Below are 288,358 nucleotides of genomic sequence, written 5' to 3' on the forward strand. Positions count from 1 at the left end.
AGGGATGGCTGCAGGGGAACGTCTGAGAGTCCATGGCGGGGTGCGGGCTTCTAAGCAGTGCACAGAGTCCCTCCAGTCATGCTCAAGGCTATGCTATCAGGTAGCAACTACTGCCCCATAGTAGAGATGAGAGAACTGAGGCTTAGAAGGGCTAATTACATAGCCTTTTTGTAGCCAAATTAATTATGTAGCAGTAAATAGCAGAGCTGAATTGAAACATTGGCATCTGACCCCACGGTTGTGTTTTGTTTTGTTTTTCAATTTGGACTTCATAGAAAATTATTTTAAAAAATGGTAAAGGCTCGTTTAAAATTAAAAATAAGTTTGATGTAAGTAGAACCTAATCAACAAAACAAGCAAGCAAGCAAACTATAACCAGAGACCAAACTGAAATTGAAATAAAGAACAAACTGGCAGTAACCATAGGGGATGGGGGAGAGGGGTATCAGGGAAAAGAAGGGGAAGGGTCATCAAGAACATGCATAAAGGGCCCATGGACAAAGTCAACAGGGGGAGAGGGTGGGATTGAGGGTGGGAGGTGGGGGAGGGGGAGCATGGTGGGGGGAAATGGAGACAACCATACTTGAACAACAACAAAAAAAATAAGCTTGAGACATGATGGAATTTTGTACAAACTCTAATTATAAGCTCTACCTTTTTTGAAAAAGCTGTTTCCTAGGTATCCTTTAATCAATAGGTCAAGCCACTGAACATTAATGATGGATGGAAATACGTCATCTCATTTGTAAAGCTCTTCAGGAGGATCCAGGAAAACAATGGTAAACCTAACATGCCAATTTTTTTTTAACCTGGAAGCAAAGGACCACTTCACATTTTATATGCTTGGCAAATGATTAAAAACTGCCTGAGGAAATGGGCTATCAGCTATGGTTTTACCTATACAAATTGGAGAAGATATTATAATTTATCTTTCTAAGCAAGATTAAAGCAATGACTTTAGGAAGCCGTAAGTGGGACCGTCACAAGCCATGCCTTTTGCCAGCACAGTCCATTACATTTTGTCCATTACTGGAGTGCATTGATTACCAGGAGTAATAAATCACTCAGAAGTTCAGGAAATCTGGCCTCTGAAACAGATGCAATGGCAAGATTGAGCCCCAGCTTTGACAGAGACAATCCCCGCACAGCTAAGAAACTGTAACTCACCTTAAGCAACAGGACACTTCGATTTCCTTTCCACCCCTTTATTCCTTATAGCTCCCAGCTGTGATTGTATCACTTAAGTGTGTGCTCCACTCCTCCAGTTTACCTGCCTCCTACGAATCGTGAATCACTGGGCTAGAGCCAAGTGTGGGGTTAGAGGGACTTTCAAGGAAGGGGCACTGGCCTTGGTTCCCAGGTTAGACATTTGCTTAGACATCAGACTGGTTGACGTGCTCTGCATTTTAGACGGCCGTAAAGAGACAAGTCAGCCACGAAGCAAACAGTACTCCCAAGGTGTAATGGGACAAGGATGATGCGTGTCCCATGGGCAAAGTGGACACCTCAGATGAAAATCAGCCTGAGCAAGTGTCTCAGTCCTCCACCCAAGAGGACTGGTCGCCAGGCAGAGAGATCCAACAGAAGGAGCCCATGGGGCAGACCACCAGCCTTGGGAGCTGAATGGGCCAACCGTGCACAGCAAAGGACAAGCCACCGCCGATCTCAACAAAACCTCGCTGAAGTCTGTAAAGAACTCTCCCGTTTGCCCCAAGGGAGCCAGCATTTGGACATCTGCCACACCAAGAGTATTCAGCATGGACAGCCAACACAAGACGGCAATTCCATGCCCAGTTCGGTAATAATAGAAGAAGAAATTCTATCCCCTCCTGCCATCTCCAAACCCTGAGGAGCAAGACACAGCGGTGAGAGGAGAAAGAGTGTTTAAGAGTGAATCATGCTCTCTCCCCCCTTTTCCAGGCCTTGAAAAGTCTGGCCCACGTGAGGGAGGTGAGAGAAGACGGACAATTACAGTGTATTAAGACTGTTTTAAATTGGCCTTACACTGACGGGAGTTGTTAATCACTGCAAGTGGCCGGAAAGCTATGGGATAAACCTGAGATGTCACAGGGGAATGGAAAGGGAAAATTCCGCCGAGCATGGTTAAAGGCAATGGCTGCAGAAAAATGACACCATTTTATTCCTGTTCCCTTCCTAAAATCAGACTTTCCAATAAGCTGGCTCTTCTTATCTGGGACTCAGTTTTCTCCTCTGAAAACTGGAGCGTATCCAGTTCTCGCATTCTCTGAGAGCCAGGTTGTCTACGTGACCAGATCTTATGTGAAATTGGGATGGACATTTTAGCGCTATAGACCATGCATGAGAGAGTCGCGTTCCATCTTCCACTTCAGGTACTGTGATAGTAAACAAAGCCACCAAAATTAATATTCAAAACCCTCATAAACAAGGGACGAACAGTCGCCAATGTTTGCATCCTCATCGTCCCCACCCCCTTGGAGTACAAGGCACAAGACTCGTCTAGATATCCAAACATTGGTCCTGCTTCAGAATAAAATTAAGTTTCTGGTGTCTCTAGTTCTTCAACTCAATCTTTGTGGTCAGGCTTCTGACAGTTGTTTACCAGACATAGTGACACTTCACAAAATTCTGTTTAAGTAACTAGTAACACTTCCTGTGTCCAGTTTTTCTTGGTAGGGGGAGGTACTGTTTTTACTTTTCATGGGAGGCAATAACAGACCGTTGCCCTTACACTAATAATTAGCAAATCGCTTGATGGTTTCATTTATGAGTATCTCTGCCTTTATTAAACTGAAACAGCCGAGCCCTGGCTGGTGTAGCTCAGCGGATTGAGCACGGGCCTGAGAACCAGAGGATCACGGTTCGATTCCCAGTCAGGGCACATGCCTGGGTTGCAGGCTGATTCCCTGCAGGCCAACTCCCAGCAGGGGATGCACGAAAGGCAACCATACATTGATGTTTCTCTCCCACTCCTTCCCCTCTAAAGATAAATAAATAGAAATCTTTAAAGAAAAAAAACTGAAACAGCCGAAACTTTGTCCCAAGTCCTAGAGGGATCCTTTCACTGGTGAGAGTGCACGGCTTGTTTGTACTAATCTAGCCAACTTAACAATAAATCAAGTGCATACGTTCATGGTTGTGATTGAAATGAACCCCATGTGAAATTACGTCAAAAAGGCTGGATCTTTAGTCTATTTGCTTTCCTATAAATTCTCTTTCCCATACATTAGACTGGGAAAAATAAGAAGTTCAACGGATTTTTTTGAAAGCTCTGTTATTGTTTGCACTAAGAAACATAAGCTCCTCAACTGCAGAGAAGGTTGTTCTGGAAGCAGGGGGTTCCCCAACCCTCCCCCCACCCAGCTCCAGGGTGAACGAAACAAAGCACACTGGAAGGATGAGCCTGAGTTGTATTTGTTTGCTTCCCCAAACCTAAAGCTGAAAAGCTGACAAGAAGTTCATGGGAGATGGGAAGAGGGGCCTTTTTAAGCTGGTCAACCACTGAGCGAAATAGAATTGAAGATGGTGAGCTTAGTGGGACAGGACAGATGGGCCCACAAATCAGCCCTGCATCCAGTGTAGGTATCAGACATGGGAGGGTTGGTGGGGGTGAGGAACCCATAAAGCACAGGATAAACAGTCCATTGTTCTTATTCAGATACAGGCAGGCTATGCGTTGCGTAGGGTCAAACAGCCCAGTTTGTAGAGTGGCCTAAATGTTTCTTCTTTAAAATCACTATCCTAATTACAGTTGTTATAAAAGTGGACCTTGGTTTACTTCCTACCATTTATGCAAGTGATAATAGACTCTTAGTCCATGCGTAGTGAATAAACAGCTTACCCAGCCCTGGATGCTGAGCCCAGAAAAGTTTTGCCACAGTAACTGGGAAAGGAGGGGTCTGCTGCCCACCTCCTAGAGTCACCGAGGGCTCAGCTCCCACTTGCCTTCCCCAGCACTCTCCAGGAAGGCGCCTCTTAACCATCAAAGCTCAGTTCAGTCAAGACATTCACACGGCCCGGTGGATTCCAACATTTTCCAAACATAGAGCTATGACAAACAAGAACAAAATCAAAACGACACCAGCCTGGTACTCTGCCCGCTCCCGGAGAAGAGTTCCGGTATAGCAGGGGACTACCAAGCACTGTAGCCTATAGCCCTTGCCTTTCACTGCTATGAGCTCCAAGGATATATTTTACCAGAGAACCTCAGCTCAAGGCTGTGCTCTGAATGTCTCCTTTTGAGTTTCCCTGGGTCACACTAAAATAGACACCTGGGAAGTGTTAGCACATCATTTACACAGGGCACTACTTTCCCCTTCCCACAAGCAGATTGGAGGTAGGCGGAGAGAGAAGCAGGAAAAAAGGGTACTGGGACTGCAGAGAGAAGTAGGGGCATGTTTTCCCCTGAAAAGTAGTTAAATATTATGGCCAAAGCAGCACCAGGGGGCCTGAAAGTCAGCTTAGCTACGGGACGTCCACTGAGGAACCGCATTGCTCTTTCCAGCACTGTGCTGCCACAGGAGTCACCACTGGGGGTGCCCCTTTTGCTTCAAATCAGCAAGAGCCCCATCAAGTGGCTCTTCACGGACACTGATGGGGGTTGTGATTCTTGCCTTTCTTCTATGGTGAGGGTTGGGCCTGTCCCCTGGACAGCGGGCCAGTCGGCCTCATAGACTCTCTCACTTCCTCACCTGGAGTGCGCCCATGCCATGACCACCTATCTCTACCCAAAAATGTGTTCGACAAGTGTTATTTAAAACCAAATTTTTAAAGTTTTTCATTGATTTTTCAAAACGAAATACAAAAGATGAGCTGTAAGCCATCATTCATTGCTGGGAAAGCATATAGGGAGTGTCACATCTAATTTGGGTGAAAGCCACACTTCAGTGGTGTCTGGCTTGAATGCCCACAAAATGGAATCCAGTCTTCGCGTTGGGGGAACATCCTCCTTTTCCTGGTGGAAAATCCTCATTCCACAGGGATAAAGAGACTCAGCAATGACTGTCTTTTAGAAGTAGAACTGAGACAGGCATCTGCATGAATCGCCCCTGAATCCCTGCCACCATTCAGGTTGACTCTACCTTTTCTCAGGTTAGACCTGCTGCTTGTTAGTGGAAACCTTGGTCTGTCTTTTAAGTCACTCCACCCTGCCCTGCAGTAATCCCGGGAGCCACCTCATAGGGTCTCCCCCTGTTTCCCAAAGTCACATTTCCTCGTGATTCTAGACCAGCCACTCTATGCTGAGAGGCAAAGGGCCATCTGAGACCTCAGCCCTCACTCATCTGGCCTCACCAGATCTTTCACAACTTCGTGACTCAGTGATACCTTCACCTATCACTAGTCTTTCACAATGCCTTGTTGTGACTGTTGGAATCCATGAACATGACACTTCTCCTAATCAGGCTCTGACTCCACAGGAGGGTACATTTCTGTGGATCACCTCCAGTAACACTCCTCCCATGCTGACCCTGATTGGAGTTCATCGGCCCAATCTTCCTGGTGGTGTTTTTGTTTTGTTTTGCATTCCACCCCGCTCATCTGTATGGGGCTAATATACCCATTCCAGCCACTGAGAGTGGTGGAAGCTAATGGTTCATAGTTGCCCCCTTCTCTGGATAATTACCCTGGAGGTGAAGGGGGATGCAGAGGTGGGGGCTGTGCAAAGCCAGCAACTGACTAATTCGGTGAGCACGTAAAGCCAGCCCATGGACCTCAAGGAGGGACGACTGTGATGTGAGGTTTGATATTCTCGCCCCTCTCTCCCCACAGACATGCTGAGACTAGATGTCCCCAAGACCACACCCTCATGGGGACATTCCCCTCCCTATCCTACGTGGTTTTTCCTGAAAGGCTCACCCTCATTCCATGACTTGCCTCCAAACCCCCACCTTGGACTCTGCCTCTAGAGCGCTCATCCTAAAATCCCTGGCTTTGCAGGTCAGCTGCCGCCACAGTCCACACCTCATTAGTGAGCCTGGGAAAGGACTTAGATTCAAATCCGAATTCTGAAATTGACTAGCTACCTAAAATTGGCCACATTACATAATCTTTGTAAGTTTCAATTTCCTCATCTTTAAGAGAGGATACTTGTGTTGTTGTGAGAATTAAAAGTGATAATGCTAGTAAGTCACCACTTTCACTCAAATCATTCCAAATCCAGTGTTGAACTCATTTCCTTTAACATGCTAACGTTAGTAACCATAGTAGCTAATTATTTATTGGGCATTTACTACATTCCAAGTTCTGTGTTAAGCATGTCACCTTCATCGTTTTAGTTAATCCTGACACAGACCTTTTTACATAGGTTCTGCTATTACCCCCACTTGACAGATGAAGAGACCGAAACTCGAGCTTGCTCATGGTGTCACACTGGAAGTGACAGAGCTCAGAGTCGAACCCCAGCACTCTGACCGGGTCTCCAGTACATTGTATCCGCTGTCCTCAGCCATATCTTCCATTCTAAGCCCCTCAACCCCTGCTTCCCTTACGATGCCCCTTCATCTATAGCCCGTTGCAATTGAACACCTGCGCACTCTCGGTTCCCATCCCCCAACCGAACTTCACACTCCTGTGTCCTGTTTTGCTTTAGCTGACCCTGGTGGTCCCAGGCTCACACAGTTACCAGAGGACTGGCGACCAAGCTCATGGTGCGTTAAACTTGTCTTTGGGTGACACCAGCCCAAGACCAGCATAGCGTCATAATTTTAGACATCTTGATGGGTCGGTAGGAAAACATATTTGGGCAGGAAGTTTATTCCTAATACCTCGTAAATCTTCCAACATTGGTGACTGCCACTTTCTCTCTGTAAAACATTCAGAGCCAAACCCCTGTCTCCACGGGACTGCAGAGCTGATCAAGGGAGGATCAATTTCCCATTAGCCTGGACGATGGCGTCCATTCAATCGCTGCTGCCATCACAATATTATGTACTGTTTTCATTCTTTTTTTAAGGCAGAAAACATGGCCCTGTTTCTGCAATCCACCAGGGTCGGCTGCAGAAGGGAAAAGGGAAAATGAAGAGATGGAAAGGAAAGATTAAATAGCATCTTCTCTTCTCCAATATGTCCCATTTTAAGTTCACCTGCACAATTATCTAGGTTATGCTTCATCAAAGCGCATGCTTAAGCGAAGCTTCATTTTCCAGCTTCGCATTTTCCGCACAAAGCTTTGCATTAGGTAGAGGAAAGAAAGGTCAAGAAAAAGTTCCTCTGAACAAATGAGCCTTCACTGGGTGTCCAACCTTTTGGCATCTCTGGCCCACACTGGAAGAAGAAGAGTTGTCTTGGGCCACATGTTAAATACACAAACCCTAATGAAAACTGATGAGCAATAAAAGGTTTTAAGTAAATTGACGATTTTGTGTTGTGCCGCATTCATAGCCATCCTGGGCCACATGTGACCTGTGGGCTGGGGGCTGGACCCCCCTGAGAGATGAAGCTTTTCATTAGGCATGCAGCTCGTTGAATCTAATTGGAGAGAGTCACAGGAGAGCCACCCCTGACCGCAGCCTCCTCCACTGTGGTGGACAGTGGGCACTCAGCCTGGCCTTCAATTTCTGGATGTCAGAGCAGAAATTCAGAAGACACGCTTACATGGATTCTGCATAATAAAACGGGGCCTTTAAAGCTGTTTCTTTTATTCTTTTTTTTATCTCCACAGGGAACCCAGCGAGTCTCCTTAATAATCAGAAAATATGCTTAGCAATTCAAATAAAGCGCTATAGAATCGCATTTCAAATGTAAGAGCTAAAAACCACAGTAAATAAGCCAGAAAGCAAGAGTTGCAAAGTGAGACAAAAGAAATCGGATAATAAAAGTCAATCACCTTAGATCATTAACTTACTTAAAAAAAAAAAGCAGGCTTACAAAACAGCATATACAGTATCATCTCAGTTGGGTTAGAAACCGCATATATGTATACATCTGCATTTTTTAACAGATGTGGGGAAATATATGATAAAGTGTTGCTGGGGGTTTCCTCTAGCAGGAAGAGTGTAGTTGTTACGGGTTGAATCGCTGTGCCACCCAAAAAGATATGTCCAAATCCCAACCCCCAGTCCCTCAGAACATGACCTTATCCAGAAATAGGATTACTGCAGATGTAATTAGTCAAGAGGAAGTCAGACTGGAGTACGGTAGGCTCTTAATTCAATGTGCTGCTGCCCTTGTAAGAAGAGAGAAGCACAAAGGTGTGCTTCACTGTATTCCCACCACCTAGCATAGTACCCGCAATGAACATGTTCATGATGAACGGGCAACTTAATTAATTAATCCCAATGAAGGGGGAGGAGTGATGAAGTCAGGTTTGTCCAGATAGAGGTGCCTGTAGCATCTATTCAGTTGGGGTTACCTCACAGGCAGCTGGATCCAGGTCTGCAGAGCCGAAGGGCATGTGTGTGGGCTGCAAACAGCCAGCATCAGCTCCTTCTGCGAAGTCATGGAGTCGTCAGAAGGCCTGGGAAGAGGAATGAGCATAATAGAAGACACTGAGTGATTGGCAGCGTGTTGCCCTGACATTTAACAAAACCAATAGGAAGTCTCTTACCAATGACGATGGTTGTCAGAAGTTCTTTGCATAGATGGAGCTCCCTTGGAGCCCCTCAAACACCCTATGGGCAGCCATACACTCTGCGTATACATTAGCCTATCTCTAGTGGCTGATGCTAACTGAGGGGTTCCTCTGCAACAGGTACAATTTGAAATGCTTCATGTGTATTCTCCCACTTAGTCCTTGCAACCCTCATACCTGTGAGGCTGGTGTGGTCACCATGCCCATTTCACTGACATGGAAACTGAAGCCCAGAGATACCACCTAGTGTGTCTTCTTCTTAAGGCATAACGGGAGCTCTCCAGATGTCAGACAACCAAATTGCCTGGTTCTTAGAGCCCACTTCACAGCAGACTAGGAGATTCTCCAAGGTGATGAGACCCACAAGGCTTACGTACAAGGTCTCAGGGTTTTACCCATTAAGAGCAATACCCTATCCTCCCTTAACAGAAAGGCCTCCTCTTGACTTTGCTCGCTGGCAGTGCTTCCCTGGCACCCACCCCTGGCAGCTGATTGAACACATTAAATCAGCCCACAGGAATAAATCAAACTCTATTAGTCACTCGGTGGAAATGCTAAGTCTATTTATTTATTATGAGTTATTCATAAACATCAAGACTAGACTCTATAATTTAATACCACCTGCAATGATTCCTGAAAGTGGCAATATTTTACCACTACGATCTGATTAATTGACCTGCTCAAACAGAGCTCCAAATCAAGCATAACTTCCCTCTGACAGAAGTGCACTCATCTTCATCTCAATGCCATCCTTCTCCACTCATCACGGGAGAACAAAGAGCTCATCAAAGAGAATCGATGAAAATCATCTAAAAGAACATGTAACGTCCCCTAAAATATGCATAAGCTCCCAACATTTCCTTTTTAAAAATGTGTGTTAAAGAAGTGCACACTGTAGGATTTTAATTACAAAAAGGTTGAAAATGCACAAATATAATATGTTGTGTCAAAAGGCGGTACCATGCTGTCCCTGGCGGCCGCAGCAGGCAGACCCAGTGCATGGGATGGGGCATGAAACAGACGTCCAAGGGCGTGGACATGACCCTGGTGCAGGTTGCATGGCTGTGGTCACTTTGTGAAAGCTCATCACATGAACACTTCAGTTATATATGTTATACGTCATTTAAATGTTTGCCAAAGTTTATGGGAAAATAAGGAGTAATTCATACTTGGGCAGCAACATCAGCCAGAGGTTTAATTAAAAGTAATACATCTCCCCTGGATAGTGTGGCTCAGGTGGTTGGGTGGAGCATCATACTCTAGACCAGGGGGGTCAAACTCCTTTTCACTGGGGGCCATATCGGTCTTGAGGTTGCCTTCAAAGGGCCAAATGTAGAGTTCCTTGTCTCTAGTTAAGGGGTAGTTACATTTTTAAACAGTCCTAAAATTGCATTTGACCCTTTGAAGGCAACTGCGAGGCTGATGCGGCCGCCAGTGAAAATGAGTTTGACACCCCCGCTAGATCATGAGGTCACTGGGATCATAAGCTCCTGGTCTGGGCACATGCCTAGGTTGCGAATTTTGTCCCTGGTCAGGGCACATACAGGAGATAACCGATTGATGTTTCTCTCGCATTGATGTTTCTCTCACTGTCTCTCTTCCCCTTCCTCTCTCTCTGGATTCAATAAATAAATCCCTGGATAAGATTTTTTTTAATAACACACTCAACTCTTCCACCTCCTAGATGCATTTAGATGGGTGAGTCACATTAAGGGCCTTGATTTACTCACTTATTAAATAAGAATAATACCTATTTCATAGATGAATTAAATATGACTTTATATTTAATATATTTATATATTCATGTTCACATACATAAACAGTTCACTATTTGCAAAAAGAAATTACCACCAAATGGACATTAGACATCATATGATTTAGTCTGCAACGCACATCCATCTCGTACAACGGAGGCATCAATACTCAGAATCCAGAGTCCTCTCCATCAAAGCCGAGGAAGGTAGCCCTATCCTTAAGACTGGAAATACTCAGAGGCTAAAACTCCTTCCAGACAAACATTGCCGGTGTGTGCTGTTAAGAATCCACTTATCTTATATTTCCACAGGCACCTGGCTTCAGAGTGACTCATTCTTTTTCATGATATGTCAATATAACCAAATAGTTTACGATCAGCCATGTTCACTCCCAATTATAAATGTGTCAAATGCTGAGGGCTTTGTTGAAGAAAACCAATAAGCTCCCTGCCACCCCTGGGTTTATAGTCTAGAAGAGACGGTGGAAGGTTTTGTGGTCACGTAAGTACGGTAAATATTGCACACCGATCCCCTGAGCAGACATCCACAATATCTAGTAGGAGAAAAAGACCCATTAACTCTGTTACCATTGTGTCAGTCTCATTGGATGCTTTTACATGGCATGGTCATGACCTCTTCTGAATCCTGAGAAAGAGATAGATTTAAACTGCTCCAAAAATTGGGGACAATAAGGGAGCATTCAAGAGCAATGGTCACAAAGACTGCCATAGAGGACCTGAGATTTGCCTGGAGACCTGGATTCTTGTTTTCAGACAAGTTTGCCCTCAAGCATGAAAAATTAATTTTGGTCTTCATTGTACTGAGTTCTCTGATGGAAACAAGATGGGAACTTAGCTGGCTCCCCGAGAACATGCCTGACCCAAGTCCACCTGGACAGTGACCATGTCTACCCTCCTCTGGGACCTTCTAGAATTAAAGCAGGAACCCGGGGCAGGAGGTTTACACGGAAGGGGGGGAGATGCTTCAAACAAAGGTCACCTATTTCATTATTTCACCAAAAGCTGGCCTAGTGGCCCATGAGACAGCCACTACCACACAGGACTCCAGAAGCTAACACACCCAGAATGCAGAAAAATCATGTTCTCACCTGGAAAAACCTAGTTGATTATTTCAAATATGCTGACAAGTTTCATAAAAGAAAAGAGCTACTCATACACTGGGAAGTGGCATTTTCTTACTTAAGAGCATTTCCACAATCTCTCATTATTTTACTTCAGAATTTTTCTACGTGAAAAAGACTCTAAACACTATCTAACCCAGTGTTTATGAAACTGTTGACCGCAATCCCCGATGAGTGGAATCAATCCAGTGTGCCTCACCAGAACTCTTCTCTAAATGAAACAGAACAGAATGGACTGGATCAGAAAATACCACAGCATCAGAAACAGAGGGGTATTTACTGCCTTTACAAAATTGCTATTTTTGTTTATCTACCTATTAGTGCATGCATATATGTATGCTGGCTTATAATGTAAAATGTATTTCTTATTGTGAGTTGTCACTAGAAACATGTAAAAGCCAGTGGTGCAGCCTAATGTCCTCGTTTCACATGTGAGTAGACTGAGGCCCAGAGCAGTTGAACACCCTACCCAACGATACTCAACCAGTCAGTGGCAAAGTTGTACTTAGAATCTAGTAACTCGGACTCTCGTCCGGTGTTCCTGGCACTGCACCAACTAATTTTGTTCAAGAACAAAATTGCACCTCACTTCCACCTTTCACAATGGCAGATTGCTTTAGTTTAAAGATTTGTTTAAAGATATATTTTCAATAACGCTTCATTCATTGTCTTAAATAAAACTCCAGATGAAGTAGTAATATTGACCTTTGCTGAGATCTATGCCAGACAGACATGGAGCCTGAGGCAAAACCTGGATGTGTTTAATTTTTTTATTCTTTTGTAAGCTTCTTCAATAAATATCAGGAGGGAATATAGCCCGAAGCGCTGTAAAATCCCTATGTATCTCCTAAATAGGTCCTGCTTACAAAATAAACCATACCGTCCCATTTCCCCCTTTATGATCTAATTTTCTTGTCAGCAGAGCCTGGATATTTTTTCCTGAGAAAGATTGCTTCAGCTGCGGTAAGGACCTTACCAACCAACCAATGAGAGCTTGTTATAAATAATAACAATGTGATCCAAACAGCCTTTAAATTGCACAAAATTATCTCAAGGGATTTGAGTCATAAAAAAAAAAACCCTAAAAATGTAGCATTTTCAATTAAGCTGTGTACTGGCAAAAGTTAGTAGAAAAGAGAAGGAAAAGGAACATAGGTTTTCTTTGTTTTTATTATTATTTTTTTATTCTCACCTGAGGACATTTTTTCATTGCTTTTAGAGAGAGACGAAGGGAGAGATAAAAATACTGATGTGAGAGAGAAACATCAATTGATTGCATCCTGTGCGCACTGGGACTGGGGATCAAACCCTGCAGCCCAGCCACGTGCCCTGACCAGAAACAGAAGCCACAACCCTTCAGTTATGGGAAAACACTCTTCACAAGTTGAGCCAGACAACCCAGGGCTGTGTTGGCTATCGTTTTTCTTCTTCTTTAAATTTCTTGCAAATAATTATGCAAAAAAACCTCAAGCTACTTAAACTCTGAGCCTGTAAAAAACGTTTATGCTTATTTATGACTGAAGAGAATTCTCTAAAACAGTAACCGGTATACAGGAAAGTGCCTGCTGGCAGGTGTTTCAAAGGCAACTTTTATGTTTGTTGCCCATCCCCAGGGCGATTCTGCGGCCGTCATTTTTCTTGGAACATTTCCGTCCCCTGAGGTGTTCCATACACATATTATCACAATACAGTGTAACAGATGCAATTTCAAATGTATATAAGGGAAAATGTAGACAGAATAGATTTTATACAGTCACATGGTGCTGGCTTGAGTGATGGGAAGACTCGCCACTGAAATGCCCCAGTTCTGAGTTGATGTTGAATCCAGAGGAAGAAGAAGCATCCACTTCGGTGTCCATCCCACATCCGGTTTGTGAGGTCACACAGCTAGTATGTTAATTCATACGACAAAACGACCTTGCATACGCCATTCAATAGGCCCTGACACGGCTCCGGCAAAGGCAAGTCCTGATGTAGCAACATTCGTCTTTCACAATTTTGCTCTCAATTCAGTTTTTGGTACTTGGATCTCATCTTCCTATTACAAAAAAGTACAATGCTCATAATAATTACTATTAAAGTTAATATTTATTAAATACTTTCTTTGTGTCCATCATTGTCCTAATTGCTTGGTATCTTTAAATTCATCTAATTTTCACATGTTGATAACATTAAGTTCTGAGAAGGCGAAGATTTTTCTCTGTTTTGCTCACTGCCTTATTTTCACCACTTAAAACGGTTTCTAACATATACAGTAGGTGCTCAGTAAATGTCTGCTGTTGGAAACCCTCATTATACAGTTGAGAAGGTGATGCACAGAAAGGTCTCTGGTCCAAGATTAAACAGGTAAGAAGTGGCAAAAACCAGATGTTATAGAACAAGCCCCCAATAAATGCTAATGGTTCCCAGTGTTATTTCTATGTGCTGTGTTTTTCAGAAGATCCATTTTTAATGATGTTTAGGTTTTTCCTAATTAAAAGTTACTTTTAGCCCTGGCTGGTGTAGCTCAGTGGATTGAGCACAGGCCTGTGAAGCAAAGGATCACGGTTCGATTCCCAGTCAGGGCACATGCCTGGGTTGCAGGCCAGTTCCCAGTGGGGGACACATGAGAGGCAACCACGCACTGATATTTCTCTCCCTCTCTCCTTCCCTTCCCCTCTCTCCGAAAATAAATAAAAAAATATTTAAAAAAAATTTTTTAAGTTACTTTTACAATTTTTTTAAAATTCTGAAACCCTATTATACAAAACAAAAAATTTCATCCCACTAATTGAAAGATAAGCATACCTAATATTTTGAGGTGCTTTAAAAAAATCTCTGATAAATTTCTATGAATGTAATCTTTAGATTAAAAGATATCTCAAAAATATGCATTCAAAGCTTGGAAGTCAGATGCTAGTACATTCTGCCCACCTGCGAGAGCAGGGACATACCTGCCCAGGGGTAATGGGGAAGGTGTGTCGCTGCCAGCAATTTACTAAACGTACTTAGATAAAATGTTATAACTGCTATTACAATTATATAACAATATAATGCTGCAGGTTGTTCTGTCTCACAAGCAAAGCTATCTTCCCCCTATAACCCAAACTCAGTCTCCCAACAACCATTCAGGCATAGAAGCCCTTTTTAAAGATTGTTCCTAATGGGAAAGCCTCATTAATGAACTTAAATAATGTGGAAACCCTTTCCAAACCCCTGGCTTTGACAGGCTGACAAGATCAGATGTAACAGAGAGACATCCTGTTCTACCAGCAGGCACCAGACCATACCCCGCCCCCCGACTCCAGACCCAAACTTCTTCCCAGTGTGGCGGTTTTGTTAGCATAGGATTCCTTAGTACACAGAGCTGGGCACTGAGGAAAGAGGCTCAGATACATTCTGATGAGTATCGAAGAAATCAGAAGTAAGATCCAGAGCTTTGAGGCTGCTGAGTGACCACACACACACCCAGTGAAGGCCCAGGAAGGCTAAGGCAATGAGGAGAGCAGGAAGGCCTGGGAGAATGCTCTGTCCCTGAGTGCTGATTGCCCGAAGCAGGGACCTGAAGTTGTCTGGCCAGTGAATAAGGAGCCACGGGCAACTTTCAAAGGCAGAAGCTGGCACCATTCCAAAAAGTTCAGCTGTCAATAACCTGCCTACCAAGAGCAAGTGAAATTGGACGGCCAACTAACTAGGTTCAAATTACAGGGAAATTGAGTCAATATGGAGATACGCACAGAAATAAAGAAAATGCTTCAGAGCAGATGGTCTGAGCCAAAATCAAACCAATCAGAAACCAATCAGTGACCTCCAATTTACTTCATTTTTCACCACAATCAGAAAAGCATTTTAAGCACATGCTTCTGATATGGATATTTTATTATAACATACATCCATGTATTACTGTAGTAATATATATGAACTATATGCACAAGACAGATGTTAGTGGGATGAAATTCATTTCAACATTAATGTTTATATTGTTTTCCCACACACCAGCGGAGCATTGCACATCCTGGAACACTCTCCTGGTTAGAAACCACTGATGGGTTCCCTGAAGCAGTCTGTGTTTTTGAATGTTGGGCTGCATCTTTTCCATTCAAGCCATCTTGGTCTTAGACGGTTTTGCTCATGATAGTTACCAAAGTTTAAAGAGTTTTGTCTCTTCGCAATTCTGCCTTACCTAGATTTCTTTCACATGAAAGTGAATAAAAGGGAGATAATGCCCCAAGAGCTGCACTGGGTCTCCCATCACAAGGTCCCTTCATGCCATTCCCCAATGCCCGGAAAGATTAAGAAACTTCTTTCCCAAATCAAATACATAGGTAATCAGCTGCAGGCACTAATAGGCAATTCAAACAAACAGAAACAATCAATCAAATCATAAAAAGAGTAACCGAAATAATCTTGACATAGAAAAAAGATCTGGAGCACTCGTAGTTTCCCACTTCAAAGGTACTAGAGTGCTACTGGGTGGCACTGGTGCAAAGTAGATGTACATACCAGTGGAATGATATCAAGTGTCTAGAAATAAATTGGTACATTTGTGGTCAACTGATTATCAACACAGGTGCTACGATCACCCAGTGGGGAAAGAATAGTCATTTCAACTAATAACGCTGGGACCACCAGACATTCGCACCCCTAGGAATGAAACTGGGTCCCTCCCTCACGGCACATAAGAAAGTTAACCCAAAGTAGATCAAAGACTCAAATGTAAGAGATGAAACTACAGAACCCTTAGAAGTCATAAAAAGAATTAAAATCACTAGCAGTCAAATACTAAAAATTGAACCAATTAGAAACCATTCTCCAACCGATAAAGGAAATTCTAGAAACAGAGCGGGTTAGACTTGGAGAAAAGGAATGCCGATCAATGCGCTTTCCATGGTGACACGGTTAGCACTTTCTGGCACCTCTGGAAAGCAGTTCAGTAACATAAGTCAGTGTCAGAGGGGACATACACTCTGACTCAGTATCTCCGCCCAAAGGAAATCACCCTTCCACACATTTGGTGAAGACACGAAGTTGTATGTCTGAAGACGTCCACCTAAGCATTGTAAGGAAAAATAGAAAATCAAAAGTAACATAAATGCCTATCAGAGTTTGTTTAAAAACGTGTGCATAATGGAATAATAAGCAGCCATTAAAGTTGTTGATGAATATTTTATCGATGTGGAAAGATGTCGCCAATTTTTTATTAAGGTAAAAAAAAAAAAAACAGGCATTCCCAGACCAAACAGAGAATACAGAATGGGGCAATTAACACCCAAAGGGAATACGCCAGGTGCTGAAGTTAAACTTTGCATTGGCCTTTGCTCATCCTTGGGTCAGACCTGGGTATATACTTCCTTCAATAAGCCAAAGTGTGATTTTTCTCTTATAAGTATTTTCAAGAAGTACATCATGTGCCCCAAGCAGCTTCCTGGCTGGAAACAATTTGAACACTGAAACCAACAATTACAGACTAATATAATCATTCTAGATCGGCTGGTGGGTGTTGGGGAGCCGGGATGCCTCATTAGACACATTCCTCCAATTACTCCAGCCAGAAGCAAGAGGTTCTGATCTTTGGATAACTGGGATTGATGGCCCCCAGTTGCTGAGTAATCCCAAAGATTACAAATCAATTTGTAGAAAAAGAAGTAATAACAGCCAGCATTCTCCACTAGCAGGTGGTAATACTTTATAGTAAAAAACACGGGTCTGAAGAGTCTATGCTCACTCCTCGTTAGAACCCTCTGGAGAAAGGGCCTGTTTGACCCAGAGATGTATTTATTCCTCCCACCAAGTCCCTTGGGGACAAGCATCTGTCAATACAACTAAAGCCTAACCCACCCCAAATGGAGCAAAAATCAATAGCTTTGCTTCCTATCTCCTCCAAGAGAGGACTCAGAGCATTGAAACAGCCCATAAAGGATTAGGGAACAACTGTCTCATCACTTGTCAGCTTTGTACTATATTCCATTACAATTTTGGTCACACATATGGCAGCCACATGAAAAAGAAGAGTCCCCAGGTGCACCACAGCTTGCAAAAGTCCAGAGGATCAAACAGCTTGCAAAGCCCCAGAGTGAGAAAAAGCCGGGGACCCAGTCACTTGTCTCCAAAGCTCCCCTCCCCGCTCTTCAAGGTCTTCAGCTGCTGCACACATTCTCATCACACAGCCGTGCACCACCCGAGCCAAAAAGAGACTGGCATACTGGGAAAGCATTCGAGTGTGTATTGAGCTTCACTTGTGCAGGTTTGGTTACATGGCTGAAAGTTTTTTAAATTAAAAAAAAAAAACAGACGAGTACAGTGAATGTTCCCGCAAGTTGTCCATCTCCAAGTGTCAGCTCTTCTCAAGGGAGAGGAAGAGGACTGTGTCATGCAATTCCAAGACTAATAAAGATGCCTTAGCTTTGTATTCTACCCCCATCATGGGATATCTGATGTTTCCTGACTGTGGGTTATGCCAGCTTGATTATCTTCAATGATTTTCATATCTTATCGCCTTTTATATTCTGTCCTTCTTGACACCAACTATTTTTGAAACCCTATGGCATATCGGGTATGGTATTTTAAAAGAGAATTAGCCCTTGCTGGTGTGGCTCAGTGGACCGAGCACTGGCCTGCTGACCGAAAGGTTGTGGGTTTGATTCCCAGTCAGGGCATGTGCCTGGATTGAGGGCCGGGTCCCCAGTTGGAGGTCTGCAAGAGGCAACTCTTCCATGTTTCTCTCACACATCAGTGTTTCTCTCCCTCTTTTTCTCTTTCCTTTCCCCTCTCTCTAAAAATTAATAAATACATTCTTTAAAAAATGAAAAGTCAGGAGAATCACGACTTAGCTTCCACAATTCAGAGTGGGACGTATTTAACATTACTTGACAAGCAGCCAGGTGCCCATATTTCTCCCCAACAGGGGATCCGTTTTCAGCTCTGAATCTGATCCGAAAGTCATGTTTTTGTCACCAGTGAGGAGACCCTCTTCCCCAAAGCGCTGAAGAGTAAGTCGGGAGAACACGAGGGCAGACGGTCAAAGCCTGGAGAACAACTGGAGGGAGCAGAGGGTGAGAAAACCACAGGAACAAACAGCTATTAGCCTCCCCTTGAAACAATCCAAACAGGCAACAGTTTTGCTGCAAGTAATGGGCTTCGTTAGCAATATAGTGGTAAAACGTTGGAAGTAAAATGATGTTTTGTTCTTCTTGAAACAAAAAATAAGTCTTTTCTGCCAAGTGGAGCCACAACAGAAGCAAGTGAAATCTCTGTACAAATCAACATGGAAAAAGAAGAGTATAAAAAATACACTTCAGAGGATGACCACACTTTCATGTTGAAAGCGATGCCCAGACAGGGGCAGGGCCCCTTCTCTTTATGTCCAATCATCATCTCCTTAGGGAGGAAGGATTAGAGGTTTCTATCAGACCCCACCTGTATCATCTTCGATTTGCTGTATATAGTTATTTAAAGTGTAGAGAGAGCCTGTGTCGCCTTCGTTCCGGAGCAAGGGTTCAATCAGTATAAACTAATGGAGTTTCACGAAATTCTGAATGAAAGACTTCCCCAGATAGCATGGCCGGGGGATTTCTGAACATGCTGAGCCCAAAGACCACAGCAATCAGGACTCTGTCACGTGGAGAGGAAGCCGCCCACTGCACAGAAAGCACCACTCCCCTCGTGTTTCCTCAGCAGGTATTTAATCCGCCTGGGAGTGTTCTTTGCATTTCTTTTTGTACGAAGATGACTATGATGTGATTCTGGCTCTTCTTTCTAAGCAAGGCCTTGAAAAAGTCTTATTAAAAAAAACCAAAACAGACACACACAAAACCTCACCTGCCTACACAAACAAGCAGGAGTTCCAGCAGAGATAAGTTCTGGGTACTGACCTAAGAAGCGACTCAGTTCCCAAGCAGGGTCAGCCACCGAGACAAATGGTCTGAAGTGTAAGTAACTGCACAGCGACGCTTTTCATCGGAACAGCTGTAGTGCTTCCCCTCCCCCTAATCTTCTTGTTTTTAGGGTTTCCAATGCTTCATAGATTTTAATATTCAAATTTAGCCACAACTTCTAAGTCAAATACTACCTTATTTTAAATAAACCCTGAGCCATAGAAAAAAGAGAACAGCCCTGGCTGGGTGGCTCAATTAGCTGGAACATCATCCTGTACACCAAAAGGTTCAGGGTTTGATTCCCGGTCAGAGCACGTACCTGGGTTGTGAGTTCGACCCCCAGTTGGGGCACACAGAGGCAACCAATTGATGTTTCTCTCTTCCTTCTCTCCCTAAAAGCAATTTTTAAAAACGTCCTTGGGTGAGAATTTAAAGAGAGAGAGAACAGATCAGTGTTTCACCCCCTTTTCTAGGCACTTCGCTCAGATGTCAAAGTCGTGCCCCTTCCTAAAGGGGTCACTGACAGAGCCTCAGAGTCCAAACTCTTTCATCCAACAAGCTCGTGTACAATAATATTACGTGCAAGTCACTGAGGAAATAAAAGTGAGACAAAATCAAGTTTCTGCCCTTCAGAAACTCCTAGGAGAAAGAGTGAAAAACACCAGTTCCATGACAGAGATATAAGTACCATAACAGGACACGAACAAAGGCCGAGAAAACACGGCGGAGATGCTGGTCGGGGGCTCTGCTAATGTGGTTTACCAGTAGGACGTAAAGTCTGGGGGCCTGAGAAACACTTCCGTGATGTGGCTCAGTGTTCCTCGGGGATGTATCTGCTTTCCCTTGCCCGGATTTGACTACCAAAAGGGATTTTACAGACTCTCATCAAGCAAAATATCACTATTACTAGTCATTGGGATAAAGGGTCATTTTTCTAGTATTCATCTTTAGATGTCTCCTCTGCTCATTTAATCTCTCTTACATCTTTGGCTTCATAGGAATGTGAAGCAATAGGCACAGGTGAGTTGGTAGATGAATTTTTTAAAAAAGTCATTCCAGATTGTAAAGCTAGAAAAATTAGAATGAAATGGGGAAAAAGAAATGAGGAAGGTGGTCAAGAGCTCTCTCAGAAATTTATTACTAACCTGCCCCAAACTACTGTCTGCGCAATAGTGTCTCAGTTTATATATTACATGTTATCTCAAAAACTTGGAATGTAAATCAACATTTGAGTCACATTTTATTTCAACTGTACCCCAGGGCAATTTAAAGAATTTAGTAAATTTCCTTACAAAGCTGAGATTCTTTTTTAAAATATTTTATTTATTTATCTTTAGAGGGGAAGGGAAGGAGAGAGGGAGAGAAATATCAATGTATGGTTGCTTCTCATGAGTCCCCTGCTAGGAACTGGCCTGCAGCCCAGGCATGTGCCCTGACTGGGAATCGAACCATGATCCTTTGGTTCACAGGCCTGTGCTCAATCTACCGAGCTACACCAGCCAGGGCTGAGATTCTTTTTTATAATGTGAATAAACACTTCCTTATTTTATGTCTTGTAACTCGGGGTTTGGTCAAATTGGCTGAATGCAAGGCAAACTGCACTTGTATTTTCTGTTACTGCTACATGGTTTGGCGGACACGGTGGCACGCTGGCGGGTTTACCACCATGCGCTGCATCCCAGTCACCAGGTCTGTGCCAGCAGTGGCCCCAGTTTTGGACAACTTGCACCCGCAGACCAGTATCCAAAAAAACCTAGGACATAACTTCCTGGTAAAGAGAGAGAGAGAGAGAGAGACAGAAGGAGAAGAAGAAAGAGGGGGAAGAGGAGGGGGAAGAGGAGGGGGAAGAGGAGGGGAAAGAAGAGGGAGGGAGGGAGGGAGGGAGGGAGGGAGGGAGGGAGGGGTTGGAGGGGAGGAAGGAAGATCTAAGCCAGCACTTTCCAAACTGCAATGCACACAGGAGTCCCCTGGATTTTGTGAAAATGCAGATTCTGATTCAGGAGGTCAGTGGTGCAGCCCAGAGGTCCTGTGTTTCTAACAAGTTGCTGGATGATGCCAATGGTGCCATTCCACAAACCATACCCTTAAGTAGCAGGGATCTAAGCTGAGTTTCTGAAAGAGATGATTAGAAGCCTACATTGGACTATTCAGTTTATCAGCAACTCAAACATCCAGGCAGAATGCCTTGGAGATCTCCAAGAGAAAAAAAAGGAAATCACTTCAGATGGTATTTCCTGTTCCTTGCATTTTCTTCCACAGCATACCCCACCCTCGCTGTTGGGGTGCAGGCCTGGGGTGGGGGGAGCTCTGTTTGGAGCAGGGGGCCAGCCATCACAACATTTTCAGCAAAGACTTCATATTTCATAACAACAATGAAAAGGCAGAACATGCTGGAAATGGTCAAAGATCTTCACTTTGGTCTCAGGAAATATTACTCCACTGAGCCACCCTAGGCTCAGTCTTTCAACAAAATTAACACGACACCTTTTACCCTGACTCACTCCCTCTCTTGAGATGTCTGGGGAACAACAGTGCTAAATATGGAAAGTTTCCCTTTGAACTAAGACGAAAGGAGTACATGAGTCCCGGAACACCTTTGGGCTCTAAACACTGTATCAGCTTTGAAACTAACTATGAGACTCTATTTTTAGACACATCTACTGAACAATTGTAGATATGTCATTGTAGCGATTTTTTTAAAAGCCGTGGCCCAAACGAAGGCATAGAAACAATTTTCCTTTCATTGGACCACAGGGTAATTTCTACATCTTGGTTTTCCCAACAGCTAAAGTGAATTCAGTCCACAATAAGATGCGCCCCACATTCACAGTATAGGGATTCCATGTCCACATGGTTTAGAGAACGCCCTCACACCACGGATCAGTCATACCTTCACCAGGATTTAACTTCCTGCGCAGTAGACGTAAATTGGCAAAAAAGATACTTAAAACAAAACGTGTTACCCTTTAAAAATTGCAGACAGCTCTTCTCCAAACAAACCAAAAAAATTCTTGAAGGAGAAATAAATCATCAGAATTGTTTCAAAGATATATTAGGCACATGTAGGATTTTACAGCAAAAATTCTTACAAAATATCGTTAGGTCTACATTTATTTCATTCTTAAAAATCTCCTGTGTGATGTATGTTTTATGCTTCAGAGAAAATCTGGGGTAACACAAAACTATTTCCCTTGCTAGGTATCCTTTCCATGCCCATAAAAACATTACAGGTAAATGCAGAAGTAAAACCATTTTGAGAATTGCATATTCACTGAGGTTAGAGATTAATATTAAATATACTAAGATACCCTGTAGATGACTATAAGTATTAAAGATATAGAGAAAGATGCAAGGATATAATTTTATGTTACTTTTTCGTTGAATTATCACGGCCTTCTGTATCGTAAAACTTAACCTGAATGTGTCTCAGTAGATACGACTCGTCTGCCCTCTAGTGGAAATACGAGGTTAGTATGTCAGGCCTGGCTGTTTGGCTGTTCCGTTCCTGCAACAGAAATTGCCTGCAACTAGAGAACTATCTTCCTTTTTTTTTTTTTTTTTTTTGAGAGAGATAAAAAAAGGGAGAGAGAGAGAGAGACGGAGAGCCATCCCCTCCACAGCACCTGGCATAGAATGGAGGGCTAGTAAGTTCTAAATAAACACATTTTATGGGTGAAATACTTTCTCACACATAGACAGCAAACCATTTTAAAAACTCACACTGCAATCAGGGTTCCCCTTTATTCCCCCTGCTTCCACATCTATTTTCAGAGTTAGCAGGACATCGGGAGTGAGACACATCGAATCATAAGATGCTGGAATTCTCATCCATAATTCCTGTGTCACCCAAGTTGTCTAAAACAAGCATGTGTTACTTTTAACATCAGAGGCAAAAATATCTGAAACTCCCCCAAGCTATATCGTCCCCAAACCATTTCTATTTTTTTATTCTCTACTAATTTAGGCCCAACTCCTCCTGATCACCCTGCATCAAATCTCCTGTTTTTCTAGAATCTCTCCTACTTCTCGACTCCCGTATGCAATCTCCAGATTTGGTTTGGTTTTTTCCCTTCATCGCCACGCTCAGTGAATCCTCTGCTGCAAACGAATGGGTCTGCTCTCCATCCTCTATACAACCCACGGAATGTTTCACCACGTGCTCACACTCACGCCCTTTCCCACCCTGCCGCGTTTTCTGCCCGCTCCTTGCTCCTGTATCAAGGCGCCCTTCCTCCCAGGCTCTGTGAACCCGCACCTTCACCGTGATCACTCTCATGACACCTGTAGCATTTAGAGTCCATAGGAGACATTTGACGGTCTTCACTAGCACGACCTTGCGTCCTGGTGAGCACGAGACGCTCCTGGTTTTTGCACCTGTGTTCCTACTGAAATATGTAATAGCACCCCCTTGTATGCCCTTGTCTAGGTGATACAACATGCTCACCCTACTTATCAAACCCACCTTGTAAAAACTCACCTTTGTGGCTGGAGTGTGACTAACTCCATTACGGGAACTTTATCATGCTTATCTGTACCCCGGCTCAAACAACGCTGGGAAATCAACAGATCTTATTTGACCATGGACAAGCCGCGAAGATTTACTGTGCTTAGAAAGTCTGTCCCTCCCCGCGCGCGCACTCGCGCGCACACACACACACACACAGAGTACCTGGCCAGAGTGCAATGCACGTTTCAGCTTCCAGGGACATGGTCTTCGCTGAGCTCCTCCTCTCAGCAGGGTGGGGCCCGGGGCGGAGCTCCTTTTGGCTCACAGAGCTGAGAAAGGCACTTTTAGATTTAAACATTTTTCCTAGGGGTTAGCTGGAGCAAAATTGTAACCGTTTCTCACTGATGACACCCCTTTTCTCCCTTTGCACATCCACTGTTTCCCTTCATTCTCAAAATGACCCTAAGCATCTGCTGTGTGTTACATGCTTTGCAGGGGGCTGTGGCCTCAACAATGAGCAGTCTTCTGCTGTAGGAACTGGGAATGGGACGGCGGAGAGTGACACCCCATCAGGGCTGCATGACACGTGCTACTGAAAAACAAGTCCTGTTCTCTGGGAGCACCGAGCGGATATTGTCTAATTCTGATTGGTCAGTTTGGCTGGAGCTGAGTAACCAAACAGACAATTAGGAAGAAAAGGTCCACCTGACAGATAATTGCAAGAAAAATCCCCTGGCAACATGAACTAATTAAGTACCTAACAAACACGCCAGGCACGTGGAGGGGGAAAAGGCAGTAAATAAGGCAGGAGATGTAGACTGGAGCCAGACAAAGCCTTGGATAACATGAAGGAGTTTGGGGTTTAGGGACAAAGGGAAATGAATAAACACTTATTAAGTTGGGAATGGTGTGACCAGGTATATGCTTTAGAAAGCTCGTCCTTGCAAAGAGTTCTCAAATTCCCATGAAGGGTCAAGGGCTGCTTTCCTGGGAGGAGAGGTGGCGTGGGACGTTGTGTTTGCAGAGTGCGAACATTTACACTTAGAGTGTATGTTCACGGGGGAGCATGAAGGAGCTGAAAGTCCCCCCACCGGCTAAGCGTTCCATTCCCCTCATTTGGCACCTCTGAGATATATGATTTCTCACCAGTTAGATTTGGGGAGGAAAGCAGTGCTCAGGTGGGGGGTAGACAAGGTGCGATGACTGAAATGAGGGAAGAGACACACCCAGCCTGGGCTACTGGATGGATTATGGTGCCATCAGCAAAGTTGGAGAACCTGGGACCCAGGTCAGGGAGGGTAGGATGATGGGCCTGGTTTGGGGCACGTTATATTGAAGCATCTGTCGGAGCCACAGATGGAAGAATCTAATGGGTTACACAATCGTTGGTGTTAGCTTGGAGGGGGAAGGTTCGTTCTGCAGATGGAGATTGGGGTGTTTTCCACATCCATGTGCTAATTAGAACTGTGGGTACAGGTGACACTGTCCAAGGAAGGACAGATGTCAAGTGGGATCGGGTTTGTAGAAGAGACAGGATTCAGGCAGGATGGAAAGGAGGCTTTGACCAATGGGCAAGGTCTCCTCGGAGCCCCCAGGGAAAATGCCAGGGGGCTCCGTGATGGATTCACCAGGTTGTTGGGGGCGTGGAGCTGGATGTGTTGGTGCCACCGCAGAGTCACAACACTGCAACCGCGTGGCAGGAAGCACTTCAGAAACCAACATTCAGCCAGGGAGGGTGCCTCGGGGAAATCTGGAGGGCTACCAGCCAAGCAGAGGATGCTGGCATGTGGACATCTGTGATTTAACCGAGCTCTGCTCAGTGACGCAGTGGGGACAGAACCTGGGAGGACTGAGCAGTAAAGGGGAGGGGTTGAAACTACCTCAGTGAGGAGAGACTGTACCCTCAAGAAATTCCCAGAGTCCTTCACACCCGAATCCCAGGCTCTCCACCCTGACCTACCTGCCTGGCGTGTGCTGTGCTTTTTAATCATTCTCTCCCACCAACCCCCAGTCCCCCCACCTTGCCCTACACCTTAGCTCTCCTTTGGTAACACAATGAAAGAAATGAGGAATTTCCAAACTGGAAAGACAAAGGCCACAAGGACATATGTATACAAAAGGACACACACAGACTCTTTCACTTAAAAAAAAAATAGTAAAAGGGAGTTAAAATGAGGTGAAAGGGCAGCAGACCTCTGCCCACCCTGGATGAAGCTTGGAGAGTGGGAGGGGGCAAACTCCAAGTTCAAACAGAAAAGGCAAGAAGCCACAGAGTGTTTGAAAACAGCACTACCAGTCCTAAATTTCAAATTAGAGCCGCCTTTGATTGCAAATGTTTAAACTTACATTAAAGGAAAATGGCCACCAAGGGGATTGCTTCTGGAGCCTGTTTCAGCACGAAGTAATGGGATCAGATGCTCATTAGAATGAAATAAGGAGAAAGCTGTGATTGAATCCCCGCGATTCAGCTCCGAGGAGGCGCTGGCCATTTTTTACCCCGCACTGACCCCTAGAGGTTCTCCCGTTCACTCAGACCACGCTGGGCATGGGGCCCATGGGGAAAGAAACAAATGAATTGAGAAAGAGGGCTGCATTGCTTTCTTAGAGTCCAAAGGGATGTGCAGAGCAGGGAAAAGGAGCAACGCGGGAGTCTGCTGCCAAGTGCTATCAATAAAACCGCCTTAATAGAAGCAAACGCTCAGTGCATGTATCACGCCCAAGCTCCGCGGGTTACACTTGCCACAATATTAGTCAGGAAGATTGGAAACCACGGCTTGCATTTTAAGTGCGCCCCTTTGCTTGCCTGCCCCATGTGGCAGCGGCGACCCTAGGCGGGCTGCCAGCCAAACCTGTCCCTCCCAGTGCCTCGGGGATGGCGGTGGGACGTTGTGTCCCTGCTGGTGTCCCCGGGCCACCCGGATGCCACATCCCTGGAATCACACTCCTCGCCTTGCTTCGTTTCTCATCTAGGACAGAAGGTGGAGGCAAGCTCCCCTGACCACAGGGCGGGAGGAACACTGCGGCTCGCCAAGCTCTCTCCCAGAAACCTTCACGATCCACTCCCGCTAACAGAAACCTTGATCTTCAACGCACGGCCACCCAGGGGTCTGTACAGAGGCGGAAGGAGGAAAAGGAGCCCAGGAAACACTGAGGGAGCGGAGGACTCCCTGTCTGCCAGCCTGGCTCGGGAGCCCGGCTAGTCTGGCGCGCAACTCCCAGGGCGGCAATAAGGAATCGCTCCGCTAAGAACAGAGCGCAAGTGGGCCCTAAGAAGCTTGGACAGGCACTCGAAAAGTCAAATGACCCACAGTTTACGGCCAGAAAGTCCACACAATGGCACAAACAGGGATGGAAGGAAACACTGTAAGGGCCTTTGGAGCAATCACTCTGAAACAATAGCTCAATCACACTCTAAATGTCACGTAAAGACTTTTTTTGTTCCAATTTGCCATTTGTCTTTTGACTTTTCATGGTGGGTTTGGGGGTGTTTTGCCATTTAAATAGAGGGTTTAGTGCGTGTGTGTTATTTTTCATTAGCATTCAATATTATATTAGTTTCCGATGTACAACAGAGTGGCAAGACATTTTACATGACTTACAAAGTGGTCCCCTGCTAAGCCTAGCACCATCTGACACCACAGTCATTACAATGATCCTGGCTATCTGCCCTGTGCTGGACTTGACGTTCCTAAAGCAGCCCAGACCTCCCTAAAGAGGCCCCACCCTCCCCGGACATCTCTGGTTTTAAAGTGGCTTCGTTTGCACCTGACCAAACATTCGAGCTTAGGAACCGAAGGCTACTCCCCAGAGGGGATGCCAATGGCCTTGGAGAGGTCATGAGGTCCATGAGAGGAACTGCGGGGTATACAAATCATCACCCCCTGATGGTTTCTGTCTGAGCAGGCAAGAGTTGGGAGGGAGGTACTATCAGCTTTCCTCGGGACTGTAAGGGTCTCACCTACAACACAGCTGCCCTAAAGCTTCTCTCCTCGGCCGTGATAATCACGCACATCGTTAACATCCCCGTGGAGCACGAGCCTCTCCAGAACGTGCACCTGTGAAGACGCTGAAGTTACTCAAAAGTGGTGAGCCTGAGAAATATAATCGCTGTAAACCTCTTTATCCCTATGAACTGTGGAAGGATTTCTAAGCCTATATATACATAGATGAATTTTTTTCTTTTCAAAAATAAATACCATCCTGACCATTGTGGCTCACTTCATTGGAATATCCTCTGTTAACCAAAGGGTCACAGGTTTGATGACCAGTCAGGGCACATGCCTGGGTTGGGAGTTCCACCACGAGTCAGAGCATGGAAAAGAGGCAACCGATCGATGTTTCTCTCTCACATCAATGTTTTTGTTCCTTGCTCTCTCTCTCCATTCCCCCCTCTCTAAAATCAATATGTCCTCAGATGAGGATTTAAAAAAATAAAAATAAAAATGAATCCTCAGGTGGGGCAGGATTTCTAAACTAGACACTTGATTTGACACCAAACTTAAAAACAAAATGTAATTCAACAACTCATGTCTGTGACTAAGGCTGTTGCCCATTTCATGAAAATTACAGTTGTGCCCTCAAAACTTCCTGGACACTATCATTTGGCAATGCAGGCTGTCTTTACTACTGATAATTTAGTAATTGACTGAGCAGTGATCTGATTTGATGGGCGACTTAGCCAAAACAACTGGATTGACAATTTTCACAGATGAGGAGCTTAACACGCCATCTTCTGCAACATTAGCATCTTGTGCATGTCCTTCATGGATTCACACAGTGTCACAATTATTCACAAAAATTTCTAGTTCCCCACTGCAGTTGTCACTCATGAAATAGGCTGAGAAGTTGCAGCAAAAGAAATGCCTAAATACGTAAGCACGTATCCAATATCCCTACCACACTGTTGCCAACCTTCAGCCTGCAGGCCCCCCGCCCTTTCATTTACAAGCAACCCTGACGCAGTCAATCCTAAGGCATCTCTTCCCACACATATTTTCAATTACAAAAAAGTAGCAGAACAAATACCTGCTGCCAGATGTAAGGCTTCATAGTCACTTCTACAATTTCTGAAAAACTGGGAGCATATAAATCCTCCCAAACTACCAAAAAAAGAAGAAGATTTATACAGTTGACCCCCTGAATAACACAGGTTTGAACTGCACAGATCTCCTTGTACACAGATCTCTTCCAATAAATGCCATCAGCCCTTCCTATCCGGGGTTTCCAGTCTGCAGATTCAATCAGCCACGAATCAGAAACAGTATTTTCACATTCCCAACCGCAGATTCCCAAACTCGGTAAAAAATGCATCCTGTTTTCCTTCCAGGGTTAGTTGAATCTGCAGGTGCAAAGGACTGACTGTAGAGTAGAAAGTTATACACAAATTTCCGACTCTGCTGTTGTACTGATGAGAGAGAAAAAAGATGGGGGGAGGGGAGAGGAAAAGGGAAAAAGGAAGGACAACCCCATCGGGCAACAGGTTCCTTTGATGGGAACTGAGCAAGAATGACATACCAGCTCCGGGAAAGAATGAGGACAAAGCTCTGAAAGAGTGTGGTAACTAAAACTTCAGAGAGTTATTTTGGAAACCAGCACTGGCTTTTGGAGAACTGTTTCTCACAGGGCATATTTCATTTTAAGGATTCCATGGACGTTGATGAACGAGCTGGCAATGCACATCCTAAATTTTCTTGAATAAAAACAATTCAGAAACTAGCCTGCATACTTTTTCCCATTAGTTTTAGAGAGAATGTAGCATTCCAGAAATGCATTAAATTGATGACTTCTTCCCCAGAGTGCAGAAAGTTTCCATTTACCTTGCCCGGGTCATTACCTCGTTTGGTCGGCCTGAACCTGAGCTATCTCGCCAGCCAGGAAAAGTGGAGGCAATGAGGCCCTCTCCACCCAAAGACTAGGAAAAGTGAAGCATTGAAGAAATAAAGTATGCCATTTCAGCAGAGATGCACAATGCTGAAGAAGCAGTATTTTCTCAGATATCGTAATATGCTGTCTTTCAGCATGGCCCTATTTTTATAAATTTTGACACAAGCTTTTTCTTTACATTTGTCTTCATCATTCCCCGGATGTGTAAGTGTACTATGTCCAGGGTGAGGCAAGAGTAGGTGTACCATTGTGAGTATGCAAAACAGAGTTTATTCTTGCGTTATTATTTATTCACTATTGTATTATTTGCCATAGAAACAACTGTATGTGAATCCCAAGTCATGTTTTCTCACTTTTCTCATGCTTTTCTAACTCCCAGGTCTCCTACTCTCCTCAGGCCCCCCGCTTTCCGCTTGCTAGAGGTCATAGTTTCCTCTCAGTTCTGGGTTTTTACTGAGATGTTGCCAGGAAGGTTTATCCCGCGCCTCAACCCCACCCATTCCTCTCTGGATTTGGTGTGGCCGCCATGCTGCCCTTTCTGTGAATAAACTGACCTAATTTACACAGACAGGAGGGAGAGGGGGAGCAGGGATCCTGTGTGGGCTCTGGCACCGGGCCACCCACATTCAAGCCCCGGCTGGGATGTCCACCAGTTGAGTGCCCTTGGTGAAGGTCCCCGAGGACTCGGTTTCCTCATCTACGAAAGGGGGACAGCACTACCTCTCTCGTGGGGTGATTGTGAGTCTAAAATGAGATAGTGCCTATGTGTGACATTATTTATGACTCGATGAGCCATCCCTGGAAGTTCTCCACCCCACATTGCTGTGTTCCGTGGAAATGAAAAGGGACTGTCGCATAGGACAAAGTCATGTTTATCCTGGAAGTGTTTGACGGATATCCCTTTCCTCTGTGCTGGCAGGAAGACGTGCCAGGAAGGCCCGGTCATGGCAGAGGTCAATTCCCTGCTCTAAGGTGGCACCTTAATGTGGTCACAGGGTGACCCTGGGTTTACACCCACCTGCCCTCCCCCTTCCCATCTGCGTCTCTGCACAGAGATGTAAGCATGACTGCATCACTGGGTGGAACCGACAACCATTTCCCGCGGTCACTGGTCCAGCCTGCCGGTTTCTATCACCATGGAAGATGAAGACGGACGTCAGCGTTTTTTTCTTAAGGACTAACCAAAACCTGTCACCAAAACCCACAAAAGAAACTAGTCTGCCACCAAGGAAGGAAAGGCATTAAAAACTGAACTTTTACAATAAGGGAGATGTTACTGTAAGTTCCACGCTGGACTGCGACTGACCGAGATCCGTCTGTAAGCCTGCTTCTTCACAGAGCTTCGAGGGCTGCACGCCCCTGTCCTCCTGGTCAGCAGAGTGGTGGGCAGCTGCTGCAGCCAGAAAGCCCTCCTATCCGCGTTTGTTTAATACTAGGACAGGCAAAGCTATTCTGCTCACTCAGGATGAAAGTGCCCGAGAAAAGAAAAAGATCACTCGATATAGCTGAGAGGGAAATGTTAAAATCAATGTCAGGATTAAGTTATGATTTTGTCAGAATATCATTAAAATTTTTTTAGCCCCACAAAGATGGTGGTTATCAGGCAAACAGCATACCCATAGAGTGTTGGGGTAGGACAAATACGTGTCTAACTCGTGTATGGGGTTCAGAGAGTATTTTGTATTTTCATTATTGTACCCAGCACAACCTTGAGCATATATTAAGGTGAATAAATGCAACTCTCTGAAGCAAAAAACAGGATGATTAAAAATAAAGCAACTGCCTCATACGTGTGTTTGACTTACATTGACCTTAAACTTCACTGTGCAGAGAATATAAGCCTGCTCCTTTGTTTGATTCTCCCCATAATGAACAAGTCTTTTAAAACGTGTTAAGATGATCAAGTTTTGTATTAAAACAGAGTGCGATAACGCCTTCCAACAGGTAAATGAATGCAATGGATAAACATGCATAGCAATAAAAGAATGGACTTTAGATGCCTGACTTATTCTCAAATGCATTATGCTAAGTGAAAGAAGCCAGACCTTTGAGGTTACATACTGCATGATTCCATCCATATGACATTCTGGAAAGGAGAAGCATATGGGAACGGAGAACCCTGGCTGACAGGGTTTAGGGTAAGGGAGTGCTTGACTACCAAGGGACAGCGCGAGGAACTCGGGGAGGGGGGTGGTGAGAGAACTTTTCTGCCTCAATGGTGGTGGTGGACATAGGCTTCTATCATTGATCAACACGCACAGGCCTGCATATCAAAAGACTGAATTTAATATAACTTTTAAAATAAATATTTTCCTCTCTAAATAAATAAAAATCCAGGGTGGATTCTAATCCTTCAGGCATGTGGGAGCAGTTTACACTTCTCTACACACTCTCCTCCTCACTCCTATTGCCCTCTGGAGAGTGACATGTACTTGAGAGGCAAACTAAAATGCTCAGATAGCCCCACATTTTGACTAAATGTATTTTCACCTCATGTGCTGGAAGCTCAAGACAGCCCTGCCCAGATAGGATGAGTCCATTATACAAATAATATGCATCTCTGTCCCTCAGCTCACTGAGTGGGCCTGTGCCTTTTACTGGCATTGTTAGATTAGAACCAAGAAAATTCTGATGGAACATGGATAAAACAGTGGGTTAGCAAAGTCTAAAAATATTAAATTAAAGGTAGGGAAGACCCATGACTGTGTAATTGCTGTAATAATTAAGTATTATTGCCCAAGTTTAACAGGGATCATTGCTCTTTTCTTTCCAGGAGGTAAAGTGTTCACAAGATTACTCAGTCTGGGGCCTTGTTGTTTATTCTTACACCATTTATTTGCTCCAGATTAAGGGGGGAAAGAAAGCAATTATGTCTTCATTATCTTGCATAATTGCTGAAGAAAGAGCAACAGAGAGGTTCTCTTGCCTGTTTTACAGGATGACTGCAAGCAAGAGTGCAAGTGGAGAGCTGCGAAGTAAGGCTCCACCGGAATCTCACCAAATGTCCAACGCTCTTTAAGTATTGTTGTTCTAGAGTATCTGAATATTAATTTGATCATCAACAGAACTTGGCTGAAGACCCTGGTAATAACCAAGTTAGTATCTGCTACTAAAATACTTAACACGAAATAGATAGTAAAGAACTTGGCCTTGCCCAAAGAGAGAGGATGGGTTATTGCTCTTTGATTCTGGGTGGTAATCTATGTCATACTCAGGAGGAGTGTGTCTTTTGGGGCAGGGCCTGGCCATACTAAATTTTAGCGTAGGGCCTATCACACCCAACAATCTGGGGCAGACAGGCTGGTGATTCCGGAAAGACCAACCATGTGACCAACCATGTGACTTGGGGCAAGTGCTTTCGGTCAAACTGCATCAGCCACTCTGGAGACATGTCACGCACATGGGCAAGCAAACAATCAGTCCATCAATCATGCCTGCATAGTTAGGTCCCAGCAAAAATCTCTGGACGCGGAGACTTGGGTGAGATTTCCTGGTTGGCAATACCCTGTGCACATTATCACACGTTAATGCTGGGAGGGTCGCATGTCCTTACTCAACAGAGAGGGGGCAATAGAGCCTGCGCACTGGAGCCCTCCCAGACTCTGCTCTGCGTTTCTCTTCCTTTGGCCGATGTTAGCCTGTACCCTTTCCCGGCAATAAGCCCTAGTCATGAAGATGATAGCTCTTAGTGAGCTCTCTGGGTCCTTCTAGCAAATTACTGACACTGAGGGTGGTTTGGAGGACCCCTAAGTTTGCAGTCAGAAGTGGTCTCGTAGAGGACTCTGCTTTCAGACACTACAGCTAACACCAAGGGCTAAATTCATAATCTCATTCCTAAATTCACTCTTTTTAAAAGTCATTGTTCATGTCCTGGAGGAACTTACAAACTAGTTAAGATGAGAAGTATTTGAGGAAGGGACGATACGGCGTTATGTACAATGTGTCTGGTAGAGTCACCCTGCCAAGAAGGGAGTCAATGGAGGGAAGGTTGCATTGAACAGCCTTCAGACAGAAATGCAATGCTCTTAGGCTTAAAGAAAATTGAGCACTTACACTGATTGTGAGAGAAAGAAGCTAACTCTACAAAGACACCAGTAAAAATGAAGGTGCCAAGGTTTGGTAAGGGGTGGGCAGAAGTATGACCAAAAGGAATATTTAGCACCTCGAAGCAGGTATTGTTTGACTCCTGACAATTCTATCACTTCCGTATAATTAATCAGAGCCACTTGGGGTGGTCCCAAGTCCCCTTTGTCACAGTGAGTGGTTTAGAAATGTCCGTGTTACCCAAGGCTTAGGGGTTGGACCTTCTAAAATGGAAGCACAGGAAGAAGCCGTCTCTTTTCCCTCTAGCCACTGTCATGTCCCAACATGTCAGCTGAACCATCTTGAGGAGAGGACGGAGCTAGTGCTTGGAAAGAGGGGGCCAGAGCCCGAGGACCACACAGAAGCAAAGCGGGGCCCTGACACTCTGCACCGAGATCTGTCTTCCACCAGCATTGGCTTTTATAAACGTTTACTATGAACTTCCTTATTCTTTAGACTGCTTTTTTCAGACTTCCTTATTTCAGACTGCTTTTTCTGTTATCTGTAGCGAACAGTATGTGGCAAACAGAATTGCCCCTCAAAAACATCCAATTCCATAATTCCCAGGAACTATAAACATGTCAGTTTATAAACAAAACAGTCTTCCCAGATGCAGTTAAGGTTGTGAAACATAAAAATAGAAAACTTATCCTGGAAGATTTGTAGTGGACTACTTAGTCTAATCAAATGAGCTTTTAAAAATAGAAATCAGCCCTGGCTGGTGTGGCTCAGTGGATTGAGCGCCTGCCTGCAAACCAAAGGGTCGCCGGTTTGATTCCCAGTCAGGGCACACGCCTGGGTTGTGGGTCAGGTCCCCAGGAAGGGGCAAGCGAGAGGCATCCACACATTGATGTGTCTCCCCCTCTGTCTCCCTCCCTTCCCATCTATCTAAAAATAAATAAATCTTTAAAAAGAAACAAAAACAGAAATCTTTGTCTGGCTTCAGAGACATGTGGCAGAAGTATAGATCAGCAAGTTACAAATTATAGGAAGGGTCTACCCTCCTTTCGTTGGCTTTAACGATGAAGTTAAAGAGCCACGAGCCAGGGAATGTGGGGAGCCTCTAGAGGTTGAGAATGATCCCCGGCTACCAGTCCTCAAGGTCGTCTGCCACACGTTAGATGCCTAATAAGGAAATGGAAAAGATGATAAAAGGTTTCTTTTTTACTTGAGGATATGAGCTAAATTTAGTTTTGGACATTTGAATTGAGAGTAGTAAGGGGACTTGTTTGTAAGAAGATATTCCTTTAATGTCACATTTTTCCCCCAAATGATCTGAGATACCGATCTCCAAATACCCTTTAGTGTCGTGAATGATCCCCATTCTTTACCTCTCACCCATGTTTGCTCTTGCCTCTACTGGTCCTTAAAAATATGGCAATAGAGCCTAGATTTCATTTTTAAAAATCGGAAGAAGAAAGACTGTCACTATCCCCTGAATGAATTTAAAGTTCCAGGAAAGTTGAATGTTTTTGACGCCCTGAGTAATACTGCACCTGCCCCCAGTGTCGTTCTCGGTGTTAGGTGACTAACCCCCTCACAGCAGCCTCTGACAAACCCAAATCTCGTTTGCTCCAGTGAGGCACGGATAGGTTTTGAAAGTATGAGTCATAGTGTACGGTTGGGGTTTCCTCATGTATAACATACTAAATGACTCTGCACTTCACGGGGAGATGGAGGAGGGAAAGAGAAAGATTTCAAAAGAAGGCATTCATTCTTTTAAACATTCTCATCATAAATAGCACATTCTACCATGTTGCTGTTCATATTTTCTCCCCGAAGTTTCCGAATGGTTCTGTTTCACAGAACTAGTTATTGCTGGGTTGCTGGGTACAAGGCCGCTCCCCATAAATCATGCATCATCAAGGCCCCCCGACAGCTGGCCATCAGCCTCCCCAACACCAAGCAAGTCCTGCTTTGGTTCTCACTCTGTCCACCCAGGGTCTGTCCAGTCACCAGGATTCAGGAGAACTCCCCCCGAGAGCAGATTCCAATCTCGAAAGAAATCACCAGGTGTTTTTTTTTTCTTTTGAGAAGAGGGGTTGCTACCATTTACAAAATATATTACCATATACCAGGCACTGGGATGTATTTTCCCTTTGAAGAATTTTACAGAAGCCCCAGATACCACCTGAGAATAAGGCGCATGGTCACAGGACTGCCTAGGACGGCAAGTCGGCGGGCTCCTTGACTCCACGGGTCGTGAACCTCAGAAGAGGAATCCTGCCCTCGAGAAGTGGTATCAAAACTGATAAACTTTAAATAAAACGGAAGCATGTGTCCCAAATTTATGGATATTTACTCATACATGGACCACTCTACTAACCTGCTTAATAAAACACTCAAAAATTAAAATCTGAAAAGGAGATGAAAACAAATATGAAGAGGTCAGCTATGTTCCCCCATGAAGGTTTTACACGTCCTAGATGCATGCCCCCACTCTAAGCCCCAGGGTCTACAGTCCGTTTGTAGCTTGCTGCCAGACTCCTCACAACACTAAGTTCATGAATGGTTAAAGACATGGAAAACAGGAAAAGGGAAAGAAATGGAAAAGCAAAAAGTATTAGAGCACAAAGAAAAATGCTAACCCCTGAGACAAAAATAACTCTCAACATCTTGTGACTAAGAAACTGCACCTGTTCCCACCTCTTACGAAAGACAAATAATCCTAGTGAAGCTTTCCCAGCAGAAGAAGTCTCCGGAACAGCCGTTGACTAATCCAACGTGGAAGAACCAGGTTTCCTGCGAAGAGTCCCTCTGTCCGATGTAAGCCAGTCACACTGGACTTCGTAAGCCTGTTGTTCCGTCACAGAAAGGCAGCTTGAGATCTGAGTGGGGTGGGCAGTGAGCTTTGGAAGGTCTCATGGCATTCTAGAAACAGATGGCCTCTCTTCAAATTGCCTTCTCTTCAACTGAGCTTGAGAAAGGCTTTTAGCCGGCCTGGTTCTTAGATCCCTCAACTCTTCAATGGTGACAATAACCTGTGCCGGTTACATGGCTTATAAATAAATAAAAATTCAAACATGACACTGAGGGGGTGAAAGTGTTCTGTAAACTATAAAATGCTGTATAAGCCTGGCTGGCATAGCTCAGTGGATTGAGCGTGGGCTTGCGAACCAAAGGTCCGCAGTTCGATTCCCAGTCAGGGCACAGGCCTGGGTTGCAGGCCAGTTCCCAGTGGGGGACACATGAAGAGGTAACCACACATTGACATTTCTCTCCTTCTCTCCTTCCCTTCCTCTCTAAAGATAAATAAAATCTTTTTAAAAAGTAAAAAAAAAAAAGGCTGTATAAATGTGAGGAAATAGAAACTTGGTCCTCTTGCCATAGAAACAAAGCCAAAAAATTCACAAAGCAATGTACAGGCGCCCTTCTAGAGAATCCAGGGTGTTAACTCAAAAATGCGAGGCCCGCCCCAGGCCCGCCCTTGGAGAGGTCCAGACTGACAGCCCGTTGCTCCAGTTCCCAGTTCCTCTGCCAGTCCCCGCCGAACCTGCTGTTAAGTGGCCAGTGCCAGTGTCCGACCTGTGAACTTGGCAGAGGCCACTCAAGTTGTATAGGAGTCACATCTGCACCCGAGAAGTGAAGGCAGGCCAGACAGGGGAGCCGACAGCCCTGGCGCAGGCCTGGAGGCTACAGCCTCACGAGGTCTAGGGTGGCCTACACCTGATTCTGTGGAGAGTCCTTTCAGGCCTTCTGCTCACTAGAAACGCCGGCAGAGCGACTGAGCAATGGGAGCGAATCCGCAGGGTGTCACTGAGCAAGCTCTGAAAGCTCTGGGGCCCGAAACCCCAGTTGGAATCCCCTTGGGTCTGGGAAACACGGGCCAGAGACGTGCTCTCGGATTGAGTCATTGAAGATGACTTACACAAGCATGTTTAAAGCTTCAAAATTTATTGCTGTACACTTTCACATAGCATTTACTATGGAAATACTAATAGTGCAAATATTTATTTTGGACTTGGTAGCATTTGAGAGATCACAAAGGTTTCTGATCTTTTGCAATCATTTATGAAGACCTGTTATTACTCAACTTTTTAAAAATCAAATAACCTTAGACATTATATAATGCATTTTAGGTCTCCTCTCTAGAACAGAATGGTACCCTGGAAGCCACAGGGGGTAGTCCTTTCCCTGATAATACAGACTTGCAACATGTGTCCAACTGCAGGACTCTGTTCATCCACAAATCCAATCAACAAGTATTTATTGACAAACTGTCGTGTGCCAGGCACTGTGGAGGGCTCCGGGGACATTAGGAAGAAAAGATGCAATCTTGGCTTTCAAGGTGCTTACAGTCTCAAAGTAGAAACAGACATGCAAACAAAAATTTACAATAAAATACAGTAAAGTGCTTCCTTCCATGGAGGTATTTACAAAGTACAGTGGGAATTTGGAAGAGGGGAAAAGGTCACCTGCCTGGAGAAATCAGGGACAGCTTCACAGAGGAGGTAGCCACTGAGCTGAGACTTGACCAATGATCAGGGGGACTTTGCCATGTAGACGGGCAGGCAAAGGGAATGACAGGTGCACAGACACAGAGGCCCAAGGGGCACTTGGGAGGAGCAGGTTAGGCAGGAGGAGCTAGACAAGCAGGCAGGGATCAGGTCAGGAATCTCCCATTTATTCAACCAGCGTTTATTGAGTGCATACTGTGTGCCAGGCACTAGGCGAAGCGCGGGGGTTGTAACAAGAGACCAAGACAGACACACCCTTGCTCTCAAGGAGCTTACATTCTAGTGGAGAGATAGACAAAAAGTCAACAAATACATTACAGACTTAGAAAATTTCATCAAAGGAAATAAACAGAGTATTGAGGCAGAAAATAAGTATTATGGCGGGGCACTGAAATTATTTGGGGTTATCAGCAAATGCCTCTTGGAAGTGACAAAAATGACACCTGCAGGGGCAGTAATAGCGTGCTCCAACAGTGACACTCACTACACACCAGGCACTGTGCTAAACATCTTATAAACAGCATCTCATTTAGTCCTCATACTGACTCTATGAGGTAGGCATTATTATTCCTATGTCGCCGATGAGGAACAAGCTCAAGGAGATTAATGAACTCGACAAGTCACACAAACGGCAAACCAAGGTTCACACACAGGTTCACTTCATTTCAAAGTGCTCACTCTTAAAAATTACTCTAAACTATATATACAGATAAGTGAGAAATTCTGAGCAGGGAAGTGACAGTCACATTGGCTTTGAGGAGCATTCTGATGAGTCTGTGGAGGAAAAGGAGGGTTGGAGAGAGACAAGGAAAGGGAAGCACACAGGTCAATCTTTTCTGGAAGTGCAGAGGAGAGGAAGCTGCATGGTGGCCATGGCCGTGGGAATGGACACGCAGACGAGGGTGAAGTTGCTGGTGCTAACGGTATGGACAGGATGTTGGGGAGGCAAGGGAAGGGGTGGCCTCTGGGATCCCTCCTGGCCTCCTGGGCTCCTGCCTCAGGCAACTGGGTCAGATGACTTGCTTTTACATGAGTTGGGAATGCAAGATGGAGATAGGTGTGTGAAGATGAGAGGATGAACTTGCCTTTGGGCATGTCATCCTCTGGGTTATTAGGAACAACTGCACTTACGAGCTCGTCCCCAGTTGGACACCATGTAATGGCTTTCATACCTGTTCTCTACCTGAGCAAAGTATGTAAGAACAAAATCAAAGTTCTGTACGTGTGTACATTGTATTGTTGCTTTTACAAAAGATAAATCTTGGTTGGATTGCTTTGTAAAAAGAACAAACGATCACCAAGGTGAAGTTACCCCAAGCCTGATTACAAATGGAGAATCCAGACTTAGGAGAGGCTAAGAAAAGCCTTTGGACGTCATTCGAACTAGTCATACCAGTTCTCCAAAAAACTCAAAATCAACGTTCTACGGCCACCCCCGCGGACACAGTCTGTCGGGCCCAGAGCAGCCCCCTCTGCCAACAGTCTTCTTAGAATCTGCAAGTGTCCCTGCTCATCCACCAGCAGGGCTGCTCCCAGGGCCTCGGTGGCCTGAGGCCCAGAGATCAGAGCTGAATGTGAATCAGGAGTTCCGAGAAAGGCTTACTTATGTAACCTGGCATCGGGTCCACAGAGACGGCAGCCCGGACCTGGCCAGTCACACACTTCTCTGTCTTCTCTCTTTCCCTTTACTGGGGGACTGAGGGGACAGGAGGTAATGTTAGTCGGATGTACGCGAGACACTTACGTGGGACTGGCCACAGCCTCGAACACATCACTTCTGGGTCCCCTTTACAAAGTTAAGGAGTACATAAACCCATCACGTAGAAGTATATTATGTTTGCTCTAGTCTCCAAATGTGCTTAAATTTGTTTATAACCGCTGCCTCCTTTCCTTGGTATCAGAGTAACTTATGTTTTCATTTGTAGAACTCATAATACTATGCACTTTTAATAATTAGACAGCAAGGAATTTAAGTGGTAATGAAGTTACACTTACGAGTTTTAACAGCAAAAAGGGGAAAAGAGTGGATACTTTAATGCTTTGGAGGCCAGGTGAAGTATTAAAAGCTGGGCAGTCGCTGCGCCTAGAGAGGTGCTGCTCTCGGTGGCAAACAGTCGGACCCCCACCTGCTAACTCAGTGAGCTCCTGGGAGTTAGAAAATGCACAACGATCTAGAAAAAACAACAAACACAGGCTTCTGGTAACATCCAAGCGTACTTGTGTACCTCATTCCTGCCCAAGGACAAAACTTACTTATTCTTATAGAACTAATGAAAGTACTAGCCAGAGGCAAAGGGAAAAAATCACATATGATGGATGGCAACTTAAGAGTTCTGGTGAAAACAATTCTCGAGATACCTGGAGGCCTGCTGCAAATGCATAAACTACTTGCTAGCACTTCCGTTTCAAACCTAAGGCCCAGGGGTCACAGTTGAATGGAAATCAGGAATGCTGAGGACAGGCTGCTTATTGTGTGTGTTCTTTAACAGAAAGAATTCCAATCAGTCTGTGAATATAATCATTTATTTGTCTTTACACTGATGATGGAAGAATGTACAGATGTCCTCTTTCAATAAAGTATAAAAATCTGTTTATATACAGTGAAGTCACAATAATCTTTAATTGGGAAATTTATTGGGTGTCCTGATCCATTCATATTAAAACTGGGTGGCAACAAACATTTCTTATAAGTGCTACATTTCCAGTAGATTGCACCTGGCATCCAAAGCTCAGCTTCATTTTACGGGTCCTGCTTGATATTACAAAAGACTAATTTTAAGTCCTAGGACTCAAAATAAACATCATTTTTTGAATAATAGATATATACATCAAAATACATCTAAAAAGGCATTGGTTAGTGCTATTAAAAAGCTCTATGTGCTCGGGTAGATTTTTTTCTCTTACAGGCAAAACCCAGTGGAAACGTTTTGGTTCAATTCTAGGAATTTGCTCTTGGGGAACATCAGCCAAGTTACCTGGAAGGAAAAACAAACAAACTTAAGTAATTCAATGATTTCTCAGGTGAGGTCAGCAAAACTTGAAGGAGGAATTAAAAGCTAAATTTCACTGAGCACCACATTTCTAAAGCCTTGATTAGCATTTAGTTACAGCACGTTGTACATAAAAAGTGCTCAACACACCCCCTCATCCTACAGGCTTGCAGAAATGCCAGTTCCGCAGGGAGGCTGCGCTGACCCTTCACTTCAGGTCAGCTCCCCGGCCAGCAGCTCTCACAGCGCCTTTATTTTCCCTCTGACAGCACGTAACGTCTTGTAATTAGTTACGTGGTCACGTGAGCGTTTATTCAATACGACTGACTATATGGTAAGGCTTCGTGAGCACGGGAACTGGGCGACTGTGTCCATCACTGCACCCACCCCCGTACCCCCAGGCCCTAGCACTGAACACTAGGATGACTCTCGAGATGAGTCACTAACTCCCAAGACTGAAAGGGAAGGGAGGGTTCAAAACCAATGTCAGAATTTTAACTCTAACTCACTGTGCTCATTCCCTTCCTCCCCTCCCTCTTTCTTTCTTCCCCCTCCTCAGTTTTAGGTTCAAAGGACACAAACAAATAACCCACCACAAGCAGAAGAAAGTAAGAGAAGGCCCGTGGGAAGGAAGCAGAACAGAAGCTGGGGAGCAAGACGCCGCTTCAACACCTGGGAGAGCTGCGTGTGATCACTTAAAAGAGACTTACACGCAATGGAGCAGAGTCCATGAAACGCATTATGGGAGAAGAGGACGGGATCCAAATCTGTATTTTTTAAGGCTAGCTATTTATTACACTCGAAATGTCCTCATTCGCCCTGCATCAAATCTTATGCTAAAGAGCATCTAGAAAAGGGGAGAGATGTTTGCCCCCTCTGCAGCCATAATTGCAAAGGGGAGACGACACACCCCAGGAAGCTAGTGTGCTGGGGATGACAGCCCCTCACACCGTCGCCTGCTGTGGCCATTCCTCCCTCCCTGGAAGAGTCCTCCTCTCCTTCCCCCGCTTTTCTCTAAGGACACCTTAGAGGTTTTCCCGTGTCTTAATAAAGGAGGGGCGATCCCTTCCAAGTGGCCGTGGAGCTGTGAATGTTTCCGCGTACTGCGAGCAAATGGCTGCAACAACGGACCTGGTCTTTAACCGCAGAGGCGCCCAACAAGAGCCCGGGCACAACCCACGCGGAGGGGCGGCCTTCCTCCTCCCGGCTGAGGAAGGCGACGGCAGGCGAAAGCAAGAAAGGAAAAGGCCTGCAGTTCGAGCCCTCTCTCGGGAGTTAGTTCACCTGACCATATTCTTAAGCTTCATCTCCACTGTCCATTTCAATGTCCATCTCTTCTGTGTCAGCAGCTCGAGACAAGATGTCCGCCATCAGGGCTTCTTCCAATTTCTTCCGCACCTGTTGTACTCGCTCTTCCTGTTTCCTTTGTAAGGAGAATGAAAAGACTCGGGTCACTGGGCAAGTAATGAAAATAAGAAGCTGCCACTAAAGTTCATCTTCACTTCAAAATCATGAACATTCCTGAGAAAAACATACTTCCTTCTCCCTTACACTCTGCGGAAGTTGCTTCTATTCTCACAAAACCAAATCGCACACGAGATGGGCAAGCATTCCTCGCCTCACAGAGAATTCTGGCAGGAGCAGATTTACCTCAGTGCCCTTTTCTTCAACCTCAAGAATTTTAAATACATGGAGATTTGGGGTTATTCCCATAAAGGGTGACCAGGAACATCCCAGAGGCAGGGACAGGACAGGAAGTAACATGGGAAACAAAGAAGCAGAAAAGGCTTGTTCGATGCAGCGCTGAGACACGGAGGCGGAGGGCAGGGAAAGCTGGGAGCCAACACGGCCACTGTGGCCGGTACTGGAAAGCCAGGCGAGCCCTCTCCCGGGTTCCCAGACCTGCTGGCAGCCACAGGCCACTGTGAAGGAAACAGGTGACATGCTCCTCCGCACTGAGGACGGAGCAGAAAAGCTTCAGTTGAGCCTGGGATGAGCTGAGCAGGTCAAGAGCCTGGCAAAGCGTGTCTGTGTGTCGTGCCTGCAACCCTCAAAAGAGGGTTAATAACACCACATCACCAAAAAAAGGTTCTGAACTGTGGGACGGAAAACAAAGCACAGGAACAAAGGCTACTGGTATGCACTTTATCTCAAAAAAGCAGAAAAAAAATGAATTGTCTCCAGACAGGGTCGGCGAGGGACTCCTAAAAGAGTTCAAGCAAACAGAAGTGGAAAACAGGTCACATCCAGAACCACGTGGAGAGGCGGAGGTGAAGAAACACAGAAGAAAGGAGAAGACTGGTACATAAAAGTCGTAGGAAACAACCAGGGAGGGGGAGAGGGGCAGAAGCACAGGCGGGAAGGTTAGCCTCGACTAGAAGACAGACTGTCGCCAGCTCCTGAGACCAGAGGCAGGCAGGGGGACAGATGTCCAGTGGGAGGAGAAGCCCCGGGCTAGAGGTGCAGCAACAAAGACCACCTAGGGCCCCACTGCGGGGGAGAAACGTGGTTTTCCTCTATCAGCAACTAAGGAGGACGGACTGCAGCAACGCCCGCACCTGGGAAGCAGAAGGGCAGAGAGCGATGCTCCAGAAACTCCTAAGACTCCCTGAGCTGTCGGTCCTTGGGTGCTCCACCACTAGGAAAGCTACATTCATATCCTCCAGCCCACATGTCTCTTTATCTCATGAGACTACCCACAAGGTAGTGAAGTGAACATATTGTGCAGCCACAAAAACCTTCTATGCCATCTTTACTGAACCCTGAAATCAGCACAAAATGTTAAAACGTATGGACTTCCACTTTTTAAGTGAAGTTTCTAACAGAGGGTGCCTGTCAGTGAGTTGCTCAGAGCTCTAAAGCCTCTGTCATATTAAAAGAAGCTGGAGTCCCACAGATTTTCATGCAGTGAAGCAAGGTCAAGAAGAACACATTGTTTATTTCTTACATAGTTAGTCTTGCCTCTCTGGCTAAGTGACTCAAGGTTTATGACAAATGACATCTGGGTCTCATTGGCAGTCTCTGACTCCTAATAATAGAGTATGAGAATGTGCACGCTGCCCTAAAGTCATTCCATTAGCAAAACAAAGAAAATGGAGTGAAGAATGGTTTTGGTTAGAGAAGTGCATCTCAGACTCTAACATTTGCCATGATTCTCTTGTCTCAAGAATTACTTTCCACACTTATGGAAGCTGAAATTAAAGCATCTGTCCACCAGGATAGGCAGAATTCTAACAGTTCCCAAGCTGCCCTCTGTACGAGCTCCCCCCCCGCCCCCCCCCGTATATACTCCTTGTATAATTCCCTTCCCTCAAGGGTACGTGGACCTCAAGAATATGGTGGAATGAAACTCCATGATTAGGCTACTAATCAATTGGACCCTGAGTCAATCAAAAGAGATTATCATAGAGGCTCTGACCTAGTAAGAAGAACCTTTGAAAGGTGCTGGCCCTTCCTAAAAGAAGCTGCAGAGGGAGTATGGAGGGACCCATGGGACAAGGAACTGCCATCGGCTTCTAACCACCGAGAACATCCCCCCGCACCACAGCCGATGAGAGCACAGGGGCCTCTGTCCTTCAACCACACAGATTTCTGCAACAACCACTGGACTCTGAAAGGGCCTCGTGGATCCAGGAGAAAATGTGGGCCAGCAGACACTGTGGTTTCAGTCTGTAAGACCCTGGCAGAGAATCCAGCCATGCCTGCCCCAGTCTCTGGACCTGTGGAACTGAGCTGTGAATGGGCACTGTTTTAAGCTATTAAGTTTATGAGAATCTGTTACTCAGTATTACAAAACAAATATACTCATAGATGAAAATATCAACAAAAATGCTGAAAAAATATATACTTAATGTTGAGATCTTTAACTGAAGGTTTAATATAAACAGAGTATTGGAAACACAACTGGAGAAGGAGCAACAATTCCATTAAATTTCAACAATTCCAAACTAAATTGCAGTATTTTAGTTTGAACCTGTACTCATTCAATAAGAAATGTTTGTTTAATAATTTCTGTTATGACAATTAAATCAAATGGGCAATTTGTTGAACAAGTTTGCCTTAAAAAGAAACCATCAGATCTGGCTCTGAGATACTTTCCTCTACTATCAGAAGATCTGGTGTTGAAGGCATCAACATTCCCAAGCTATCACTCAGACAACCTCAGTCAACACCAGCAATGGCCTGGTAAAGTCCTGCTGATTAGTCATTCCAACATAGAAAACAACTTGTCTCCTGAGTAATTTCCTTCCTCAAGGGTGAGAATAAGCCAAACAGCAAGTTGATTCCTCTCCTTGATTTTACATTTTGTTTTTCTTAAAAAATAATGCTGATCATAAATGCTATGTAATCAAGGAGTCTGAATGAATTCAACACTGAACCACTCTCCATCTTTGTAAGCCCAAAATGGCTTAAACAAAATTAAAACCTAGCTAGACTCATGCATTTAAAAACATTCCCGTGCCAACTTATAAGGATTCAGAAAAATACAAATATAAACCGTATTTGTAAATTATACGATTCAAAAGTGCCATCTGCTGGTTTTGTCTAGGAATAATACCCAAGAAAGCTTTCTGATTTACATTCAGAGGATAGAAACAATGATGCATATACATACTGCCGTGTTTCTAAAGAAAACAGAGTGTGCTACACTCCCATTATAAAGCAATGACACTCGAGGTCACAAACCCCCCTGAGAGCGTCTCTGAGGGCTGCATATCTAACGCTGCTGCTTCTGACCAACGGTCTCGCTGCGCTTTCTGGGCATTATCAGTTTCAGTCGTACGCTTCCCTCTCACTATTAGCTGCTAATAACCTGATTGGTGGTTCAGCCTCAGAAAAAGTAAAAGACGTTAACGGATTGTGCCCGCTCCTTATACCCGGCTCTGTTTTACTGCTTTAACCTTTGCTTCATCTTTCCCATTTGCTTTAGGGGTGTGTGCGCGCATGCACAAGTGTGTCTGTTTGTCTGTTTCTCTCTCTCTCTGGAGCCACCTTAAATCTTTCCTTGAAGGTGGAGATAAATAAATCTCCAAACTGAGCTAAAGTGAAGTAAACATAATCAAGGTAAGCAAGTTAAACACTGAACACACAACTGAGCTCAAAGCATGAGTATGCTGTGCTTTAAAGAGAGACTGCTTTGCAGACACACCAATGCAGGAAGCCATACAAATAGGCCTAACTGGGTGAAAGAAGAACCCCAAACTACCAAAGACACCGCAAAAGTGACGAGTAGAGAGTACGACTGACCTGTCCTTTAGACACGATCACGCTGACGCCCTTATCCACACCACTGCTACCTTTTCCGACATGTGTCTGGTTTTAAATGTCCTACATACCACCTTCCATTGGAGTCACAAAAGCTCTGCACATACACACACATGACAGGAATCCGAGGGGTTCCTCACTGATCAGATAGGCCCCTGAACCCAACAGGCAGTATGCAATTTATCAGACGTAAAAAGCAAGTTTCTGAATTTGGTCACGCTGCCTTACCTGATGTCTTCGTCCGTGACAATGAAAGCTTTGCAGAGGGGTTGAGCTGTGTTGAGCCAAACGGCGGGGTTCTTTTCCACAGCAGGGGAGGCCTGCCCTGTGATTGGTGCAGAGCTTGTGTGCAAAGCACTGGCAACAGCAGATAAAAGGGTCTCATTGTTGCTACCTGGACCGACTCCTGCAATCAGAAACTCGTGCTTGTTAAGGGAAACTTCCAGATGTGCTAGCGAACTTTGTCACCTAGAGCAACCAATGTTTTCATATTCACTTTATATTCACATATTTAAAACAGAAATAAGCCAAAGGAGCAAAGCATTACATAATATCTCCTTAATAGTTATTATACCAAAGAATTAACATTAAAGAAATAGTAAAAATAAATAAATAAAATAGCTGCACACCTCAACAGAATTTTAACATAACTTTTAAAATACATTTTCCAATTTTTTAAAAAAACCTTTATAAAAGTTAGCTACATTTCCTCAACCAAGATTAACGTATTCCTGAATTTCTCCTGGAATAGTGTCTCCTGAACTTTTTAACATTAATTTCTAGCAACATCTCAACACTGATCTTCGTTTCAAGACCTCAGAGGAGAAGTCAATGCAGACATGCTGTACCTACAGCTTTACCGTTTTCTCACACACCTAACAAAATACCCAAGTCAACGTATTTATTTATTTAATTTTTATTGTTTTAAAGATTTTACTTATTTATTTTAGAGAGGGGAAGGGAGAGAGAAAGAGAGAGAGAAACATCAATGTGCAGTTGCATCTCGTAAGCCTCTTGTTGGGGACCTGCCCACAACCCAGACATGTGCCCTGACTGGGAATTGAACTGGAGACCCTTTGGTTCGCAGGCAGGCGCTCAGTCTACTGAGTCACACCAGCCAGGGCTAATAGATTTATTTAATAAGTGCACACCTTGCCTACTTTTAGGGGACCAGCCACTTTTAGGAGATATGGCCACATTTAAATGCACTGCTTAAAGTCATAAGCATGTTAAGCCAGTTAAAGCAATAATTGCCCCAAAACAGAAAAGGATGAGACAATACCCTAAACACGCACTGTGAGGATTTTTAAGCAACCCTCTCTACATCAAAATGTAGACACTGAAGTTCTCATACTTGAAACATAATGCTTCTCCAAAACTTGGAGTTCACATGCTAAGACAGGCCCAATGGCAACTGAGTCCTTCACCCCAGATCGGACTGGTTGCTGCTACTGCACTGAGGTGCGTCTGGCCCCGCTGCTGTTTGCAGCACAGTTTGTGGAGGGAGAGGCAGAAGCAGCTGCTAGCTGTTCTCTCAATAAGAGACAAGAAAGAGCAAGCGCTGGGGTGGGGCCAGAGGCAGCATAAGCGGGAGCTTGGGAAATTCTGCCACTCAGCTACCCTTGGTTCTGAAAGCAGCACACGGGTTAATTTACATGAGACACCTAACCTACAGCCAACATCTTTATACACAGAAAAAATCTTAGGTAACACACTGCCCTGAAGCATCCCTGCAACAGAAGCCTTTTGCGTACATTTTCCCCTGCGTTCACTGAAACACAAGAGGTCCGTTATCCAGCAAGACACACATGCTCCCAAGAAGAGGCCTTGCCTCAGTCACTTCGGACTCCACAGCATCTAACACAGAGCCTGGCATACAGTGCGTACTGCTCAGCCGAACTGAGATAATACCTTGAAGACCTTTAGGTAGTTCCATGGTTTTTATAATTTGTTCTGTTACATCTGATGCACTAAGTCCTTGTAGCCTCTTCTCCCAGAAAAGCTGTAAGGCAAAACATTACTGTTAATAGATACATTCTCGGAACAAGAAAGTAGCGCATCGATGCTGTTGAATAATGAAATGGAAATCATTTCAATAGTTTCCTAATTTCCGCTTCTTTTTCTTATTAAAAGCCAAATTACACTCCAAACAGGAATTACTTCAACACATCATGATTCTTTCAAATGATATTACTCAAAAAACTATTTTTGTTATTTTATGCAACCTATTCACTTATCACAGTACTAAAGATTGCTATATACTACATATACTTCTTTATAAGGTATCTTCCAAAGAATATAAGTTAAATTTGTAAAGCTTCACTTGGCATAAAAATGTAGGGTTGTATCTTATCCGGGGAAAGAAAAGAGATTACATTACATAAAGTCTCTTTATCCAGTATATTAGGGAAAAAGCTCTTCCACCTGCAATTTCTTCCAAGGCAATCAAGTTTAGTCCTTCAGCGTACTTTAAGGAGGAAAACAAAGGCCATTTCTTTATGGGAACTTTTCTAGAATGTTTTACACACTTCCTTGCTTTTATTAAAACAGATGCCACATTCACCAGTGACCACCTCCCTGCTGCACGGAGCCTGGGTCACCTTGGCCACTCCTTGGCCGCAGGTCATCCCTCTGGGCATCGGTGAGCGAGCTGGAGGCCCTCCATACCCTGTGCAGCTACTGAGTACTTGATTGCTTGTCCAATCTCTAAATGGGCCAAGATGGCTCTGCTGTTTGATTTTACATCCTTTCTCCACTTCACTCTCTCTCCTGGTTAACTACTACTTCTCACAACTGTCACCGATCCATTCAACATGTATTTGTAAGCTCCTACTATGTGCTGTGCTTGCCCTGTGAATGCAACAGTGGAAAACATAGTGTTTTTGTCCTCAAGCCTTCATCTTTTTCTAGTCTGTTTCGTATCTACTACAGCCCACAAAACAGATAAAGGAATTCCACTGGACTCCCTGTATGTCGTTAACCTTGGATACCTGAGGCCTGTCACACAGTGGGCACTGAAAAACTGTTCATGTGAATGATGAAATACGGGGCTAACTGGAGTCAGAATGAGGGTCTTTTTTTTAGAATGAGGATCTTGAGGGGCACACAAACCCAAGTTGAAACCCCAGCTCCAGATGTATGACCTTGGACAAGTTCCATAACTTTAGAAGCTTCGACCTCCCCCTCTGTAAACTGTGGCGGCAATGACCACCACCAGAGCCTTCAGGGATTACACAGGCAGCCCATGTAGAACACTGGTCACAGAGTAAACCTAAGGTTTAGGATGTTTACTTTCCTTAAATTTGGACCATTCTGAGGGCTTTTCAGGCTTCTAATTCTGACTTCTGGATACATAAAAGGCATCGATAATTGTGTACCCCCCCCAGACAAAAGCAAAGACACAATAAAATAATTACATTTATGGCAGAATGGTAATACGTGGATTTACAATAACCTCAACACTAGCGCCAAGAGTAATCTGCACTCAAACGTTTCCCTCTCCTCTGAAGGCCTCAGGGACATGGCCAGATCTCCTACGTCTCCCTGCGAATTATGTCAGGAGCTGAATATGTAGTCCACGTATATATGGACACAAACACATTAATCATCCTGGGTGAAAAACAGTTAAGTGAAGATTTTAACTGATGAATGTGACAAATGTCCCAAGAAACCCTGCCTGCTTTCTATTTCCTCTTTAGGGGAATAACATCATCTAAGTTTTGAATGTCATAACAATAGAAAGAGACAAGGAAAACAAAAGTTAGTTAATTTCTAATGAAAAGATGTCCAGAGGAATCAGTAAGTATGAAATTAGTAAGTACTTTTATAATAAAGTCACATGTATAAAATTTTACTTTGCAAAAAATTAATCAACACCATCAAAAACAAAAGTATGAAAATCATGTACAGATGATTAATATTTTACACCTAAAAATTCTAGTTCTAAAATGTCAAAAGTTAAATTTTTTACATTCCATAATTTTTAATTCTTAATTTTTAAATTACCATTCATTTGAAGAAACATGATGAAAAAAATCGAGGCAGGAAAATTCTGCAAAATAAACCTCGGCCTGAGAAAGGAACGCACAGCCGCAAAACACAATTCCTGGCACCACCAGTCACCAGATGATCTTCAAGGAAATCTGACGCCCGACCTGATACCCATGAATGACTCAGAATAACTGAAGTGGGAAGGGCAAAAGCAGGCTTACAGTTGTGAGTACACAAAGCAGTATTATCAACGAATTATTAATAATATTAGAATTATTGTATTAGAATTTACAATTAGAGCTATTGTATTATTTTCCATAAGAACTGCAAACCTACTTTTGCCCCACCATGTATGTTCCTAACTCACCTTTTCTATATTCATCTTTTCAGGTTCCTACCAGTTTTGTTTGTTTTGAGCAGGGCGTATTCTCTGCAATTTAAAATACCTTTAAAATTTACGCAGAGCAGGCATCCTGCCAGGTGAAAGAAGCCAGTCTTTTCTGCACTATGCACCCCAATTCACAGGCCACTCTGAAACAGAAGGAACGGCAGGATGGCGGCAGGGACTCGGGGGGGAATGAGGGTCTGACTACAGGGGGTCGGCACAGGGAATTCTTTAGGGTGCTGGGACTGCACTCTCTGTGGCTTTATCCAGATGACACAAATACCATTTTCCCTCTTTTCCCAAGCCAATCACTCAAGGAATGATCGACATGCACTATCTCCACTCCTTCAGGCCCAGGCCCTGCCCAGGGATTTTCACTAAATTTACTCTGACGGCCAGTCAGTGACTCTCACCAACTTCAATGCCCTTTTCTCATTATCTCTGGTCATTTTATAGCCCGGAATGCTTTGAAGGGGGGTAGAGAAAGAGACAGGTCTAACTCTCCCCCATTTAAAATTTCCCAATCTGTTCATTTGTGAATTCCATGTTTTTGCTAGGTGGTTAATGTGGCCTTATGGAGTCCTTCCTGTTGCATTGCTTCCACAATCACTGCAAATCTAAAGACAGAAATATTGAACAAATGGGTCCCCTCTACAACAGCCATCCAATCTCCTCCACTACGTTTTCATAGATCCCAACCTGCCCCCCAAAAAGCTGACCCCCCTATCAAATCCAATGGTGTTCTCAGCTTCACCCTGCTGCCTGGTGTGAAGCCAAATAATCAATGTGAAACTTTCAATATTTGGAGAGACTTCCAAAATGTGCTGTCACCCTCAGCTAAGGGATTAGACCCCTTCCTAAACCCACCACTAATCAGACTCTCCAGGTGCTTCTAATATTTTGTTCTCCTCGGCACCCGCCAAAATGTACGAAAAATGATAGCACCCATCTGTGTGTGACTTTGTATTGCCAGCAGTCTGGGCAGTGACCTATGTAGTCAGTTGATGGAGAAGCATAGGATGGGATTAAAAGTCATCCAAAACCACAAAAGTGCCTAAAACACCAATGACTGAGAGAGGGCAACTTGGGAGAAACCATTTACTGGAGATTGGAATCCAGCTCCAGGCCCTCGCTCCTGAGTGGGGGTAGTAAGCACCACTATGACATCAGCAGAAACAAAGCCGGACTCTGTCCCGGCGTCCCGGAGGACAAGGGTGATGGTGCGAAACGGAAGGTGCTTGCTTCAGCGACAGGAAAGACCAAACCTGTTTCCTGAAAGTAAAACCAACCCTGAATACACCTGCAGCCTTTTCTTCACTGCTGTGGATTTACCTGGAGCTTTGCGGGATTTGCTCAACGTGCCTCATAACCCAGAGGATGAGAAAGAAAGGGATCACAAACAACCCTCACCACCAGACACAAACACTTTCCCCATCCTAATGCGCTGGCAACTCAGGCTAGTCAAAGTTATTTTTAGTTCTGTCCATCACCCGAGCGTAATCATACGTACTCTGGAGGGATCTGCACTCATTTGGGGGAGGTTAGACAGGATGGTTTAATGGAAAAAAGTAATTAGAGCAGCGGTCCCCAACCTTTTTGGCACCAGGGGCCAGTTTTGCCATGGATGGGGAGGGGCGGAGATGGGAGGCAGAGCTTGGACCAGCTTCCTTGGCAGCCTGGCTTCCTAATACCAGCCAAGGTACTGGCAGTCCGGGGCTTGGGCACCCCTGAATTAAAGGATGGATCCAAGTTCAACGTATGTTCTTCCAATGCCCCTTATACACAAACATCTGATGGGTATGAAGAGAATTGGTAATCAGTGCTCTATAGTTTCCTGCTTAGTGGAAAAGTAGCAAAACTCTACAAGGAAGACTGCAGTGATGAAGACACAAAATCAGTTTCAATTAGGGAGACCCTGGGAAGTCTTTTAGGAAGAAGTAGCTCTTGAAAAGTGTGTAAGAATTCAACAGAGGAGGAAAGACTTTGCCAAGCCAGGGAAACAGCTCGAGCAAAAGCCAGGAGGTGAGGCAGAGGACAAGGCAGTGTTTCTGAGTGTTTTCATGCACAAAACCAAGCAGAGCGGCTTCTTGAAAACATGTATCCCAAGGCCTCAGCCCCAGAGATTCCATTCAGCGTCCGGGCTAGAAGGCCAGAACTGTTTCATTTGTTCCCTTTTGGTACGTCTCTCAGGAACCCCAGGGCAGGCTCAGGGATCTGTTTCAGGAAGGCAGGCTGGTTTGACCTAAGGGAACAGTAGTGCACACGCAGAGCTGGTGTATGCGGACCACCAGGATCTCTGAGTTTTATTCCTGATTATACCAGAAGATAAAAAAATATTACTTTATCGTCTCCCTACAGAGGACTAGCAGAAGATGCTTGCCTTTCTACTTTCATAGCAGGAGGACTTGGGTTAAAGTGTATTGAAGGATACACCCAATTGTCTGGGGTAAACAGAAAGCGGGCTTACCCCAAGCTCTCTCTGCTGCCCAGGCAGAGTCTCTCGGTGGAATCAGAAGAGGGAGAGGGGAACACCTACCACCCACCCATCAAGTCCTTCCTTTAGGTCCAGAATTATGCCAAGTGCTTTATGCACAGGAATGCAGTGCATCTTTCCCACAGCACTGTAACATGAACTTACCAAAGGCTGCAGAGTTAAGTCAGTGGTGCAGCTTCGATGAAAACTCAGGTCAGTGCGATTAAACGTCCCTACCTTAACAAGAAAAGCTTTGGAAGAGCATTTGCACTTTTGGCTCTGTGTCAGATGATGTATTAACAGGTTTAAGACTTTTCTATCCATAAAACGAAAGGCAGATAAAGATCAGTAAATGCTAAGGAAATTATCAGTTCCATCCAGTTACGTGCTAGGTAATGCTGTGTGAGTCACCAGTGGAAGGCAATCTGTGCTGCCTCCTCCCCACGCAGAACTGTGAGACCCAGGGTTGTCACCCACTCAGGCTAAAACTGGCAGGGTTTTAAGAAAATATCAAACCATAGCTTGGCACAGCTCACATGACTAAAACTAAAGAATTGGTGTAATATGTATTCTCTGCAAATTTGCTTTCTTAGCACGAATGGCAAATACCAACCGCAGTGAGCAGCAATTTTTTTCTTGGTGGATGAATATTAAAAATTGAGACCCCCCACTCCAAGAAAACACTTCCGAGAAGTCACACTAACAATGGAGCAACAGCAGGTATTGCATAGAACAGGAGAGAGGGAGTGATTTACTAAGCATATGTAACTGAAGGCCTTAGAAATTTTCCTATCAGAATACTGTTTTAGGTTAATTATGCTAACACCTATTTCTCATGAACACATTAAAAAGCGTCTACATCAAACATACCAGGATTATTTTCCTCCACCAATACGTTTAATTTAAACAGCACTGATGCGTCTTGTGTCGTGTTTAGAAAAGTTCCTTGATGAAATGAAGCTGACCTATGTACATATACCCACAACCTCAACTTGAGAGTCAGCACAGCAGGTAGGAAGATTTAACTTCAGAGCAGCAACGTGAACAAATGGATTAGGCTTCAGGGTCAGACAGACCTATGCTCAAATCCTTGCTTTGTCACTTACTAGCTTTATAAAGTTGGACAACCGACTTAACCTGCCTCAGTATCAGTTTCCTACCCTGTGGAATGAGACAATAAAAGCAATCTCAAAGGGTTATGGAAACTAAAAGGAGGAGGTTTTGTAAGCACTTGGACATGTCCAGTAGAGAGCAAGTACACATCACAACTCAGTTCCATCCTGGCGTCCAGCACACTGCTGATCCTGCGCTAGCAACTAGTAAGTACTGGGTCATCTTATTAAAATGACTGAATATAAACAAAGCAAAACATAATCAACTCTGAAAGATGGGTGTATTCCCACATGAAGACTGAGCATTTACATAGGAATCTGCCCCTCCCTCCAGATTTGCAGCTGGGGTTTTCTTGCTACAACAAGAATCTTAAAACATCTCCCTCTTCTCATCCAAGCCAGACTGCCTCTCACCCAGGACCAAAGGTTGGAAGAATTTCAGTGAGCAGGCCTGGCTACAGAATTTGCAGGGCCCAGTCCGAAATGAAAATGTGAGGCCCTTCGTTCAAAAAGCATCAAGAATTTCTTGACGGCGTCAGCAGAGCATTCAACCAGGCATGGGGCCCTTCTGAGCACAGGCCCTGTGCAGCCGAGCTGCTAGCCCAGGGAGCTCGTGGTGGTGGTGAGGACAGTGTGCCATGGAAAGCAGAAGACCTCCATGCTGTTGCAGTAGTACTTAGGGAAATGCTGTGACGCAACCTCATTCTGGGAATTTCTTCAAAAAAGGAAGGAAACTGGATACAGTTCTGGCTGGACCTTTGCAATACAAAGGAGCTCTCCCTTCACCCCCTGTGGAAATTACTTAAGGATTTTTCATCCCTCTCTGCATTCCTCATGTGGAGGACAGGCGAACGGAGCAGGGCCCAGGCTCTCCCCAGCTGAGCAGCGCAGGGAGGGAAGGAGGCAAGCCCAGGGGATGCAGAAACCATAATGGAGGAGAGTGCATAGAATTTTGTTCTATTTAAATCCAGGGGATAATATGGATAGCTTTTAATTAAGATTTCCTGAAACTGTAATTTGGTTATTTTTATCCCTCTTTATGTCCATGCTGTATGACAGCAAAGCCTTTAGGAAAACCTCAAAAGGGCTCTGAGTGTTTTTCAAGAAGAGAAGATAGACGAGAACCGGGGAACACAAACTACATTTCTGTTTTGCCATGAAGGAGGAAAAAAAGGCTCGTACCAGAGGGTTTCAACCTCAGTGTCACTGATGTCTGGGGCTAGACACTTCTTTGTTGTGGACGTGTGGCCGAGTCCCTGGCCTATATTCGCTAGATGCCAGTGGCACCACCCCATTTGTGACAACCAAAAATGTCTCCAGTCACGGCCAAGGCTCCCGGGTGTGTGGGGGAAAGAGGGAGAGATGGGAGCGAATCAAGCTGGTTGAGGCCCACTGGTCCAGAGGAAGAGGACAGGGGAGCAGGTTTACAATGGCAGGGGCCCACTTCTCAGGGCTGAACGGAAGGCGGCCTCCCCCACCTCAGCTCCCTCCACTCTCCACGTTCCTGAGACTCATTCCCAGGCCTCATGAGAACCACCCTAAGTGGGTTGGAGCTTCTTACTTGAGAGGTTGAAATGTAATGCCTTTCTGATAGAAACAGTAATTATTATTAAAAATTCAGAACACACTTTAGATTCAGTGGTCTTTTGGGGGCTGGTCTGGGATACTAGAGACATTCATAGTGTCAGTTGCATCGGAAGATGCACAGTTCCGCACAACTGAAAGGTGACAGTTTATCCCGCACCCCAGATGCTAGAAAGCATCTGCACGCACAGAACTTACACGGAGCTTTCTGAGAGCACAAACGCGTGCTAATCTGTGACTGACACCAAGAAAGGCACAGCTGCATTCAGAATAGCTTTAGGTGTTCGAGCACAGGTACAGCAACAAAACAGAACCAATCGTGAACGCACTGAGTTCCGTATATGCTCTTAGCATGTACCGATCAGTAGGGCCTGGCCAATTCTAAACCAAAAGCCCAGAGAAAAGGCATCTCACTAAACTGAGCCACAGAAAAACTTAAAACGTATTTTAACCCTCATTTATTGTCTTCAAATGCATCTTCCCTTGCCTTCTGAAATTATCTCTATTAGAAAAAAATGATTATAAGAAACACTGAAATTTCAATAATGAAAGTATGTAGTTTATCTGTACCTCTTCTATATCTGAACTCCTATCTCTTACTGTTTATTTTAAATACCATAAATTGGATATTAGCTCCTAAGTCCAGAACCCTGCAATAATCAACCCGACAGCGTACTATAAAAACCAGATGCTCAAGTCTAAAGTCCCGAGCCTTTTCAGGCACCCCCTTCCCTCAGGTTTCCGCTGTGCAGTTCCGTCCTCATCTCCCGGCTCCACTACACTTCTAAGACCATCTCTGCTCTCGGCTCTCGGTCACATTTCCTCCCACCTCCTCTCGGCCTTGTCTCATCAATTTGCCCAACTTTTCCTCCCCACTTCCCCTTCCTCCTCCTCTCCTGGGGCATCTCCCACGAAGTGGCAGATGAATACTCACTGATAACCTACCAACTGTGCTTATTCACGTTACTTCTCCTGCAAACCACCTCCACCTTCCTCTTTCCACTAGGAGAGAAACATCACCCATTCATCTTTTCCCTCTAACCTTGACTCTCCTCCTACTACAGTATTAACACTGACCTTCCACAGCCACAGCAACCCTCCAATCACCAAACTCAGTTTCCGATTCACGTCTGCTTTGCCCTACTTCCCTGCTGCAAGCGCAGGCTGTCAGAATACCCTGGAAAGTCTGCCTTTTATGATGGCTCTCCGTATGTTTCATATTTTTAACATTAAAAATTAAAACTCCTGACACCATCAAAGACATAAGACTTGGCATTTTTTCCTAATGACAACAAGCACTTAAACTGTCTAAGAGGCATCATAGACTGTTAACATCTCACCATTTTAAGAGTTTTAATGGGCAGAGTCTTCATCTCTGTCAACAGCACGATGCCGGACACACGGCTAGCACCATGTGCTTACACGATGAATTGTGGCCTGGCAGAGGGAACACAGGGGACCAGAGAGAACACTAGTGCGGGAGCTTTATTTGTGCTGTCTTGGGCAAGTCACTTAATCACTTTGTATTTTCACCAACAAAATAGGAACACTAGTGTCTGGCTTATCTACCTCCAAAGGTGATCAAAACAGTGACAATGACAAAATTCTTCGAAAATATTCGTTTTTTACTGAATTGCTCAGGATGCTTCCTGATGTTAGGATTTCATAAGTTCAATGAATCTTATTCACTTTTCTAAGGATTTTGCTAAGCCAAATCAAAGAACAAAGGATCTTATCATGTATTTGCAGATTAAAGCAAACCTAGAAAGTGTGTACTTCATATGCACTGACTCATGAAAAGCTAAACACACAAGACACTGGGTTAGGCTACCCAGAGGGACGGAGCTCCCTGCCCAGAAGGGTTCGCCACGCAGTCTGCACACCGCTCTTGTTCCAATCAGCCCCGGGTCACATCCGGGCTGTTCAATTTCGGTCAGCAAAACTAGCTTAGCTTAAACACCATGGCCTGCAAACATCAAACCTCAACCATGAGCTACCCCCTTATTTTGTGAGAGTGGCCCGGGAAGAAAGGGCTAGACAGTAACAAGAAAATTATTATGTAAATCAAGGAAAAACTTGATTCATGTGGCCATGCAAACTACAGTAAGACCTCTTGTTAAGGCAGAAGATAACATTCAGGGCTAAAGAGGATGGAAGTATGAAGCAAAACCCACACGAGGACTTGAAGAGGATGGGGGAGCGGTCACCACCTGCTACGGCTGCTCGTCCCAACTCTGTCGCGCTGCCTCTAACTCGCACAACGTGGGCCGGTGGTGCCGTCACACACCTCAAAAGGTACCGCTACAGGAAGACGACCACAGGATAAGAGCACTCGTTTGTGACGCCTGTACATTTCTCACGTGCTGCTCCCACGGGAAAAGCTGTAATAGTGCTTTTCTTACGAACACATAATCAGCTCATGTCCGGACAAAGGTATGCTCCTTCATTTCACATATTTGTCACAGTTCCACACACTTGGAATTATTTGTTCAGTGTTTCTTTTCCTCACTATATTGAAAGTTTTATGAGGCTATATGGTGCATGTCTGACATTGTATCTACACAGCACCTGCAATAAATGCTGCTGAATAAATAAAGGAAAGATTTCAAAACCCACTCAGTGGCACAAACTCCGATCTGCAATAAAGAGCTTTCAGTATCATTATTGTTTATCAGAAGAGAGACCCTTCAGAAAAAGCATTTTTTTATTTTCAAAATACATTTATTAAAGCTGGCGACAGTGAAACAAGAAGGGCTTAAGTAAACGAAGCAACAGGAGAGAGCCCGGGCGGGGCTGCCTTAGGGCTCTAGAAACGTCATGGGAAAGGAGGGAGCCAAGGCGGGGCCGCTGTCCACTCAATGGACAGCCAGAGAAAAGGGGCCTTGGGAGGAGGTTTAGGGGGTCAGTCCGGGACAAGCTGCCTCCGCCCACTGCTCCCCAGGGGCCCTCGGAGGTTAGGAGAGAAAGGTCCAGACACAGGCTTGAGTGGGGGACGGTTCCAGAGACAACCTGCCCAGAAAAACTTTCCTGAAACTAATTCCAATAATGTAAGTTGATTCCTCACTTTCTAATAGTGTGACAAGACACAGTAGGAACTACTTCTTTTCTAATATGGATAAATTAGGAAACAGAGGTATATATTTACTATTTAAAATACAGCAAGCAACCACAAAAATGAAAATTGGGTTACAAATCCTCAAAATCATCAGAAGTATGGATTTAAATGGAAAACTCATACCACAGAACATAAACATAAGTATTAGAAAATGACAATAAAATATTAGTAACAGTATATAAACACAATGACGGAATCAAGACCAAACATGTCTGGACTATCAGTAAGTATAATGGAAAACTCACTTATAAAATAAAAAGACTGTCAGATCAGATGGGGAAAGTAATCAACTATATGTTTTGTGAAAGAAACATTATCTAAAAATAAAGGAACTCAGAAAGCTAAAAATAAAAACGAAAGAGCAATGAAATAACGAACAAATACAGGCACTAAGAAAGGTTCCATTGCTACCATAGGATTACTTCATGACAGTAATTGTCAAATAAGATAAAGCATAGCCCATTATAATTGATGGATTTCTGTATAATAGACAGCATCTGAACAAATCTGACAATCAAACTGGAGCTTGAATTTCCCTGGGGAAAAGTGAACGCACAGACCGAGTCCAAAGCTCGTCAGGAAAGTGCTCGCTCCACAATACTCATTTCATCTTCCGTCTAGGTACCACCAGAACCAGAGAAAAGGGGCTGTCCCAACAGGCGGTTACTATAAATATTAAAAATATTATTAGAAAATATTAGGAACTTTATATTACTAAACTTAAAAATTATGAGATGCATGTTCCTAGAAAACTATGTTCTCAAAATCTGTATAAGAAACAGAAAGTACATATATTCACCCACGTACCTATTAAATTGAATCTGTAACTTTAAGCTCTCCAATTTAAAATAAAATACTTAGGCTGATGGCTTCATAATTATATTCTTTCAGTCTTAAAAAGAAAACCAATGTGACACAAACTTTTCCAGAGATTAAAAGAGGGATAACCCAGTTCATTCTACAAGGCCAGCAAAGCTTTGATACTGAACCTTGAGAAGATGATTACGAGAGGAGAAAAATACAAGTCCATCTCTCTCACAAATACAAACGCAAAAAGTCCAGAACAACCGCCAACCTTAACAGCAATAACAATGCTATACTGGGACCACACTGGGCTGAACTAGGAATGCAAAGTTTGTTTCACTTTAAAACAAACGAACTAACCAAAAAAAAACCTAAGCAGTACAATTCACCACATAAACCAATCACTGTGATGCACTACATTAATGAAATTTTTAAAAAATCCTTTTGTCATTTAACTAGGTAGGGAAAAAGAATTTGATATAATTCAATTCCCATTCATGAAAAATATCCTCATAAAAAACTAGGAATCTAAGTGAATTTCCCTAATTTGACACTAGGGATTTATTTTAAAAAACCTACAGCATCCACCAAATTTAATAAAGAAACACTAAAAATTTGCCTGGTATCACAAATGAGATAAGTACATCTGTTTTCACTTCTATTCAAGACTGTGTTCAAATTTCTAACCAGTAAAATAAGTCAAGAAAAAAAAGGTTTAAGGATCAGCGAGGAAGGAAAAAATTCATTCGCAGATGACATGTTTGTTCATGTATAAAGAAAAAAAATCAATGATTATTTAATTAGTGAATTTAGGAAGATGACTGAATATACAATATACAAAAACCAACTTATTTGTATATATTTGTAACAAACAAGTAGAAAATTTTTTAAAGTTTAATGGAATTAGAATAACATCAAAAAACACCAAATAACTAGAAATCAATTAAAGATGTTTAAGAGCTCTAGACTGAAAACTATAAACTATTAATGGAGAGATATACAAGATTCCTGAACTTTAAAACTTAAATTGTTAATTCTGTTCCAAACTGATCTATAGCTATAAATCCTAGTAGGTTTTAAAAAATCTAAAATTGACATGGAAATGCAAACAGCCAAGACTAACCACAGTGACCTTAAGAAAGAACAACAAGGCTGGAAAACTCCCACTAGCAGGTACCAAACTCTCCATGAAACGACAGTATGGCAATTAAGACACCGTGGTATGGGGAAAGCGACGGACAGACCGCTGCAACAGAACACAGTGCAGACACAGATTCGCGTGCACAAGCAGACCAAAGGATGAGAACAGAACACAGAACACAGTGCAGACACAGATTCACGTGCACAAGCAGACCAAAGGATGAGAACAAGAGTCCAAAAACCTGACTTTCACAGGTCTGTCACACTTTCTCACTTGACATTTGACATCCTTATATGACATTTCACTTATGACGGAGGTGACAATGCACAGCAATCAAAAAACAACGGCCTTTTCAGTACGTGGTGCCGGGTCAACCGGGAAAAAAACTCCACCTGATGTCATACACAAAAGCCAATTCCTGATGGGTTGTAGAGCTAAATGCATAAATAAAACAAAGCTTTTAGAAATCAGGGGAATGTATTGATAAACTTATTAGAGTAAGCAAAATATTTTTATTATGATGAACTGGAGTTTATTGGCACAAAGTTCACTCAGCAGTTCCAAACAGAAACAAAAGACACTATGATCTCATACAATAGCTATCTGCTGTTTGTACTTTATTTACAAAGCGTTTAATTTGTACAAGGCTCTGGAGCAATAAAGGGAAGTATAAAAAAATCCTTAAGGTTTTAAGATAATAGAGTAAAAGAAAGAGGGTGTTGAGTGAGTGGTCGGTCACAGATGAATCAGACATGATCTGTTCTCGAGTCAAGTAAAAGATTACAAAGTTAGTAACTAAAATAAACAAACAAACACAGCTCCTACTTTCCTATAGCTATTCAAAAATTGTGGCTGCATCTGAATGCACCTCCTTATCTGGGCGGGAAAGTGCCCAGACTTGCCATGGCTGAGGTCAAAGGGAAATGGATGCACACGGCATAGATGGACAGGAAAACTTCCTGAAACATGTCACAGAAACACAAAGCAAGAGACTGATAAATTCAAGTGCATTTCTTTACTTTTTGTAAGTTGAAGTGTTGAAGTATCACATACAAAAAGTAGATAATAACAAAAAAGCCATGCACATAGCTCACTGAAGTTCTACCAAGCAAGCAAACTCGTGCGGCAGCCACCGAGACGGAGAAAGAACATTACGAGCACTCCGGAGACACCCCACACCCTCTCAGTCTCTAACCCACCTCCCAACTCTTTAAATTATGAATTTACATTTACCAAAACATTAAAAGTGTTAAAAAGGGCAGCCACAAACTGGGAGAAGGTATTTGAGAAATATATCCTACAAAGGACTCATTCAGAATATATAAAGAACTCCCAGAAGTCAATGAAAAATAAAAAGACCACCAACTTAATAACTTCATACAACAATGCATAAAAAGACTTGAATAAGCACTAAAATACAGGATTTCTCCATAAACATACATGTACACAGTGCCCAGTTTCACTAGGTAACAAGGAAATTCAAGTTAAAACTATAACGAAATACTCCTAAACACATACCAAAATGTTTAAAATGTTAAAGACTGACAACACCAAGTGTTGCCAGGATTTGAAGGCACTGTACAAGGCTGGTAGGAGTGGAACTTTGCGTGATCACTTTGGAAAACTATTTGGTATTAGTGAATGAAGCTGGACTATGCCTACTCTATGACCCAGCAATTCTACACCTAAGTATAAACCCAAAACTAAACACGTGCACCAGAATATTAATTGAAGCAATATTCATAATAGCCAATAAGACAGAACCTAAAATAAACAACATCAAGAAAACAGTTAATTCAGGGAACAGGAAAACCAAACATCAAACAAATAAAAAATTAATTATAATTAATATATTCCAAGAAGTGAATGTAGAGGTTGTAACTGTAAAATAAAAAACAAAATTTTATAAATAAAAGCCAAGAAAGAGCTATTGAGCCAAGAAAGAGCCAAGAAAGATTAAAAATAATATGATCATTAAAATTAAAAACTCAATGAAATTCAAAAATTCAGTAATAAAAATTCAATAATGGACTAAAAGTTAAATGCCCCGGAAAGCAAAACAACAACATTCAGATGGAAAATACAAGAGTCACAGAAAAATTCTGAGATGACTAAGACCCAACTTACACAAAGAGAGAACAGAAAGTTGGGGATTTCAGAAGAAGAGGGAAAGAAATGACATAAAATGTATCATGCAAAGGACAGGAGTCACCTCTATCACCTACTGAGGGTCCGGTGAATGAAATAAGGCCTACAGGGGACATACTGATTTGTACATGACATTGGGCTTCTCCAGCAACCCCGAAGTGAGAGAACAATGAAGCAATGCCTTTGAAACCCCAGGGAAAATGATTTTCAGTCTAGGATTTCACACCCAAACAAACCTGATTGTGTCCAGGTGAAATAAAGTTATTTCTAACGTGCAGGTTCTCAAAAACTTTACCCCCCATTATATTTGATCAGAAAGCAACTGGAGGACTGATCACAAACAGAGGGTATATGCTGAGACAGAGGAAGACAGATATCCAGAAAACAAACTTCACCACAGAAACACAGCAAAGGAGATCCCCAGAGCTACAGCTGCCCAGCAGGACCAGAGGATGGATCCGGACTGAAGGAGGACAGAGATGACTCGGGGAAAACACAAGAACAAGCCCAATGGATAGCAGCATAGGAAAAATATTATTGATGGACACGTGGCAAAAACGTTAAAGCACCAGGAAACATGAAAGCCATCAAGAAGGGCTAGCACACAGTTCTCAAGATTAACAACAAAGCATCATGAAAGCAATTCTCCTGGTGATGACAGGGCATCACCTGCTCTACTCATGAACATTTTGTCATAATAATATAAACCTTGACTATTTTACCTGTTAAACTAAGATTGAGATCAATGATGTTGGAAGCATAAGAGTGAGGGAGGGAGGGAACCATTTACTCAATGACCATTGTAGGAAGTCAAGAAATAGTGTCTAAAATTAACAACTAAGGAAATAGCATAATAAGTATATTCAGAGATCTAGAGATAATTATAAAGGAAAATAACCGGAATTGAGAATAAATGCTTCTGGAAATGAGACGAGAAGACACAAAAGTAGGAAACTACTTTTGAAACATAAGTTTCTTAATCTTTTTTTCCTATTTTCCTGTCAGAGAATTTTTAAATTTCAAGAAAATGTCACAGATCTCTCCACAGGATAGTTAAAATATTTTTAAATGGATAAGAATAATACATGATGATTAGAGGTTACCATGAAGGAATAATATTTTTTAAAATTCTTATTTCATCTTTTAGATGCAACTCTCCTTGAAGACTGACAAGTCCCCAGATCGGGTTTCTGTCCAGGGCTCCAACCCATCGCCTTCTACTACCCGCTGTCCCACAGCTGTTTCAACTTCCGAATTCTCACATTTACATTTCACTATTAAAAAAATATACTGAGCTGCCCCCTAATATTTCCATATTCCTGTTAATGACGTCAGTCCCCCAGTTACCTAAACTCTACGACTCTCCTCCCAGGCACAGCTACCGGTTAATAAATTCTGTCGTTTATTTTATAACCAACATGGAAAAATCTTAGTTACACTTTAACTTCCTGTGGTGTTTCCAGTGGTCTCTCAGCCTTACATTAGTCCTCATATTACATGCAACAGCCAGATTAAAACCTGTCTAGAATTTTCTGCCCATACTTTTGTATTGATTTGCCTGTCTCTCTGCCTATCACACTAGGAGATACTGGTAAGTTCCTTGAGAACAGGGACTATATTTTGTTCACTGCAACATCCCCACTACTTAGAAAAGTGCCTAGCACAAATTGAGAGCCCAATTAATACTTTTAGAACTTAAAAATATCAATTAATTGATTGATTCAACAAATCATATTAAATACTGACATAATAGACACTGTAAATAAAGCAATGAAGAACTAATATAGTTATGACCAGAAAAGGAGAAAGGAGAAACACTAAGTCTAGACTTGACGAATCAGAGGGTTTTTGAACAGATGAAGTGGCATCTAAGCTCAGACACAAGGGAAGAGGAGAAAAGCACTAATTATAGGTGGGAAATAAAACAGCTTGAAACATGATCAGGAATTGCAAGGGCAGGGTGCAGGAAGGAGATGAATAGCATATTCAAAAATGTGCAAAAAGCGTGATCAAGTACAGAACCAGAGAAGGAAGTGAGGCTGGAGAGATGACTAGAAAGCAAATCACAGAGGACTCTATAAATAATGTTAGGTGTTTAGACTTTACAAGTCATTTTTAGGATTTTTGACTTAAAAACTAACAGGAAGCATCAAAATGTTTTCAGCAACAGCATCAGATCTTCCTATCAGATGGAGCTTCTGGGTGCAATATGAAGAATGAACTGGAGAGAGTAAAGCAAGAAGCAGAGAGATGATCTGAATTAAGTGAATACTCAGGGAAGTAGAGTCGACCAGACTTGTGGCTGGGAAGAGTCAAAAGGTTGGGAAGAGTCAAGAGTGATGCTCAAGTTTGACTTAGGCAGCAAGGTGAACAGTAGTACTTAAAGCCCCTATTGTAGAAAAAAGGGTGGTATGATGATGGAGCTCAGCAGGATAAACTAGAGGTGCTGGTGAGACTTCAGAGCGAACAATGTAGTTAGAAGATGGATTGCTAAAGGTGTAAATTTGGAAGCAATAATAAGTATATCGATAACTGAAGCCATGAGAATGAATGGAATCATTATGGGTTTACAGAGAGAAGAAAGCACAATATTCTTTGGGAACCCACACCCTTTTGAAAAATAAGACAGAGAAGGAACAATCTAAGAAAGAGACTGAGAAAAAACAAGGAAGGAGGTAAACCAATCACTGTACAATCAAGTACAGTGTCACAGAATAAGGCAAGGGTCGTCACAAGTGTCTCATGCTTAAGCAGGTCAAGTAATTTATGTACTAGAATTTATCCATCCAATTAATAAGGACCATCAGCAATCTTGATGAGAACAATTCAAGTGGCATAGTGGGGACAAAAGCTGTATTTCAGAGATATAAAAATCAAGAGGTAAAATAGATGGTAAATAAATACAACTCCTGGAAGTCTCACTGTAAAGGGAAAAGAAAGAAAATTCCTAAAGACGATAAGGAGATATACTCAAGTAAAGTTCAGAGGAGTAATAAAAAGTTATTCCCTTGTTCAAAATTCTCTAAACATTTCTGATTTACAAAATTAAGCACAAATGCTTTAGTCTGTTTAAATTCACAAATATTCAAATAAATGCAAATTTAAGATGAAGTAACATTTGTATATATTGAATTACCCAAAATAGAAAAAGTATTGATAATACTCAATGCCACAGAGGGTAAACTGAAACTGGAATGCACATGACTTTTCAAGATTTTTCATTTGGTACAACCCTTTGGAAATCAATTTTCCAGAATATTTCAAAAATCACAGATAGTCAAAGAATTATATGTCTGGGAATCTAGCCAAGGAAACATTGTGAAACATGGGAGGAAACTGTACACATAAGGATATTTACTGGAGTACCACCTACAATAGTGAAAAACTGGGAATAACCATATGGAAATGGTTAAATAAATCATGTTAGCATAATACAGAGTTGTGGGAACAAGGCATGCAAATTATATAAAACATGGACAAAATGTAAAAATAATATAAAGGTAAAAATGTTTAAGTATGCATACATAGGTATATTATGTTTTCAAAACATGCATTAAAATATAGAAAGAGTGTAAAAATGTTAAAATGCAATTGTAATCATATTATTAAAAGGGAATTATGAGCACTTTTTCTTTTGTCTATCCCACATTTTTTTCCCTAAACTGTAAAGACTCACCTTCGAGGAAACCCACGACAACATTCTCAGCTGCCATGCCTTCCCGCGAAATCCCTTCTCTCCAAACAACCTGCCCCTGTTCCCCATTCCTGCAGAACGGCTTTCCAAGCACTCCTTTCCACAGGCAGACTACCCTGTCCCTCCCACTCGCTTTCTAAGTCCCGCTCAATCTGCACAGTTCAGCGTGTTCTTGCATCTTTTCTGGCGATTTCTCCAAACTGCCCGGCCACAGTAACTTCCCCCTTCTTGAACGTCTGCTGCACTCGTCCGTACTATTTATTTGACCTTTTGTACATGGCACCTTCCCAGCGCTGCCCGGAATAATGCCTTTAAGTAGTTCAGGACAATGTGTCCCGTTTCCTCCGCACACCACATTCACCACCACGTCATTTGCAAGAGCCGAGGAATGGAAACAACCTCCACCTCCACCAAGAGATGAGTAGGTGCAGAAAATGTGAGATCACATACACACACACACACACACACTCTCTCTCTCTGAATTATTATTATTAGCTACAAAAAAAGGAAATCCTGCTATTTGGAACAAGATGGATGAACTTTGAGGATATTATGCAAGGTGAAATAAGTCAAACAGAAAAAGATAAATACTGTATGAGCTCACTTCTATGTGCAATCTAACGTATAGCAGGAAAAAGCAATGGGAGGGAAATGGGGACAACTGTAACTGAACAACACAAAAAAATAAAAAGTAAAAACTCATAGAACCAGAGAGCATATCGGTGATTGTCAGGGGCAAGGTGTGGGGGAAGTGGCGAGGAGTTGGTGAGAGGGCACCAGCTTTCAGTTATCAAATGAATCCGTTCTGGGTACATCGCGCACAGCACATTGTGGACACACGCAGTTCTCCATATACTGTACTGTACACTTGAGGGTCCCTAAGAGAGACTCTCACCACCACCACAAAAAAAAGGTAATGATGTGAGGTGATGAGTGTGTTAACTAATATTACTGTGTTAATCATTCCACCTCGTATACGTATATCAAATCATCATGACATACACCTTAAACTTACACAATGTTCTACGTCAATTATATCTCAATAAAATTGGAAAAAAGTCATTCTAAAAAAAAGGCAGACTTCTGGAAGGACATAAAGTTTCATATCTTTTGAAAGAAAAATTAGCGAACAATATAAAAGAAAAACACTAGGATCAAATGGAAGATTTAAATCCATTTCACTGACTTAAATATTTACTTTTTGGTAGAAAAAGGAATATTCTGTAAGGAATGTAATTAATATTCAAAGACTATCAAAAACACCTAAAGCCTATCAGCACACTAGAACCTACTAATTAAAAGAAAGAAGATAAAATTTCTTTGCTGTGAAGATAAAAAAAAACCATCAAGAGACCAGAAAGCAGAGAAGACGACCGCATCAAGAAATAGGAAGAAACAGGCGTGCAAGCTCTTCAGATGATGGAAGAAGGAAACTGGGAAAGACACCTTTAAAAACAAAATCCCGGTTCCACTAGAGTTAAAGGGATTTGACGTATTTCACACATCTGGCTCCTCGACCTTACAGTTTGGGATAACGGTATCATACTTGGAAAGTGTTCCCTCCACCCCACCCCAGAGTTCTCTTTAAAATCAGGAAAAGACAAGCACTCGTTAAATGTGATGACAGCAGACAGAAACATGTCTGGCTACTCACCCCACCACAACCAGGTTTTACAAATGCCATCTCTGCCTCACATTTTTAATTACAGGCAGAAACCACTGCTGAATTGTTTGGTGCACTTTTGCTGACATACCCTAACTTATACTTTCAAAGCTAAGGCATTTTCAAGGATTCGATACATTAGAAATTTGTAATTTATATATTTTATGGAATTCAAATTAAGACTGCCATGTGACCTAGGCATAAGATGCCTGGTATATAAGACAGAATTATTAATTTCTCTGATTGCTTCATATCTGATTTATGCACTTCAAATCTATTCAAGGTAGAGCCTCAATTAGGATCCAAAAATCTAATCCTAGTTCTAGGTCTGAAAATTCAACACCTGAAAAGGAATTACAATACCACTAATTTGAATATCTTATTAAGAGAATAAGATATAAAGAATAAAAATATTGATATCTATGGAAACCTCAAAATTAGAAACCTCATTGTCTAATTATTTACTCCACAATCAAAATAACTTCTCCACATAGAACATTTGGCAATTTATATTACTACAGTTCAATGGAGCTTGCAAAAGGTAGCAAAACTGTAAGAATCATTTCTCCCCATGTATTTTTTGCTATCTCCTCAACGATGGTTGACTAACAGTCATCTGTCGTATGTATGTTAAAATATAATTAAAATCCACGTAGTTCTTTTACTAAAAACCTTGAATCTGAACTGAAATAGTCAGAATGGCAGATCGTAATTTTAAAAACATTAATACAAAAGTTGTCTCGTTACTATTTTTCTGTATTTGCCCACTGCACAATACTGTATTTTGAAATCTCATTAGCAATTAGGGTTGCCCAGTCAAATATTACCTCAATTCTTACACTGAAGATAAACAAGAGGAAAGCCGACTATTGTCTTAGTACAATCAAAAACATCCAACAGAAAGTGCCAGGCAGCATGAGGATAAAGTGGAAACCAGTCCAAACTCTTGGAAAAGTAAACTCCTAAGTAAGTTTAACACTTCCTGTCTAAGTAAGCTACAAGGTAGATAAAAACCTCCAAAGATCTGGGTTAAAATGACGTGCTTTTTGGGGGGTGGGGGGTGGGAGGTGTAGGTTGGAGGTAAGATTTGGCTTTTTTTCTTTTTACATTTTTTTCATTTGAGAATAATCTCATAAACCTTAATGAAAGAAAAAAAAAACCTGAAAACATTCAACATACCAAAGAATAAGGAGCAACTAACTAATCTGGTTACTTCAACTTCAAAAATCTAGGTTACCAATAAATATCTCTACAGCCAGCTACACACTCAGGAAATATAATCACCACAGTTTTAAAAATCTGTGACTGAACTTAGGTACAGAAAACAAATTACTGTTAAAATGACTGAACTTTGCTCCTCAATTGGTTTTTACCCAAAATATTTGGTTTTACAGACTATATTGAGGAGAATGATTTGGCAAAGAAGAAAATAAAATCTAGTAAATACAACCTGTCCTCACTAAGACAATGCAGATTTCCAACATGGAATTAATGTTTTAGTTAATCCTCTTTCTTTCTTTGGGGTATTTGAAGCAAATTCTCTTAGCCAATGACATACTTTCAAATTTCTCAACAAAAATCTTTACAAGAAAATGATTTTAAAATCGCCAAAAGCCACAGGACAAGACTTCAAGACTTTAGAGAATATATAAGGAAGAATACAATCAGGAAAAGGCATCCAAGTGGGTAAAGTTCCCTCCCTGGGAATGGCAGAATCCTCTCCCTGTTATAATGAATTCACTAAACCTACTGGCACTGTCTGGTGACTACCTCTGGGCACAGCAGTAAAACAGAAGGGGAAAGCCTGGTACAAAAAGCTGACTGGCTCAAAGAAAAACCTAAGTGGTGACAAGAGCCTAAAGGCACATGCAGGTACGCATCTTTTATATTGGATGTGATACACTTACATGGCCCCTGTTGAATCTCTTGGGGACCAACAGTAAAGCAAGTTTAGAACTTCAAATCTTGAGACATCTATAGCAAGATGCTGATCCAATGTGGCTCCAAATATCTTCTGTTTTCCTGGCTCACCTGAAGAGGAAAAAACACTACAGAGGATGTGGGAACTGAATTTCTTTATGTAGTTTCTTCTAGAGCAACTGTCTGAAAGTTCTGGCCCAATCCTTTATCAAGTCTGGAGATGAGACACTTGAGGGACTAGTGGGAAACAAAATTCAAACGAAAAGGTGGAGTGAGACATCTAAAAGGGGAGTGCGAGAGCACAAGATAACCGTCGTGGGTAAATCAGCGTTTCTCACCGTGAGTGGGAGGAGGCAGAGAAAGGAGAGGAAAACAACGCACAGAAGTTTCTCCCTCCGCTCCCTCACCCCAATTTCTACTAAAAATTCACCAAGTACCTATACTTTTTGACTACAGTTAGGGAGTGAATAAGCAAGATTACTTGGAAAGCTCAAGTGTCTTGTCGAGTCTCCCTCTCCTGGCTACACGGCATTATTAAGCAGTAGGGAGGCCTTCCAGGTAACACAGTTTTCCTGAGAAAAGATTATGGTCCAATACAGCTTGAGTCAATAAAGAAAGAGAATAATATATCCAATTTATACATGTCACAGGACAATATGCCATATTTACAAAGTTCACTTAATTCTTTTCAAAAGGGGAGGGATAGCTTTCATGTAATAAGAAATCAGAACAAAAAGTAGTTTCCAAATAAGAGAACATATTTTTAAACTAAGCAACACAAACTGCATCCTTCATCCCCTTAGGAAATACTATCCCTAGAAAGATGATCTTTAAAAAACTAAGATTAGCAGAATCAAGTCTGATATACATTATCACACAAAAGCATACAAATGTAGTCTATAACATTAAATTAATTTTGATTCATTTAATTAACTTGTTTTCTTAAAATATTTTACCTAAATATTGAATTATTAGTTCTTCTCCAGCATTCACGTAATCACCTAGGACATAAAACAATTTTCTTTGCAAATATATTCCATTTTAACCAGTGTTTACTTGAACTATTATCTGGTAAAAATACCAGAATTTTCTGAAAAATAAAGACTGGAGAACCAATTAGATTCTTACCTGACGTGGCTGTTCATTCATTCGTTGTGGGTCTGACTTCACTTTATTATTAGGATGATTTGTGACTTTGGTTACCGGTTGTTTGAAAATTGATGCTGTTTGTCTAATTGGCAACGTTGTATTTAAGTCTGGTTTACCCTGTGGACGTAAGCATGTTTTCATTAACAAAGGTCATACATAAATGTAATTAGATGAATTATTTTTTGTTAATCCAATATCCCTTACTTTAAATCAAATTATTTCAAACTTCTCAGTATCAATATTTTAAATACTCTAAAGTACATTTTAAGTACTATATTATATAATATATATAGGGTGGGGCAAAGCAGGTTTACAGTTGTTAGTACAGAAAATAATAAAATTAAATGATACAAGAATAAACTCTGTCCCCCATACTTACAACCGTAAACCTACTTTCCCCCGTCCTGTACATATTTTTATTGTTTTTTATCTAGTTTTAAATGTAAGAAAATTCTCTATATAAAATTCACAATTAATTTGATTAGCAAGACACCACGGACTCACAAATGAACAAACATGTTTAATGCTGGGTTAAAAAGGAAGCATTTCAGGCCAACAACTGGGACAGCGAGCAGCTCTACACTGAGAATGGAGGGCAATACTGGCACACTTGCCATTAAATTATAGACTGCCGGTCAGCTGTCTGGAGGCCAGGCTTACATAAAGCCACATAAATCATCATTTTCCTTTTATGTAAAGATAATTAGAAATGGAAGTTCTCTTTCTAGCAGACAATTCAATCTTTAATAAGAAAATATTACTTATTTTATGATATTTAATACTTTTGAGAGACTTAAAATTAAGCTTCAGAAAGTCAAGCAACATACATATCTACTTTTAATCAACTGGTATTAGACATGTGTTCTAGTGAAGTACAGAATCACTAAGTATATTTGCAATACTTCAACAGCAAAGGGTGATAGGGTCAGGTGGCCAGGGGAGGTGAGAGAGGAAAGAACAAAATATGATTATGGCCAAAAATATAAGAGGTCACATTTATCTAAAAACAATATACATCTGCCCTGGCTGATGTGGTTCAGTGGTTGACTGCCAGCCTGCAAATCAAAGGGTCACCAAGTCGACTCCCAGTCTAGAGCACATGCTGGGTTGAGTGCCAGGTCCTTGGTAGGGGGCGCACAAGAGGCAACCACACCTGATGATTCTCTCCTCCTCTTTCTTTCTCCCTTCCCCTTGCTANGTACAGAATCACTAAGTATATTTGCAATACTTCAACAGCAAAGGGTGATAGGGTCAGGTGGCCAGGGGAGGTGAGAGAGGAAAGAACAAAATATGATTATGGCCAAAAATATAAGAGGTCACATTTATCTAAAAACAATACACATCTGCCCTGGCTGATGTGGTTCAGTGGTTGACTGCCAGCCTGCAAATCAAAGGGTCACCAAGTCGACTCCCAGTTTAGGGCACATGCTGGGTTGAGTGCCAGGTCCTCGGTAGGGGGCGCACAAGAGGCAACCACACCTGATGATTCTCTCCTCCTCTTTCTTTCTCCCTTCCCCTTGCTAAAAGATAAAATCTTTAAAAAAATAGAAAATTAAAATAATACACATCTGATATTTTGATATAGAAATGTATTTGATAAACTTACAGGACAGTCAGTGAAGTTTTACTTTTATAATTATCTCCAACAGAAATTATAATTATCAACTTGCAGACCCCAAAATAGTGGTTCTCAAACGTGAGCATTCACCCTGGGGGCTTATTAATACTCAGATCCCCGGGCCTCATCCCCAGGGGTTCTGAATCCGCACCTCTGAGGGAGGCCCAAGAACCTTTCCATTCAGGTCTCCCCTGCTGCTGCTGCTGCCGCCCCAGGGCCCACACCTGGAGAACAGGCTGGTCTACGAGACTGCAAATCAGTGGCAGGCAAGCCACGTCTAACCCATGGATGTGTCTGCTGTTTTTAGGGTCTTCAAAAAATAAAGCCAACAGTTACAAATCTGGAGACTTTGCATAAAATGCAGGATTCTAGCTTCTCTTAAAAACTGGAACTGATGTAGCCACGACAGGCCACCCTTAACTAGTGACAGGCTGCCAACTCCAGGGTCAAGGCTCCTCCTTTTGCAGAATTTCTCAACAACTCACATTTGTGTTGTCTGTCTGAGCCCTGAAGGTATTGAGTCGTGACCTCTGCTAAAGAATATCAGCCATGTCTACAAACCTAAGCAGCACAATAAGCTAATCTGACAATTGCAGTATTATTTAGTATTATTTGGACCCACTATTAAATGTGTCTCTACTCTCCTCCCTGCCCTCCACACTCCTCTTGTCTGTGTGCAACAGACAGGCTTGTCATCCCTTTATCGAACTCAATTTTCCCCCAGTGTATGTTCTTACCTTTAAGAGACAGATTCATCTTAAATAACTCTAACAATATTATTTCTCAGGTATTTAGCTTTCTTATCTTCACGGATTAAAGAAAAAACTTTGATTTAAAAGCATACAAACTTGGTCAACACGCTGCAAACCAACCACTTAGTATGTCATTTCTAAAAAGTGCAGGGCACAGAAATGTCGATGTTCAAAACCTCTGCTGGTAATTCTGTGACACCAAAGCTTTGGCCACCTCTGATTTATGACATCTAGAGCATTCTGAGGCCCTAAGCAAAGCCACCCAACCAACAAAATAGTTGATAGTCAATCCTAAAGGAACTTCACACATAAATAAATACTCAGAGAATTTTTCTGTCGCTAACTTATAATTAATTTCCTGTCACTAGTTATAATTTATATCACGAAACAGTACCTTCGGTTTTGCTTTTGTTCTTTCATAAAAACAATGCACTCTGCTGGTATTGGAACAAAGGCAGCATCAGCAGACACGAAGTGTACTGCAGTCATGCGCATGGACAAACTCGGTCCTGGCTGCAAGATCCTCGTTGTTACGAAGGGTGGCAGGAAGCAGCGGCGACTATTCTAAACTATGAATTCTAAATCCACAAGACTGGAAGGAAGCATGAAGCGTAAAAATGTTGGTACTACAATGGTAAGACTGACCTTTTTTTCCCCATTAACTTACATTCTTTAAAAATTAGGATATCTGGCTAAAAATATTCAAAATATGCAATTAATTTCCACTGTCTGACACTGAGACAGGCAATTCATCCCCAGTGGCATGAAATAAGAGATTATTCAAGAGCGTGCTATTCCTATTCTCTTGATCTTAGTTCTTATATTATTTTTCTCCTTTTAATTGGTCTTGAAAGCTCTGAAGACAAAAAGCATGTTTCACTAATTAATTGTGTATTCCAAAACAGTATCATGTCATCTGAAAAGCTGGACAAACTGGTATTCCCAGAAACTGTCTCAAAAACAGTGCATTTCATCACCGCCGCCCTGCCCGCAGGACTCCAGGGTCCCTGTTCATTCATGCCCGGCTGTGTGTCTAAATTTGGTTAACTACCAACCTGCCATAAACTTAGGAGCTATAAAACTAACACTTTTTTAGGGGGTAAGATTAAAGCTATCCATATACATAGTTGAAACCTTCCCTTTCAATAGAAGAAAATGTGAGGAAGTTCCTTATATTACAAAATTAAACTGGCAAACACACATATTTCAATATTAGAATAAGTTTCCAGCCTGTAATAAACTTTCTCAGTATACTCACTTTCTGATCAAAGTTTGATAATATATTTTATAATAATATATATATTAGGCTGAAAGTATTCAAATAACTCAAGTAATTCTGAGGGTCTATTCAAACCCCTACTTGCTGAGAATACAAAAATTTTTTTTTTACCTTTTACTTCATCTCTTTCCAATAAGTATCTGAGATGGCTCTTTTACACTTAGAAAAAAAACTGCAAAAAATAATTTTTAAAAATAGAAAATCAAGGACAAGGAGTAAGCAAATTCCTTTTGAAAAGAGTCATAATAGCAACTGACACTAGAGCTGAGCATCTAATATGAATGTGCACTTTCTAGGGTCCTGGGTGAAAAGAGATTAAAGTGTATAGATATTATGGTCAGAAAGGAGGAAGCGTACCAATTAATAAAGAAAACACAAGCTGTCCTGATATTAAATCTAAAAAAATTAAAGACACTTAACATCACAATGAGTATTAAGCAAAATTTAAGTGCTTTTTCTTTTCTCAGTCACCTCCCACAAAAACCAAGAAAATAACATTTAAAGGACAACCCAGTGAGGGTGATTCTGAAAGGAACTAAGCCAGCGTGGTCTAATTACTGCATAACCTTGCAGTGAGTGATCTAACCCGACTGAGGCGTCAGAGTGATGAAAAAGGTGGATGAAAAACATGTAACAAACCAGTGGGGGATTTTTTGCAGTCCTGAATCCCTAAAATTTCTTTTGAAAACATATATACACCACCTACATTTTAAAGTTGACATCAAGAATATCTCATGTTAATGTAAATAGTTGCAAAGGATCCACTTACCCAAGTATTTTAAATACTGACATTTTAATAAACTGTTACATCACTTTAAAATATATCTAACACGCCCTGGCTGGTGTAGCTCAGTGGATTGAGCACGAGCCTGTGGAGCAAAGGGTCGTTGGTTCGATTCCCAGTCAGGGCACATGCCTGGGTTGCAGGCCAGGTCCCAAAAAGGGGGCATGTGAGAGGCAACCACACATTCATGTTTCTCTCCCACTCTTTCTCCTTCCCTTCCTCTCTCTAAAAATAAATAAATAAAATATTAAAAAATAAAAATAAAAATAAATAAAATATATCTAACAATCTAAATACACCCACCACCAACCATTTACACAAGAACAACCTCATTATAGTTCCATTTCTCTCCTTTCTCTTTGAATAATTCCATTCCCTGAGTTATTTTCTCCTTTAAACTTGAAAACCTTTAATTGATCATTTATCTCATGAAAATATTATTTAACCTGTGACCATAGAGCTTTTAAGGATAAAAAATAACAAATCTCTCTAGTTTATTACAAGTATTAGTATATAACTGACCAAAAATGATACATTAATTTTAACAAATTATTAAACCTGAGATAAAAATTAGATAAATATATTAATAAAAAGGATTTTGTACTTAAAGATAACTTCATGGTCTCGAATCAGTACTTTTAACTGCTAGAATGGGTCAAGATTTAGTATTAATTCTCTTCATATTCATTTTTTTGGATGTGACACCAAGAAACCTCGTTCATATGTAAATAAAATGACTTGTTCTGTCATTCAGTTTTTCTGAACTTCTTCTGAGCCACAGGACAAAATACCACAGGTGCACCACCAAAAACGTTAACAACCACCATCTACACCAAGTCCTTTGTAAATGCTGTTGCAAGCAAAGAACCACACTAGCAGAAAGACCTCACTGCCACCACGTCATTCATTTTTCCACATCAACCCCACTATTTCAAATCGTCCCTTTATTGGAGATCAAACTCTTTGTTACGTGGTAACACTGCGAAACATGAGAAGTGTGACCTCCTGTAAAACTGAAGGCTGACTATGAAAGAGGAACTGGGAAAAAAGAACTTGTACCTCTCTTAGGTGTATCCTCAGATCAACTGAAATATAGAGATAAGTCAAATATATGTAAAAATAGAGAAACAATTCCTGTGAACCCTTCCAGGTGGGGGATACCCTGTAAAGCCTTCACATAAGCATAATTTGCACAGCAAGGACTTAAACTGTATATTCTAAATGCCATATTTCTCAGCCTGGTTTTGAAATAAAGCTACTGTATGCCAGTTCACAACTGTACATATCCTAGGTACATAATTTATCTTTAAAATCAATGCAAATTATGCACTTTAGTTTAAAAATTAGCCATGTTTTTAATGTAAATTTTTCAGGTAAAAATGCTGCTCTATCTAAAAATGCTAACATTCTAATACAATTGATACTTCCACTTCCCATTAGTGTCATTTTAATTCCCTGGCTTTGCACGTACCACATAACCCCAAGAGGTATGAGAAATACAAACTTTATTTTTCTAAGGTCACTTTCCTCGTCTGTGAATGAGGGTCACAGTAACTTCCTAAGAGCCGTGTAAAGCTCAAACGAGGTAACACGTGTAACGAGGTAACACGTGTAACGCTGCTGCAGCAGCTGCCGCTCTGTTCAGCCAATCAGCGAACGAGTACGGAGCCCCTTACTCGCTGCGGGCTGGGAAGACAGCCATTGGTTACCAAACCACCAAAATCCAGGCCTCAGCCCTCACATTCTCAGGGTGGGAGGAAGACAACCTAAACAAAGTAGGTTTATAATTTGTAGTCACGTTGGCACATGAATGCGGAATTAATAGCAGCCATTTCTATTCTGAGCATTAACGTGTTATTGAACTTGCTACTGAAATGTAGAAACTTAACCTACTATGCTTTCCCAGAAGGAAAACCATCCCCTGGTTCACACAGAAGGAACCTGAGTGGCACCTCTGGGTCAAAGCAGGGTTAGCCTGAAGGAGCAATTTCAGATTGGCAATAGAATGTGTACAGGAGCCAACAGCTCATGCCTTCCCACAAAATCAAAAGCCAACAAATACAGGAGCTTTTGGATCCTTTAGGTTTTTTTTCACGAAACAGAATTCACATATCATAAAATTCATCATTTAAAAGTGTACAATTAAGTGTTTTTTAGTATATTCACAAGGTTATACAACATTCATTGGTTTTTGCAAAAAATAAATACCTATGTGGAATCTATAAACTTGTATTGAAATCCACTTATGTAATATCCTAAAAATATTTTTAGGGCAATCAATGGATCTTACTTTGAACATAACAGAATGGGTGAACTACAATTTGAGCTCATTACAAAAGGACTTACACTTGTAATTAACTGAAGAGGTGGAAGAACTGAAACGCACTGAAAACAGCTTTGAAGAGTTCTACTTGAAAAATAACTTCTAGGCATGTCAGTTAGTATGAGGTCATTAGAGGCCTGATGGCAAAGGATGCTGAGTTTCCAAGAGGTACCTAGAGCAGCTAGCTGTATTCAAACTAAGGAACACACTGTCTGGAATTCATGATCTCCTTCACGTCTGGGCTGGCGCTGACTACAGATCTTTTGAATTTGCTAAACTAGTCCACAGAGTTAGACTTCAGGACCTATAAGTTAGGGAAATAAACCTTAATCATCAACAGAAACATGGGCATCCAAAATAAATCTTACCGAAGCCATGCCATGGGCAACTATCTCACCAAATCTCCCCTCATCGTTAGCATGAACGCCAAGCCCCAACCACCTCTAAAGGTCTACCATACTCGGGCACATTTGAGGCACGAACTTAGAATATGATAAACCTACTACAATACTGAAGAGAATATTCTCACCAGCGAGTCTATTTGCTCACATAGCTAGTTTCTTCTGGTACTTTTTGCTTCCTAGCAATTTTTAACCAGTCAACATTTAAATTCTTGGCTCAAATAAACCAAAAGAAGAAACGGAGCAGTGCTGTTAGTGGATAATAACTTGTTATCTTCATTAAAGATAAATATGCATTATTTAATATTTAATAAAGCTGCTTCTGCTTATGAGAAAATTAGATTTTTTTTGGACGAAACACAAATAGTTATAGCATGTCCTCTGCACATCCTATCCTTCCTTCCTCTCTTCCTTCGTCAAACGAGCACTGTTCAAGTCGCTCTCAGCCCTGCCAACTGCAGTAACAGCCTCCTAAACTGGTCCTGGCTTCCACTTCTGCACCTGCGCCGCCACCACACACTGTCCACACCGTAGCCAAGGACTCACATCGCTCCCTACACAGTCTTCAAACAGCATTTCATGCCATTCCTTAAACTGCCTTGCCAAGCCCCGGGATTAGGTTTGTCTGCTTCCTTGAACTCATCTACCTCTCCACTTGCTAAACTCCCGCCTCTGTGGCCCGCCTCCTATCTGCCCTCACATGCTAAATGCTTTAAGGGTTTTGCACTGGCTATTCCCTCTGCATGGAATGCTTTTCCCTCTGCTTTTTGTAGAGCTGACTCCCTTTCATTCAGACCATGGCCTAAAACTCAACCCCTCAAAGAAGAGGCTCCCCATCACTCAGCCTAAAATAGCCACCCTGTCAACCTCAATAATTCTTATTTAACTCACTGTGTAGCATTTAACATTTAAATTGTGTATCAGTTTGTCATCCCACTAGAATATAAATTCCACAAATACAGAAACTTGCTCTAGTATATCCACAGAATATTGAATAATGCTTAATTAAGCACATGGAATGTGCTAAGAAATTCTGTGAAATAAATGATGTCTCTTACACATTAGGTCTTGTGTTATGTAGTCCTTACCCTTTGATAGTCTCGTTTCCCGTCTTACACTTACAGGTGCCACACACACGGAAAATACTGTAATTCACGTAGTCTGCAATATCCATTTCAAAATTATTAAGCATAGAGTCATCTGTATTACCTGCCTCCAGATTATAAATGTAAGAGAAATAATCCCCAGACTTGTTCCACCTACTACTATTCAACATGAAGTCATGCTTATAGATACGTGGCCAGCATTTTCCTCTGAGTCACACAGACAGCCCGACAGAAGCATCCCATGGGAAAATAATCGTTGTCTACAGATGGTGTTTTTGACAAAGTCACTGTCAATTATAGGTTTGTAATAGCAATCCAGCAGAGGTAGACATGCCTCCTTTCTAAAAAGTCAGGACCACCCCTGGCCAGCATGGCTCAGTTGGTTGGGTGCCATCCTGAAAAGCAGAAGGTCGTGGGTTCGATTCCCAGTCAGGGCACATACTTAGGCTGTGGGTTTGGTCCCATGTTGGAGTACACAGAAAAGACAACTGATCAATGTTTCTCACATCGATGTTTCTCTCCTTCCCTTCCCCTCTCTAAAGATCAATAAGCATGTCCTTGGGTGAGGATAAAAAACTTAAAAATGTTTTAAAAGTCAGGACCATAATAATTTTTTTAAGTCAGGACCACAGTTATTTTAACTGTTTACTCTGCTCCTCTAGCACTTACCAAAATGAATCCCAGCACACCTCAAATCCATGTCTTGGTAATAACCAAGTAGCCAAGTCAGTCTGTCAGACCATACACTATCATCCACCACTCATTCCGGAGTACTCTGTCGTACACCCACCCCACAGGGGCCGTCCAACTTGTCTGACCTCAACTAAAAGTAGAGATGGTTTACATTATGACTCAGTACATACAAGTATGGAACATGAATTGCTTAAAATAATCCCCCGTACTAAATGTGATGTGCAATTTTCTAATCCTCTTGTATTCTATTTTTAAAAAACTCTAGTCATGAACAATGACATTGATTGAATGATCTGAAGTTTGAAAACCTCAGTCCCTAACATTGTACATTCTTAAAAACGACTGATCAGCAGGCTTTTCTACATCCTGTTTTCTCTGAACAATCTCCCCAGCCCCTGGACTTACGGAACTTGGCTGTCCCTTGCAGGTAGTACCCCCCGCCCCCCGCCAAACTTCTCTCCAATGAAGGGTTTTCCTTTCTCTCTCTCAGCACGACATATCTAGGGTCAGGAAGTACAATAGGATAGATTTTTTTCCTTTCTCCCTGTTTTTCCTCAAATCATTGCTCCATTTTTGTTCCTTCAAAAACTCTGGCTCCTTTGAAGCTCTTAGGAGCTGGCTATACTATGTTCTGCCCCTCCTCTCCGCTTTCTCCTTCATTCACTGAGATTTTCGTTTGTTTCTCATCTTCCTCTCCATCCTAACTCTTGTTCCCCTTCTTAGAGGCCTCAATACCCTAGTGGATAACCCGTTCAACTTTTTGAGTCCTTTGACCTATTCTTCTACCCAACCTCACCCACCTAACATTACAGTCACAGGCTTGTCAACCTAGCAACTACACCATCTCCAATTATCTCAATCAAGCCTCCAATGCTGCAATTTCTACTTCCTATCCTTGCAACTCACTTAGCACTGCCCTCTGAAATGTTTTGCCCCATCCATAGCTCCTATCCACTGACTGCCTGCTTTTTTTTTTCACTGTTCCTTAACTCCTTTCGCGTTCCTCCCTACCCAGTCGAGTTCCACGGTCCATGACCATCAGCATTACACTGCAAATACGTTCAGCTTTCTTGACCTCTGACTTTTCCACTTGTGCTAGAGACCCCACTCTTCTTAACCTTTCCAACGCCTCTAAAATGGGAGAGCAACCAAACCACCATCTCTTTCGTCTACCGTTTAGTAATTCTCCTCCCTACCCAAGAAAGTTCATTGAAAGAATTGCTCATGCTGACCCAGTTTTACCACTTGCTCACTTTTAACCCAATCCGATCTGGCATCTTTTCTCATTGAAACTACTATCATCAAGGCTATTAATTCATGTTGCCAAACTCAATGGCAGTGTCTGTGTTCCCCAGTTCAATCTTTCGGCAGCCATCAATGTACCGGATCACTTCCCTTTGAAATTCTCCTCTCCCATCTCGCCTAGCTTAGCCATTCTTTCACAATACACTTTGCTGATTCCTTCTATTCTCATCAAATTCTCGTTACTGGATTTTCTCAGTGCTTGGTTCTGGACCCTCTCCTGTATCTGTACAATCTCCTCCACTTCTTTTATTTCGAATACTACCTAGGTATCATCTGCACTTACACATAAAACAAGCACCTCACACCATGCATATCCAATGCTGAATTGATTTTATCCACCTATATAAATTTTCCTACAGGAGTCTCAGTAAAGGGCAACCCAAGCCATCTACAAACTGAGACTTTTCTCTCATCTTCCACACCCAATTCATTAGCAAATCCTGTCACTTCCAGATTCGAAACACAGCTTAGAATCTGTCCACTTCTCTCCACGTCTCTCACTGGTCTACTCTAATAGCTACTTGGCTCCTCATTTCCATTTCTGTGAAGTTCACTTCAAATTCATAGAAACCTGTACTCAACAGTGGCCCTCACTTCAAAGCCGAGAAATGAATTTCTCACCTATGGTCTCCTCATTCCCATTCTCCACCCCCATCAGCTCCAACAGAGACAGACCAGAAGACACTGCTCATGAAGGGTTTAAGGTGTGGATGAGAAGAGCACCAGCATTTCCAGAGAAGATTCTAGTTGCTGTCCTCACACACAAGGAATACGTGGGAAGAACAAAGTCTCTGTTTTCAGTTTGGATGGAGAGATTCTAGCAAAGCAGAAGACAAGGGGCAGTTCTTACCACACTATGCTCTACCAGGAGTTGGTCACTGGAGTGATTTGACCACAGGCCTCTTTAGTGATCGTGAATTGACCAGGGGGGTCCCTAGGCAACCAGTAAGTCAGCCCACTAAGGTACTCACTACTTCAGTAACTGAAAAATTCCTTACCAGTTAAAAAAAGACCAAATTTGAGCCACAGAAAGTAAGCTGGTCCCTCACACAGTTTGCCAAAGCCTTGCTTCCTCTCCTGCTTCTAAAATAGTAGTTACTAACTCTTCAGATACATTTCCTTTGAGAATCTGATGGGTACACTCTCCTGGACTCTCAGGTCGGACACCTCCCTGTCTCCATGTTTCTTCCGAAGCTGGCCTTTTTCAACCTTTAAAGGAAATAATAATGTTCCTTGATTGTGCTTTGTCTTCCAGATATTGTCCTCTCCCTTCCGCACCTCTTTCAAGCTTTGGGAGAGTATTCTAACTATTTTCATGGGAGGGAGTACAAATGCACATATGTGTACATGTTTCTAAATGCATAGAAACTTAGGAAGAACATATAAAAACTGGTTAATAACAGTTTCCTCTAGGTAAAATGACTAAGACCGAGAGACTGAAGAGGAAGATATTTTTCACCGAATACGTGTATTTTCCTTTCACCATGTATACAAACTAATGTAATAATAAATCAATTTTAAACTTAAAAAAGCAAGCTGTATTTTGCTTCTGATTTCTCAATTCCCAGAAACTTTGACTTTATAAATGACTTCTGGTCCTTCCAACGCTCAAAACTGGTATTTAAAGGCCACCAGATGCCTTCTAAGTGGGAAATCCGACAGATAACTACAAAATCCTTATCCACCCTGATATCTCCCCAGCATTTAACAAAAATCATGCTTCCTAGGCTTTTAGATCCCCACATTCTCTTGCTTCTCCTACCACCTTTCTGGAAGTTCCTTCTTACTTTCCATAAGACTGACTTATTCATTCTTTTTTTTTTTAACAGTGTGACAAGATACTTCTCTTCTGTTCTTCCCTATGTTGGGTTATCTCAATACACTATGGCAAACCACCATGACAGGAGTTTTAAAAGTGTGACCTGGGAGTCCCAGAGATACACAAGATCTTTTCAGAGGTCCAAGAAACAAAATATTTTAACTCCATCTTCCTCACACCATCCCCAAACTTGCTCATCTACCCCTACTTTCTATTCACCCTTGCCCCAAATTATTCAAGCCAGAATTGTAGCAAGCCTCAAGTCCCTCTCCAAGCTCACGGGGATACTTCTGTGCACTCATTCTCCTGAGTCTCACACCTTTCCACACCTCCTGTTATAGCACTGATTCAAGCCATCAGTACTTTTCTAGACTGCATCAGCCCAGACTACTCTGCCTCCAGTTTCCCCTTTCCCAATCCACTCCCGACCTGCACCCATTCTACACTCAATGCCCAAGCTGGTGCCCCCATCGAAGTAGCCCCTTGTTTCCCAAACCGCAGACACTGTCCCCATGACACAGTAACTCTCTGCAATCATGTATTTTCAGCATGCTGGGGAAGGTAACTGAAACGAGCACCTGCTAGATCACTTGCTTGAATACCAAGGGCACGGCCGTGCAGAATTCAAGGTGTGTGTAGAATCACAGGAATACATTACCATAAGGCAAGGTAACTCACGACAAATGAATTATGACAAACTGTGTAATTAATTCAAGAGAACACGATGCTCTTTATTTTGAAATTGTATCCAATTGATGTAAATAGAGAAACGTGGTGAAAGAATTGAGTCTTTCCAAGGTATCATTAGCACTGACAAGTCAAGCTAAAAAAATAACTAGTTCCATTATCATATTCATATTGTAAGAAATTTGTAAAATATACCATAAGTTATATTAATGTTAGGGAACTTGAATTTTATTAGTTTTGTAGCTTTAATTGATCAGTATTTTGGTGATGTAGTTAAGAGCTAGAAGCACAAGGAATTGAGTTTTATGTTTATACATCGGAAATGTTAGAATAAAAGAATTTTCTAGCCACAAAACCAAGCTTCTTAAGTTCCTTAAACATATCTTGCACTGATAATCACTATCCTCTTCTTTATCCAATCCCAGTGTTCTCCAATTAAAAAGAAACTTACATTTTAAGAAACTAACTTCCGTCTTAAAATGTTGAGAATCGTATCTCTGAAGCCTTGACACATCTTGTCTTTGAAGAACAAAAGCTTGCACAAATGCCTAAATAATGCGTAGCTTTGGAAGCAAATGTTTTGTTGTTGTACGCACATACTAAGGGACACAGCTCTAGAACTGTGCTGTCCAATATGGTAGCTGCTAGGAATATGTGGCTATTTAATCTTTGATTAATTAAATAAAACTAAAAATCCAGTAATTCGGTCACACTAGCCACATTTCAGGTATTCAATAGCCAGAGGCGGCTGGTGAGCACCACATTCCCATCAGCAAAGAAATGACTTTTGGACTCTGGAGTGATCCCTGAGAAAACCACTCAGCACTTCAACTATCAGCCTGATGTGAGGACTTCCAAGCCGTTCTCCAGTCTTTCTCCATTAACCTAATGGAGCAGCTGCAGCAGTCTACTTAACATCGCAACTGTACTTTATCAGCTGGAGAGGTGCAAGTTCTGGCTGGAATAACCACGGCAGCAGCAAGAAAATCGGTAAGGTGCAACGTCTACAAGAATGGGGCAGACTTCCAGCATCAGGTTAATACTGAGACTGAGACAAGAGACAACAGGTACTTCAATAGCCTCACTTAATATTAATCAGAAGACAATTCCCATACCACTGTACCCACTCATCCTAAAACAATTAAAAGCCACTTTGCAAATATCTTCAGAAAGTATCTTTCCAACTATATCTGAATATACTGTTCATCTAGTAGATTCACCTTTGATATGGAAGATATATTAAAATCAGTTTATAATCCATCATTATAAACTACAATTTAGCCTCTTTCAGAGTTTATTTTATTAACTACATTTCTAATTCTTTGAAGGGTGAGAGTTTAAAAAAACCCCTCAAAACACAATTAATAAAGGGCTTCAGACGAGGTTTACAACCACACAGCAAAACACTGCCTCAGATTCCTGTTATCAGTGCAAGCTACCAGCTTTCTCTATACTGCATTATTATTAAAACAATAATAATGTTACTATTAATTACTCATAAATACATTCCCTGCCTTACAGAGATATTTCATGCCGGTGTTACACTAAAAGATAATTTATTTTAAAAAATGCAAAACTCCATTTTATGACTACCTAACAAAAATAAAACCAGATGCAAAATAAGACTATGCCCCCCAAAATTCAGATAGAAAGCTTTAGAAAACAATGACAATGAGAAGCACTTCCAAAAAAACGTATGGTATATTAATTTATTCAATAAACATTTATGACCACCATAAAGTTCTGAAATGAAGTGGGTATTTAATGAAACAAACATTTATTAAGTACCTACCGTATTCTGGGCTTTGGGCAATGTACACAGAACAACAACAAAAAAGACACGGTCCCTGCCCTCACGGAGCTCACAGTCTACTGGGGCTGACGAACGGCCACAAACACAACAGCCAAGCACCAGGGAGGCATTATGAAGAAGGGACTGGATCTGCCTGGAGAATGCAGGGCAGGCTTCACAGAGACGGAGACAATGGAGCTGTGCCTTGGATGAGAAGGAGTCCCAGATGAGGGGAGGGGGAGCGCATTCCAAGCAGAGGAAACAGCACATGAGCAAGCAGAATCTTGAAAGCACATGCCATGGTGCAGGATGACGCAGTCCAGCGCAGCTAGAGCGGAAAGGTACACACAAACTAAAGAGATGAATTAGGTTTCGGTTTTCAGTGAAATCATAACCATCAGGAAGTTTATCTTCACATTACACTTAGTGTACCTTAACTGTGAGTCTGGTAATAATAAGGGAGTCTGAAAGCATTCCAATCATTTCACAAATATGTGAGTCCCTTCCATAGACACCAGCACTGTGGTTATTTTTAAAAGGCAATTTAAAAAATCTTAGTTTTCCCCTGTATATATAAGAAGCAAAATAAACCTAGAATACAGTTTTCTCAAGCTGAAATCCCTCAGCCCTGCCTACACACACTCAAGGTCCCAACTTCTGCTAGCACGAGCTCCCTGGATTCCAATCGTCTCCTACCTTTCCTAGCTTCTGTCGACCTACAGCAACGCTGCTCCGCATGACGGAGGCAACTCCAGCCTTCCCTTCCCACCCTGCCTCTCTAAACGAGGTACCTGCCAAGGTCCCATGGAAACCTATGCAAAGTAGCCAATGCGTTCTTGGAAACAGTGCATTCTAACCTCCATAACAATTTTGGGAATTAATCCATTGTAAACAAATGAGGAAGCTTAATAAAGAGAGATGTGAAGCAGAGACCCCATACCCTTGAGGAAAGGTAAAAAGATAAGGAGAACAGCCGGGGCAGAAAGCTTCCCACCCAGGCCACTAGGCAACACTGCTCACTGAGGGAGCTTCATGCCTTAGCAGGTGCAACAGGGAAAGGAAGGGAACAAACGTGAGTCAAACAGTAGACTAGACATTTTCATATAAACTCCCATTTATGCTGAGGGAAAGATTTTATGAGCTTAATGAGAACTCGGAGGGTTAAGGAGGTTGCCCATGACTGCGCGAGCTAGTAAGTGGCAGAGGCGGGGAGAGCACCACACTCTGCCTGTCAGGATCCAAAGCCCTCCCCCTCTACAGCCTCTGGGCTCTGAAGAGGAATACACACTCCCAAGTGGCAGGCAGGGTTACCGCAGTCGTGTCCCTAGAAAGAAAAGCCCTGACTCTTCCCTTCACCATTGCACAGTCAGTGTGAGACAGCTGTGCTGGCAACACACACACACACAACCAGATTTAAAGAAAAACTAAGGAAAAATGGTTGTAAGATTAGTTGCCCTCGGGCGTGAGGGTGGGGGTGGGAATGGGGGGCCAGGGAAGGGATGTTAAAGGTGCCTTGTAAAGATACCGGATACATTAATACAATTATGTTAGCATTATAATTCAAATGCTACTAATTTATATTCCTGTAACAAGCCGTCAACTAAGCAGCTCAATAAAAATAAGAGCTACTGGAAAAGTCTCCAATCCCAGTATTAGGATGAGAAGATTGTCCATGAAAGTCATTATCCTCCACATGGTCACAAGTCAAAATAAAAACTCCCCTTTCTCAAATCCCAATCCTGAAAATGGGTAGGTTACTATAAACTATGTGGGAAAAATATTTGCCACATTAAAATGTTGCCTCTTTTGGGACAAGAAGTATTTTAAAGAGAAAAAAAGGAGACGAGTAACATCAACAAAGAAATCTTTTGTGAACAGTCCCAATGGGCCAAAAGTGACATGTCTGCTGACCTAGACAGACATGAAACGATGTTTTTAATGGTACACAATTTACTTAGGCTCCCCCTCTGTACGTACTGCCAACTCCCAGAAAATTAATAAGATCTGTAAGTCAAAATGCTTAGCAGGGGAGGAACGAAAAACAAACTGGAATTCAGACAACCCAAACTCCAGTGTTGTATTTAATATATAAGGTACTTTTTGGAGAATGTTTGAAATAGCATACAGATGTTGTAAGTAAATTAACCAACCTTGTTCTGATTGAGAGGATCATTCCGCAGTCTCTGTTTGTTCTTCTGTAATTTACTAGGCATCATCTTTCCAGTTCTGAAGTCAAAACTGCTGAGGTCAACAGTATTTCCCAGGTACCTTGCCAACTGAGGTTTGCTTCTGAACTTCTTACCACTTGGACTAGAAGAAAGATAATGTAAATTGTACAAGACGGCAATATTTACCCTAGACGCTATATAAAACTTTTCTTCATGCTGTCCTTCCTGGTCCCAACTGCTATCACATCACAGTTTCACATGTTTATACTTTTGTACCAGGGTGCAGCCAAGAGGCGGGCCCCAAATAGGGATCTGTAATGCGGTCCAGAACTCAAGGTGTCCAGGAAATATTAGAAAAATATACAGGATGTCCTCACCACCCCGCAAGGCTACGCTGGGGCATGGGACACAAGGAGCAGGGCCATAGGGAGCAAGGTTGAATAGCAACAGCTTTGCAGTTAACCTCTGGTAGGGTCATTTAACGTATCTATAACCTTTACCTGCCTTCATAGATATGTTAAATAGCTGTGGCCATGCTTTGAGCCAGGGAGATGGAAGTGACTTCCACCCAAGAAATAACTGGGAGGCAGCTCCCCCTAGTTACAGAGCCTGTGTGAGACCTTAGAGATCAGCTCCACGCCATGGGGCCATACCTGCCCAGACTTACTATGGCAGCCCAGTAAAGCTGGAAGAATACAAGAATTGTAGGAGGAGTGGGAAATGGGGCTGCAGAGAAAGACTGGCCCAGGGATTTAAAATCCAGACACAGAAGCCATGGCGGGGCGGGGGAACCATGTGGCTTTGGCAGAGTGGGGACCCCGCAGCTTTGGGGTGCTCCCTTTAGCCATGTGGCTTAGGCAGCAGGAAAGACTTTGCCTAGAAGAAAAGGGGTAAAGGGACTCTTGCTGGTGGGCCACGAGAAGGTGCCACATGGCTTTGGATTAACTGGAGATCATGGCAGCGACACAGCTGATGATGCTGGGAACCTGAATCATGGACTTCTAATTCTTTTACTGAGACACAGTACCCCGGACCTGGGCAGAGGGAGAGGGAAGGACTGTGTGCATCTGTGGGTATCCTGAAGACTTTAATATTTTAATGAAGACATTAAGTCATTACTCTAAGTCTGTATAGCTTTTTAATAAATAATTCCTTTCCTTTTCACAGATCTCTGGCACTGAGAGACATCTTTCCTCTGGCGGCGGAGGAACCCCTTACCCAAAAACCTTTTGGTAATAGTGTATCGTACACCCCTCCTTGGGTCTGTTCTGTAACATTCTCAAAGAAATGTTGACGTTTTAAAGGAATGTAACTGCAGTATAAGAAGAGATAACACGTCATCTAATGCAGCCCCACTAGGCACACCACTGGAACACAAAGCCCGCATTACTACAGATTATCCCTCTGGTCACGCACTCAGCAACCACTTATGGAATCCCGACAGGAATTTACTTCCTGTACAAAACACCATCAAAGCTAGAAAATTACGAAAGTGCTAGATTTATATAGAATCTAAACATTTTACTTTTTTTTTACATTTTTACATTTTTTTTCCCGTGTGGCATTGCCCCAAAGTCTTATCTAAATTTTCGGAGCCAAATGTGTAGAATAAACTAACTTAAAATCAGGGGGATACACAACCAGGAGGGAACTGTGAGAATTCTAGAACACCTCCCAAAGAAACCAACATGTTATATTTATAACTTAACCTTGTACCAACTGACTACTATAAAAGAAAAATAATTCAACAGGAAGACAAAAGGGAAAGAGCTGCAAAACTAAGCAGTGAAACACTGCCCCGGACAGCAGAACCTCTGTCTGGGTCCAACCCAAACCCACACACCCTCTCTGCCCAACTCTGGTGTTCTGCCACCACCGGCTTCAAGACAACGGAAGATCAAATCAACAGTCTTTTTCCATAATCACATGACGTAAGTATTCCTGAAACACAATTCAAAGTATAGAATTCAGCCTAGAGATGAAGATAACCAGTAACAAGTAGACTTAACAAACCAGAACAAAAACGCAGCAGAGGAAAGGACAAAAGATTATGCAGAAGCAAACCTCAACTCCCATTCTAACCCTGATCTCAAAACAGGCTCAGTTCCATAAAATAAAACAGCCTGTAACCCTCACTACCGTCCAAACTCAAACCATCTCTGCCCACCACAAACTTCCACCCTCAAACCTGATCTCCTTGCACGGCCCTCTGCAGCGGCATCACTGCCCATCAGCACCTGATCCTCAAGCTAGAAAGCACATCTCAACGTTTCAGCACCCCATCCCTCAGCACAATCCAGGCCCAGTTCTAAATGCCCAGACTCCTCAACGCTGACAAAACAGCTTCACCTTCTTAAAAACACATCAAAACCCTTCAATCTGGTGAGATATTTTTTCTACTCTCTTTTCCCACTACCCTTGGAAAGTCAAAGTCACCAAAATACCTTTGACTTCCAGCCATGTCGTTCCAGATGGAAGGATGAGCATAAGCAATGCTACCTGTCATAAGCCCAGCTAAAATGTCATCTCCACTATGAAGTTGTCTGCGATTCTCCAATCCTAGTTAGAAACAATTCTCCTCTCCCTGCCAATTCCTATATATTTTCCTGATGAGTCAAACAACCAGAAGTCACAATGTCACTTTTGAAAACCTTCACACACGATTTGTACAGGACAGCACAAAACAAAGTAACTTTCTGAAAGCAAAAACTTGAATCAGTTGAATAGTAAAGAATATGGTTTTCATTTCCAGACACACCAAAATGGCCAATTCTATGCTTAGTTAAGAGTTACATTGCATAGAATTTAAAAAATTGAACTGGAAAACATTTCTGTGATTCTATTATATTACATGAGGAATAAAATATGACTGAGATCCAAATTAATTTTCAAAACTGGTAAATATTCCTCTACTACCATGTCACTTACATAACTACAATTAATTCTTATTTAGGCAAAATAGCTATACATGCCTTATAATTACATATTCCAGTTACTGGTTTAAAAGATTCTGGTAAAATGTTTAGTGTGCCTCAGAAGTGGGAAAGAAATCTCTCTACAAAATAAAGTAAAACCCCCCAATCAGCCAGCCCTCAGGTAAGACCTCCTAGTGCAATAAAAAGCTGAGGTCCAGAGTGGACTTTGTTTCACAGCTAACATCCCAAAAGATGAACACATCAGGAGAGCAACTCCTACCAAAAAGATAAGCACTATTACTCTTAGGCTGTAGCTTAGAGGCAACCAGAATTTCATTTCTGAATCAACTGACTTCATTTCACAAATTAACCCTGCAATAAGAAGTTCCTTCCATAACAGGTAAAATGCCAGTTAAGTACTACAAAGGAAAACATACTCAAGCCTCACTAAAACATTCTTCTACAGAACGAAGCTCATCAGAGATCTACCAATTTTAGTTACCCTTCCCCCAAATTAAGGAAATCGAAACACTTAAGAACTCAACTAAGTGTCCAGTTGCTGGGAGAAGCCAACTCACCCTCTCCGGTGGCATCTCTGCTCCACAGGAGCTGAGACCTGCCCCTCTCTGACTGGTGGCTCCTTCCAGTGTGAGGGATGCAAAAGTACCTCCTGCAAGAAAGCTGCTGCTTTTGCCGCCCCAGCAGTGCAAGAAACGCACCCAGGACTGTGCGTGCAAAGGTGGAGAGGGGCAGAGACCGAACCTCAGAAGTGCAGCTGCTGCCACTGGGAGGAGGGCCTGCCCCTCCGGGAACCGTGTTCGCGTAGTGCTGGGTGGCCCAGGGCCACCTCTCCCCGTGGGGAGGGCTTGGCTTTGTCTCCCCCACCCCTGCTGACTGCTGGCAGGGACAACAAATCCTATGAATGGCATAAAAGAAACAACTCATGAAAAGTGATGGCACAGTTTATGATCTAGTTGGCAATTTAGTATGGCTTAAACTAGTTCCTATGTTTAGTAATTTTGAAAAGCAAATAGGAAGTGGTATCACAAGGCCTGACACACCCTACTGATAAACTAAATGAACAATGAAGGAAAATGGTAGAAATCAATTTTTAACTATTAGCATATCATCAAAAGAAAGATGGGCCCTGTCCAGGTGGCTCAGTTGAGTTGGATGGAATGTCATCCCCATATGGTCCCATATACCATAAGGTTGCAGGTTCGATTCCTGGTCAGGGCACATGCCTAAGTTGCAGATTCAATCCCTGGTTGGGGCACATACAGAACTGATGTTTCTCTCTCACACTGGTGTTTCTTCTCTCTTCTCTCTTTCTTCTCTCTTCTCTCTCTCTTCTCTCCCTCTCCCCTCCCTCCCCTCGCTGTCTAAGATCAATGAACATATTCTCAGAAGAGGGTTTACAAAAATAAGTTGGAATACCAACTAGTACTCAGATGTAATTCATACCAAATCCCCACCTCCTGTCATAAAGACGAGCTTCTGTGAAGCATGCAACTCAACAGCTACAGGTACTGGTCACACACACAGCACTCCCTTCTCCGTAACGGCTACAGCTTGGGCTTGGTGCTTTAAGTCAAGTTAGCGTGGCTGCCCCAGTACATTTTCAGACCACAGACCCCCTCCGCAGAAAACGAAGGCAACTATACAGAAAAGACTAGGCCCCAAGGGAAGAGTTCGGCAGGCATTCTGCCCATCACGTAGAGAGCATCTGCACAGCGGCAAAATGACCTTGGAAGTGGCCGAGAAAGTGAATGCCAGATGACCCACAACAACAGGAGAAGTAATTTAAGCCCTGGTCTCACCCTGCGAGACAGTATTATCCCGTGTCTACATTCTAAGACGGCTGCTGTAGGTCCCAGTCTCAGACATGCCAGGACTTAATATGACTAAAAGCACATTAAGGGAATTTGCTTTATAAAATAAAAACTCTGGTAGACTAGTGAACAATATTAGTCACTTTCAGTTTTCTCTGTCCACAGTAACTGCTTCTAATCCCAGTAATAAAATACTTATATTTCACTTTCACCCACAAAAAACATTCCCTACCAACCGCCCCCTATATGTGCCAATCCTGAACCGACCTGTGATCTCACCTCTAGCTTCAACCCACTGAGTACCCTGAAGAAAAGTAATAATCAAGTGGAAATCAAAAACATGAGTTATATTTTTCCAGGGCACATAATAAGAACATTTCCTCACTTGAACTTTGTCTTTGCTTGCTTTCATTTTGATTAAACTTTTAAAAGCACTTCTTAAACCAAACTCTATCTAGGAGGTTTCTAACTATAGATAATCACGAAAAATTTTATTTAGCATATGGCTTTTAAAACAAACTAATTGAGATACCAGTGATATTTAAATTATGGTCACCTTAATTTAATGGTACTCGCATTCTGTCACTCGCTGAGCTCACCTGTAACCATAATCACCTGAACTACACAACCGTGACATGCTGTGCCACACACAAATGAACTCTAATGAAGACTGGCCGTTTGCATATGAAATTGCATCCTACAGAACAGAACTGATCTTTTCATGTTACTTTGGTATGGCAAATCGTGACACTTAGTCAAACCATCATGAGAGGATCAGAAGTCTGAGCAAACGCAAGTATAGCATTGGAAACATTTATAACAGGATGAATTTGTAGGGGGCGGCAGTAAACAGAGTGGAGCAGCATGAACTTGGCCCATGAGCGGCAAGCAGCACTATAGACAGTCAATGGTTAACCATGAGGCTACAGAGCACGGTCAGAGGATGACCCCTCTCCAACAACATCAGGGGATGTTTCGTGAGGAATAATAAAAACCTCCACACGGAAAGTGCTGTAAAGCTACAGCACTGGAAAAGTTTGAAAGGAAGAAAACATCAACTTTCTGTCTTTTCCTACCTCCTTAAATGTTAAAGTTTACCAGTTACTTACAAGAGTAAAGTACTGAAAGAAAAAGACTTCTCTAATATTAAATAACAATAGTCTCCAGGAATCAGATTTTAGCCAGGACTAAAAATCTGAAATTAAAGTTATCTTTTTGGACTTAGGCACTGTGATAATGCAATTTATAAGAAATACATTGTTGGTCATCTCAAATACATGTGGTCCCCATCCTTTCCTGGCTCACTGTTCCCAAACCCTTTGAATTTCCTAAGTGATAAAAGCAACAATGGTGTCTCTTGCTTTGTTAAGGAGGTAACTTTTGGATCTCACTCAAGGGTAGTGTCTGGTTGCCAACAATTGCCAACCACGTGGTTACAGAACGGGAACCTGCAGTTGCACCCCCTTGATTTCTGGAAGCGGGGAGAGACTCTAGGTTGAAATAACTGCCAGTGGCCAAAGACTTAGTCAAGTTACGACTGTGTAATGAGCCTTCACAAAAATCCAAAAGGACAGCTTGTCAGCCTCTTTTGGGGAGGGCAACCACAATGGGGAACCATTGCTTCCACATGCCCCAAGCTCCAGAACAGAAATGCTTTCCTTCAGGACCGAGCCCTGTGTGTCTTTCTATCTGGTTGTTGACCTGTACCCTGCAATACCCTTTGAAATACGTCAGTCATCTAGTGAATAAACAGGTCTGACTGAGTGCTGGGGACAGTGCTAAAAAATTAACAGACTCCGAGGAGGGGGTTGTGGGAACTTCTGACTTACAGATGGTCATTGATTCGGGTAACAGCCCGAGTTTAAGCCTGGCATCTGAATGGCAGCTTAAGTGGAGGGCAGTCGTGGAGGACTGAACCCTGAACTTACAGAACTCATCTCCAAGGAATAGTTTCAGAATGGAGTTGAATTCTCAGACATGCTGCTGGTGTCTGAGGTTTGTTTGTCGGTGTAGGGAAGCTGCCACATACACAGAAGAATTAGGCCTGGGAATCTTTTTAAGGTACAAAGCATATAATCAGAAAACTGGTCCTGGCTGGTGTGGCTCAGCGGGTTGAGTGCTGACCTTCGAACCAAAGGATCCCTGGTTGGATTCCCAGTCTAGGGCACATACCTGGGTTATAGGCCAAGTCCCCAGTGGGGGGCACATGAGAGGCAACCACACATTGATGTTTCTTTCCCTCTCTTTTTCCCACCCTTCCTCTCTATAAATAAATAAATCTTAAAAAAATAAAACTGCCAAACCAAGTAATTGAAAGACTACCTATATAACATTGCTTCAAAACAACATGACAGACATGCAGAGAAATCCATCTAGAAGTCAGCTCTCTGCTCCTCATTCTTTAACTCCTTTCCTGCCAATCTTTCAATGTAGACCTCTCCTAAAATGAAGCATCCTGAGCCCTTCTTTAGTTTGTTCTTGGCAATTTTATCTATTCTTCTCTTACTTATATGGTCCATCTCTGACCAGTTAACAAATCCAGTACCTTCATAACCACCTCTGAATCCATCCTTCCTTTCCTTTGCCGTTGCCTGTATCATCTATGTTTATCATGGTCTAAATCACCATGACAGGCTAACTGATTTAGTAGGTCCTAGTCTCTCTGCATTCTAAACTCTACAGACCACTCTTCCTAAAAAACCACTATGACCATTGATCGATGATTAAAGCCCAGAATGGTCTCTAACTTGTTAGCAAAGGGGAGCCAACTACCTTGCCCTGCATTTGAGACCCTTTTTAATTTAGCCTCCTCTGAACCTCTCAACCCTACTTCCCACTCCTGCCCAGCAACGTTTGCTCCAACCCTATTTACTCACCCTATTACTCAACAGGCTGAATGGTTTCTCTCTTCAGCCCTTTGCAAACCAGGTGTTTTACCTGGTCCATAATACATGACTTCACCCCTACCGTCAAGGACACCAGAAATGCCAATCTACCTTGTACCTCTTCCGTAAGCCGTAAGAAAACCATACAGCAATCACTGTTTCAGACAAATCATCACGAATTGTCGGTTGGCATCTCTATATCCTAGTCTGAAATACTGAGTTCTACATGGTTATAAAACTTCCACAAGTTTTAAATCATACCTTCACGAAGAGCATACTGAAGTCGGTATTTACACATGGACTACGATGATGTCAAATTCTCTTTAAAATAATGAAGATTGAATCAGGGGTAGAGAATTGGGGTACAGATGAAATAAGAAAGATGATTGTTGAACTGGGTACCTGGTAGCTTTGTATGTAATTCCCTCTTCTTTTGTATATATGTTTGAAATTTCCTATAATGTTTAAAATATAAACATTAAAGTATACAACCTGGATACATCCCCTAAAAATTGGAATGTTCTTTTTAAAAACATGAACAGTTCAGGCAAGTAAACATGAGGATCAAAGATTTTCTTCTGCCCTAGCTGGTGTAGCTCAGTGGATTGAGCACGGGCCTACGAACCAGAGGATCGCGGTTTGATTCCCAGTCAGGGCACATGCCTGGGTTGCAGGCCAGTTCCTGGCACGGGCGAGTTCCCAGCAGGGGATGCATGAGAAGCAACCATACATTGATGTTTCTCTTCCTCTCTCCTTCCCTTCCCCTCTAAAGATAAATAAATAAAATATTTTTGAAAAAAGATTTTCTTCAGCAGTTGGAGTGGGGCGATAAGAGGATAAAGAATTATTTTTAAGGTATTCATAGGAAGAAAATTATTTACAATTTGTCTACAAATAAAATGTAACAGCATTCCCCTTTCCCTTTAAAATAAATGTTAAAGGAATCACAACACAATTTTAAACAGTACAAAAGACCTTAATGTAACTCAAATTGTACCAATCATTTTCATTCCATTGAACAGGCCTCATGTAACAAAACTTACATGCAAAGAGCGCACTGCTGGGAGCAAGTTCTACTCTCTCTACATCACAGCTCTGGTCAACGAACAAGATCTGAAAAGTGTGACAATATTCCTAGACAAACAGTAGATCCGTGAAATTAAGAGTTGATGATTTATTTCTAATTCATTATGCAAGTCTCAGAAGATCTCAAAACGGGAATGAAAGGTCATGAATTTTTTAGTCCCATTATAAAATCTTACATATATGTGTGTGTGTGTATGTAAAATCTCCCTTCCTTTGCAAATTACCTGTTTCTGTTCCATTAATTAAAACCAAATTATGACTTTGTCTCACAAATGGAATTTTCAAAGCAATTTGAAAATATCATCTATCAATTTCTATGTAGGTTAGTTTTAGAATGTATGTGTATCAGTTTCTTTTGAGTTACGAATTTCCTCTACTGCAGGTAATTGTGAGACTGGCAGGTAAGACTTTGCATGTCAGATTCTAGAACTCAGATGTAGGACTGATGGCAATGATGAACCCTAACAAAAACCCCTCCAGCACATCACAAAAAGACGCATCCGTACTGCCAACAGAGACTTTTCAGAGCACAATTTCCACCACACCTCCATCTTTTTTTTGGATCTAGGCTTCAGTCAGGCAGTATCATGAAAAAAAAAAAGCCAAAAAGCAAGTCAAACTTTCAATTATGCAATAAATGCTTAATAAATATTGCCTTTCTTTCCTTTCTCCAACAAAAGAACTTTTTCTAAACTGGTGGGCAAGGTACATTTCAACTGTATCTCAACTGTGAAAGAAGCAAATGAGCTTTTTGCAGGAACGATATAAACCTATCTCAATAAGCTACATTTAACCTGCAAGTTACAACTGATTTCTTCTAAATTCAGTAAATGCTTTTAAAATGAAGACCTACAGCTTGCTCCTTAGGGAATGTGTTGCCTATCTAAATATCTAAGAAATAACAGGAGTCAACCTAGGTTAAACATATTTGAAAAAAGAGGTGGGAGAGAGGGAAGCAAACATTCCTAAACAAAATGTTCACTTCTATTACCCAGAATAAAACTGCTTTAATTAATGGTTATTTACAACAATTTTTTCGTTTTCTTTCCTCCAACATTAGAACTAGAAGACTATCTTTTGGCATCAAGACTATCTTTTTTATTTTAAATCCAAATAGGATTTAAAATTCGCCCTCTGTCAACTTTAAGATGCAAGCACAATAGTACATAATTACATTACTTTAGTAGCACATCAAGCTCTATGAAGTGGATAAAGCACGAGGTGCTGCAATATTTGAAAATACAAGTAGGGATCTCACTGGAGGCTGCAGAACAGGATGGTTAAGAGTTCTGGAGTCAAACCACCTGCATCAGGGTTCTCCCTCTGCACTAACAACCTCAAGCATATTACTTAACTTCCCTATCCTAACTCCCCACCGGTAAGAGGGAGACAACTGCGCCTATGCTCCATAGGGTTATAAGAATCTGACCAAAGAATGCACAAAAAACATCTAGCAAAACAGTACTAACAACTGCCAAAATTATGAGAGCTGTGACACTGAATACATGTAAAATGAAGGTACGTAAGAGCCTACACTACATCCTATATAGTCAATAAAAATTTAATGTTGATTTCTCACTGTGTCCCTGCCCTGTGAAAATCTTATTTACCTTTTTCACTGTATCTCTCTGATGAGCATCTTGTTTGCTATAGAAACTAAATATCTAATATTAAAAAAAGCTTTAACAGAGCCCTGGCTGGTGTAGCTCAGTGGATTGAGCGTGGGCCTGCGCACTAGACAATCACGGTTCGATTCCCAGTCAGGGCACATTCCTGGGTTGCAGGCCAGTTCCCGGCAGGGGCCAGCTCCCAGCAGGGGATGCACGAGAAGCAACCATACATTGATGTTTCTCTTCCTGTCTCCTCCCCTTCCCCTCTAAAAGATAAATAAATAAAATATTTAAAAAATAAATAAATAAAGCTTTAACAGTAAGAGAGAAAAAACCTTTCTCTCTTTTATAATAGCCTCAACATTAATGATAAAAATTAGGAACTTGAAAATGTTTGGACTTAGTAAAATATCTCAATCAATTCCACCCTAGCACAACTCCACAGATAACATAAAGCAATGGCTACAAAGCCATTCAAGAGACTTTTTTTTACAAAATTTTAACTGTTGTATCAGTTGGAAAACACTTATTTAGCATCTGTGTGTTCACCGCTGTACTTGGGGGAAGAAGACAGGTCTGTGAGAAAGCCTCAGATTCCATGGAAATGAACAAACCATTTCCCAGGACACCAGGTGTAACTACAAAGAGATGACCCAAAGAAAATTATTATAGGAACACAGTTTCTTGAAAGTCACAGATTTTCAGATTTTAACATTTAAGAGCTATAGCAATGGGTCTTTCCCATGGTTTATTCAGCTAGTTTTTTCCAACAAAGACTACATGAGTCTATTTTTTAAGGCAAATAAAGGGAGGGAGGGGTTTTAAATTTTGAGCTCAACAATTCAGAATCCATGCCCATACTAGTCTTCAGAAACAGATGGGATTTTTTTACAGTTTTCACTATACATTTAAAAAAATTTATTTGTGTATATTCTATCCAAAAAACTTGAGTAACGAACTGTTTTCCTTAATTGGCCTTTAAATGTATCTAAAGCTTCAAGAGCTGTATGTATTGATTTTAGTGTTCTGGAATTGACTTCTTACAACACTGCAAGAAAGATACCACTCTCACTTTACAGAGAGAAAAATTAAACTACCACACTGGGAAGTGTAAGTGACACGCTCAAGTTTGCACCACTGGTCAGAGTTAGAATACTGACCCCAGATCTCTTACCTTCTGTGCTCTACTGCCTTCTAGTGAGACTTCTACTTTTATCTGTATCTCTTGATTTTATAGACCTTAATTACATTGCATCCAAGTCCTCCTCTTTCCAGATCAAAGTGAAATCCGTTTATTCTCTCTTCATATACCTGGCTCCCTATGATTATTTTAATTGTCCTCTGGTCCCACTGTCTTTTCTTTTGAGAAAAGTGATCAGGTGCAAATGCATCATAATTTTGATAAGAGTAAAAAATGCTTCCGTATCCTACTTGATAATATATTACGGCAGCAGCTGTAACAGTTTACCATAACTCCCAGGTCTTTAATCCAGTTACTGGCAAAAGTCTAGAACTCAACACGTTTAGACTTGATAAAAAAAGGCATGAAATAACTACTAAAGGTTCCTATGTAGAAGAAAATAGTATTTCAAAAACATCAATCTGCAAGTGCAAGAAACCAAAAGCTACAAATAACAGGCATCAAGTAGACCAGTTAGAAAATGATTGTTCAAATAATGGAGTTCATACTGCGAATAATAGTAGCTGGAACTTTTTCAGAAACTATACCAGTGGATCCAACACTTCATGAAACCACACCCTTTTTACAAACAAACTTTGGATGATAATATACGAACTGCCACTATACTATCAGCAGTCCTGACAGAAGGCATAATTATACTGCTTAACTGGCAACCAGAGGCTCGCCTTCCTATTAGACTACTTGGCAGTCTCAGGAAACAACCAAAACGCCATTCTACCAAAATGTGAAGCTTTCTTGATGAGCTTAAGTCCAATTAATAAGTGTTAAGACACACCCTCCCGTGACAGACACAGATGTCTCTAAGTTTAATCTCCCCAGGGGCAGGCTAATTCAGGAGTTAGCATTATTAGAATCAGTGCGCACAACCTGGGGCAGGTGTTCATGTTACCAACAGGAGGGTTAGCTCTTAACCCGCTATTAACAGATACGGTGGGTGTTTTGAGCTATTGGTTTTAACGGATCGGGTATCTATGGGGATGCTAATATGCAAAGCGGTTACACTACAGACGGAAAAATAATGTGTTCACCTTTACTGTGAGTAGGTGACCTCCATCACTCATCACTGAAAGCAAAAGTCAGTATTACAAGTACTACATGCAACATGTGTCCTCCTGCCTCAGAATGTAACCTCTCAGAAGGAAATTAAGAGTGGGTATTACAATCCTGCACAGTAACTAACACTTTGTAAGTAGTCAGCAGACAACACTCCTTCTAGCCCTGAGCTAAGTACACGTGGTACAAATCTGTTCAATGTGTCCTTAAATTGTACATGAGCAAGTAAAAAGCATATTATGTTGCACTGTCTCATAAAAAGACTTTAATTTCAGAGTTATCACTCTGTTGGCTTATGATTCATCTTAGGTGAATGTTTGAAAAGTTTGTTTTAAATTGATTGTATTAGTTTTTCTACCACAAAATATGTACTGAGTTTGTATTTAAAAAGTGAATGTCCAAAAATTTACAACATTCAAAACAATATTAAATGACCACAAATCGGAATACAGAAATCTGCCCTTTTTCCAGCTACTACAAGGAAAACAACAACAAAAAAGCTTTGCAATAAGCAACAGTTAGTTTGAACAAATACGTCATCCCAAAACCAAACAAACCATTTCCCAGGAGAAATTTCACAGTGAGTGGAATCCAAAGTTTAAGATATTCTACTGAGAACAGATTAGTCTTCTATTCCTCAAGGAGTTCAATCCTAGATGCAGGATATTCCTGTCAAATATATTTGGCTACAAGACATGAAGACACAGTTCACAGAAAGGTTTTGTACACTCCCTGCTTAGAAAAACAGAAGGAGCTGTTAAAGAAAGGGTATGTGAAAACGAACAATTGTAAATGGCACTACCTGACACGAGTGAACTTGAGAGGAGTAACAATTTGTTCCACAATAACTTTCTTAGTATTATTCAAGTAAAATTAATATTTAATGATGGGAAATACAAAAGATAACCATCTTTGTATGCTTAAAGTACATTTTCCATTTGATCATTTAAGATTTCAAGATAAGTGGTCTCAGATAAAGTGACAAAATAGTTCTAATAAGACACCACTTTCATTGACTGAAGAGGTGAAATTAATTTACTGCAACTATTCAACCATATATTTGAGCAATTGTCAGAAATATATTCATATTTATATGTTATATCAGTAAGGATATTTTTGTGTATATCCATGTATTAAAAATACACATACACGTGTGTATTTTTTAACCCTTTAAATACACTTAAGAGTATGTGCAACTCATAAACACGTACACACAAATGTATTTTCCCAGGGGTAATGTATTAACCAAATCCAGGTCAGAAGAATGGAAATCCTTCATTATATTATTCCAATGGCCAAATGTCTGACAACAATTGGTTGCAACACCCAAATATATTCCCTGAAAATGATTCAGTCAACCCACAAACACAGCCTGCCACTGAATACAACATGCTTCTATCGCCTTCTGTAAATGGGATGCTTTATTAAAAAATGTTAGTAAACTTGTTGATAAGAAAATTCAACTGATATCAATAACCACAGGCACTTTCCTGATGTTACTGGATCATCCGAACTAATGACACAGACAGCATGACCACAGGACTGCAAGAGCATATCGTGCTGAAAACCTTGAATCATGCAGACCAAGGTTTCTCAACCTTGGCGCTGGAAACACTTTGGGTCAGATAATTCTTTGTGGTGGGAGCAGTCCTGTGTATTACAGAATATTTAGCAGCATCCCTGGCCTGTACCCACTTGATGCCAGGAGCTGCATCTTCCAAGGTGTGACAACCAAGAATGTGCCAAGACATTGCCAAATGTTCCCTGGGTCTAATTTTGGTCTAGGAGTCTAACAACTCATTACAGTGTTTAGTTTTCAAAAGAGTGTACGTCCTGCAACACCAAGAGAGTTCTAATAAACTTAAGGCATTCCANAGAATATTTAGCAGCATCCCTGGCCTGTACCCACTTGATGCCAGGAGCTGCATCTTCCAAGGTGTGACAACCAAGAATGTGCCAAGACATTGCCAAATGTTCCCTGGGTCTAATTTTGGTCTAGGAGTCTAACAACTCATTACAGTGTTTAGTTTTCAAAAGTGTACGTCCTGCAACACCAAGAGAGTTCTAATAAACTTAAGGCATTCCATATGACTATATGAAATTTTCCTGGATCCCACAAAGTGAAACCTTGCTCCCATAGGTACCTAATTCTTGTACATGTGCATGATTAAACACTCTTGTGATGATGAGTCTGGGACAGGCTGGGAAAGGAGCCAACAGTGACTGGGTTTTACAGTTTCCAGTCTCGATGAATTACACCTTTTAACCCTTCAGTGGACTAATCATCCTGCCAGAGTAACCCTTTCTTCGCAAACTATTGTTTTCAACACCTTCAACCTGAGATGCTCGGCCCTGGGCTCTCACCATTCATACTGCCTGTCACTGCACTGGGGTCAGTGGATGGGGTCTCATCCAAGGACTCAGGGACCTTTTACTACCAGGCCAGCCTGTCTTTGCCACTTAGCTCCGACACCCCACTCTCTTCTAAACTACGTCGCCCAGGTCAGCGCGTGACCCTTGACCCCGGCCTGACCCCGCCGCACCCTTTCAACACCCCCCCACCCCGGGGGCGTTACCTGAAGTAGTAGACATCGCTCTTGCCGGCACTGAGCCCAGATTTTCGGATCACTTCCTCCTTCTTCCATCCGGGGGGGAGGGCCGGGCAGTCCATCCTCTTCCCGCTCTCAGTGGCCCGGGGTCCCCTGGGCCCCGGTCCCGCGCTCCCCGACGGGAAAGGGACCGGCTCCCGCCGGGGGGCGCCGCCGCCACCGCTGCCGCCGCCGCAGCCGCCGTCGCCGCCAAGGCCGCTGCTGCCAGTCGGGGGACGGCCGCGGCCCCGTCCCCGGCCACGGCCCCGTCCCCGGCCACGGCCACGGCCCCGGCCACGGCCACAGACGCCGCCGCCCCGGCCCGCCTGCTTCCACCGCCCCCGGCCACGGCCGCCGCCCCGAGCGCCTTCCCTGCGCACGCCGCTCACCGGGGACGGGGCGAGCGCGCTGCCCTGGCCCCCCTGCTCTATGGCGGAGTCGCCGCCAGCGCCGCTGCCGCCCGCCGCGCTCTCCCCCTCCTCCTGCTCCGGGCAGCAGCGGCCTCCCCCCGGGTGCGCGCGCATCCAGCCCCCTCCCCAGCCGGCGCTGCGCTTCTTCCGTAACCGAGCCCTTGGAATCCCGGAGACCCGCCCCGCCCGCAGCGCGGCGCGCGGGGGACGCGCGCAAGCATCATAGAGCGGGCGCGCACAGAGCGGCCCTCCCTTTAGGGGCGTGGCCCCGGCCACCACCTCTTAAGTCCTCCAAGCGTTCTGAGCGGCCATTTTGTCTCCGCCTCCTCAAGACACGCCCCCGCCCCCAGCCGCTCCGCCCCAACCGCGCCCTTCCGGCCCTTGTCCCCACCCCACGCGGAGCCCGGAAGGCGGTCGATCCGGGTCACTAGGTGGGGAAGGTCAGGGTTGTTTCAAAGAGGCCTAGCCTTCCACTGTGTGATTTTTGCCCATGTTTGCTTCCCAATTAGTGAGCAACAAACAAAGTATCGTGCTTTATATTCACTGGCTGAATTATTCATTTAACGGAATAACAAGTTACCCCTTTTCTAGTCTCTATGGCAAAGCTTGCTGGGGAGCGTTGATTGAAAGAGTCAAAGTGCACCTTTTTGATTAGCCTTAGCGCCCTGAACTGATTGTCCTCCTAGACCTTTGTAAGGCTTCTAAGCAGGTAAACGGTAATTTGGAACATACACTCCAGCTCTACACGGTCTACCTGTAAATTCTTATTTAAAAGACCAGAATCCCTGAACTCATGTAGGATTTACTGAATTTCAGGATTTTTTTCTTAATTTAGACTTCCTTGACTAACGGCCTTTGGCAGGCATCAGTGGCCTTTGGCTTGGTAAACACTGCCTTGTGTTGAAAGACCAACTTAGCCCACCGTCACAAGCTTTTCGGAATGTGTGGAATCCATTCAGATCTGCCCACTCGTCATTCAGAAGTGATGTTAAAGAACAATGCCAAGTTGATTAAGGAAACTGATTTCCATTGTATAAAAGCACGTTTTCTATTTGTTCTTTCGCATTTATAGAAATGTGCTATGGAAAACCAAAGTGATGGATATGTCATGAAGTGTTTGGAAGACTGAAACTTGTAAAGTACATTTTATCAGATCGCTGATTAAGTGTCTTCAGTTTTTGTACACAAAGGACCTAAAAGTTGAGGGCCAGGATTAACATATAGAAAAGAATGATTCGTATAAAATAATGAAAAATCCAAATTTATTTGATTTGCCTTTGCAATATGTGCCAACACCAGCTCATCCACACCTACTTGTCTGTCTCTGAGCCTGACCTTCCACTCCTTTTAATGTCCTTAATTTGAAATACACTAAAGGAAATCTATCTAGAGATGTGTCCAGCAAAGAGTTGAAAAATTGTCAGGAGGAGGGTCAGTTGTGGAGACGTGCATTAGAAGTCGCTTATGAAAGTTACAATTGAAGGAGACAAGAAGAGAAAAGAAAGAGGAACCAATAACTGAATCCTGAGGAACACCTACATTGAAGGGTCAGGTGAGGGAGTAAAAACCATAGAAATAGAAGGTCGAAGTCTGGATAACAAACACTCCATAAGAAAAGGGGCTTTGATTTTTCGCACTTAATTACAGTGAAGGGTAAATGTCAGCAAATATCCCAGTAGAAATGAGGGTTGAGACAATGGATAGGAAAGTTTTACCTTTCCATGCCGTGTCTACCAAGGCCAGAGATCAAATCAAATGACACAGTGTATATAAAAAACATGTTTAAAGGAATAAATCTCTAACAATTTAAACTAACTACTACCAGGTCCCTTTTGCTAAATCCCAGTAGAGCTAGTTCAGTATTTCCTCTGTTAGGAAAAATCTAATTTAGACATTTCAGAAGATCTTTGGGTCACATTTGAATTTTTCTGCCATGATACCATAGAGCAAAGTACCAAAAGGGGGAAAACACCACTTTTGATTCTCCAACAAAAAGAAAATAACATCGAATTAGTGTAGGAGCTAGATTGAGGCCCTAAAGGTACTAAGTGAGAACAGATGCTAAATACATGAGATCGATCCTTTTATTTCCCTTAAAATAGTGGACAAATGACGAACTTCTGTAATTCTGGAGAACTGCATTTTATAGCACTCCTGGAAGAATAGCAATACTGTTGTTCTCAGGCAGTAAAGTTGTAACAAAATTTTCGTCTTATTTCTCTTACAACGGGAAAGTTCTCGCTGGCCTCACTTTATGGAAGATGTGAAAGACAGCAACAGGAGAAAATTTTGTCTGAAATCTGATCCATTACTCAAACAGTAGAGATTTAACCACCTCTGATCTGTGCCTCCCAGTTGTAAAAGCAGACAGATGCTGAAACACCAATTTGCACCCTTGAAAGACAATTGCATTTAAAAATATTTTTCTTTTTATCATTTACCAAGTAAAGTTGAGGGTAAGCCATTAAAGAAAAAGTAATTTTCAAGAAAAATAAGTGTTAGTTTAGATTTTTATTGAGAAAGTTAGAACAAGTGTGTGAACTGTTGGAAGATCATGGCTGGTTTTGAGACCCGTATATTTTATTAACAAATATATAACCCTACATTTGAGTTCTTGAGTGTGATAAGACACTAAGAGAAAGATGGATTTAAATATTGGAAAAACTTACTTTTTTCAAACCGTATGGTCAGAATTTATCAAGACATTACGTGGGAATGAGGGCAAAGCCAAAAACACGTTTCCTGCTCTAATGAGCAGGTTTTATGATTCACTGAGTTGGTCCAACTACTGTTCACCTAATTCCCAGCTGAATGAAAAGCGTGTGGCTGGGGTGGCAGGTCAGAGGCCAAATGACACTTGCAAGCACATATAGTTTAAAGATTTTTTATTTATTTATTACCTTGGCATGACTACAGAGGCTCTTACACTGCCTAGCTCTTCTCTTCTTACACCGCCAAGTAAGAAGAGACGAGTTAATTACTCGCAAGGCGAGGGAACACAAGAAGAGGTCAATTTGGAACCAAAGGAAATTATTTCAGCAGTGTGTGATATTTTTGAGAATTTTCTGCTAGTTGTTTCATTAGCCATAGGTTAGTACATAGGCTAGTACAATATTACTAAATGTTTAGGAAGGGCTGGGGAAATGCTTATTTGATTTAACTTCCTAAAATAGGAAACACAATACTAGCAGTAGAAAGAAAATGACCTTTAGGTTTCAAAGCCCTAAGTTCCACTTAACAAGCTAAACAATGGCTTTTAACTGTATTTCTGTCTCCAAAACAACAGAATTCTGGGACACATGATCTGTGGGAAATAGGGCTGACTGTGGCTGCTGTTTGCGAGCGGGGGAGGAGCAGTCACTGAGTAAATGGGAAAAGAATCCTGCCAGGACACCACGTGCTGTAAGTTTCTTCGCCAAAGCCCCGCATACAACTCAGTGTAGAGCTGGTCTGCCTAGCTGCTTTCAAACTGCCGGATTGTCTGTCTCTGTTTTCTTCACCCTTAATCTTGCTGCTTCCCACCTCCACCCCCACCCTATCACCTATCTTTAGCTAATTCCTACTTACCCCTTAGGTCTCCCTTTGATATCACTTTTCTGGAGGAGTCTTATGTGGCCTCTCCCAGCCCCTTCATCACTCCAGAACCCTCCTGGGCTGTGTGCTCTGTACCATACTATCATTAGGTATTTTCCCCATCCATTTACTGTACTTGATTGTAATTAGTTGTTAAAGTATCTTTCTTCTCCTACCGGCTTGTTACTGAATGCCAAACGTTAATCCACTACCTGGTCCAATTAGGACTAGAATAAATACAGGGTCTCTCCCTCCACCCCTGACCCCTGATGCCCCGCCCGCGGTGGGCCTGGTTTCTACTCTTGGTCTTTATAACATGGCCAAGAGTGATCAAGACGATATCAAGAATAAATAGACTAGACAGGCAGCAAAGTGCCGAAGAGGAAGAGAAGAGAGGAAGTGGCTAAAACAAACAAACACAAACCCTCCCTGTTTAAAACTAGAGTAGAAAAGACGTATTACCTTCTAACGGTGTCACATGTTGAAAATTGTTCCTTTAAATGTTATGTTTCAAAATCATGTTAACATTTTTATTTTTTTGTCTGAGAAGTTTGGGAAATATTCAAATGAGTTCATTCTAAACTTAGAATAATAACTATGCCACATGATCTGAATGGTCTAATAAGATAGACAGATAAGATACTGATATAATCTTTCTGTGAGGTGCAGCAAGTTTTGATATTTTACCAGATGAATATTGCGGGGGGGGGTGGGAGGGGGACACAAGAAAAGAAAGTCAGTAATTTGATTGGAAAGAAATGGAGTTTTATTCAGGTCTTACTTTTCCCAACCTTGGCTTATCGTGGAGCAGATGAAATAAGGGAGTAATCTCTGAACATACTCTACTTTGAATTGTGAACCTCTGGTTATTGTTCTGAGAATGTGAATTTCCTTTGCCAGAGAAATCTCATTTTATGAGTACATGCTACCTAGTCATACAAGAGTCTCGTGACTGGGGGTAGGTGTCTTCCGGGAAGGAATTTTTACGTTGTTCCTGCAGAAATAATTGTTTTGTCGGAATAGATAATATAATCATACTGTCAAATGTTAACGTCCCTCTTACTCATTGGTACTTCAGTGTTGATCTTATCTTCCTAACCAGAGGCAGACCAAGCCAGAGATCCTTTTCACCCCCACCCCTCCGCCCCCAGAAGCAGCACAGCACCCAGGGTACTGACTTCCCTTCCTTGGACTAATGTGATGATATCATCACTAGCTTCCTCAGCACAGAGCCTGTCCTAGCCTCACTTCCAGAGGTTTTCTCTCACTATCGTTTTGATCAGGCAGCCCCATTCTCAGGGTCTTATGGTACCTTCTTACTGTATCTTAACCAGACACAGCCCTGAATTGATTACATGTCAAATGCTTCATCAGGTTCCCCTTACTCTTTGGAAGTAAATTGCTAATATGATGTCCTATAATGTCCAATACTTTAATGTGTAATTGTTACAAACAAGGACGTTTTCTTCCATAACAACCACAAAGAACCATCAAAGTCAAGAAATTAACACTGATATGTGATCACAACCCTCAGATGCCCATTTGGGTTCTGCCCCTTCTCCCAACAGTGTCCTTCACCGCAAAAGGAGCCGGTCTGGGATGAGACAGTGCCTTTGGCTGGCATGTCTTTCAGTCTCCTTCAGCTGCAGAACAGCTCTTCTGTGTTGTCTTGGCTTCCATGACCTTGAAGCTTTTGGAGGTAGCAGGTCGGTTATTTTGTAGAAGGTCCTTCCATTTTGATTTGCCTGATGTTTCCTCATAATTACATTTAGGTAACGTGCACCTTTGGCAGGGACATAGTGGAAGCAATGCTGTGTTTTCTTCATTACACCCTATTCCCTGACACGGGATTTCAATTGGTCCCATGACTGGTGATGTCAACTTGGGCCACTTGATTAGGGTGGTGCCCCGCATGTGCCTCCACTGTAAAGTCGTGTTTTAGCCTTTGTAATTTTCATATATATATATATATATATATATATATATATATATATAGGCTAAATTTGTTTAATAATAACAGAACACAGCTGAATATGTTTTAAATCAACTTTTAATTCATAGGAGGCCAATTTAAGTTGGTGGCTTACCTCATATTTGCATGGAGCTTAGGGTTATTTAGTACCTTCCTCAGACTCTTACTATATAATTGTGAATGACTCTTCCTGTTTTTCCTTTAGCTGCCCTGAGTTTTACGACCTGAGATTGCTTTCAGCTGTACTTCTGGGCTTAAAGAATTTGTAAGACTGAATGATAGTCCTGAAATGTTCGCAGTACTTATTGGCCTGGGAATAAAGCATCTGCATTCATTTTCTATTGCTGAATAACAATTCCCACAAGTTAGCATCTAAAAACATCACGCATTTATTATCACAAGTTGCCATGGGACACAGCTTAGCTGGGTCCTCTGCTGTTGGCGAGTTCAAGACACTGACTGTGGCCAGGGTCTCAGTCTGAAGCTCTGGTCTTCCCCCAAGTTCACGCGGTGGTTAACAGTATTCAGTCCTCACAGCTTATTTGCTTAAGACCCACAGAAGAGTCCCTGGATTCTGCTTCTGATCTCCAGGTCTTCTTTTAAATGGCTCAGCTGGTTAAGTCAGGCCCACTGAGAATAATTTCTCTTTTGATTAACTCAAAGTTGACTAACCAGGGACATTAATTACATCTGCAAAACCCCGTCATCTTTGCCTTCTGGATTAGATATTTGAACTTCTTGTATTGCTTCTCTGCCTATTGAGTTTGTTACTTGGGTCTGACTCAGCTTTTTCTCCTTTCAGTTTTAATTTAGAGTTTCACATGTCTGAACACATAAAATGGTACAAGTGAAAACACTGTTACAACCTGTGTGCACCATTGCGAAATATCAGGAGAGACTCAGGTATGTCTGCTTTATGTGAGCTTACCATGGGGTAAAAGTTGTGCAATAACAAGTAAGTGCATGACAGACTGAGTTGTGATACGCTCACATCAAATTTTTCTAACACTTACTGAACATTTTCGGTGCTTCTTGCCTGCCTTTTTTGGTAAGGAATGAAATCAGTTTTTCAGTATTGTTAGTGATTCCTCTTAGAGGCAAACATTAACACTCTGTCAAGCTTCTTGGTCAGTTTAATGGAAGAGAATACTCAGTTTACAATGGGCACTGACAAGACACAGGCAACAGTGTGGCGATGGCCAGAGGGAATGGGGTTAGGGGTTGGGTGGAGGTGGGCACAGGAGCAGGGAGTGAAAGGGGGACATCTGTAATAGTGCCAATGACAAAAATAAAGTTAAAAATATATACACCCATTGAAGTTGCTTGTCTGTATGAGTGTGGAATTTCCGAAAACTCTGCAAACCAAACACGATACAGAAATGGACCCTGAGGTCGATGCCTCAGCAACCACCATCCACAAAACCTGCATAGCAAGTCTGTGGTTACTATTCGCTGGTTACACTGCACTTATCAGTAAGAATTAAATATATAACCTTATTCAATAAATACGTAGTACACACACATAATTGTAAATATACAATTTCCCAAACACAGTAGGTTTCGTGGTATATGCCTTCGAAGTGAGAAAGATTTCGTCTCCTGGAATGAGGCTAATTTCCTAAATCTAAATGCCCTGAAGTGTTAGGTTTCTCAAGATGTCTTTCCCCAATCTTAGTGAGGTGTCTATGAAGTGGACCAAACCACACACACCTAGGAGTATAATTGGACCCATCTAAACGCTCGCATGTACCACAGCCAAGAACACAAAATTTTCCATCAGCCTCAGAAGTTTTCTGCACCTCTTTGTAATCCCTCCCTGCTTCCAGCCCTTTTCCCAGAGAACCAGTGATCTACCTTCTGTCATTACTGATTAATGAACGTTTTTTGGAATGTTATACAAATGGTATCACCTCATAAGTGCTCTTTATTGCCTGGCTTCTTTCACTCAGCTACTCATTTTAAGATTCATCTATGTCGTGGTGAACATTAATCATCTCTTCCTTTTTATTGCTGAGTGGTATTCCATGATGTGGGTGTATCACAATTTATTTATCCAGTCTTTATTAATGGACATGGAGGTTGTTCCCAATTTTTTATTATTACCAATAAAACTGATAGGAGTTTCACATACAAGTCTTTGTGCAGTCAGAAGTTTTCATTTCTCTAGGGTAAATAGGAACGAAATGACATATGGGTGTTATGTTTAATTTTTAAAGGAACTGCCACACTGCTTCCCAAAGTCGTTGCACCGTTTTGCATTCCCATGAGCAATGTATGAGAGTTCCAGCTGCTCTGTGTCTTCATCATCTCCTGGTGTAGTCAGTTTTTAGGGGTTTAGTGTTTCTAATGGGCGCATAGAGGTTTTACGTTTCATTTCCCCGATGACTAGTGATGTTAATCATCTTTTTTGTGTGTGTGAAGTATCTGTTCAAATCTTTTGCTCGTTTATTTTCCCCTGGGTTGTTGAGTGTGTTTTTGGTGTGTCTGGGAAAGACTTGGCACTCAAATAACCCATCTCATCATGTTGAAAGTTTGGGATCAGGAAATCATGAGTCAATCACTTTGTTCCCCACCAAGTTCAAGGGGATTGCCACTTTTCTTTCTGTATGACAAGACTCTTCTGGGCTGATCTGATCACTTGGGATGTAAGATGTCCTTTAGCTCTGTATTTATATCTTTCTAGCCAGGGCATGCACTGCCATTTCAAGTGTTCAGCTACATCTGGTTCCTCTTTATTTTACATATCCAGTGGGAGATGTTATTACTGGAGGCGTGAGTACTAGAATTGATTCAGGAGCTGCTGTAAGCCCCTTGCAATTGGTGTAGAATGGAAGCAAGGTTTTTTGTTTTGTTTTATGGCTATCCTTCTAGAGAGAGCATGCCCACCTAAACAGAAACCTCTCCTCTAATTGTGTCAATAAATAATAGCGTGTTGCCAGTAGGAATGTAAGGGGAATCTTGTATTTACCCCTAGATAACTTAGCATTATCTAGCTACAACCAGAGGTTAGTTAAGAGACAGTTAAGCTCTCTTTGCTCACCACCTTCCTCAGGATAGATATTTGGACTCTAAACAAACAGCAAGTGCTATTTCTTTAAACTTGACTAGCTGTCTGTCTCCAAACTTAATTGTGGACATAATTGGACTTTGAAATAAATACTGCCTGATGAAACAAAATACATGTAAAAATATGGAGTCAGCTCTGAAACAACGGCGGTTATTTATTTTTCCAACTATTGCGGATTGGGGAGTGGTGGTGTTATGCATTTGCTCTTATATTTTAATAATGAAGAGGACTTCTGCTCTACTCTCCCAGAGGCAGTATATTTACTTTCTTTCTCTTTCTGTTTATTTCTTCATCCTCTCTTTGCTTTTTCCCCAGCGCAAGAACAGATCTTCCTTTAATTAACGACAAGGCCAGGGTGGGTTTAACGGTGCAGAGGCAGAGCCCTTACGATCCTTCCTGGACCGCCTCCCTTGAGGCCTGGTGGGCTCACCGTGCTTCCAGTCCATAAAACAGGCAGGTGTATTAGGCCTCCTGCAGGCCCCCATAGGCATCCAATCTCTCAGAACTAGCTTCCTCCCCTGCCATTGGGTGGAAAATCAGGTTGGCTGTTTAGATGGGGTTATCTTCAATTGACAGAGGTCAGAGCAAAGCAGGAAGTAAGGGAGAGGCCTCAGGATAAATATTTTCCTTCAATTATTTCTCTAAGATTTTCTATCAAAGGACAATATGATCTTCAGAGCCTATATTTTCTCTTTGATATTAAAATACTTCTCTTTATTGTCTATTAGGATGCTGGTCAGACCTTCTAAATAATTATTATATGATAATATGTAATAATCCTTAAACCTTTTTTTAGTGTGAACATACTTTTTTACTTTTTACCTTTTGGCATCTAGTAAAGTGACTAGATAAAGATAATTTTATATATTTTAGATACATTAACTTTATGTATAGATAATTATAAGATATGGAGAATAGCAACACAAACTTTTAAAATAACAAAATAGGCCTGCGAAACAGAGGATTGCGGTTCGATTCCCAGTCAGGGCACATTCCTGGGTTGTAGTCCAGTTCCCTGCAGGCCAACTCCCAGCAGGGGATGCACAAAAGGCAACCATACATTGATGTTTCTCTCCCTCTCTCCTTCCCCTCTAAAGATAAATAAATAAATAAAATCTTTAAAATAAAATAAAATAACAAAATATATAAACATTGTAAAGTGCGGACTTCAAAAGAAAAAATAATATTTTGTTATATATGTTATAAGATGTAATATATTTACATTCATGAAAATTATCCTGAATCAAAAAATCAGTGATTAAGGTAATTTCCATACAAATTAAAAACTATCTCATTTTTTGCTAAAAAAAGTTTTCCTTCAAACCTAGTTTAACCACTAGTCAAGTTGAGGATCAAACCACCTTCTATCTCCTGGGCCTATTTCTGAATTAGTAGAATCTGGAGGGAATCTGACCTAAGGGTTTTGAGATTCAAAAAAATTAAAAAGCATGACTGGTTTATAAAAATGTGTGTCTCCATTCCGCTCCCTTCCTTGTAGCACGACCCAGCTCAGAGGACTTGCACCAAATGTGGGTCACGGCCAGCTCGGTTTTTTGCCCCACCCTCTCTGTGTTTGCCTTCAAGACCAGACTCCCTCCTCTCTCCCGTCTCGTAACCATCAAGATAGCAAAAGGCTGGTTATTACACAAGCATTTGCTGAGACTTGCTAAAAAAAGAAGCAGCAGCAGCAGAAAAGAAAAGGAAAGCCAAAGTAAAAGAAACAGTCATTTCAAGACAGAAAAGGCCAATTCAAAAGCATTAACTAGTTACATTGCAATCTGATAACATGATGACTTGATCTCAGCAATTTTTCCTGAATAATGGATAAAGGAGACTCAGGGAAAGGGTGGCCCTACTGGACCAGGTATTTAATGGCAGCAAATGTGGTTTGTTTCTAGAGCGGATGCTTTCTACTTACGTGTAGGGAGTTAGAAACACAATATTTTTGTGACATAAATTTTTCTGCTCCATTGTTTATTCTTTGTGTATCGGGATTCTAGCCATAGTGGTTTTGCCAACCACAGTAACTTTTATGAATTTAAGCTCCATGATTAGTAAAGGATTGCCATATTTTTTTATGTTTGGGGGATTTTTTATTAAATTAAAGAGAGAAAAACCAATTACATGGTTGAAAATAATAGGCATTCAAATTCTATTATTTTTAAAATTTGCCTCGGATATTGATCAATAACAACCTAAAACTGACTTTATCCTTCTCATGTTCAAACTTCCATGATTAGTGAGTTAGAGGCACAAACTCAGATGAGGCTGAGAACTCAGTAATTTTCAGTTTTATTGTAAATTTATTACCTGTAAATATGTGTGTAAAACCCCAGACCTGGCCAGTCAATCCTTCACCAAGGACAGTGGAATATCTGTTGTGCGTGGTGGTTACAGAAGACCCAGCCCTGACAGAAATTTTGGTGCTCTCCTCTGCTCCAATACCCCATGATGAATGCCCTGAACTTTGTATCGCAGCCTTTTTTCTGATTGAAACCTCGTGATACTTCCTGATAATCCACTTGAATAAATAGTTTGAATTCAATAGTGAGGTTTGCACAGTGAAGACTTTTCTATCAGAACAGTTCAAAAATCTTCATAGATTTGTGAGCTTCAAGCTTTGCCATCCTCTTACCTTTCTTAAAGTCTACCAGTGAAATTCTGTTTGAATGGCCAGAGTCAATTCGGCCTAATGTCCAAAAGGATTTTCTTCCAAACCTCAATGCTACGAACAAATGTGTTGCCTATTTCACCTAAAAATTATGCTTTAATAATTTCAAGTCTAAATTCTTCGGTCAGTATTGAGGTGAGCTTCAGGCAGGCTATTCCACTACTGACCTATTTATTCTGTGTTTGTGTCTTTAGAATGAAATCAATTGAAATACAACAATTGTTAATAAGTTATATTGGCCGCTATTGACCTTGAACTAAGCAATAATTCGTTCCAACGTAACAAAGATACTAGCTGTTGATACTTTTACAAAACCTGCACCTTAGTGAGCATGATTTTCTGACAGGTATTTCACAGATGGTCAAACAAAATTCAATGTCACCTGTAGTGTTTGTATGCTTTCTTTAAGGTGTCTCACCCTTTGCAAACTTGTCTGCTTACTTAGACTCCACACAATTGGTAGTTTTTTAAAAATTTGACTCTTGGGATTGTGTTTTCACAACATCAAAGTGTGCTGTAGGGAGGGGAATGGTAGCAGCCGGAGAGGTAGATGCTGTCTAGGAAGACAGTTTGCTGAGATTTAAAAAGCGCTGGTTTAGGAACCAGAAAGCCTGGTTCCGCCGAACAGCTTAACGACTGTGAACATGCAATTTAATCTTTCTGGTTTTCAGTTTCCTCATCTGTAAGATGACCCAGCTGGATTGGAAAACTTCTACGACCCCCTCCAACTCAGAATACTTGAATATGTATGGTTTTAAAATACTCTGACATGTCTTCTAAAGCCCTTTCACATATACTTTATCAAGCTCTCCTCAAAGAATCCTTACAGTATACAGGGCAAGTCTTTACAGGACAGAGAAGTTAGGTGTGATTTAGACGTGTCTGTGGGAAGTGAGGTGACTGCCTATTGGATAAATAGCAGCGCTGGAACGTAAACGCAGGTCTTCTGACCTCAGCAAATGCCTATGTAAACCACGGAAAGACACAAGAAAAAGCAAAACTGTTCGGAATCATTGGTCACATGCACGAATTCTACTACTCCTATTTCCTTTAGTTTCTCAAACCACTCTACACTCAAACTAAAAGTAAATAACAGAAATAAAACTAACAAAATGCCCAGTGCTCTATTGTGATATGAATATAGGGGTAATTACGAGGATTGAAAGATAACAGCTGAGCCCTGGGTGGGTAAGTTTGAAGCCGGGGTGCTGAGAGAAGTTATGATTCACTTATGATCACTCGTTACCAGAAATGCAGAAATAAGGTACAGGGGGTGGTAAGGGGGAAAAGCCACGAGGAAGACCAGGGATTGGGAAACTCTTACTACTAAGCTAGGTAAATTGAGAGACTTTTGGACTAAAATATTTGAAAATCAATAGCATACAAAAAACATAAATATGTACTATGTAGGAAGGAAGACTAGGATAGAATATAAATTTGATGGTTCTATTGCAATAAAAATGATTGTCACTGCAAAATTACATGTCAAAAAGAGCGATAGGGTTTAGGAAATACACACTGAAATATTCAAGGGTAAAGGACATGGTGTGTGGGACCTACTCCCAAATAGTTCAGAAAAAAATGCGTGTGTATATACGTACATGGCAAAATGTCAACCATGGATGAATCTGGGTAAAGTATACATGAGAGTTCTTTCTACAATATATATATGAGAAAACTACTACTATTTGTACAACCTTTTTGTAGGTCTAAAACGATTTCACAATTAAACAGTAGTTAAAAGGGGGGTAATAAGAGCATAGTCACTTAGCAATTAAACAAGACAGCAGGACTCTTAACAGAGCTGAAAAAGACTTCCCATTATCTTTCATGAAGAGATCAATGGACATAAATGATTGTCTCCCTTTGTTCTCTAAGTCACTCTGACATCTTGGACTTCTCTTCGAAACACTGTGGGTTTAGACTAAATCGGTGATTTTAAACCGTCGTGTGGATTCTGGAAAGTGTTTTCGGGCCTGGAAGAGCAGAACGAGAGTTGCTCTCAGCCTGCTCTCCATCCTGTCCCCATCCAACCGGAGCAGCTGCCCGTTATTTGGAAGGATGGTGCAGCTGTTTAAAGAAAGGCTCCCACTGCTTCTGAACAATTTTCCCCCGAAGCTCCTGAACCAGATGACCTGTGAGAACAATTTCAGTTATGAAGGCATGGACTTGAGGTGTTTGGGGGAAAACTATGTTATATCAGATGTTGGCAAAGCAGGACGTATGGGCCGAAGGCAGCCTACAGACTGTCTGTGTGGCGCCCACAGGCCTAGAATGATTTTTACATGTTTAAATGATTGGTGGGGGGGAGGATATTTTTTGACCCATACAAGTTACATGAAATTTAAATTTCAGTTTCTGTGAATGAAGTTTGGTAGGAGCACAGCCACAGCCATTTGTTTCTAGATTGTCTGTGACTGCCTTCACTTGCAACAGCAAACCTAAATGGCTGTACCAGACACCAAGAGACTTCGTGTCCAAAAATTCTCCGTATTCATTATCTGACCCTTACAGAAAAAGCTGGCCAACTCCCGTGTTGTATATACAAAAGCCAGTATAAATTCTACATTTCAGAAAAGCCAGTGGCTTCTGTATAGACATTCAGCTCAAAAGGACGTGGCCTTCTAAGGAAGCTCAGCATTACTGGGGTCCACACAGGCTGGAGTCCAACTGTGAGCTGCGCTTACTCATTCTAGCATCACAGGCTTCATTTTTGAAGTTGGTGGTGATTTGATAGTTCATCTGTGCCCCTTCCCACCAGATCCTAGCCTCTCCCCGTACAATGTCCAAAGGAACTTCTAGTGCCCTCTATAATTCCCTCCCAGGGACATTTGCCCTATAGAAGGGATCTAAAAGAACCCTTTCCCAGGGGTGGGGGTCTCAGGCATTTGGGCAAGATAGTGGGCACTTGAGAGGACATGCCAACCCTGGTGTGCCCCTCAGATCCACCGTTTCCCCATAAGGTTGGCCTTGGTTCCATCTCTTCCTTGATTCACCAGGTAGTCGATTTCTTCAAACCAAAAGAGATACTTTCTACTTTCTGTTGCTATCTGACACATTTAGTCTTGACTGGGGAATAAAAACCCACTCAGTTCCATAAGGATATGGAAGATCAGCACAGATTATAGACAGAAGGTGATAGTGATGTTTCTGTCCTGATACACACCCAATCAAGACACGTCCTGATGTTTCTGTCTTGAGGGTAATACACTAAGCTCCTGTCTGGCTCAAGGTTTCTGCGAAGATCAACAGTTAATGAATGAGGAAGGTACTTTGTAATGATGAGTGAAAGTGTCCCTGAACTGGAGCAATATAACTATAATGTATACACAGTTATTATTGTTAAGCTAAAAGCAAGCCAAGGTTAAAATTAAGAAAATCATTAAATGAATAGTCTTTTTGGTTTTTTTTAGTATGTACGCACATAGGAGACAGCTTAGCTGCCCTAACCCTGACAGATACAACATCCACTTTCCTTCTCAATGACGCATGAAGTGAATGTCCTTGCTAGAACTGCCGTAGCAGTTTCACGGACTGTGTGGCTTAAACAGAAATTTATTGTGTCACAGTTTTTGAGGCTAGAAGCCCACGAACAATGTCAGCAGAGCTTAGTTCCTCCCGGGCAGGAAGGGCATGTTCCAGGCCCCTTTCCTCAACTCGTAGACAGTTGTCTTCTCCCCGTGTCTCTTCACATCATCTTCCCTCTACGAGTGCGCGTGTTCAAATCCCCTCTGATTTTAAAGACGCTAGTCACTTTGGGTTCAGACGTACCCTGGTGTTCTCTCTTTAACCTGGTTACTTCTGTAAAGACCATGTCTCCAAATAAGGTTGCATTCTGATGTCCTGGGGGTTAGAACTTCAACGTATGAATGTAGGCACCACACAACTGAACCCAAACCATGAAGGACGGTTTATAGTTCACTTTTAGGTGCAAAGCCCCTTTCTTGAGGACTGATCCTTCAATGACCCATTGATTTTGGCGAAAAAAGCTTCTTCCTCCTTTACTCTCTCAGTGTCGAGCAGGGCATGTCTCATTTCCTTTCCTGAATCTGGCTCACTGAAATGGAGAAGCAAAAGCAGCAGCGTTCCCTCTACAATATTAAAGAAAATGATCAGGTGACGAAGATACCTGCCGCGTGGAATCCCAGGCACAACCCCTCCGTGTTCTACTCTTTCCAGACGCAGATCTTGCCCCAAGAAGTTAGGAACCGCAGGTGAGAAGACACGGAACCACTTTGTCCTAAGAGCACAGAAAAGGGAAAGGTGTGTCTGGGGCTGCCGGCAGGCTGCTTGCTGGCCCAGCTCCAGAGCTCGGTGTGATCAGAAGCCTCCGCGAATGGGTGTTCACTAATCTAGAGGGAAAATCAAAAAGAATATTCGTATAAGGAACGACTCAGTGGTGGGACACGTACAAATACCAGATTTCACTTCGTTCTGCCAAGGAGCGCATGCTTTATGGAACACAGACATTGAACGAGTCTGTTTTTTCTTGTGGCTGGAATATCTCTTAAGTGTGGGAATTCAAAATAAAGTATAAGGGTAAGAAAACCTGAGAATTAGATTAAAATTACAAAGTTTACATTAGAACTTTAAATTTCTAAGAATATATTTTTAAACATTGAACTAAATTTATTTGCTGTTTTAATAAAAGCTCTCCAGCTAAAACATTATTGCAGCAGTCAGCCCGTCCCATAGTCCCCTGAGTACGTGCACCTCCAAAGCTTAAAATATAGCCTTCATTTTCATTTGTCATGTACTAACATGTACTGCACATCTCAGTGCAGGTAATTACTGAAAATGTCTTTGATGCGGTAAGACAGGTTCTTCCTAATTCTCCTGTTCTGACTCTTCAGGGTTCAGTAATAAACTCTGAAAGTGAGGACAACTCAAAAGCCTTTTATGAAGCCTTCCTCAAATTTTTGTTCAAGCAGTGACCAGTTTAGTTATTAGCTGTACGCCTCCCCTGCTACCAATAATTGCTCAGTGGTATGAAAGCTGTGTAGGAGATTATCAGTGAGGTGCATACCAGCTCACAAATAATGGTTAAAGGTTGAAAGATCTGCGTTGTCATCTCCACGCCTGTGGCGTTGAACGGAAGCAAGAGCCTGAACATGAAATCCTCAGTTACCTTTTGTAGCCTCTTGATTTTCCAGCCCATGCCATTGTCTGTTTGCGAATGCCTTTCCACTGTGCAAGGGCTGAAAGTGTACCTGGTGGTTTTAAACCAACAGAGAGAGATGGTGGTGACAGCCACTGAATCCCGGTTGGATGGACATTATTGGCATAGCGACTATAATAAAAAAGAAACAGCCTAGCAGTTTGTGGACACCTGCTCATCGACAGGTCGGCACTGTGCCAACCTTAACGTGCACACAAATCATCCGGGGCATCTTCTTTTTGGAGAGGGGACTTAATTTCCCTCCCTCCACCTTTATTGAGGGTTAATTGACATATAACGTTATATTAGTTTCAGGTGTACCATACACCAATTCCATATTCGTATCTATTGCAAAGCCACCACCACAATAAGGCTAGATGACATTCATCACCACACACAGTTATATTTCATTTGTCTTCCTCACAAGTAAGTGTATTGGGGTCCGGCAGGCCCAGGGCAGGGCCCAAGATCCTGCTTTTCTAACAACCTCTCAGTGACTGCTAAGCTACACTCAGCTCTTGCCTAAACTGAACTAGGCAAGAGCCTAGTTCTTTCATATTTAATACTTAAATTTGAGACAGAGATATTAGTATTTCCTTTAAGGCAGACATTGAAAGAGAGGTTAAAAAATTCATAAATGAGGAAGGCTAGATGAAATTTGTCACATAGCCGAGCCCCTACTCTTTCCGGTACTCAGAAATAACACCCCCGAGGAGGAATAGGTGCTTTGCTCTCTTTTTTAAAACTTGCACCTCAACTATGCCTATCGACCTATGATATTTGTCTAAAATTCAGGTCCTCAGGCTCCACCTCAATCTATTACATTAGAATCTATGGATGACATGCTTAGGAAAAGGCACTTTGGTACCTGGGTGATTCTTGCAATCAGGGAAGTTTAGGAAACGATGAGCACCTGGGTCACGCTGTGGCTTTGAAAACCCAAACAAGGAGTGGTGACACACTGCGTTTATTAGAGCTTGAGAAAGAACCCTGTCCGCTCAGGCGAAGAGGAGCCCAGAGCCCCGTTCGTGCTTTTCTGCTTCGCTGCAAAGGGCTGCTGGGGCCCACGGAATGAAACTCGTTGGTTTCATGACGTGGGGGATAGGTTTAGACCTGTATCTTATAACAGGGTGCTAAAGAGCCATATCTAATTATGTCACTTTTAATTGTACGGTGAAAGCAACAACAGCCACAGAGTTTTCTTTTTTCTCTTTATCAAGTGAATGATCTTTGTCTCCCAATCCAATTACAGAGCATTGTAAAATTAAAGCTCATCTGAATATTTTCCATACCCAAAGTCCATAATTAAATTTTTTAGTAGGACCGCTCCATGAGATCAGAATAGAGTTGATTATTTACCTCGCTTTGAGAGGGTAACTTGGTGCCAGGAAGTTTTATCTCAAATATTTCGCTACAGCTCTGACTGGTAAATAAAGGGCGGAAGTAGTAGACGTTTTAAAGTAAACACTGAGGACTCCCTCAGTTTCCTGATACTGTGTCCTGGCTTTGAAAAACCACGTTTAGGCATTTGCAGCCGTTCCACTTCCAGACCCGCCCCCGGGCCCAGTTTGGGGGCAAAGATTCGGGCCCTGCACGTCGAAGACTTGCCAGAAAAAGAAAAGCTAAAGATGGAAGCTGAGCAACTTCACAAAGTAGTGAAGTTGCAGAGACAACAGGTGTCTAAATGTTCTGAAGAAAGAAAAAGCTACATTGAAGAACATTCTGGAGAGGATCCTCTGCTGAAAGGAATTTCAGAAGGACCCCTTTAAAGAATAAGGCAGCTGCATTATTTCATAAATAATGAAATATTATTCCATAAATAATATCCTGGGGAGAAACATTATCCTCAGTGGAAGAACAGCTTGTTTTAGTTTTTTCTTTTTCTTTCTTTTTTTTTTGGATTTGCAGATTGCTTTAGCATTTAAAGAATATTTTCCTTTTTTTTTTTTTAGTTTTTTCAAAATAAAACTGACATGCTTTTTAAAGAAGGAAAAAAAACACATTTAGTATACTGCAGTACTGTACATTATTAAAAGGTACTCTAGGATCTTGATATAGTTAAGTTAAGGTACTCACAAAATATATAATTTATTAGCTAAATTTGTTCTGTTACTAACAAAACCTAATAACTTAATAACTAGAAGACCTTGGATTTTCTTATATATTTCTGTATTTTGAAGAAAATATATTTATATATGACCATTTTCCAATGAAATATCACATTTCCTTTTAAAATTAACAGGATATTTCAAACATGTCAAAGACATATACTAAAAGTGACACTTACGTATGTCACTTGCTACGGCATAATTCCCTAAGCACAGAATTTGCTGCGAGGTAGGCCAACCAATATAAACAGAAATTTGAAGACAGCCCACTCTATGTTTGAAGCCTAGTCCCAGCCAGTTACTAAACTTTTCTGAGCCTCCATTCCCTCATCTGTAAAACAGGACATTTCCTTACTGAGTTATGCATTAGACAAGAGATAGATGAATGAGCAAGCATGTGGTAGATGATTACCGAATGGTAATCATAAAACAGGGTGTAATTGCTGAACTGACGAAAGGTCCCCCCTTTAATGATTATCACTATGAGGCAATCTCAAGGAATGAATTCCCCCGTCACCCCTTCAGCGGAGTTTCTGTGTTTACTTCTTCCACCGGAGTGCAGCGAACTCACACGATAAATACATTGTACTCACTCCAATTTACCTACATACACTAAACAAGGCAGAAAAATCATGGAAAGAGGCAAAAACCTGCCCAATTTTAAATTACCCAGACACTTAGCCTGATATTCCACACAGTGAGCAAATACTCCGGCACAAATATGAGATGAGAAAAGTGAATCTTTTTCTCAGTTGGCCTTGCTTCCAACGGGCCTCTCAAAGTACGAACATTTTGCTGTACAAAGTATAATTCTAGTGCCTTAAAATATGTATTTCTCTGCAAAATATTCCTAAAGCACAAGTTAACAACTGCACTTTGTCTGCTGCTTAACCGAAAAAAACAACGCTCCGCTTCAAAGCTGGTGGGAACGCTGGCTGCATGGGAATTATTGAGAAACGTTATCTCTCTCTCTGAAGTAACAACTTCCTGAGGAATTTTCCAATGCAATTTTAAAAAATCTTTTGAAATAATTTTAGATTTGCAGAAGTTGCAAAAATAGTTCAGAAAATTGGTGTTTACCTTTTACCCAGTTTCTCTACTGTTAACTTACATGACTATAATTATCCAAAGCGAAGGATAACACTGGTACAAAATTATTAACTAAACCACAACACTTACTCGAATTTTGCCAGTTTCTCCCCAGTGTCCTGGGTCGGATCCAGGATCCTACCTTTCATTGATTTGTTATATTTTCTTAGTCTCCGCCAAGCTGTGACAGTTCCTTGTCTTTGTTTTTCATGACCTTGACTTGTGACTCCGTGAAGGGAGAGAGAAGTATAACAAGTCAGCATTTTAGAAATGACTTAAGCAGGTATTGATTTCTTAGGTAATTCTGTGTAAACCCAAAACCAGGATATTTTCTACAGTGGATTATTGATTGATCGTCATTTTGCCATTTTACACAAGTAAAGGTACCAGATGCAGTTATTTGAATGAATATAACTGCTCAAGTGACACCCAGACGAATAGGCCGTGCATGCTCTCGGACAGTTACTGCCTTACAGCAGGAACCAAGTCAGACGCCCGTGGAAGAGCCTGCTGGTAGAGCCCCCATTTCTAACTCCTCGGATGGACTAGAGATTCAGCATTCTGACTTCAGGTTTCATCACTATTGATTTCTTAGTAATTTTTATGTCTTTTATTCAAAAGAAAGTAAGCTAAATCTCATAGGCAATAAGAATCATTGCATGCAGAAATTCTTTTTTAAGGAGTGATGATTTTAAGAGCAGTAATTATCTCTTTGGTACGAGTATGTTTAAAAATATCCTTCAATTATAAACATTAAATGGGCATTAACTACAAACATAGCATCTTTTAAGGGTTTTAAAGAATGGTGGCAAAAATGGAAAATAATAGTTGAAGGTGGGCAAAGAAGGGAGGTGGTGATGGGGGACATCTGTAATAGTGTCAACAATAAAATAATAATAACAACAGTTGAGACACAAGAGGTTTAAAAATTTTGTGAATGGAATTGAAAGAGTAATATCTATCGATCTGTCTAGATTAACTAATAAAAAGGCAGAATTTTTATTGCACTTTTGAATATCAATGGCAACATTTAAGGTTTTTTCCCCAAGTTTAAATAAGATCCATATATACGCTGTCCACGAGGGACCCACTTCAGATCGAAAGGCACACAGAGACTGAAAGTAAAGAGATGGCAAAAGATATTTTATGCAAATGGAATTTTAAAAAGCTGGAGTAGCAATACTTACATCAAACAAAATAGACTTTAAAACAAAGGCTATAATAAAAGACAAAGAAGGACATTATATAATGCTAAAGGGATCAATCCAACAATAGAATATGACCCTCGTAAACATTCGTGCACCTAAATATATAAAATGAGTACTGATGGGCATAAATGGAGAGACCGAAAGTAACACAGTCATAGTAAGGGATTTTAATACCCCATTGACATCAATGGTAGATTTTCTAGCCAGAAACTCAACAAGGGAACAAGGGTCTTAAATGACACAATGACACAGCTGTCAGAGGGGAGGGCCTGGGGTGGTGCTGGGTGAAAAAAATGAAGGGATTAAGCAAAAACAATAAATAAAAAAAACAAAACAAAAAACCTCACAGACAACAATATGGTGATTACCAGAGGGAGGGGGGTGGGACCAGGTAGGAGAGGGGGAGGGGAGATTTATGGCCATGGAAGGGGACTCTGCTCAGGGCAGTGAACACGGTACAATATGCAGATGATGTTATTGTAGAATGTACCCCTGAAACGTATAGAATTTTAATACCCAGTGTCACTCCAATAAATTCAATTTTAAAAGACACACTAGACTGGATGGATTTAATTGATATTTTTGAAGCATTTCATCCCCAAGCAGAATATACACTCTTTCTAAGGGGTTATGCAACATTTCCCAGGATAGACCCCATCTCAGCCCACAAAACAAGTCTCAATAAATTTAAGGCTGAAATTATATCAAGCATCTTCTCTAACCACAATGGTATGAAATCAGAACTCAATTACAACAAAAGAACTGAAAAACACTCAAACACCCAGAGGCTAAATAACATGTTACTAAACAGTGAATAGGTTAACAATGAGGTCAAGGAAGAAATCAAAAGATATCTTGAGACAAATGAAAATGAAAACCCAACAGCCCATAACCTACGGGACAGAGAGAAAGCAGTCCTAAGAGGGAAATTCATAATGATGTATAGCATACCTCAACAAAAAATAAAAATCTCAAACAAACAATCTAAAGAAAGGTTTTTTTTCAGATTTATTGAGGTATAGTTACAAATCAAAAGTATATACATTTCGGTATACACTGTGATAATATAGATATACATTGTGAAATGATTATCATAATCAAGTTCATTAACACGTTCGTCACCTCACATAGTTACCTGTGTGTGCGGTTGAATCTAAAGGACTGTTTTCATTTTTTTTATTTGTGAAGATTAGAAAAAAACTGCTGCTTATTTAGTTTCTGGTTCCTGATTATTTTTAGATGAGATCAAGTGCATTCAGGGTGGTGTAGCTATAGACTGATTATCTTTTTTTTTTTTAAAAAATAGGCTTTTTAGCCCTGGCTGGTGTAGCTCAGTGGGTTGAGCACTGGCCTGTGAAGCAAAGGGTCGCTGGTTCGATTCCCAGTCAGGGCACATGCCTTCATTGCAGGCCAGGGCCCCAGTAGAGGACACACGAGAGACAACTACACATTGATGTTTCTCTCCCACTCTTTTTCTTACCCTCTCTCTAAAAATAAATAAATAGAATATTTAAAAAAATAAAATAGACATTTCATTTTGGAGTACACTTATGCTTACAAAAAAGTTGCAAATATAGTAAAGGGGTCTCTCATATCCTTCCCGATTTTTCCTGCTGTTGTTACTTTGGTCGAAACGAGAAATTGGCAGTGATACATCTTTATAAACTTGCAATTTTATTTGGATTACACCAGCTTTCCCATTAATATCCTTTCTGTTCTGAAAATCAATGCAGGGTGCCACATTGCATTTAGTTGTCATGTCTCCTCAGCCTTTTTTAACTGTGACAGTTCCTTTTATCTTGTCTTTCATGACCTTAACACTTTTGGTAAACACTGGCCAACTGTTTTGTTTAATTTGGTGGGTCTGTCTGAGGTTTTCTTACGATTGCATGGAGGGTACGCATTTTTGGCAAGAATTCTACAGATGTGATGCTGCACCCATCTGAATGCATCCTTTCTGGGCTGCACGATATCCACATGATAATTTGGTTGAGACAGGCAGTCAAGTTTCTCCACTGTAAACTTACTGCACCTCTCTTTTTACCCTCTATTCCTGAAAGCAAATGACTAGTCCACCTGCAAAAGTGTGGAGACTAAGTTCCACCTCCCAGAGGGGGTCTTTTCTACATACAGGGTGGGGCAAAAGTAGGTTTACAGTTGTGAGAAGGTGAGACACAGAGCTTGTTCTTGTATTAAGTAATTACAGTTTTAGTTTCCATATGGACAGCTGTAAACTGACTTTTGCACACCTACCCCCCCATATATTATTTGGAATTCTTACATAATGAGTATTTATCTATACAGGACTTTAAAAATCCCAACTTAAGTTATACAATGGATGTTGAAATACTGCTATTATTTATTGAGCATATGTTTTTGGTAGGTACCAAAAAAGTACAAGGGATACTAGGCTCCTGCCCTAACACAATTTATATTCTAGTTAGGGAGAGATATTAAAAATAACTAAAAGGCAATTATAAAATTGCATATTGAACTATGTGTTATAAATGCTATTCAGTATGTCGTGAAAGAATGTGGTGGTTCTGGTGGTGGCCATCTGAGAGACTGTGGTTTGGAAAGGTCAGTTAGAGGTGTTGACATTTGAATTGAGAACTAGAGAAAGAGAACAAGCCAGTTCTGTGAAAAACCTTTCGAGCAGCGCAGTGGTCTGAAGTCCGGAAATTGTCCTGTGGTGGTTAATTTCATGTGTCAACTTGACTGAGCCACAGGGTGTCCAGATATTTGGTTAAACATTATTCTGGGTATGTCTATGAAGACATTTCTGGATGAGATGAACATTCAAATAGACTGAGTAGGGCAGATTGTCCTCCGCAGTGTGGTTGGGCCTCATCCAACCTGTTCATGGCCTAAATAGAATCACAATGCTGAATGAGGGAGATCACTCTCTCTGCCTTAGAGCTGAGGCATCAGTCTTCCGCTTTCATACTCGAACTTGAAGTAGAATTTACATCAGCTCTCCTAGTTCTCAGGACTTAGGCTTAGACTAGAACTATATCATCAGCCCTCCTGGGTCTCCAGCTTGCTGCCTGCAGACTAAATATGTGTCATCAGCAGAACAGAAAAGGGGGCTGCTGTCTGGTGTAGCCAAATGCAAGGACAAATGATAAGCTGCTATGAGAAGTAGGAATGAAAGGTGGATCCTGCCCCAGTGAGGCCTTGGGGACCATGCTGAGAAAGGGGTTTGAATTTTACTCTAAAGGTTGTTTGTTGGAAGCCTCTGGAAGATTCTTAGCAGAAAAGTCACATTATATCATACATGATTAAAGGATTTCTCTAGGACCCACAGATGGGCTGGTTGTAGGAGGACACTGCTCTAGGCTAAGCCAGAGATGACTGGGTGTGTGGTCTGGATGAGAAATGTGTCAGCACGTATGCAGGGAAGTGGAGGGATTTGAGAGAGCGATTAGAGAAAGAACTGACAGGACTCATGTATCATCGTATGCTTTCATAGGGTTTTCATTAATTTGAAAAGATACAAATAATATTCTTATAGAATTTTAGGTTAGGCTAGTCCTAGGGAAGGGTGGGGTCAAACTCCTGAAGAAGGGTGCAGAGATATACAAAATTCACAAAGATGCTCACTGCAGCAGATCAGCAATAAGTATCTATCAGTATGGACCCGCTAAAACTGCATCCATTAAAAAGAATGCTGTTAATTTTCCTGCAGGGAAAAGAAATGATGCTCAAGATAAAGTAAATTAAACAACCTGGTGAAGCAGAGTCTTCGGGAAGAATCTGCATAGTGTGACCCTACTCGTGAATTGTAAATGACTGTCCCTACATCCACCGTGTGTTAAACATTGTCAGAGAAAACCTGATGAAGCATATTAACATACACTGTTAGCAGTGGTTATCTCAGGGTTCAGTGGGGGTCAGGATGGATTTTCACTTTATACCTGGTACTTTTTTGTCTCACCACAATGTCTTAAACAGTGGATGAAATTTTTTTGCTTGTTTTACCAGAGACACAGGAAGTACTTTTAGGGTTAGTAACTACTTTAATGGAGTCTTGAAAGCAATGTTAAGAAATAAATCCTATAAATATAAATATCATTTTTCTTTATGGGGAGTTTATATTAATCAAAACCAGGAAAATGGAGATTATTGGTTAAATTGAAATTATTAACATTTCCAAGATGATATTGAGACCATATTAATTCATTTCCTTTAAATTAACATCAAAGACAAGTATACAGTTTTGTTTATATCATTTATTCAGGCAATGTATCTCACAATGGTCTTGTGGTTTGGTTAAAAAGTACAGAAATTTATTTGTGAAATGAAACAAAAACTTTCTTTTTAAGTTGTGCTTTATGAAAAAACAAGGGATGGTTATTTCTGAGCACCAAGATTATGGATTATTATGATTATTTCCATTGCTTTTTACCTCCTTCCTCTATTTTTTTTAAAGATTTTATTTATTTATCTTTAGAGGGGAAGGGAAGGAGAGGAGGAGAGAAATATTAATGTATGGTTGCTTCTTGTGAGTCCCCTGCTGGGAACTGGCCTGCAACCTAGGCATGTGCCCTGACTGGGAATCGAACCGCGATCGTGTGGTTTGCAGGCTGCGCTCAATCCACTGAGCTACACCAGCCAGGGCTCCTTCCTCTATTTTAAAAATTCTTCACAATAATCACAAATTACTTTTACAGTCAGGAAAAGTTCTTATAATTGTTACACTCAAGTTAGGTGTTTGTCAGTTTAACACAGTATACCTGACCTATGTCAATGTGCTCACACTTTCTATATAACATCCAGTAGTTCTCTTTTCTCAATGACTGAAGTTTGCAGAGGTTATTTACAAGCCTTGAGCAAATGATTTGTATTGTAATTACATTGGTTCCCACCTCTCTTTATCCAAAATGATGAGGCAGATTTCATCGAGTACACCCTGACAAGCAACATTTTAAATGTCATTACTGAAGTGACTATGCAGGCTTTTCATCAGAACTACACAGAACCACAAAAAAAGGTCAGAGAAGCTGACTGTTAGAAAAACTCCAGCTTCTTACACCTTCTATGGCCACAATTGCATGGTATGCAGCAAATATTTTTAGGTTACACTGAGAAAGCATGAAACTGAGGCTTTGGTGTGCAAGAATGAGAGAGAGAGGAGGGGGTGGGAGAAGGGAGGAAAGAAGGTAGAGAGAGAGAGAGAGTTTCTTCATGACAATTGTAGTTTTTAATACCAAGGATTTCAGATCCTTGGATGAGTGTTACTAAATACTGCGTGGCACGCACATTGTACAACAGTGTATCCTAATTATAGTTTGCTTTCAACCGTCTGAAGCCTTTCTGTGTTTCGGAGTTTTGCATTTAAGCCTTGTAAATTATTTGTGCTCATTAGCATTTCACCCCAGGGGCAACCCATACGCTCCATAAATGTGTGCATATTTTTCTTAAATCCTTTTTTCTCACAAATGCATTCTCAGAATGTAGATTCCCACAGTGAAAAGCAATTAAATTACATTTGTCTCCCTCTCTTACATCCTCCTTTCTCTAAAAAATGTCATTTATAATTAAGAGCACATATCTGAAGATAAATTCTTTATTACAACTGGGGACCTTAAACTGAGGAGGGTGTTAGGGGTGGGCTGCAGGAAGCTACCAAGACGACCAAGCCAGAACGCGCCAGCTTTGGTCCAATGGACACATTGAACTGGATGATTCTTTACTGTGAAGGGCTGTCCTGTGCACTGGAGGATGTTCAGCAGTGTCTCTGGCCTCCACCCACTGGATGCCAGTAGTACAGAGCTCCAGTTCCCTGATGTGACCACAAAAAGTACTTTCAAGATATTGCCAAATATCTCCTAAGGGACAAAAGTGACCCTGATCGAGGACCGCTGTACTAGGCCAAAGACCTTACAAAACCAAGCTCTTAGTGCCTTTGCCAATTCACATTATTCCTTTGACCCCCATGGTCAGCCTGTACCTACCAAGCCACCCACCAACACGAAATACAGACACTCATGAACACTCTCACACTCTTCCTGTCAAACCCTTGACCGGGGTCTATAGTTCTTCCTCTGAACCACATGTGGCCAATTCAGCTAGAAGGACAGAAGCAGACACTGGTGACTCCCTCACCCTTCATGGACATGAGCGTTCATGTTTATCACGAACAAATGATCAAATTAAAAGCCGCTCTTCAATATTCCAAGTGCCAGGGAAACAAATGAAGCTAAACACTTCATTGTGCACCGTGTTCCCAAGCTGGCTCACTTTTTTCTGAAGCTGATGCGTGTAGTGAGCCTATGGCTCTTATAAAGGAATAGTTTTAATCTTCCATGGTATGTCCATAGTCTGGATCATTCTCAACATGAAGGAATTTTTTTAAAAAGCTTAGTATTCTGCAAGTACTTGGACACCCTTGAAAATAGCCAAGAAGCACTTAGTGGCCAAGGAAGCACTTAATTCAAAAGTTCTTTAGCCAGACTTACCCAACAGCATTCACAAAGAAAGCAGCACAGCTCTAAATCACTCTTAGATCCTACACTGCAGACTTTCAGGGAACTGGTCCAGTTGTCCGAGAGGACGACTTGGTCTCCAACCCACTGAGTCCTGGCTCTGCCTGTTCTTCCTTCTCCTCTGTGGATACACCAACATGTCCTTTAAAGGTGTTCTCAAGGTTCTCACATCCTCTTTGTAAGAGCAGAATACTGTGAAAACATGTATGTTGAATATATGTATATATGTACACACACAAAGAAATTTCCAAATTTCCTCTGTTGTAAAAACACACAGGCACACAATACATCTTAACAGAAGGTAGGTGTATTATATACATTGGAATATCAAAGTATATGTTAGTTTTCATTTGGTCGATCATTCTCAGGACTTTCTTTTACAGTGGAGAAACTGAGGCTCAGAGTAGTTACTGTATTTTTAGGACAAGACACACCTAGGATTTAGAGAAGGAAAATAGAAAAATTGAAGCAAAAAAATGTGGTAAAATATTTAATAACATAAATAACATAGGCCACCGCCCCTGCCAACAGAAAGCCAGGTAAGCTACATTTGGATTATGAGACGCACCCCCATGTCCACCCCAAATTTGGAGGGAGTGCATCTTATAGTCCAAAAAATACGGTACATAACCTGCCCAAAGTCATATAGCAAGTTGATGGGTCTGGAGTAGAGACTTCCTTTGACTCCAAAGACATTAAATTTCTATTCAGTCTAGATGATTAGAAATTCAGAGGTTCAATTTGGCACAGTGTCTTTGAATCAAACAACAAACAAAATGCAATACACTTTAACGCACTTGTTAATCACATTAGTTTATGCGGCCGTCTTGCTCTCACCATGATTTTTACCATTTTCCCACCTCCATCACAATAAATCGTTCAGTGCCTAACCGTTAGCAACTTTCCTTACAATTGATCGGGAGAACAGGATGGCCTCTGGGTAAAGATAAAAAGTTGTAACACCAAAGATCTCAAGAAAACAATGAACTGTTTTGGAACGCAACCCCTCACTTCCTGCCTCAATTTGGCGGGAGGAAACCTCAGCACGTGGATCCAGACGTTTTCTGGCCTGCGCTAGCACCTAGGTTACTGACCTTTCGGCCCGCACCACGCAGGCGCCAGGGCCAAAAGGGCTAGGGGAGGTGGGGCCCCGGTTTCCCTGGATACCCGGTGGCGGCAGCCGGAAGCTGCGACGTGGTTGGCTGCCACGGGTGGAGGAGCTGGGGGTGGAGCCCGAGGAGGAAGGCTGCTGCAACGAGGAAGAGGACGCGGCTCCGGAGATGGAACGTGCGCAGGCGGGGGCGTTAGCAGGCTCGCCGGGTGCGCGGGGGCCTGAGGAACCTGGCAACCTCCCCTGGTGTAAATGAGAAGGGCGGGGCGGGCGGACGCCCTGGGCGGCGGCGGCCGTTGGGGTGCGACCGTCCCCGCCCCGCTGGGTTCGTTTTATCTTCCTGGGTCTGCCTAGAGGGCTGCCCTGGGCTGCCTGGTGTTTTGCAGTCAGGACCCCGAGAGGGATGGCATCACCTAGTTAGGCAAGAGTGTACTTGTGGTAGCCCCTCAAAGAACTCCATGAAAGCCAAGCAGGCTCCTGGGCAGTTTAAAGTTGCAGAAGTGGAGAACCTTGCCGCGCAGTCCTTGGGGGTGGGGCCGGGCCTCAGTCGGGTCTGGAAGGCATGGGTGGGCTCGGAAGGAACCTGGGAAGAGGCTCGGGTGCAGGCCTCTCCCGTGACCCACTTCTAGCTTTGGCTGCATCTTGTGTCGCCCGGCCTTGGGGCCGGAGTCCAGAGTCCCGGGCTCTCCGTCCATGCCTTTTTTTTTTTTTAAGTAATTAAACTTAAATTTTGGAAGAGATTTAGAATTTCCGAAGTAGGAAGAAATTGTCCTTAATGTTTGTATTTTACATCATCATGGTACATTTGTCAAAACTAAGAAATTAACATTGTCATAATACTGTTGACTAAAATACGAACTTTATTCACATTTCACCCGTTTTTTCCTACTATAATATTTTCTGTTCCAGGATCCAAACCAGAATAGTACATTGCATTTAACCTGCTTTGTTTTTAAACTGGTAACAGCTGGAATTTCATCTTTTCCTTGTCTCGATCCCCCGGCCCCCATTCGCCGTGACATAAGCTACTTTTTTTAAAGTCCCAGAAATATGTACTCTTTTTTTTTTCAATTTAGTGAGCATTTATTGATAGTCTTATATTCCAGGCACTGTTAACCAGTACCGGGGATTCAGCACTGAACCAGATAATCCTGCTTTTGTATGGAAGCTAACTGTAGTTAGCGGGTACCCATAAGTTCTGTCTTCTGCAATTCTGTATTTCTGATTGTTTAAAATTTAAGGACATGCCACTTAGAGTAATTTTTAAGTTGGTTGAAATTTGCGTTTAAACTACCCCTCTGATTTACCATAATCTTATTTACCATAATCTTACTGTAAACTTTCAAGCGAGAGGATAGTCTCTTGTCATCCATTATTAATCAAGACTTTTCCCCCTCAAGTTTATTCTTGAGAAAAATGCAATGCAAACCGAAGTGCTAAGTGAACAGGACTGAAGACCCTATTGTAAGTGGAGTTGCTCTCGTGTCTTTGTAATTTTTAGATGCTTTAGCAGGTATACTAACTCCAGGGATAAAACTTTTAAAATCGTTTTGCGTTATTTTTTCTCAGTTACCATGTTTTAAGGAATTGCCAGTTGCCCAGAGATGATAAGCAGCCTGAGTATATTTTTATATTTCTTTGCATATCGTGCATCAGTGCATGGTCAGGTGGTGCCGGCAGGAAGTTCTTCATCCCGAGTCATTGTGCACGTGGATCTGGATTGCTTTTATGCACAAGTAGAAATGATCTCAAACCCGCAACTAAAGGGCAAACCTTTAGGTAATTACGGATGGCGATAATATTTGTCGTATAATAAGGTCAGCGCTCACTTATTGTGTCCATTGTATTCTGATTTATTAACCATTGTATTAAGATTTATTAATCTTTCTTAACCATTAAGAAAGATTTGGGGGCTCAGGATGCTCCTCCCCTCCACGTTATCTAATCTTCTCGCAGATGATTAGGAAGAATAGTTCAATAATGAGAACATTTATTGGGGGAGATACCTGATAATTACTGTGGGTGGCTACTCACAGCAGAACATGGATTTATATTCATTACACAGTTACTCAGAAGACAAATGAGTCTCCAGGAATTAATTGTACTGAATTCTTTTCCTCTGCTTTTTTTTCTGGGGTGAAATGTGGGCTGGGTTTACAGAGTTAACTCGGTACAAATGAATCAGGTTTTGTCTGAAAACATTCTAGAATGATTTTATTTGCATCTTTCTGCTGAAGGTTATATAGAATCCATTGATTGGTGATCATTTCTGGTAAATTTTACTTGAAAGAACTTGATGAATAGAGGCTCTATTTTTTAAATGAGACACAGCTTGTTATTTTTAATCAAGACAGATCGTATTAGAATTTACCATTATAATGTAGGATTAGTAAATTATATTTTAAGATATTTCTTTAAATTCTACTCAGTGTTCTCATACAATATTTATTCTTATAGGGGTTCAGCAGAAATCTTTGGTGGTGACCTGCAACTATGAAGCTAGGGAACTTGGAGTAAAGAAACTTATGAATGTTAGAGATGCGAAAGAAAAGTGTCCGCAGCTGGTGTTGGTGAATGGAGAAGACTTGACTCGATACAGAGAGGTATCATATAAGGTCACAGGTACAGATTACAGGCAGTATTTTTTTAGCCTTAATTTTTGTAGAGGATGCCTGTTCATTTCATGAAATCTTCTAATAAATGTAAAATGCCATAATCACTGTCTTTTTTGCTAATAACTTTATTTGGGGTCTTGCCCACTTTTTTATGGTGTATATGAGGATGATGGTATGTAAGTACTGTTGATGCAAAGTGTCAAGTGGGAGGAGTTGGAGCAGGTCCTGACTGGTGTCATGTGAACATGAGTCCAACAAAGTTTAGGCGGGAGAGAATGGGGAGATACACTAAAGAAAGCCACACATTTTTTTATTTTAAATTTAAATGACTTATAAAAATAAATTAATTAATTAATTAAATTTAAATGACTTATGAAGAAATATGCCATACTCTAATTCATTGATGTTAGTGGAGAGGCTTCTGTAATATTTAACATAATTAAAAACTAGCTTTATATTTATCTTCTTTGCTACTGTTGTTGTTCGTTCTCTTATTATTTGTAGCAGTTTTCAGATGAAAGGGTTAAATATGTATAATATCCAAAAGCACTAACAGAGCCACAAGGAAAAAGAACTCAAGAAAATTGGACAAAGAATATGAACAGTTGATTGACAAAAAGAGCAAACACAATGTCCTATGATTATCTGGGTAAAAGAATGCTCAAATTCATTATTGTCTAAGAAAATTTGAATCAGTAAGATATTTTATATCTACCATTATACTTGCAAAAAATAACGTGAGAAAAAGTAGAAACAAAGTATTGTAGCCTTTTTGAAAAAGCAATCTGGAAACATTTTTGAAGTTAAAGATATATGTTATAGTCTTTAACCCAGTGATACAGCCTCTGGCAATTTAAGAAATAAAATCCTAAAAAACGTATTTACAAAAATTTGTATTGTAGCATGGTTCATAATTGGTAAACATGGAATGAAAACAAATTGTTCATCAGGATAAGAATGACTAAATTAAGACTATGATGGACTGTTAAGTGACCATTAAAAAGAATGCATTGGTGCCGTATACTTGACTCATAAATATATACCTTGTTGAGTGAATGAAAGTTAAGATGCAAAAAAAGTGTATTACGTTTTTCCATATGTATGAAACAATAGCACAAACTCCTCCCCCACATATATGTATATGTGTGTATATAAACAGGAAGAGAANCGTATTTACAAAAATTTGTATTGTAGCATGGTTCATAATTGGTAAACATGGAATGAAAACAAATTGTTCATCAGGATAAGAATGACTAAATTAAGACTATGATGGACTGTTAAGTGACCATTAAAAAGAATGCATTGGTGCCGTATACTTGACTCATAAATATATACCTTGTTGAGTGAGTGAAAGTTAAGATGCAAAAAAAGTGTATTACGTTTTTCCATATGTATGAAACAATAGCACAAACTCCTCCCCCACATATATGTATATGTATGTATATAAACAGGAAGAGAAACATGAGAGGATATATACTGAGTTGTTAACATTAGTTACCTTTGTGGGGGGGGGGGAAGAGGCGGTGCTGAAATGGGAGGGGAGGGGAGAAAGGACAGCCATGCAGAAAAGACAAGACTATGCTCCCAAAATAGTACTTGTGCATTTTGCAAAATTGTGTGTGTCTGAATATTAAGAAGTTAGTTTTTAGTGTACATGGAAGAATCTTTATATGACACACAGAGTTGTGCGTCTTGCCTTTGTTCTTGGTGATCTTTCATGTCATTCACGTAGCTCCTCCTCATCCTTTTTAATGCCTGCAGTATTCCATTGCATTTTGCTCCATGCTTATGTAACCAGTCCTCTAGTGATAGGAGGACTCTGTGTCCCACTTTATGCCTAATGCCCCTGAATAAATTTACTACTCACTCCTTTTATTTAAAAAATATCTTGTTTTGAATGATAAATTTTATGGTTTCCCTGATGGTGATGGATTATTAAGCTGTTACCAACTTTTTGCTTTTACAAATATATGCTGCAGTAGACATTTTCATGGGGAAATTTGGGCATACTTTTATGAGGTTATTTATAAGTTAAGTCCCTAAAGGTTAATTGCTATAATAGATCAAAGGTAATTTGCACTTGAAATTTTGAATACTGCTATATGTTGTACTTAAGTTTGTCCCAATGTAATTGCTAGTATGTGTGGGACTGTTAGCTCTTCTCAAATTATAAAGATTTTACCCCATAGGTGAAAAAAATAGTGTTTTCTGCCATCCAGCTGATATTAAGAGGTAATTCAGAGAGAAATGAAAATTCTTCTTGGTGATTTCAAAGTTGTTATTAGTCTCAATCTTAAAAATGAAAATTGATAGTCCTTTTGAATTGATATCAAATCTTGGTTCAGTTCAGTTTAGTAAACATTTGACTGAAGGACTAGGCGTTAGGCTAGATGTTGGACACCCAAGTCCCTGTAAATCGTGGTCCATCTCTGCCTTTAAGGAATTAGCTTGGGAATGGCTAATTAAAATACTGAATTGTGGTGTATTTAAATACTGAATTGTGGTGAAAATTAAGTCAGTTTCTTTTTGGCTTAGTAATCATTAGAAATTATAAATTTTGGTTTTGCCTTTAGAAACTCTTGTGAAAAATACAGCTAGAATATATTATTACTTGTTTTACTTTTCTGAGCAGACTATAAATAATTCTTTGGTCCACTGCTTCAAGATCATAATTAACAATAAGCATTGATATTGAATGTACTGCAGACACAGAAATTATAAGTATAGGAGGTTGAGCTTAAATGTATCACTATGAGTATCTGTCCAGCAAATATCATTTTGGACTGACTTTGTTGAAAAAATTTTGCCTTTACTCAAAATGTGGTTCAGAAAAAAAATCACAGTTAAACAAGGACTTTGTTAAATATGTTGTGGAACTGTGGCTATGTGTAAAACCTTTAATGACACATTTGATGTAAGCATGAAAGTTAAATGTATTCTCATTGTAACTTCAGTTGCATCTGTGCTCCAATATTCTGTAAATGCAGACTTGTTGGAAGAATTTAGTCCCGTTGTTGAGAGGCTTGGCTTTGATGAAAATTTTGTGGACATAACAGAAATGGTGGAGAAGCGACTGCAGCAGCTTCAAAGCGATGAACTTGCAGCGCTGAGTGTGTCGGGTCATGTGTACAACGATCAGCGTGAGTGGATCGGACTTGTTCTGTCCAGTTGTTTTAAAACACACACATGTCTTAATGCTCAGTGTGTTCCCAAAACCGACTTTGGACATTTTATGGCTTTTGTTGGAGGTGCAGCCCTATGTCAGTCGTCCGTCCCGGTGACTGAATTGTGTGTTGCTCCTGTAGCTCGGTGTTCTGTACACCTCACACTTCGACACAGTCCGGACATTATCATTTTTGAGTGTCATACCTCTTTAGGTGAGCCTTACGTTACAGGAGTTGGCTCGATAATATGCTTTTTAGAATAATTTTTGATTCTCTTCAAACTGTCTTTAAGCAAAACTTTGAGGCAGGTGAAATTTGCCTTTGTTGCTGCTTGCTTTCGTTCCCCCAGAGCACCAAGACCATTTTGTTTCCCCTGACTGCCCGAGTTAGCCCTTCTGGGAGCCTGTCCCAGCCTGGCTGCCGTCCTTCGGAAGCTCCTATTCAATTTGTTCAGATCATCTTCGCCAGCTCTTAGCATGAAAGCAGAATGGTTCATCTCCTTCATATATTAAAGTATAAGAGGCTGCTGGTATTTCCAGGGGATATTTGCATTTGAAAATAAGCTCCAGTGACTGTCTCATTAGAGTTCGAGAGATCTTGTGTCTCCACTGGTGACTTGCATGTTACACCAGAGGCACACAAGCTACTGTGCTTTTGTGTACCGCTTGCCTTGACCGCCTGGCTTCTAGGTCTCTGCATGCGCTTCCTCTTATTCCCTTTTTCTGACAGCTGGTGATGAGTCCCCCTCTAGTTCTCTGCTTCCCTGATGTTAAAGAAAAGGGCGGAAGGTACAGTTCTTTCCCAGAAGAAGACACATGGAGCTGTTCTTATCCTTTGTACCTCTAGTTTCTTGTCACTCACAAAGGCTGAGAAGCAAGAATGTTCCATATATGTTTCTGTATAATTCTGAAAGCAAATTCAGACCTTATTGCTAAGAACATAGCACAGAGAGCTAGGTCTTATATCCTAAAAAGAAAATGTGTGATTTTTCATGAATTCTTCCACCGCCCCACAATTTTGTTAAAATTTTTTAAACATACAGAAAAATTGATGGAATAACACAATGAGAACACTCATTATACTCTCCTGGTTGATATAGCTGTTACCGTTTTTCCACATGTGCTTTATCTTGCTCTTTATTGATTGGCTGACTGATTGATGAGCCGTGTGAGAGTAAATTGCAGATATGACACTTGATTTGTAAATACCCCTGAGGGTAAGGATTGCCTCACATAACTGTAATGACATTTTCACACCTTATAGAAGTTGTTTCTAGATGATTTCCCTACACTTTTGATAAAAGAACTCTTAAATATGTGCATATCTAAAATTGTTTTTATACATCTAGTGCGTCAAGCTTAGATTCAGATCTTCGAAGCTATAATGTTGGGTTTCTTATTAATGCAATGCTTTATGCTTGCTTACAGGTAACATGAAGAAGAGTTTTACTAATGCCAATAGGAATTTTTTAGGAGAGATCAATTTTCGTAGTCTGTTCTTCAGTTAGCACCCCTGTGCATTCTCTATCACAGGCCCTTGGAGTTCACGCCCTGTAGTTACTCACTTTACAGAACCGCTGTGAACAACAGAACAGATTAGTTAAGTGGGTGACAGTGTGGTGGTGTGTGTCGGGGGGTGTTGAGTACAGGTTAAGTAAATCCTGTACCCTTCTAAAGTCATTTGTACAAGAGGAAATTAAAAATTTTTGTGGTGACTTTTGACAACCTTGGCTGTTTTCGTAGCTGTAAACCTGCACGACATCTCGCACAGGAGACTGCTTGTCGGGTCTCAGATGGCAGCTGAGATGAGGGAAGCCATGTGTGACCGGCTGGGTCTCACCGGCTGTGCTGGAGTGGCTTCCAATAAGTTACTGGCAAAATTAGTTTCTGGCGTCTTTAAACCAAACCAACAAACAGTCCTACTGCCTGAAAGTTCTCAAGACCTCATTCATAGTCTGAAACACATAAAAGAAATGCCTGGTAAGACAAATGTATTTGAAAAGTATGTTTTTATTATATTTCTTTAATTTAAAAATAATACATACATGCAATTAATTTTTTTCTTTTTCTTTTTTAAATTGTTCACATACAGTTGTCTCCATTCCCCACCCCCGGCCCCCCCCCACCCCAGCCATCCCCACCTCCCACCCTCGATCCTAGCCCCCTTTGGCTTTATCCACGTGTCTGTTGTACAAGTTCCTTGATGTCCCTCCCCTCTTTTTCCCCCATTATCCCCTCCCCCTGCCGCTCTGGTTACTGTCGGTTTGTACTTTATTTCAATGTCTCTGGTTATATTTGGCTTGCTTGTTTGTTTTGATTCCACTTATAGGTTCCACTTATGGGTGAGATCATATGGTATTTGTCTTTCACTGCCTGACATGTAATTAATTTTTAGAGCCTATGTACTTGGTTCTTGGAGAAAACCAAAAAATCCTGTTTTCTGGAGGGAATCTGTATGAGGAAATATATAGAGTTCTTTTCTAGTGTTACCTACTTTTGTAGAGTTTGAATGTGATCATAAAAGTTACAACCTGGGAACACACTCATATAGTCAATTATTTCCAATCCCTGGTTTATACTCTTATACTGTACATTGCATCTAAAGAGGAGCATTGTCTTTTATTAACTCTATTTTGGGATTATATATAAAATATTAGGGCTACAAGGGACCTTCCAAAGCATTTAGACAAAGCTTTTATTTTAAAGATGAAGAAACTGATTTTTTTGAAGGGTTCAGTGATCTATTCAGGTCAAGTTTGTATCATTGAAGATCAAATACTTATGCTTTTGTAGACCATGAATAATGGATATGTTAGACCATCACTAATGGATATGTTAAACTTCATTTCTATGGCATTGCTGGGGATAAAGATGTTATACAGACTTCCGCCAAGATGGAGGCATAGGTGGAAACACTGTGCCTTCTCCCACAACCAAGTTTGGATACAACAAAAGTTTTGGTGAACTACCACACACCCAGAGGCCAGAAAACCGAATTATACGGAAGTCCGACAGCTACGAACCGTTCAACCAGGACGGTAAGAGGTGGAGCCAGCAGCGGAGCTGGGTCAGCCAGGGCAGATCTAGGAGCGCAGGCAGCCCAGAACTAGTCGGGGTGCGGAACAGACTGACCAAGGTCGCACATTCGTGCACAGTGAGACGGACCACACAGGCCCCAGGGGGCAAACCCAGTGGTGGAGGGCTGACAGCGGTGGCACACCCACGTGCCGAGGAGCAGGGCGCGTGGCCCTGGTGACTGTGGTGGCTGCGGTGCTGGTGGGGGTCGCGGCGGCGGGCGCCGGAGAGAAGCCATTGTCCCTCTTTGACCCCGCCCCCACATACAAAGTCACAACCCAGCGACTGAGTTGCCCTGCTCTGGTGAAAACCTAGGGCTCCGTTCCTGCTACTTAACAGGCACAAATAGCCCAAAGGATGGCTCAAGAAGAACTCAAAGTCCCAGAGCCAATAACTCTAAGCGACCAACAGATTGCCAGGCTCTCAGAAGCCCAATTTAAAACACTATTTATCAGGATGCTCACAGAATTGGTAGAGTACAGTCACAAATTAGAGAAACATATGAAGGCTAAACTAATTGAAATGAAGGGAGATGTCCAGGAAACCAATAGTGATGGAAAGGAAACTGGGACTCAAATCAATGGAATGGACCAGAAGGAAGAACGAAACATCCGACCAGAAAGGAATGAAGAAATGAGAATTCAAAAAAATGAGGAGAGGCTTAGGAACCTCCAGGACATCTTTAAACGTTCCAACATCCGGATTATAGGGGTACCAGAAGGGGGAAGGAAACAGCCACGAGTGGAAAATGTATTTGAACAAATAATAAAAGAGAACTTCCCCAGTCTGGCAAAGGAAATAGACTTCCAGGAAATCCAGGAAGCTCAGAGAGTGCCAAAGAAGTTGGACCCAAGGAGGAACACACCAAGGCACATCATAATTACATTAGCCAAGACTAAAATGAAGGAGAGAATCCTAGAAGCAGCAAGGGATAAGGGGACAGTCACCTACAAAGGAGTACCCATCAGACTGTCAGCGGATTTCTCAAAAGAGACCTTACAGGCAAGAAGGGGCTGGAAAGAAGTATTCCAAGTCATGAAATCCAAAGACCTACAGCCAAGATTGCTTTATCCAGCAAAACTTTCATTTAGAATGGAAGGACAGATAAAGTGCTTCTCAGATAAGGTCAAGTTCAAGGAGTTCATCATCACCAAGCCCTTATTATATGAAATGCTAAAGGGACTTATCTAAGAAAAAGATGATGAAAAATATGAACAGTGAAAGGACAGCAAACACACAGTTATTAACAACCACACCTAAAACAAAAGCAAACCAAGAGGACAGCTAGATCAGGAGTGGAACCATAGAAATGAAGAATACATGGAGGGTTAGAAACAGGGGGGTGGGAGGAGGAGAAGGGGGGAGAAGGCACAGAAAATAGCATAGATGGTAGGTAGAAAATAGATAGGGGGGAGGGTGAGAATAGTGGGGGAAATATAGAACCTAAAGAACTTGAGACACGTGGTTATAAACTAAGGGGGGGAGAAGGGTGGGGGAGGGAGTGTGCGGGTGGAGGGGAATGAAGGGGGGGAATAGAACAACTGTAATGGTATAATCAATAAAATATATATATAAAAAAAGATGTCATACAGAATTCTATGGAAGTGAATTTTTAAGACTGAAACTTAATCTGCAGATATTATAACTTCACACTTTAAGACATGTTTATGTGATTCCAGAATGTGTTACTCCCTCGCCTTCCTTAAAGTAGTACAGTTGTATCTTCTTGGATGAACAGAGTGTTCTGAAGAACAATTACTATGTCAGATTGTAATACATTGAGGACTATATAATGATACATAATACTATTACTTGGCTTTACTTTTTGAATTCTTGTATTTTTTTACAGGCCTTTTCTTCCTTATTGCCAACTTGCTAGCCTTCTTTTATTTCAGCTGTGAAAATATCTGTTAATCCACTTCAATAATTTCCCCTACACACTCATTGCCGTTGACTTACTTTTAGTGTTCAAGGAAATTAGATAATTGTGGAATTAATTTTTTTAAATGAGAGGAGTAAAAGGACACTACATTGCCTGAGCTTTTTTTCTGTGATAAAATATATCTGACTTTTCCTGCAAAAAACTTTATGATAGGAGTTTTGTTAATAACAATTTTTTTGTTGGTTTGCTTTCTGGTTCTTAGTTGTATTCAGGCATTAAATATTGCCAGATACAACTTGTAGATAAATGTGTGGTGTCGTGTGTAAAAATCAGGTAGGTTAACTACTAAGTGCATCCTAATTAATTTTAATTGTTCTAGTGACAGTCTTTCTTTGGGTGTCCAACCTTTTGGCATCTCTGGGCCACACTGGAAAAAGAAGAGTTGTCTTGGTCCACATATTAAATACACAAACACTAATGAAATCTGATAAGCAAAAAGACGTTTTGAGTAAGTTTACAATTTTTTGTTGGGCTACATCCACAGCCATCCTGGGCCACATGTGGCCCATGGGTCGAGGGTTGGACACCCCATGAATAATCAGCACGATTCTTGAATACTTCCATAGTGGTATATATAACGGGTGGTAAAAATTTTATCAAGACAGAATTTATTGCTTGTCTCTATATTCATCATATTATATTAGGTATATTAGGGCTGTTGAGTTTTTAAAGTGGTTCATATAACTCACAGGGGCTGAGCAGAACAACGATGTCATTTGTAATGAAGTTTGATCTTAGCAAAATATTAATTACGGGATTTAAAGATGTGATTGATGCAGTATTTATAATATGTTCATTAGTTTTATTTTAAGGAAAAAAGCTGTTGTAACACCCTACGCATTTCTTTTTGTTTAGGTATTGGCTATAAAACCGCCAAACGCCTCGAAGCACTGGGTATCAGCAGTGTGCATGATCTCCAGACCTTTTCTTCCAAAATACTAGAAAAGGAGTTAGGAATTTCAGTTGCTCAGCGTATCCAGAAGCTCAGTGTTGGAGAGGATAATTCTCCTGTAACACCATCAGGACTACCTCAGGTGCATGATAATGATATTTTAATTGAGTGCTGGTTGTCACATTATTTCAGATGAAGATTTCTGGTTTATTGCTATGTTTTTACTATTGCAGTTTGCTTATTAGTACATGACCCCTTTCCTATGAGGAGGCTAATTCATTATAATAAATTTTTTACAGTTGATTGATTTAGAGAGGGGTAGAAGGAAAAGAGACATCAATTTGTTGTTTCACTTAAGTGTGCATTCATTGGTTCTTGTATGTGCCCTGATCAGGAATGGAACCCTCAACCTTGTCGTATCAGGACAACACTAACCAACTGAGCTACCCAGCCAGTGTATAATAGATTAATAAATATTCTTAAATTGAGTCTAAGAGTTGGTATTTAAATCTAAAGTTAGCCACTTTGATTAAATAGCCTATATTACATAGGTGACGCAAAATATTTTAATTTTTTAGTAAGTCCTGTTTTTGGAGTAGTGTAATGACTTAGGAAATGGAGAAAGGTATAATCATCCAGTTCACATTGCCCGATTCTTCTCTGTGTGGCAGGAGCTTTACTAAGTACTTTACATCATCGCATTTCATTTTCACAGGCCTTTGAGCTGGGCAGTTCTACTGTTTGTTCATACCTTTTCCCCTCTCTTCCTCTTGCTCCCATTCTTTTTTTAAGATGAGGATACCATACTTTAGAAAGGTTAAATAACTTGTCCAAGGCTAAATTTAAGTTTTAGGAGATTAAGAGCCTTGCGGTAACCATACAGTAAACTTGGAGTTGCTGCTGGACCTTTGTAATTCTCTTGGCTTCCAGTGCGCCGTCTAGTGGAGTGCAATAACTTTCACTTCCAGTGCACCGTCTAGTGCAATAACCTGCAGGTAAGGAGAGGTAATGTAGAAGTGAACTGAGTGGCACTGATAATTGGATATGCGTATTTGGGTTTACAGTTTTCCTTATTTGTGCTTCTTTGGTAGTCCTTTAGTGAAGAAGATTCGTTTAAAAAATGTTCATCGGAAGTGGAAGCTAAAAGTAAGATTGAAGAACTACTTGCTAGTCTTTTGAACAGGTGACTTTCCATTTTGCCATATTCTCTATTTTCTGTATATATATATATATGGAAGGAATACTTAATGCTCTGTCTTGGAACTTACAGATTAACCGAAGACTAAACAGTGTAAAGATAGATCGTTTATCACTGACTCTCTCTACATTATAAACTGTTGCAAAAGTAGTAGTAGACACTCTTAACTGAATTTAACCCATCTAGTTCAATTGAATTTTGGTCACATTATTTTTATGTTATGGATCTTAAGCTGCTGATAGTTACCTCGTGGGGTTTACAGACATCTCTAGAATCCCAGCACCTATAAATTTGTAATGGTTGAGGATACGTAGTTAGTTATTAAGAGCAACAGCAAGGGAGAAAGCAGATGAATGCTTGTATCTCCTGTGCCTTAGACAACGTGAAAGGAAATGGAGTCAGACAGAAGAGCAGCTCAGCGGAGCTGTGTGTGGGCAGCGAGAGTGCTTGTGGGTGCGCACAGAGTCGCTGGTCTGTGAGTACATGAGGAGTGTCACCTGGGGTCATACATGGCACACAGACAGCCTAGCGAGTGCAGAGCAAGACATGTACCTTTCTGATGCCCCTTGGCCGTCATATGTCTGTCCTCAACACTCTGTGGAAGAGTATTTACTGTCTCTTCCTCTTATGTCTTTGCTTTCTCAGAATGGGGTGTGTGGGGCCTGACAGTTTTGGGTGGTTGTGCTTCTGTAATGATGTCTGGGTGGCCAACTGATGAGAGGAAAGGGCTTTGGATGACTCTAGGTCTGAGAAAACTGATGCACTGAAGTTCCTACAGCTTGGCTGTCACGTGCCGTGTGGTTCTCACGTCTCGAGCAAAGCCACGAGCTCATTGTCTTGCCACATGCAACTGGGGCTGACCTTGACCCAGCCCCAGTGATGTGACTCAGGGTGGGCCTGGGAGGGCTTCTGAAACTGGTCATCTGCTCTGCTCCAACGAAATAGAAGACTACTATGAAAAGCCGGGCACGGGAAATAGTTCTGCACATAGAAAAAACACAAGAATTACGAATTTTATAGGTTCTCTTATTTAAGAATCAACCCAGGAATGAGAGTAGGTGCTCTAAATCTGTGAAATTCCAACTATTGGGCATTTACCCTTATCTCGGCTTGCCATTCCCTCTTCCATATCATATCCCCTATTTCAGGGATTGGAGTGTAATACTGTGTAAGTGACTGGCAAAAAAATATCGTGTGTGAATGTATTCAACTTCTAGAGTAAATGATGACTCAATAGAAATGTGACAGGTATGAAATCATTTAATTTTTAATCCAATATATGGGCCATAGTTTAAGATTGCTTAGAATATCTTTTTCTAGTATGTCTTAATTAGTTTCAGGAACTAAATCATTGTCTTTGACTTGTACAATGACTTAAAAGAACAAGCTTACCTGGGAGGTATTTAAACTAGTAACATATTCACAGCAACTATTTGAGATGTTTATTATTTTTAAAGCAGCAATTAAGAATTTTATGATAAAGCAATAAAAGAAAAAAATAAATCATTTTTAAAGATTTTATTTATTTTTAGAGAGAGGGGAAGGGAAGGAGAAAGAGAGGGAGAGAAACATCAGTGTGTGGTCGCCTCTCATGTGTCCCCTGGGGACCTGGCCTGCAACCCAGGCCTGTGCCCTGACTGGGGATTGAACTGGTGACCCTTTCACTCTCAGGCCCACGCTCCATCCACTGAGCCACAACAGCCAGGGCAGAAAAAATAATTTACTACAAAAATCTATTCCAATAGAAATCTTCTATTTCAGCATGTTTAACAATGCACAAAATTTGTATTTTGTATTTGTGATTTTAATGCATTACCATACATATAATGACATGTATTTTCTCTTATCAGATTTACACTGTTAATGTAAATTTTCTGTATCATTAAAAATTTGTTTTCAACCCCCAAACCAAGACCATTTGGATGGAATACTGTATAAGATGCATGTATATGCATGCATCTTCCTAACTCCAGTATCGAATTGACCTTTCCAGTTCTTGCTCTAGTACGCCACATAGTGGTGCTCTTACTACTGGCTCTCTTGGATGTACTTGGGGAGCGCTCTTTGACAAAAGTAATCTTATTATTTTTTTTCTTCCAGTAATGTTGTACTTAAAAAAAAACTGTGAAAAACCTATTACTTTTCATATATTTGCTTCTGTCAGCAAGTGATTCTCTCAGTTTCTTTAACTTCTTGCTGATTTTTAATATTTTGCCTTTAGTTACATTTTGGAGTTGGATTATAAAGTGGCTTGTTGTAATTATGTTTTATTTCTGTTCTTCTGATTAGCACCCAATTCTGAGTGGGGCCTGGGAGCCCTGCACTTACAATTTCAGCTCTTCAGTGTGCAGAGTTTGCAAAGTCTATCTGGGCTCTTCAGGGACCTTTATTGCTTACTGTGTAGTTATCAACTGTACTTACAGTGTTGTAGTTACTAAATCTGGCAACTTTAGACCCATTACATTTACTAGACAGTTTTTAAAAATCTTTAGGTAATATTTTTCAAATTGCCTATTTCCTTTTTCTCTTTATTTTTAGAGTATGCCAAGATGGAAGGAAGCCACATACAGTGAGATTAACAATCCGCCGGTATTCATCTGAGAAGCACTGTAGCCGCGAGAGCCGCCAGTGCCCCATTCCATCCCACATAATTCAGAAGTTAGGGGCAGGTGTGGGCTTTTCCTAATAATTTAATTGGCAGGTTGTGCCCTTATAGAAGGAAGCTTTGAATTAGAAACTGGCTCTGTGGGTGGAGGGTCTTCATAAGGAGTTAGTGAGCTATTAAATCCCTTTATTCTATCAGAAATTTTTACTAGAAAACTTGTTTTTTTAATAGATTATAAAAGTAGAGACTCAGTTAAGAAAGTTTCCCAAGGTTAGAGAAAACAAGCTATGATAATTATATGGCATGAGATAACTTTTGAATGAACTTTTAGATTGTTTCCATTTTTTGGCTATTATGAAAAATGATTCTGGCATGTCACGGAGCAGAACATGCCTTTGTGTATCCTGCGTGGGTTGTAAGAAGTGCAACTCCTGGGCTGTGTGAAGTTGAACTCTAGGACCCTGCCAAATTTTTTCCAAAGTGGGTGTAACAATTTACATTCTCGCCAACCATGTATGAGCATTCCAGTTTTTCATATCGTCACTGACATTTAGTGTTGCCAGTTTCTTTTATGATAGTCATTCTCGTGGCCGAGTAGTGGTATTTCATTGTGTTTGTGTTTTCTTTCATGGATAGTGCTTTTGGTGTTAGATTTGAAAATTCTAAGTGTTTTTATACTTTCTGTTTTATTTATTTCTGCTCTGATCTTTGTTATTTTTTCTTTCTGCTTGCTTTAGTTTTAATTTGTCATTTCCCCTTTGTTTCTCAAGATAGAAGCTTACATTATTTATTTTATACTCACCTTCTTTTCTAATAATTCAAGCTGAACATCCTACATTTCCTTTTAAGCAGTGTGTTAGCTGTATTCCAAAAATTTTGTTATGTTTCTTTTCCATTAAGGTCAAAATAGTTTCTCATATCTCTCTGATTCCTTTTATGACCCCAAAATTTATGAAGAAATTTGTTCCTTAATTTCCAAATATTTTATGATTTTCTATATTTCTTTCTGTTATATCAATTTCTACTTTAATTTCATGTTTACCAAAGAATATACTTTGAGAAATTTCAGTCCTGCAAATTTATTAAGCCAAATTTTATTGAGTGGTAATAACATTTATGACAAGGAGTCAGCTGTTAATGGTTTTATCAGTCTTCTACCACTCAGGAGAGAATACACCACACAGAAATTAGAATGGGAAAGTTTCACAGAATTGTTAAACTGAGCTAGGGGATTGACTCTAAAGGTGTCAAGAGAACTCTGAGATGATGTGTTAAGGCCTGAGGAGAAAAGTACCCGAGGAAGGACAAACCCGGAAAGGGGAGTTCTCCTACCTCTCAAAGGTGGTGTGGCTGCAGATCACTGGGTGGTGGGAAAATCCTTTCGAGTTCCCGGGGCGAGAGACGTGTAGTTACTGGGCAAAGAGCAAACCACCCACACTGATTCACAGATGAGCTGAGGCTAGTGGGTGGGCACACAGGAGGAGTCTAATGTTGGGTGTTGGCTCACTGGCAGGGCAGTGCTTGGGCTGGGGTATGCATCTGTCAACAGCCCTCCAGAATGCAGGCAAGGGGAGGCTGGTGGTGGCTGTCCTGAAGGAATCTGCTCCCATAAAGTCAAAGGGTGTGGTGCCTGCATAGGAAGAGGCGGATGAAACAACCCTTCGGAAAGTAGGCAGGTCAAGGCTGTTAAGCAGGTGTGCAGAAGGAGCTGGGACTCTGTTGACAGCACTGGCCTGGCGTGTGCAGTGTTTGAATTGGTGTTGCCATGGTAACTTGGTCACTAGGCTTGGGTTAGGGCTTGAGGTTGCTAAGGGACTGAGTGCACCACACATATGTACTGCAAACAGACAATGTACAGAAGCAAGAAAAAGTAGATAACAGCACATTGAAACCAGGAAGAGGAGCCCGTTTTCTTCTTTAATGGTCCTCCAGTGCTGTCTACTGACAAAGCTTAACATGATCAATGTAAAAAAATTTAGAGTCCAACCCATTAACACTGAGCACATACTGAAGGGTGAATTTGGAGCCAAAAGGCAGTCATGTGTTGGTAGGTATAGTTGTATTCACATTCTCCTTTAGGTGGCGAGTTAGTTGTCACTGTGTCAGCAGTTTGACTATGACATGTCTGAGTGTGGAAGCTCTTTGTGTTTATCCTACTTGGGATTTATGAGCTTTCTGATTTTGTAGAATAATATTGTGATAAAATTCGTGGAGTTTTTGACTCTTCTTTATTCCTTCTCCTGTCTGGACTCTCATTATACATATGTCAGTATACTTGAAAATGACCTACAGGTATGTGAGTTTTATTCATATTTCTTGAGACTATTTTTCTTTTTTTAGATCAGATAATTTCTGTTCAGTTGTCAAGTTCTCTGATTAATCTGTCATCTCAAAACTGCTGTTACCCATCTAGTGGTTTTGTTTATTTTGATTACGCTTTAACTCTAGAATTTCCTTTGTTTGTGTGATTTTTTAAAATTGAGATTCCCCTTTTGGTAGTTATATTTTAATTCTTTAAGATGGTTTCTTTAACTCTTTGAATATGTGTATAATAGCAACTTTGAAGTCTTCGCTAAATCTGAGTCAAAGTTAATTTCTATTGACTGCTTTTTCTCCCTGAATCAATCACGCTCTCTCTCTCTTTTTTGCATATATTGTAATGTTTTGTTAAAAACTGGGTATTTTAGGTAATATATTGCAGCAATTTTCCACATAGGCTTTAAAATTTTTTTTGTAACTTGTCTGGACTTGAGCTTCAGGATATACCCTTTCTTAGGCTGTATTGCCCTGATTTCTCTGCTCAGCTTTTTAAATTTAAATTTAAGTGTTTATTTTAGCTTCCTAGGAGGTTAGACCAGTGTGTGCCTAGTTTGGTGGTTAGCACTGCTGGCTCCAATGCTAGAGCCTAGGGGGCTTCTCTCCTCTGTCACCCGATGTGCTGGGTGGGAGAGCCCTTTAACATTTAGGCCGTTTCAGGTCTGCCCTGGCTTTTCTTTCCTGCTAGGCCCTCTTGCATTTCTGTTCTAGTCGGGGATGTATGTGGAGAGCTTGGCTCTCTCTGCCCTTCCCTGCATGGGCATGCTGCCTCCCAGTCACCTGGGGTCATGAGGACAGTTTACACAGTCTTCACATGGTTGTTTTCATTTCCGCATCGCCTGGCTAAATTTGTGGCGGGTCCGCTGATCTTTCACTCACCCTAACCACCACTGTGGCCTCAGGCTAGAGAGCTGTGTGGTTTCTCCATGTGTGTCCTACCAACCTTGTTCATTTCACTGGTCACTCAGTGGGGAGATTCAGTGGGGAGATTTTCACATGTGAAATACAGTTCTGAATGTGAATACAGTTCAGTGGGGAGATTTTCTGGCATCATCACTCTACCATAAGCAGATATCTTGTATTTCGAATCTTCTGAAAACTTGTACTCATTTGACATTTAGTATTGATGTTGAGATGTCCCAGTTGTCTGTATATTGTCAAGATGTCCCAATGATATCTACTTAGGATCTTAATTTAAGTGAGATTAAGCTCTTTATACTAATTATTATATAGTGTGTTTAGATATCAATACTGTCTTCTTAAACATTTTATTTAGGAAGTTACGATGCGATGCCCCCAATGGTGGATGTGCTCATGAAACTTTTTCGGAACATGGTGAATGTGAAGACGCCATTCCATCTGACCCTCCTAAGTGTGTGCCTCTGCAACCTTAAAGCAGTCAAAACTGCTAAGAAAGGGACTATTGATTATTACTTAACACCATCATCCTCAACAGCGTCATGCCCTGGCGAGCGCAGTTGTGTACGTACCTTGTTGTTGGATGTGGGTAGTTAAATTACAAATTTCAGTTTGTATTTAACTGATGTAATTTAGAGTTTCTTTTGGTCTGTATTTCTGGAATGACTCCCATGTATGTTATACCCATTGAACAGCAGTGCTAGCCTCGAGTATACTGTACTGTGATCAAGAGGAAAATGTAAGCGTCACTAGATAGTGAAAGAAAACTGTTATAGAGATTTTCTTTTTACACCCCCTCTGTGTTTTGTTAAAGTATTTAAATTTGCTTGGTTTTGAAATTGAGTTCCAATAGCAAAACTGATAGAAAATGACTACTCACTTTACCGTTGCCATATTTTCAGCTGACTCAAACAAAACCCTGCGTATGGCCATTTGACACACCTGTTTACTGAATGTGGGGTGCTTTAAAAAATAATCATCTTTTACTAATTTTCCATGCCTACAATGAACTCTTAAAGCATTTTAATGGTTTTCTTTATTTTTTATTGTTTAATCAGTCAGTATAATTTTAGTAATATTTTATTTACATTTAAGTTTAAAATGAAAACAGAATAGTGTTATAGAAATAATGAATTAGTGCTGTCTTTACTTTTTGTATTCTGACCAACTTTATTCCATTTATTAACTGAAATTTTAAATGGTGTTGACTTTTTACTTTTTAATTTGTAGAATGAGAAGTAAAGGCCTATAATTTACCATAGTGTGAGAGAAGTAAATATAAGTGAAAGTACCTGTGTGTGTATGATACTCAGTAAATACCTGGCCTGAATCTCTTCTCCTTTTGTGGTTTTAAAATGACTGTATTGATGTTTCCTGAGTTGCAATCTAACATGCATTTTTATGATGCTTAAAGTTAGATGGAAATTGAAGTGGAAAAGTGTACATAAAAAATTATACAAGTTAGAATGGAAGGTGTTTTTACACTTTTATTTTATTTACATATAAGAGAGGCAGTACAGGGTAAAGGGAGTCAATTATATGGTGAGGGAAGAAGGTTTGACTTTGGGTGGGGGTCACACAATAGAATCGTACACTTGAAACCTATATAATTTTATGAACCAATGTCACCCCATTAAATTTAATTTTTAAAAAGTGTTATACCTTAATAATGAATGATGTTGGATTTTTACCACAGAAATATTTTTTCTTGTTAAGTGATAATTTAGAATAGGGATTTTTAGAAAACTAGTCCTTGATCTATGCACATCTATGTGCACATCTATACACATTATTCACATCTATGCAGCAAGTAAATATATATGTACATATATGTACTTGTGTGTGTGTGTATTTAAATACTTAGATCCCCTTGAGGCCGTTCTGCTGCTCGGAGGATTAGAAGTGTGGGTACACGATTAAGATCCTTTCTGTGTCTCTAAATGCGAACCTACCTACTGGCTCAGCCCTATTTAGGAAGGAGACCTCTTCCTGGAATAGTGAGTGAGGATCCACACAACAGTGTGGCCAGTTGTGATGAGCTCACCCTCTCTAGTTGTGTGGGACAGGCAGAACAGATTGAAGTTACTGAGTAGGATAGAAGCACGTCCATCAGATAATAGGTTTAGTCATAGTTTAGCAGCGTGACTATTTACAGATATTAGAGATCTAACTTATTCTGTTATCCTGTATTCTAGAAAATGAAAGATACTCATATGGAGGATTTTTCCAAAGACAAAGAAACAAACTGGAATTTTCTACCGACTGGAAGAATTGAAAGTACAAGAACTGGAAAGTCTCCACTAGACACTATAAATTTTTCCAAAGAAGACAGCGATGAATCCCCACTCTCTTCACTTCCTGAGGGTGTTGACCCAGAAGTCTTTAAGCAGCTTCCAGTAGATATTCAAGAAGAAATCCTTTCTGGAAAATCTAGAGAAAAGGTTCAGGAGAAAGGAAGTTTGAGTTGTCCATTACGTTCCTCTAGAGGGATATTATCCTTCTTTTCTACAAAACAAATGCAAGAAAGTCCATTAAATCCAAAAGATCATTTATCTAGTAGCAAACAGACGCTCTCTGTATCTCCCTGTGAACCAGGAACCTCAGGCTTAAATAGCAGTAGTTCCTCTTACCTGTCTGGCCAAAAGGATTATTCACATTCTCTAGACAGTAGATTAAAAGTTGAAGGAATGAGGCAAGGACCTAAAGAATATCAAGGATTCCACTTTCCAAATACAAACCCCACTGTGTCTATTTTCCATTCATTTCCAAATTTACAGAGTGAGCAACTTTTCTCCAAAAAGCTCACTACAGATTGCCATAAGCCACCGACAGCAACAGCCCCTCATCACGAAGGACTTGCAGAAAGTAGAGAGCAAGGTTCTTCCACTGAGAAAGTTCCTTTTCCTTCTGATGTTGACCCTGACGTTTTCTATGAACTACCAGAAGAGGTACAGAAAGAGCTGGTGGCTGACTGGAAGAGCAGGAGGTCAGAGTTCCACAATGTACATAAATAGGCCGAGGAAAAAGGTCTAAAAAGCAAGGGAAAGACGTTACACTCATCTAAATTAAACACTAATAGATATGTAATAATGTAGCAATCCAATATAAAATGTTCCAAATAAAGCAAGAATACCTATGGGGAGTAAATTCTGGCACAAAGTATACAAATTTATAACCGAAGTAATGTGTAACATTACCTTCTTATTTTTAAAACTATTTTATATTGTTTTTCAATAAAAATACTTTGATAAGCATTAGTACAGTTCTCATAGATTGAGGGGAAAGGTATATATGCCTGTATATAAGAAACAGACTGTCCAAATCATTGCTATGCTATAGCAAAGAACTTTTTTTTCCTGTGAAAATTGAGCCCATTAAGAAATAGCCAAATAGTCCTGGCTGGTTTGGCTCATTGGATTGAGTGCCAACCCGAGAATCAAAAGGCTGCAGGCTCAATTCCCAGTCAGAGCGCATGCCTGGGTTGCAGGCCAGGACCCAGTAGGAGGCGTGTGAGAGGCAACCAGTGAATGATGAATGTTTCTCTTGCAGATCCATGTTTCTCTCCTTCTCCCTCCCCCCTCTCCAAAAATAAATAAATAGAATATATTTTTTAAAAAAGAAACAGCCAGATAAGTTCTATGGCCAACTCACTGATTAAAGGTGTAGATAGCTTTGAAGTACTGTGTACCATTAAGTTAATTTAAAAAAATACCAAAGTGATGCATATTCAATTAATGCCTCTTATTACACCTAGGACCTGTCGTCATGCCTGGCACACAGAGGGCACTCGGTAACTACTGAGTAAATGAATTGCACGGCAGGGAGCGTATTAACACGTCATGGAGGATGAGAAGGAACCTTCCCTGCAGGTAGATTCAGGAAAGGATGGACACCCAAAGTGCGAGGTGGGGATCTAGAAGAGTTCTAGAGAGGGGAAGAAGTCTGTTTCCTTCTGGCCAGTCTGTGGGGTCTAAATGCAGTGGATTACGTGTTTCTGCATCTCCCCAAATTTTGGAGGTGAGATTCAGAATGTCACACAACAAATACACGTTTACTAAATTGATGGATGTCCTTTTTCTCCCTTTGTTACTGCCTTCACCTTTTGCCTGCCCGATCAAAGATTAGATACAAGATTGTGGACATCTTATAATTTGTAAGACATAAAGAATGTTTCTAGAACACACCCAAGCATTACTTCGCACTGTTTGGAGGAGTCCTATTTAAAACATTTTCATGTATAATTTAAAGGCAAAAATAAAGTACACAAATGTGAATAAAGTATAGCCTAAAAGTATTTCTTCTAGGTAGGTAAGGAGTTTCAACTTCATTTTGGTTTTGTGAAATTTGAAAATCCCCTAACCACCAAGGATCATTCACAGGGAGTCTGAGGTCATCAGAAACAGTAACTTGCAGCAAGAACAGCAGAAGTTGCTCACCGTGCAGATACTTAGTGCCGTGGGTCAAGGACTAGAGAAGTTTCTGTATGTAGTGTTCTGATGAGGTAGTTAAACTCACAACAGAAGCTTATCACCTTTTTTAGATAATTCATTTTTAAAACATATCCAATAATCCTTATAATTATTTCAGCCAGAAATCAGCATCTGACTATTTATTGTTTATCTTATCTGCTTTTAATAAAATGATCTTTGTTTTGGCATTGTACAAATTTATAATGTTGGGAAGTGTGAATTTATTTTTTTTTATTCTTGATATATGCTGGCATCCTGTATCTTTCAATTCATGTTAATTCTATAAAAGTCTTAGCCACTAGCCCTTCAAATATAGCTTCGCTGTCTAGGACTCTGGACTGTAGAAATGATGGGCTTAGTCTATTCTTCTGTCCCTTAATCCCTGCTGCATTTCATTATCTTGTCTATCTGCTACATTTTGGCTAATTTCATCAGCTCTGTTTACTGATTTGTTTTTCATTACTATCTGACCTACTATTTAAAACATTAATGATGACTTTAATTTTAGTTAAGTGTATTTTTCATTTGATTCTTTTTCTAATATTCTTTGTAAAAATTCATATTTTATTAAAAATTCATATTTTATTCTTTGATTATTTCAATACCAACTTAACTTTCTGCAAGTCTAAATTTTCTGATATTGATGTGTATCATTTTAACTTGTTTGAATGTGTGGCTCAACTTAACTCTGGGAAGACAAAGGACCTAAGTTGTGGACGCTTCCCTCCAATATAACTTGTATTTGCTTCCAGTGAGGCGTAGGCCAGTCCACTGGCACCACGTCAGCCCCTTCTTGGTCCCGTCTTGCTGTCTGCAGTAGTGTCTGCTGTCTTCCTCTGAGCTGCCTGACCTTGCCACTGTCCTCAGGTTTTCTTTCCAGAGGTCAATTGCAGGCCATTTGCCTTCAGGGTAAACTCTACCTTCCAAGCTGTTTGCCTGATGCTTCCTGCTCTTTTCCTGCTTTTGTTTCAGCCTTTTTCCCTTCCCCATGTGAGGGTTGAGAGATGGGGCTTAGATATTTCTGACAAAGCACAACCAGCAATGAATTACAAAGTCTGTTTTGTCCTTGGGGGGACTCTTACACAGATCTGCCCCCCCACAGTGCGGGAGAACAAGTCTACTTGCATGTATTTTTTTCCACCTTATTTGCTACCTATTTTTGCCTTGTTCTATGCTATGCTTTTCTCATCCTTATCCCCTTTCTGTCTTCTTTTGGGATTGGCTGAGCCTTCTATTGACTATGTTTCCATCTACCAACTTGAAATTTAAATGTTCTAAGTATTGTACTTTTGATTCCCTTTAAAAATTTAACATCTAAAAATGGTAAATATCTCTACCCTCTTTGCAGACGCAAGGATGTTCAAATATATTCATTCTAGTCAAATTCCTCTAGTTCTTAATTTGATCTACAAATTAGATATTTTTTTACATACTCTTTAGGTTTGCCCACTTATTTTTTTGGGTCACCTTTTTTCTTGCATTTCAGACGTCCCTTCAAAGTAGAATTGTTCTTGCTTTCTGAATTAATGTCTTTAGCACTGTGTATTTAGAATTGATTTCTCCTGGGCTGTTTTAAGACACTCGCTTTTGTCTTTGGAGATATGCAGTATTGTATCTAGCTACAAGGCTTATTTTTATCATGTTTTAAACATACAGCTCACTGATGCTCTGCTCATTTTTTTTCATTCTTCTCTATTTCCCTTTAGTTTTTATTGCTTTGTCTTCAAGTTCACTAATTAGTCTTCCACAATATTTCATCTGTTATTTCTATTTAGTGTAGTTTTCCTGTCAGGCATTTTATTTCTCTGGATACCTGAATTGTGTTATTTTTGTATCTTTTGCGTCTCTACTTAATATGTTCAATTTTTCTCTATCCTCTTGCACATATGAAATATTAATCATAGTAACTGTTTTAAAGTATTTCTGTAGCTCATTTCTGCATGTATTTCTATTGGTTTGTTTTTCTCTTTATTATGGGTCCTATTTTTCTGCTCTACATGCTTGGTAATTTTTTAAATTGTATGGTGGACATTGTGAATTTTGCCTTGTTGGATAATGGTTGTTTTTGTTTTTTTAATAAATATTTATGAGTTGTTCTTGGTAGCTTTAAAAAGTTCCTTTTTGTATATGACCAACGCAGCATTTATTCTAGGAACAATATTACTTTACTACTAAGGCAAAATCCTTCCGAAGACCTCTGTGCCCTGTGACTCATGAGGTTTTTTCTCTTAACTTGTTATAAAATGAAATATTTCTGGTCCTCTGTGGGCTCAGGAGATTTTTCCCTTTGCTCCTTTCAGGTGGTTCCTCCCCACAGTCGTGTAATCTCTTATACTGACTGGTACAAACTCTCTCCTCTCCAGCACTGTGTGCTGTGAACTCCAGCCCCTATCCTGTCTCCAGACTCCTGGCTCTGCTCAATGCACAGACTGCTAGGTTCTCTCTAGCTCTCCTGTCCCAGTACTGCACCCTGGAAGCTTCAGATAAGTGAGCTGGGGCAATTTTAGGGCCTCATTCACAGATTTTTAAGCGTAATTTCTTCTCTAAATGTTCCTTTCTATAGCATCCTATTCTTGCTTATTGGATACAATATCTTCTCATCTCTCTCAAGATGTAGTGATAGAACTTCCAAAGATTTCCTTGTATTTGAATTTGCTTTTATTTGTTTGAGTGGGACTGAAAATCTGATTGTTTCTGCTGGCAACCTATTCATGCTGGCCTTTTTTCTCACGTGTCCTGATTTTGGAGTGTGGGCTCCCATTTGCTGGGCTTTGTTTGTGGGGCTCCTGTAAGGTCTGGGTACCATGTGTCCCTCCCCAGAATATTTGCACTTTGCCAGCACTTTGGGGAACCACGTCTGGGACCATTGTAATTTTTCATTTTGAAAATTAAACCCTAGATTTGGGCAGACAGTGAGCATGAAATTCCCAGAGGGTACTCCTCTCCCCTCGTCCCACCCCATTAGTTTTGTCTTTCATTTGGTAGTTGGATTATGTTGTCCATGTAGTTCCCCACTTTACTGAGAGAATAGTCCTACAAGGTTCTTGATCAGTCTCATCCCCGTTACCTTCTGTGAGCCCAAGGTGTTGCCTGCCGTCTACAGACTTAGGTTTCACTATTTTGTCTTCTTATCACATTCCTCTCTTTCATGACGATGCATACCGTCACCACTTGTAAGTAAATTATTCAGCTGTGCGGAATTCACTTTCATCCTGTTACCTCAGTGTCACTGACGCTGTTCTTCCCTTAATCTCCACATACAACCATGTCCTCCTGTGAAGCTGATTTGTGTTAATGATGACCTCTCACTTTTGTTTTGCAGAGTCCTGTTTTCGATAAACAGAGGTGAGGCTCTCATAATTTGCCAATACTTCAGGTATTTCTCCTTTCTTTCCTCAGTTGTATTTATTACATATCAGATAGATCAGAGATTATCATATCACTAATAAAGTACTTTTAAAATGTGTTAAAATCCTTTGAGAAAACTAAACTTTCAGATGCTCTTTGGCTGGGAAATGGAACTTCTATAGATATTTTAAGCGTAAAAATTTAATTTAGTGAATTAAATACTTACAAAGCCCCCATGGAGGTGAAGGTTCTGGGCTTGGCCCCCAGAAGCCGGTCTGGGAGCCAGACAGAAACAGTCCACGACAGCTGTCTCTGCTGAACCCGTCAGTGGAACTGCGAATTCAAGAAGCTGGAGTCCATATGCCATGACCATGGCCACTGCTTCTTGACATGCAGAAGCCTGGAAAATGGCTACCCACAGCTGCTGCCTGGCCATCAGGACCAGGACACAGGACGATGCTGCTTCTTTGTCTTGGATGCACCGATTTCGGACAGATCTTGGCACACAATATCTGGCATGTGGACACTGGAACACAGAAAAAAAAAAAAAACTTCACTTTTTCTTATCTTTGGTAGCCAGGAGAAAAACAACAAGAGAAATGCTCTCTGCCTTCAACTCTCACAAGACTTCAACCAACGGTGTAACCTAATTAGCAGCCAGAAGACTAGGTGTAGGCAACCCCTGGGATGTCTGTTTTTCTCAGTTTTCCACCCTCTCTAATTAGAAGCAAGGTAGAGTGGAAGTAAGCAGGCCAATACACAGAATCTGTCAACTCGGTGTGTGTATATCTGTTTGCATATGCACAGGTATATAAAATATATATTAAATTTTAAAAAATTGAGTACTACAGTATATTTGTGTCAGTGGCAATTTCTTTCTGTCCAACACTACAAACTTGTGTTGTAATAAAATTCAGCCTGTAGTTGACTTATGTAAACAAATGTGGATACAGATATACTGAGATAGAAAAATTGAAGATATTAATAGTCAAATATTCCATCTTTTAGATTTAGCCAAACTGTCATATTCTAGTTCATCGTAAACTTTTTTTAATGTAACAGCCTAACAGTAAAAAGAATTGGCATGTACATACTCCTGATATCTGAGTATTTATGGATACACCAAAGTTTAGCTTTAGCCATGGTATTCAGCCAAATTCAGTTATTTGCCCATGAAGAAACTGAATAATCAGAAGATGGAGGCATAGGGGGAAACACTGTGCCCCCTCCCACAACTAAATTTAAAGACAGCGAAGTTTTAGTAACAAAAACACAGCCAAAACAGTGAAAATTGAACTGTATGGAAGTCCGACAACAATGAACCATTCAGCCAGACCTGTAAGAGGGGCAGAGTCAGAGGCAGAGTGGTTCGGCTGGAAAGATCATTCAGTCCAACTGACCCAGGAGCGGAGGCGGAGGCAGTTGGTGGATCCCAGGTGTGGGGTGGCGACAGGCGGACCCAGTGAGGGCACACGGTGGCTGGCTGACTGCGGTCACACATTCACGCACAGGTAAACCAAGCAAAGGAGCAAACAGTGAGACAGACTGCTCAGGCTAGGGCCTCAGTGACGGGAATTAGAGCCTGAAAGCACCAACTGGAAAGACTTTCTTTGGGTCGAGGGGCTGAGAGAGGCTTCCAGGCTCACAGAGAGTTCGTTGGAGAGACCCACAGGGTCCTGGAGGGTACATGGGCCCACACCCCCAGGAACCAACACCAGAGGGGCCCAATTTGCTTGTGGGAAGCCACAGAGGGGACAGAAATCTGAGAGAGAGCGGAGCAGAGCAAAGCGCCATTTTTTTCCCTCTCTGACCCCGCCCCCATGTACAGTGTCACAACCCAGCAACTGGGTTGCCCGGCCCTGGTGAACGCCTAAGGCTCCGCCCCTCATACATAACAGGTGCAAACAGACCAAACATTATGACTCAAGAACAGCTCAAAGCCCCAGAGCCTATAATTCTAAGTGAGCAAGAAATAGCCAACCTTTCAGATGCACAGTTCAAAACACTGGTGATCAGGATGCTCACAGAATTGGTTGATTTTAGCCACAAATTAGAGGAACACGTGAAGGCTAAACTTATTGAAATGAAGGGAAATGCACAGGAAACCAATAGTGATGGAAAGGAAACTGGGCCTCAAATCAAGGGAGTGGACCAGAAGGAAGAAAGAAACAACCAAAAAGAGAAGAAGGAAGAAACAAGAATTCAAAAAATTGAGAAGCCTTAGGAACCTCCAGGACATCTTTCAATGTTCCAACATCTCAATTATAGGGGTACCAGAAGGGGAGAGGAACAGCCACAAGTGGAAAACAAATAATAAAGTAACTTCCCCAATCTGGCAAAGGAAATAGACTTCCAGGAAGTCCAGGAAGCTCAGAGAGTCCCAAAGAAGTTGGACTCAAGGAGGAACACACCAAGGCACATCATAAATACATTAACCAAGATTAAAATGAAGGAGAGAATTCTAGAAGCAGCAAGAGATAAGGGGACAGTCACCTACAAAGGAGTACCCATCAGACTGTCAGCGGATTTCTCAAAAGAGACCTTACAGGCAAGAAGGGGCTGGAAAAAAGTATTCCAAGTCATGATATCCAAAGACCTACAGCCAAGATTGCTCTATCCAGCAAAGCTTTCATTTAGAATGGAAGGGCAGATAAAGTGCTTCTCAGATAAGGTCAAGTTCAAGGAGTTCATCATCACCAAGCCCTTAGTATATGAAATGTTAAAGGGACTTATCTAAGAAAAAGAAGATAAAAATATGAACAATGAAGGGACAGCAAACTCACAGTTATTAACAACCACACCTAAAACAAAAGCAAACTAAGAGGACAGCTAGATTGGGAGCAGAACCATAGAAATGAAGAACACATGGAGGGTTAGCAACAGGGGAGTGGGAGGAGGAGAAGGGAGGAGAAGGTACAGAGAATAAGTAGCATAGAGAGTAGGTAGAAAATAGACGGGGGGAGGACAAGAATAGTAGTGGAAATATGGAATCTAAAGTACTTGTGACACATGGACATGAACAAAAGGGGGGAATGGTGGGGGAGGGGTGTGCAGGGTGGAGGGGAGTGAAGGGGGGGAATGGAACAACTGTAATAGAATAATCAATAAAATATATTTTTAAAAAACAAACTGAATAATCATCTAGTTTGGGGTCATTTGTAGCATTACTAAAATTGTGTATGAAATTATGATGTAATTATGTAGGTTACCATCATATCTAATAGTGTTAATGAATCCAGTCAAAAATAAGGCATTAATTTAGATTATTATTAGCATTTGGGTATTTACATTCGAATAGAGGTAAGCATTTCAGATTCTACCAAATAAAATATCATGAGCTTTCTCTAATAATCCCATCAAGGTATACGTTTCAATTATTGTTTCAAAGTAAAATTCATTAATCAATGATTATGAATGCTATTTTATGTAGAAACAATTATTAATTATTGAGTAGGGGAAGAAATTGACAGTGGATCTGAATATTGAGAGTAAATGTTTGATAACTTTTTGATGATCATATATTCCTTTTGAGTCCAAAACATGTGTTGTTTTGTGGCATTATTTCAATAATAGATAACTGTACAAAAGTTGGTACCTGAAAGCGGAGAACTATACAACAAAAACCTAAAATATATGGTACTAGCTTCTGAGCAGTAGGGAGTTTAGAAATTGTTAGCAGACAATGGAATCATGGCAAGGAAACTGTTTTATTAAGAAGCTGTTACGAAACATTTGATGAAACAGTTGCCAGTGTACCTTGGAAAACAGAAAATAAACCTAATGAACTTTGGTTTCGGGCAAGGATATCACCAGGTAAAATGTAGAAAGTGCCACCTGGTGGCTTTTAGCTGCATAGGCTGAAGTGCTACAAGAAAAAGTTGAGCTTTAAAGCAAAAACAAAAACAAAAAAACAAACAAAAACTCTGGTTAGGTTGCAAGCAGAAGTTAAAGGTACTCTAGAGAGCCAGAGCTGCTAACCTGGAGAATACAACTGCTGCCTTATCGCTAGTGACCCAGAGAGCCAAGTCTCAAAGTAAGACAGGAGCACACACCCAACGTCAAGCTTGTGACTTTCAGTCTGATAAAGCTTCTCAGAGAACTGAGGTGGTGCTGAGCAGATCTTTTCACGTAGTCAGAAGCCCCCAAGGGTGTGCTTCCATAGGAGCCTGATCCCAAAGTGGCCGTGAGAAAGTCTAGAAAAGTGTATGTTGATACCACTTCTTAATGGACCATAACCAGATACAGAGAGCTCAAAGTGTTAGAGAGCAAAAACACCAACTGCCAGGCTAAAGACGGAGGAAGCTATAAAAATGTCTCTCAGCCCTCGACTGTTTGGGGCAGCCTGAAGAAGTTAATCGGCTGCTGACACGGATCGTTTCACCAGAAAGAACAGAAAAAGGGGAAGGAAAGGGAGGCCATCTCAGCTAGTGTCGTGAAAAGCTGTGCAGAACAATGACTCAGGGAATGAGTCCCAGCGAGCAGGTCTAACTGGGGACCAGGATATAGTCTCACACAATTTTTCACTGGTATGAAGACCACTGCCTCAGCATGTCACGTGAATGTCCTTTTTGTTACACCTGTCTCTGTGCGGAGTTCAGACTATTTTTACGGTGCTTCAAACGCTGGATTGGGAATACCCAGTAGCAGTTTGTGCGGTCTTAAATCTCTATTTAAGTTTGCTTAGGGCTGCACACTCAAGAAAGCCTCGCCAATATTTACTGGAGAGTACTTTCACTATGGATATGTTTTGTAGGTTTACTACATGACTTGTTTACAACTTCTGGCTGTGTAAAATGTTGGGCTGCCCGTGTCTCAGCCCGCCCTCAACCATGTCCCCACGTGGAGGCCGCAGTCGCTGTCAGCCCTGTCCAGGCGGCCCTGGAGGGAGCTCAGGGTGGCGCTGTGAAATGACTGCGAAATCCTGCGGCGCTTCCCGACGTTTCATAATCGGTCCTCGGAGCTCTATGGAAGCCCTGAAGAAGGGAGGAGAGCTGTGTTTTGACAGACGCGGCAGCAGGAGCAGGGCACGTGGTGGTGTACAGGCAGCCTGTGTGGAAAGGCGTCGGGTGTTCCCCATGAAGTCGGCACAGACCGCGGGGGTCTGACTTGCGGACTGTGGTTAGGAGGACCAGGAGGGTGCAAACCAGGGCGAATGACCAGGCTGTGACCTGGCCTGCATCACGGGCACCGCTGGTGGCAGACAGGAATCGGATCCAGATGGATGAGCTTCCCGGGCGTGGGTGCTGCCTTGTTGGGTCTGTCTCATTAAACAATAAAGCAGGGGGAAGGGAGGGGACTACAGCGCAGCAGAGAGCGGAAAGGTGGCAGCGCGGCTCACCGTGGACGGTTCGCTGTGCTGAGTTCACCGTTTTGCAGGGCGGGAGCGCAGTCCTGTGATGGACAGAGAGCCTGGCCCAGTGGCTCTGAGGCCTCCCAGGACAGCCTTTTCTGTAACTTCTGGGCTACTATTAACTTCTGAATTACTATTAAGTAAAAGTATATGCCCCAAGATGGAAGAAAAAGGTAGTAAGAGAAACTTTAAAGATACTGCCTATGAAAAGAATTATTAAAAAGTTATTTTAAAGAAGGACCGGTTAAAAAGACATTTAGGTAGAATGTGGATTTCAAACATCTAACTCTTTAAGCTCATGCAATTAGCAGTCTTCAGTTGGTCCCTGACCTGGGCTTGTCCCAGCACATACATCATCACACTTCTTTACTTTTTATCAGCAACATACTTGATATTGACTGACTTAGGAAATGCACAGAGTTTGGGAACAAACCAACAGAGTGTAAACTCCTGCAGTGACTGTCTTATTCTCCATCAAATCACCCAGCACCTACTGCCACAATAGACATGTTTATTTGCACCACTCAAATGAATTTTACAGCTAGATTTCTTCACTTGCTAAGAAAAAATAGAAGACTAAGTTCAGTGGGCTAAAGAGAGTGAAAACAAGAAGGAGCCAAGAGCAAGACTACGATTGTACTACCTGGTGATGGAACATTAGATGAGCTGGAACATATTGAGGTGAATTAATCAAGGATATCTTTGCCCACAGGGTCAGCGCAAATTGAACATAAACCAATATCGAGATGGCATCATTTATTGATACATCGCTTGGATGAAACTGGATTCTTCACACCTCATATCGGGAGCCAGCTTTGCAGACAGACTCACACATGCTGTAAAGTGGGTTTTCACATTTGTCTGTATCATGTCCTACTTTCTGGGTTGCCCGACTGGGTCCCCGATGCGTGCTGGGTCACTGCCATACTTCCTGGGAATCAAGGTCCCCCAAGGAGTTTGTTAAAACCCATCCCGCGTGGGCTTCGAGTGTGAGGGGCTGGCTGGAAGCCCAGGAGAGCCGGCCGGGCTCGGGGATAAATGAATGGGGAAGGCACTGGGGAGGGGAGTTCTCGGGATCTAGCCCCGGCCGAGAGAGTATCTTACCCTGGGAACCGGTGCTCTGAAAGCGGGGAGCCGAGCTCACTTGGGGAGGTGGAGCTGACTCCGGGAGACCGAAACGTCAGGCGCAAGCGCCCAAGTGTCCTTACCGAGTCCCCTTTCTCAGCTCCGGGAGCCGGCCAAAGCAGGCTCAGCCTATCGTGAGCGCGAAGTGGCAGCGAATCCTGAAGGATCGCAGCCCAGAACTCCCGCCCCGCGGAGAAGAGGAGGGAGAAACTACAATTCCCAGCAGGCAGCGCGACCTGAGGCCCCGCGGCGTTCCCGAGCCCCCTGGCTCCCCGCGCCCCGGCCTGCGCGCGCCCCTGTCCCCCTCCGGCGCCCGATCACTACGCACGCGCACGGCGGGCCGCTGCCATGTTGGGTCAGTTTGAAAGCCTGCGCGGGCGTCGCGCTGCGCGGCGACGGCGGGGATGCTGCGAGCGGGCGGCTCTGTTCGCAAAGGGGATGCTGTGTCGCATCTGCGCTGCGGAGACAGGTCTGGGCTTTCGGCCGCGAGTTGTGGGAGTGTGCTTTTGTATTTCTTTGTGGATCTTCGTCGGCGAGCTCGATCCGAAAAGGGGGTGTGTTTTCGAGGGGCGTCCCATCCTTTGACAGCCCGAGGGAAGGGCTAAAGGGAGGTGGCGGGGAGCGAAGGGGAGGTCACTGGCGGGAAGGAGGGCGTGGAGAGTCCCTGCGGGAAGGGACCACTTTAGGGGGAGGGCCCGCGGGCGGGGCAGGGTCGAGGAACTGGGCGGAGGGGACTGGACGGGTCGACTGAAGCGCGGGTGGGCGGTGGGGGCTGGGCGCTTGGGACAGTCCCTTCGAGGAGCTCAGTCCGCACCCCGGGCGCTAACTGTCGCAAGGCCCCCACGTTTTGGGGGAGCCTGTGCCCGTGATCGCTGGGGTCCCGCAGGGAGGGCGTTTCCTAGATTCGGGGGCCGATTTGAACTCAACGCCCGAAGGGGACAGGATGCTTTGGTGTGGGGGCGCCAACAATCCTGGCTTTCTGGGTTTATTCTTTTTGCCGTAGGCTAGAAACACATGTTCGGTTTCATCACATAAATCACAGAGCTGCCATCTCTCTTTTTTCTTTATTATATGTTTTCTATTACCATTTGGTTCTCTATACCCGCCTCCCCCAAGAGCTGTTTTCAAAGATCAGTTAATTTCTTCTGATCACTGTTTTCTTTCTGATTTTCTTCCCATTGGGTATTTGACACGGGATATTATGTTTTTGAATCAAAGGTAGTTGAAATTTCTTGCCATTCGTTTCACATTTTGTTTGGAATGATGGATTTCCTTATGCAGCTGTGGACGAGTGTGTATGGAAGAAATGGTAAGATATTCGGGATTTGTTTCCAAATCCTGCGGGGAGGTGGGTGGATATTGTAGAATGTGTGGGTATGTTGGTAATTGAAGAAGGCTGGTAGCTGCATAGGGGTTTATTTTAGTTTAGTTTTGTACTTTTGGAGACTCTAATAATAAAAGTTCAATTGTGGATTTTTGGTTTTTATTTTTGTTTTGCCGCCTATGAATTAAAGTAAAGGTAATTACCCACTTACTAAGAACTATGACCCATGAACTTTGCCTTGTGGGGTTTTGTTTTGTTTTTAAGGTTTTGTAAAATTAAAACCAGTAACCTACATGTACTGTGTTGGAATAAGGGAGAAAATGTTTGGTCAAGCTTAATATCCAAGCAGTATTTGTTTCAGAAAATTTAAACATCATTTTGTTTAAAATTTAAACAAACCCTACAAGGCAAAGTTCATGGGTCATAGTTCTTAGTAAGTGGATAATTACCTTTACTTTAATTCATAGGAGGCAAAACAAAAATAAAAACCAAAAATTTAAACATCATCATTTTGTTTTAACAAAATTTAAGCATCAAAATGTAAACAACTAAGCTGACTTAGTCTAACCATTCTTTACATATCTATATCTGTAGATATAGACATAGATATAGATATAATGAATTTATTGGGGGTAACATTGGTTAATAACATGTAAGTTTCAGGTGTACAATTCCATAATTATCTACATTGCTTTCTGTGCTCCCCGTCTAAAGTCTAGTCTCCTTTTGTCCTCATGTATTTGACCCCTTTACCTTTTACTACCCCCTCACCCCTTCCCCCTGTGGAATCCACCATACAATTGTCTTTGTCTATGAGTTTGTTTTGTTTGTTGCTTTCTGTTAATACCCCACATGTGAGTGAAATCATGTAGTTCTTTTCCTTTTCTGACCTATTTCACTTAGCACGATACCCTAGAGATTCAGCCAGGTTGTCACAAATGGCAGTATTCTCTCCTTTCTTGTGGCTGAATAGTATTCCATTGCAGGTGTGTGCCGCATCTTCTTTATCCAGTCATCCACTGAAAGAGGACACTTAGGTTGCTTCCGTGTCTTGGCCACCATAAATGATAGTCTAGCCATTCTTTCTTGGTATACCAATATCACAGCACTCAGGGAAATCAAAGAAGCTAAACCTGATCTTATGTTCTGTTGCTGCTTCCGCTCACTGCTCCCTGCTCTCTTGCAAAGGCAGTTACGTATTGTTAGGCTGACGGGCAGGATGACATTTTATTGTTTTCTTTTTCTTGAAAACTTTCAGTATTGTAAAGTCAATTGTGAGAGTTAAGATTGCATTAAAAATTGTTACAACTTAAATATTCCAAAATACAGCCAAAAGTTAAACATCATAGTATGTGTTAAGTCCTAGACATTAATCGTATTTTTACTACAGAAAATCCATTGATTTAATTTTTAAAGAATGTAATATATGGAAAGAACAGAGTGGGTATTCATTCTGTTACTTTTTAGGTTTTCAAATATAGATCCTTTTATTGCTATACTAAGGTAGATAGGAATTCCCTCAGTTTTACTAATGGAAAAACAAGGTGAATACATTGTCAGTTTTCTAATTATTTAAGTCTCCTATAAAAGAGGTGGGCTGAATATATTTAAGAATAAAATATAGTGCCAAAATGAAGATCAGAAAGTTATTATTAACAATATTATTTTAGGAAAAGAGCATTTTGCATGTTCATCTTATATGATATCACTTGTAGTTTATTTCTTTATATTTTATTCTCTCAACTCTTTTTGAGGTGAGGGGGTTGGATAAAGTTACATATCGGCATTTGTAACCTTCTTCCCTGTTCCTTCTTGTTTCTAATACCTCATTTGATACCTTTAAAAATGTATTGAGCAAGCCCTGTTTGGGTAGCTGGGTTGATTGGAGAGTCATCCTGATAAGCCAGGATTGCAGGTTCTATCCCCAGTCAGGGGCACATACAACAGTCAACCAATGAATGCATAAGGAAGTAGAACAGAAAATTGATGTCTCTCTCTCTCTTTCTCTCCCTTCTTCTCTCTAAAATCAATTAAAGAAATAGAATTAAAAAAATTATTGAGCATTTACTATCTGCAGTGCATGGTGGTAGGCTTATGAATTGAAAAATCTGTATAGGGGAATGTTAGGTATTGTGATGTCATAAACTATATCAACATAAGTAAAGGGTATGTACTTCAGTAGTTTTTAGGAATTAAAATGTGAGTACTCTTTCTTTGAACCTTTCTATAAATATTCTCAGATAATTTTAGTATGTCTAGGCACATAGACATTCTAGGCACATAGTAGGTACTCAATGACTGTTTTCTAAATAAATGATGGAGTTCATAATTAAAATAATAGAGATTATAAAGGATTTATAGTTAATGGATTTTGTTCTTAAGAGAAAATTATAAAAAGTTTACATATTTAGTAATTTCTTTGCATATGGATGTTATTCCTTTTACTTTGAACCTTAATCTTTTATTTTTGTATTACAGTTGTTTCTAAGAGGAATGAACAGAAATAACCCATTTTGAGGAAGGCATGGCAAAATCCAATACGAAACACAGAGTTTGTTCTCGGGAATCTTCAGTATCTTCTTTGCTAGCAAGCTGCAGCCTGAGTGGGAGTCATTCCTCTGACTCTGGTGGCTCTTTTCAGTACAAGGACAAACTGTATAGTTCTGCATCGCAGGCTCTGCAGGCCTACATTGACGACTTCGATCTGAGCCGGGTGTGTCCTGGTGTAACCACTGGGAAGATGAACATTTACAAATGCCCTGATAATGTGCCAGAGTTCTCCAGCTATGTTTATAAACCAAACAATGGTATGTTTTTTTCTCTCTTCCTTTTCCTCCTCCTCCTCCTTTCCACTGACTTAAAGCATTTGAGAGACATGTTGTAGTCTTTGAAACCCGCACGCTGCTTTCTTTGTTCTTTTGCAGTAAAAATAACTTTTATAATGTTGAGGTCTGGATATGTTTCTTAAAAGATTCTGTAATTATCTGGTTCTTGGGGATTTTCAGCTAAGATTTCCTTGTGACCTTGGGGGGCGGGGGGAGCTGAATCATAACAGGTGGCTGACACTAATCCTTAAACCATTTTATTACTGCATAATGGAAAGAGCATTGACTCTGTGGTTCTAGCTTTCCTTTACTGTCTGATGACTTCAAATCTCAGCCTTTCTTATTATACCTGGTCAATTCCAATTGATGGCATAGTGTTATATTAGTCTCCCCAATCTGTATTCTCTGGGGCAATAATATTCGTAATACATTGAGGTTATTTTTTAAATTTTATTTATTTATTTTTAGAGAGAGTGGAAGGGTGGGAGAAAGAGAGGGAGAGAAACATCAGTGTGTGGTTGTGTCTTGTATGCCCTGCACTGGGGACCTGGCCAACAACCCAGGCATGTGCCCTGACTGGGAATTGAACTGGCGACCCTATGGTTTGCAAGCTGGCACTCAATCCACTAAGCCACACCAGCCAGGGCACGTTAGGGGTTTTTACTTTGTAAGGCTTTTATGAATACAGATTTGGAAAATGCATTTGTTGATAACCCAATTACTGAGAACTTATAGAATAGCCGTCATATGGAAAAAGTTTTCATTCAACTCTTAGAAGGATGTGGGCACTATTCCAGAAGAGGATAATTAGAACAGCTACTTTACTGTGTGTTGATACTATTGCAGAGTTAGTAGGCTAGAAAGCAAATTTTTTTCGACCTGATCACATTTTTCCCTCGTGTTGCAGCCAGTATTGAGTGACCAGGATTAATGTGAGTGCATTATTAGTGCACTGGGTATATCTAGATGAAAAAAGTTGAAGAAACAGTAAGTTAAAGAACATGGGAAAATTCGGGAGGTTGGATAGAAAAGGGTAGGAATTAGTTAAAACAGATGGAGATGTGAGGTCAAAAAAGCGCATTCTATTTTATCAACCTGTATCTTTTAGTCAAGGCTTTAATGAAATAAAGGAAAGTGGCAAAAATGGTTCTTAAATTCTTAATTCTCATTCACTTTTGAATATTTTGAAGTATTTTTATATTTGATATAAGAAAATATACAGAACTATGCTTTGTTTTTTCAGCTTTTGAAAATTTTGATCACAGAAAGAGCTCCTTATCTTCCAGAAGACAGACTACTAATGACATTGACTCCATTAGCTTAACAACTGATGATCTAGTAAAACTTCCAGCAGATGGATCATTTCCTTTTACTTGTGTTGGACCAGGTCACCGAATTAGCAAGAAAACCAAGAAAGGCGTTGGGAAACTGAGTTCATCGGACACTGAAAAGAAACAAAATTTTCAAGAACCCTCCACTGCCATGAGCAAGGATGACTTAGTAAACACACATGTAAATGGGAAGCAGTCTCGTAGGCTAAAAAACTTAAAACTTGTAAATAATACTAATAAATGTATTTCTGGACCATCTTTATCTTTTTCCAAGAAATCATCTTTCAAGGACAGTTCAGAACACAATCTTGAAAAGAATTACCCAAGATGGCTTACGGGCCAGAAATCTGACCTTAATGTTTCAGGGATAACTAGCATACCTGACTTCAAATACCCAGTCTGGCTCCACAGTCAAGACTTGCTACCTGACACAAATAGCCAGAGGATTCATAAAATATTTAAAGAAGAGCAGTGTTCCCCAAGACATAGTTATCAGGCACAAAGAACTTCTCGACTTACGAGTAAATTAGATTGCTTTGAATATTCTTTTGAACCCTCAAACATTTCAGATTTCTTGAGTGGTGATAAAGGACTAGGTAACGAATATAAATGTGATTCTGAACATAGCCAATGTCAATGTGAAAATCCACTTCTTCCAGGACAATCCAAAAAGCCATTCAGTGGTAATTGTTTTTTGTTTGTTTTTAAGAACCAAAGAAAATGCTATAATTTGACCTAATATCTAGGAACTTTTATGTTCCGTTCTTCATGTAATGATCAGGTGATAGGAGATCTCTTGAATTCCTACAGTTTTCATTTATGTAGCATTTTATAAATAGAAAATGTCTTTTCTCTCTCTTATTTGTTTGAAATGTCACATTTTGACATAATTTGCTATTATAGATGTGTATATATTCCAAGTTATCTGAATGCTTGTTGATTTTGTGAGATTTTTGCTGTGCTTTGCATTTTTAAAAAAGAATTGATGCAGTCTTTTAAACAGGTGACAAAATCGAATTGCTAATCCTGAAAGCCAAGAGAAATCTAGAGCATTGTACTGAAGAACTACCGAAGTCTGTCAAACAGGACGACAGTCCTTGTTCATTAGATAAACTTGAAGCAGAAAGATCATGGGAAAATATTCCTGTTACTTTGTAAGTATGTTATAATGAAAAAGTCATATGAGGTCATTAGTTTTCCAAATGAAAAGTGCGTGAACATCTAATTTATTTTTAAATAACTTAATGACAATTAGCAATGGTAACTCTGTAGAACATAGTATTCGGAGTTGCTTTGCTTTATATTGCAGTTTTTTATTTGTTTCTACAAGATGGTATAATGTTTCGTAACGTAGATACATTGTATGACTTTTGCCTTTGTTACGTGTTCCTTTTGCACTATAAAATATTCATATATGTTTCATATGAGGAATTGGAACCAAAAGCATCTATTTTGCAGAAGGAGGAGAGCTATGAAATTCTTACTACTTTCATTTTACTTTGACGTTTTTTTCCTCCCTTTATATTCTTCCCATGTATTAGTTACCTATTTCTTTTCATTTACATTTTACTTTCTCTTTCAGTCGTTATCTCTCTTAAATGATTGTCCATTTTATATATTGTCTATTCTGTAAATCTCTGTAGTTTCTGAGATTGTTTTCATTTGTGTGTTTAACTCTACAGCGGTTTTCAGAATAAAATGTGTTCACCTAGGTAATTGAGTATGAGGGTGAGATAAGGAATGTGAATTTAGACAGGAAAGCTTTTTCTTAGTGTCTTAGTGGTACTGTTATAGCTAGACTTACCAGGTGTGCGTTGGTAGCCCTGTATCCTGCCTCAGGTTCTGATACTTATTATATTCCGTTGTCTATACTTTTGTTTTGTCATAGATGGTGTTTGGTAATTCTTGGATACTTTTTGATTACTTTTCAGTTGAATACCTTTTTTTTTTTTAATGTGGACCCTGGTTATGGAATTGACCCTGGTTTGGAATCCCAGCTCTCTAACTTCCTCACCGAGACCTTGTACAAGTCACATCTATTCTGTACAACTCGACTTTGTACAAGGTCTTGTACAAGTTATTTTGCTTTGGTGTTTGTGTGGGGATTCAATTAGGAAATAAATAAAGGTACTTAAGTTAGGACATTATGATGATCTCGTAAATTGTAATTCTGGTGATTATTCAGAATATTTTTTTCTTAGTTTAGTTTGATTTCTAACTTGTTGGTTCAATGATTTCTTTCTAAAAATGGGTTAATGATGATCTCATTTAATTTTTATCTTTTTTATTTCTTAATTTCTTATTATCAGTTGTTTTCTGGTAATAAGAACAAATTTGACCTGGATGTACTCAAAGTAATGTGCTAAAAGATTGACTATAGCTACAGCTAGATAATTGCTTTTTTGTTTTTTATATGGGGAAATTTCAAATACAAAAGTGGAAGACTAGTATAATGAATCCTTATATACCTAGCACCCATCTTCAGTAATCAGGTAAATGCTTTTAATAATGGTGGGTGGACATACAAACTCTTGATAAAGGAGAGAAAAGACTACTTGAGAGCAATGAAAAGCTCAGTGAATTACAAATCAAGTGAATTAATACTAATGCTGCCAATGAAGAAAATTAGCATTGTGACATTTACATGTTATAAAAAGACTTAGATATCTGAGTACTTGAGTTAGAAGCACATCTCATAATGATATTTAAATAAAAGAATGAGTTTATTCTCTGATTAACAGAATTTGGTTTTTGGAAATTTCTTTTGATGGGGATGCCCTTTTTTCTCCTACCCCTTACATCAAGAAGTAAATTAATATTTATTGAGCATTTATTAAATGTAACAGGTACATAGAGTTAATGTATAGAAGACATTTGAGATAAATGGGACAAGAAATGTAGAAATCGAAATTCAGATAAATAAATTATGTAAAGTAATATAGTGAGTGGGATTGGAATTTGAACTCAGGCATTATAATTTCAAAATTGATTGTTTTCCTTCTCTAATATGTCTTCTCTGCTGGCACTAGTTCTGGAGGCGGACATCTGTCCTATTGCTTTGATGTGGCAGAGCACGTAACTGCCATCCCAGTAGAAAATCATGTATTTGTGGGAGTTCTGCGTATTATCATTGGGTAACTGATGGTGTTTAATTGGAAAATGTACTGCTTATTTCAAACAAGTGGGCTGTAAGTATAGCCTATAGTTGAAGGCTTACTTGTTTATTCGAAAACTGACATTTTCATCTTTTCTTAGAGCTTTAAAGGAGAAGGAAGGAGATAGGGAAGGTTAGATTCTGTTATCAGTTAAGGGAAAAGAAGAGAGAAATATCAAGCAAAATCAATATGAATCATACTTATAATGATTATTTCTTGGAGACCATTTACATTTAAATGATAACCGTGCAGTTAAATACTGTCTCATTTTTATAAATTGAGAACTTAATCGCTATCTTGTATCTTAAATCCCGTTTAGCAAATCTCCTGTTCCTGTTGATTCTGAGGAGAGTCCTCAGCAGGCTTCACGGGTGAAGCGCGGTAAAGGGTTCCTTGAGGACTTTTTAAATGATGATAATCAGGTGAGTGAAGATAGATCTTTTTAACTTATTAAAAGATTACTAACATGTAGATGTTAACTTCCAAGTTATTTAGACATCATGAAACAACAAATGACCCACGCTCCTTCTTCCCGAACACGCCCAGTTAAAGTTTCGACCAACCATCCATGGAAGGCGGCCAACCTTCTGGCCTCTCTGGGCCACACGGGAAAAAGAAGAGTTGTCTTAGGCCACACATTAAATATGCAAACACTAATGACAACTGATGAGCAAAAAAACAGATTTTAGGTAAATTTATGATTTTGTGTTGGGCCACATTCATAGCCATCCTGGGCCACGTGCGGCCTTTGGGCCACGGGATGGACACCACTGCGTGAAACCATCACTCCTAGAATTATTGATAATTTATTTGAGTATTCTGCAGTAAAGGGACCTGAGATTGAACTCTTATGGAGAGCCTAAGTTGTTATTACAATTGTTTTTTCTGGAAAACATGTAAAACAGACCATTGTATTTTCCCATAGGGCAGCTGATTATTGAGATTTGTGTTTCTAAAATAAAATTATAAATCTGTATAACTTTTAAAATAGGAAAACCATTACCTAATTTTACTAAATCAGTATATATTCATTGTGCAGTTAACCCCCAAATAAAATATAAATGTGTATATTTGCACATACGTAATGATGTAGTTTGATTTAGAAACACAAGACATAGTGTTAAATATTCAAATAATGTTTTTGGGTTTTTAACATTCTAGATTTGAGAGGTTGAACACTCAAAATAAAAATTAGCTAAAAAATTTAATAAAATGTCTTTTTTCCTCCAGTGAAATTTACTACAGACCTTAGCGCTCTATATAAGATAGTACAGCAAGTGCTGGGTAAGTGGAGTTTAATTATCAAATATTTGACAAATATTTGAGTACCAAGCACTTTTTTGGAAACTGTATTCCTAGTAGTGAAAAAGGAAATCCTTGCCTCTTTAGATTTTTTAATGCTAGTTGAAGAGACAAACTAAACAAAAATTTAATGTGTAATATATAAGGGAGTACTATTAGTGTGAAGAAAAATTAGCTGGGAAAGAGAAACGAGACTACAGTTTTAAATGGAGTAGTCAGGAGTGGCCTCTAAGGAATGAAAACCTAGTAGGGGTGAGTGACCCAGCTGCCCATGGGGAACGACTCTTTACATGCAGGGTCATGGTAAATGCTGAGACCCCGGGCGGAGGAGTGTTTGGGAGTGTCAGTGTAGCTCCGTCCTCAGGAATACAGGGAAGGATGCTAAGAGCAAAGATGGAGAGGTTACGAGGAGCCAGATATGTGGGGACTTTCTAGCTGCGAAATGAAGATTTTACATTTTATCTGAGTGGAAAGTCACTGGGGAGGTTTGAGTGGAGGAATGAAATCTTCAGATACACATTTAAAATATAAAATGGTAGGCGTATGAGCACAGTTTTAAGAGCATAGATTTAAGTTGGAGAAGGAGCAGAAAAGGCTGGCAGTTTTCGCACGCAGTCATTCAGGATGGGGATTGTAGAGGCCTGGGTAGGTGCGAGGAGGCTGGGGACAGTTAAACTTGGGGTGTACTTTGAAGAAAGACCTGGTGCGATGGAGATAGAGAGGATTTGAAAAACGAATCCAGGATGTTTGAGCCAAGCAACTAAAGGACTGGATGGTCCTGTTTCTTAGATAAGGAGCACTGGTGGAGGAACAGATGTGCACAAGTATTTTTAAGTTTGAGATGGATACACGTTGAATACTAAGCAACTGGTTTCTTTTCCCCTGACCACACGCATACAACCTCACTACCAGGGTGGTTTGTTTGTTTTTAATAATTTTGTATGTGCAGAAAGTTGGAAAAATAATTCGCATGGCTCTTGTCATCCTTGTCCCAGCTTCCCTACTGTTAACATCTCAACATAGCATAAGCACCACAAACAGGGAATTAACGTGGGCACGATATTGTTCTCGCAGCTGCGGACCTTCTGATTTCACCAGTTTCTCTCCCAGTGTCTTGTTTCAGGACACAACCCAGGATTCAGTGATGCATTTAGTTGCCATGTCTCCTTAATCTGCTCCATTCAGTTACAGTTCCTCAGTTTTTCCTTCTCTGTCCTGTTCTTGACACTTGAAGAGTATGGGTCAGTTGGCTGTTTTGTAGATCATTCCTCAATTTGGGGTAGTCTGAAGTTTTCTCGTGGTGAGGATGTGGCTCTGCATTTTTGGCAAGAATGCAGCAAATCATGCTGTGTGCCCTTTCTCGGCATATCTTATCAGAGGGTTTATGACGTATTGATACCGTTGGTATACAGATAATGCATCTTAGTTTGCACTGCTGAAATGGGCCATAGACCGGGTGGCTTAAGTAGCAAACAATCATTTCTGACAGTTCTGGCGGCTGGAAAGTCTAAGATCAAGGTGTCTGGTGAGGTCCTGTTTCTTAGTTTTGTAGGTGGCCATTTTCTCCACGTGTTCACATGGCAGAGAGAAGAGGGGAAGCAAGCTCTCTTGTGTCTCTTCCGAGGACACAGGTTCCATTCATGAGGGCTCCGCACCCTTCTCCGAATACTGTCACATTGGGATTAGGCTTTAACATACGAACTCCAGGGGAGCGGACATTCAGTTCATAGCAGAGTGTTAATACAATAATATGTATGTATATATAAAATTACAGAAGTGTGTTTTGAACACTTGGTGTCTACTGGCTTTCTCTTTAGTAAAATTACAATTTGCCCTTGTAATGAATAAATATATTAGAAGAGATACTTTGAGACTATGCAAATAGTCACAAACTTTGATCCACTAATTATAGTATCTGTTGGTGGTCTTGTCTTTTCTTTTACATTATTAATTGAAATTCTTATATAACGAAAAGCTTTTCCTTCTCCCCCATGTATTTGTTTCTTAAATCATACCATCAGGGACTCATAGACACTCATTTTATTCTAGTTTTACAGTACAATATTACTATCTCTTTCGTACTCAAATTGTTCTAGTTTAGGCCGTAAGGAGTCCCTTCAGGTTGGCCTCTGTGTCTTTTTGACATGTCCCCGTTCCTTTTTAGACGCTTCTCCGAGGAGCTGTGGTTCTTTTGATTGGAAAATGGTGTTTAGAAACCAAGATCTAGGCATTGGGTGGGCTTACTGCTACTGGGTTGTTACTCATTCTAGACTTTCTCAGCAGGCCTAGGAAACATGTGTTTACTAACCTACGCACACATCTCTATTTATACACATACTTATATGTGTGTGTAAAATCGTGAGTTTACACTTACACCTCTGGTTCTAGTCCAGCACCGCAGTGTTTGATGTGGTCTTTCCTGTTCCTTGTTTATAACTTCTTTCTCCACCGGTGAGAATCCCGGCTCATTTCCTATAATAACTTATCTGTTCTATCTTAGTATACAGATAGTTTCAGAATTACTAACCAATAATCCTGTAACAAACAAATTTACTAGTTAGATAACATTTGTATATAGTTTTTTGTGTCGTTAGCCTTACAATGGATGGTCAAAATATCGTTTTCCAAAGTCACTTTGGTTGTTATTTTTGTTCAACCCCTTTCAGCACAGTCATCTCGTTCATTTATAATAGCACTTGGTGGTCCATTTTTTATTCTATTTGGTTTAAATTGTTTGTTTTTGAATATGTGAACACAAAAAATTCTCAGATATATCCACTGCAGGTTTTAATGACAAGTTTAAGAAAAAATTCTCAGACATACCAACATTTATAAGTATTCTCTAATGAATGGCACAAAACAGCTTGCATGACCTTTCGGTAGCCCCTGTTTTAGGTGCTCTGACCACTGCCTTGCGTGAGTTCACAGAAGGCAGACCGAAGGTCCCAGAGCCAGGCTTTTGCAACCCTGTGGTCGCCCTCGGGTGACCAGAAGTTCTCCCAAACCAGTGGCTCAGTGCAGATGATTCAGAGGTAGTGAGTGCCTCTGGCGCTGTCTCCAAGGGGGTGGGGTAAAGCCTGCTGGATCCTTATGCCCTGATTCTTTATTCTTTATGTAATTTTGGTAAAGTCTACATAACATAAAACTTATTATTTTAACCATTTTCAAAAAAGATTTTACTTATTTATCTTTAAAGGGGAAGGGAAGGGGAGAAGGAAAGAAATATCAATGTATGGTTGCCTCTCGTGAGTCCCCTGCTGGGAACTGGCCTGCAACCCAGGCATGTGCCCTGACTGGGAATTGAACCGTGATCGTTCACGACTCACAGACTCACGTGTGGTTCGCAGACTCACACTCAATCCACTGAGCTACACCAGCCAGGGCTATTTTAACCATTTTTAAGTGTGCAATTTTGTGCAGTAAGTGCCTTCACATTATTGTGTGGCCATCACCATTGCCCGTCTCTAGAACGTGTTTATCTTGCCCAATTGAAACTCTATACCCAGTCAGCATTACTTCTCCATGCCCCTTTCCCGTCAGCTCTGGCCAGCACCATTCTACTTTCTGTCTTTGTGCACTTGGCTGTTCTGGGAACCTTGTATATGTTAGTCTGCTCAGGCTTCTGAGACAAGTACTAGAGGCTGGTGGCCCAACAGATTTTTATTCTTATAGTTTTGGCAGCTGGGGAATCTAAGATCAAGCTGCTGGCAGATTCTGTGCCTGGTGAACAAGCTTTCTTCCTGGCTTACAGATGGCTGCCTTTCACTGTGTCCTTACAGTGGCCTTTCCTTCAGCTCTCAGATGTCTGTTCTGATAATGACACTAATCCTGTGGTATCAAAGCTTCCACTCTTATGACCTCAGTCAACCTTAATTACCTCCCATAGCCCTTCTCCAAGTACAGCTGAATTCAAGGTTAGGGCTGTAGCATGAATTCTGGGACACAGTTCAATCCATAGCATCATGTTAGAGGAACCGTGTGTTTGTCCTCTGTGACTAGCTTATTTCACATGTCATATCGTGTCAAAATTCCCTTCCTTTCTTAGACTGAAGAGCATTCCGTTGTACGTACCATATGTGGTTTGTCCAGTCATCTTCTGATGAAACCATGGGCTGCTTTCAGCTTTGTGTTCTGTGAATAACGCTTCTAGGATATGAGTGCATAAGTGTGTGTTTGCATCTCTGCTTTCACTTCTTTGGGTGTGTGAAAGGAGAACCCAAAGGAGAACTGCAAATTGTGTGATAATTCTGTGCTTGTATTTGAGGAATTGCTATACCGTTTTCCACAGCAGCTGTGTCATTTTACTTTCTCACATCATGTTCCCTTTTTTCAATTACAGTGCACATTCAGGATTATTCTGTATTGTTAATAGTTTCAACTTACAGAATAGTAGTTTCCCACACTGTGTTCATAGAGCTGTGAAGTGCCTTTAAAATATTCTTCCTCTTACGCTTAACTTTGAATCTCTTCACCAGTGAGAACCCACTTCTAATGTTCTTATATCAGTCAACAATTTCCTCTGGTGTTGAAGTTTAAACTGTATATGTGATATATTGTCTATGTTGAAAAACAAATTAAATTGCAGGCATCTTAACAGGCCAGTTTGCCACTTTGTGGATAGTTTTCAGGACACAGCAACTCATGTGAATAATGTGAAAATAATAGGTTGGTAAGAATTTTAAAAAGAAGTTCAAAAATATCCCTTACAGATTCTCTTAGAAGAATCTTGACCCACTTACGTGGCTAAGTGCTGTTGCCTCCTTCAGATGCAGGTGAGATCGGTGGTAATTGAGTTACGATAATTATCTATTATTGGTGATAATTGAGTTGCGAGTGTTTTTTGTGCAGCAGGGAATATGTGGCCCACGAAGAGGTGGAACACCAGTATTCCATGTGTCAAAACATACCTGAGTGTGTGCAGAGAATACTGTATTTAAGATCCCAGTTCTTCCTCAGCTGGTACCCAGGCTCTGTTTACACACCTGGAAAGAGCAGGTTGGCTTGCCCGCTCTCTGGAGGACTTTTAGTTCTTAAAAATCTGTGATTTTAAATGAACTAAATGAATGCATTGCGAATGTAAACAAGTACTGTTCATTTTAAAGAGAAAGGAAATGCCATCCTATTCGTGATGAACTTCATCTGGGAGCTGGGTAAGGGGAGGGGATGAGATATGTACAATTTTTAAAACACTTTATTGACATGGTTTGGATTTTTGCAATAATTTTTTGTTGGGGAAGGATAATACAAAATGTAACTTTTTGCCCCTGAATTCGGATGGTTAGTCGTTCATCTGTTTTAACTCCTAGAGCTGTACCCTTTCTGGGGGGAAACACCATGGCCCTGTCGAAGCCCTGAAACAAATGTTGTTTAACCTTCAGGCTGTGCAAGAAAGTTTTAACCAGAATAAAAGCACAGAGCCAAAAGGAGAAACTGAGCAAGTAAGCACAAACTTGATCTATGAATTGAGATCTGTGAAGAGATAAGATTTATTTCTAGATCTTTTTTTAGTTTGACCTCTAGTTTTATGTTAATAAACATAGCACACGACATATGTTGTAGAGTTGTATTATTATTTTTTTTCAGAAAGTGATTAGTGAGCAAAATAGAACCAGAGGCATGGAATCATGGAATAGACTGACCCGTGTAAGAGGGGAGGAGGGAGGAGGGAGGAGGGAGGAGGGGACTAATTAAAAGAAGGCGAAGGCATTAGTCAAACAACACATGTGAAGGACCCATGGACGTGGACAGCGGTGAGGGGACTGATGATGGAAGTGGGGGGCGGGCTGGGTGGAGGGGGACAAAGGGGGGGAAAGTGGGACAACTGTAATAGCATAAACAATAAAGTATATATATATATATACACACACATATATATATAAAAGGAAGTGACATATTCAAATTGAATACTATTAAATTTCTGCAGTTGTATATTCTGGAATGGATTGTTTTATTTAGTTTATGGTAATGAATTCAGCACCTTATTTAGATATGTTGGTATTACAACTACAGTGTGAAAGGATTATAGGAGCTGTTTTTTTCATGCCCTGCAAAATGATCCTGTGTCGTTGACATGTATTTATAGATTGGGGAGATCAGGAAAACCTTTTCACCATTGGACTTCCCCACGTATCTTTGTCATCTGAAGTTTGTGCCATATTGACTTCTGAAGACAGTTCTGTAAAGTTTTATTTTTTGCCCTTACCTGAGAACATGCTTACTGATTTTAGAGAGGGGGGAAGGGAGGGAGGGAGAGAAACATTGATTGCTTGCCTCTTGTGCACATCCCAACCGGGACTGAACTTGAAACTCAGGCGTGTGCCCTGACTGGGCATCACCTGTGACTTTTTGGTTTATAGGGCGGTGCTCCAACCCAGTGAGCCACACTGGTTAGGCTAAAGTTTATTTTAAAACCATTGAATTTTTATGCGTTTGCTAGGGATTTGGAAATGTTTCTTCTTTAGGCTACTGTTCTGAAGGAGTGAGTTTTTTTCACAGTAGTATAGTATTTATAGTATTGATGAATATATCGTGATTTATAACTTGGGAGAAGGTTTATGACTGTACATTCTAGTTCTGCCACTTACCAGCAAGTGCAATATTTGTACCTCTTTAGTTTCAGTTTTCTCTTCTGTAAAATGAAGTTGTTGAGAAATTAAGACAGATTATATCAAGTACTTATTATAGTGTTTGACACCTGATTAAACACTTAATAAATACCTTGTTAATAAAATACTTACCCTAATAGTAAAAACTTAAATAATGCCCTGGCCTGTGTGGCTTGGTTGGAGTGCTGTCCCGTAACCGAATGGTTGCAGGTTCCTGGGCAGGGCATGTGCCTAGGCCGTGGGTTTGGTCCCTGGTCCGGGTACGTACAGTCCCCAGTCGGGGAGTGCACGCTCCCAGATCAGGCATGTATAAGAGGCAACTAAGGAGTGTTTCTCTCTCTTTTCTCCCCTTCCTCTCTGTAAAAGCAATAAAAAATGTCCTCCAGTGAGAATAAAAAAATCCTAAAAATAATAATAAAAAATAAAATGTTGTAAAAGCAAATAATAATACTTAAATTATTTACAGATAACAGTACCTCTAAATATTTGAGAAATGTTTTTATTGTCATTGTTTTATTACTCAATAGAGCTTTCTGAAGTTCAGTTTTTGTTAAAAATGAGTGGGTTAACTCTTGGGAACTAGCGTGGCCTGCTCCATTGGGTTTGTTTTTGACTATTTCTCTTTCCTTTCTGGTGATCACAACATTAACGTACAGCGTGTGGTCCGTCTGTGCTTTCCCTCCCCCTTTCAACATTACAGAGACAGACCCGGGTTCACAGAAGTCATCATTTCAAGCCAATGTTAGATTTTTACTGGGCATACATTTAGAAGCACACTTTAGGACAAGTGAAAGATGACTCTAAGTAGTAGTTGTATTTTTAGAAAAAAGAGAGTAAAAATAATGCTTTACTGAAAATTATTTGCTAGAATTATTTCTTTGCAAATGAAGACAGTATTTTTCCTATTCTCTTTAAATTAAATTAAATAGTATTTAAGTTGATAATTATATAATGTTTTCAGTATTTTGTTTCATTTGTTGTTTTTAATAATAGGTTTCAGAAGATGATTTCTCTAAATTACAGTTGAAGGAAAGTATGGTTCCTATTACTAGGTCACTTCAAAAGTAAGTATTCTGTAGTGATTTATGGATGTGTGTGGATGCTTTAGCCACCTCTTAGACTGAAGTCAGAGGGTTACAGGATGAAATGAAGTAGTTCTAAGGATATGATAGGTATGGTTAAGCTTCTTGGGACATATTGTTTAATACTGAACTTTTCTCTTAATACTGTGTTATTTCTTATTTAAAATGTTCTTAGAACCCTATTAGATAACCTTAGACATACAAGGAATGTGAATGGCCTAAATTTTGACATTCTTTCATTTCTGAACAATAGCAGCAATGTGAGATTAGTACTGGTGTGGATATCTTGGATGAGCAACTCGTTCGTGACATGTATTTTCATATATTTCCTCTAGAATAGCTATAGTCATAACTGTATCATTATTTGACTTATATCCATGGAAACCTACAGTAGATACAATGTCTTGGATAAATGGATGAAGAGCCCTAAGGTGTTAATCCCTCTATTGCCTTAGTTTCGTCATCTTAGATTCAAAAGTGGGGAAGAATACAAGTCTTTCTTTATTGGCAGAAGGGAAAAGTATTGTGGGTTTGGTTGTGTGAAAATAAAGTGTCCTCAGAAGATGGGGTACCGAGTTCATGAAATGCCAAGATGAAATTTTTTTACTTTGGTAACACCATTTCACTCGGCTGTACTCGGTGTTGTAGCGTAACCCTTCCATTTGTGTTTTCCCCATCCACATGTCTTTCCCCCGTTTTAGAAAAAGTCAAGAGTAATATTCTGCAACTTCTCCCCCACTTCTCCCTTCTGCCTTTGAAGGGCACTCTGGTAGCCTCTGCTGTGAGTGGCGTGTTTCACTCTCAGCAGGGCAGACGCCAGGTAAATGACAGGAACTGCCAGCGATGGTGTGTAGCCAAGCCAGGGGAACGGAAGATTTCATTTCTCCGTAGCTTTTTTATTCCTTCCCGTCACACCGCACTCTCCCCGCCACTCCCCTCTTCCTTTCTCACTGACACTGTTTTTTAAAGGCGTAAAACAAACTACGTAGAATTAGAAAGGAAACTAGTTATGTTGAATTATAGTTATAAAAATACTAAGTCTCTAGTTAGTAATATGTGATTATTAATGCATTTAAAATAAGACTACATTTAAAATATAGATAAGTTAAAATTCACTTTATAGAAACATAACTGGAAGACCTGCTGCATAGCTTGAATAAAAGCAGTAAACTGTGGTATGCTTTTACCTCCTTTTCACGTGTTGATCAGCAGATGGAGAAGGGGAATTTTGGAAAGTATTGATTTCCGATTACCAGTGAGACCTTACTATTCAGTGGGTAAACAGCGAGGCTTAAAGTTGTCTAGTAGTTGGCCAGTGAAGTCATACGTGCACTTCTGGACTGTGAACAGAAAGACCCAGATAACACATGTTCTGGCAGTGGCTTTGATACCTGCTGTAATTTTGAAACTATCGTGTAACTGTTATAATTTTGAAGTAGTGATAAAAGATTTTTAGATTCCTGCAATGACTATAATGTGATATGAAAATATCTGTTTCTGTGGCATATAAGGTCACAGATTTTGGTCTGTTACTTACATGCGTAATGGAAATATTCTAATTTACAGACAGTATTTAGTGAAAATAAAGATGAGGATTTTTTCCCAATCCAGTTTCCTAGACCCTTGAAGTCCAAGGGATGTGTGGCCATTAGGGCTGTGAACAGTAAGATAAGAGTCTCTCGTCACTTGCCGTTTTCTTTCACTTGAGTCACAGGCATTGTAATAACAAGCCTGAAAAGAAAAAGGAAGACAAGTCTCAAGAATATTTACAAGTCATCTTTTTTCTCATAACTCTGCATCTCTAGGGAGAAAAGAATTCTTTAGATAATGTAGAAATGATAGTGTCTAGTTAATTTTACATAATTGCTTATTAACTTTGGGTACGTTATTGTCATTTAATTACAACAGATAAGAATCTTGAAAATTAACTGAAGTTGCCAAAAGGGTAGCAGAATCCAGATTCTCCTCTTATTATATTTGATTAAGTGTCCAAGAAAGAGACATGGGAAAGAGGTATAATGCAGTAATTAACACTGCTCATCTCTTCCACCTCTTTATCTTGGGTAAAGTAGAAGATGTGTTTTATTTAATATACACTTATTGAACCTGTGTTAGAGCCTGTGCCTTCGGGTGTCATACTTACCACCTTAGTTCACCTCAGTACTTGACCACTAGAGATGACTGCACACATTGCTATATTATTTCTGTTTTTCTTGGTCTCTTATTTATCAGAGACCCGAAATATGGTTGATTAATGTGGCTGACATCTTCTGAGTGGCTCTAGGATCTGAAGGGTAGGGGACGAAAAACTGGAACAGTTTTTAGAGCAAGATTGGAAAGTTAAGGGCCTCTCTCTTCCTGTTTTGAGGGGTGATTGAATTTTCTCCACTGATACTATAATCTTAGCTTTATTTTTGCAAAAACAAGGTTGTTGGTATAATATTACACTATTCAACATAATTGTCATTTGTTTCTTCCATGCTCAATAAAAATGAGTTTTTCTGAGAACTGGAACTGATCCTTTATTTTTTTGAGTTTTAGCTATCTTGAGTGTACGTTAAAAATAAATGAATTGTTTCTGAAATGATATACACAGTATACCAAAATAAAATATATTATTTCACAAACCTGTTGTGAAAATTACATGAAAAAAGTTTTAAGTGTGATAACAAATGATAGCCATTATTGTTTCTTACTAAACTTACTCAGCTAACTTGCTCAAAAGAAGCCTTGAACACAAAAAATAAAAATTTTTAAAAGTAAGTGTTGTTATAAAATTTTGGATAAATAATTTTAACCTTCAATTATTTAGATATCAAAGTTTTATAAGGAAACTTCATCACAGTTTGATACTTAAGTTATTCTATAAATTCATTCCTCATACTAATTTTGATGTTAATAAACAATGTAATCACCATTTCTTGCTGTCTGTGTTCCTATTCAGTCTTTAATATTGGTTTATAATATGTTTTATACTTTTCGATGAAGGGCTTTGCACCATTTATCTCGCCTGAGAGACCTGGTTGATGATACCAGTGGGAAACAGTCACCGAAAATGTGAAGAGGAAAATGAGAGTCTAACCAATAAATAGTCACCACAAAACAAAAATGTATTTTTTTCGTATTGCTAACTGGCAGAGTTATTATGAGCCATACACTGTTCAGATTGGTTCAATTATTATATATTTAAAAAACAAACAAACTTGAAAATGTCTGTAGCTTTTGTGATCTATCCTCATTTTGTGCCGAAATACCAGAACGTGAACTGGAAGGACCCACGCGATGTCCTGTGGTCGGACTTTGGTCTCCAGGCCAGCATATGTCTGACATCCAAAGATGGAGGACTCCTGTTCTTGAGGCGCATGTGGACTTAACCCTCGTCAGCATCCTCATTAGTTTATCATCTCTCTCTGGATTATTAAGAAACTCTTTCTGGTTTCTAGTTAAAATCTCTGAAGCAGAATAGACTTTTTGACACAATTAGCATCTGTGTTTAAGAAGCTTAGAGGAATATCAAGATTGTGGTGTATCTTATCCATATGGAAGTATGTTACTTTTAAGTTTTGTAAAACAAATATTTAAGATATGTTATATTTACAAATAACTTTAATAACGGGGTGGTTCAGTGCTAAAAGGAATATTGTTATATGTTGTGAAATCCAAGAGAACTTTATTTAATTAATGCTTTGATTTTGATTCTCTGTTAGGTAATCTTGATAATACTTGAGAGTTTACAAATCATTATTGGGGGGATATTTGAAAATTTACTATTTTGCTATCAGATTATTTTTTAGATTTTAACTTTAGGGTCAAATTAGTAAAAACTATGAGATCAGTGACCAGATGCTTTATGAAAGTTTATGACTAAACTTAAAGAAGACAAGTGTGGGAAATTAGAAAGCAATACTCTATTTCAAAGTTATTTTGTAAGAACTGAACTTTCTCTAAAAGAGTCTGTAGTCTTTAAAGTTTGTCTCTACCTGGAGGTGAGCAGAGCTGTATTCTTGACCAGCAAAACTAAGATTCAGTTATAATGTGTGACGAATGAAACGTATTAAAAAGCCAGTGAAATGAAAGGACATCCATCTATGTATAAAATACTACAAAGTAACACTTGACCCAAATGACAGCATCTTCGCTAAGCAGCTTTGTTTCAAACAGGAATTCCTAAGTATATTAGGTTAGAGAATTTGCTTTTGATGTCCTCCAAATTGAACGCACTACATAAAACCTTTTTTTAGAACTTACATGTCAAAAACGTAGAGTGAACACTGCCTTTTCTTGGTCAGTGAGTCAGAGCCATCACGCCATGCTGGTCTTCTCGCCCAGTTTGAGAGTCCCTTGCCTCAGTGAGTTTGTTTTCTTTGCTCTGTGCTGTATCTGCTGGTGGCGTTCCGTTTTCTGAGTGTGGCCTTCTGTGTCGCAGCTAATAGTAGTTTGCTTCCACCAGACAGGTTGGTGATTAAAGATGCAGCTTTGGTGATTAAAGATGCGGCTCAGCTGTTGCGGACTCTGAGCAGGTGAACATGAGGTGGATGTGGGTTGAGCGTGCTCCAGGCTTCATAGAACCCACCACTAGACGGAATCTGAAGAAGACAGAGAAGATAAAGATATCATCGTAAACTTCTAATTACATATGTTGATCAGACAGAATATGTAGTATACTTAGACAGCATCTACAAAGGGGTTATGCCGGGCTAACTTTGAATTGCACTAAATTGGTTAGTGCTTCCATTTGCAAGAACAAATCTCCAATACTGAGTAAGATAAGCTTATTCTAGAATTTTATGTTATAACTAGTATTTTAAGAAACTTGATTATATTTACCAAAAGAGCATTTTCTATTTGTTAAATATGGAAGTTTAGTCTTACCTAAAAAGAAAATAAACTTACCAAAATGATTCATTCCAACCTTTAAAAAATATTACGTCAAGAAAAAATCGAAACAATAAATGTTCAAGAAAATAATTAGTTTATTCCATGTTGAATATTTCCGTATTTTTTATTTTGAGATTTCCTGGGAGAAAAGAGGAGACTACAGTATTAAGACGACTGAGTTCGGAGTTTAAAGCAGATAATGAGAATAATTAGATTTTTTAAATTACATTCCAAATGTAAAATTATATCAGTCTTTTTCTCTACTTTAGATATATTGAAAAATGTTAAGACATTAGCTTTTTAAATTCAGTATGAAAAATATCTAACCTAACTCCAAAAGTTACTTGAGATCAAGGGGAAAAAGTGTTATGCACATGTGAAGATAAAACTCAACTATTTTCTTTATTAAAAGAAGTCTACTTTTAGTTTTTTCTGTGATAATCATTTCAGCTTCATGGAGATTTCTGACCAAATTGAGCAACTCTGGTTTGTTTATGTTTTTTAATGTTGTTTCTTGTTGAAATGTATATATGTAGATATTTTTGGTATCTTATATTTGATGTTTATGATAATGTCTTGTTAAATGACAAAGAGTTATACCAAAATGTTGCCTGAAGACAAATCATGAGAAAATTCCCTTTCCCTCCCCTGCATTTTGAGTATATATACAATCATTCACAGGTTTGGGTTTTTGTTTCATTTTCCTGTCACACTTTTTATTGTGTCTCAAAACCTGTTTGGTAGCAGTGCCATCATGAAGGAGTGAATTTGCCAAAAGGCAGGTGGTCTGAAAGGAGACAAAAGTAATAGGCCAATAAAATGATCATTTCTGAACACCTGGGCTTTCTTCAAACGTGAAAGACTGTGTCTTCTATCCCGTCTATGCGCTTCACGCACGCGGAGAGGTCGGTTGGACTTGCCCTGCCTGTCCCAACGGTGGGGACAGACCGAGGCCCGACCCGAACACGTTGTACAGCAATAATTGTTAGGTGTTTTTCCCGTAATATTTGAAGTTACTCTTTTCCTGCTTCTCGGCTTCCTTTCTCTCCTGCATAGTCACCTGTGGTTAAGAGCGTTTCTTTTTGAACAAAAATCTTAGCTTTTTACCCTCCCAGCTTATTTTGCCCTGCCCTTACCCTGGACTTGTCCGTGGTGACCACGATTCCCACAGCACAACAACTGTTAGTGCCGTGTAGTGGCATCTGTCCATCCTCAAACCCACTTCCGCCGTCAGCATTCCGCCTCCCCTTTCCAGCTGTGACACGGAGGACGGACCGGCCCCTGCAGGACACTGCCCCACACCAGCACCGTACCCTCGTGGTTGGTCTCGGCAAGCTGGCTGCGATGATATGGCTTTACTTGGGTTCTCCCAGTCTCCTGTGAAATGTTAACTCACCTTTGGCACGTTATTTCCCATACTTGAAATCGGTTTTCTTTCATTTCGGTCATCTAAAGCGCACTTCGTGATTTCTTTAAAGCTCTGACCAAGTCTTGTATTTCCTGTTTCAAACATTCTAACGTTCTTCCAAACTGGGGGGTTGGCTCTCTCTTTTTCCTTCTCCCATCGCTTATTTAGCTATTATAGTTCTTGTTTTATTTTGGAAGTTATTTTTTTTATATTGCTGCTGCTGTTTATTAAGTAAGATCAACATTTGGGTAAGTATTTTGGATGACTTAGCTGTAACCTTTCTAAGCCCTTGAGCCCTCAAAACTTTAGATATTTGAATTTGCATGTGTTTTGCATTCCATCCGATAGAAACTACAGATTTAGAAGTAAGTTGAGGGAAACGTTCAGTGGGTGGTATTCGTCGTGTTGTTTCGAGCCTGGTGTGATGGGAAACTTGCTCTGGGCCGAGTCAGAAACGGAAACCACACAATAGTTTTAAGCAAGGGAAATTTAATGCTAAAAAGTTTCAAACTGTGACAAAAGAGACCTAGGAGAACTTGGTGCGGTACCGCAGAGCTGAGGGCGAGCACCTAAAGAAGGACAAACTTGGGAGAGGTCCCGTGATGTGGGTTCAAGCCTTGTTCAACTGGACCACGGAGAAGTTTACTGGTTTGCCAGACTGGAGCTGGTCTCGGTTGGCAAGCAGGAAGCCACCCTCCAGGGTTCAGAGAAGCTGTAGCTGGTGCCTGCATCCGTCGGGGTGCAGAGGGAGTGAGCGTCCCTGGTGCTGGTGGGACACCTGGCCTGTGAGGTGGTACTCTGGAAGGGCTGAAGGGGAGTGATTGCCGGCCTGGACTCGGCCTGCGTGGTCGCCAGGGGGGATCGCACATTCTGGGATTCTGACTTGATTCTGTGCTGGATGTCTTCACACCCACCTTGTTACTGGTGGTGCTGAGAGACTAGGAGTTGACAACTGGCAGAGAAACTGATCAGGTTCTAGAAAGGTTTGGTGGGAGAGAACATAAGGGAAATAAAAAATGCCTCACCTGTCTCCCTCTGTCCCTTCCCTGTTTTGCTACATATAACATAGCCCGTTCAAGAAGAGGGCATAAAGGTAAGATAGCAAAATGTCAGGTCATTTAGAAAACAGGCACAGCTGTGACTGCCATGGCTCAGTGGGTCGGCACCCTCCTTCAGATCTGAAGGTCACTGGTTCGATTCCTAGTTAGGGCACATGCCTGGGTTGCAGGCCAGATTCCTAGTTAGGGGTGTGTGAGAGGCAACCAATGGATGTTTTTTTTTTCATATGCCACATGCTTCCCTCTCATTGACTCTAAAAATAAAATCTAAATCTTAAAATCAAAAACAAGCACAGTGAGAAACTTTTGGTCAGTATTTTCACAATCTAAGGTATTTGGTAACTTAGGGAAAAATAGTTCTGAACTAGGCATCTGGGACTATTATAAGCGTTCTGGAATTACATGACTGAATGTCAGAAGTGCAGTTCAGTTGCTCCCGATACTTTTCCTCAAGGTGGCCATTTGCCTTTGTAGGAATGGTCGCTGCATTTGGAAAGCTTTGATTGTATGATTCTTACTCCCATTAGGCCAGTTTGTTTTTCTGAGTCTTTCACATAGTGCTCATGATTTTGCCTTTGAAGAGTCCAGGTAGCTCTTGGTTAGAGTGTCATGATACGCCAAGATTGTGGGCTTGAACCCCGGTCAGGGCACATACGAGAACCAACCAATGAATGCATTAAGTTAAATGGGAAAACAAATTGGTGTTTCAGTCTCCCCACCTCGTCCTCTTAATCTCTAAAGTCAATAGATTTAAAAAGACTCTCACATGCACATTTCAGTCTTCCTAATATTAAAACCAACAAAAGTCATGTGCCTTCCATCTTTCTTGCAATGCGTTTCTAGTTTCTAAGTTATTTATTTGGAAAAAGTTTTATGTTTCTTCATTGTTTCACTGTTTTGGATTCTCTTGCTTTCAGTGTTTTGTTTAAACATCTATCTTTTACAAATGATTCAGAGTCCTCCTTAACAGCACAACGAGTGTACACTTTTATGTTCTTAAAATTGAGATGTAATGGTAATGTGTCAGGTGCACAATGTAATTTGATATTTTGTATGTTGTGAAATGATTGAATAAGTCTAGTTGACATCCATTCACTTTATTTTTTATATTGCTACCGTTACCTGATCTTTTCACATTTGTTGAGGTATAATGGACAAAATTATAAGATATTGGAAGTATACATTGTGGTGATTTGATATACATGCACATCATGAAAATATCCCCCCCAATAATACATCCATCACCACATATTAATCTTTTTTTTAGTGGATTTTTTCATTTTTTACAACAATGTAGCACCAGACTGTCCAAGGTGCATAGAGTAGACTGGGTCTCTACGTTTGCTGCTTTAGTAATTTATTCCACTATTCAGCTGGCATTTGGTGGCTCCTGGTGCTGAGCTGGATGTGTGTGGAGGTGGACGGAGGAGAAGGGAGCGCAGCGGGGGAGGGGATGATGAATAGGAAGGCAGGACCACCGTGCACTCCGTGGTGGGAGTGCATAAACAGTTACACCGCCACCAGGTACGTTGTTTCAGAGAAACGAAGACGGAGCAACCGCTGAAAGGCACAGCAGATGGAGCAAAGAAGCCTGGGAAAAATCAGGAATGATTTCATCCAGCAGGAAAATCTCGAGTTGATCTAGAACACTGAAGTTTGCCATCAACGAGATTATTTATTCTGGGCAGAGGGTGCTGCCGGCGAAGACAGTGGTAAAAAGGTCTGATACAGAATTTACTGATTTGCGAGGCTGTTCTGTGTGTTGTGGAAGAAACTTGCTCTATAGTGTCTGGTGGATTTTATGATTCCACCACGTAATAGTTCTTTGTTGCGAATAGGCTGCTCGAGCTTGCCTGAGTCTTGTTTTCCTTCCCATTTGAAATCACTGCTTTGCAGTTTGGTTTTGAGGATTAAATGGTAAGCGCGGCATCTTGGGCCGCAGTAAATACTAGCTACTAATATGACAATACATCTATTGGGGGGAGGCACTCGGAATAAGAGGGCTGCTTCTACCCTTTGCCTCCCCATTCAAGTCTCCACACTAAAGCAAGAATGATCCACTAGAAACACGACTTAGGAAGTTACAACTCTTCTCAAAATCTCGAGCGGCTTCCCAGCTCAGTAAATGTGAGTTTCTTCCATAGCCTAAAAACCCCATGCGGTGTGCGGACACCTCTGTCCGACCAAACCGGGGCACCGCCTCCCAGTCCACGTGCTCTGAGGCAGCCATGTTAACCTCGCTGCTCTCCACGGCGAACATGAGTCTGCGCCCGGGCCTCTGCAGTTTTCTGCGTCCGGACGGTGTTTTCACAAGCGCCCCCGGAGTCACTCCTTGGCTTTATCAGAGAAGCCTACCCTGACCCCCACCAAGCCCCACACCGTTATTACTTGCCCCTTTACTGCAAATTTTTCTTCATTTCAAGGACCGGGTTTTCTCCCTGCAAAGCTAGAATCATGCCCAGCAGAAATGTAAAGTGCTACATAAACATTTGGTCCCCGAGTGAGGCTGAGAAAGTGTCCTGAGGGCCACTTAATATACTCAGCTAAGAATTTGGGACTTTTGTCCTGCAGGCAAAAGCAGACCAGTGCTTTTGATGCAGCATAAATGAACGCTCAACTTTTTAAGGGGAGTTAAATCCCTGTGTTGATCTGTGGTTTCAGTCCAGTTGAACATTTTACTGAATACTAAAACCAACCATTTCCCTCTTCCCGATAGTTTGTCCTTATAAACTGATAGATACCACAGCATAAGAACATTATTTAGTCGTTTCTGTGGGAAGTATAGAAAGAAGGCAGTCCTCATTTAGATTTTTGTTCAGAGGTCTAGCGCTACTTTTACTGGGGGTCTTATTATCTTTTAGTGTAAAATAGCCAGAATATAGGTTTTATTTTTCTTAATAATGTTTAGAGGGCTGTTGATTTGTCTTAGGTGGTAGTACCTACCCAGTGGTAGATACTATGATCAACTTGGTAGGGAATGATCAGCTTGGGTTTGGGGAAGAGACTGTAAGAAGACAACACAAAGGCCTGAAGACATCTCTTGGAGGAGGACTCAGAAGCCCTGGTGGCGAGTGGGTATCCTGTGTGCATCACTGGGCTCCGTGCTGCCGAAGGAACCTGCTCCCGACACAGCAGTGATGCAGCGCCTTCCCGGTCATTTAAGTCTTCAGGTTTTTTTCCCAAAGAGACCTAGTTGAAATATAAAAAACTTTATTCAGAAACAGATTCGTTTCGTTGTTGCAAGTTAAAGCAGAATCAGTCTTCTGAAAATGAGCCACGTGTAGCCAATGTTTTCCAAATTTCTGCTGCAGTTCTTTGTGTGCATGTGGTTTTGAGTCAGATTTCTTAGGAGGATTTAAAGTGTAAATGTTTGTGAACTGGGTGCCTTCGGCAGGTTGCAGCTGTGAGTAGCTCCCTCACACCGTTTTAGGTATTAGAGGAGGCCATGCCTACAAAGTGCTTGCATCCCACAGTGCCTCACACATAGTAAGTGACCAATGTTACCTATGATTGGTAAATACAAAAGTGTGGGCTTGTTTTTTGAATTTCAGCTGATTATATGTAATTGTTGCCTCTTAGCTGCCTGCGTGTGGGTGTTTTGTAGAAGTAGGTATAGATCAGCGTTCGTAAGGACTGTTCAAATTTTTCCCACTAGAGGGCACTGTCAGTTTCCGCAGTAACAAGATCTGCCTGATTGGTTTATTATCCCTTAACCTGGCTTTGAGCTCAGGCCCTGTTGTAACTGTTGACGGCTGTGCTGGAATATAAGAAATGTTCTTGATCCTGGCCGGGTTGCTCAGTTGGTTAGCGCGTTGTCCAGGTACCCAAAGATGGCAGATTTGATCCCTGGTCAGGGCACGTACAAGAATCAACCAATGAATGCAGAAACAAGTGGAACAACAAGTTGATGTTTCTCTCCCTTCCTTTTTCTGAAGTCAATTAAAACACTTTTTAAAGCAATACTCTTTTCCCCCTCCCTTCCCGCACCAAGGTAGAACTATATTTTGTTTTGAGGACGGAGAAGCATCTCTCTCCCTTCTGTAAAACAGGTTTGGACCGAGATCCTAGTCTCCTTAGCGTGCTTCAGCCCCAGGTTCAGTTGGACTGCTCCTAGACTTGCATTGTGTGGGGTCTCTCCCTTGTCCCCTCCCCATACTCACACCATAAAAGGGAGCTTTGGCCATTGTAAAGGGATGGCCCTTAAAAAGTAATAGTTAGTTCGGGGTCTTTAGCCGGACATGGGAGCTGGGAGTGGAGGTTCATGGGAAGCACCCTTGTTATTGCTCATCCTTTCAAGATGGAAAGAGGCCTCTTTCCCTTGCAGATAAAAGGCAAGTTTACAGACTGAACTAGTGGCTGTAGTCTCCCAACATCTGTAGTTTTCAGTCAGGAAGAAATGAGAAGGTGTGAAGTGGGGGAAGGAAAAAAGGCCACAAAAGGTGAAATAGAAACGGATGACATCACTATTTTGAACTAATAGATCCTGCGTAGGTTAATTTTTCCATGGATTAGTAGAAGCTTCAAATTCCTACCTAGTGACTATGCCTACAGAGTAACTTCACAGGGGATGTTGTAATATACACACCCTGGTGTGCACAGGACTTCCTGTTTCCTGCTTTTTTTCTGTCTGTTGTACACAGTGGAATGTCAATGTTAGGGGCCCACTTACTGTCAGGACTCCACTTAGCCATGGCCACAAAATGGAGTGAGCACACAGGAAAGGGTGAGTAGGACATAGAGCTAAGGAGTGAGGAGAAAGGTGGAAAATCAACCAGGATGACTGAATACTAGGGATTCTCTGACACCCAGTGGGGATAGTAAGGGTCTCCCCTTTGAGTCATCTTGGTAGAATCCTGAATGACAAAACTAGGACTTGGATCCCCAGGACCCTGGTTTTTAGTTCTAGAAATGTCTCAGTTTTCTAGCATAGATTGCTCATAGTATTCTCTATAACCCATTGTTCCAGATTCAAATCAAGTCTAAATTCATAGCATAAACTGTGTGTCAGGGGCCTTCAGTATCTTGTCACTGACCATGTGTCCTGACTTCCAATAAAAAGGTTGTAAGTGCTTTTCATGTTAGCAGAGTTGAAATAAAGTGTGAAATTAGAGATAATGAAGGGGGTTCACATTAATGAAATGTGAGCAAGCATGGGTTCTATGGGAACTTGATTATAAACAATGAAAGAAATACTCACACTTTTAGTACAGAAGTATCCACCCTACCTGTAATAGAAGGCAATAAATAGTGATTAATTGATTCTCATCGCATATTTTTTTTCCAGATGACCCTAGGTCCTGGATCTGGGAGTGGAGAGAAATGCACTCTAGACCAGGGGTGGGCAAACAATGACCCACAGGTCAAATCTAGGTTGCTGCTTGTTTTTGCACAGTCCTCAAGCAAAGAATGTTTTTTACATTTTGAAACGGTTGAATAAAATTTAAAAGATGAATAATATTCTATGACAACAAAATAAAATAAATCTACATCAACACTACTAGATTAAGCACTCCTCACAATATTATAACTCACAGCAACCTGACAGTTAAGCAGAAATTTTTTTTTAAATCATCACAGCATAATTTCTTGATGAGTAAAAAGTAAAAATAAGGAAGAGGCCACAGTGTGTTTTGAGTGGCTTGTTAGCTAAACAAGGAAAACTACTGATAGTGAGTTAATTAAATAGGGATTGATCACAGGAAGTAAAAAAATGCATCCACAGGAAATAAACTTGTTTAAGACTGTTAGCCTTTTGGGGAGAGTAATTAACCAAACACTTGCCAACATGAACAACATTAATAGTTAATTAAAAATGAGGGTGAATGATTTCAATGTTTTTTTCTTGATTTTTGAGGAATCCAAAAGATGGTCCTGATGCTGTTTTTTAAACATTTTTTTAATTGATTATGCTATTACAGTTGTTCCAGTTTTCCCTCCTTTGTCCCCCGCCACCCCTCCTCTTTCATTTCTGATTGTGTTTATTTGGGTCCTCTCTCTTTGTTTCTTGATGAGCCTACTTAAAGACTTGTCTATTTTATTTATCTTTTCAAAAAACCAGCTCCTGGATTCATTGATCCTTAGAATTGTGCTTTTAGTCTCTATGTCGTTTAATTCTGCTCTGATCTTGGTTATTTCCTTCCTTCTACTTGCTCGGGGCTGTCTTTGTTGTTGTTCCTCGAGTTCTTGCAGGCATAGGGTTAGGTTGTTTCTTTGAAATGTTTCTATCTTTTTTAGGTAAGCCTGTATTGCTATGAACTTCCCTCTCAGGACTGCTTTGGCCGTGTCCCATAAGTTTTGGGTTGTTGTGAGTTCATTGTCATTTGTTTCCAGAAACTTTTTGATTTCTTCCTTTTCATTCTTGACCCATTCATTGTTTAATAGCATGCCATTCAGGCTCCATGATTTTGAGTGTTTGGGGTTTTTTTCTTTGGGGCTGGTTTCCAGTTTCAGTCCCTTGTGGTCAGAGAAAATGCTTGGTATAATTTCAATTTTCTTGAATTTGTTGAGGCTCATTTTGTGCTCTATCATGTGGTCTATTTTTGAAAAATGTTCCATGTGCGTTTGAAAAGAATGTGTATTTAGCTTCTTTGGGATGAAGGGCCCTACATATATCAGTTAAGTCCATTTCATCTAGGGCATTGTTCAATGCCACAATATCTTTGTTGATATTTTGTTTGGAAGATCTGTCCATTTTTGACAGTGGGGTATTAAAATCCCCTAGTATAATGGTGTTGCTGTCAATATCTTTCTTGAGGTCCTCTAAGGTTTTCTTTATATACTTGGGTGCTCCTATGTTGAGTGCATATATATTTATGATGTTAATGTCTTCTTGGTGGATTCTTCCATTGAGTATTATGAAGTGACCTTCTGGGTCTCTCTTTATGGTCCTTTTTGTGAAGTCTATTTTGTCTGATATGAGTATTGCTACCCTGGCTTTTTTTCTTCTCTGTTTGCTTGGAAAATTTGTTTCCAGCCCTTCACTTTTAGTCTGTGTAGGTCTTTTGTCCTGAGGTGGGTCTCTTGTAGGCAGCATATGTGTGGGTCATGCTTTCTTATCAATTCAGCTATTCTATGTCTTTTGATTGGAGCATTTAATCCATTTACATTTAATGTTATTATTGATAGGTACTTATTCATTGCCATTTTTGTACCTGTGTTCCTCTCCGTCTCTCTCTTTTCCTTCCTTTCCTTAAAGCAGCCCTTTTAGTATTTCTTGTAGAGGTGGTTTGGTGGAGGCATCTTCTTTTAGACTTCTTTTGTCTTGGAAGTCAGTAGTGAACCTTATTGGGGCTCCCTTGTATGTTACTTCCTTTTTCTCCTTTGCTGCCTTTAAGATTCTCTCTTTATCTTAGAATTTTGCCATTTTAATGATGATGTGTCTTGAAGTGGGCCTCTTTGGGTTCCTTTTGATTGGGACTCTCTGTGATTCCTGGATTTGTGTGACTTTTTCTCTCATCAAATTAGGGAAATTTTCCCTCATTATTTTTTCAAATAGGTTTCCTATCCCTTGTTCTTCTTCTCCTTCTGGTACCCCTATTATTCAGGTATTATTACGTTTCATATTGTCTTGCATTTCTCTTAATCCCTCTTCTTTCTTTCTGAGCCTGTTTTCCTTTTCTTGTTCTTTCTGTGAGTTTTTTCCTACCTTGTCCTCCATCTCACTGATCCGATCTTCTGCCTCATCGATTCTACTTTTGATACCTTCTACTGTGTTCTTCAACTTGAAAATTGTATTCTTCATTTCCTCTTGTCCATTGCTGATAGTTTCTATTTCCTTTTTCATGTTGATATAGTTTGCGGTGAGTTCATTGTAGCTCCCCTGCAGTTTCTGGTAACTCATTGCGAGCTCTTTGAATTTCCTGATAACCAGTGCTTTGAATTCAATATTTGATAGTTGACTTGCCTCTATTTCATCTAACATTCTTTCGGAGGCTTCCTCCTTTCTTTTCATTTGGGGATTGGTTTTTTTGTTTTTGTTTTTTTGTCTTCCCATAGTTTGTGAGCCTCTTCTTGTTAGCCTCAGCTTCTTAAATTGATCTGTTCTGACTCCTTGGGTTTATAATGTGAACGTCTGTGGTGGAATGCCTGTGAAATTCTGTGGTGCAGACTCCTTCACCTACTCCTTTTGTGTGTGTGTGTGTGATCAGTTGGAGGGGGAGGCACCGTGGTTTATTCTGTGGAGGGGGAGGCAGGAGAGTATTCTGTGATATTCACAGTCACAGCCGGTAGAGAAGAGATAGAAGACCTTTGGGCTATATATAGTGTTAACCGTAATCTTCAACCCAACTAGCCACTTTTAAGAGAGGAGGGCTATAAGAAAAGTATCTTGTTGGAGAGGGAAGGCTTGTGAGTTGGATCTAGAAAGCAGTGAGGTTGCAGGCAGTCAGATTTTGAGATAAGATGAGAGTAAAGAATAGTAAATAGGTGTAGCGTGTGAGCAAGTAGAGTTAATCACTACAGTATTAGAATTCAGGAAACTGAATTCATATCCGGGAGATATGTAGTGAAATGTTTACAGTTGTATAGAACAGCTATTATTTATAATAATGCTAGATCAACAGCCATATGACAGACTCTCTGTGATCTGGATAACACGAATAGGAGATATAGAATTTTGGGTAGTGTGCTAAATGAAAACAAATGGTGTGAAGTGTAGAAAATTGGCAATACACTGTGGAAGAGAGAAAAGGAGAAACCTGTCAAATGATACAATATAACCAGCCAAGGCAAAGAAGCCTATACAGAAAGAGGAGGAGTACAGAGATACTATTAAAATATAAATGAAGTGAGAATAATGAGAAAGTTAATAATAAAACAGATACGCAGCAACTTGTGGCTTCTCTGCTAAAGCAAAGTGAAATTTGTCTCTCTGTCACTACTGTTGGGAAGCCTCTTCTTTGGGTCCAGCTCTGGTCTTTTTCAGTTCCAAGTTGTTTGTGTCGCTTGTGGGTAAAAGAAAAAAGAAAAAAGAAAAAGGCAGAAGAAGGGAGGAAAAAGCAATAAATTTGGAAAGAAAGGAAGAAGGAATAATACAGAAAAGAAGAAAAAGGAAGAAAAAAGTATTGAAAGATAAAACAATAATAAGATTAAAAAGATGAAAGATTACTTAAAAAAACATCTTGTTGATTTCAATTGGCCAAACCAGTTTTTCTGGCTGCAGCAGGCTGAGGGGCGATTAATGTGTTCTTCCTGCGAGCGCTCTCCCACAGCCAGACCAGCGGCTCCTCCCCCCAGTGCCCTATGTGGGGGATCTGTGACTTCCTCACCGTGCTCTTTTCCCAGGGGTTACCACCTTGGGCTGGGTTGCAGGTGGCGCATGCGTGCCAGCACCTGAGCGTGCCAGCCCGGCTGCCTGGTTCCCACGAGTTCGGGGCAGACTTGTCCCAGTTCTGTAGGGGGAACTCCAGGCCCTCCGCCCGACCTCGGGTTCGCTGCCAGGCTGGGTGGGGAGCAGACCAGCTGGCTGTGACTATCAGAGTCAGAGTTCCTCACTGCACCTTTCAATCCTCCCCGGCTGGCGACCACAGAGTCTACGGTTGATTTCGGCCCTTTGTCCTCAGCACCCACTCTTCAAACTCTAGCAAACTAGTTCCTCTGGTACCCAGAGGACTACCCTAGTCCCTTGCTTGGCCGGAGCGGGGGTGGGGGAGGGTGGAGCTGATACCTCAGCCTTCCGGGGGCCCAGGGCTCCCAAAAAGTGTGAGGGAGATTCCCAGGGAGCTGGTCCTGGGCGCTGGGTGCCCCCCCCACGAGGCGCGTGGGGTGCTGCATGCTGGGCACTGGGCACTGGGCCCCGGGCTGTGTGCCATCAAAGCCCCTGTTGCTCCTGTCTTTGCTCCTGTCCCTGAGACTCCACTGTACCGCTGCTGTCTCCCTACGGGTCTGGATCCTCTGTGAGTGTCACGATCTCTGGTCCCTTATCTTCATATATGCTGGGGAACTGCCGGAGGAGGAGAAGGGGGGAGAAGGACAGAGAATAAGTAGCATAGACGGTAGGTAGAAAATAGACAGGGGGGCAGGAATACTATGGGAAATACAGAATCTAAAGAACTTGTGACACATGGACATGAACGAAAGGGGGGGAATGGTGGGGGAGGGGTGTGCAGGGTGGAGGGGAGTGAAGGTGGGAATGGGACAACTGTAATGGCATATCAATAAAATATATTTTTTAAAAAGGGATTAAACTAAAGGGATAGTTCATGAAAAAAAGAAACATTTTAGACAGAAAGATAAATAGCTAAGTTAAACATCACAAAGGCCTTATAATAAATTTCCTATAACCTCTGCTCAGTCTAGCATATCATTTTGCCCCATGCCAAATTCTAAGAACTTTAATAAACAATAAGACGCCTAAACTCTGTACATACAGCTATTTCTAATTGTCTGATTAATGGCTCCCCTGGTCAAAACAACCTTTGTTTAACTGAAACTATGGAAATTCTTGTACTTTTCCTAGTTACCTCTGTATTGGTTTTTTCTGCTTAACTGATCACGCCACACACCTGTTCCTTTAATGTTATGTAACAATCTCTGTAGAAATAAAGCCTAAATCAAACTCTGAAAGTTCGGTCAAACCCACAGAGACTGGCTGTTCTCCGGCATCCAATCGGGTGTCTGACTCATCATTGTCGCCTTCGCTGTCCATCCTTTGGGGACCCTGAGACTTGCTGAGGCTGGACCCTGGCACCTGCCCCCTACCAAAGTGGCATAAAGAAAAGACTTAGGCCCTGGCTGGTGTGGCTCAGTGGGTTGAGAACCAGCCTGCAAACCAATGGGTCACCAGTTCGATTCCCCATTAGGGCACATGCCTTGGTTGCGGGCCAGGTTCCTGGTGGGAATTACAAAATGGGAATAACAGTAGTACCTGCTAGGATCACTGTAAGAGTTATGTAAAGTATGTAAAGCACTTAGCACCTAGAGAGGAGGAAGTAACTGTTAGCTCTTACTGCTATTATCTCCGATGTGTCATTGATGGACAGAATCGGTGAACATAAAAAGGGTTTTATTGGCCACTAATGGGCAATTTCTAGGGCGTTTTTTTTTAACCAAGACTATAGTTTAAGACAACTTCCTGATTGCATTTCCATAACTTTCAGCTCTATGTAAGTACTTCCTTACTTAAGAAGTATCATTTCTCTCTTTTTGGGGATCTCGGGGATCTCCCCAGTTGCCAAAGCTACATTTCTCCATTTTTCTGTTTTGGTGAATTGCTTACTCCTTTTTGCCAATGAACAACTCAGCATTTGATAATGCATGAAGAAGGAACAAAAATGTTTCATACAGGGGGAAGACGGACACCATGTCCAGAATGGTAAGTTGGGGATTTACACCTTGAAATCAGTTTCCCTGAGAAACCTTTACGCAGCACTCAGGAAAGAAGCTAGCTGATGCCCTTCACCCAGGCGGCATCTCCTGCTCTAAATATTTCCTGTCACCTCCTTGCTCATGCGCTCTTCCTTCGCACCTCCCTTAGCTCTTTCACAGCCTGACTCTCTAGGAATTGTTGTCATAGTATTATGAGTTATTTATTGTTCCATATAACCCTTACGCAGTGTTAAACAAAATACGTTGATAAATGATTGTGCTCCACAACACGTGCCATTTAAGAATGTTAACGTACTAAGAACATCCGTGTTGGAGTTATTAGTGATCAAAGCTATGCCTGCTCAGAGAGAAAGGCCAGGGACACAGAAGACAGTAGAACAGGAGACTGTGACATCAGTGCTTATGAATATCATCTTAATGATCCACAAGAGGAGGACAAATTGGCCCAAAGATTAGGGTGTTTTTGTCTTGGCAGCTTTCAGTAATATACCAGGTCACTCGTAGCAATAATACTCTTGTTTGAGAGCGTGTGTTTGGGATGTGAAACCAGGAAACAATAGCATAGAATACATGGAAATACTGTGCTCATACTTGGTAGATGAGTTAGCAGCTCATGTAGGTCATCCATGGAGGAGGAAGGGAGGGAGAGCGGGAGACTCAGACTTGTGAGCCAGTTCCCTACAGGTCTACTCCTTACTCCCATGCATGTACCTGAGCATGGAGATGTAAGGGAGCATGCTGGAGTGAAAACGTTCTCGGAAAATACTCTTTATACCCGATTTGATTTTCAGGTGATGAAACTGGTAAGCAGGGCTAGTGGCCTGAATTGGAATGCATTTTATATACAAACTTGCTGTGGACCGCTCTGCCTGGTTCTAGGAATTGTGACTCTACCTACCTCCTGTGGCTAAGGACCTCTGGAATGTGAGCCTCGAGAGACAAAGCCTGTCTCTGGTAGCAAATGCTGCTCAGTTTCCTCCCTGCCCCCAAAACATGGTCAGAAGTCCTTGATGAGTAAGACCCCTCAGAGGGGCAACCTACGCCAGACATGGCCACTTGAAGGCCATCTTGGAAGGATGGGGGGGGGCGGGGGCTGCAACAAAGAACAATGAACTCTGCCCCTGCCACCCCACCCCACCCCACCCTGGCTTTGACAAAGCCCAAGTCCCCATATACTCTGGGAGAAGCACTTCCTGGCTCTGGCTCTAATCCCCTTAAGCCTGAATACCTGATGGGGAGAGGTGCAGCTCCTTGCCTTGATAAAGCTGTCCTGGAGAAAAATCTGGCATCACAAAGACTTCCTGATAAACCTGTGAAATCTGCTCTGCTAAGAGTGCCTTCTTTCATATGTTAAGGGTTTGAGCAGGAAACCCTAAAACTCTGTTCCTGACAGACTCTGGCTCAAACTAAACCCTCAGATTTCTTTGAAGTGTTATCTACTGTTTGATCCTTGCCGCCCTTTATTCCTGTGTATTATAACCCAGTAAAAGCCCTTGGAGGAATGGGCTCAAGGTCTTTTTCTCCTGAGAAACTGACCACTGCTTAAAGCCTTTTTCCTCTGGGTAACTGGCTACCCCTTCTCCCCGAGCAGATCACATCCTGTCTCAGTCATGTTTACTCTCATCCGTGGCACATGCGGGGATTTGCGAGGAAAGTTGCCCCCACCCAAACTTAACTGGCCACTTGATTTTCTAGTAACTTATTTATGTGCCTCAGATCCTCATATATTTTTATTCTTTTTAATTTGAATGTCAGCAAGGTATATGTCTGTGTGCATTTATTTATACCCATATTTGCACATGTATTATTTTATTGAATGTATTTATCCCACAAATGCATCTTTTTAAACAAAAGGGAAAACAAACCAAGTTGAGAAAGGAGGTGGTGTTTTTAGTGCATCCAGAGTAGAGAGTAATGATTTCGTTTTCCATCATTTCTCCTTGGAAAAGCAGAGGCAGCTGTCATTGATGTGTGTTTTCCTCGTGTGTCTCCTGGCCTGCACTGTTACCATGGTGGTAGGAGTCCTGATTCTCTCCATGGTTTACATCAGCAACTCGCAGCCCCGTGCAGAACCTGGACCCCAGACGACAGTTCCCATACCACAGAGGGCTGTTGATCCCAAGTTCCAGTTTCTTAATCATTTACCTAACTCCAAGGTATGAATCACACCTAGTAAGAAATGCATCATCTACTCCAAATGGCTATTTCCAAACAAAGTCTCATTGTGCTTTTACTAAGCCATGTTCTCTCTGCATGCAAAAGAGCCAGGTGTGTGCCACCTGGACGAAGGGAGGTGAGGGATAGAGACCAAGGAAAGTTGGGTTGATGTTGGTAGCAGGCAGAAATCTGATAGTTCTCTGTCTGGCTGGAGGGGAGAATGGCAGATGGACCAATGCAAAGCCCTCTATTCTCGTGCCAAGATTCATGTTCTTTTCATGTCTAACAGGGACTAGACCGAGAGCCCAGCCTGTACCACTGTGGTCATTGATGGAGTCTTGCAGACCCGCTCTTCCTTTTCCCTTTGGGCAGTCCACTGTTCACCTCACCGCCGCTGCCCCTCTGTTCGCCTCCTTCTTCCTCTGTAGGCCCTGGTGGCCTAGTGCCTTAGGCAATGGCCTTTTTGCTGATGGTTATTTGCTTTTGCCTTTCCAGGTGTTCGAGTTCCCTGGCGGTGCAATCCAGTGGGCCCCATACAGGAACAACACCAAAGACTATCTCGGCGTGGAGGAAGAGGCCTTTGGCAGCAGCTTGAACAGTCAGAGGTTGCAGCTGACCTTGGGGACCCTGAGAATAAAAAGCAACGGCCTCCGTGCCCCTCACTGGCACGTCAATGCCAACGAGCATGGCTATCTCTCGCAGGTATGCCCAGTTGCCCCATTCTGCCCTTCAACATTCCTGCTGGTGTCCTCTGGCTCTTATTTCAGATGTGGCAAAACCACTTAAGTCACAGACGACATCCAGGCCTTGATTGTCTATGCAGTGACATTAATCAGCGGTGCCTTGAAGCATTAACGTGTTTGTTGTAATCTTTCTTGGCATCACTTTAAACTTATTTCTTCAGTATGACATCATTGTTCATGCTCTAACGTTAAAATAAGGTCACTGCTCTATCCTTTGAGCCCAAGCCAAAACTGATGGCTCTGATCTAATGAACAAAGAGAGTGCAGCTTTCCTCTTAAAAAAAAAAAAAAGGCAGTGACTGGGATAATGGATGAGTTTGCAGATGTTCAGCCTGAAGTCCCAAAGAGCAGGCCAATGGCGGTTCAGACCATTCAGAATTTTCTGGAAGTCAGGTGACATCGACAGAGCTGGAAGTGAAATGTGTGCACTTACTGTATATTTTAGACACTGGGGACACAGCGGGGACACAGAATATTCAGAATTTGGTTGTACACTGGTCATCTTGGTACTAGATCAGCTAATTTTATGTGACATATTTCTGTTTTATTTTAAATCTTTGAAAATTCCCTCAGTTTTACAATTTACAGCAAGAAGAGAGATTAGAGTCTAGCTTGTGTGAGAGCAAATTCTTTTTATTTCTCATGAAAGAATAGAGGCTGGTAACGACTGGGACTTTTGAGAAGATATACAGTAGTTGTTGGCTAGACTGGGACAAAGACCATATTTTTTGACATCTTATCCTTTCCACATGTATAAAATATGTAAAAGAGAATAGTCTTCAAAGGATTGTCTGGCTGAGTGTTGGCAGAGTGGTCGGCAGAAGGAAAGGTGGTTAAATGCGCTTTCCTAGTGGGTGGGCCCCCCCAAAACAAAGTCCAAGCCAGAGGAATTAGTCTGGAGAATGTTCCAGCAGATAACAGGCTTGGGATCCAGCTCAGCCTGGGCAGGCTGTTCTGGGGGTCCAGACAGTGTTCAAAATCTTGAGCTTCTAAATGTGGGCTGGCAGGTAGTCAAAAGGTACAGACTTCCAGTTATAAACTGAAGTACATCATGGGGACATAATGTGCAGCCTGAGACTATAGTTAATAACACTGGATTGTTTATTTGAAAGCTACTAAGAGAGTCGATTTTAAAAGTTATCATCACAGGGAAAATATCTATAACTACATGCAGTGATGGATGCTAACCAGACTTACTGTGGCGATCGCTTCACAGTAGATGCAACTCTTGAATCTTTATGTTGTACACCTGAAACTCCTATAAAGCTCTATGTCAATTCTATCTTAATTAAAATGTATAAAATAATTTGACTGTAAAAATAGCGTGGGCCAGAATGTTCTCTAGACCCCAGGAAAACCATAGGATCACTCACTCTCGCACAAGCAGGGTAAGGAATCAATTTGCAGGATGCGAAGGCCATCTCTCCGCTGTACACCCGCTCGTGGAGATCGCTTTTGTTCCTGAGCATCCTCATGAAAGCTTTGAGATGAGTGTCCCTGAGAGGAGCAGGGCATCTGGGAAGAGTATCAGCGACTCGTGGGAAGCGAGTGGCCCTGCAGTGTGTCCCACAGGCCACTCTGCTGCCTCTGCTCCGTGTCTGCAGTAGTTGAGGCCCTGATCAGAATAGATGCATGTTTCTGCTGTTCCCTGCGTGTGAGCTTGGAGAGAGCTTTTCAGAGCTTCCCCCTTCCCCTGCGTCTCTGATACCCACCTGGATCTGAGTTGCACGTGTCTTTATAGACAGAGCAAAGGCTTCCTTTTCATCCACCCTTGTGGATGCTCCACTGTGTGACCCCGAGTCTCTGGTAAAACAGAAACAACGGGACCTTCTCTACCTGCTGCACAGGCGGGTAACACCAAGGAACAGACCCGAGAATGAGAGAGAGGGTAAAGTTCCGAGTGAGCAGAATCAAAGTGTGACGCAGTATGAATTAAAAGTATAGACTTCCGCCCCACCCCCCGGCCCCATCCCTGGTAACCACCATTCTATTCTCCGTACCTAGATCATTTAATTAAACAATTGTAACTAGGCAATTTGACTAGATAAATAAGTTTTAGAGATCTGCCATACAACATTGTGTCTATCATAAACAATATTGTACTACACACTTAAACACTTGTTAAGAGGGTAGATCTCACTTTAAGTGTTCTTACCACAATTTTTTTTAAAGCGTAGACTTTGGAGCTGGACTGCGTACATGTAAATGCCAGCTTTGCCATTGGCTAGCTGAGTAAGCCTGGGGAAATTGTATATTCTCTCTGGATTTGACTCTCTCATCTGCAAAGTGGTGATGATGATAGTGTTGCTTCTGAGGGTCGATGTAAGGAATGCTTGAGACAGATCTGGTAACACGCTGAGAAGACTACCTGGACTGGGCACAGTGAAAGCACCAAGTGCTATTATTGCTAATATTATTATTATTATTATTAAAATTGTATACAGACTTCTCATCTGGAAAATGCATATGCTTCTGCATGCATATGTGAATATATGTATTACACAGACCTGCGTGTCTATGCAATCACAAATGAACACATATGTGCCTGTGGTCTTTTTAAAGTCTGAAGCATATATATTCTCAGTGAGGGTGATAATGTCCCCAAGGGGGAGGAACTGGTTCTTGGGGGCAAAAATACTGACTTTTCTTATGTATTAAAGCCTAGATAAATGTATAGAACATAAGCAAGATGTGTCTACAGTGCACAGCTTTACAATATATCTGTAGTACTGAAATTTCCTGGAGTGGCGATGAGCAGAGGAAGGTCTAAAACGGTGCCTCAGGAAGGAGGTAATGGGAACGGTGAGGAACTGCTCTACAGTGGTGCTCGATGTGTTTCTCTGTGTATCTTCTAGGGGACAGCATGGGTTGGGGTGGTCGATGACAGTCACGTGGTTGCCACGTACAGCGTTACCGCTGGCCAAGTGATCTTCTTCCCTAAAAACACGCTGCACTGGGTCAAGAATGTGGGGAACGCAGACTGCTTTTCCTTGCTCTTCTTTTCCACACACGATGAAATCCAGACCCTGGATGTCTTTTTCTCCACCCCCAAGGACATTGCTTCCAGGTCACTCAAGGTCTGTCCTGAAAACTGAACGCTGTCAGGAAGGTGTGCATTACACAGGCATGAAGAGAACATGAGTATTCAGGTTTCCAGGGCAGCAAGCACAGCAGGACAGTGGGATAACAGACCCAAAACATACCTTGTGTTCCCACTAAGGACATAAAACTTCCTGAAATTGAGTGCTCACTATTTTCCCTTGTGAAGGACTCCCATAGGACTTTATAATAAATGTGGTAGAAAGGTTATAATACAGTTAACACAAATTGCTATAATCTACAACTCTGAAATCCATAAACTAATACAGGGAAAAGTTTGCTACAGATAATGTATTGTGTTCTCTTAATCTAATGCAGAGGATCCCCCAGTTTTCCTGGAAAACAGCCGCTTTTGGTCTTTCCCGATATTTATACCATCACTGGAGGGATTGCTCCTAATGCTGGGTGCAGAGGGTCAGAGGTGGAGGCTGACATTGCAAATATGTGGTCAGAAGGATTGGTGCTGGCTCAGGACTGGCAGTTGGAAGGGGTCCCTCGGGAAGTTCAGAAGTCTATCTCCTAAGGTTTTCAGATCTATTTTGCTGCAGATCCTTGTCTGATGTTATAGGGAGAAGTAGAAATGAGTCATTAGGGAGAGTATCAGTGAACATGGAAACCAGCATATGTTTTTGTAGGAGGTTTTATTGACCATAAAATGCCAACACATTTAAAATAAAAATATATTGAAAACTTGGGGGATTTTCATAAATATCACAAGTCTTAGTTAGGCTAATTGAGGTCAGCTCTTTCAACTACGCCACTGAAAACCACACTGGGGCCAACACTACCCTATCTTCAACTACCTCCCCTTCTATTGCTGAAATTGGTAGAGCGTTTCACAGATACCTTATGTGGTTTCTTTTGTGTTTTAGCCTGAAGGTGGAATTAATTTTATTAGGACATTCCATAAGCAGAAAGGAGACCAGGCTGTCAACCTTCCTCCCAACTTGGAGGAACTGGTTATGAGTGCTAGTTATGCCCAGTCTCCAGACAGCCTTGTGTGGAGGTACATTCATGACCTTAAAGGTATCGTATGCTATTTGATGAAGCCTTTTTATTTGAATATGTATATAGGCAATGATATAGATGAAGGAGCCTGAGATGTAATGTGGGTTTTTTTTTTACGATGGGTCACAGTCAAGAAAAGTTTGAAAAAAACATCAGAACAGAATAGGAAATGTGAGAAAAGTCCTGGAGGCAAACGGAAAAGGGGCAAAAGGTTTCAAAGTCTGAGGGTGTGTGTTGGGCTGGGGGCGGGGGTTATAGGTAAAGAGGCTGAAGAGAGAGGAGGGGTCCAATTATGAAGGTTTTATGTGAACAAGTTTATACTCAACAAAAAGGGGAAGAACTAGGGTGTTTTTAAATAGAAGAGTGATTTTTATTTACTTATTTACCTGAGATATGATTGCCTCGCATTATATGAGTTGAAGGTGTACAATACGATGACTCGATATTTGTATACACTGCGAAATTATTGCAATAAGCTGGTTAATGGTGCCACCACGCACGCAGAACGTTTTTTTCTTGGGGTGAGAAGTTTTAAGATCTGTTCTCTCAGCAACTTCCAAACATGCAATACAGTATTAGTAACTACAGTTGCCATATTGTGCATTACATCCCCATAATTTGCTTATTTTGTGATTGGAAGTTTTAGATTTCCTATTTAAATGAGATTATTTGTCTTTCTCTGTCTGACTTATTTCATTTAGCACAATGCCCCCAAGGTTCACCCAATGGCAATTGCAGGATTTTATTCTTTTTTTTTAATGGATGAGTAATGATCCATCATCTGTATGTAGCACATCTTTACCCAGTAACCTGTGGACGGGCACTTAGCTTGTTTCCATGTCTTGGCTTCCGTAAACAGTGCTGCTGTGACCTGGGGGTGCAGAGATCTTCCCGAGTTACTGTCAGGTTCATATTTTGAAGTGATGACCTGCCCTGCTGAGTGGTGGAGAATGGATTGGAAGGGGCTTGGTGAGAGGCAGGGAGAGGAGTCAGGGACTCCGTAGACCCTCGCACAGGGCAGGAGGCCTGCACTGTGGCAGTCGGGAGAGGAGGAGAGTTACTACTGAGCAAAGGGAAGTTAAACAGGGAGGCTGGCAGGGCTTAGTGCACTGCCTTGGAGGGTAAGACTGGCGTTCAGGACAACTCACAAGTTTCCTAGTCGAACAGTTCATCTTCAGCGTGGGAGACAGGATAATATTTGACCACATCAGGTTATTGACATGACGTGGTCAAATCATAACTTGGGGCACACAGGATCAGTTTCCCCCACATGAGCTTTTTTTTTGTGGCTATAGAAGAACTAAGTCCTTTGTAGTACAATTTTGAGTATTTTATCTTATTTTGTTTTTCAAGCTTCAACTGGCACAATATTGGAAAAATGACAGTGGACTGAGCAGTCTGGGAGGGGCACAATGCGAACACACTGGGGATCTCCAGGAGGAAGGGTGACCAGCGTTGCCCACATTCACCCCAGGAACCCCTGCTAGAGGAACACCTGTTAACAGCTGTCTGTCCTGTGGCGTGCAGCTGGGGAGGAGCACTGGGAGGGTGAGGTAGCGCCATCTGGTCTCTAAGTAAAGGACATTAAACCAGTAAAACACAGACAATATATACCCTGGAAAAGGTTTATCAATTACAACAAATCCCAAACTGGAGAGAGGTCAGAGGAAAGAGATTCTGGATTGCTCCCGTCCTCCAGACCCCTGAGAAGGACTTTGGTACAAGAGCTGGGTTGTGCACATTCGGTTAAGGATCGAGATGTTACACAGCGGCTGGTCCACATTCAAGGACAAGAACAATGGTAACCAGGATTTGGCTTAGGTGACTCTTTGCTTCCTTCTTTCCTTCCTCCCTCCCTCCCTCCCTTCCTTCTTTCCTTCCTTCCTTCCTTCCTTCCTTCCTTCCTCTCTTTCTCTTTCTTTCTTTTTTAAATTTAATTTTCTTACTTGTATTACCTCCATATAACTTGAAAACTCCTCTCACATTTATACTGATACTTAAAAATTTTTAATCACAATCCTAAATGGTAAATGATGCAGTTACCAGATTATCACACATTATATATGTGCTTCAAATACATTTTTGAAACTACAGATTGGTTATCTATTCATAACATACGCCCACCCTGTAATTAACTGACAGAACCATTTCTTATTGTTAACCCCAGCAGTCAAATCAGACTTTCGTTCTGACAAAAAGTGGCTTTTTTTGACTGTCTGCAGTTCCATTTAAACATTGCATGCCTACGGCAGGCGCCCCACTTCCGGATGCTCACCCCACAGTGGAGGGGCAGAGCGCACACGACCTGCAGAAGGCAGTCGGGGGCTTGGAGGCTGCCTGGGCGTGTCCCTGGGATGGATAAGGGTGTACCTCGTTCAGGGTGTCCCACCCCACTGTTTTGCTTCTCCCTCAGGGGAGATGCCTTTTCAAACTGTCTGCCATCTAGTGACCCAGCGGTTTTTCCAGCCTGGGGCAATGCTCCCGAGTCAGATTGGGTGAAGTCTGGGTCTTTCCTTTGCGAGGAGGGAATGGAAGTGGCAGGTGACCCAGCCCTGCCGCAGAGGCCTGCTTAGGCCAGTCACTTTTAGGAAAAGAGTGCAAATGGAGGATCTCCATGCCCGTGTGCCCTGGAAAGCCTTGCTGTGCCCCAGAGTACGTGTGCCCAGTTGTAAGACCACTAGGGAACCAGCCAGGAAGCAGCAGGAAGCAGGCAGCCCTGACGGAAGGTCAGTCAGCACAGAGGTTGGAGGCCTCCGTTCTTCCCCGGGGAGGCACCCCTAAATCAGAGCCCAGGTGAGACGGTCTCGCAGCCTGCTTGGCGGGGCTGAACCTGCTGGGTAAGGAGCCTGGAGCTGGAGCTCATAAGTATTTTTGTCATTTTAGGCTTGGACCCGGAGAGAGGGGTCTACCATCACTACTTGAGGAAGGGAGCCATTCACAAAAGAAGGAAATCATTTTTCGTGCCTGAGTTGTGTTCTTCTGCCTCGACCTCTGTCTGTGTTATTGGTGCCCCTGCTTCCCGGGTGCCAGGTTTCAGTGTTTCAGGCCCATCTGTTTTTACTGTAACCCTCCCCTTGCTGAGCCCACAACTGGGTTTTAAGGAGAGGAATGCTGCCCCTCCCCCCAGGGCAGTAGTTGCCCCAATGGTGCCCCTACCCACACTCATTTGGTCTTCCTCTCATCTCTAGGACAATGAGCCCTTTCTCGGATATTCTTCCAGCTTACTTCCATTCCCTATTATAACACCCGTGACCTTGACTTTTTCCCCACTAAGTTGCCAAGATGTTTTATTTCCATTGCAAGAGTAGAAACTCCTTTGGAGGCAGTTTTTTCCCTCCTTATGTTTTCTCCACAGTACTAAGAATGTGGTGTCATACGTAGTAGGTGCTCAGCAATTATTGGATGAATACATGCAATTGGAGGTGACATATAACAAGTGTAAATAGATGGACTATGTAGTGCTAAGATTCAGGCCGCAAGTGTAAAAGAAAATTCATAGAAAAAAATACAAACATCAAATTTACAACTGAGGTTTTCAGCAGTTACAATGGATATTACTGGCTATGCATTAGTGATGGGAAATCCATGGAATTTGAGTGGGTGGCTCTTTATTTCAATGACGTTTTTTGGTTAGGACGTTTAGCCTGGAGCCAGAAATCTGAGACCAAAGCCACTCTGCTTCTGGACATCAGATGGCGCTCACACACCACCAGAGAAGTTCTGCAAACTGAAGTTTCCCTTCTGCAAACGGGAAAGGCGCAAGCTGCGGCTCTGTGTGAAATCTGACAACAAATTGATTTCCTGTGGCCTTCTGGGCCATAGCTCTAGTCTCTAAAGGAGGGCTTATTCAATGCACAGGCATGCAAACCTGATTGTAAAGCACCAAGGTCAACTGAGTAGAAGGCGACATCCTATTCTGTGAAAGCAGTGACACTGCCTTTTCTTGCTGGGTCTTTGGGCCTTTTAAACAGCTTCCTTCCAGAGAAAGAAAAGACCAAGGGAAAAGGCAGAGAAAGGCAGAGAGACGGGGGGAGGGTATTCTGTGGTTTCAGAGTCACTGCTGACCTACAGAGAAGCCTGGGCTGGAGATGCCTGGGGCAAATCACTTGCTGGAGCAAGCCTGGGTTTCTTCATGCATGAAATGAAGGCCCTGCCTCAATGTTTTCAGGTCTCCAGGGAGGTGGAGTTTTATAGTCTGTTCAACTTCCAACCCTTACTCTGCAAGAACTGTTATGCGTTGACCTCTCTCCTCCTGTTTTCTCTCTATTATTCCTGGGTCTCCATTGTCAGCCTGCAGGGATGAAGTGGTTAAAGAAAAGGTTCTGCCATGTACCCCCTGAGCTGATATCCTCTTTGAGCCCCAGTTTACTGATCTGCAAATGAGGTTAACAAAACATACTTGGAATAGTTGTTTTTATAAGAATTGAACAAAGTGATAAATACATGGTGAGTCACTTGCTTTCCTGTGTCTCCGACTAAACAGCAAGTGCAGATTAACACCGACCAAGAACTTGAGTCATAAGTCTCCACAGGTTCACCTTTAGTCTCATCACTTCTGAGCCATCACGTTCATTTCCCTTCCGTTGCACTGGCTCCCTGGCTCTGAATGACGTGATTGTTTTCCCACTCGTTCGTTGATGGAACAGATTTCACTGAGCACCTACTATGCTCTCGGCACTGTCCTAGGTAGTGCTGAGAATGTGATAACAAGAAGATCAAAATTGCTGACCTCGTGGAATACACATTTAGTAGCAGAAATAAGAAATAAGTAAATGAACACCTAAGGAACAACTATAAATATTTACTGTGAAGGAAACAAACAGGAGCCACGGGTTGGAAAAATAACAACAAGGGGAGGGATATCATAGTTGGGATGGTCAGAGAAGGATGGGGAGGTGACATCCAAATAGAGAGGAAATGGGGATGGAGGTGAGCACCTTCCTAGGGAGTCAGCTGGGGAACGATCACCGAACAACTGCTGAAAGATTTTTAACAAATACAGCTAAGCTTATAGTAATGTAATGATACCATCCATTCAATAACATTCTACAGTTTCTATCGCCATATTTCCTTGGGAGATTGTATCAAACATATCTTTTTACCCTAGTGTTTCATCTCATCTCAAGTAGGTGCCCAGTGAGCACCTGCTGAATAAAGAAATGGTTATGCTGATCCCCAGTGGAGGCAAGGCAGGTATTGTTGGTCCATTTGAGGGATATTAAGTGACTTGTCCCTGGCCTGATGGCTCACGAGGGAGTGGAACTAGAACTAGGATCCTGGTTTTTTTTTGACCTTTACTCCAGTATTCTTTTCAGTATTTCAATCTTCGGAATGAAATTCCCATTCTTATGTTTATGGAAGTTCTCTTCGGGGTATTAGAATGTTTAGGAGAGACAGTGGTGTCAATCCAAGGGGAATTATCCATGCTGCCTTCCCTCCACCGTAAAATTCTGGGCAGGTTCACACCTGACCGTTGCTGATTCTTGGGCATGTTTTGCAAACCAATGATCAACTCCAATGTTTCAGTGCTTGGATGGGTTGCTGTGAGAAATGACTCCAAAGCTTCAGGAAGGAGGGGGCAGCCGAAGCGTCCGTGTTGTGGAGAATCAGTATTGCGGGAGTGGGGGTGGGAGATGGGGATTTCTTCTCCTTCCCCTCTACATGCACTGCTCCGTGGTGGGAGGTGAAGGTCAGGGAGACCTCACGTGTGTCTCACGTGGTAGTGGGGGAAATAGTTAACTGAAGAGATGCTTGAATAGAATGATTCCAAGTTAGGATCTCTGGTCAAAAAACATTTCTCATGGTGATCTGGAGTGCCACCCACTGGCTCCAATTCCTCATTTTTGGTAGCATATTCACCATGAAGCTTTTCTTTAAATACAAATAATCAACCATTATGCTGGATTCTGGGAGAGAAGCAAAGAAGAATACAGTTTTCCTGCTCAAGAAATGCATTCATTCACTCATGCCTTCATTCACTCCCCAAGTACTTCCTGAGCCCATACTAAATGTCCAGCGCTGTGCTGGGCTCTGAATGAATCAGTTAATATATTTTGAATGCTCATTGTGGGCAAGCACTGACCATTGGAAGTGCTTTTTACGTGTAAACTCACAGGCTCTCAGTCCCCGGTGGTAAGTCAGAACGTGAGGTCTGGAGAGGTCAGGTGACATCCCGGAGGTCGCACTGCTAGGGAACAGGAGTGAGAGGGCTGGGGCTTGGGCGTTCTGGCTGCAGTACCTGAGCCCTGACAGAGTCCCTGCCTTCGAGGAGCTCACAGCCTAGTCGGAGGAGACAGAAATGTGAAGAGACATATGCATTCAGAACATTGATTCTGGTCAATTCCTGTGGCGTAGCAGTTCATACCCTTGAACAAAGTTAGAGCTATAATGGAGGCAGATGTCTCTTGTCTTTCCCTGAGTTTGTTCCTGGGCTAGAAGGCACCGATGTTTAAGCTCACCAAGAAGGAGGTGAGTAGCTACTCAAACTAACCCGTTGGAAGATCTCTTAATTATTTACTTTGGATGTCCCAAGTGTTACTTGCCACATAAATGTTTGAGAAATAAATGAATGAGTATTACCTGATTAGCACCCCACGAACTGTAGCACTGTGGTCATCTTTGACACAGCCTTGGAAACGGCTGGGCAGGGGCGGAGTTTGCCGATAGAACTTACCTGCTGTTGGGGAGGGAACGACTCCTGTCAAGGAAAATATTTAAAGTACATAACATTGGCTTTGTGCGTGATTGCAAATGTCAAAATTCCATTAATCTGATTTTTAAAGTTTAAGGTATTCTGCCATTTGGTTACTAGGGATATGAATAGAATGACATTTATTCGGCTTGGCTCCCTGCGAGCTACACGTGCACATTTGTTCGAAGGGTATCATTTACCCCTTTCACAAGAGTTTCAGGAGCACACCCGTTTGGGCTGGAGAGGCTGTGTGGTCTTAAGGAAAAGAACATACTCGGAAGTTTAGATGCCGATGGAGACAGACCTAATCTACATGAAATCTGAAGTCATAGTGCGAAAAACCCAGTGTGGGTGAGGGAGCGGGGGAACGACACAGACAAGGCAGTGTGACGGAGCTCAAAGGAGGGAGAGAATGGTCGGCCAAGGCCTGGGAGGGAGTTAAGATTCTGTTTCGACTTTGACGGCAGGGAGAGGAAGGAGGAGGTCCCTTAGGTGTGAGGGTGCATGGTGTCCCTAAGCAGGAGTAAATAAGGTCTGTTTTTTTGAGGGAAGGTAATGATTTTTTTTTTCCTAACTGGAGTGAGGAGGTTTTTTTTTTTAAGGTTGTTTAATGAGTACTTAACTACATGCTAGGCATTGTGCCGAACTCTAAGGAGCATTATTAACTTAATCCGTAAACTAGCCCTATGAAGCGGCTGTTACTAACTCCACCTCCGTGTGAGGAAACGCAGGCTAAGGCAGATCCAGTCACTTGCCCAAGGCCACACAGCCAGTCAGTGACAGGGCAGGCACTTGATCTCATGTTTGCCCATACAAAGTTTTTTGTGCTGACCTGTCTGTTGCCATCGCCATGTGTCCAAACCTGTGTATCACCTAAATGTTAATCTCTCTCTTCAGGACTTAATGTAGATAGAGTATATTTAGTATACTTAGTATACTTAGCATTAGTGTATTTAGGGAAAGTGGGTTTATCTCACGTTTCCCCCAAGTTAATTCCCTGTGGCACATATTGTTGTTCATTTCTCTCAGCTCGGGCCGGGAGCTCTGTTCATTTAATCATCGGTCAGTGGGTGAACACTACAGCCGTTGTCCTCGTGATACGATGCTGCCGTGGTGAGTCTGGCTTCAGCAGGAAGGGTACAGGGAGAAGGACCCAGGCTTCCACTGCTCTGTTACTTCGTTCTCTGACATGCCACTCACCTGAAACATTACCGAAGGAAGGAGCTGGAGGGTATCTTAGCTTGGATGTGGGTTTGCATGTGGAAACAGAGAGCCTGCGTTAACGATGGGTTCGCTGTGCCGGGAGCCTGGATCTCCACCACACAGAAGTCTGAGCTGTTGTGGCCGCTCTGCTTCGTGGCAGGAGCAGGGGCCAGACTCCAACCTTGTTGCTCTGCCGTTCGTGACGAAGCGGCCGCATGTAAGGGCCGGGGGCACACACCGGCACGTCGGTGTTTCGGGAGGGTCTCCCAAAGTAGAGCCTGGAAGTCCCATGCGTCACGTTCACAGCCGTCCTTCTGGTGAAAACTGAGCCACATGTTCCTTTCTAGCTGCCAGGGAGGCTGGGAATGTGCTCCATGTTCGGGGTGGCCAAGGAGCTGGCTGAACTGCCAAGGTGTGTTACTAGGAACGCATATGGAGGGATCATGAGTAACCTCTACCTTAGCGGGAGTTCTGAAAAAGGAGAGAGCTATAAAACTTAGATAATGAAGAGTTCGATACAAAAGACTAAACTATTAAAATCTCTTTGGGAGGAAGGCTGTTCCCTAACAGACCTCGTCCAGTGACCCAGTGACCTCGTCCAGTGACCCAGTCCAGTGACCAAAGGCAAGGAGGCACACCCTTGCCTTTGAATTTCGGGTGTGCCTCCTTCTACCACAGGAGACTGTGCTGCCTTCCACAGGGGTTGAGCTCACCTGGGCCCCTCCCCAGCACATCCTGAGGCACAATACCCTGCAGCTGACCTTTGCCGAGTTCTGAGCTGTTTTACCTAGGGTTTTACCCAGAAGCGACACGGGTAGAGAACCCCAGTGTCGAGTTCTGTTGAAGTTGCACCTTGGCATTCTCTAGGAGACCACAGTCAGTGACATGTGTGTGGGTGCACTCACTCACACACGGACACACACTCATATCCTGCCCACAGGCACGAAAGTCATTCTTAGGTTTGATTCAGTCTAAGTCCAAGGTCATGAAGACAAATGCTTTTTAAGGCCACATCTGCGCTGACCCCGCGGCCTGCAGTATGGAGGGAGCCTGTGCTGGAGGTGGAGCGGCGTGAGTTCCTTCTCGCTGGGACTTATCACTCCTATCAGACACCAGGGCCTGAGCACTCCTGTTTAGCTGTTTAAGGAAGCTTGGAAATTACACATTTTCCCCCCTTTGGGGTCCAGTAAAAGTTTTACCCAAGGTGTACTCCATCTCCCCAAACTAATCTAAAAGGCCATAATAAAACAATGCACATACACATTTGCCTGTTTTCAGAGTAAAGCCCAGTGCCTGGGCGGGTGTGGCCGTGAGAGCTGTATCCCCACTTCTCTCTGCTTCAGTGTTGGTTCTCTGACCGCTGGAGACCTCCCCCAGCCTCCAGCGGGTCCTTTGCCCCTCCCCTGCCTCACCGCTTCAGGCTCCAGCTCTTTTCTGACAGAGGACACACTGCACCCTCTGTTAGCTGCTAAGTAGTCACTTTTCCTCGGCATGCCTTTCCCCAGCAGCTCTGTTCCTCAGCAGTTCCCTTCTAGAATCAGAGCATAACTATCTAAGGCAGAAAAAATTCAGAAATATAAAACTTATTAAGGTGAGTAGTTTGTTTTCTTTTTTCTCTTCTCCCTTGCGCCTTCTTTCTAAGCAGATGAGACATTTAACTACTACGCTTTTTAAAGAATTTACGTATAATTTGGGTGTAAAAGATGACTTTATGTTATTATAGTGAACAGACATAATAGAAAAGTGTTACAAATGCAGTTAAAGTATTTTTTTTCCTTTGTCGCATCCTCGCTGTTTGCTTTTCAGGAGCAAAGTCGTAGAGTGAATGCCGACCCTGCCCAGACCCTGCCCAGGCTCCGAGTCTCACTCTGGAGTGCTCCTGCCTGGCTGGCCAGCAGAGTTCCTGGGTGAACATTTCAAAATGCCTGTGCCTGACTCTCACTCCCAGGGCATCTAAATTAATTGGTCTTGAACATGGCTTGAGCCTCAGGACTCAAGGTCCTGTCCTATACGATGACACCCGAAGTATAAATAGGTTAGATGTTGGTTCATCACCATCTTAGGAAATCTGCTCTCAACCTTCTCATAGAGATATTTCTAGTGGGATGCAATTCTGAGTTAGTGACTTATTTAGACATTGCTCTAAGAACACACTGAGATGGTATAGAGAGTAATTGGTGAGCAGCATTGAGGAGCAGGTAGAACTAGAAATGAACTTGAGGTCCCAACTCCTCTGGATCCAGAATGAAGCATGACACAGGTGTGCTGTTGGACAGGAGACAAGGGGACTGAAGGAGCGGGGACACAGCTCAGTGATGTAGACTCAGGAGAGAGTCATGGAGGGGTGGGCCCTGCTACTCTGGCCTCTGACCGACTATGCGCTTTGGCAAAATGCACAGGATGGAGGACCCCACTGGTCCATGAGCACCCACCGAGGGGCTGGGAGGACAAAAACTGCACCCACCATACATCTTTCCACACCCTGTCTTCTCTGAGCTTTTCCACCTGGGGACCACAGGCGGTCCCTACTCACAACAGGGGCCACTGGACAGTTTCTATCTGGATGAGGGGGATTTAGATTTGACTTGGACTTTAAAATTTTCCTAAATCACTGTTTACAGCTCTACCCTTTGGTTCAGTTCATCTTTGCTTCAATCCAGGGGTTTTAAAGGGAGCTTTTAAAAATGGGACAGACAGAGGTGGAAGAAAGAAGAAATTCAAATTGGTCACTCTGGCCTATTAGAGTTTGGGGACAGGGAGCCAGCTGGTGCTGCCTGGGTGCACAGTATTAGCGCAGCTTTGGTTGCCCCCCAAAGGTCGTGTTTCTCTTGGCAAACATTTACTTGGTGTTTTTCTGCACCTACTTGCTCTTCAATGATTGATGAGGTCTATGTATGTCCAGGTACAATAATAGGTAGAATAATATTAAATGATTTTGTTTTGGCTCATATTATATTTCTGCCATATAATCATTTGTTTTAATACATAATTCCCGCCCCCCCCCCCCCCCCCCAGCGCCATGTAACACTGAGTTTGACCTGTCTCTGGATGGTGCTCTCGGGCGCCGGAGGCAGTGCTTTGTAAGACGTACACACTCACTTTGGAGCCTTGTAGTTAAGGGCTCAGATTATCTTCTTTGAAAAATTACGTAAGGTCTCCGAGCCTCAGTTTCTCTTTTCTAAATTGGGGGTAACACGGTCTCTATTTTGTAGTGTTGTCTTTTCACTGCTGTTTTAAAAGTTATTGATGGTATTTTTTAAAACCTGTTTTACAATGTTGGAATCATTCAAGCAATGAAATAAAAGAGTACTGGACTGGAACTCAAAGTATAAATATTAATGCTGATGTAAATACATGATAAATTAATAAATAGTTGGAGGGAGACTAAGCAAATCTCCTTTGCTGAAGAACCACAAGTAATTCAAAATCCAATCTATTTCTCAATCCCAAGTCCATCCGACTGTTTAATGGTAAAGAAAAGAAACATTAATTTTAAAAAGAACCCAGGATATCCCTTAAGAAATTTTCAACACCCAATGACAACAAGTTAACATTGGAGAGGTTAGGAATGTTGGAGAAAGGCATTTTGCCTTCAGAAAGCTGTTAAGCTTTGCCCGGTGGCTCAGTGGGTTGCAGCATCATCCCATGCTCCTAAAAGGTTATAGGTTCGATCCCTGGTCAGGGCATATACCTAGGTTGCAGGTTGGGCCCCTGGTCAGCGTGCATATGGGAGGCAACCCATTGAAGTTTCTCTCTCTCTCTCCTTCCCTTCCCTCGTCCCCCTTCCTCTTTCTCTAAAACCCATATAACATGTTCTTGGGTGAGGATTTTTTTTTAAAGTGATTAAAACAATGTAGATAACTCTCTGCCTTAGGAAAGGGATGGCCTTGAAGGTTTTTCCCCTTCATTTAAAATGATTTTTAATCTTGCAATTCTATAATATGCAGTGTTTGGCAGATCCCTAATGTCCTTTTATTTTTCCCTCTCACTTAGAAAAATGAGGCTGGAGTAGCTGTGTTTAGCTTTGCCAATTTTGTTCTCCCCCCTCTCTCTTCATCCTTACCATCCTCTCTGAATATTATTTTATGGGTATGCGAAAACCATTCCTTTAGCCAAAGGACACATATTTTTAGAAAAATTGTCAATGTGTGTGATTTATTCCCCAAAGGCTGTCTGTATTTCCCTTTTGGCGAGCCTGGCAAAGACGGGTACATTTGAAGGTGTGAAAAGGACGAGGAGAGGATTTGGGAGAAAGATTCGGTGTGTCAGGGCTTTGTACTCCTGTTAAGCCAGGCCTGAGCCGTCTTTGCCTCTTCCCTACCTGCTTCCCTCCCAGAAGAGATCATGCTTATCCCGCGGCTTTGCACCCTGCCTGCTGGTGCCTGTTGGAAGGGTGTACTTGCACAGTGCTTTTTAATGCATGCTTTCCACTCTGCTCACCTTCATAGTTTCAAGGACCCAGTCTTGCTAAATCTTTCTTTCTGTGAAATAGTTCAGCATCAATGCCTTCCCAATTTCCAAGACTAGGAGCAAAAGGAGTGTGGCAGGATAGATTGTGAGCTGCTTGTTTTATCCTGTTATCTCTCCGCCTTCTCTGTTTGAAGAATACAGCCTGCTCTCGTTCTTTCTCTCTCTCAGAGATCGCTGTGGGATAGAAAGGAGAAACAGCTAACTTTTTCCTCTCTCCTTCCCTCCCTCCCTCCCTTCCCTTCTCTCCCTTCCTTTTTTCTTCCTTTCCTTCCTTGGAAAAGACTTGACGATTTAACAATTAATGGGAATGTTCTATGAGGAGAAGAGAAATAGATAAGGCCTTTGAGGACCTGGGGAAATTGAGGTGGAAGGTTCTTCCCAAACTGAGAAGAAAGAGGTGTGAGGTCTCAGGGGAGACAAAGTACATGCATGGCACTGAGGCCTTGTCCGAGGAAGGGGGGAGACCCCAGAAAAATGACACCTAGATTAAGAGAAACCTCGAGGGTGACGACCGCTAGTCCAGGAGAAGGTCTCTAACGTTCATTCACGGTGAAGGGACCAGGGCTTGGAGAATGAGGGTGTTCACCTAAGGCTCTTCCTACCTTTTCAGAACTCTAGGTGGCCCAACTGATTCCGGTGCAGCCTGGGGTACTAGTTGTGACTGGGATGAAAATGCAGTCTTGTGCCACATTAAGTGGATTAAGAAGCGATAAAACAGCAACATCTCTTAAACACCTGAGCTTGTGGACTGAGATTCATCGCTGCTGCACTAGAACTAATTCATGGCTAATTGATTTGAGGGGAGAATATTGATCATTCACACCAAAGGCAGATGTTTGAGTAAGCCCCAGCAAAAGGAGAAACTGCATGTCGTTTCCCCTCTCAAGGAGGAAGTAAAAAGTGTCAGTAAATATATAGAATTTTGTTTTTCTGTGTAACATCAGGGTTCAAAAACCCCAACTGAAGTTTCTTTTAGAGAATACATGTATCTTGAAATTCTAAGGGTTTAAAAATCATTTGGGGCCAAGTTTTGGGTACGAGTGCAGAGGGGGTCATTGACTTTCCTCCCCAGTTGTCCTTTATTTTCCGCATCCAACTAACACACTTTCTCTTTGGGGGGAAGGCCCTGGTCAGGGAATCAGGACCTGGATTCCGAACCTCAGCCTTGGATAAGCCATTTTACTCTGGAATATGCGTAAACCGAGGGGTTGGGCATACCTGAGAGTGCCCTGCCCCAAATGACAGTGCATCCTTTTATTTTTTAGATTTGAGGATGTAGAGCTAGTTGTGGGGAATGTAGTACAAAGAAGACGGAGCTTGCTCTGAGAACCAAGACTCATTTGGCCTTTTTTTTAATGTTCAACATTTTTATTTTTAGTTATCTATTTTTGTTGTTTTTCAGTTACAGTGGTGCCAGTTTTTCCCCTCTTGCTCTCTCCTGCCTCACCCAGCCCCTGCTCCCTCCTTCAATCCCCACCCTGTTGTCCATTATCATGGGTCCTTTATACATATTTCTTGACCAGACCCTCCCTGTTCTTCCCCATTATCCCTCTCCCCCCTCCCCTCTGGTCACTGTCAATCTGTTCCTTGTTTTCCTGCCTCTGGTTCTATTTTGCTCATTTGTTTGTTTTGTTCTTTAGGCTCCTCTTATAGATGAGATCATATGGTATTTGTCTTTTACCACCTGGCTCATTTCACTTAGCATAATACTCTCCAGTTCCATCCATGCTATCATGAAGAGTAGGAGTTCCTTCTTTTTTCCTGCTGCATAGTATTCCATTGTGTAAATGTACCACTTTTGTTTAATCCACTCTCTTACTGATGGGCACCTAGGTTGCCTCCAGCACTTAGCTATTGTAAATTGTGCTGCTATAAACTTCAGGGTGTATAGTTCTTTTGAATTGGTGATTCAGGGTTCTTAGGGTATAATCCCAGCAGTGGGATTGCCGGGTCAAAAGGCAGTTCCATTTTTGGTTTTCTGAGGAAATTCCATACCATTTTCCACAGTGGATGCCCCAGTCAGCATTCCCACCAACAGAGCACCAGGGCTCCCTTTTCCCCATAGCCAGCACTTGTTGTCTTAGAGGAAAACATAGGCAATGAAATGTCAGGTAACCCACGCAGCAATATTGTACCAATATAGCTCCGAGGGAAAGGGACATAAAGGAGAGAATAAACCAATGGGACTGCATCAAATTAAAGAGCTTCTGCACGGCTAAAGAAAACAGCAGCAAAATGAAAAGGGAACCCACTGTATAGGAAAATATATTTGCCAGTGATTCCTTGGACAAGAGTTTGATCTCCAAAATATATAAAGCACTCACGCAACTCCCCTCCAGGAAGACAAACAATCCAATTAAAAAATGGGTAAAGGACCTGAACAGACCCTTCTCCAAGGAGGACATACAGAGGGCCCAGAGACATACAAAAGGATGCTCACATTACTAGCCATCAGAGAGATGCAAATTCAAACCACCACCATGAGATACCACCTCACATCAGTCAGAATCACCATCATTAACAAATCATTTGGCTTTTAATATCACTGGCTTTTATTAATTTTTGGCAAATTACTTAATTTTTCTCAACCCCCGTTTCCCAAACTGGAAAACATTGGTGATTTTGGTATTTAGGACGAAGTGCAGTGGTGTATGAGGAAGTGTTCTGTAAGTTATGAAGCACCACACAGATCGAAGGCCTTACGGCCGGTTGGTGACCAACGGTATTTGAGAGCCTTAAAAATGATGGGTGTGTCTGGAGCAGAAATGCAGAGGAGCCCGCCAGGACCTCATGTCTCAGAGAGTGTTCAGTGTAGACAAGGACCAGACTGATGATATATGTGAAATACAGGATGCTTGGCAAAGAACACTCTTTAAAAAAGTTTACTGGGCCCTGGCTGGTGTGTCTCAGTGGATTGAGTGCTGGCCTGCAAACCAGAAGGTCGCTGGTTTGATTCCCACTCAGGGCACAGGCCTGGGTTGCAGGTGAGGTCCTCAGTAGGGGATGCCCAAGAAGCAACCACACATCGATGTTTTTCTCTTTTTCCCTCCCTTCCCCTTTCTCTAAAAATAAATAAATAAAATATTTAAAAAATAAAAAGGTTTATTGGGGTAGCATAAAGAGCTGGGGCCAGATTTTTGTATGTTATAAAACGAAGTATGTAGTTAAAGTAAAAAAAAAAAGGGTTTTCACCAAGCCTTCTAAAATCTTCCAAAACCAACACAGACATATCTTTTATTTTTTTTAATTTCAATTTTTTCTGGGACTTTTATATATCATATAGTAGCAAACAATTCACATACTAATTGGAGAATGCAAATAAACTTCTTTGGGTGAGAATCTTCATTCTGTTAAATTCCAGACCGATAAAGATTCTTACCTTTTTGATTTCTTGAAGGTTGTTAACCTGTGTCTTCTTCACAACATCCTTGTGAGTTAGGTGCCATCATTATCGTCAGTAACCTTGTTTTCTAGGCAGGAAGCTGAGGCACAGAGAAATTAAATATCAGCAGCTGGGTCTGAACCTGAACCTGGGTGGCCTGACTCCAGGGCCTTGCACTTAACCAGTGTTCTAGGTTGCCACCAAAACACAGAATCATTTCTGATCTGATATGCATTGTGTTCTGTAGGACACCCAGAGTTCTCAAGGACAATGTCATTGGGAAACATTGTTTTACATTGTTCAAAGTGACGTCCATGACAATCTGTTAACAGGGTTGAAGCAATGAGTAAAGACAATGTCCTTTGTGTTAAGGATTCTCCAAAATGGTGTTATGGGAATCTTGAGGCACATAGAAGTGACAATTAGAAGAGGAGAAAAAAAAAAGAAAAGAAGAAGGAAACAACAGAATGACATTTGGAAAAGACATAATGGAAAAACAACATATGTCAACATTATTTTAATATAACTCACTTGAATTCACAGCATATTGTGAACAGTTTTCACTAAGGTATTTGAATTTTCAGAGAAGTCTTTTTTCTGTTAGAGCATCCCTTCATTTATTTATTTTTAAATTAAACTTATTGGGGTGACATTGGTTAATAAGATTATGTAGGTTTCAAGTGTGCAATTCTATGATACATCGTCTCTATTGCACTGTGTGCCCACCACCTAAAGTTAAATCATCTTCTGTCACCAGGTATTTGACCCCGTTTACCCTTTATTAGCCCACCCACCCCCTTCCCTCTGGTAACCATCGTACTGTTGTGTCTGTGAGTTTTTGTTTGTTTCTCTTGTTTGTCCATTTCTTACTTTCAATTTCATATCCACATATGAATGAAATCCTGTGGCTCTTAACTTGTTCCAACTTACTTTGCTTAGCTTCATAACCCAAGGTTCATGCACATTGTCACAAATGGCAGTATTTCATCTTATCTTTTTATTTAAAGAATCTTATGTCAGGTATTTGCATGTCCAGATACTGGAGCAGAAGTAGATACCTATGTAAGTCATTTGTATAGCAAATATATCAAACAAAAAATGTGAGGTCTTTGGATAGAGGATTCTATTCATGATGAATTTCTATATGCTAAACACACTCACATGTAATGATAAATCATTTTGAAAATACATGGGGAGCTGTGGTAAAGCTAGTACGTGAGCAACAACAATAAAATGTTACAGTTGTGATAGCCAGGTGTTTCATTTCCCCATTAAGACCTACTCACCTTCAAACATTGAGGGCACCTTTTGAGGAACAAGGAAATAAGGAAGCACCTCGTGATAATTGTGGTATTACCACAGTTGGTATTGTGGCATTGCGTTGTCAACACCCTTTGATGGTGGTACTGAAAAACATTTCGATACAAGGTGGCAAGTTTAGATGGAGAAACTGGAGTTCGCTTGAGAAGAATTACATAGTCTTTCAGTGAAAATTTGCATTGTGTGATCACTTCCTAAATACATATAAAACACCAGTTTTATCTCCTCCCCTCGCCCTCCCTCTCTTCCTCCCTCTTCTCTCTCCCTCCCTCTCTTATTTTCCCCCCTTTCTTTCTTTCTTTCTTTAGTGTGTATTTATGGAGTGTCCACTATACTCCTGTCCTTGTTTCAGTCACTCAGAGTGCAGTGGGACAGTGGGGATCAAGATAATCAATATCTCCCCAATGCAGTCCCCATGTTCTTCATTTTCACTGCCATTTCTCATCAATAAATGCACACTGCTACTCTAACTAGACTTCTAACTGCTTTCCTGGCCTCCAGCTTTCTCCCTCTAATTTGTTTAGCATATGGCTACCAAATGAATTCTCCACACAGTGAGGGCGTAATACTACCTACCCCATAGAGTTAAATGAACCTTGCAGGCAAAGACTTTGCACTGTAATTTCCCACTCAGTATCCGTTCATGTTGTTATTTCAGGGCCCACATTGGCTTCTCCGTCTCCATTAGGGAGAGGTTAGCCTCTCATCCATCACTTGTGCTCCCCCGAGGTTTTGTTTGGGGCTTGACCTGTAACATATCACTGTACTTCTGCTTGGCCTCACGTTTACGGCACGGTTAGGTTCAGGTTAGGTTTTTGATACACACGTAGGAATTATCCAGTCCTCCAGGTGATGATCCTCTGTGGATAACAGGGAGACAGCATGTGTCTGGAGCACCTTTTAGTGTTTCAGGTTCTGCTCTGACAACCTACACTCAGGCTGTCTGTCTGTGGGATGCTGTTACTTCCACTAAGTTAATGCTGATACAACACTGAGTCTCAGCGAAACCAAAGTGGCTTTCCTGAAGACACACCGTAAATAGCTAAACTGGGATTCACCCTCGAAAATTAACAGCAACAACAGCAACAAACCCTCGATTTGTCCCTGCCCCTGAGAGATTCTAATTCCAGAAGTGGGGTATCAGGGGGTCTGAATTTTGAATAAACTTCCCAGGAGATTCTGATGTGTGCACCACTTTTTGAGAAACATTGACCATGAGAATGAGCTTGCCAACGTGAAGAATTGAGCTCAGGGACACAGTGCTGCTGGGCGTCATTTGGTACTTCAGTTACATTGAAAGGAAGACAATAGCATTCACTTAATGTGTGAATGTTATTGAATGTTTTGCACATTCTGTGAATGTGAATACTCACAGAAGAGTATTTAATGCAACACCAGGGGTGCACTTCTCTGTTGGGCAGATATGGGATAGCTTACAATGGGGAGAGCATTTGAAATGATTATGAAGGCATGCTCTGAGCTGAAGACCAGTCCAGGAGTGGATTTAACTGGGTTGCCTAGACATGTCAAGATTCTGTGTTCCTGCCGAGAGAGAATCCAGTGTCAGCTTGGACCCCACCTGGAAGAAGTCTGGGAGAGAGCATTTCCTCTGTCCCCAGATGAAAATACAGTACGTACAGTGAGGAATCATTGTTATCAGTCTAAAAAGACAATGCCCACCTTGGTCCTGAATAAGCAGTAGGAGGCACTGGAGTGTGATTTTTGGAAGAAGCAAATTGTCACAAAAATAGACGACAAATAGTGACCCAGAATGAGCTTTGGGCAAATTCATTATGAGAAGCTGAGTGTTTCCTGTCTGTTGTAATTAGGGTTCCAATACAGGACCAAAACATCCCAGTGCAGGGTTGAGTTAAGCAGCAAGAAAGCACTTACAGAACCCAAAGAGCTCCATAATGCCCAAGAGCAAAGATGCTGTCTTGGTTATTTCTCACCAGGAACTACACCCTTTGAGTCACTTCCATGGGATATAGGCTAGGTGTAAGTTAACTCCATTATAAATGCATATACTTAACATTCTAGGGTAGAGTATGTTCTGATTATTTCCATATAATTCATTTGTGGTCTTTATAAAACTCTGAGTTTGAGTCCCTCCAAGTTTTATGGTGGAAAAATGAATTGAGTGGCCTAAACATAAAAAATATTATACTCGAAAAAATATATAATGTGAAAATATCTTATTAGTAATTGCTCTATTTCATTTAAAAAAGTACAGGGGAACCTTGGCTGGTGTAGCTCAGTGGATTGAGCGCAGGCCTGTGAACCACACGATCACGGTTGGATTCCCAGTCAGGGCACATGCCTGGGTTGCGGGCCAGTTCCCAGCAGGGGACTCATGAGAGGCAACCATACATTGATATTTCTCTCCTTCTCTCCTTCCTTTCCTCTCTAATGATAAATAAATAAAATTAAAAAAAAATAAAAATAAGAAATAAAAAAGTACAGGGCAAAAAAAGAATGGCTGGAAGTAGACATTGCTTATCTTAAATAATGAAAACAGGAAACCTGGAAGAAGATAAAATACAGATCCAAACTTCAAAGTTTACCTATAGCAATAATGTAAATTGCATCCTAAATAACATTTCTCTTTTTTAAAAAACAGTATATATTTGCAAGTTCTAAAGTGAATGTTACCTACTCCGAGTTATAAAATATGCATTCAGCTTATTTGAAACAAAAGGAGGATGACAGATTCTACACATGAGAATTTTTAGAAATACCACCGACATCTAACACTGTTTTTTGCATATCAAGGATTTTTTTTGGCAACAAAGAGCACCACGAAACAGGAGCATATTAAGGAATTCATGTAGAAACTGGCTGTAGTCTTGCAAATGCCAAACACTTAAGGTATTTGATATTTCGCAGAGTGGCTGAAAGGACAGGCTTTCTTCTGTCTTCAGTTTCTTTCGTTCTCTTCCTGCACTGGGCCAGCTCCTCAGAGATCAAAACCTGCCAGGCTGTATCTTTTATTTCTCAATTTCTGTAAATGCTCTTCCTGCATTAATAGTTAATGCTATATTGTTTTTTTATAGAAGGCAGATAAATATTCATTTGAGGAATGAACCAGAATAATTACAAAACTGCGAAGATACTTTATTTTATTCCATTAAATTGATTGAAATGATATTTGTTCTTCTTGAAAGGTCCTATCTGTGTTCTGCCAAGGCCAGGGCTTAGCAAAGCGTGGACACTCACTAAATGGGAGTAATATTTAAAAATCCCTTTAAGATTGACTGCCAGAAAAATATTTGACTTCTCTGAGAAACTTACTTGCTTTTAAATAAAATGAATAATGAGAATTATGCACGGTGGGGCAAAAGTAGGCTTACAGTTTTTCATATGGAAAATAATGCAATAACTAATAAACAAAAATACAAGAATAAATGCCTTTCGTGTACTCACGACTCTAAACCTACTTTTGCCCACCCTGTTTACTTTGACTTGTTTACCTATTTTATATAACTGATGGACCCACAAAACTAAATTTAGTGTTTCAATAGTTGTCAAATTCTAGACACTGAATGTACTAGTCATTTTACAACGACAAAACTTAGCTGTTTTATTTGGGTACTAACATACTGATCAGCTTCCATTGGTTTTCGGAAGATGAAAACAAAACAATAGCAAGAAAGAATGTTGTAAGGCCTCCAATTACGAAGACTTTTCATAGACATTAGGCTATAGCCAAGCAGAATATAGAATATTTATGTATTAAAAATAAAATCAGGTCATGTACCAATGACACATATACTTTATTCTTTTACTCTAGTGCTGGCTGTTTAAAATATTTAAACTATCATAGGAGAAGCAGTCTGTATAGCTGATTTGTGCCCCACTTAAAAAAACAAAATAAAACAGAAACCAACATTTTACAAGGGTGGGGACATTTCTGTTTTGCAAAGAGGATTCTAAGAGAAGCAAACACACAAATTTACACAGTGTTGCAACACATCAAAGCACCATGCTACACTCACGAGTGCATGGACAGAACCCGGCACACCTGCCCGGTAATCCTGGAGCACCGCCTTCTGCCGGCTGACGTTTGCCGAGTCAACCAACTCCTCCACACTTTCCTATTTGTAAAAATTTTTAAAACAATTTCTTATATTCATAGTTGCAAGGATCTATAATAATTTATATAATAATATAATACGGAGAAAGCTTGGTACCAATGAAATATTCTATAATTGGTGGCTGTTGAATTAATAACAGCCTAGAAGTGTGCAGGACGTGAGCCCTCACGGGATCTTCAGTAGATTGAACCGAGCAGGCAGAACAGCGCCAGCAGTGAAACAAGCTGTTTCTTCTTCTAGGGTGATTCTGGCTCGTTCTCTCTGCTTATGAAGCTGGGCGTGACGGTGGAGACTTGACCCTGTTTTTAATAGCAAGTGTTATTAAATATTAGTTTTTGCAACACTAAGGACCTAACATAGTGTTAGTGACATCGTTCTGCTTCACCATTTTGCTGTAAGGAAGAGAAAAAATACTTTAATTGCTTATGAGAATCACGGTGGACATGTTTTTCAGGCCACGAGGTTGTTGTCTGTAACACCCTGGAATAATTATCTACTTTTCCTCCACATCCGCCCTTGGTTAATTGTGTATATTTTCTGTGGATTGCATCAGAGATGTGCTAACATTATGCACATAGCATAATACACAGATTGAATGTGGACATTGTGCCTGAGGCCTTCCTCAGGAATAGGACTTCGAGTCTTAAAGTCAGTCAAGTTCTGGAAGAAGCTGGACCAGTCAGTCACCCTAACGGTGACACACCAAACTGTGAAAAGCTTGGTCAGTACATGCCACTTTGACTAGTACTAGCATAGGAAGTGGAAAGTCAACTTAATTCACAAAGAACAATGACAGCCATGTGCGTCACCAGTAAGACTTGTGCTTGCTTTAAGTCTCAGGAGTATTTTCACCGTATTCCCTGCATGGTGTTTGCAACATACAGCAGTGAATGGTAACTACCAACCGAGGATTAATGAACCAACTCAGCAAGGAATAAGCAATAGCCAAATTCACTCAGTAAGGGTTTGTAAACCATGTTCTCAGGCTTGGAGGGGCTCTGTGGGAAATATGAAATTGGACGGGTTGAAAGAAAGGGAGGTATAATCCACTGCAAAGAATCTCCTTGGTTCGAACTGACTCTTCTCTTGTGCAATTGCCTTCATGAGCCTGAGAAACATAAGGAGAAGAACAAGGGACTCTGGAGTCTTGCAAAACGGGGAAGGAACCCTACCTCCATGACTTCTTACCTTTGTGGCCTGTATTGAGTTACTCAGCCTCTCCGAGCTTCTGCAGCCTCATCTCTGAAATGAGAGGTCTTTAGTCTAGATCACTCCTTTGTAGGATTCTCTGATGACACTCAGAGAATTGTAGTACATTGCATTTGGGCACATAGCTCAGTGGCGTGTTTGCTCATCGTCAGCGTCCCTGTTAGCTCTTTGAGAAGGGCCATCTCTCTTTTTGTTTTAGCTGTGTCGTTGTCATGGACATTCAATTGCCTGCTGTTGAATGGAGAAATGAGGATTGCATGAGATAATTTACATGTAAAGTTCCTGGAAGCTTCTTTTTTTTCTCTCTCTCCAAGTCAATCTTACCCAATGCTTAACATTTCTGCTTTGCTTCTATATTTGTAGAAAAGGGTCCAGTTAACATTAGATATTTTGCAAATACATAGAGAAACTGAAAATCCAAAGATCAAATGGTATATCTGATCTTTGGATATACCATATTTGATAACCATTTGATTAAATAGTTATCAAATTTGCATATTTTGCGTAATGCCAATTCTTATCGTATCCATTTGAGACCAAGGAATTGTGGCCATGGAGAGCTGGTGGTTGATTTTGTTGTGACTAGTGTGGTTCCTATATTCACGGTGAGCATGAACTGATTACCAACAATTTAGATAGATTGCATAGATTTTAAGAATATTTGTTTATGCCAAATTTTGAGTCCAGTTATTGCATCCTCAACAAGAATAGTGTCTGAGCAGGCAGTGAAAGTAAGGACGGGCAGGAAGTTTATTCATTTTATCCAATCAGCTCAGTATTTCAGCTGTCTGTGATTTTCTGTCCAAATTATGTGGTTGATTGCTTCAATTTTTTTCCTTCCTTCCACATGTCTAGACACTTTATTAGAACTGACAAAGAAGATGAGAGAACGAAGTGGTGTGCTCACCTCTGTGCCCAGGACCTTAGGAGGAGGAGGAGGATCTTAGAACTTAGTCCTTTCTAAAAAAAAAAATCATACAAAACAGCCAGACCATTTATTTTTACAAGGAAAACTGTTCCTTGTACAATTCACCAAGAAGTTAATATGGGACAGATCAGAGTACTGAAGTTATGTCCTGTTTTTATGGTGGGCTTAAGGAAAATTCCAATGACCTTTCAAGGAATTCTTTAATTTTTATGTGTTTTTTAAGAGTTATCTAGCTATAATAATTCAAAAATTGTATTGTTCTATGATATGATCTCTGAAAATCCACAGTGAATGATGCCCTCACTATTATTTTCTAGATTAATGTTAGTTTTGCCTCACCAACTACCCTCTCTTTCTGAATATGTCACTCTTTGCAGGACTTTCTTGGGTGTTGGAAGGAAGGGGAGGGAACATCTCTTCCTCTACCCATTTTAGGTTCTCCACCTGGGGCCCTGGAAGCTCTCCACCTGGGGCCCTGCGAGGTAGACTAGCCAAAGCAGGATTAAGAAGAGAAAAACAAACAGATGTTTGTTGACATGGGCATGTGCACGTATCATGCAGGGGTGCCAGAGATGAGGGGCTCAAAGGTTCGCTTAGCATTTTGGCGAAGCAACAGTGGATTTTTGGATAAGCACCAAGACAAGGGAAAGGGCCTTGAGTCTGTGGGGGCAGCAAAGTGTGGGGAGGCAAATATAGGGGAAACTAGTGGAAGATAAGGGCAGGTCGATAAAGGTTGCGTGTAGATCCCTCTGGTACCACCCCAGGGTGATAAGGGTCTAAAGTTGTGTCTGGTGATTCATTGTTGTCCTTCCTGGTAGAGAGGGGAGCAGGGACACCTTTGTAAATCTGTGTCCCGGTTTAGGCATGTGAGCTTTTTTGTATCCGGTTTTTCTCAGTTTCCTTCATCTCAAAAAAATCCTTAAGCCAAAGGGGCATATTTTGGGGTGATGTATTTTGCTATCCGACAATGCCATTGGCTTATTCTTATGCTGCTTTTGTGTGTTTTTTTGTTTGTTTTTTAAACTGTAAAATGAAACAAAGATAAAGGTTGTATTCAGGGCTTAAGTTAGATACATATACTTTGTAGAGATCAATTACATGACATTGTATGAAAACGAACTGTGACTTTTTAAAACAGAAAAGTATAGCAAGATCCCCTCTTTTATTCTCTGTATCAGTTCATTCTGACAGTTTCTGACCAAATGTAAAATTATCATTTGGCAAATAAGATTTCTAGAATAAACATAAGTCAGAGAAATTTAGACATAAATTAAAGTCAAGATATATTACATCAATAGATAGGAAGACTCTATTTTTTAGATGTGTATTCAACCACATTGGAATCCTAGTCAAATCCTATTAGGGCACCTTTAGTTTTGTAGATACTGCTCTGCACCTGTTAGAATGTTTAACACAAATGTAAAATTGAAAACACCTACCTTACCAACTGCTGACAAAGGGTGGAGTATTTGTAACTCTCACACACAGTGGAAATGTAAATCTATAGCAACTTTGGAAAACAGTGAGTGGATAAATTATTCTAGTGTATCTATATAGTTAAATTTACTCAGCAAAAAAAGGAATTAACTTTTGATACATACAGTGACATGGATATTGAAATAATTATACTTAGTGGAGAAAGATGAAAAGATAGATACTGTATAACTTTATAAAATATTATAGAAAATGAAACTTACTCTATACTATTGTGAAAGTAATCAGCTCTGTGGGTGTTTGGGAAAGCAGTAGTGGGGAGGAACAGGAGGGAGGGATTAAACAGCTTTCCAAGGACATTTCTTGGGGTGGTGGATATGTTCATTGTGTTCACACTAACGCTGGTTTCACTGGCAGGTACAAACTGAACACTTGAAATATTTGCAGTTGTTTGTCAATTACATGTCTATAACACTACTTGTATACTCCTTATACTCTGAGCTATTAAAAACGACTGTTTTGATGCCCGGGTAAAAAGCGCCTCCCAGTGGCGGAGAAGCCCACCGGAGGCAGCCAGGTCCGCGTGCTCTCGCTCTGAAGAGGGTGCCCTCCTGTGAGGCCCGTGGACGTGGGGGCCGATGCCCTCCTGCACTGAACAACGCCCTTCGTGTTTTATGTTCAGACTTACCGACGGAAAAGGGACTGTCTGGGAGGTTTTCATTCTATGTCTGTCCTCCTGTTCCTACCCTGTGAAATGCTAAGGTGGTATTTTATATTGGCTCAGATTTAGACATGTTTCCTCACATTTTTCAGTCTGAAGGATTGCATGCCACGCCAAGGGAAGCCAGGCTGCTGCTCCTGTCACGTGGGTGGGTGTCACGTGGGTGGGTGTGGCTTCCAGGACAGGGCCTGGGTAGCCCTTGGGGTGTGTCTTCCACAATAGACAGAAAGGGATGCAGCCGAAAGACCAGGACAAAACCAGAGATGAAGAAGGCAAGCAGGATCCGAACTAGATATGCTACATTGGCCCTCCGTAAGGGAAGGGTGGAATGGGGGAGGGGGAAAATAGTTCTGTAGCTAGAAGAAAAAGCCAAAAGCCTAAAGCAGAAATGAGATGAGGGAGGTCAAGACGTTGGTCAAAAAGAGGTGTGAGTGCCCGGAACCCTGGCGAAGTGTTGCTGTGTCGCTTGGGTCAGAAGGCACAGGGTTGAAGGGCCTGAACCCTGGATTGAAAGTGTGTGTTCAGTGATGTGTCCTCTGAGGAATTAAAGTATCCATCCTAATCTAGAGATACAGTCATTGCCTTCTCCGTTTCTTGCCTTTGAAAATTTTCCAGACAGGACATGATTTCTTCTTCTTCGGTAAAAAGAGGGAATCCTCTCTTAAATATTTAGATCCACTTATTATAAGAAAAGGAACAGATTAGAAATGGGAAAGAGAACAAGGAGAAAAGGGGCATATAAGTGATAAATATTTAAAATATGTGCAGTATGAAATGCATTACAGAAATGTATTTATTGGAAGAATGTTACCCAGATAACTAAACTGATTAAAATATCTTACATCTGTAGTCTTTCTGGGACCAACAGTAAAGGGATTTTACACTGACTTCCCTAATCAGGAGGGATAACTTGAGAATATCCAGGGTCTTCCAATATCTGTAAAATTTTAAAATTTAAAAGTTATGAAGATTTAAAGGAGAGAGAAAAACCAGTTTTTTTACCCAATTACTTTTGACTTAAGTTCAACAGACGTGAATAGAATGCTTAGTTTCATCTGACACTATCTGGACTTGGTCTTCTTCTCCCCGGTGCAAAGAATGAAGACAAAGTTGTAGAGCAATGTCCCTTCTTGCACCAGGCAGTCACATTGCCGCTCCAGAGGCCGGGCAACCTGAGAGACGTCTGCATCATAGCCAGCGCTTATTTTTGAGCAATGTGTTACTACCGTCTATCTCAGAATTGAGCAATACATGGAGACTTTTTAATGAAAAAAATCTCATAACCTTTGTTGAAAATATTTTTATTATGTTACTTGAAATGTACAAATATAACATTACGTATATACTCCTTATACACTTAGCTATTAGTCAATGTAAACCAGAATAAAAATGTATACATTTAGTATTCAATGTACTTTAAAACCAACTAAATCCCCTTTGTAATGAGAACTTTCGCACCCCAGGCACACCTGTCTCAGTGGAGGCGCACCCTGCCATGGTGCTGTGACCCTCTTCAGTCCACACTGAGGACGAGTGTGGGGTCGTGGACACCATGTGGGCTTTGGGGGCCGTCACATCTCAGTTGGAATGCCTTGTCTGATTTTTTGGTTGTTGTTAAGTAGTGTGACCTTGGACAAGGTAATCTAACTTTTTATGCCTCGTTTTTCTCATCTGTGGAATGGGGTGTGTGGGTGGGTAAAACCCATTTTTCAGGATTTAATGAGATCATTTAGGATGCCACTCACAGAAGGTAGTCAATAATTATTAGTTCCTTCTCTTTCCCTAATTAATCTAGGTTGTTTTTTAAAAGTTTCTCACAAGTTTGGATTTCCGAAAAGAGTTACAGCCTCTCAGACTGTATTAAAAACGACTGAGCTAAGAATCCTTGAAATCTCAAGATAATCAAAGCTCTCCCTTTCCTACCCATTTCTCTGTGGTTGCTTATGCTTTCTTCCTCCATCCATAAGGTCCTTCCGGACATTACCACATGCCCGAATCCAACTCAGACTCGGAGTTCCAGATCGAGTGCGCTGACTCCAGGCAGCTCTTCTAGATTCATGGCTGGAGTGATTCTAACACCCAGAGCATTTTGTCTGTCCCTCTCTGTGTTGGCTATGACTTACACAATGGTGGAGCCCTGAGGATGGACTTGGAGAGCAGCCTTTCCCTAACCCAGCCCAGCAAAGGACTGCTGGGAAACAGCTTCAGACAGACCACCCCACGGGAGCAGCCCCCTCGAGGCTCCTCAGCACATGGGGTGAGTAGGCAGCCTCAGAGCTGTGAAAGGGGTTTTGGTTCTGAGGGTTACTGGCTTCCCATCAGCCTTTTCAGCCAGTTATGCGTGCCCCTACAGAGAGAAGTCCAGTCAGCCCCTACTTTCAAGGAGATCACAGTTTAGCTATTTATACCTTAGGATATTAAGGCATAAATCTTATGTATTTGGAAACGTTTTCCTAGTGTTTTAATCTCTCTTGCTCTCTGTTTGGATAGGGTAAATCCTTGATGTTTACTTAAATTTCATAGTGTACTTTATGGCTTGAAATGAGATTAGAAACTTTCCTCTCGCTTGGATCAAACATAAGTAGGAGGCTATGGCTATTGCTGGTACTTACAAATATGGCTACATCATTTCAGACACTCAAGTTCAATCTGGGTTGATTGGTTAGACCATTCATTCATTTCATCAAACATCGATTGAGCGTCCTAAAGGTTGTAGGTATTAGATATGTACCCTTAAGTCAAACATGACTCTTATTTCTGAGGAAGCTGATAATTTAGTAGAGAAGACAGGTAAATAAACCACAATTCTAGTGTAATATGCAAGGTGATAAATGTTACGATATCAGAATGCACAGCATGCTCTGAGGACACACAATAAGGAAATCTCCAATGAAGTGTTATACTCCAGAAATGTGCTTGGAACATTTTGAAAGTTGAGTAGGTATTTAGTAGGCGTGAAAGGGCACTCAACACAGGAGGAACAGTATCAGGAAATGTGCAGATACACAATAAGCACTGAAACATTTTGGAAATACGCAGTCGTTTTGTTTGTCCAAATCAACGAGTGTTGAAGAGGGAGGTAGGGAAGCTAGAGATGATGTTGGTGTCCATAGGAAGTGGGTCCTTTGTGGGCTAAGTTTAGGATGTTGAATTCTACCTTCAAATCTTTGGCGGGGAAGAAGGAGAGGAGCGGAATTGCAAAGGAAACACCCTGAAGAGATTTTGGGGGGGATAATTTTAGATTTAGATATTGCAGACTGAGTTTCCACATGCCCCTTCACTTGCTTTTGCTTACCTTAACACCTTATCTAATCAGAGAACATTTATCTAAACTAAGAAATGAACTGATTAAAGAATAGAACTTTACACAATTTCATCAGTTTTTTCACTAACATTCCTTGTGTGCTCCAGAATCCAATCTGGGGTCCCTCCGTCATCTTCAGTTGTTATATTACCTTAATCTAGTATAGTTCCATGTCTCATATGACCTTGACACTTTGGAGGAATGCCGCTCACTCATTTTGTAGTGTGTTTCTTGGTTTGAACTTGTCTGTTGTTTCCTCATGATCAGAGTAAGGAAGTCTAACTCAGAAATGACCTGCCCTTCTCAGGATATCCTATCAGGGGGGTACATTAATTTTTTAGTTAACATTTGGTGATGTTAACTTTGATCACTCAGTTAAGGCAGTGCCTGCTGGGATTCTCCATCATACACTTAACATTTTTGCTTTTGTAATTATTAACTATTTTGGAAATGTCAACTAAAAATGTAGAAGAATAGCTTGATGGGGATTTAGACACATCTAAGAAAGGATATCATTGTTAATATTTTTCATATATATGGTGATTTCTGAGCTGGCTGTCTCTCTCTCATTGAAGGTCCAAGCATTCTTGACAAACACAGCAGTAGTAATTCAGGCATCACTGCTCAGTGGAGACTAAACCAGCCCGACAGATGTGACCCTGTGCGCAAGCTCTAACTCCACATGGCCAAGTTCCCTGGATCTTTAATTTCCCTGCCCCTCTTCCAAATACCTCTTTCTGCTCAGCATACCCATTTTCTTAAGTCTCTCTCCCATAAAAAAATAAACAAAAGCCCCTCAAAACCTTTTTTTGACCTTTGGACTCTCTCCCTAACCACCACCCTTTCCACATACTTCCTTCACAGTCAGGCTTCCAAAACATGCACGAGTATGTGATTTACACTCTGTGTCTACTTTCTGTAATTAGCCCAACCTATAGCATTCTGGCTTTGCTCCATCAAATAATTAACATCGCTCTTATTAGAGTCATCATGACCTTTTATTGGACACTTTTCAGTAATTATCTCACTTTACTTCTGGTGGCATATTCGGCGTTGCTGACCATCCTCTCGTTCCTGAAATCCTTTTGTCTTTCTCAACCACATGGACAGTATTCTTTCTGGGTCATCTTTTTTTCTCTCTGGTTGCTCTTTCTTTATTCTTTCTAGATTATTGTAAATCTGCCTGCTTCTGAATAATGAAAGAATCACACTTCCAAAGACTAAAGGGGAAAATAGTAAATTTACAGTGAAGAACCTAGCAAGTACTACCTTAGCCTTGAGGTTAACATCCCTAGTGATGCCATGTGAGAGCAGGCACCCTGGTATGGAGGGTGTATCCAAATCTCCAAGATGCTGCGATGGGAAGGGTGCTTTTGTTCTGTGATTTTTTTTCAAAAAACCCATAATGCAAGTACAGAGAAATTGATGAGATGGAAACATAGGAGTCTCCTGAGCTCCCTTCCTCCCTGAGACACGCTGATGTAAAGCTACATACAGATAAATTCCCTCTAGAAGGAGATCCAGAAACTAGCCAAGTGACTCCTACACATCAGACAAATGAGACAATGTCCTCAGGCAGGAAAGTCTGAGACACGTCATAAGCCCCACCCTTGACACAGCACCATATGACTGGGGAGGAACCCCCAACTCCTAGCTTTTCCTTACAGAGCGGATCGACCACACTAACATTTACTTAGGAGAAACTGGCTCCCAACACACCTAGCTCTCCGAGGTTAGGGCTTGTGTTCATGAGACCCACAAGACGACAGCAAACCTAAAAGTGATACTTAAGAAGTGAGTGGGTGCTCACTAAAGCTCTCCTCCCCAGGGCTCAGTGCACAGGCAGCAGGAGAAATTGCCCTTCTCCCAGTCCTTCCCTGAAGGAGGTTTACCTGCATTCCTTAAAAGCTCCTGCCTAAGGGCCAACCTTTTAATTCCCTCCTAGAGACCAGGGAGGCTGGAGGATACCTCTCCCCGCTGCTCTGCCCGACCTGCTCCAAGTCAGCAGTTTGTTCGTGCAAGGGGCAGATACTGTGCCCCAGCTTTTATGGCGCCTGTGGAAAGGACAGGCCAGATTACCTGCCTCTGAGCCAAAAAGGCTTGTATTCACGGGCTGGAAATGAGCAAAAGGAGATAATGTAATTGTGAGGAGAGTCTTTGGGATGTCGTAGTAAGACTTGGACGGGTAGGTGACAGTATGCTGTATGGGTGCATTGGAAAGACTTAACGAGTTGAGTAAATGGTGGTGTTTGGTTTATAAAGTGTATTTTGCAATATATGGTCAGTTCCCCAGTTAATCCTTGTAGTATAATAATATCTGTGACGTATTATTAATACACAGTATTCCCATGTTTTACACACAAGCGGACTGAGGTAAACAGTTTGTATAGGGTTCCATCAAGGGCCAGAGACTTTGCACAAAATATTGCTATTTTCAGCTATGCTAATTACTGAAAAAAGTTTTCCATTGTTCTACTAAAAATAAGCCCTCTCTAACCTGTATGGAAAGTATTTATCCTTTCACTCGTAAACGTTGTGATGTCCCTTTACTTTTGAGGTTTCTTTGTTTAACCTTGTAGTTTTGGCTAAACCAGGGTGCGTGGCAAAAATGCCGTTGGGTTTGGGTCTTGTGCCGTGGCGAGGCGGTGCTGGTGGGACTTGACTGAGCTGATGGCGCCCCCTCAGAGTCCCCGGAGAACTGCAAGGAAATAGGGAGTGGAGGTGGGATTAGAACTTTTTGAGCTGATTAAATCCATTAAAAATCTCTCTAATAAAAGTTTTTAGTTCTTTTTAATAGCTCTTTTTATATAGTAGAATTTTGTAGCCTGAATTCCACAGTGCAAAGTTTTCCCCTCTTCTGAATGCAGAAAATGTCATTGTGGTCGGCCTTTTACCCACACAGGTGTTTTTGGTCCCTTGAATGTAACAGGTAGAGGTGCAGTAATGGCCTGTTGTCAGGCCAATGTGAGGGGCAAAAACATATAAAAATACAGAACGGATTAGCTTATGTGTCTGATGACAGGCAAGACTGTTGGCAAGAATAATTGAAATTCAGAGAAGGGGTAGCTGAGTATGCACTGAGTAGTCAGAAGGGTAGCAGGGGAAAAACGAGTTAAGCGGAGGCAATGATTGAGTAGGTATCGGAAGCAGCCTGAGTGAGGATCGAGTGAGTCAGTTGGAGGAAAGAATAATCCAACCGCGTATTGATGGAGAGTATGAGTATCTCATGAATTTATGATCCATCTTCCAGGAAGAGGAATTCATGAAAAAGATTGTTCTTGTAAGGTGTAGGGGAACATGCATGTGGACTGCCTATGGGAAACCCTTTGGGGACCACTATGGTTCTTCCTTGGTCCTCTGGTGGAAGAAGAGCCATACTCTGTGGTTCATGATCTTTTTCTAAGAATTTTGATTATCAGTGTTTTTTAGTCTTCATCCAAGGACATTTTTCATTGCTTTGGAGAGAGAGAGAGAAAGAGAGAGAGGAAGGAAGGAAGGAAGGAAGGAAGGAAGGAAGGAAAAAACATCTATTGTCTGTCTCTCCCACACTCCCCAGCTAGGGGTCAAACCCACAACATGGACAGGTGCCCTGACCAGGAATCCTACCCACAACCTTTCACCAGTGGGACGATGCTCCAACCACCTGAGCCATACCAACTGGCCAGGGCTGTGGTTCATGATCTCTTATACCAGATTTTCAGGAATTTGCTCCTCAGGCCCAGTTGAGGAAAGCCTTTAAAATTGTGAGACTCAGACAGACAGACTATCAGGAAAGATGTTCTTTTTAGCCTACAGTGAGATCCTTGGACTCAGAACAGTGATTTACAGAGGTGTGGTACAAATTGTTCTCTGAACCAGTAAACTAAGAGTATTATAGCAATGCGATTCTTCATTTGTTTTCTGTTCGTTGCTGAAGGGTCATATTGCTTTAAAAAGTGGAGTGATTTTCAGAGGCTATAAAATTAGTTATCTAAACTCGCAGGGACCACCAAGAAGTTTCTGCTTTGTGGCCAATCGCGGAACGAACCTTCTTCTTTTCTATGGTGCAATAGAAACAAAACTGATTCTTCAGACAGTTATTGTTCGGAGTGCAGCTTCTGTTTCAGTTATTTAGGAATTTAGAGTCCCTTTGGAGGGTCATAGACTCTTGGTCTTGGTGTTATTTTATTTTGAGGAATCTAAAGGGTTTTATTTTTTATAGTTTTGATAAATACCTGGTGTTAGAATATTCATCTTTTATTTAATAATAAAATTAGAATTTTACCAATATGCAATAAAAAATTCTAAGCTATTTTAGTAATGGTCTTGAAAGGCATACGTGACCTCGCATCAAGTGAGGTCAACAGTATGCTTTTCTGCCTTCCCTTCAAATGAATTGAGTCAGCCTAGCTTTTATGATGTTAGACTGGTTAGATATGAAAAGTCCAAAGATATAAGCAGCAAAAAGATGATGAGTGTATATATATATATATCATTCATAAGTAAGCAATTTTTGAAGTAGTTTTTCAGGTAACCGGCTTACCTTGTTGTGAAGGTCAGTGAAGTTGGATATATCTAGTTTTAGGCTCCAGACCTCAGAACACGTCAGACATTATTTTACCAACATTTTCAGTTAATTATATTAGTTGTTCTTAGCCAAGGAAACTGCATACAAATTAAAGTGCATTAAATAATAGAACCACCGAGAAAGACAGAATACTTAAAGAAGTGTAACATTAATACACGAGCAATGTAGTTTTCCATGATTTAAAAAAGAAAAGGATTTTAGTTAAATTTTAGTAAGGGCCCAAGTGAAGAGAAGAAAACACTTCTGGTTTCAGAACTACCTGAAATTCAGCAGGATGACAACTATTTCAGTTTTAATGACTCAAACCTTGGCACAGTCCTTCACCTGAATAAAATGAGAACTGTCAATAAACATGAACTTAGAAAACAATTATTTAGAATATCCTTGAGTGACATTTGTGGAGTCTAATGAACCAACTGAACTAACAAGCAAAACAGAGACAGACTCATAGATAAAGAGCAGGTTGGCAGCTCTGAGGGGGTTGGGGTGAGGGGCTGGAAGGATCCAACAAAAAGGAAGAAGGACTCACGGACATGGACGAGTGTGGTGATTGTGGGGGGTGGGGGGTGGGGATGGGTGGAGGAGGAAGAAGGTCTGAGGGAGATAAATGGTAATGGAAAAAATACACTGAAAACAAACTATTAAAAAACATCTTTGAGTGAGTCATAGTTATTTTATTTAATAGGAAACTGTTTGTCCTCTTTCTTTTATATCTTGCTGACGTCATGCCAGAGACCTTTCAGGAGTGTTCACTGAAGTAAAATGAGAAATAAGCAAAAGGGATAAGGAAACAGGAAGATAAGGAAAAATGCCTGATCATCAATGAGCAGACTTATTGGAAAAATAGTAGTTTTCGTTTTTCCCAGAATCTGTTGAAGTTCAAATAAATGACAGCATAAAAGTGTTTTCTTGGAAAGAAGTGGCACTCAAATACTGTGAACATTAAAATGTCGAAGTCCCATTATACACTTTCATTTATAGTGCATTTTTCTTCATTAAAAATTTTTTTCAAATATTTAAATAAAATCTGCATGTTTGAGGTGTCCAATAAAAAGTTTTGATATTCAAAAAATAGTGAGTTGATTGCTGTAGTCAAGCTCCTTAATATATTCCTCTCCTCACACAGTTACCATTCTGCCTGTGTGTGGGACTGCCTGATACCTGCTCTCAGCCAGTTTCCAATGCCCAGCACAGTTTCAACTGCAGTCAGCATGCTGCACGTCCACATCTGGAACCTACTCATGGTGCACAGCTGCAACTTTGTAGCATTTGACTAACAGGCATTTCTCCGTTTTCCCCACCATAGTAACCACCATGACACTTTCTGCTTCTATCAATTTGACTGCTTTAGATTCTACCTATAAGTGAGATGGTACAGTGTATATTTCTTTGTGTCTGGCTTATTTCACTTAGCATGATACCCTCAAGGTTCATACGTGGTTGCAGATGGTGGGATTATCTTCTTTCTTGTGGCCCAGGGACGTTCCATTGTACGTATATACCGCACCGTCTTTATCTGTTAATTTACTGAAGGGCACTGAGGATTGTTCCCACGTCTTGGCTATTGTGCGTAATGCTGCAAAGAACACGGGAGCACAGATAACTCTCTGAGGTCATGATTTTTTGGTGGTGTTTTAGTATAACTGTTATGAAACATTTATTTGTGTGTGCTTTTGCTATGTTTTAAGCTTCCTGAGAGAAAAGACGGAAGCTTGGTCCCTTCCTTAAGTTTCTAAGACTCAGCATAGTAGCTGGCACGGATTGGGGCACAGCAAAGAATCATTTCAGGAGTGAATGATGCAAAGGAAACAAAAAACTGAACACACAGAGAAAGTTAACGGAGGATATTCGATTACTTTAGTCATTAGTCAAAGATTTTGTGGAGATAAATAGACCAGCCCTGTGAATACAAGCAGAGGCTCTTCATTCAGAACTCACTAGAGCAAGGGCATGGCCACCATCACCTGTGTTTGGCTGAGATTCCGAAGGCAGCAGGGCAGGGAAGCTTTACACAAGTGGGAAAATAGAAGGCTTCAGGTGTGCTCTGACTGGAGGCTGTTGGCATGGGGAAACTGGAAGGGGGCTAACTGGAAGCAGGTCACCTTGTTTAGTTTGTTGGGGGGTCCTATTTGGCCTTCTCTGCTTGGTTCTGAGTTGAGAGAGGGGGCAAAAATTAGGAAAGCTGGCTGTCATTGACCAAGTCCTGACCATTCTAAAGTAACTGCGGTTTGGCTAAACTGACTAGCTGTTGCCAAAGGTTACAGGTCAGAGTCCACTGTTACATGTGGTCTGGTCATGGTCTGTTTATGTATCAAGTCTCTCAATTTAGTGTTCTCAGATAAGCGATAGTTTGAGAGCCTTGTTTGATTTTTCTTCCTAAATTTTATCTCCAGCGACAGATACATGGTGAGTGCTCAAAGAATATTTGTCGGGATGGTGAGGAATGGGGAGGGAAGAGGGCCGAATTCCTCTCTCTCTGGCATTCCAAGATTGTGCTGAGCTATGCATGCAATAGCCACCAACCACACACCGCTGACCAGCACCTGAGCTGCAGCTAGTCTGAACTGAGATGTGGCGTAGTACTCACCGAGTGTCCAAGACTTCATATGCATGAAAGAATGCAAACTGCCATACTAACAATTTTTAAAGTACTAAATGTTCAAATGATAATTTGGGGGTAAATGAAATAAATATACGATTTAAATTAATCTCACTTTTTTCCTTTTCTATTTTTTTGAATGTGGCTACTAGAAAAACCTAAGGTTATATATGTGGCTTGTATTATATTTCTACTGGACAGTGCTGATCCAAGGTAAATGTTTGTGCATAAACTTTCTCTTAAAAAAATAAGGCAAGTAATTTCTATAACATGTTCCTTTTTTATTGCCTCAATATAAAGGTATTTGAAAAGGCTAGAAACAAATCATGCATTCATTTTTTTCATTCATCAAAAGTATGTTTTGTGCTTACTCTGTCCCAGACAATAAGCTGGTGTTGCTCACTCTTGAATAATTTCCAGCCCTTGCCTTTGCCAGTCTGTGGAGAGAGAAACTTAGATGTTGATTTGTTTGGTACACATGCAAACTACTTAGACCCAAGGAAATGTCATGTGAAGATGCTGTTGTTTCTGTATCCTAATTCTCAGTTATATATCAATAATGTTATAATTCACTTGTCTGAAAAAAAAAGAAAAAAATCAATGCCAAAAATATCTGAAAATTTAGCTCAGGAAGATCTTTGTTTTCACATTTTCAAGAACCAAGATCTGTTTCAGTTTTGATTTTTTCCCCACTTCAAAGCCCTATGACCTTGATAAGCCCCTGAAGCCTGTGGGAATCATAATGTCCTCCCCCATTAACTGGGCTTACCTCACGAGATTGCTCCGAGTCTCAGACAAGATAATATGTGTGAAAAACCAATATAAATATGAAGGATAATTATGGTTATTCTTAGAACAATTATGGCCATTAAGTTAAATGAGGGTACTGGGAAAAGAGCTGTTTGGGGACCCACAAAATAATTTTTAGCTTATAGATTCTAATAGAATAGTAGGGGCTAAATAAAGAAGCATAAAGATGCAAAGCAGAATACTTGATATGAATATCTAAGCCTTCACAGACTTCTAAACATTTTTTTAAAAACTGGCTTCCTGTAACCAGTGAATGATGGAAAGTCCTCAGGGAGAAACTACCCCTGGGCTGCATTTTTGATGGGAGGTAATAACAACCTACGGCTTTGTTTGTTTTTTTGTAGGAGTCAAATGAAAAAGAGGAAGCTAATGCTCCTTGTCAACTCTGGTGGCCTTTTGATAAATTTTGACTGTTTCTATTTTATCTAGCCTTATAAAGATAATAAGTAAGATGTAAAACAATTTTAAAGGTCATTTGAGAAGTTAGGTATTTATAGCCAATGCTAGAATTGGTCGCTGGATTAGATATGAAATGGGTCAATGAGCAGGGGGTGCATAAACTGTAAACTTTTGTCTTTTCCACCAGGCTGGAAGTTAGTTGCATCTTTACCAGACAAAGATCTTCAACCTCTGCTTCTACAAAATATTAAAATAGTTTATAAAACAGAGAAGCAAATTCTGGGACTGCAGTAAAAGAACACCCAGAAATCTTTTGCCTATTTCCAAGATTTGCATAGTTTTCTAATATAAGTAACTATAAGATATATAGTATTTTGGACGGTGATAGTTACTTGAGAGAAAAATAAAGCAGATAAGCAGATCATCTGGGGGCGTATTTGTGTGTCTTTGTGCTCAATCTTACATCAGGTCAGAGAAGACCTCTCTGAGACGTTGACCTTTGAATAAATATCTCAAGGAAGTGAGAAAGTAGTAGGTACATCTCATGGAAAACGATACCATTGCATATGGAATAATGAATGCAACATTCATTATTCCCTGAGATGGGAATGTGATGGGCATGATCTCAGAACATCAAGGCGGGCCATCTGGGATGGAGTGGAGTGAGTCTGAGAAACGTACAGTATAAAGATGATGTCAGAATTTACAGTAGGGAGCAGGCCAGATCCCGCAGCATCTTGTAAACCATTATAGAGACTTGGTTTCTCTTTGGGGGAGATGGGGAGAGAGTTGGAGGCCTTGAGCAGGAGTAATATGCTGTACGACTTCCATATTAATAAAGTCACTCTGGCTGCTTTATTGAAAATAGACTGAAGGGAGCTAAGAGTGAAAGCAGGATAGCCAATGAGAAATGAGGGTGTCTTGAAACATGGTGGACGAGTGGGGGCTGTGAGAAGAGAGATTGAATTTTAGACATATTTTGGGGAAAAAGCCAAGAAAGATTTGCTGGTGGATCACATTTAGGGTATAAATGTGATGAAATTGAAATGAAGTGATGAAATGAAATGAAGAGTATAAATGAAATTGAAGTCAATGATGACATTGAGGTTTCTGAGCATTAATTGATGTAGGAAGTAATGTCCTTAGCTGAGAGCTGTATAAAGATTCTGAGAAAATAACTAACCAGTGATTTTTTCCCAACTTTTTCTATCTAAGGGATACAAACTATAGATTAACAAACTTTGTTAAACCAAAAACTCCAAAGGGATTTTTTGTTGTTTTCCCCATTTTTTTTTGTTTTGTTTTGTCTAATCATCTTTCAACAGCCAAAATGAACAAAGGTCAGACATCAAAGAGGTGATGTCCTTTTAGTCTGAAAGAAGAGAAAGGGGACAGGAAGGAAGAGTCAAATTCTAGTTACTCAAGTAATGTGTATCATAAAACAGTATATACTCATTATATGGGGTTGGCCAACAAGTTTGTTTGTTTGTTTCTGTAAGATGACTCTAGTAGCGCTTAGTTGTCTTTAACTTCATTGGAAACAATTTTGTCAGATTGTATTGTAACAGCTGTCATATCAGCGTGCTTTTACAAAAACTTATCAAAACTGTGAATTTTTGTGTAGCCATTTTAATATTGAAGATGGAAGAAAATACATTATATTTTTGGCATATTATGCTTTATTATTTCAAGAAAGGTGAAAATGCAACTGAAATACAAAAAAAAAGATTTGTGTAGTGTGTGGAGAAGATGCTGTGACTGATTGAATGAGTCAAAAGTGGTTTGTGAAGTTTTGTGCTGGAAATTTCTCACTGGACAATGCTCTGGTCAGGGAGACCGTTGAAGTTGGTAGGAATCAAATCGAGACTTTGATTGAGAACAATTAACATTATAGCTGATGTACTCAAAATATCCAAATCAATAAAGTTATTTGTGAACATGAAAAGTGTGTCTTTTACGAAAAAAATCTAAATGAACTTTTTGGCTAACGGAATACTTAGCAAAGCAGTGCAGAGATGGTTTGAAAAAGAAAACAAGGATAGTCTCCTCCACTTCCGCCTGGTTGAGTAAACTGTTAATCATCTGCTGTGTCTTCTTTTATACCTTTCTTCGTGCATGTGATTATGCTTATGTAAATTTATCAAACATATGCACATTTGAAAATGGAATACTATTCTAGGTTTTAAGCAGAATAACATGGTACTGGTTTCACTTAATGTGTCATGGACACCCTCCCAGGCCATGTGCAGGACAGAGTCCGTGCGTGCCTGAGGCTAGTGCAGGGTTGGGTCCACCTCCTGCTGGTTCAGGAGAGCTGAGTGTCACCATGTCTTCCTGATTCTGCATTTAGTGACATCGCAGTGGTGTGATTATTCACACTGTAAATTGTCAAAGGTAGCAAATCAGGCTCTCTTTTGCCAGAGTCTGTTGTTAAACACACTGCCCACCTGACCAGGGTGGGCTTAACACTCCCCTCAGCTGACTGTACTTTGGACAAACATTCTCACTATAGGTCCCTGACTTCCCTCTTATCTGAGCATTTACTTTAGACAGTTTTCAATTTTAAATACTTTCTCTGCTCCTGTGAGGTGTTTTCCCAGCCTTAGTTGCACAACCCAGGACTACCTCAAGAACCTAGGAGCTATCCCTTTAAAATGTCATCTAGGAAGATGAGCACCCCTACCTGCCAGTCTCTGTGGGATGGAAGGAGCTCACCTTCAATTTCAGTCCTCTCTCAGACACAGATGGCCTTATCACATTGAACAACCTCCCCCGACTTCTGCAGGGACCTCAGCCCTATATGCCTCCTTGGGTTTTCACTCTGATCTCCCTGAGGCCATTGGTATCCAAGATGATGCCTTCATTGGAAGCTGTGGTTCAGTGCCAGTTTTCCATCCTTGTCTAGAGTCTCCCCGTTCTGCTTCCCCAATCTATATATCAGTTCTTGGTGTTCTGTAGTGGGAGGAATTTTCTGAGATATATAGTCAGTCACATGAGTACAAATTATATATATTTAGGTCTATTCCTGAACTTCATTCTGCTTTATTAAATCTATCTCTATTTGGGAGCAAGTAACATGCAAAATATTTTCTAAATTATGGCTTCATAATATTTTATTGCCTGCTAAATAAAACATTTCAAACTTTAATACTCTTCTCATTGACTTATTCCTCCAGATATATATTACGTTTAGTTCTGAAATATATATTAAATTATAAATTAATTTTGAAATATTAATATCTTTATACTATTTACTCTTCAGATTCTACTCAAACATATAAAATATTTAAGCTAAGGAATTATTTTAGAAATGCATTTCATAGATAGCTTAACCCAAAGTAACCAGAGTGGTAGAGAAATTTGAAAAGGATATATAATGGTGAGTTTTCTATCTGCTAGTGAAGTGTTACTTTGGTTTTGCATAAAGATTAGACAAGAACTGAGGAGAGAAAGGGAGGAAGAGCAGAAAAGAAAGTAGTGTGATACGTCAGAATTGATTGATAGCTTTAAACTCCACTTTGACTATCAATTTCAAATTGAAGTTCCATTGAATTCTGATGAAAACAACTTGTAAGTAATACATTCGACTCACATGAGAATCGCCGACTCTTCCTTTCTCGCTCTTTCTTTGTGGGGCAGGAGAGCGGTGCTGTGTCTGAGCAGCCATCCACCTGGCTAGCTGACCCTGGAATACTCATGAGTTCACTGAAGATGCTAGGATTTTAGTTTCCCGTGCGGTGAACTAGTGGTAGCTTTGTAGTTGCCCACCCATAACGGGGGTCTTCGTAAGGAGCATAAGCTCTTAGTGTAATGATTTAGTTATAAATTTGGTATTGATAAACTAGGGGGATTTCTGATAGTAGTTAATATGGCATAAGTTGTTTTTTTGGAAAAGGACTGTGTGGATGGTTCTGATTTTTAACTCATGAATGAGGTTCATGGCAGTTTATAATCCCTGCCCAGCTCCACCCAGGGGCGTTCACAAGCACCAGGTGCACGCCTGCTTGCTTTACACGCAGACCATGACTGTGAGGCTGCACGCCTTTACCCAGAAGTTCAGCTGGCGGTTGCTAAACCCCTCGGTTGTTACAGTGGAGGTTCTCCTGTGGTCCTCGCTATGTCTGACGTTAAGGGGAATATATACGGCTCTGTTAATTGTATGGTATGAGAGAGACAGAAGGTGTTCTGAGTTGTATTCTCCAACTGGCTCTGCTCCGATAACTCCTACTTCTTTGTGTGTAAGTAGCAATACTCTTAAAGAAAGAAAACACCATTTTCTGACTGTTCTGGTGAATAAGAGGAAAAACTGAAGAATCAACCTGAATAACCTCTTTTGTCTTTTGTGATACTTTTCAGCTCTTTGAACCCAGCATCTGAAGTCTTCCCCGCTAGCCCACCCCTCTGGCGGTTTCCCTGCCACTCCGCTCTCCATGTCTTCTGTCCTCTGACTCCTAAAGTCAGAGTTCTGTGGCTTGATCAGGAACAGGAACTCCAGCAGGTCCTCAATGTTCTTGGTTCCATACCTGGAAGCTCACCTACTCACTGAAACTTACCGGTGACCTCAAATCGGCACTTGCAGCACTTGTGCCATCATTCATGGGCATGAGCAGAGTGGTGACAATTTGAAAATTTTGAGTTTCTCTGTGTATATGTTTATAGTGGAGATTAACCAGGGAGACACTTCGCTTGTTGATTAGTCTATCACACGGTTGAGTATACACTTCATGGGGTTTTTATTGCCATGTATTTTTTTGCATTTTTGTGCTTTTTGGTGGTGATTACATTGTTTGAAACAGCCCCACGTGTAGTGCAGATGTGCTATCTAGCATTCTTAAGCTCAAGAAGGCTGCCTTGTGGAGAAAATACCTATGTTAGATAAACTTTGTTTAGGCATGGTTATAATGCCATTGGACATGAATTCAATGTTAATGAGCCAACAATATGTATTAAGATGTCTTAAAAAACAAGGTTCTGTATTGATCAGTTAATGAAGATATTATGACCACAGGCTTGTAGAAATCTAATCCTTTATTTCTTCTGAGGGCAATAGTCTAGTACTTGCTAATTCACTGTCTTCAGTTACGTTATAGAACATAATTACTGTGAATAACAAGACTTGACTGTGTGCTGTTTTTAGATCTCTAGGGCAAAGAATGTAAATCTCAATGTCTATTTATTTATGGAATGATCTGTATACCCTAAATATAAGCCAAGCCAATGGCATTTAGGGATATGGGACAAGGTACAGCACAGGCAAGAGCTCTGATAGGCCACAGCTTGGGGATCTGTCTGTTGGACAGGGGGTTCAACCACATGTGGGGAAGGCCCTGTGCAATTAGCCACTCAGTCATCCCCAGTGAGGCAAGGGGCCAGCTGTGAACGAAGCAAGAACCCTGGGTGGTAAGGTGGAAGTGACTCTGGAATGAGGGAGCCAAGATCCTAGCTGGGCTTTGCTACCATTTAAGTGTGGAACTTGGGGAAAAGAAGTTCACCTCTCTAGGTCTCAAGTTTCTCATACACAAAACGAAGTAACGGGGCTAGGTTACTGTTTTAAGTCCCAGTGAACTTAGAACATGAAAAGGGGGAGTTGCACTTCTTGGGTTACAACAAAAGCTTAACCCCCACATCACATTCTTCCCAAATGCAGAGATACAAGTAACCACAGGTATTTCAGGGTATGAATTCTGCCTTCGACTGAATGCCACCTCCTCCAGACCATGTCACTGACAGCTCTGCAGAGCGTGTGTTCTGACTGCACCTTCTGACACAAGAAGGGACTGCTTCAGCAGACCTCTTGGCAAGCTCCGCGGGGTGCTTTCAGTCACATTCTGCTTGAGGTTTGTAGTTCAGGTCAAATGAAATATTTTCAAGGCTCAGTATGTATTCCCAAAACAGCAATAAATCACTCAGAAAGTTATGTGCTCATTTGCACATGGCTTCAAATTACGGATTTAGCCAGCTGAGGGCACACATTATGGTTTTTCAACATATGATTTTTTTATTTCTGGTGTTCTGATCATTCAGTAATTAGTGGATACAGATGAAATTACAAGCTGCTGCCATTGCCTCAGATGGTCAGGTTTTCAGGATGCCAACTCCCAGCTCCTCTGGAGTTGACATAAATATTATGGAAGCAAAAAATTATAGTCATTTGCAGGGAAATCATGTGGTTAATTGCCAAGTGAAGCAGAGGAAAAATAGCAGAAGCACACATCATGTATCAGTTAATGTGAGCTCATTATTGCATGTTGCAAAGGGGTCTAAAAGGACTTTTCAATAGCAGAGTGAAAACAAAACTATTCTAAAAAATGCCATCTGTGAGGCCTCCAGATATGTCTGACTGGCTCATTTCCTTTCAAAAATAGTCCCTGCATTCCAAAAGCTACTAATAATGAATGGAAATAACCCCAGAGTAAAAATGGACCATGGCTGACAGAGTGGGGCTTAATGTAAGGAGTTGCTCTTGAGATAAACACGGAGAGGAATGCTCCACAGATCCAGTTCGTGCAGATATTCCAACGTTTGCTGCAGATGGCACCTTAACACAGCATAAGACTCCCCAGAACCCACACACAGGCAGAATATTTTGATAATTAATTTCAAACTCAGGATTTACTTTAAAAATTGTATTTCTAAGTAAATATTATTCATTAAAAAATGTAAGGAGGCCCTCCCACCCCCGTTTTTTTTGTTATTTGGTAGACTTGTCATCATGGGAAGGACAATGGATCACCATGTAAGGTTTCATAGGAGGCCAAAAATGAATTTAATTTAAAAGGACTGTTACTGTGTTTCCATATTGGTAGATCACCAATCACCATAAAAAACTTTAACTTAATAATATTTCACACGTTTTATTCTTATTTTTTAATTTCACATCAAACACTTCCACTTACTATTCAAGAACAAAGGTAAAGTTCTTTTAGGTTCTGTCACATCAAGTAATTAGCCTGGTGTGGTGGTCAAGGTCACAAGCTCTGGGGTCAGATTCTCTGGTTTCGATTTCTATTCTGCCACTTACCAACGTGTGACCTTGGGTAAGTTTTACATTTATTTATACCCTAGTATCTTCATCTATACAGCGGAGATAGCCGGTACCTACTTTGCAGGTATTGAGAGTTACATGAGACAATATGCTGAAGCACGTAGTCTGATCTCTGGCATGTATGAAGCGCTCAGGAAATGTAGATTCTCACTATTATAACAGCACATAGCCAGAAGCTGAGTGGTGGTCTTCTGTTATATAACAATTTTTTTAAATTTTTTAGATTATTTATTTATGTATCTTTAGAGGGGAAGGAGAGAGGGAGAGAAACATCAATGTATGGTTGCCTTTCGTGCATCCCCTGCTGGGAGTTGGCCTGCAGGGAACCAGCCTGCAACCCAGGCATGTGCCCTGACTGGGAATCGAACCGGAATCCTCTGGTTCACAGGCTCGTGCTCAATCCACTGAGCTACGCCAGCCAGGGCTTGTTATATAACAATTTTTAGGTAAGATGATAAAAAGGGTTGCTTTCTTTTAATGAGCATCTCTTACTGTACTAAGACCCTTATTTAATCTATTTAATCTCCACAATAAATCTAGGATATAGGAATTATCATTGCATTTTGTCAATGAGGAAACGGAGGTTCATTGGGTATAATAATCCTGCTCTTTTTGAAACAAAATAATAACTAATGCTTTTTGAGTGATGGTTATGTGCCAAGCATTGTTCAAGCACTTTAAATGGAGGTCTTTCTCAATCCACTTCAGGGGGAAAGTGTTCTTCATATAAACACTTGCACATGGAGGGACAGAGGCATAAGGAGATTAGTAACTTGCACAGAAATTAACAAGTGACAGAAGTCTATTTTTTTCCATCAAATTGACTCTAGGATTTTTGTTCTCAACTAGTATGCTAAAAGAAAAAACAAAGAATTCTCAGCTATATAAGAATAGTTACTTATAATAAATAATAAAAGGTGACAGAAATGTGGGCAAAGCATAGAAATAGAAAATTTACAGTGGAAGAAATAACAAATGGCCAACATCCATCTGATATTGCTATTGCCAAGTTCTCTAAAAAAGACATGCATTAAAATTATACTGAGATATAATTTTTCACTTATCAGATCTGGAGAATATCAAAAAATCGACAGTGTTGTTGATACAAAGTCTATAGAGGTTGATTTGGTGAAACCTATAATGATGGGAAATTTACATACCCTTGGACCTAGCAATTCAGCTTATAGGCATTTACTTAAGAAAATAGTCACACAACTGTATCTGAATATTTATATAAATATATATCATTGTATCATTATTTGTAATATTAAATAATTTGAAAACAACCAAAGTACCTCAATAGGATAACGCTTTGATAAGCTGTAATTTTTTCATATTGTATATTTAAAATTTCACCTATTGGCCTGAATTTATATCCTGAATTTATATCCCTGAGCCAAATTCTCTTGGACTCCAGAACTCATTTATCCCACTCCCTACTCGGTATCTCTGCTGGCATGGCTGGCAGAAATTTTAAATTCAACATGTTCCAAAAGGGAAGTCCTCGGGCTGTTTGATCTGGAAGTACGAAGGGCTGGTGCTGGGGGAACTTCAGAGGCTGGCTCTGAAATCTCCACTCACTATGGAGGCCATAGTGACAGCAAGAACTATGAGGAGCTGGCTGTGTGAGTGGTCAAACCAACTTATTTTTTTTAGTAGTTTGGTGATGGGCTGAGCAGGGCAGGAAGGACGATGAGTGAATTCCTAGTGGGAATGTCAAATATGCTTAACTACCTCAAGGGGAAAGCAGTTAACACCACAGATCTATCAGAGTACAAGTTTTTTTGGACCAATTACTATTTATGACATTGGAGGTGATTTTCTTCCTATAATGAGCAATAGTAGTGGCTTCCTTGGTACCCTGTGGTATATGACAGTTCAATCTCATGTTCTGTTTTGAATGCTTTACCTGTGTTCGTTACATGGCACTTGTACCATGAGGTAGGTACTATTATTATCCCATTTTACAGATGAGGAACCTGAGGTACAGAGGCTGAATTCACTGCTCTGAAAAAAATCTCTTGTTAAGAGTTAAGAATCTAACAGGGAACGAGTGGGACTCTTAGATTTGGGGTGGGTTTATCTGAGGATGTATGACTTAAAAACCTCAAACCCCAGATTTTCCTGATTCTCCTGGGCTGACTCGTTATAGAAAGCAGCCTTCTATTTCCTGAAGACTATGCAAGGTCTTCCTGCGATAATGGCCTTGCAAGGTGATGCTTTTCCTCCTTGAGATCAGCTCCCACCTCCTCATTGCTTTTGGACAAATGAGGTCAAGTTTCAGCATAGGCTGGTTGAGCGGCTATTGTCCCTGTTTGGGAGGAAAAAAATTATTCACCAAAGAGCTGTGGGGCCTGGCTCACATGTACCAGAAGAACTGGGAGAACATGCCTGCAATGGAACCCAAGGGTGCTGGACCAGGGAGGGCAGGCTGTGAGGCTGGAGGTAATTGTTATGGGACATTTGCCAATGACTCAGGATTTAATATCTTGTCAAGGATGCCTGGAACCAGTCCTAATACCTAATGTGTTCTCGTATGTATACCAAAGACAGTTCTCCTTGGCTCCCTCAAGGGACTTGTACAAGGTGTTGATTGTAACATCATCGGTAGTGAGCAGAAGCTGGAGTGGTCCTGGCATCCACCTGTATGAGTAGATGGTTAGGTGGCAGTGGCAGCACAAACAGCAGTTAGATTCATGGACTGGGTGCACCATCAATGGGTCTTAAAGCAGCGTGAAAGCAGCGTGAAAGCAGCAAGTGCCTAAAACAAGTGTCCTTGTTTTGCAAAACCACTCATGGAAAGTACGTTCAAATCTATAAGGTAGAAGAGAATGGGAGAAGGTTGTGGAGCTAAAGTGAATACAGTGCAAGGACCAATAATGATATCATGCTATGAACGGAGGAGTGGGGTTCACCCAACCCTCTGTGCCTACATTAAAGGAAAGGAAATAAAAGAAATATGTAGAGACAGCAATGAGCAGTAGAGAGAGTATTGGAGTGAGAAGGGAGCACACAAGGAAATCTGACTTCAGGACAGGCCAGTGTGAGACTAAATGCAGTATGCATGCTGGAAGGGGACCAGCAGCAGGCGTGAGAAGTTCCAATCAGAGTTCATTTGTGTGTGATTGAAAACTCTGACCCAGGCGCCAAGGGGGAGTTCAGGTCGAAGGATACTCAAAGAAGCTGGGGCTTTGGGAGGTCTTCCTACATGGGCCTGATGGGTAGGAATACCTCTCAAGAGGGAGGGGTGAGTTTTGGGTAGATGGAAAAAGAAGGATACCCCCAGCAGTGCAAAAGAACAGCATGAGGGAAGGGACCAAGAAAAGGGTGGTTTCCACTGTGCACAGAGGACATGGATGGCCTCAGTTGAAGGTTACCTGTTACAGGAGAGAGGGTCATGAGGAAGGCAGCTGAGCAGATGAGAAGGGAACCTGGGTGAGAACTGTCAGTCCGATGATAGACAACTCTTGCTGCAGGGTGTACCGTGAAGAACACTGTATGTGGGGAAGGTAGATTCAGAAGTGGTACATGAGCTGAGTGGGGGCTAAGAAACTGTCATTGGGTGGCCCTGGGGGCTGCTGCAGGGAACCCTGAGTGAGGTGAATTCTTGAGGTAGGGTGCAGGCAGGCAGGGTGGTGATGGCAGGAAAGGGCCAATGTATAAGATCTGGCAAACTGGCTCGATGTAAAGAATCATTAGAACTGTTGTCAATTTTTGGAATTTGGGGCATTATTTTAATATGAAAATATTATGCTGTGTTGAAATACGACGTAGTATACATAATACAGTGGTTAAAAGAATGGACTCCGTAGCCAGGCAGCTTGGGTCTGGCACAAATAACATCCTTTCAAAAAATTTTTACAAAATCTTTTATTACAAAATCATCAGCATGTAATTCTGTAACATAACACTATCCCACTCAAGCACACCATATGACATTTTGAGTGAAATCTTCAAATTATCACTATAAATTGTTACAACCATATTATCATCCCACCAACCACACTGAAGCAGGCGTTAGTTACTTTAGCTGCGCCCTGTGTTTTGGCTCAGCCACTTCCTGGCTGTGCTGCAACCCCCACTGGCTTGCCTCTCTGTGCCTCAAAAGCAGTGCCTCATTGGTAAAATTGGGAAACTCTCCGGAGAATATTTTGAGAGTTAAATGCGCTACTATTTGTAAAGCGCTGAGAACATTTGCCTGGCACTCAGTAGATGCTCTTAAGTGGCTGTTAAGTAAATGTACATAAAGGACACGTTTCCTTGGTTTCGGATGTGGATGCCTCTTCTCCCCACTTACAAATGGTGCTGGGGGGCTTCTATTACGGAAATACGCAGGTGTTGAAGCTTGAGATAGGGTATGGTTTTGGTGTTTCCATTTTGCATCCGGGGCCTCGTAGCCACCAAGAGACTAATTTCTATGACCTACGGCCCAAACAGCCAAAGCCGTGATAATTCTGATATTCTGGATTTTCTTCTCTCCACAGCTCCTCCCTTAATCCCTGGAGCCAGTTCTTTTTGTGAGGCTGACCTGGATTTTACAGGCCAGTGCACTTACCGGGGGAAAGTGCACAGCTCCGCCCTCTGATGCACAGCTGTCTCTGGTCAGCAGGGACTGGGAGGTCCCAGGTGTATGGGCTTGGCCCTGAGAATGGCCTGGGCTGTGGCTGAGGCGCATCGGCATCATGTCTGACGCTCAGAGGAGAAGCGGTGGCATGACCCAAGGTCATCCAGCACTGCCTGGTGAGGCACACTTTTCTCTTTAATTTCAATTGCATTAGTTTTCACACATTATTTAAGTCGAAATTATTATTATCAAACATAGGTAAGAGAGAGAGAAAAAAAAACTTTCCCCATTACATTTCCTGGCCTTGTGGATGACGAGTGTTAACATTTTCCTTTTCTCTTTAGTTTACGAAGTTTTTTAGCTGAGGGAAAATGTACAAAAAAAAATTCTCCAGCATTCATTTCCTCGAGGAGCTCACATTTTGGAAAGAAAGAGAGGTGTACATAGATAATCGCAGATCACTGTTGGGAGAGCCACTTAGAGGTGAGCCTGAGGGAGATGGCAGGGGGCTGTGCCTGAGGCCTGTGACGGCTCCACCTAAGGGCTGGCGGTCCAGCTGGGTTTTGAAAGAGGAGTAGAAGTTTGCTGGGAGGAAAACGGAGGCCACGTTACTCACTGGTTGTATGACCTTGAGCAAGTTACTTACACTTCAGAATCTCAGTTTCCTTGGGAATGAAATCCAGTCACTAGTTTGCCTAATTGTTAATGGAGAGTGAAGATGAAACAATAAAAATCTTATGAAGTGCAGGCCTGGCACAGAGTAAAGGCTACCAAGTGTTTGTTGAGTGTGGGAATGCATAAAAATGAATGAATGAATGGTGTGCACAGGTGCACGGCCCTGAAAGGTCAGGGCAAAGCTGGCAACACAGCATCACTGCCTAATTGTTGTCTAGTTCATTGACTTTTACCCAGTACTCTTAACTTGAAAATATAAGTCATGAGCAACAAACCCTGACATTTATCCCTTCACTTAAAGGTAAAAATTAAGGAACACTAGGATTCTTTGTTGTCCTGCCTTCTAACGCTTCTTTATTTTATGAATAAACATTGGGATTTTGCCTGGATCAGTTCTGGCGTGGGTTTGAGTGCTGTTGTCCATGGGTTTCAGTCAATTCTGGAAGATGGTGACTACCAGCCACAGAACTCCTAGCTTCTTTAAAGGCATGAGCTGTTGAGGACAGAGTTATTAATTGAGAGAGAATAACTGCTGCTAAGAAATGGATGACCAGACTTCTGGACAAGATGAAGGTATAGGTGGAAACACTGTACCTCCTCACACAACCAAATTTAAGAACAACAAAGACTTAGAAACAAAAATGCAACCAAAACAGACAGAAAATTGAACTGTACGGAAGTCCAACAACAACAAACCATTCATCCAGACTGTCACAACCCAGCGACTGGATTGAACCACCCCAGTGAACACCTAAGGCTCTGCCCCTCATACGTAATAGGCACAAACAGACCAAAACATTATGGCTCAAGCAGAACAACAACTCAAAACCCCAGAGCCAATACTTCTAAGTGACCAAGAGATAGCCAACCTATCAGATGAACAGTTCAAAATACTGGTGATCAGGATGCTCACTGAACTGGTTGATTTTAGCCACAAATTAGATGAAAAAATAAAGGCTACACTAAGTGAACTGAAGCAAACTGCACAGGGAACCAAGAGTGATGGAAAGGAAACTGGGACTCAAATCAATGGAGTGGACCAGAAGGAAGAAAGAAACAACCAAACAGAAAAAGAATGAATAAACAAGAATTCAAAAAAATGAGGAGAGGCTTAGGAACCTCCAGGACATCTTTAAATGTTCCAACATCCGAATTATAGGGAAACCAGAAGGAAAAGAGGAAGAGCAAAAAGTGGAAAAGTTATTTGAACAAATAATGAAGGAGAACTTCCCCAATCTGGCAAAGGAAATAGACTTCCAGGAAGTCCAGGAAGCTCAGAGAGTCCCAAAGAAGGTGGACCCAAGGAGAAACACATAAAGGTGCATCATAATTACATTACCCAAGATTAAAATGAGAGAATCCTAGAAGCAGCAAGAGATAAGGAGACAGTCATCTACAAAGGAGTACCCATCAGACTGTCAGCTGAGTTCTCAAAAGAGACCTTACAGGCGAGAAGAGGCGGGAAAAAAGTATTCCAAGTCATGAAAGACAAGGACCTACATCCAAGATTGCTCTATCCAGCAAAGCTTTCATTTAGAATGGAAGGGCAGATAAAGTGCTTCTCAGATAAGGTCAAGTTCAAGGAGTTCATCATCACCAAGTCTTATTGTATGAAATGTTAAAGGATTTATCTAAGAAAAAGAAGATAAAAAATATTAACAGTGAAAGGACAGCAAACTCATAGTTATTAACAAACACACCTAAAACAAAAGCAAACTAAACAGAGAGCTAGATCAGGAGCGGAGCCACAGAAATGGAGATCACATGGAGGGTTAGCAACAGGGGAGTGGGAGGAGGAGAAGGGGGTAGAAGGTACAGAGAATAAGTCGCACAGATGGTGGGGAGAAAATAGGGGGAGGGGAAGAGTAGTGTGAGAAATGCAGAAGCTAAAGAACTTACGACACATGGACATGAACTAAAGGGGGGAAATGTGGGCGGGAGGGGGTGTACAGCATGGAGGGGAATGAAGGGGGGGAAACGGGACAACTGTAATGGCATAATCAATAAAATATATTTAAAAAATGGATGACCAAGTGACAGACCTAAGTCTCAGGATCAAATCCCTGGTGTTCATGTTTAAAATCTGCAATTTAGTTGCTCTGTACCTTTGGTAAATTTTTGAATCTTTCCAAACTTCAGGGTTTTTTTGTTTGTTTTTATATACTTGGAAAATGCATTGCAAATGTATGGATTCTTTGTGTTTATCCTATAAATACTGGTTGAGGGTCCACCATGTGCAAAGCACTGTGTCAGATGCTGGGGATGCAATGATGACAAAAACTGCAGTCCCCACCCTTGTGGAAATTCAAGTCCCAAAGGAATGATAGATAGTAAACAAATAATCACGAACATAAATAAGTACCAACTGTGAGGAGTACCACAAAGAACTCACATAATGAGATTTAAACTGAGATCTGACTGATGGTTTATTTCTATTGCTGCTATAAAAAATACCAAATACATACTGGCTTAAAACAGTACAAATTATCTTCCTGTTCTGAAGGTCAGAAGTCCATCCTGGGTCTTACTGATATGAAATCAAGATGTTGGCAGGGGTCCTTTCCTTCTTCAAAGCCAGTAAAATTGCATTTCTCTGACCCTTTTTTTCCATAGTCACATCTCTTTCTTTGACTGACTTTTGTCTCCTTCTTCCACTTTTAAAGGACCCTGTGATTATTATGTGGGGTCCCACTTGGATAACCCAGGGTAATCTCCCTAGTTTAAGGTCAGCTAACTAGCCATCTCAATTTCATCTGTGACCTTAATTCCCCTTTCAGGAATATGGATATCTTTGGTAGGTCATCATTTTTCCTGCCAAAGATGGGTAAAACAGGCTGGGGAATGGGGTCAAAGGTGGGGGATGAATTTCCAAGGAGAAGTACATAGGTAGACAAAGCCCTTGACATGGACTTCTGTTGAGTTTGTAAAAAAAAGAAGGATGTGTTTGAAGGAAAACCAGGGTTTTAGAGGTAGACTAGATTTTTCAGGGCCTTTTTTGCCTTTGTTCAAGTTTTTGCGATGTATTCCCACATACACTGGGAGTTGTTGAGAGTACTGAGTAGGGCATGGCATCGTGTGATGGGCATCGAACCCTTACTCTAGGTCCTTGGAGGCGAGTAGACTGGGGAGGCTGGCAATGAGGCTGCTGTACTTACCAGAGGGAGTGATTTATAAGAATCTTTATTACAGGGCCTGGCAATTAGTAGAAGGTCTCATGTCTGTGGTTCTCCACAACCAGGCTGTTTTCTGGCATCTCCCTGACAACGTGGTTATTTTTCCCCATTCTCCTTCTCTCTCAAAGGCTCTCTTCATTTTTGATGCCTCCCTTCACTTTCTTTTGCCAACTTCCAATACGATTTAACATGTGGCTCAAGATTCATGCCTCTAAGAAGTATTTAGTGACTGATTTGATTCCACATCAGTTACTGCCTTTGCTTTGTGTGTATTTTGGACAACATCACTCTCTGCATGTTTACTTTTAGCTTCAGCACCTTACTCCTAATTAAGCCTACTCAAATGTCTCACTCAAGCACTTCTGTCCTGGCTGAATTCCAGGACACTTTAACTGGGACAGACCAGAGAGTTAAATCTCCAAGTTTGAGCATTAGGATGCCAGGGCCTAATATCATTTACCATGCCCTGATATCAAATATTGAAGCCTTGAGACGAAGTATATTTCCTGCTGCTGACCACTTGGAGCCTATTTAGTTTGCACTAGGCTTGTTTTTGCTGCAGTACCAAATATCATGGGTATTGCAATGGCTTATGACAAGAGAGGTTTAATTCTTGATCACACTACTTACCCATTCCTGGACATGTATGGGCTCTGCTCTATTTATCATTCTGGGACTCAGGCTAATGGAACCTGGCCTCTTTGTGGAATATTACCACTGACTGTGGTTTATGAGCTGTCTCAGCATTAAATATCTAGCCTCAAAGTCATACACCTCTCTTCTATATACAACTCTGGCCAGAATAAAGCTGACTTCAAGGAAGCTGAGGTGGAGGAGGACAAGAAGTGCAATTCTATCATGTATTGGATGGGCTTGAGCTAGAACATTTGACAGAAAACATGAATGACTAGTATTTTCATTGTGATCTGGCGAGGGGGCGGTCAGTGCTCAGTGGTGCCCCAGATCTGATAACCAAATAATAATACAAGAGTTCAGAAGTCCAAGTCTTCTCTTTATGACTTGTTCGGTAGACCCGAGATCCTCCTGGGCCTCCCATTTGAGGTCCTGTTCTAATTAATAATCAGCTTGTTTCCCCCAGCTCCCGATAACGTTGTCTTCTTTTTTGGTCCCCATCCCCAAGGACTGGAATCCCATCTGTCCACATGTTGGAGCACTGCTATCTGCAGGCAAATCACAACACAGGTCTGAATTCCAGCATCTCCTCCCTGGTGGTCAGGTCTGCCCCAGTACTGCCCCCTTCTTGCTGCCAGTAAACAAGCAAGCATGCCACCAGAGTCTCTGGGTGTGTTTGGATTTTGCTGTGTCCATAAGAGATTAAATTTCTAATCTCTTCCCTCCTCCATCACCTATTTTCTTTTGCTCAGCACTTAATGTGATGTGACACAGTGAATATAGTGAGTATTTAAAAACCACTCCTTGGGTGCATGACTGGTGAGGCACAAACTTATCTCGGGACTCATAAAGTGTCACTAAATGCTTTGGTATTTCATGAGGAAAATAGGGTAATAATACTTAATTCAGGAAGGTATTAGGAGGATTAGATATGACCAGTGTAGTATGCACTGGAATCGACACCCCTTCACAAGAAATGTCAATAATATTAATGACACGATGTGATTGAGTCACAAGCCACCAGGTGTAGAGTAGCGCCCTTTAGTGCGCCCCAGTGGCATTCTTCAGCGAGGGATGAAACTTTTGTTTCCTTACCTCTCACCTACCTCTGAGCTGCCCGCCTGCAGCCCTCCCCTGATGTTCAAGCAAAACAACACCTTGATTTACTTGTTTTATTTTGTTGGGAGGGGCAAGAAAGGTGGCAACTGGAACAAATGTACAGAAAGTTTTTTCACTTTTCTACTTTGATCACTTGTTTTGCATAGTCATTGCATTGGTTTGATTTTGACTTGATATTTCAAAACTTCTTTTACGACTTCATTGCCTTAAGAAAGATTCTTACGTTTAAATGAATAGAAAATGCGAATCTAAATTCTGTACTAAAGCCTTTGAAATCTGGTATCTGTTTGCTTATCATTTTAATCATTCAACACAACTTGATGAACTGTAATAATGTCCTGGTCTAAACACGTGTCTGAAGAAGAGAGAGCTGAACCTGTCATACTGCTTGTCGTCACACTGAGAGACCAAAGTAGAAATACCGTGATGTTTTTGATTGGTATCAGATCTTGATGAAATGTCAGTTACTGAATCATATGAAGTGAGTAACTTGATCAATAAATTAATTTTGTGGTAATCTGTAGACAACAGTGTGGTTCATTTTATAACAGGTGACATGTTAACAGATTTTGCATTCTTTTGGCTAAAAAAAACTACCAGTTGTTAAAAGGACTGTCCACCACTGGCCATTAATAGAGAGTTCCAAATTCTTTTGGCTTAAAACTCTGCAGATTTCAAAGAGTTTTTCTAGGAGGGATTCAGCACAGTAATGAGAGTTATCTGTGTTTCTTTGCATGTTGTAATAATCCAGGTGCGGTCTAGTCTAGCTGTTTGCTTGTGACGGAGTAAAAGCACAGAAAATATTCTTTGGAAAAAAAGTGAAACTTCAAATTTTATTCTGAAAATATAAGTACATAGTAATTTACTTTTTCATTCTTACTTTGATTCTTGCCACAGTTAATCAATTAATGATAGTGAGGATGGGACTTTGATATTATTTTGTTGGTGACTTTTTTTGACATTTTAAAAAATTGTTGTTCAAGTACAATTGTCTCCATTTCCCCCCACAACTCCCCCTACCCAAGCCATCCCCACCTCCCACCCTCAATCCTACCCCTCTTTGGTGTTTGCGCATGGGTCCTTTATAGTTGTCCCTGAAAACCCTTCTTCCTCCCCCCCCCACCATTATTCACCCTTCCATCTGGCCTCTGGTTACTGTCAGTTTGTTCTTAATTTCCATGTCTCTGGTTATATTTTGTTTGCTTGTTTATTTTGTTAATTAGGTTCCACTTACAGGTGAAATCATATGGTATTTGTCTTTCACTGCCTGGCTTATTTCACTTAGCATAATGCTCTCCAGTTCCATCCGTGCTGTCCCAAAGGATAGGACTTACTTCTTTCTTTCTGCTGGGTAGTATTCTATCCTGTAATGATATACATTTTAGAATGTCACCTACTCAATGGTTATGAAACTCCATTTCAAAATTTAAATGTGTCTAGTACCACAATGCCACAATTGATTTTTTAAAAATCTCAAGTAGCCCTGGCTGGTGTAGCTCAGTGGATTGAGCACAAGCCTGCGAACCAGAGGATCACGGTTCGATTCCCAGTCAGGGCACATGCCTGGGTTGCAGGCCAGTTCCCTGCAGGCCAACTCCCAGCAGGGGATGCACAAAAGACAACCATACATTGATGTTTCTCTCCCTCTCTCCTTCCCCTCTAAAGATAAATAAATAAATAAAATCTTTTAATTAAAAAAACTCAAGCAAATTATATATCTTGTTCAACTGACATATGCATTCACTCTAGATATGAAGTTGATTTTTAAATTCATTGACTTATCCAGTTAGGTCATGGTTAGTATTAGTGAATCTTCTAACTCATATGGGTTCCTTACAGTTAAGTGACCACAGGTCCTTGTTTGCATGGGATAGTGTTATCTCTGTGAAATTAAATTAATACTGCTTTTTTTGCTCATAATAGTATGTTGATTTGGAGTGATACGTTGTATTATCTCCATACTTAGTCCCAGCCATGCCAGTGTTAGTGGCTTAGTTTCAGCATGGAATGGTAAAGCACTGTCTCTCCCAGCTGTACAAATGCCTTCTGTATATTTTTCACAACTTTTATGTTCCGTGGACCCTAGGGGCATTTTGCTTTGCTTCTAGCTAGTAATGGAATGTCAGTGGAAACCTTTAGCTAAATAATCCATTTATAAGAGAACTTTAGAAATGATAAAAATGTACATAATCAATATGTGTTTTACTATACTACGGGAGGGCAGGAATCTCAACTCCTTTATTCACCATGGACTATCTAGCACCTTGCACAATGCGTGAGTATAGTAGAGATTCAACAGTGCTGGGTGAACGCATAAGCAATTTAAAAACTTACCTATTTTTTTTTTACGTTAAGAAAATTGAAATTTCTTCACACACACAGTTTTGTTCCTAAAGATATGAAGACACTCCATGACCACTGTTGGAATCATTGTTTATTAAAGTATTTCTTGGACATTGTTTGAAAAAGGATCATTTGACATTTGACCAAAAAATCAAACTGTCACATCCTGCCACTGGGATTCCGGTTCAGTAAGTCTGAAATGGCCCTGGACATAATGGGCATCCCACGCAGGATCCTTCCAGCTCCACTTCTGAAATGTCTGTTTCACTTTGTTTTCAAAGTGACATTTGCGTAACTTCCTATTGGGCTGTCTGTCTTTCTAGGAAGTCACTAGTTGTGGAGAGAATCTTAGACTGAAAAGGCAACTGGATGCCACTATACAATTGATTTTATCCTTTCCCCTCTCCAGACACAAATTTGCTCTACCTTAAATCGCTACAAGATCTTTCAGACTTCCTGCAACTCTATAATCAGGCAATTCTTATCTTTGAAACTTGATGGATATCTGGTCAGATAAAAAGTGCTACATGAGGCATCTTTAACAAAAAGGCATAAAGACTTTGTCTTTGTTGCTCCTTTTGCCAGTAAATTGTTTATGGATTAATCACTACTGAAAAGATAGCTTTCTGCACCAATTTTATTTGGGATTTTCTGGATCCTTGTGTTGGGAGCTGATTGATAACTTTTGATTTGAGGTAGAAAGTTATTTCTTAAATCTTGTCAGTTGTCTTTCAGATCCCGCTAAAGCTATTCCTACAGATAGTAGAATCAAGCCCTTTGTTTTTGAGTAAAATACACAAAAGTTAGAAGAGCTACACTTACCCATGAGTCCTGTTACTAAATTCTAAGCAGGATCACTAGTAATCTTCTGCAAATAGATCCAAATAGATCCATGCCAAATAGCTCCTACAAAAGGGGAGAGAATAGACCCCGGTGAATACATTCACAGAGATTTGTTCATCAGATTAACTACCCATGTTTGGAATTTGAGGAAGTGAAATGGGTTAGATCAACTTTTTTCTAGAAGCAGAGAGCAAGAATAACTTGAAAAAGTTTTAGAGCTGGGGAGGAACCCAAGAAGTCAAGGCTTGATGAACAGTGAGTCACGAGTGTCTAAAAGTCATTGGCAGTAAGAGGGGAAAGATGGTCACATCTGGTTAGTAAAGGAGGACCAGCAAATTAGCTTGTTTCAGAATATGTCTTGGGCTAGTGCTGAAGTTGGAAGGAAGGACTCTGTGATGTGATGTGATGGGTGAGGGTACGGGGAGAGTCGTAGCCTTGCTGTTTCTTTCTGCTGGGCAGGTTGTGTGGTGGAGTAGTCCTGAGAGTGTACTCTCAGAAGTGGGATTGATTTTCTTCCATTCTTGTGTAATTGCTTAACACCCCACTTCTTCCTTAAGGTGGATCCCATGTAAAGAATAATTATTTATTATTTCATGTAATCCACACATCGATGTCTCATAGGAGACTTAATATTAATCAACACAATTATTTCTCAAGGTTGCAGCTATAAAGAGCAATGAACAGGCTGAAGAATGTTTCTGGAGTGGAGTTGGTGACATCGGCTGCTGAAAAATGGACAGAAAACGTGGCAAATACGTAGTGAACATTGATGACTCTGAAAACCAGCCGGTGAGTATTGGTGGTACCTGTGTGGTGTGTTCTGACAGCTCAGAGTCTTGTTTTCAATATTTATAGAACTCTAATATTTTATATTACAACATGGTCTTCCCCCCAAAGAATTCTTAATCAAAGTTTTATATGGGAACCAATTTTCAGCTATTATTACTTATTAATTAGAGTATTTGTATTTTATGCAATGTTTGCATAATTGGGACATCTATTTTAACACTCACTAATCAAAGATATTAGCAATTTTGGGTGACAATCTAATAGTCTGTTGAAATAATTCTCTACAGCTATCATAATTCAAATATAAGCCAATGCTCTGCATTTGATTGCATTAACAAATTGTATTTTTAAAATGTGATATATAGATTTTTGTGTTAATGGCTTAGTTTTTTAGTGTAGTATGTAGATTTGTTGGAACTCAAATATTTCTATATATTTTGAAAGTCAGTAGGTAATCTTGCAGTGAAGATTAGGCCTAGGAATCAAATTATCTAGTGAATCCTTTAGACTGGTTTCTACTTAACTATTTAGGGATTTATTTTCTTGGTAAAGAATTATATTTAGGTGAAATATTAGAGTTCAGTTATATACAATGTTATTTGACTATTGCTTATGTTTGTAAAGGAAAAAAACTAGTACTGTGTATCTTGGGATTGCCTTTTATGTAGCTGACTAGAGCCCTTAATAATAGAAGTTGAAATAGAAATATAGTGAATGAAAACAGTACAAGTTTGATTGGACAGTTAGATTGTGTGAGGAAGCACATTTCTGTCCTGGGTGCCAGTGTGGAATTACAGGGCATTCTTGCTTGTAGGTCAGTTCTTCCTCCTCTGAAGATGTTCTTCACGGCCCCCCGGACCCCCAGCCTGGGGACTCTGTCCCTGTGTCTACACAGTGTTAAAAACTCAGATAAAAAGTCCCTTTAGTGAGAAATTAGTCATCCTGAAGATTTTCCTAGATGATGCTGAGAGTTTTCAAATAAAGGGCCCAGATCTTGATGACTGACGTAATGTTTCACTTTACATCTAGATATTTGGATGCACACGGAGGGCCATTTTTAATCCATTTCCACCAGTGGATTAAAATAGCAGTTGAAGGTCACATAAAAAAGGAATTTTTAAGAGTTTGTTTTTTTCTTTTAAAAATACAAAATAGTAAATTAATCTCTTTTCAAGTATGAGCAGAAAATTTTAAATTATATTCCATGAACATAGCTGATGCATATTAGATGTATATAACAGAGATTATTAGCTTTTACCAAGACCTAATTAACTGGAATTCATAGAGTTCTAACTGCTCAAAATTTTAACTTTGAGAGATGCACTTATATTAATGTAGAGGAAAAACTAAAGCAACGAGAAGTATTCTGCACCCAGAATCTCACTTCAACTCTTTAGATTTTAGTTTTCTCATTTGGAATATGACTTGAGGAAGTTGTCCCTGATAACTATAAAGTCTCTACTGTGAGACACTTTTTCTTACATAATCTCCTTAGGCCAGCTTGTCACATAATGATATTTAACAAATTACATTAGATATTATGAGGATAAATGATAATGTTTATTCCTGGACTTTAAAATCAATAATTATATAAAATAATTCACTGTACCTTATGACTATCTCGATTTCCTTGTTTGAAGAAGAAATAATTATGAAGGTATTCACTTATTCTTTCAGTCACATTTCAAATGAATTTATTTGATCAAATATGTTGTAATACATCACAGTCTCATTTATATTTATCAGAATTATATTACTTTAGCCATCAAATATAATAGCTCCCATTTTCCCCATTCTTTTCTATGTATAGCCATTTATGTGCACAAAAAATCATGAAGGTCGCAGTTCAGCATGTCGGTTTCCATCGTCCACTGATGTGCCCGGTGATACTGACACCGATTTAACTGGTGTCTGCACCAATGCAGGGACTCTCGGACCCTCAGAATTCCCAAGCAGAGAACCACAGCACAGTCAGGTGATGTTTGGGACAGCTCTGTTTCTCTGGGTTATGATGTAATACATGTGCAAATACTCTTGATGTGATATTTTGGATAAAATATAATCAATTAAAGATCACTCAATCAATTAAAGATAACACCGTCCTTTGAAAATCTGCAGCATTCTTTAAACATTCGAGGTCACTGAGAGGGAATGCAAGACACATAGACTTGCGGGATTCTTCATTTAAAGAGTTAATCATTGTGATGGATAAGCAAAAACATGTAATTTGGAGAAAATATATAAGGGTCAAAGAAAATAAAGTTTCAGGCTCCCTTTTTTTTTTGAGGGCTGAGTAGGTGATGACAGCAAACACACTGGCAGTGAATGACACTGTCCCCTGTGCACAAGTGGAAGAGGAGGTCATGTGTTAAGGCCTCGGGGCTCTAGTTGTGGGTGATCTGCCCCGCTCTCCTTCCCTTTCTGCCTCTGAGCCAGCCATGGCCTTCTGTTAGCTCTCCTGGTTCTGACCTTGTTTGTTTGCAGCTTGCCGTAGAAACCATTTGGCACTCTTGGTTTGGTATCCGGAAGCAGATTTTTGGTGTTCATGACCCTTTTTCTGGTTATTCTGGTTTCTTCACCTGTAGGTCTGACCTCTGAGTCTCCCCCCAACCCCACCACCCTAAGGTGGAAACTTGACTTTGACTGATTCATGCTGATGCTTTGTAGTTTAGTTTAATGCTCCTAGCTATGACCCCACCCTCTTCTGGTTAATCTTACTGTAGAGACAGTTTGGAGAGATTCTGATTAAATGGAAGAGGATGAACTCTTTGTGTCAGGAGATGTTGTAGAAGAATGTTTTGGTAGGTATGAGCTAGTTAGAGAACACATCTATGATGACCTCACACAAACCAGACCCATCAGAGAGGTGAACATTATTTTTGGTGCTTTTATTTAGATGAAAAATGTGTGGTCTGGGAAATTTAGAATGTTTTACGAATTACCCAGTTAGTTAGTGGTAGTAATAGCACGGGATCACCGGTCTCAGGTCAGATTAACATGAGTTCCTATTAATCTCCCTCCTCTTTTTAAAGATCCAAACCAAAAGTGAGGGTAATTTCCTCCTTCCTATGAAATGTGAGTATGGTCCTTTCTCTCCTCCCCCTTTGACTTCCTTGCTAGGATTGGCTGGCATGGGGTGGGAGGTGCCATTTGTCTTTGGGATCTCTCAGTTGGTGCCCTGAGTCCCCTTGGCCTTCAGACCCAGTGCCCTTGGACCGCTTCTGATCACCTAGTGGGTGCTCCTCTCAACACCCGCACTGAGTTTACTATCTGGGACCCTGCTCCAAATTCTACAGCATTGAAGAGTTACTCTGCAAGCTTCAAAGACCTCTGCTCTGTGTTTGTTTCCTGTGATCTGTTTTCCGTTATAAAGCAAGGGACAATAATGAACTAATTAGCGAACTCAATTTTTTTAACACTTAGTAAGTGTAGAGAAATGTTACCACTTTTTTTTTTACTATTTTCAGCAAGCCTACATAGTAGGTGATAATATCCACAGGAAGGAATCATGGCTTTGCAAGATAATGAAAATTTCCAAATATCATAATCCATCTAGTGGAAGGCGCAGTTAAGATTTAAACCTGAATCTGTTAGGTTCCATGCCTATGCTCCTAACTACTACAATGAACTGCCTTCTGCAAGAATTTAATTATGGAGGACATTTCTGATTTTAATTTTCTCAACAACACTCTGAGGTAGATATAATTATCCCCCCTTTTGATATAAGGCAGGTTGAGAATTAAAAAGTTAAGAAACCTGCTCCGAATATTAATCTTATGGGATTTAAATTTAAGACTCACTGAAGACATAGATGTTTTGCACTATGCAGTGTTTCTTCTACAATGTCAAATTGTACATATATATGTGTAAATATATAAATTATATATATATCACATATTTTTATATACAACTTATATATAGTATTTTAGAATTTAAAAAGTGATTTTACTGATATTAATTCTTATTCTAATCTTGTCACATACATTTTTGTGGATGAAAGAATAGGATCCAAGAGATGAGCGTGTTACCCAGTAGAAATAGCTGGTGTCAATAGAAGTGATATTTCAACAAGTATTTTCAGACTCTGATTTCTATTTTGCCCAATACTAACCTGTATGAAAAGTTAGCTAGAAAATTTGATAAACTACTTAAAATGGAAGGCTCCAAAGCAGCTAGCTGACAAGTCAGAAGGGGAGGAAAATTTATTCAGATGATCTTTTGGGTTACTCGAATACCTGTATGTGGCAGTCACCCACACATGTATAGATACTTTTTTGATAGTGAAGGGAATAAAGAATTTCTAAGAAGAAATCCATTCTTCTTCTTTTTTTAGTTTTAGATAGAGGTATATGAAAAGAAAACATGAGAGATCAGTGAAAATTTCTTTTTGGGGGGTGGGATGGATTTTATTTATTTTTATTTGTTAATTTTTTATTTTTAATATATTTTATTGATTATGCCATTACAGTTGTCCCATTTCCCCCCCTTTATTCCCCTCCACCCTGCACATCCCTTCCCCCACATTCGCTCCCCCTTTAGTTCATGTCCATGTGTCGTAAGTTCTTTAGCTTCTACCTTTCCCACACTACTCTTCCCCTCCCCCTATTTTCTCCCCACCATCTATGTGATTTATTCTCTGTACCTTCTCCCCCCTTCTCCTCCTCCCACTCCCCTACTGCTAACCCTCCATGTGACCTCCCTTTCTATGGTTCCACTCCTGATCTGGCTGTCTGTTTAGTTTGCTTTTGTTTTAGGTGTGGTTGTTAATAACTGTGAGTTTGCTGTCCTTTCACTGTTAATATTTTTCATCTTCTTTTTCTTATATAAGTCCTTTTAACATTTCATATAGTAAGGGCTTGCTGATGATGAACTCCTTGAACTTGACCTTATCTGAGAAGCACTTTATCTGCCCTTCCATTCTAAATGAAAGCTTTGCTGGATAGAGCAATCTTGGATGTAGGTCCTTGCATTTCATGAGTTGGAATACTTCTTTCCAGCCCCTTCTTGCCTATAAGGTCTCTTTTGAGAAATCTGCTGACAGTCTGATGGGAACTCCTTTGTAGGTGACTGTCCCCTTATCTCTTGCTGCTTCTAGAATTCTCTCCTTCATTTTAAACTTGGCTAATGTAATTATGATGTGCCTTGGTGTGTTTCTTCTTGGGTCCACCTTCTTTGGGACTCTCTGAGCTTCCTGGACTTCCTGGAAGTCTATTTCCTTTGCCAGATTGGGGAAGTTCTCCTTTATTATTTGTTCAAATAAGTTTTTCACTTGTTGCTGTTCCTCTTCCCCTTCTGGTACTCCTATAATTCAGATGTTGGGACATTTAAAGATGTCCAGACATAGAACCCAGATATAAACCCAACTCTCTACAGTCAATTAATATTTGACAAAGGGGGCAGTAACATAAAATGGGGTAAAGATAGCCTCTTCAACAAATGGTGTTGGGAGAACTGGACAGCTACATGCAAAAAAATGAAACTTGAGTACCAACTTACACCATACACCAAAATAAATTCAAGTGGAATAAAAGACTTAAATATAAACTGTGACACCATTAAAGTCCTAGAGGAGAACATTGGCAGGAAAATCTCAGATATTTCACGCAGCAATATTTTTACTGATATGTCCCCTAGAGCAAGGAATATAAAGGAAAGAATAAACAAATGGGATCTCATCAAAATAAAAAGCTTTTGTGCAGCTAAAGAAAACAGCATTAAAATAAAAAGACAACCAACTGTATGGGAAAACATATTTGCCAATGATACCTCATACAAAGGTTTAATCTCCAAAATATACAAAGAACTCACATGACTTCACTTTAAGAAGACAACTAACCCAATTAAAAAATGGGGAAAGGACTTGAACAGACACTTCTTCAAGAAGGACATACAGAGGATCCAGAGACACATGAAAAGATGCTCAATATTGCTTGCTATCAGAGAGATGCAAATTAAAACCACAATGAGATACCACTTTACACTGGTGAGAATAGCTATCATAAACAAAGCAATAAACAACAAACGTTGAAGAGAGTGAGGGGAAAAGGGGATTCTAGTCCACTGTTGGTGAGATTGCAGACTGGTACAACCATTATGGAAAACAGTATGGAATTTTCTAAGAAAATTAAAATTGGACCTGCCTTTTGACCCAGCAATTCCACTGCTGGGATTGTATCTTAAGAACCCTAAAACACCAATCCCAAAGAACATATGCACCCCAATTTTCATAGCAGCACAATTTACAATAGCCAAGAGTTGGAAGCAACCTAGGTGCCTGTCAGTAAACGAATGGATCAAAAAACTATGGTACATATACACAATGGAATTCTATGCAGCAGAAAGAAAGAAGGAGCTCCTACCTTTTGCAACAACATGGATGGAACTGGAAAGCATTATGCTGAGTGAAATAAGCCAGGTGTTGAAGGACAAATACCATATGATCTCACCTTTAACAGGCAGCTAAACAACAAAACAAACAAGCAAGCAAAATACAACCAAAGACACTGAAATAGAGAACAGGGAGACAGCGACAAGAGGGGAGAGGGGAGGGAATTTCACGGGAAATAGGGGAGGGATTTAGAGGAACATGGAACATAAAGGATACATGGACAACAACTGAGAAGGGTGGAAATGGGAGGGAGGGGGGAACACAGGGGGGGTGGAATGGGATGGGAGGAATAGACAGAAAACTGTACTTGAAAAATAATTAAATAAATTTTTTAAAAAGGGTAAAAAAAAGATGTCCTGGAGGTTCCTAAGCCTCTCCTCATTTTTTTGAATTCTTTTTCCTTTCCTCTTTTCTGTTTGGTTGTTTCTTTCTTCCTTCTGGTCCACTCCATCAATTTGAGTCCCAGTTTCCTTTCCATCACTCTTGGTTTTCTGTGCATTTTGCTTCATTTCATTTAGTGTAGCCTTCATTTTTCCATCTAACTTGCAACTAAAATCAACCAATTCTGTGAGCATCCTGATCACTAGTGTTTTGAACTGTGCGTCTGATAGGTTGGCTATCTCTTTGTCACTTAGAAGTATTATCTCTGGAGCTTTGAGTTGTTTTTCTGCTTGAGCCATATGTTTTGGTCTGTTTATTCCTGTTACCTATAAGGAGTGGAGCTTTAGGAGTTCACCAGGGCGGGGCAACACAGTGGCTGGGTTGTGTTGCTGTATGTGGGGGCTGAGTCAGAGTGGGAGAAGTGGAGCTTGTTCCACACTCTCTCAGATTTCAGTCCCCTCTGCCACTTCCCACAAGCAAATTGGGCCCTTCTGGTTCTGTTTCCCAGGGCTTGTGTACATTCTAGGATCCTGTGGGTTTCTCCAACGAACTCTCCTCTGATGCTGGGAGTTTCTCCTGGAACCTCAACCCTGCAAGTTTTTTCAGTTGGTGCTTTTAGGCTTTATTTCCTGTCACTGGGGCCCTGGGTTGCACGGTTTGTCTCACTGCCCATTTTTTGCCTGGTTTATCTGCACGTGAATGTGTGACCATGGTCAGCCAACTGCCTTGTGTGCCTCACTGGGTTTGCTGGTTTCTTCCCTGCACCCGAGTCACCAACCACCACCTTTTCCTGCCAAGACCCCTCTGCCGGCCGCCAACTCCACCCCTCTTACAGGTCTGGATGAATGGTTTGTTGTTGCCGGACTTCGGTACAGTTCAATTTTCTGTCTGTTCTGGTTGTGTTTTTGTTTCTAAATCTTTATTACCCTTAAATTTGGTCGTGTGAGGAGGTACAGTATTTCCACCTACGTCTCCATCTTGGCCAGAAGTTCCAGTGGAAATTTCTTTGGTTCTATGTTAAAGACAGACAAGGACCAAATCTTTCCTAAGTGAAATCTTAAATTTGAGTCAATCTTTATTATTAGATACTATTAATAATGTTCTTTGTGTATACTGTCTTTTGATAAGGTTACACACACACACACACACACACACACACAAAAGGATTACCAATAGCACTAATGTTTTTGAAACATTTGGCTTATCTTCAGTAATTTGGTATAATCCTTTCCAGGTGACACGAAATTTCTTTAGTGACTGGTCTCTGTGGAAAATCTTCCTGGCTTGTCTCTTAGCCTGTGCACTAACAACAGCAATTGGAGTACTCATAATGTGCTTGGTGTATAATGGGAAAAACCATAATGCCTCCATTGTTATCCACTTTCCCTCAAACCATGAGACAACCTCTTCTGCAACTAAAACTACTTCTCAGCCCACAGTTCCCACTACTGTGACAGGTTTTACCACACCATCCACTTCAACTACCATCACTACAGCCACTGGTTATGCTTCAACAGAACCTACCAGTAGAGCAACCACTGCTCGTACAGAAACTACAGTAACAGGAGGCACCTCTTTATCTGAAACAAGCACAGCAGTGACTGCAGGCACTGCAGCTAAGGCTACAACCATAGTAGCCAGCAAGACTGCTCCTACTGAAACTACAACCAAAGCAGCAGCCACAGCTTCCACTGTAGAAACTATTATAACACCTTCTAGCACTACCAGTAAAGTGACAACAGCAGCCACCAGTGCCACTTCTACAGAAGCTACCACCACAGCAGCAGCCATCATTTCAACTGAGCCAAAAATCACTACAGAAGCCACCACATTGACTGAACTGACTACCATAACAACTGCTAGCACTACCACTGAAGCTACAACCNAAGCAGCAGCCACAGCTTCCACTGTAGAAACTATTATAACACCTTCTAGCACTACCAGTAAAGTGACAACAGCAGCCACCAGTGCCACTTCTACAGAAGCTACCACCACAGCAGCAGGCATCATTTCAACTGAGCCAAAAATCACTACAGAAGCCACCACATTGACTGAACTGACTACCATAACAACTGCTAGCACTACCACTGAAGCTACAACCACAATGGGCAGCACAACTATTTCTATTGAACCTACAACTAACACCAAAGCCACCAAGTCAACAAAACCAATTGCCACAGGTGGCAGTACTACCAGTGAAGCAATAACCACAACAGCCATCACTACCTCTTCTACCAAACCTACAAGCGCAGTTGCAACCACCACATTGACTGACTCTACAACCAACACAGGAGATATCACTACAACTGTACCAAACACCATGACTGCCAGCACTACCCCTGAGGCTCCAACCACAACAGATACCACTACAACTACTACTGAACCTGCAACCACTACAGCAGCCACAATCACAACTGAAGCCACAACCACAGCAGCAACCACACCTTCAACTAAACCAAACACAACAATGACTGCCAAAACTACAATTGAGGATAAAACCACAATGACCAGCACTACTGCTTCTATAGAACCGACAAACACAATAGCTGATACCACGTCCACTGAACTAACAACCACAACAGTGGCCTTTGCTTCAACTGAACCAAGTAGTGCAACCACTGCCAGCATTACCACCCAGGCTACCACTACAACAGTCACCACTACCATTGGTACAAAATCTACAAGCAGTAGAGTAGCAGAAATCACTTCTGTTGAACCTACAACCACCATATCAAAAGCCACCTTAACAGAAACATCTACCTCAACTCCTAGTATTACCAGTGAAGCTAACACCTCAAGAGGCACCACAATGATTTCTACTGAACCTGCCATCACTACAGCAGCTACCACTTCAGCTGAACCAACTACCAAAACCGTAGCCAGCACTACAAAAGAACCAATTACTACTACTGCCAGCACTACCACTGAGGCTGCAACCACTGTGGCCACCAGTACAGCTTCTACTGAATCTGCAACCACCACAGTAGCCATCACTTCAATGGAATCCACTGCCTCTCCCACTTCCAGCACCAGCACTGAGGCCACAACTACGCTGGTCACCACCACAGCCTCTACCGAACCTGTGACCACTTCAACAACAGGTGCCACCTCTAGTGAAACTGCAAGCACCACAACACCCCCCACTTCAACTGAAATGACCACCACTGCTGCTGCCAGCACTACCACTGAGGCTCCAACCACTCTGGCCACCAGTACAGCTTCTACTGAATCTGCAACCACCACAGTAGCCATCACTTCAATGGAATCCACTGCCTCTCCCACTTCCAGCACCAGCACTGAGGCCACAACTACGCTGGTCACCACCACAGCCTCTACCGAACCTGTGACCACTTCAACAACAGGTGCCACCTCTAGTGAAACTGCAAGCACCACAACACCCCCCACTTCAACTGAAATGACCACCACTGCTGCTGCCAGCACTACCACTGAGGCTCCAACCACTCTGGCCACCAGTACAGCTTCTACTGAATCTGCAACCACCACAGTAGCCATCACTTCAATGGAATCCACTGCCTCTCCCACTTCCAGCACCAGCACTGAGGCCACAACTACGCTGGTCACCACCACAGCCTCTACCGAACCTGTGACCACTTCAACAACAGGTGCCACCTCTAGTGAAACTGCAAGCACCACAACACCCCCCACTTCAACTGAAATGACCACCACTGCTGCTGCCAGCACTACCACTGAGGCTCCAACCACTCTGGCCACCAGTACAGCTTCTACTGAATCTGCAACCACCACAGTAGCCATCACTTCAATGGAATCCACTGCCTCTCCCACTTCCAGCACCAGCACTGAGGCCACAACTACGCTGGTCACCACCACAGCCTCTACCGAACCTGTGACCACTTCAACAACAGGTGCCACCTCTAGTGAAACTGCAAGCACCACAACACCCCCCACTTCAACTGAAATGACCACCACTGCTGCTGCCAGCACTACCACTGAGGCTCCAACCACTCTGGCCACCAGTACAGCTTCTACTGAATCTGCAACCACCACAGTAGCCATCACTTCAATGGAATCCACTGCCTCTCCCACTTCCAGCACCAGCACTGAGGCCACAACTACGCTGGTCACCACCACAGCCTCTACCGAACCTGTGACCACTTCAACAACAGGTGCCACCTCTAGTGAAACTGCAAGCACCACAACACCCCCCACTTCAACTGAAATGACCACCACTGCTGCTGCCAGCACTACCACTGAGGCTCCAACCACTCTGGCCACCAGTACAGCTTCTACTGAATCTGCAACCACCACAGTAGCCATCACTTCAATGGAATCCACTGCCTCTCCCACTTCCAGCACCAGCACTGAGGCCACAACTACGCTGGTCACCACCACAGCCTCTACCGAACCTGTGACCACTTCAACAACAGGTGCCACCTCTAGTGAAACTGCAAGCACCACAACACCCCCCACTTCAACTGAAATGACCACCACTGCTGCTGCCAGCACTACCACTGAGGCTCCAACCACTCTGGCCACCAGTACAGCTTCTACTGAATCTGCAACCACCACAGTAGCCATCACTTCAATGGAATCCACTGCCTCTCCCACTTCCAGCACCAGCACTGAGGCCACAACTACGCTGGTCACCACCACAGCCTCTACCGAACCTGTGACCACTTCAACAACAGGTGCCACCTCTAGTGAAACTGCAAGCACCACAACACCCCCCACTTCAACTGAAATGACCACCACTGCTGCTGCCAGCACTACCACTGAGGCTCCAACCACTGTGGCCACCAGTACAGCTTCTACTGAATCTGCAACCACCACAGTAGCCATCACTTCAATGGAATCCACTGCCTCTCCCACTTCCAGCACCAGCACTGAGGCCACAACTACGCTGGTCACCACCACAGCCTCTACCGAACCTGTGACCACTTCAACAACAGGTGCCACCTCTAGTGAAACTGCAAGCACCACAACACCCCCCACTTCAACTGAAATGACCACCACTGCTGCTGCCAGCACTACCACTGAGGCTCCAACCACTGTGGCCACCAGTACAGCTTCTACTGAATCTGCAACCACCACAGTAGCCATCACTTCAGTGGAATCCACTGCCTCTCCCACTTCCAGCACCAGCACTGAGGCCACAACTACGCTGGTCACCACTACAGCCTCTACCGAACCTGTGACCACTTCAACAACAGGTGCCACCTCTAGTGAAACTGCAAGCACCACAACACCCCCCACTTCAACTGAAATGACCACCACTGCTGCTGCCAGCACTACCACTGAGGCTCCAACCACTGTGGCCACCAGTACAGCTTCTACTGAATCTGCAACCACCACAGTAGCCATCACTTCAGTGGAATCCACTGCCTCTCCCACTTCCAGCACCAGCACGGAGGCCACAACTACGCTGGTCACCAGTACAGCCTCTACCGAACCTGTGACCACTTCAACAACAGGTGCCACCTCTAGTGAAACTGCAAGCACCACAACATCCCCCACTTCAACTGAAATGACCACCACTGCTGCTGCCAGCACTACCACTGAGGCTGCAACCACTGTGGCCACAAGTACAGCTTCTACTGAATCTGCAACCACCACAGTAGCCATCACTTCATTGGCACCCACTGCCACTACCACTTCCAGCGCCAGCACTGAGGCCACAACTACTCTGGTCACCACTACAGCCTCTACCGAATCTGTGACCACTTCAATAACAGGTGCCCCCTCTACTTTAGCTGCAAGCACCACAACACCCCCCACTTCAACTGAAATGACCACCACTGCTGCTGCCAGCACTACCACTGAGGCTACAACCACTGTGGCCAGCAGTACAGCTTCTACTGAATCTGCAACCACCACAGTAGCCATCACTTCAGTGGAATCCACTGCCTCTCCCACTTCCAGCACCAGCACTGAGGCCACAACTACGCTGGTCACCACCACAGCCTCTACCGAACCTGTGACCACTTCAACAACAGGTGCCACCTCTAGTGAAACTGCAAGCACCACAACACCCCCCACTTCAACTGAAATGGCCACCACTGTTGCTGCCAGCAGTGCCACTTAGGCTACAACCACACTAGCCACCAGTCTGGCTTCTACTGAACTCGCAGCCACCATGACCATCCACAGTTCAAGTGACCGCTCTGCTGTAACAAGTTCTAGCAATGCAACTGAGTCTATGGCTTTGTTGGACACCCATAGTGCTGCTAATGAACCTATAACCACTACAGCAACAGGTGCCACTGAGTTGAAGCTACAGCCATCACTATAAGTGCCAAGAACTTTCCATTGCACTTAGAGGAATGAGTTCAAGGTGTGTATCAACTGATTCTATGACCTGAATATCTTTTACTCATATTCTTATGAGTTTATAATACTAGTTCATTGTTTTCTTATCCACTATCAACAACCACCATCACTTCACTTTTAGGCATAACTAAAATTCATTCAATAATTAAGTCAAATTTGGAAAATTTCTATTTCACATGAACGTGTAATTAGCATCTTTTTATCTGAATCTCTGAATACCGATATTTGTTCTTCAACTGAATATACATAACTTACAGTAGATATTTGAATTTAGTGACTGAATTAGTGAATTAATCTGTCTTCTGACTCAAGTAAAACATTACCTTCAACCTCCACTGCCACCTCCTCAAGTAAAAATAAAATCCACACAGATGCGACCAGCTCAACTGATTTAAAATTGTAACAGCATGATGACTTCAGCTGAATTTATAATCTCCAAACCAGTATTACCTGTTCATAGAAAGTACTCGTCACCTTCACGTAATCTAACATAATACAGTTAGCAATTCTATTTCTCTTTCAAATGAGTGCATAGCCACAACATTACTTTAAGAAAATATGCTAGCACCATGACATCTGATATTTCACAGCAAGGAACACCTCCCTGGCCGATCATACAATCATGTACCATTTCTATGCATCATCATTTTTGCTGTACTTCCTGCTACAACAGACATAACTTCACTAAACCCTTCAATACCTTATCCCCTGAATCAGTAAGTGCTGTAACTTCTGATGATATGTGATTGGAGGCCATTCATTACATATTCGTCTGAACCAAATGCTGCCTCTGTGAATGGTAAGTTCAGTGAGGTATAGCATCACTCCCGCTTGACACAAATGGCCAATTCCTAATGACCTCTTCCACTACTGTGATAGTTAGGATCCCTGCAAATCAAATCCCAACATCCACTATCATCACTCCCACACCAGTGAACACTGTCTACTATTGGTAACTGTGGCCAACGACTGCCCTCCTGTAATTATAACCACTACCAAACTATCCACTCTGAAATGAGATTTACTTAATGACCAGGTCAACTGGCAGCATAACAATAATGCATTTTACCACTAAAATAGCATTTAGATTTTACAGTAACACCAATTTGACCTGACCATTTAACATGAAGAGTCTGTATTTTTGTGAGGTTTTCAATAATACAGTTTTCATGCAGAGAAAATCCAGTCTATTTATGTATGTTGGAAACTTGTTGTGTTTCAATAAAATGTTACTGAATAAGAATATAGTCATTTTTATTCCAAAGCTTTAGTATTCAATACACACATTCAATATGTATAGGGAATGGATATTTTATATGGTGAGGGTGTGTGAAATACATTTATGTATTACCACACCTAAGTTTGTGTAAAATTAGTTTTATTCCATTTTCTCTTTAAATTATTTTGATTTTTAAATATTTATAAATGTGTTATTTTCAATGCAGTAAATTTGTTTTCTATTTTGTTGTAGTAATCTTATAAAACCTACTCAATTAAATATGTTTAGTAAACATTTACTTGTTCCTGCTGTCTGCTGAAATCTCAGAGAATATTCAGAACAAGAAAATAGCAATGCAGACAGTAATACACCTACCAATTTGAGTTCTGTTATTCAGAATTCTTGGTAATTGACAGGTTTATGTTCACGTTATGGTACTTGCATTCCATTGCAGTTCCCCTGAATCAGAATTATCAAGGATGAGCCATCAGTCTGCACTTTTCAAAAAGTGTGCCGGCAGGACTGATAACTACTGGTTGAAGCAGTAAACTCAGAAGGGCATTGTGATTTGTCCCATCTTTTGGATGATATTAATGAGGTTGATAGAAATCAGGAAATACATTCTTTAAGCCGTAATAAGAGTCAGTTGACATATGCCAGTAGTAATTGTAACTGTAAACAAAGGCTGGATGGTGTGTAGAGCACGAGGTTGAGAGCTGGCAGAAAATGCCCTTGGACCCAAAAGGAAAAGTGTGTATTGATCAATTTAAAACAAATGTTTTAATAGCCACTATCCAATTAGAAATCACTTATAGCTCTTCTTTCAAGTCAGTTCTAAAGAGGTCCTTTCCTATCTTGTGACCTTACTTACTGTAATTACATGCAACTAATGCAATAAAACTTTACTAAAACCCTTTCATTTAATCCCTTCCTTCATGATTTTTTTACATTAGTGATCTTTGTGTAACTTATTGAACACATCACTGACTGAACTCTCCTCTATTAAAGAGGGCACAACTTTTACTACTTTCAAGTTTTATATCTCTGCAGGAACCTGGCTTGGCTTTCACCGGTGTGTGCACCTGGCAACTAATAAATAAATATTTGTTCAGTGAATGAAAATAGCGACAATTATAAGACTTTATGACCAAATAACATTTTTAGAATTGAAATTATACTGTTAAATTATCTTCTAATATACTTTTTATTTTAACCTGCACCAAGAGTATTCTAATTAATATTTTTCTAAAATTTTTTCAGCTGAGTACGAATATGATAGAAAGTGTAGCAGTCGTAAGTTACAGCTCAGTGAATTATCACCAAGCGTACTCATTGAGACCCCAATACAAACAAGTGGAACGTTACCAGCACTTTAGAAGTCCCTGTGCCCATACCCAATGACCACCTCCACTTCCTCCTCCACCGAATGACCGGAGGAGGAATGACCACTTCCTCCTCCACCGCAAGTGAACACTGCCCTGATTTTTAACACCGTGGACTGCTCTGCCTTGAACATTGTAGAAATGGAAAAGCACTCTTTTGTGTCAGACATCTTTAGCTCAGACTTTTATTTTTGAGATTAATGCGTATTTTGTCTTCTACTAATGGCTGCTTCACATCATTGTACTGTGCCAATTCATTACAGTGCCATGCCATGAAATTGGTCCATTATTTTGTTGGTAGGCATTCAGGGTTCTGTATTTTGCCATGTATAATGCATATCTTTATTTCTCCCTCAAAATTTTGGGCCAAAAATAGCAAAATACAATATTTCTAGTTTTCGATATTACTAAAATTATTGCTCTGTACCACCTTGCTGCATGTATCTTTTGGTATGCTTATCACACTTCAGGCTTTTACTAGAAAATAATAGCTGAATCATAGAGTAAAAAAATGTTCAATGTTAGGAGATAACTCCCAGTTTTTCAGAAGGATTGAAAACTATCCTCTCACCGGCATCATATGAGAGTTCTGGTTACAGCACACTCTCACCGACAGGATTTTGGCAGCCTTGTTAACCAGTGTTTCTGGTAGAAGTGCCGTGGTGCATATTCAGGTGTTCACACCATCGAGGAGGCTGAAGTGACATTTTGTAACAACAGATGGCGCTATGGTCGTATTCCTTTTTGTTTAACCTCACCCGTTAAAAATAATTATTGGAAGGCAGCTATGCTCACCTCTGTACCGCCAATGCTGCTCAGTGTGGGGATGGCCTGAGGGAGAGCGAGAGAGAGGGTAGGGCTGCATGGGAAGAGAGGGCCAATTGTAATAGCATAAACAATAAAATACAATTTTAATTTAAAAAATAATAGAAAATAAAGATGAGTTATTTGAAAAAAATAATTATTGAACTTAGGTAGTCAAATGACCAACTTTTGTCTTTTAGGAAGTGGGTTTTTAAGAACCTTAAATAATGAGGAATGTGATCATGGTGGCAAAACAAGACCCCGGTGGGAGAATTGGTTCCACTGTGTGTATCTCTCTGGGAGGCGGGGTCAGGTTGAAGTCGCTAAGAGGAAAACTTTGCCTCAACAGAGAGAAGAGCGATCCAGCGGGGAAGCCCGCCCAGAAAGGAACGCGGGACCCTCGAAATGGGCGAACTCCTGCTCACTGCAAGTGACACACACAGGCTGCTTCAGTGAAAAGAGTTCACTCTCATCTACTGGAGTCTGACCGAAATGTGTATGGGCCTTTGAGCTCGACAATTATATCTTTTTATAAAAACAGAGCATTATCCACAATAAAACACAATTATTTCCTAAATGAAGCTTGAAATGTCTAATTAAAAATCAAAGCTTACATGTACTACAAATTGTAATAAGATTAGACTGTAAACGCCAATAAAACAAGTGCTTGTCTGTTTTACACATTGTTGTATGAATCTCCATTGCCCAGAAAAAGGTCTGACATGCACTATATTCTCCATAAATATTTGCTTGATGAATTAAAAAAATTATCCTATAAAGAAAAGCACATTTGACATTTTTAAGTGGACTCAGAATGGAATCTAATATAATTTGGAATTAGAAAAAAAATCACCAATATGGATCAAACGTTGCTTTTTTTCCATTTTGAGCTTTAATGTTGCTCTGCAGTGTCATCTAAATAAGCCTTCATGAATTCTAAATATTCTTGAATTTTAATAATTTTTTATTAATTTTATTTTTGATATGACCTTCTCCTGTAGACACTAGGAATTGACTTGGGTAAAAAAGAACCATGCTTATCTTTTATGATAATTATAAGAGAATGTGTGAAAATTTCCTTTTTTAAAACTTCTACACTTAATTATTTTATGCACTAATTAAGTTAATATCAATTCTGATAGGGTTTTAAATTTTTTTGCACCTTCTACGTAATTTTTGATGATTTTTTCATACATATAAATTAACAGAATAATATAAGAAATATAATTCTCACTAACAGCACTATATTTTTAAACCTCTCATCTGGCTTGTTAGTTACCATGTCAATCAAACAATAGAAATGATGAATAAAGTGCCTTTTCCTAGACTCACGGTCATGGACAGCAGTGTGGCGAATGCTGCGGGGAGGGAGATATAAGGGGACTAAATGGTAATGGAAAAGAATATAATAAAGATAAAAGATAGCTCTGGCTGGTGTAGTTCAGTGGATTGAGTGCGGGCCTGCGAACTGCACGATCACGGTTCGATTCCCAGTTGGGGCACATGCCCGGGTTGCAGGCCAGTTCCTGGCGGAGAACTCATGAGAAGCAACCATACATTGATATTTCTCTCCTTCTCTCCTTCCCTTCCCCTCTAAAGATAAATAAATAAAATCTTTTAAAAATTTTTTTAAATTTTTTTAAAAAGATAAAAAATAAAATAAAATACGTTTGCCTAAGAATTGCCAAAGTCAGAAAATATTAATAAACATAAAGGCAAAAATTAACAGTAATGTAATAATAATTGGGCTTTAATCCTCCACTTAACTCAGTGGATAGACTATCCCGACAGAAAATTAACAGGGAAATAATGATCGTACATGTCACATTAAATCATTTTGACCTTATAGACATTTACAGAGCATTTCATTCCCAAACTGCAGATTACACATCTTTCTTTCACAAGCATATGCAACCTTTTCCAGGATAGAAAAGGCACAGTAGGCCACAAAACAGGCCTCAGTGCATTCGGGAAGATTGAAGTTACATCCAGTGTGTTATTAACAGCACAAAACTACAAATCCACTATGGGAAGGAAATGAAAAAAAAAATGCAAACATGTGGAGACTGGACAGCATTCTTCTAAATGATCAATGGATCAAAGAGAATACCAAACAGGAAATTAAAACCTACCTTGAGATCAATGAAAATGAAAACACAACTTTACAAACTTTATGGCATTTAGCGATAGTTATAAGAGGAAAGTTTGTAGCTATAAAAGACTACTTCAAGAAGCAGGAAAAATCCCAAATAAACAATCTAAATTAATACCTAAAGAAATGAGATAAAGAAGTATAAACAAAGCCATAAGTAAGTAGAAGGAAGGAAATAAACAGTAGAAATAAGGAAAAATAGTAGAAAAGATCTATGGAAATAAGAGCTGGTTCTTTGAAAGGATAAATAAAATTGACAAGCTTGTAGCAAGACTCATCAAGAAATGATTTCACTTATATGTAGAGTTTAATGAACAATAAACAAGCAAAACAAACATAAACAAAATAGAAATGGGCATAGGGAGGTTGGGTGGAATAGTGGAGGGGATTAAGCAAAAAAAAAAAAAAAAAGACACAGACAACAGTTGTTGGGGACTGCTCTACCTGGTTTCAGGAATTGTAAACTGTCTCCCATGCCTAAGACTGAGTGAGCAACCTCCAGAATGCAAGCCACTAAGGAGACAAAGCTTGCTTGTCTCTGGTAGCAAACACCGCCTCAGTTTACTCCCCTGTCCCCAAAGCGTGGTTGGCTAGTCAGAGATGGGTAAGACTCCTCAGAGAGAGGGGCAACCTAAGCCAGATATGATCACTTGGGAGGCCATCATGGTAGGACTTGGGGGGCTGCAATAAAGAAGGAGCAATGGACCCTCACCCCGCAGCTATTCTGACCTAGCCTGAGTCCCCATGTCCTCAGGGAGAAGCATTTCCTGGCTCTAATCCACTTAAGCCTAAAAGCCTATGATGGGGAAGGTGGTGCAGCCCTGTGCTAGAAAGGGCAGGTTTCCTGATGATCAGGCCTAAGAAAGAATATGTAAAATCTTGTGAAACCTGCTTTGTTTAGAATGCTCTGATTTAAACAATAGGGGTCCAAGCAAGAAGTTTGTTTCCCAAAGTTTTATGGCTCTTTAGCTATCTGACCCTGACTGATAATAAGCTCCCATAGTTCTTTGAATGCTATCTATTGTTTGATCCTTACCTGTATTCTTGTGCAAATGAACCCAATAAAAGCCCCTTTGGGAAGGGGCTCTTGGCCCTTTTCCTCTGAGAGACTGGCCACCTCTCCTCCCCAAGCAGACCATGTCTTGGTAGATTCACTTTCATTTATGGCAGATGTGGGGACTTTGTGGGCAACGTTGCCCCCACAAACAGTGTGGTGATGACCAGAGGGAAAGGAAGTGGGGGGAAGACAGAAGAGGGTAAAGGGGCATAAACTGTGAAAGAAGACTAGACTTTGGGTGGTGAACACAGTGCAATACACAGATGCTGTGTTACACAATTGTACACCTGATACCTATAAAATTTCATTAACCAATATAGCCCCCATACATTTAATAAAGAAGAAATAGAACACAAAACCAGAAATGAAAACAAGATTACAACCTACACCACAGAAATACAAAGGATCATTAAAGAATATTATGAACATAGTATTCTTAGGTATGCAAACATATTGGACAATCTAGAAGAAATGGATACATTTCTAGAAATATACAACCTTCCAAGACTAAACCAGGAGGAAGAAGGAATCTGAAGAGACCAATTACTAGCAATTAAGTTGAAACAGTAATAATTTAATCTATATGCACATGGAATCATGCAGCTGGTATTTGTGTTTGATTTCTTTAACTCAACGTTACGTCTGTGACTTGTGTAGGGTGTCACAATTGTTTCTGGGCTCTGAGAGACTAAATGTCTGACCATGGGACATCAAGTAACTACATGACCTCAGCTTTCTGTTACGAGCTATCCACCAAGGCATGAGTTTGGGCGTAAGCATTGATTAGTACACACCGTCAAGAGGAGGTACTGCACTTGCCCCAGGTGTCAGTGAAAGCAGATATGCTCTGTGGGCCTTAGGACCCAGCAGATCCAGCAGAGGCCCAGGAGACTGTGGAAACCTGAGGTGTGGACTCTACCCTCTGGTAAGCTGCCATCAGAGAACCCAGCATTTTGTACCACAGAATGTCGTCATCTGCAGATGCCTAGTCTCCATCTGGAACAGCTGCAGCACCTTCTCTTGCAGGTGTGCACTGATTCACTTGCGTAGCATCAGTGACTTGGTGGATTAGGTGACCCGCATTCAATCTGACAGCCCAATGGGTTACCAATGGGTTAATAAATGAGTCAGGGAAACACATTAAACAATAATATATGTTGCCTACAAAATTTAAAAGTCTCACCCAGCAATATGCCACTGACCTAGTGGACATAAAAGATAAAGCAATGTGCCTTTCACTTGAGAACGTGGTCTCTTGGGTATTTCTGAGTCTACAGAGTACAGAGTCCGCAGAACTTCCCAGAGACCATGATGCTGCCCTCACTGGCCCTGTTTCTCACTGCATGACCAAGAGCTTGTCATCTGGGACCTATCTTGGGGTGGGTCAGAAATACATGTGACAACATAACTTTCTTTTTTTAAAAATATATTTTATTGATTATACCATTACAGTTGTTCTATTCCCCCCTTCATTCCCCTCCACCCGCACCCTCCCTCCCCCACCATTCTCCCCCCCCTTAGTTTATAACCACGTGTCTCAAGTTCTTTGGATTCTATATTTCCCCCACTATTCTCGCCCTCCCCCCTATCTATTTTCTACCTACCATCTATGCTATTTTCTGTGTCTTCTCCCCCTTTCTCCCCCTCCCACCCCCCTGTTTCTAACCCTCCATGTGTTCTTCATTTC

At 41.4% G+C, this 288,358-nt stretch overlaps 4 protein-coding genes and 1 long non-coding RNA gene across 10 annotated transcripts; 3 read left to right on the forward strand and 2 right to left on the reverse strand.

Moving 5' to 3' along the window:
- Positions 1–40,667: 40,667 nt before the first annotated feature.
- MBD2 (methyl-CpG binding domain protein 2) lies at positions 40,668–104,122 on the reverse strand. Of its 2 annotated transcripts, none has more exons than XM_037034440.1 (7): positions 103,485–104,122; positions 88,309–88,468; positions 71,579–71,716; positions 48,333–48,423; positions 46,650–46,827; positions 42,446–42,579; positions 40,668–41,141 (listed from the first exon to the last, which is right to left on the reverse strand). In XM_037034440.1, exons 1-6 carry the CDS (start codon positions 104,018–104,020, stop codon positions 42,453–42,455), a joined length of 1,230 nt encoding a protein of 409 aa, XP_036890335.1. In that variant the 5' UTR covers positions 104,021–104,122; the 3' UTR covers positions 40,668–41,141; positions 42,446–42,452. The 2 variants fall into 2 exon arrangements, with proteins under 2 accessions (XP_036890335.1, XP_036890325.1); XM_037034430.1 differs by having other exon boundaries at positions 42,441–42,579; positions 103,485–104,120.
- Positions 104,123–119,251: 15,129 nt separating this feature from the next.
- LOC118980212 (guanine nucleotide-binding protein G(I)/G(S)/G(O) subunit gamma-11-like) lies at positions 119,252–122,144 on the forward strand. Its single transcript, XM_037036701.1, is given in 3 exon segments — positions 119,252–119,403; positions 121,897–122,097; positions 122,099–122,144. Coding segments are annotated over 3 exon segments (399 nt in total).
- A 1,880-nt stretch (positions 122,145–124,024) lies between these two features.
- On the forward strand, positions 124,025–154,541 carry POLI (DNA polymerase iota). Of its 4 annotated transcripts, none has more exons than XM_037034471.1 (10): positions 132,467–132,599; positions 134,008–134,130; positions 134,809–134,973; positions 137,954–138,106; positions 139,873–140,109; positions 144,002–144,180; positions 145,130–145,221; positions 147,775–147,905; positions 151,434–151,639; positions 153,271–154,541. In XM_037034471.1, exons 1-10 carry the CDS (start codon positions 132,521–132,523, stop codon positions 154,087–154,089), a joined length of 2,184 nt encoding a protein of 727 aa, XP_036890366.1. In that variant the 5' UTR covers positions 132,467–132,520; the 3' UTR covers positions 154,090–154,541. The 4 variants fall into 4 exon arrangements, with proteins under 4 accessions (XP_036890356.1, XP_036890366.1, XP_036890374.1 ...); XM_037034479.1 differs by having other exon boundaries at positions 132,467–132,560; XM_037034461.1 differs by lacking the exons at positions 132,467–132,599; positions 134,008–134,130 and adding an exon at positions 124,025–124,115.
- Positions 140,013–165,309, reverse strand: LOC118978811 (uncharacterized). The gene is made up of 4 exons (XR_005064795.1): positions 164,886–165,309; positions 159,119–159,418; positions 153,028–153,160; positions 140,013–140,084 (listed from the first exon to the last, which is right to left on the reverse strand). It is a non-coding gene; the product is annotated as an uncharacterized LOC118978811 (long non-coding RNA).
- Positions 165,310–165,672: 363 nt separating this feature from the next.
- CUNH18orf54 (chromosome unknown C18orf54 homolog) lies at positions 165,673–188,700 on the forward strand. 2 transcript variants are annotated; one of them, XM_037034495.1, is made up of 9 exons: positions 165,673–165,836; positions 166,586–166,676; positions 169,170–169,498; positions 170,760–171,530; positions 171,851–172,001; positions 174,322–174,424; positions 180,611–180,742; positions 182,903–182,973; positions 185,980–188,700. In XM_037034495.1, exons 3-9 carry the CDS (start codon positions 169,216–169,218, stop codon positions 186,050–186,052), a joined length of 1,584 nt encoding a protein of 527 aa, XP_036890390.1. In that variant the 5' UTR covers positions 165,673–165,836; positions 166,586–166,676; positions 169,170–169,215; the 3' UTR covers positions 186,053–188,700. The 2 variants fall into 2 exon arrangements, with proteins under 2 accessions (XP_036890390.1, XP_036890400.1); XM_037034505.1 differs by having other exon boundaries at positions 186,249–188,700.
- The last annotated feature ends 99,658 nt before the right edge of the window (positions 188,701–288,358 follow it).

The sequence above is a fragment of the Sturnira hondurensis genome, unplaced genomic scaffold (genome assembly GCF_014824575.4).
Source record: "Sturnira hondurensis isolate 20B ecotype Veracruz unplaced genomic scaffold, ASM1482457v3 Scaffold0001872, whole genome shotgun sequence".
NCBI classification, from domain to species: domain Eukaryota; kingdom Metazoa; phylum Chordata; class Mammalia; order Chiroptera; family Phyllostomidae; genus Sturnira; species Sturnira hondurensis.

Bases quoted from the DNA above. Each gene is read 5' to 3' on its own strand.
- POLI (XM_037034471.1), top strand. From the start codon at position 132,521: ATGGAACGTGCGCAGGCGGGGGCGTTAGCAGGCTCGCCGGGTGCGCGG. The intron at 134,974-137,953 runs GTACAGATTACA...CTGTAAATGCAG, and splicing joins GGTATCATATAAGGTCACAG to ACTTGTTGGAAGAATTTAGT. The intron at 151,640-153,270 runs GTACGTACCTTG...CCTGTATTCTAG, and splicing joins GCCCTGGCGAGCGCAGTTGT to AAAATGAAAGATACTCATAT.
- MBD2 (XM_037034440.1), bottom strand. From the start codon at position 104,020: ATGCGCGCGCACCCGGGGGGAGGCCGCTGCTGCCCGGAGCAGGAGGAG. The intron at 71,717-88,308 runs GTTGGTTAATTT...TTACGTCCACAG, and splicing joins ATCCTCTCAATCAGAACAAG to GGTAAACCAGACTTAAATAC. The intron at 42,580-46,649 runs GTAAGGCAGCGT...CTCCTTACAAAG, and splicing joins GTCACGGACGAAGACATCAG to GAAACAGGAAGAGCGAGTAC.
- CUNH18orf54 (XM_037034495.1), top strand. From the start codon at position 169,216: ATGGCAAAATCCAATACGAAACACAGAGTTTGTTCTCGGGAATCTTCA. The intron at 171,531-171,850 runs GTAATTGTTTTT...TCTTTTAAACAG, and splicing joins ATCCAAAAAGCCATTCAGTG to GTGACAAAATCGAATTGCTA. The intron at 180,743-182,902 runs GTAAGCACAAAC...TTTTAATAATAG, and splicing joins CAAAAGGAGAAACTGAGCAA to GTTTCAGAAGATGATTTCTC.